This window comes from Ictalurus furcatus, chromosome 16 (assembly GCF_023375685.1).
Source record: "Ictalurus furcatus strain D&B chromosome 16, Billie_1.0, whole genome shotgun sequence".
Taxonomy (NCBI): Eukaryota; Metazoa; Chordata; class Actinopteri; order Siluriformes; family Ictaluridae; genus Ictalurus; species Ictalurus furcatus.
In genome coordinates this window covers 19,534,877-19,823,234 of record NC_071270.1, presented here as the reverse complement: position 1 = coordinate 19,823,234, position 288,358 = coordinate 19,534,877, and the positions used below count along the sequence as shown (strand labels likewise).

At 38.1% G+C, this 288,358-nt stretch overlaps 12 protein-coding genes, 2 long non-coding RNA genes and 2 other non-coding genes across 38 annotated transcripts; 11 read left to right on the top strand and 5 right to left on the bottom strand.

Annotated features, from left to right (window-relative positions):
- The first annotated feature begins 51,053 nt into the window (after positions 1 to 51,053).
- LOC128620559 (A-kinase anchor protein 2) lies at positions 51,054 to 134,549 on the top strand. 2 transcript variants are annotated; one of them, XM_053645699.1, is made up of 12 exons: positions 51,057 to 51,146; positions 51,284 to 51,329; positions 63,040 to 63,120; positions 66,208 to 66,338; positions 79,874 to 79,988; positions 80,410 to 80,431; positions 81,224 to 81,325; positions 82,084 to 82,809; positions 90,774 to 90,859; positions 121,724 to 123,887; positions 126,150 to 126,343; positions 130,752 to 134,549. In XM_053645699.1, the coding sequence occupies exons 1-12, from the start codon at positions 51,091 to 51,093 to the stop codon at positions 130,869 to 130,871; spliced, it is 3,843 nt and encodes a 1,280-aa protein (XP_053501674.1). In that variant the 5' UTR covers positions 51,057 to 51,090; the 3' UTR covers positions 130,872 to 134,549. The 2 variants fall into 2 exon arrangements, with proteins under 2 accessions (XP_053501675.1, XP_053501674.1); XM_053645700.1 differs by lacking the exon at positions 126,150 to 126,343 and having other exon boundaries at positions 51,054 to 51,146; positions 130,752 to 130,901.
- Positions 134,550 to 137,365: 2,816 nt separating this feature from the next.
- On the top strand, positions 137,366 to 147,969 carry LOC128620562 (thymic stromal cotransporter homolog). The gene is made up of 4 exons (XM_053645702.1): positions 137,366 to 138,446; positions 142,744 to 142,827; positions 146,893 to 147,049; positions 147,164 to 147,969. The coding sequence occupies exons 1-4, from the start codon at positions 137,468 to 137,470 to the stop codon at positions 147,210 to 147,212; spliced, it is 1,269 nt and encodes a 422-aa protein (XP_053501677.1). The 5' UTR covers positions 137,366 to 137,467; the 3' UTR covers positions 147,213 to 147,969.
- A 77-nt stretch (positions 147,970 to 148,046) lies between these two features.
- snx30 (sorting nexin family member 30) lies at positions 148,047 to 180,225 on the bottom strand. The gene is made up of 9 exons (XM_053645701.1): positions 179,789 to 180,225; positions 166,182 to 166,370; positions 164,427 to 164,537; positions 163,972 to 164,130; positions 161,644 to 161,833; positions 160,213 to 160,412; positions 158,551 to 158,637; positions 154,661 to 154,813; positions 148,047 to 152,599 (listed from the first exon to the last, which is right to left on the bottom strand). Exons 1-9 carry the CDS (start codon positions 179,927 to 179,929, stop codon positions 152,528 to 152,530), a joined length of 1,302 nt encoding a protein of 433 aa, XP_053501676.1. The 5' UTR covers positions 179,930 to 180,225; the 3' UTR covers positions 148,047 to 152,527.
- A 290-nt stretch (positions 180,226 to 180,515) lies between these two features.
- LOC128620893 (uncharacterized) lies at positions 180,516 to 183,229 on the top strand. The gene is made up of 2 exons (XR_008388189.1): positions 180,516 to 181,689; positions 182,321 to 183,229. It is a non-coding gene; the product is annotated as an uncharacterized LOC128620893 (long non-coding RNA).
- A 2,491-nt stretch (positions 183,230 to 185,720) lies between these two features.
- sec31a (SEC31 homolog A, COPII coat complex component) lies at positions 185,721 to 217,068 on the top strand. 9 transcript variants are annotated; one of them, XM_053645108.1, is made up of 29 exons: positions 185,721 to 185,849; positions 189,540 to 189,619; positions 189,944 to 190,067; positions 192,484 to 192,682; positions 192,795 to 192,890; positions 193,149 to 193,289; positions 193,401 to 193,543; positions 193,738 to 193,837; positions 194,378 to 194,536; positions 194,628 to 194,780; positions 194,905 to 195,135; positions 195,291 to 195,365; positions 196,347 to 196,397; positions 197,845 to 198,033; positions 199,273 to 199,402; positions 199,551 to 199,729; positions 199,871 to 199,997; positions 200,362 to 200,507; positions 200,677 to 200,850; positions 205,685 to 205,876; positions 206,330 to 206,425; positions 209,502 to 209,595; positions 209,958 to 210,353; positions 211,816 to 211,851; positions 212,493 to 212,551; positions 213,734 to 213,982; positions 214,202 to 214,321; positions 214,415 to 214,486; positions 215,726 to 217,068. In XM_053645108.1, the coding sequence occupies exons 2-29, from the start codon at positions 189,541 to 189,543 to the stop codon at positions 215,903 to 215,905; spliced, it is 3,990 nt and encodes a 1,329-aa protein (XP_053501083.1). In that variant the 5' UTR covers positions 185,721 to 185,849; position 189,540; the 3' UTR covers positions 215,906 to 217,068. The 9 variants fall into 9 exon arrangements, with proteins under 9 accessions (XP_053501083.1, XP_053501082.1, XP_053501080.1 ...); XM_053645107.1 differs by having other exon boundaries at positions 185,721 to 185,861; XM_053645105.1 differs by having other exon boundaries at positions 185,721 to 185,941.
- Positions 217,069 to 218,496: 1,428 nt separating this feature from the next.
- On the top strand, positions 218,497 to 227,183 carry LOC128620798 (stearoyl-CoA desaturase 5-like). The gene is made up of 5 exons (XM_053646104.1): positions 218,497 to 219,094; positions 220,181 to 220,311; positions 224,332 to 224,537; positions 224,792 to 225,024; positions 225,366 to 227,183. The coding sequence occupies exons 1-5, from the start codon at positions 218,896 to 218,898 to the stop codon at positions 225,554 to 225,556; spliced, it is 960 nt and encodes a 319-aa protein (XP_053502079.1). The 5' UTR covers positions 218,497 to 218,895; the 3' UTR covers positions 225,557 to 227,183.
- A 3,180-nt stretch (positions 227,184 to 230,363) lies between these two features.
- tmem150c (transmembrane protein 150C) lies at positions 230,364 to 237,567 on the top strand. Its single transcript, XM_053644784.1, has 8 exons — positions 230,364 to 230,631; positions 233,124 to 233,217; positions 233,488 to 233,541; positions 233,640 to 233,672; positions 233,773 to 233,840; positions 236,007 to 236,134; positions 236,446 to 236,623; positions 236,928 to 237,567. Exons 2-8 carry the CDS (start codon positions 233,144 to 233,146, stop codon positions 237,134 to 237,136), a joined length of 744 nt encoding a protein of 247 aa, XP_053500759.1. The 5' UTR covers positions 230,364 to 230,631; positions 233,124 to 233,143; the 3' UTR covers positions 237,137 to 237,567.
- A 92-nt stretch (positions 237,568 to 237,659) lies between these two features.
- On the bottom strand, positions 237,660 to 249,264 carry enoph1 (enolase-phosphatase 1). Of its 3 annotated transcripts, XM_053644782.1 has the most exons (7): positions 244,447 to 244,723; positions 244,256 to 244,357; positions 241,256 to 241,458; positions 240,900 to 241,032; positions 240,680 to 240,803; positions 239,891 to 239,945; positions 238,634 to 238,716 (listed from the first exon to the last, which is right to left on the bottom strand). In XM_053644782.1, exons 1-6 carry the CDS (start codon positions 244,528 to 244,530, stop codon positions 239,905 to 239,907), a joined length of 687 nt encoding a protein of 228 aa, XP_053500757.1. In that variant the 5' UTR covers positions 244,531 to 244,723; the 3' UTR covers positions 238,634 to 238,716; positions 239,891 to 239,904. The 3 variants fall into 3 exon arrangements, with proteins under 3 accessions (XP_053500758.1, XP_053500756.1, XP_053500757.1); XM_053644783.1 differs by lacking the exons at positions 239,891 to 239,945; positions 244,447 to 244,723 and adding an exon at positions 249,166 to 249,264 and having other exon boundaries at positions 237,660 to 238,716; XM_053644781.1 differs by lacking the exon at positions 239,891 to 239,945 and having other exon boundaries at positions 237,660 to 238,716.
- On the top strand, positions 246,355 to 250,276 carry hnrnpdl (heterogeneous nuclear ribonucleoprotein D-like). Of its 6 annotated transcripts, none has more exons than XM_053644777.1 (8): positions 246,355 to 246,574; positions 247,186 to 247,354; positions 247,665 to 247,826; positions 247,966 to 248,097; positions 248,190 to 248,289; positions 248,429 to 248,599; positions 248,695 to 248,794; positions 249,184 to 250,276. In XM_053644777.1, exons 1-7 carry the CDS (start codon positions 246,483 to 246,485, stop codon positions 248,763 to 248,765), a joined length of 897 nt encoding a protein of 298 aa, XP_053500752.1. In that variant the 5' UTR covers positions 246,355 to 246,482; the 3' UTR covers positions 248,766 to 248,794; positions 249,184 to 250,276. The 6 variants fall into 6 exon arrangements, with proteins under 6 accessions (XP_053500752.1, XP_053500754.1, XP_053500755.1 ...); XM_053644779.1 differs by having other exon boundaries at positions 246,356 to 246,574; positions 248,429 to 248,593; positions 249,980 to 250,276; XM_053644780.1 differs by having other exon boundaries at positions 246,356 to 246,574; positions 248,429 to 248,593.
- Positions 250,277 to 250,675: 399 nt separating this feature from the next.
- Positions 250,676 to 257,273, top strand: hnrnpd (heterogeneous nuclear ribonucleoprotein D). Of its 6 annotated transcripts, none has more exons than XM_053644772.1 (8): positions 250,676 to 251,070; positions 252,062 to 252,230; positions 253,075 to 253,236; positions 253,417 to 253,548; positions 253,792 to 253,885; positions 254,661 to 254,813; positions 255,491 to 255,594; positions 256,786 to 257,273. In XM_053644772.1, the coding sequence occupies exons 1-7, from the start codon at positions 250,919 to 250,921 to the stop codon at positions 255,556 to 255,558; spliced, it is 930 nt and encodes a 309-aa protein (XP_053500747.1). In that variant the 5' UTR covers positions 250,676 to 250,918; the 3' UTR covers positions 255,559 to 255,594; positions 256,786 to 257,273. The 6 variants fall into 6 exon arrangements, 5 of the variants coding, with proteins under 5 accessions (XP_053500747.1, XP_053500749.1, XP_053500746.1 ...); XR_008388077.1 differs by having other exon boundaries at positions 250,677 to 251,070; positions 255,491 to 256,029; XM_053644774.1 differs by having other exon boundaries at positions 250,677 to 251,070; positions 254,661 to 254,801; positions 255,928 to 257,273.
- si:ch73-234b20.5 (uncharacterized protein LOC449923 homolog) lies at positions 257,269 to 259,227 on the bottom strand. Its single transcript, XM_053644785.1, has 3 exons — positions 259,010 to 259,227; positions 258,243 to 258,404; positions 257,269 to 258,062 (listed from the first exon to the last, which is right to left on the bottom strand). The coding sequence occupies exons 1-3, from the start codon at positions 259,010 to 259,012 to the stop codon at positions 257,919 to 257,921; spliced, it is 309 nt and encodes a 102-aa protein (XP_053500760.1). The 5' UTR covers positions 259,013 to 259,227; the 3' UTR covers positions 257,269 to 257,918.
- Positions 259,228 to 264,629: 5,402 nt separating this feature from the next.
- mat2al (methionine adenosyltransferase II, alpha-like) lies at positions 264,630 to 278,798 on the top strand. 2 transcript variants are annotated; one of them, XM_053645954.1, is made up of 9 exons: positions 264,635 to 264,843; positions 265,202 to 265,279; positions 275,063 to 275,185; positions 276,425 to 276,537; positions 276,845 to 276,988; positions 277,069 to 277,287; positions 277,467 to 277,649; positions 278,080 to 278,213; positions 278,337 to 278,798. In XM_053645954.1, the coding sequence occupies exons 1-9, from the start codon at positions 264,768 to 264,770 to the stop codon at positions 278,437 to 278,439; spliced, it is 1,173 nt and encodes a 390-aa protein (XP_053501929.1). In that variant the 5' UTR covers positions 264,635 to 264,767; the 3' UTR covers positions 278,440 to 278,798. The 2 variants fall into 2 exon arrangements, with proteins under 2 accessions (XP_053501930.1, XP_053501929.1); XM_053645955.1 differs by lacking the exon at positions 278,337 to 278,798 and having other exon boundaries at positions 264,630 to 264,843; positions 278,080 to 278,217.
- trnar-ccu (transfer RNA arginine (anticodon CCU)) lies at positions 269,198 to 269,270 on the bottom strand. The gene has a single exon. It is a non-coding gene; the product is annotated as a tRNA-Arg (tRNA).
- Positions 271,726 to 272,938, top strand: LOC128620712 (uncharacterized). Its single transcript, XR_008388176.1, has 3 exons — positions 271,726 to 271,926; positions 272,027 to 272,758; positions 272,859 to 272,938. It is a non-coding gene; the product is annotated as an uncharacterized LOC128620712 (long non-coding RNA).
- Positions 278,799 to 280,402: 1,604 nt separating the features above from the next.
- On the bottom strand, positions 280,403 to 280,475 carry trnar-ccu (transfer RNA arginine (anticodon CCU)). Its single transcript has one exon. It is a non-coding gene; the product is annotated as a tRNA-Arg (tRNA).
- A 1,450-nt stretch (positions 280,476 to 281,925) lies between these two features.
- Positions 281,926 to 286,613, top strand: lyrm7 (LYR motif containing 7). The gene is made up of 5 exons (XM_053646194.1): positions 281,926 to 282,316; positions 283,006 to 283,078; positions 284,338 to 284,408; positions 284,589 to 284,670; positions 284,770 to 286,613. The coding sequence occupies exons 1-5, from the start codon at positions 282,299 to 282,301 to the stop codon at positions 284,838 to 284,840; spliced, it is 315 nt and encodes a 104-aa protein (XP_053502169.1). The 5' UTR covers positions 281,926 to 282,298; the 3' UTR covers positions 284,841 to 286,613.
- Positions 286,614 to 288,358: the final 1,745 nt, after the last annotated feature.

The window sequence follows — 288,358 nt, the reverse complement described above, 5'->3', positions numbered from 1 at the left end:
AAAAAGTGTGGATAATGTATCATATAAATGCTTTATATGAAAGTTACTTTAACTTACATTATTTATGTTTGGTGCCTGTTTAATCGAATTGTTCCATTCACTAGTGCTTATTTCATTTAATTTATGACTGAAAACATGTCAACATAAATTAGCATAAAATTGCAGCATGTTGATGAATTTTATATATATAAACCTCAATGTGCAGCGTTATTTTATTACTAGCCTCAGCCTCAGACACTCCGCCCACAGCTCACTGAGCATCTGATATCTTTTGTTTTTTGGATGCGTTTCTGGCTGCGTGCTTCAGAATCAAGTTGACTGCTTTCTTCTAATTGGTTCTTCTAATTGGTTGTTCAAATACGATGAACATTTAGGAGCAAGATATGTTCACTGGAATGAACGACATCCCATCTTCAAAGTTATTAGGGAGTTTTGTTTGAAGTAGTTAGTGTCTGGTCATCTGTCATGTCATTATTATTGTCTTACTGTGAAAGTAGGCACTTCTGTACCAGGTTTACTGACAAAACATATCATGCTACCATATGAGCATTACCATAGCCAACATTTTACTATGTAAATGAGCAGAATATAATTGTATATATAATATAATAATATAAGTGTATTTTTGAACAATTACAGCACCTCACCAAATTACATAGAAATTGACACAACTGCCCAGTATTTTCCACACCAACATACTGTTTACTAGTTTTTACCTGTAGACTGATGTCTCATTGTATATTGTGTATATTTTCCTAAATAAACTTAGCTCATTTACCATATCATCTTCCTGAAGATTCAATGAGCTTTATTTGTATGACCATTACAGCAGTTACAGTTACTCTTCAGCACACCTTTCCTCACCATCCACTGTTTTGATCTACATTAGCGAATGTGCCTTGGTTTCAGAATTACCACACGGCTTAAAAAGAAATCTTATACAAGGCTTTAATGGGCTTTCATTCTTAGAGGTTTCTATTTGGCCTCAAGGGATTAAGTGTGTATCACACTATTTGTGTGTTAAAGCTGCCTTATCCCTCTTTTCTTGAGATTACTCAGTGGGTCATTCGCTTCAGGTTTTATCCCTAATTCTATATGCCTGAATAAAATCACACGAATATTTAACACTGCTCCTTATTTCATTAGATAATTATGTATATGACAAACAATGCAATCTGTTGATGTAGTAATTACATGATAAATCTGTTAATTTATTGCTTATAGTGTAAGTTAAGGCTGCTTGATCTGGAATGGTTCAGGGACAGTAGCGTAATACACCTTTAGGAAGTGTAAAGTAGTTTGTTTGTTAATTGTATTCTGAAAGTTTATGTTTCTTAAAATAAGATTGGAACTGATTTATATTAAGTTACAATAATATTTTGGCAGCATGATCCAGTTCTCTGGGTTCTCCAGTTTCTTTCCCAAAAACACGCCAATAGGTGCATTGGCTACTCCAAATTTTCCCCTAGCTTCCACCATGGACCTAATCAGAATAAAGTAGTTACTGAAGATGAATAAAAAAAATAATATTGTGACTTTAATATGACTTAAGACTGGGAATTTAGCAAATCTCATTTAGCAAATTAAAAAAAAAAAAAATCTATTCTGATCTTCTGTTAAATATCTCTAGCCAAAGATAGTATTAATAAAGATTCAACAATGGACATTTTCTCAAAGCAGCTTTACAGAAATACAGATATAAATATTTTAATTTATCCCTAATGAGCAAGCCAAAGGCGACAGTGGCAAAGAAACACTCCCTGACACCGGATCGTGTGATTGTAAATAATTTCCCTTCTATAACTGTATAATGTTTAGTCAAAAGTGCAATTGTTTAACAAGGAATTTATGAGCTTAAGAGCAATTTATGAATATGTGCATCAGAATCAGTTCTGTCTATGTTATTAACTGTTCAGTGATGAAGGCTTAAGTGCAAAACTGTTAGTAGTAATTGCAGTCTATCCAAGGAAGAACATCCAAAGCCACCTTTATGGGTTCTATGTGGTACCATCTACAGTAATCTCATGGTGATCTTTAGGCTGTCCTTGTGGGGCCAGCTGCAGCGAGTGATTTTCAGGTGATGAGAACACCAACTAGAAGCAGGGAATCAGTATGTATCAGGATCACTGGTATTTCAGGAGTAGCATGTGTAGCTTGACACATACACACACACACACACACACACACACACACACACACACACACACAAACAGAGAGAGAGAGAGAGAGAGAGAGAGAGATTATATGATGTCCTTGGATTATTAGCACTGACAATAATAGGATAGTCCCTCACAATTGACTTAATACAAAATTTCAATTCTTATTCTACTTAATCATTTCCAATTTCCAGAATTCTTAATGTATCTGATTTTCTCATAGCACAAATGTAACAGTGCTACAAACACAGATGCTACACCAGCCACTTTCAATGAGTGTGAAACCTGCCACTACATCTCTTTCTTTTTCTTTTCTCTTTTTTTTTTTTTTTTTACACCATTTCTGAACCATTGAACTGTACCAAATAATTATTTCAACCCCAGATTGACTCATTATATTGTAATGAAAGGGGGGGTTGTTAGTTGCTGTCTCCCAGGACGCATTTCATACAAAATTGTAGTGCCAAGATGCATGTTTGCAATATGTACAGTGCTTTCTCCTCTCCTCCTTTAATCTCCTCTTATAGATGACTCACAGTGATCAAAGTGTGTGTGATGAGGCATGTGCTGTTGTGTGGATCATGCAAACAAGATCTCGTCTGAATCATCAGAATAAAATATTTGATTTTAGCACCCTCAGTTTTTGACTTATCTATGTATCACTTGTTATGTTTCATTCCATGTTTTAAACATGTTGCATGTAAGTGCTGAGGGAAAACCAAAAGGGCTAGGCCATGTTCTATATTTTATACTGGAGACATAATTTTCCAAATATTACAGTTTAACTCCACCAGGTCTGAAGGCATGATTAGATTAGTGTTGTCATATGCAATGTCTTTTGACCTTGGAGAAATCCCTAGGAAACTCCCACATATAAAAACATTGCATTAAGCAGATTCCAAAGCGGCCTGTGGGGTTGCCATTGTTCCAGTTCACTCTAGATATAATTATGCACACCGAATTTTCCCCTTTTCACAAATAATTAAATCTCCGTCCGTTGGCGCTCCATATTGTCTATGTGGCCTTTTGCCTTCCTCTATTGTTGTTGAAAGTAAAAAATCCCAAGTGAAAGGACGACCTTTGGAGAAAGAGAGAAAGAGAGGTGCACTAAAAGAAAGACAGAGGACAAAAGAGAGTGAGAAAGAAATGTATTTCCGGGTCGCTTTTCTTTCAACCTGATGATAGCACAGGCAGAGAGTACTCACACCCCAGCCTGTCAATTTATTTGATTAAAATCACAATTCAAATAGGAAGGCGCAGTACTATTAATCTTCATTATAGCAGGAATGCAGTAAAAAAAAAAAAAAGACAGAAAGACAAAGCTTTGGCAGAAGACTGATCAAATAGCACCATGTGACTCATCAACGCAAATAAACTCCACTCAAAGCTCTACAAGGCACCACATGAAGACAAGTGAGAATGTGCAGCAGCTCAAAAGAGATGCCAGGTTCATTTAGAAGACCAAACTGCCATTGAGCAAATAGAATTTGCCAGGATGGATGTTTCAGGGTGCAATCAGTCGCTCTGCTTGGCAGTGGCAGTGACAGTGTGTTCAGTGGTACACTGTAGTTACAGCTATTTAATGAAGTCAAATGATGCTGATTTTCGTAAATGGGAGCAATTATATGATTTATTTGTACTATGTAAATCAGGCTTTTATAGTTCTTAGGAAGGAACTGTGAATTAATAGTGTTAAGGATGTCCTGAACACCATCAAGAGAGGATGTTGCATTTGGAGCGCTTTATTATTACTAGACGAAACAGACTACGATACAGCCACGTTGGTTTACAAGTTAACTGAATCATATCAAATTAGCAATAAAATTATGCATATTGAATTGTTACTGATTTAACGGTATCTTTTTTGTATCGTATTGTAAACTACATATCAAGATGTGTGGCATATCTGAAAGAGGAGGATTCAGACCTATAATCCATCCATTTTCCATACCGCTTATCCTACACAGGGTCACCTGGAACCTATTCCAAGGAACTCGGGCACAAGGCTTGACTGCCAACCCATCGCAGGGCACAATTATGCACACGTTCATATATTACGCACAATTTGGAAATGCACAAACTCAGCTCACACAGGGCAGAGGCGGGATTCGAGCCCCAAACCCAAGATGTGCGAGGCAAACATGCTAACCACTAAGCCACCATGCCCCCCTAACACACAATATGAAAATTATAAGAATTATTACAAAATATTATTACAAAATATATCTTGTGAATAGTATAATAATATGTGTGAGAATAAATTGTTGGTTAAAAGCAAACCTATTGCAGTACTTGTTTACTGGCTTGGAAAAATATTCATTCATTCAACTTTAATGACTGCTTTAGCCTGGTTGGGGTGGCAGTGAATCCTGAGCTTAACCCAGCAACACTGAGGTGGGTTAGGGACTGGAACAATATGTTACGCTCGCTCCATACTATTTAGGTTCATAATACACAGGTACTAAATCGGCTGTGTTCGGACCTTCCCTTATTTACTGCTCTAACACAGCCTTTATAATGCATAGCACATTTCATACATTCCCTTTTTTATGCTACAGTCCATTAATTATGTAATTAATTTGTGTATTCATCCAGATCCGAATCCAAAGCCAATCTCGGGAATACTCGGGGGATTACACAATGGATGGGACTTCATTCCATCACAAGGCACTATGCACACAAATTCACACCTTCACACACACATACACACACTCACACACACACACACACACAATTTAGAGTGGCTAATTCACCGAACAGAATGTTTTTTTCATGATGGGAGGAAACCAGAGAACCTGGAGGACATGAAGAACATGCTTAAACTCTGCGCACAGTTGCTCCATCAGGACACCGTGATACAGCTAATAACCTTAAAAGACGAGAAATTAAACATGAAACATGAAAAGTTTAAAACATCATTCTGGAAAGGGCAATAAGTCTGCAGGATTTCTTTTAGGAGACTATTGTAACAATGTCAGCAGTAATCCATTCATAGACACAACAGACCTAAGGTAAGAGCAAACATCAGCTTCCTTCCATCCATCTATCTATTTTCAGCGCTTATCCTACGCAGGGTCACGGGGAGTCTGCATCATATATCAGGAAACTCGGGGTACAAGGCAGGGGACACCCTGGACGGGGTGCCAACCCATTGCAGGGCACAATCACTCATACATTCACACACCCATTCACACAAGATGGAAAATTTGGAAATGCGAATCAGCCTACAATGCATCTCTGGACTGAGGGAGGAAACTGAAGTACCCGGAGGAAACCCCCGAAGAACAGGGAGAACATGCAAACTCCGTGCACATAGGGCGGAGGCGGGATTCAAATCCACAGGTGGGGCAAGGCAAATGTGCTAACCACCAAAAATGTATTTTAAAAAGAGCTTTTTTCATGCTCTGCTCATGGCTATATATACAAGCTCAGCTCACTCATCTGGGAGAGTGAGAAAGAATGACAGATCACATTAATATATGAGGAAAACAGAGCTAATGTATGCCAGGTTAGTCATTACACCTATAGCGCACCCCAAAACAGCACTCTCTTGCTGCAGACCCCTGATAAACCATGTCCCCTCCTGCTACAGGTGCATTAATTACTTTGTAATTCTAGTCTGATTTTAGGGAATTGAAAATACTCATATATTATCACATGTATTCAGAACTGTTTATTGTAGCCTGTGGCAGCACACATCTGCTGAGCACATTACAAGGTGAAGAAGGAAAGAGTTGAACGTGCATGTAAAAGTTAAATATAATGGAATTTGTGCCTTCAAAGCAAATAAATAATGTAATTTAAAATGCTTTATTGTGGTGAGATCTGGTGCTCTTCGTCCTTTTTTTTTTTTTTTTTTTTTTTTTTAAAGATTGCCTTGTTGCTGTTTTATTTCTGGAATGTACTCAGAAAATCTGTGTTAGTGTCTAACCTTCGTGGCATTCCTGTCTTGCCGAAATCAAGGGCAAAGCAGACTTTATCTGGCCTCATAACGGCCGCAACAAAAACACTAAACAATGAATGCACCATGCTAGGGGGCTTAAACTGAATACATCAGCACAAACAAAGTGTGCTCATGCAGTGGAAAAAAAACACCTCTAAGCAACAGAGCAGAGTGGAAATGGACTCTTCCAGAGGAAGGAAAAATAATATTCCAGTTTTCTAGCTTCATTATCAAGGTCTACAACAAAAAACCTCAGAAAACAACTATTTAAAACAACTTGATGTGCCTGTTGAATGAACAAGGCATTTTTCATCCTTCTCCTGATGTCTTATATGATTATACATTTCATACGCATATATAACAGTCTAATAGCTCATCAATCAAGAGTGAAATGTTTAGAAAATTGCAATCACATGCTCTTGCAAGTTGAGGCATGCATTTATTTTAGAGTACATATTCAGTTCACTTCTCAAACCAATGCAATACTGAATTCTTCCTTGCATTTGAAAGTGCTGATTTTCAGCATCATTCTGTACCTCATTTATGATACACAGCCCTGTTTCCCAACACAATGCTTCCGTGCAGGAAATTGTGCTTCTGTCCATCTAAACCTTAAATGTCACACATTAATAGTGTTCCAAGTCAACATTATACAGCTAATGGCCACAGAACTGCACTGGGCACCTTATTTATAATTCATGGCTTTGGTTTTTGTATGAGACTGTTGGTCATTTTACAAGGATTGAAATATGTTCCAGTGTTGATGCACTGGCAATTTAGCAAAGAGGTCTTGTGAATTAAATTCTGGTTAAGCTGTCTAATGCAATCAGAGTCAGAGTCAAGGCTTGTTCATATTTTGTACACTACAAGCAACAAAGCAACATTAGCTTTGCGAAAATGAACAATTGTGTATATTTGAACAGTTAATTAACTCATTTGTGCAGCAATTGTGTACAATTAACTGACTCTTAAACGAATTTTTAACTGATTGTGGTTTTCTGTGTGTATTCCAAATTTTCACAAACACAGAAGTACTCCAACACCAGATACAAATGCATGAAGGAACAAAGTAGTACAAAGGGTTAAAAATGCATTAATAAGTAGAATGACAAGAAACCGGAAATAAACAACACCACGCAAAGATTTGGAACTCAAATCAGAAATATATACGTAGCATAATTAACTCTAAATGAGACATTTGTGGCACAGATAATATAAGAAACCAGTGAAAACAAAATAATGAAATAACAAACGTACATGCTTAAACACAAGCAATGCATGCTGGGAAGTATGATGTGCTGTGAAAAGGGTAATTCTGGATATTGGAGTGTAATTAAAAGTTACAGTTTACAGGGACAATGCATTTCATTTTTACCCCTCTTTGGTCAGGCTGTCTGCCTCTCAGTGTGTTGAGTACATTCTGAGATGCTTTTCTGCTCACCATGGTTGTAAAGAGTAGTTATTAAGAAATTTCCCTCCTCTATGAATAAACTCTTCTCTTCTCTTATGTGAGTTACCATAGACTTCCTGTTAGCTTGAAAGAATCGGGCTATTTTTTGTTTGTTGCACCATTCTGTGTAAACTCTAGAGACAGTTACTCTGTGTGTGTGTGTGTGTGTGTGTGTGTGTGTGTGTGTGTGTGTGTGTGTGCGTGTGTGTGTGTGTGTGAATCCCAGGGGATTAGCAGTTCCTTAGATTCTCCAGAAGAAAAAAAAACTCAGTCAAATTCACTGAAATCACATTTTTCTTCATTCTTATGATTGAGCATTAACTGACACTTATGACCTGTATCTGCATGATTCTAAAATGTGTGCTTTGGCCACATGGGGCAGTGGTGGCTTGGCGGTTAAGGCTCTGGGTTACTAACATGCTGGGGTATGCGAAGAAAAGAATTTCACTGTGTATATGTGATCAATAAAGACTCATTATCATTAGGATTGGCTGAGTGGATAATTGCATGAATTAAAGTGGCCGGTGAGTGTATGGTTAAATATAGCTCTGCAATCTCTTGGTTCCGTCTTGGTTCCAGGTCAGAGTAACATGACTCTTTCTAACCTTTGTCACAGAATGTTCAAGAAAGAAAAAAAAAACCAGCCTCAGTCCAGTGTAGTGCCATATCTGATAAAAAAAAATCTATAAGGACTATAAGAAAGCAGCCAGTCGGTGATTTATTGGCTGTGCCATTTGACCTTTTCAGGCTAGCAGTGTAATTAGATACGGACAGTACTGTACATTGTAAAAGCTCAGCCATATCACACTGTGTTAGTGTTGGCTTTCTGTCTTTGGGGACAGTGGGAAGAGTCTGCCTTAGATTAAGCGATAATGTACAGTATCAACTGATAACCCCATTGACAAGGGGTCAATAAAGATCTAAATGACACATTATCCAAATGAGGAAATGTTGCCTGCAGTCTAACCTTAACCCAAAGAAACATATTGTATTCAGTCTTTTCATTCAAATGAAATGAATTCCTCAACAACTCAATCTTTCATTATTATGACTTTTATTAAACCAATATGAAGCACTGTTCATGCTGGTTGCTTGCTATTGCTCTGGATGAGTTTTATACTCCTGGGGATAGATGCACTATATCTTTCATTGTCTGCCTGACTAATAACTTACAGTATGTCTGATATTTCAAGACGTTTCAGTCCTTAAGCAAATACAGTACTGTGTAAAATGCACATGCAAAGAAATGCTAAATATGCCTTCACAAATAACAAAATTAAATGTTTCTACATTTAAGAAAAATACTATGAAGAGCAGTAACCCGTATTAAACTGAATCAAGTGAATATTTGGTGCGACAACAAAAAAATAAAACATCAGTAGTCTCAGGCACAGTTTGTGCAGTTTTGTAAGGAAATTAACTGGTGAGCATTTTGTAGAATCGGCCACAGTTCTTCTGGAGAATTTGACTATTGCATTTGCTTATTTTTTCGAATGCAAACCCAGTATTCATTAACGTATTTGTCGGAAAAGTTACATAATATGTTGCTTTCTTTACTGACATACAAACATTTCTTTTGGTGGCATTGTATTTTTTGTTGAAAAGGTGATGTTTGGAAATACAAAATGATTTTGTACTGACTCAATATTGCAGAAGTAATAAAATAAACATCTATAACAAAATGCGTACTAAAAAAGACTTTTGCACACTAGTGAACCTGATGTTATACTCTTGTCCATCAAAGCCATTATTCACATGAGAACCTGTTCCCACTGCAGCTGTTCTTATCTAAAAGGAGTAGAACCCAATGTAGTCTTCTGCTTTTGTTGGTTTGACGTGTGTTTTGAGATGCTTTGCTGCTCACCACAATTGTAAAGAGTGGTTATTAGATGTACTATAGCCTTCCTGTCCACTTGATCCCAGACTGGCCATTCTCCTTTGACCTCTCTCATCAACAAGGTATTTTGGGCATAGAATTGTTGCTCAGTGGATGTTTTTTTTTTGTTTTTGTTTTTTTGCTGTTGTTTTTCACACCATTCTATGTAAACTCAAGAGATGAAAATCATGAAAGCATGAAAATCCTAGGAGATCAGCAGTTTCTGAAATACTCAATATTTCTTCTCTTCTTTTTCTTCTTCTTCTCCTTATTATTAAGAATAATATCGAAGATAAATATAAATTTAATAAAGCACTGAGGCTGCTTCATCCATACAGCCTCTGACTGCTTTCTGACATCTCCGTCCCATGATAAACCAAATGAATGCAGTTTGATTTACAACACCACAAACCTTTCATCAGCCTTTTATTGCCTGTTTCACATCCATTTACCTCCTATAATTATTTTTTCATTCATTAGAGATCCTGCTTTATTTCACTTTCACTGTGCTTTTTAGTGAGACATCACAAATGGAGTGATTACGAAACTGAGTTTCTTGCTGAGTTTTTAGTGCAAAGGTGTCACAGTCATTGAAGGCTCTCTTTTACTGGTTTTGGATACTTGTTAAAAGCAAGATGGCTGAAATTATCTGAATAATATTTCCACTGTTTCATCATTTCCATTTAGTGCAGTGGATTTGATTCGTGACAGAATATATGCAGATAATTACAAAATTCCATCTTAATTTGATGTACTTTTCGTATTGATGGTTGGTACCCAGACATTCCGCATGGATGCTACAGCAAAATACCTCCCATCCCCCGTTTCCTTTATTCCCATTACCCTGTAGCTTACCTACACATGGCCTTGTGTGTCCCCAGCTGGAGAAAGCAGTAAGGTAATTCACTTCTTATCTCCTCTCAGTCAAATGGATATCAAGGGACCGTGAAAGTCCTATAGGTCAGCTGGCTGCCTCATTGCATGCTTATTCATCGAGAGCAGAGGTATTCGGATAAAATTGTGAAGGCCCACCTATAAAAATTCCTTTAAAATGTCTTGATAAGCAATTAAAATGATTGAAGGGTGACAACAATTACAGTGCCCTCCACTAATATTGGCATCCTTGGAAAATATGAGCAAAGAAGGCTGTGGAAAAACTGTCAAAAATACTCTGCTCTCATGGATAACAAAAATTGCAAACACAACACAGATTTATCCAAAAAAATATATCTTTGTTAAACAATTACTGGCACCTCTATCAAGTCACATGAGAAAAATATATTTGAAGTGCATTCCCATTGATATTTTTCATTTTTTAATACAGGCCAGGGTTTCAAAAAATGTTTATCAGTACTTTTACAGTATTTTTCAAGTGTTCCTCTGCGATATTTGGCTGGGTCCTGACCATGGTCCACCAGCTGATTCGTTTAGACCACTGTTGTCTAAAAACACCATTACATCTGCAAATTCTTATACATTTGCGAGAGCTAACTCAAATGAACAGTTACAGACTGTTAATATTAAAGGTGAGAAACAATCTCTAAAAAAACCTCTCATGTTAACTCTCACATGTTTGAATTTGTACAAATTGCGATGGTGGTCGAACACATTGGGCCGATCTTGCTATAGAATTCCACTGAATTAATGACAGAATGGGGAAATGCAATAGCAAGAATTTGAAAATGGTGGCAATAAACTGAGATTTATTACTGCAAGCATCTGACATCAATACAGCTAGGGAGAAGGCCTACATGGAGCCGGTCTTTAAAATATATGTGCTATGTTCCTCTGGGTGCAGCTATAATCAATTCTATTTCTCTGATCTGTATCTCAATTCATGAATATGGGATAATCTCTAGTTACACTGTAATATAGGATTAGCTACAACCAAAGAAGCTTCTCATTAAAAGTCTCGCTTAAGATTGTTTTTTTTTTCTTATCTCCAGAGAAATAAAGCATATCTCAGTGCTATGTTAATTAAGAGTCACTGACTCCTTAAATTCTTCTTCATAAACTGATAAAGGAGAATATTGTACTCCTTAATGTAATTTTTAAGACAAAGAAAAGTATAATATCTCATTATACACTGATATTGAAAGCTAAGACTTGGATAATACGATGCCGTAACCACATTAATACAGATACTTTTTAAAAAATCTCTCTTCATAACTCAAAATTGGAATTTTGCTTTGTTTTTAAAATGGGTTAGGAAATCATACACTTTCAAATGTGCGCTACAGAGCAGTTAAAAAAAAAAAAAGATGCATTTTCTGTGATTGAAAATGAATGTTTGGAAATTAGACATTGTCACAAAGCAGCTCTACAGAAATCCATGTGCTGATTTATATTTAGAGCCCTAATGAATAAGCCAGAGGCGATACTGGCAAAGAAAAACTCCCTGATAGATGATAAAAATCTTGAGAGGAACCAGATTTAAAAAGGAACCGATCCTCTTCTGGGTGACACCAGATAATGAGATTATAAATCATTACTCTTCTACAACAGTATATTATAAAGTCAAACAGTGCTGTGGGTTGAAACAGATGTTCAGTATGAGCATATTACAAATAAATGTACAATATCTAGGTGAGATTATCCATTTAAGCAAAGGTGAAGTTTGGCCATAAACTGTTTAGAAGGGCAAATCTTTAGGGTATCCATATGGGACCATTCACAGCAGCAGAAATGAAGTCACAAGTATAGAAGGTCCTTGCAGAATTGCTCAGTGCTTTCAAATGCATTCGTATTATGGTCTCAGCATGAAATTATCTTTCTTTTTTAATGACTGACAAACCTTAGTATTAGACATACATTGGGAATTCAAAAGTTAACATTAATCCATGTCTCAGGAGCAGATTTTTTTGCAATGTGATCAAATGCCACACTGATTTCAAACAGGACTTGACTATGTATAGAAAAAGACAGTAAGATTAATAGAAGATCCTATTTAGAATATTTCTTTCCTCTGAGTGAGATGCTGAAGTTTAAGAACAGATGGAAATAATCACACATCCTCTGCCTGAAGGCGCTGAATGTTTGGCTTGATGATAAACAGTTGGATTTTATTTGAAGTCTAACTTGAGGCTATGAATGGATTTATCATATGGCTTTAAAGTTTCTGTACACTAGTGATCGTCTGAAATTCTCATTTCATAGCTGGGCTGCTGAGATGGAGTGTGGTGTGTTTTGGGAAGACAAGACGAATACCAAGAGGTTTGTTAGAGCAGAGTTGGAAGAAAAAAGAACTTCACGGCAGTGGCTTTGTTTATTAGATAGTTCATGGGTTCACCATCCTACAAATACAGGCTGAAGAGATGTTTTTCATTAATTTTCCTTGAACATTTAAATAAAAAGGTCTGGGTGCATTATAATAAATAATGCAATATTTACAGTACTATGCAAAAGGCACCCGAAATGTTTTATATAATTTTTTTTTTTTTATCTTAGAGATTTATTTTTTACCTTCTGGATTAGTGCATCACTAGAAAAAGTATGATATTGAATGTTATGGAGAAATGTTGTTCAAAAAGGACATTAAGTATCAGACAATTTTTCAGATAAAAAGATCTTCATTAACACTGTCTGGTACTTGCAAAGGCAGAAGCAGGTGAGAGCCAAAGATGCTTAAAAGAATCTAATATCCAATTTCCTTATAACACTATACCTGAGAGAACTTGTTTTTTACGCATCAATTGATTTGAGTTGATTGAATTGATACAAACCAGTTGTACAGAAAGCCAAATGTAGCTTTAGCTACCTACTGAGCAAACCAGAGGCAACAGGAAGGCAAGGAAAAACTTCCTGAGACAAAAAGACCAGACTCAAAGGGGAACCCATTCTCTTCTGGCAGACACCAGTTTTATAAATCATTACAGTACAGGTGTAGAAGATAAACAGATAAACAGTGTGTTGAAATGAAGTTCAGTATGAACATATTGTGAATAAGAGTCCTGGGATGAGTGGAGGACAATCTTTATGATTACAGCAGCAGTTCTTAGAAAGTAAAATTCTACAATATCCAGGTTAGTTTTTTTTTTTTTTTTTGCCATTTAAGCCCAATTTCTAGACATATACCTATGACTTTGTACTGCAATGTATCTGGCTATATTAACAGATAGCATTTATTTTAAACCATCCAGCATCATTATGCAAATTAAGCATGTACTTTATGATAGAAAGGATATAATGTGTGACCATGTGTTCCATTACATTTACATATATGGCTTGTGGCGGACACCCTTAACCAGAGCGACTTACATTTTCTCATTTATACTACTGAGCAGTTGCGGGTTAAGGGCCTTGCTCACAGGTCCAGCAATGGCAGCTTGGTGGTGCTGGGATTTGAACTCACGACATTCTGATCAGAAGTCTAATGTACATTATTAACTGTACTACCACCACCCCATGCTGATATATTTGCTGTTGTACTATGGAATATATTTGCTATTAAAGGACGTTTCATCACGTTAGTCTAAAATAGATAAAAATGAATACATGTGCTATTATGTACAAAGACAGTGGGGTGACATTGTGGTTATTTTTTTAAACAAAGTATGGCAACAAATTAACTCATCAAGGCCATGTGTTAAGTTTATTTAATTCTATTTCATGGCCTTGAAATGCTTAACTTGTGGTGACTAGAATATTTTAAAAATGAGTAAGACAGAGAAATCAATTGAATTAGAACACTGTCCACCGGAGCCTAAGCGTAGAGTTGATTGATTATTGCACTTTACTTCAGTTTTGGAATGACATATAAAGACATTCCCTAACATCAACTAACAATAAGATATTAGCATAATAACAACATATTATGGACTCCAGTTGCACAGTTCATGGCCACGACACAAATTATGTTGTGGCCACAAGACAATTAGCTTGTGGTCTTGAAATATTAACTTGTGGTCTCAAAATATTAAATCATGGTCACACCTTATTAAATAATAACCACCATCTCACCTCAGCAGCTCTGTAATCATTTAAATGACATTAAGCTCAATTCCGTTTCAGATGTATATTGTTAGAGCCAAAATGCTATTGCATTAGTAGAAAAAAAAAAAATAGCTCAGTCACTTGACTTGCAAGAGTATCTCCAAGTAGCTTTAAAAAAAAATCTGCACTGATAGTCATTTAATGTGAAGTGTCTAAAGGCATTCAGGCCATCAAGCTGCCTACTAAATCAGGGAATGTCATGAGAATAGCACTCCTCATGCATATTCATGAAAATTTAAGCACAGGGTAATACTCAGTGAAGCAGTGATGGGAAGCAAGTTTAAATAAGTCTTTTAAACAGGACAAGGCATTGATGGAGCAGAATAAAAGAGCCTGGGAACATTTCTACTGGTCTTTTGCTGGGCCACTTTGCGTGGACAGTAAACATTTAAGCTTTATTTGGTTAGAGAAGACTTAAATAGAAACATGGGGGTGGACAATCTACTTCGGAAAGGCCCTTTAGAAAGCACTCAATAGCACAGCCAGTGGATCACTTGGGGGTGCTCCGTATTGATCCAGACTTGAGGAAATCAATGCTAATTTTCTCTGCTTGTCTTAGGAGACAAATTTAAACCCCATGGCTGAAGTGGTCAGCAGTCAAGAAATATGTGTTGCTTACATATTTTCCTAAAAGCACAACTCAATATGACACATATCTCATATACCCCCCCCCCCCCCAAGTGTATTAAATAATAAGCTGTTAGATTCTTACATCTATTTGGTCAGAAGGTGATTAATTGACAATAGTGCCAGTTGTCATTCAAATCATAAGTTATATTAATGTGGTGGCTTAGTGGTTGCCCTGTGTGCACTGAGTTTGCATGTTTTCCCTGTGCTTCAAGGGTTTCCTCCGGGTACTCTGGTTTTCTCTCCCAGTCCAAAAACATGTGTTGTAGGCTTATTGCCAGTACCAAATTGTCTGTAGTGTGTGAATGTGTGTGCGATTGTGTCCTGCAATGGGTTGGCCCCTGCCCTGAGTTCCAGTAATAGTAATAGGCTTCAGGCTCTCCTTGTAACCCTGTGTAGGATAAGTGGTATGGAAAATAGATGGATGGATGGTTATATTAATGCACCTGTTTTAATTTGGTATCATTTCTATAGCAACAACTGGTAAGGCAGATGCTCCACATAATCTAGGACTAATAATAAAGAGATTTTTTAAATGTTCTGTTATTTAACAAAGAAAAAATTATAATAGTTGATATGGTGAAGCTTTCTGTAAGGTAATGTTTATTTAACATTTGGGGATGGAGTGCCAGCTCTTTGTAACAGTATGTTTCCCACCATGAGAGAGTCTTCAGGATAGCCACAGGGTTGTCTTGCAGATGTTCCACAATATTAACTGTTGTGTTTTATTCCTTAGGAGGCCGTTACCATGTATTAGCACTAAAGGCTTGCCATGCATAAAGCAAAACGTTGGATAAACAGCACAGTGTGTGAGTACTCTCATAGAGTCGTGTGGAAAAAATAAGTACACCCCATGGAAACTGTTGAACAAAACCACATGGAAAATTAGCATTGTCAATCATTTATTCAACAGAAATATCAATAGATGTGATATTCTTCTGTGGAAAAAGTAAGTACATCCTTGGCCTCATAAGCTAGTATTACCCCCTTTAGCAGAAATAACTTCTTGTAGGCATTCTGCATAATTGCTGGAATTTTTGACCACTCTTCCATACAATATTCTTTCAGTTGCAAGATGTTTGAGGGTTTTCTTGCATTTACTGCTCATTTCAAACCCCCCCCCCCCCCCCAACATTTTGATGGGATTCAAATCTGGGCTATGACTAGGCCATTCCATAACCCTCCATTTCTTCTTTTTGAGCCATTTCTTGGTGGATTTGCTAGTGTGCACTTTCAGTTCAACTTCAACTTTCAGACAGATGGGCTTACATTAACTTATAGCACTCTTTGTTACGGAGCAGAATTCATAGGTTTTTTTTTTCATAGCAGAATCTATGAACGCAAGCTGTCCAGTCCCTGAGGCAGCAAAGCAACCCCAAACCATAACATTACCACCACCATCCTTCACAGTTGGTATGAAGTGCTTCTCCTGAAAAGCTGTCTTTGGACTTCATGGAACATGTCTGCTGTTACTGTGGCCAAACAACTCTATCTTTGATTTGTCTGTCCAGAGTACATTATTCCAAAAGGCCTGGTTTTTGCCTATATGCTCATTGGCAAACTGTTGTCTTGCAAAGGCTTTTTCCTGTCACGCCTCCCATGCATGTCACATTTCTGCAATCTCTTTCTGATTGTAGAAGCATGCACTTTGACACCTACAGTTGCAAGACTTACTAACAGATCCTGTGATGAAGGTTTGGGGTTCTTGGTGACTTCTTTTTGCATCAGACAGCCTGCTCTTGGGCTGAATTTGCTGGGACAGCCAGTCCTGGACAAATTGGCAGTCGTTTGAAATATGCACCATTTGTAGATGATTTTCCTTACAGTGGAATGATGTATTTCAAATAATTTGGAGATCTTTTTAAATCCCTTGCCAGAGTCCTAGGCATCCTTTTTTCTGAAGACCTTACAGCACTGTTTAGGTTTAGCTCTTGGCATGATGACACCACACACCTCAATAGCAAAGGGGAACACCAGACACTAGATATGAGAGGGGTATAAATAAGACAGGTTCCACCCGCACTCCCTAAGCAGGCTCTAATCACTGGCACCCAGTCCTGAACACCTGATTCTAATTTTATGGATTTGAAGGTGTGATAAATGTAGGGGTATACTTACTTTTTCCATGTGACTGATCTGTTTTTTGTTCATTTATATTGTGAAAATTACTACAAAATGTCAATTTTATGTGTCATTTGATAGAGTGTATCACCTTTATTAATCGGCACAATTTCAAAGAGGAGCAAATGTTTGCTTGTCCAAATATGTAAATAAATAATAATAATAATTTCCATGGGGTGTACTTATTTTTTCACATGACTGTATGTCAACAGATTTTCACACTGATGTTATACAAGTGGCTTGTATAATGCATGCTAAATTATACAGTTCAAAAAGTCAAATCAATTGAGTATTTTAATATAGAAACGGCTTCCATTAAAGTGATTCAGAGAGAGCAGTGATTGTCCCAAAGCCCACAGCGTTCACAAACAGGGCTGTGGATCACACTCAGCCAGCTCTTAATGCAGTGTGAAGGATTTTGTTTATGTCTGTCTGTGTGTGTATGTGTGTGTGTGTGTGTGTGTGTGTGTGTGTGTGTGCAGTCCGTCTGTGGCTGTGAAGGCATTCAGTGTAACGCCTTTTGCACACACCCTCTTTTTGTAATCACAATTCCTTCAGTGCTTTCCCCTGTCTTTGTCACCATAGCAACTGAAACCAGCGCAATGACATTGCTGTCCCTCGGGACTTGGCCTTGTTCTCCCACTCACACACATCACAGCTGTTTCAATCCCCCACCGAAGCAATTAACACAAACAGGGATTTTCTCCTTCAGAATCAAGGCTCTCTCTGTCTGGCAAAGCCATCATAGTGAGCCTTGTTCTTCTCCATCATGGTCATATGGGCTTGAGTAATCTTGTCTATCCAGGATTTGGGTGGAAGAGAAAAAAACAGTGAAAAGTAGCAAAATTATGTTGCAGCATTTATTTTCCAAATGGTTCCATGGAACAGTCTGAGCCTCTGTGTTTGCCCGCAACATCTCCACACTGTATGTTAAACAGTAGCAAATAATTAGTTAATTATCCTGATGTGGTGCGGCATGTGATCAGAACAAATAGCCCCCAGCCATGTCGCCCTTTGGGATTTTAATTCGCCTGTTCTTCTGCCAACACGTACTGAGAGAAGTTTGACATCCAAATTTAGACATTAAGCAAATCAAGATCATTTTTATTGTCATGTCATAAACACATATAAAGTGCAAAGAAATATCTACACCCATGAAACACACCCATGAAACAAGGGAATTGGGTTTCTGAATGCCAAGAACAAGATTTATCCAAAGATGGCAAGCTATTTACATTCATTTAAATGTTTTATTTAAATACTATATTACCCTGAATGAAAAATGATAGACTGATATTTAAATATAGTGTCATTAAGGGTGTACTCACACTAGGTATTATGTACCGTGCCCGAGCATGTTTGACCCCCAAAGTCCAGTTCGCTTGACAAGTGTGATCACTCTGCGCTGAACCGTGCCCAGGCCCGCTTGACGAGGTGGGCACAGTATGCATCTTCTGATATGTGCAGCAAGATTAAGTGAAAATTGCTGCGCTGCATAATTGATAAATCTATTAGGCATATTAGAGGGCCATGTGTCACTGCACCCCAAACAACTCCAAATAAGCCATAATAATAATAAACTTTATTTTATATAGCGACTGTAAAAGTAGTTTCTCAAGACGCTTTACATAAAAAAACACAGGCATGTATACAAACAGTAAAAAAAAAGTCAAGTAAACGCTAACCTTAAAAAGTATGTTTTAAGATAAGTAATATTACGATGATTTACACCATTGTGCTGTGCGAGAGCACTTTTCTTCCTGTTTTCTTCAAAACAAAAAGTTGCATCGTAATGACATAAGCGTTCCCAGGCCTGGAACGTTAATTGCAATGTGAGTGCAGGCGAGTGGGAGAGTGGGGAGGGGGGACAATTGTGCATGGGCATGGTATAAGGCAACCGGGCCTATGTGAGTATGCCATAAAATACTACAGTTATTATTATAATGTTTAGAGGAATGGTAAATAGTTTTGTAAAACATAGGCAAACTAAACATTATATGTAGCAAACATAAAAATGCTATAGAAAAAGGGCTATAATATCCATTGATTCCCTGTAGATACTAAACTACCACATGAATGGAAGTAGAATTACATCTCATTTAAGGTCTAACATCTTTTTAGGTGCAGGCTTTTTATGATAATGATAATGAGTCTTTATTTATCACATATACATATGCACAGTGAAATTCTTTTCCTTGCATACCCCAGCATGATCCTTTTATATTTAGATTAACATTCATAAATATGTGAGATGCTATGAATATTGTACATTTCAGTGCCCTCCATTAATTTTGGCACCCTTGGTAAATATGAGCAAAGAAGGCTGTGAAAATTTGTCTTTTTTGTTTAACCTTTTGATCTAAAAAAAAAATAAAAAATACACAAAAATAGTCTGCTCTCATGGATATCAAACAATAGCAAACACAACACAGGTTTATCCAAAAAAAAACTTTGTTAAATATAGGTGTGCAACAATTTTTGACTCCCTGTTAGTTAATAGTTTGTGCTACCTCCCTTTGCCAAGATAACAGCTCTGAGTCTTCTCCTATAATCCCTGCTGAGGTTGGAAAATACATGGCAAGGGATCTGAGACCATTCCTCTATACAGGATCTCTCCAGATCCTTCACATTTCGAGGTCCACGCTGGTGGACTCTCCTCTTCAGTTCACCCCACAGGTTTTCTATGGGTTTCAAGTCAGGGGACCGGGATGGCCATGGCAGGACCTTGATTTTGTGGTCAGTAAACCATTTTTGTGTTGATTTTGACATATGTTTTGGATCATTGTCCTGCTGGAAGATCCAACCACGGCCCATTTGAAGCTTTCTGTCAGAGGCAGTCAGGTTTTCATTTAACATCTGTTGATATTTGATAGAGTCCATGATGCCATGTATCCTAACAAAATGTCCAGGTCCTCTGGCAGAAAAACAGCCCCAAAATATTAAAGAGCCACCACCATATTTAACCGTGGGCATGACCCAGCTAGCAAGGTGACACTGATTCATGTTGAAATTCCATCAGAATCATCATTTTGGTTGAGGTTGAATATTCAGTGCTAAATAATATTGAATCAATTTTTGATAATGCATTGCTTTTCAGTGTTGAAAAGACAAACAGTGAATCAATGTTGATTTTGGATCAGCTTCATTTCCCCACTGGTGGGGCTTAGATTTATTGTCAATCCATCAGTCACCTCACTCAACATGCAAATCAATTGGGTACATTTCCATGAAATTTAGTGTGCATATTCATGCTCCTCAGAGGAGGAATCCTGTTAATTTTGTGGCCTTATGACCCTTCCCTCTGGTTGAACAAATATAGATATTTTTTTTGTCCGTCTTGATCTATTTTTCATCGTTGAAATAACATTATTTCAGGGTACAAACCTGATGTAAAACCAGTGTTAAATTTCAGATTTCAGCATTGATTCAGTGATAGTTTGGTTGATGCATTAACATTGATTCAATATTGATTCACTGTTGGTCTGCTAGCGGGGGGGGGGGGGGTTCTTTTCCATATGGTTCCCTCTCTGTGTGCGCCAAAACCACCTCTATTTTAGTTTCATCTGAACATAGAACCCAATCCCATTTGATGTTCCAGTAGTGTCTGGCAAACTGAAGACGCTTGAGTTTGTTTTTGGATGTGAGTAGAGGCTTTTTTTTCTTGAAACCCATCCAAACAAATTGTGGTGTAGGTGACTTCAGATTGTAGTTTTGGAGACTTTCTGACCCCAAGATGCAACTCCTACAATTCTCCATCTGTGATCCTTGGAGATTTCTGAGTATTGAGACACTTTAGACACACGTCCAATTCCAGGTTCACTCATAACATTTCCAGTGTACTGGAACTTCTTAATTATTGCCCTGCTGGTGGAACGTGGCATTTTCTATGCTTGTGCTATTTTCTTATAGCCACTTCCATTTTGTGAAGCTTAACAATATTTTGCCACACATCACAGCTATATTCCTTGGTCTAACTCATTGTTATGAATGACTAAGGGAATTTGGCCCTAAGGGAATGTGTTACCTCATATTTATACCCCTCTGAAACAGGAAGTCATGGTTGAACAATTTCCTGTTCCTAGTCCCCCAGGTGTACTAAAAAAAAATTAAAATATCATTGGGAATATACTTCAAATATACTTTTCCCAAATGAATTCATAAAAGTGCCAATAATTGTTGCACACCTATATTTAACAAATATATTTTTCTATAAACCTGTGTTGCGATTGTTTGATATCCATGAGAGCAGAGTATTTTTGTGAATTTTTTTAGCAAACAATCAAAAGGTTAAACAATAAAGACAAATTTTCACAGCCTTCTTTACTCATATTTACCAAGGGTGCCAATATTTGTGGAGGGTACTGAATGTAGACACTTTTCATATAAAGTGTCTCTGTAGCAGCATACAGTATGAGTGCATAGCAGCCATAGGTGGTCGAAGTACTTAAATTCTTTACTTAAGTAAGTGTCATTACCCATTTAAATAAATACTCAGGTAAAAGTTGAAGTACAGCTTCAAATTCTTAGTAGAAAAGTAGAAACCCTTCAATTCACTTCTCAAAGTATAAGAAAGAGTCACAAAAAAATAGATTTAAGTTACTAATGTTAAATTAGTGCAAGAAAGCAAGGAACGTAGGCGCTACAGTAAGACTAACTAACAATTTACTCTTTTCATAGCAGCAAGATTGATATCTTGTCTTTATGTCATTTGTAGATTTTGAAGCTGTATGATGCTAAAAAATTCACCTCATGAGTTTACCAATATGATTATAGAGAAATGTTGTGATGTTGAGTTTGCAAATGCAGTGAGGAGAAAGTGGAGTATTTTTTCTGTGTTAAGAGAAAGAACAACTCAAGTGCAGATACTTAAAAAGCAGACTTACAGTGACAAAGTCGTTTGATTGTAGATTTTGTTCAATTTAATTTAACCTTAACCTTTGTACACTTTGTAATCTTGTCAACTAAGTGGTGTATCTACTATATGTTGGTAGAAGCATGTAAAGAATATACATAAGTAAACAGTACAGTTAGAGACAGAGCCCTGCATAATAAATGAGTCCTCTTGTGTAATAAAGTGTTGCAGGGAATAGTTGTGTTTCTCTCCAGTTGACTGGTGAGACAGAACACGACTTTCTCTGAGTACCCGCTAATGAAAACGATCAAATCAGACCACGTCCATAAACTCAGTTTTCCATATCTGACAAATAATTGATGTGATGTGCAATGGCTAATGAATTATGACTGTTATCATTGCAAGGTAGCATGAACTGTCAGTCAAAATGTGGGAAAGTCGTTAATTTATTTCTCGCCATTCATTTATCAAAGCAGATCTGCAGGATGACATTTATCGACCCTTTCAATCTGCCAAAAATCCTGCCCATCATGCTTGCAGTTTTCATAATACTTTTTTTTTACATGAACCATTAGCCTGAGGAGCAAAGTATTCACACGGCTTATATTTCAGCCTGAGCTGGTAAGTCTTTTTCAATATAAATAAAATGAGAGAAGAGTTTGCAAACAGTCTGCACATATCTGAAGTCTGAGGCAAATGTTGGCTCTTGAGTTATTTTTACTTCGTTTGCAATAATAACAACCCATCCTTTCTGCAATCATCTGCAAAGTACAAATCCTTTCTCATATTCATTCAGGCATATTTCATGATAGAGTTTCTATTAGCATTAGTGGAACAGTTCCAGCTAGCATCTTTGTTGCTAGTTCTCAGTAATACAAATTTTTTAAACCTTAAAAAATCATGTTTCTTTCAAAAATAGACAATGAACAGTGTGTTTTCCTAAATATCGTTTTGCTGGGTCTGTAATTTTTTTGTAGCTGTAATACTTTTTGCCTGCTGATCCTCGTAACAAACAGTGCAGCTTTTTTTGCAATCTATTCCATCCACTGCTTCCTAATTGCTGTTGCTAACTTGCCACAGCCATCCATGGCCAGGAAGCCAAGAGAGCAAAATTGGCCATGATCTCTGGGTGGGAGAAATGGCATACTCTTTATCCCATATCAATCACAGCAACACTAGCCAATCATGGGTGCCTTTGAGCTCATGCATATGGAAGGGGGTGGGTACCACTGGCCTCTGGGTGTGTTACACCGTGCAATGAAACATCAGGAGCAGCAGTTCAAAAATATACGGTTGGTGGCTTCACATGTCTTGGAGGAAGCACCTGTTAGCCCATCTCCTCCCGATTTGGTAGCTGTTGGGAGAGCTGGCTGGAGGTGCGAGGCAAACATGCTAACCACTAAGCCATTGTGCCCCTTGGTTGCACTATTCCCTAAAATAGAAATGACCAGGGTAAAACAAGATGACTGAATGAACTTGATCAATTTGAATGACTTGATTAGTTCTCTTGTGGCTGAACGGGCAAATCAACACAGCCAGAGTGAAGGTGATTAAAGCAGCAAAGGGGGACTAAATCTGGAATGGGATGTTCAACAAGCACTTGAGTGTGATTTGTCAGGTGTTGTTCATGTTAGTTGAATAATTCATATTAGTTAGTCAACAGATGAATAATTGTATAATAAGGTGTTAAATCAGTCCATACAGGATTTCACTGAGGCCTTTTTGTGTGATTCTTGCAGCCAAAAATTCTTTTCTTTTTTTGCAGCATTTTTTCAAAATTTGCGATGCAATTTGCTGAGATTTTGTGCTTTTTTGTACTATTTGAATTGGCAAGAACTTGGTTTGTACTGTCTTTCACAGTGATGTTTGTTGGTAAATGAGACCTTTAGCTGTATGCATGTTTGATGCATGTGAATCAAGAGGGCTTTGGCTGATAGCGCATTGTGATGATGTTACATGGCTCGTTGTGATGACGTCACATGACATGTCTTGGCCCAAATCTGCAGTAATTTTGAAAAATTGCAAGCTCCTCCAAATATTGCGGAGTTTCCTTGTGTCTGGTGTAAGTCAATAAGTAAATTTGGTCTGTTGACCAAAGTGCTGTCTGAAGTGTTATATTCAAACAAATATTTCTGCCAATTATTATGTACACACAACACATGGGTGAATGAGAAACAGTGTAAAGCCCTTTGTAGAACCGCTAAGGTTAAAAGACGTTACTTTATATAAGAGAAGACTACTTACATTTACCAAATCATACATACACATGTAATATACACTCAACCATTCCCAAAGGCTATGGATTAAAAGTATACTTTAAGCTTTGATTTGAAAAGGGACAGTTAGACTGGTAGACTGTTTTCAGAGCCTGTTTTTGTTTTTGCTTTGATTGAGCAGTCAGCAGCATCTGAAGGGTCTAAAAGCAGTATGTATACCAAGCATGTCTGCAATGTCAAAAGGGGCGAGGCCATTTACGGCTTGAAAAACAAACAATAAAACCTAGGCTAATACTGAATCCTAAACGTGAACTGGAAGCCAATAAGACAATAGTAGCAGGTGTGCAACAGATGACTGTCTGATCCCAATCCCAGGCTTTACAATAATCCTAACAGGATGAAATAAAACCATGAATAACTTTTTCTAGGCCATGTGAGTAAAGAAATGCTTTGTTTTTGGTGACAGGTTTTCTGTTCATTTTTCAGTACAGGGAAACATTTTTCAATTCTTCTCAGTTATAATCATACATAAGTTAAATAGGGATTCGTTTCTTTTATATTCCTGAAGTCGATGAAGTTACGACTACACTTCGTGTCACATGATCAGTCTATACTTCCTCTTCACGCATCAGTACAGATGAATCATTTACTGGTGTTCCAAGTGACTCTGAATCAATATCAAAACTAGACACTTCAGGTTTTGAATAAATTATTCAGGCAGCATGATTGTGGACTGTCCACACTGTGTGTGTGTGTGTGTGTGTGTGTGTGTGTGTGTGTGTGTGTGTGTGTGTGTGTGTTCCGACTCTGGGGTCAAATCAATAACAAGACACCAAGGCGAGATGTACTGAAAGATGTGACTGCAGTGTGAAAGGCAGAGCTTATGCAGACTATAAAACTAGAAAACGTGCGTTACAAAACAGCTATATGTTGTGCAGTAATGATCGAAAGATAAAGATATTAAAACGATCCAGAAACTGATCTGAATTCAAAAGGGCCAACAATTTAAATACAATAAATTATTAAGCCATATTCTCATGCATATTTCATAACACCAATGAGAGAAAATGAGAAATAGAATTTGAGAATAAGTGCTTAAAGCCCAGTCCACACCTCTCCCTGGGGGTAAACTAAAATGTTGGATTTACTGAATAGCTGATTTACTGAGCTAACTGACTCAGTTTAAAATCTTAAAGAATAATAATAATAATTTAAAGGAGCAGTTAGTCATTTTTAGAGCTCTATGCTGCCTGTGAGCCAATGAAAATCAGAGCCTGAAATGAAGGTTTCCAATAGTATCTTGGAAATCAGGTCTGTTTCTGAACTTTTGGGGGTCCTAAGCACCAACTTACTCAGGGGCCCAAAATATTTTCCTAAAGCACCTGAAAATGGCCATTAGACCATTAAGCTACTTGACATGCTAAAAGGTTTGAACTCAACAAAACAATATTTTCATTGGTCAACTACGTTGCTATGGTTCTGAATGGAACTGTAGGTAATTGATTCTTTTTAAGTCCCCATTAATTCAAAATTGACATTTTGTGGCTTTAAGTTAACCTTAAGGTTATCTATAAGCTAGCATGCTCCAAAACAATGACAAAATTCACATTTAGAAGATATATGCATTACAAATTTACAGTCTCTCTCTACCACCAATATGGATCAACAATTTTGATGACCGTGATGATCGTTCTGCACTTCTCATCAGATTTTCTGTCCAATCAAATGCTCTCTAGAATCTAAAGTTTCCCATGCACAACATTATAACAATCACCTTGCCGAAGTCGCCGTTGTTGAGCAGGAGAAATCATATCAGCAAGCAATGAATTCATTCACTTTATTGCGAAGGTTCATGTCCAAGAGCCAAGGGGGAGGAGCCAGTCGATATGTTCTGCCCTGACTTCCTGTTTCAGAGGAAATTACATCAACCCATCAAATAACGCTACACTCTTCAGGGCACTTCACGAGGACTTTAAAATCAACAGGCTACATACAGTAGCTAATATTCATGAGCTAGCAACTTACACTTTTCTTACTCTAGTTACTAGCTAGCAATTTATCACCTACCTTTTTTCCATTTCATCAACATCAACAAGTAGAAGCAAGAAAGTGGATAGATTACGAACATTTCTTCCTGATCTTCTGACATTGTTATGTTAGTTACCTAATTTAATTATTTAAATTGCAGACTGTCTGAACTACATAAACCGTGTGATGGTAAAGTGTGCTTTTTTGCATATCTATTTTAAAAGTCATGGAGCCCCCTGGTGGTTTGGAGGCTCTGAGTGACCATTATGATTTTAAGAAACACTTTTAAACATTACAGATGGCAGCTTTAATATTATACTGAGTTAGAAATCAGAGTCTTGGCCAATTATGATTCACTTATATGGAATTTGATTTCGCAGTCACTCATATGGACATAATAATTTTTTAAAAAAAAGGTAAAAACAAATGATACTAAATATTAGAATATATAAGAGTGATCATTAACTACAGGGTGTAAATAAGCATAATTACAATAAATATGTGCTTATATCAAAGTATGTACAGAATTACAAGCAAATGATTTGTGGTAAATTAATTTGCAGCCAAATAATTTTACTCTAACTGAACTAATAGAAGTCATAGCCTCTGTTGCTGAATCACCAGCACATGGTGTTAAACTGATTGCATTATTTTTTTTTTGTGTGTGTGTGTGTGTGTGTGTGTGTGTATGTGTGCATGGCATTGAAGCAAGAGATCGTGGCCCAACCTGCTGGAGTGGAAACTTCAGCTGTGCACTCACATGTATTTGGAAAGAACCAAATGTGACAGTTGGCCTGAGGAGATGCGTCACACACTGGCAGAAAACACACACACACACACACACACACACACACACACACACACGTTTCTCCTTGTTTTTGAGGCTGTTAGCCTCCTGAGAGCTAAGCCATTATTAATTAAATAAAGCTTAATCACAGTAACAGCTTTCTAATATGACAGGAGGTGAATACTTGAGTTCAGTCAAGGGTAGAGGTTTTCTGTCACGTTGTTCATATTTTGCTTTATAAAAACATAGTGTGTGAAATGTACCCCGTCCAGGGTGTCCCCCGCCTTGTGCCCCAAGTCCCCTATGATAGGCTCCAGGCTTCCTGCGACCCTATGTAGTGGTATAGAGGATGGATGGTTGGATGGATGGATGGATGGTGTGTCAAATGTATAGAGTGTGAAAATGAGTGATTAGTTTTCATAATTTCTTTGATCAAATCATTGTTTGTTATATGCAGAATCAATTCAGTCTTTGATTATTTACATCATTATAGAATGTAAATGGTTTTCAATAGTCATGCATCTCATGCCACTACTAAAAAGTGCTCATTTCTGTGCATGACTGTGTGATTACTCCATGAACCATATGAACTGATCATAGAGAGCACTGTGATCGCTTAGATAGCTATTCCTTCTGCATATTGTGGCATAAGATTATGAAAAGCTTGTGACAAGCCTTTAAATAAATGCCTTGCCAGCAAGAATGTGTTGGTTTGGATCCACCCTTTAACTCATGGACATTTCCTATAAAGTCATAGAAATGCTGCCCTCTTCTGTTGATTTGAACTATGTACTGACCTAGTCCCAGATGTCAGTAACACTGATGATGTACGGCATGTTTTATAACTACTAACGTAAATATATTGACAAATTACTATTATAATAGATTCATGTAGCCCTTTGCATATTATAGCCACATGATCTGCGTGGAACAGACTTATTTGTCACATGTTGACTAATATTTGAATTAGTCAGGACGTGACTGAACTGGATCTTTTTCACCCAAATGTAGATTCTGAACCATCTGGGCAATGCTGTGGCTCTGTCCAGTGTATTAGTTGTATAATTTTATACTAAATGATATCACACATTCTTAACACATTACTTAAACTTTTTATGAAACAATGGTGAATGATGGTGGAAGTTTTTATGTGGTGTTTGACTGTCTACATTAAAAACAGAAGAGGTCTCATTTGTTGTGGGTCAACTGTGTAAGATTGTTGTAAAACAAACAAACAAACAAACAAACAAACAAACAAACAAACAAACAAATAAAACAACCCATTTTTAAAACTTTGAGACATCTGCTATGAAATGTCCACATGACATCTTACCCTATAGAATATGTATTTACTGTGTACATTTGTATGAACTTTTATATAGGAGTATGAAATAGCTGATTTACTTCACTTGAACTGGTGTCCATTTGCATTCAAAGCTATTATGAAGCACTATTGTTATGTGACTTCACGTAGTTCACTGTGGTAAACCTATATATACATTTACAACACACTTATAAAGCACTAATGTATCCATTGTTTAATATGTTGACCTATATGTCAACTAAGTGAATACGAATGGAATGAATACCTCATACTGGATTAATCAGGCTGCCCATAAAGAAAATTGAGTGTTATTTAATAATTAATAAAAACTGGCATAGCTTCAATGTTATCAGACATTATAGCATCTGTCATGGTAATAATAATATTGCACAAACTTTCATGAAAGCACTTAATGTGTTTATATTATTAATGTGTTTATATTATTAATGTGTTTATATGTCCGTCTTATAGTGCGGGGTTAGAGCAAGGTCCATCCATCCATCCATCTTCTATACCACTTATCCTTTTCAGGGTCACGGGGAACCTGGAGCCTATCCCAGGGAGCATCGGGCACTAGGCGGGGTACTCTCTGCACAGGGTGCCAATCCATCGCAGGGCACAATCACATACACATTCACACACCCATTCATACACTACAGACACTTTGGTCATGCCAATCAGCCTACCATGCATGTCTTGGGACTGGGGGAGGAAACCGGAGTACCCGGAGGAAACCCCCGCAATCGAACCCCCAACCCTGGAGGTATGAGGCGAACTTTTGTTTGTAATATCATATAGAAACTCAGACTTGCCTAAGTGTTCACTGCATAGTGTTTATTTGCACAATTTAGCCTATAATAGCCTGCTACATAAGCTAATATTGCAGTAAACTCTTACAAACTATTTTGCATCTCTGATTGTATTGGTACTGTTCAAGTCAAGAAAACAAAAATGCTATTAGCATGTTTATCTAATGACAGTAATTATCCAGTGTTCAGATTTACCTTTTATTTGACATTGAGGTGTTTCTTGCCTGGAGACTCTTTGTTCTAAGAAAAAAATCCATTAAGTTTTATTAGTGTCTTGGCATTTTAAAGAGGATATTTGTTGTGCTCACAACCCATATGCTTTGCTCATTAAACTTCAGTGTGATGAAATGATGATAGTGACCACAGTGGCAACGTTAAGATGGACAAACCCTTTTAAAAATGCCACCTTTAAAGCAGAGCTTTAAAGTAAAGCTAATGGACCATTAAAAGGAAAAGTTGATGATATACAATTGACTAAATTAAGAGGTCTGAGAGCTTTGAGACAAAAACCCAAAAGGAGCATGAAAACCGGAATCGCTATGAAAGATACTGTATAATAAGCTTTGAGCAATAACAGTTAATCAAAAATACAAAACTGAAACACAAAATAAGTGTGTGGTTGTAAATATACATATTATAAAGTCAACTGCTTTATAACAAAAGGCTGCCATTTTGCCCCAAACAAAATCCTAGTGCTCATATGCATCTCAGGACTCAAACATTCCCCCAAACATTCTTTCATTACATTTAGTACTGTTTGTCTTTCCTCTTCCATACCCTATATACTGTAACAATTTATAATCTCACTATCCTATAGAATAGGAAGAGTTTGCACGAACATCAGTATAAATGCAGTCATTTCTTCGATTCATATTTGATTTCTGACACTGGATTTGTTTAAAATTTTGTTTCAAATGAGAAAAAAAATAAATCAAGCATCTATCTTAGTATATATGTTATAAACTCAACAAAAAAAAAAAGAAATGTCCTCTCACATTCAACTGCTTTTATTTCCAATTACTTAACATGTGTAAGTATTTGTATTAACATAAAAACATTCAACAACTGAACAAGTTTCACAGACATTTGACGAACAGAAATGGAATAATGAGTCCCTGAATGGGGGGGGTCAATATCAAAAGTAACAGTCTGTATCTGGTGTGTCCACCAGCTGCTTTAAGTAGTACAGTGCATCTCATCCTCATGGACTCCGCCAGATTTGTCAGTTCTTGAGGAGAGATGTTAAACCACTCTTCCACCAAGGCATTTACAAGTTCTCGATCACGTAATCAGGCCAATGGCATGTTCACGCAGATGAGCAGGAACCCTAGGCATCTTTCTTCTGGTGTTTTTCAGAGTCAGTAGAAAGGTCTCTTTAGTGTCCTAAGTTATTGCAACTGTGACCTTAATTGCCTACCGCCTGTAAACTGTTCGTGTCTTGAGGACTGATCCACAGGTGCATGTGCAATAATTGTTTATGGTTCATTGAACAAGCATGAAAACATTGTTTAAATCCTTTCCAATAAACATCTGTAAAGCTTATTTGGATTTGACAAAATGATCTTTAAAATGCAGTCTCCTGAAAAAGGGACATTTCTTTTTTTGCTGAGTTTATGTTATTTGATATTAAAATTCAACATTATAATATCATTATCACACTATCTTTGGATTTTCTCTTTGAATTTAGTCCTACTGATGCATTTGGATTTTTTATTATTATTTTATTTTGGCATGCTATTAACATGAAAGCATTGCGTTTTCACATTACTGACAGAGCAATACAGCCATATATTTTCTGATGAAGTAGCCATTGTTCAATTTCTAAAAATTTGATTTGATTGCCCAGAGCCAAACAATGACTGGAATGACCAGCTGGACCAAATGGTGCAACACATGCAGTCACATTACTTGCAATGAAATCATAACTGCATAAATAGCTGAGTGAAATACAGCATCAACAGAACAAGTGAATAGTTTTACAAAACATACTTCTGAAGTACTTATTTTGCGGCTTTCCCAGTTAGCTACAAATGAGTTAAATATTTTCATTTAACGTGTACATCAAGAAAAATATGTTTGCAAGTTTAATTTTTAATTATTTTTTTTTTTTGCATCCCCAGTAAATGTACAGCAGAAAATAAACATTGCATTTTAAGCAGAAAAAGTCATAATCTTAGGTTCAGATAACATTTACTGTATGAGTATAGTGTGTTAAATGTATTTTATGAACATTCTAAATATTTATTTAAATTCATTTATCCTCAGTAATTGCTTTATCAGGGTCATAGTGGATTCACAGTCTATAGCAGGAACAATAGGCATAAAGCAGGAATGCACAATGAATAAGTTGACAATCCATTGGCATCTCATTATTAAACCAGGGACTCTGGTTGCTACTCGCTGCACCAATGTACCATCCCATTCCAAATGTATTAATGTAATAGTTTTAAAAACTGTCAATCTATGATTAATATAGTTGTATTGCTAGATGAAATTGAAAGCTATCAAATGTTTCCTTCATATAAAAATTGAGAACAATGAAACCTACTGGAGAATTTGGTAAATGGTCTGCACTTATATAGTGCTTTTTTAACATTAGCAGTTTCAAAGTGCTTAACACTGTGTCTCATTCACCCATTCACACACACAATCACACACCAATGGTAGCAGAGCTGCCATGCAACGTGCTAACTTGCCATCGGGAGCAACTTGGGGTTCAGTGTCTTGCCCAAGGACACTTCGGCATGAGGGCCGGGAATCGACCCGCCAACCATACGATTAGTGGACAACCCGCTCTACCACCTGAGCCCCAGCCGCCCACAAAATGACTAATTTGAAAGCTACTGGAGAGTTGTCCACCACCACCATCAATTCACCAACTGAGGTGAATTTCTTTTCAAAGAACAGTGTTGTCAGTGTCAACAGAGAAAGCAAATGGCCGGATCGGTTGAATGGAAGTCTATAATCACTCATTACAACTGGGATGAGCAGAAAAGCATCTCAGCATGCACAAAATAGCAAACCTTGAGGTGGATGGGCTACAACAGCAGAAGAACAAATCAGGTTTCTTTCCTGTCAGCCAAGAACACAGACTCACTAAAAATGAATAGTTGAAGATGAGAAAAAAAACCCATCTGGTCTTTTTTCCAGTCTTCAACTGTCAGTCTAATATGTTATCACTCATTGTGGTTTCAGACTTTTGAATAAAACCTTGGGCGTTGGTCTGCTCTCTTGTTTAATTTGCAAGCTCTCATAAATACTGTATGAGTATCAAAAGACTTTTTTAAAGTGACCATTAGCAGTGTCTTCCATTTTGTTCCAAAAAGCAGTTAAGCTGCTAGCTGAAGAACGGAGTGACAGTTAGCTAGTTAGACTTATTAACAACAAATTTCAGAAATGAATGCATATAATCAAGCAGAAGTTTACACTTACACTTTACACTTGTAATTTACAATATTTACAAATTACACCTACAGCAAGCTCCAAGAGATTCCAACTGGCACTGATATGTTTAAGTTTGAGATGTTAGTCATGTTAGTTCCTGATTTAGTAATTGGCAATCGGTTTACCAATCTACCAATCAGCATATGGAGAAGCTGTGCGTCCCAGCGGGATGCGCACGGTTCGATAAATTTCATGATTTTATCATTTTTTTCTGTGCAAAAATCACCCACCCACATTCCGTTCACCCCCAATGAACCCTGTGCGTCTGGACTCAAAAATGACGTGGTAAAAGCCTGTTGTCTCATCCCGTTAAAACAGAGAGTACACAAACGCCATAGATACTCACTCAACAGATACTCACTGACGCAATGGCTTCAATAGCTTTGTGTTAGTTTTGTATTCATGTTCACCAAATCATGTTTCACTGTTCAGCAGAAACACTCTGAGTTTGATGACCAAACAGTGCAATGTTGCAGTGAAACATTTGATCATTTGAATTGCTAAAATATTAAATTCCACAAGGATTGATGAATAATAAAGACACTTTAGTAAACATTTTGTTGCTGTATTTTAAAGGAAATTTTAGATGGAGTTGGGCTTCCTGTGTAGTCTTTAAGCAATCACCTGTGTTTAAAAAAGAAATGATAAAAGAATTGCTCCTTTATGTGTACAACAAGGTATCCAAGTGATTCTCACCGCCCCCTAGTGGTTATCCAGTGAACCACAGTATTTTCAGAACCACAGTTACATAAATAACTAGTATTATGTTCATATTTATGGATTTTTTTTTAAATGTTTTCTTTTTTGTTTGTTTGTCTATGCACCACTTCTGAAGAATGAGCTATGTATACTATATATGCATAACCAGTCTCAATTAATGTGTGCAAATAAAAAAAACGTTCCGATACAACGATAAATTCACACAAGTCCACAAGATGGAAACGATGTATTACAGGCACAGTGTGTGAGGATCTTTAAAAGCAGTGAGAACCTGATAAATGGGGCTGAGTGGAAAGATGTTTAGTTTAACAATGAGCTGTTGATGGAGATTTAAGTTAATAATAAGTTATATGTTTCATTAAAGGCTGCAAAACACAGTTTTTGTTGTTTCTCGGTGACATGAATATCTTATATCCCTCTGGACTTGTAGAAGTCGCATTAAGCCTCAAGTGACCTTGAACAGGTCTCAGATGAGATGACAGCAGCCACAATGCACACTCACTACTTAAACAAATCAAAAGCTGCCTACCGTCAGAGGGAGAATTCCCCACAGGGAGGAAAACAATGCTATCATTGTATCAGACAGTGATATTTGTTAGCTCTTGGTGTACAGCCTTGTTACTCACAGCACTATTTTACAGTTTGTCCATTTTTTTTTACTGCACTCTCTACAACAACTGATTGACACACGAATAATCCTACCATCGAAGACCAAATAATAAAAATAAACAATAAACAACATGATATTTCTGAAAACTAGAGCCAGGTCTGTATTATTACTGCTGCTTCTGGCATGCCTCTGGAAGTGTGTGTGTGTGTGTGTGTGTGTGTGTGTGTGTGTGTGTGTGTGTGTGTGTGGTTTGGGGGGGGGGGGGGTAGATGGGGTGAAGCTCTGCGGGAAAACATAGGAATGTGGGACCTGTAGGAATGCAGAAGGTCATGCAGCACTCCAGATATCATGGACATCAGCTTATCGGCGGACCTGTGAGTAGCTGTTACTTCAGCTCCTGCTTTGTTTGGCCTGCTCACCAATTCAGCTATCTCTGGCATGCGTCTCCCTCTCTCTTTCAGGTGCATGATTAATCAGCTAGCATTCCCTTGGTAAAAGTGCCTTCTCTCCATCCAGTCTGATTAAATAACACAGATTAAATAACACAAGGGTCCCTAGTCTACAGTTCTGGATTCCACGTGATTATTAAAAAGGAATGCCACTGATATGGTATTTCTTTATTCATACTTCTGTGTGAAATAACAGCCCTTGCATGATGGCTTACAAATGGATATGATAGAATGAACTTTTATTTAAGTTGGTAAATTGGTAGATGTCAACAAAGGACTAATTTACATTTACATTACATTTACATTTATTCATTTAGCAGACGCTTTTATCCAAAGTGACTTATAAATGAGAAAATACAAGCAAATTTCAGGCTGTGCTGTTATTAGAAAATAATCAAATCCGGGGTGGTATCAGTAACTCCACTCCACACATCACCCTTCCTCATCATTGATTATTTTTCTATCTTGTGTATCCTGTTGTTTTTTTCCCGTACATAACAAATAGGAACATCCATCCATCCATCCATCCATTTTCAGTACCTCTTATCCTACACAGGGTTGTGGGGAGCCTGGAGCCTATCCCAGGGAACATGGGGCACAAGGAGGACACACCCTGGATGGGTTGCCAATCCAAATAGGATTAACTATAACTGATTTATAAATAAAACAATTAACTGATCAAAACTGGTATAGAGGAAATGGTTCCTATACTTACTGGTTTTTTTTATTCATTTTCTTTCTCTTTTTTAACCCTTTGTAAACTGTTTTAGGTGCCACTGATCACAAAATGCATATTTTTTTAGTTTTTGGGAAAATGCCGCAAAATCGCAATGTTTTTTCAAGGTTTCAGATGTTATTGTGTTTTTAACAAATTTTACACAGTATCATTGATTCTCAAACAACCTACATATTCAACTTTATGAACTCCTTTTCAGTCTCATTACTTACAGAATATCACAAGATATTTTTCACTAGGTCTATAGCAATGGTGATATGATAGCAATAAGGAAACTTAACTTTCCATAATCACACTTTTAAGTACTGTAGTTAAATACATGTTACTTAAATACTGTAGTACATTTGTTATATATCAATTTCTTTATATTTTATATCATCGTGCATGGCATAATTTTGAATATAATGCAAAACATAAAATAAAATAAAATAAAATAAAATAAAGTAAAATAACTGATACATACTGTTGTATATTTGCAGCATTCATAAAACATGGCCCAAGTTGGTGTATGTACACACTTTATTTGATAGCTCTATTTTAATATCTCTAAACATAAACTTAAGTTCGGAAATGTGGCCCAAAATAATCACTGAAGGTTTCAGCAGGAGGAGGCCATGTTGTTTGCTATTAGCATACTGTGCAACTCAGAATGCTCTACACAAATAGCCTATAAATAAACTTGGTCATTGTGTTCTCTTAGTGGAAAGTTCATAAATAAAAAGCTGTAGGGCTCTAATAAATATTAGCATATAAAAAAAAACATATATTAGCACACACATTTAAATAACGTTGAAATAAATGAAATAAATCCGTACAAAGTGGGGGCTGTTTAACAGCTGAAAGGAGTTCCAAACTTTTTGAGGCAATTTTCCAACTAAGGGTTTCTAAAGGTTAAAAGAGCAGTTAGTAATTTTTTAAATCCCCTACTGCCTAAATACAATTGCAGTGAAAACATTGTCAAGCTTTCCCCTTACCCCTAACCAACCCAAACCCCATTTGTAGAAACTATGTATGGTTTGTGAATTGTCTTTTAAAGAAAAGGTTCCGTTCAGAGATCAGTAGCCATTTTTCAGCAACACTAATTTATGTGCATTACAGATTTCCTAAGGTATCAGTGAAATTGTATTATTATTTTTATTAGTAGTAGTAGTAGTAGTAGTAGTAGTAGTATTTTAGCATTTTATTGGCTAAGTAATATTTTGACTTGGTATACCGATATGACACTTAATTATTACACTCTACACTTCTTTTATGAAACTAGCCAGTGATTATCTTTGACTCATACAACACTTAGTAGGCGATTAAGGAACAACAAGCACTTAGAAAACCCCTACTCATGCATTCCAGACAGTATGATAACTTTCTCCTAAATGGCTATCGTAATCTCAAATGTCTGAGAGACTGACACACAGGCATAGACACAGCCTCGGCCATTAAGCTAAATATGACCTTGGGTTTGTTCTCTAAGAGCATTTAATCATAAAGAAACTGTCTGAAGGACCTTATTTGTGAAAATAGCCTAGGACTTGCTACAGACAATAAGCAACATTGGAATGTAGCTGTATGTCTTCATAGCTGTATCTGTACTGAGGGCCTAGAGGAGTGTTTTTAGTTTTGAACAAATTGTTCAAACTTAAAGGATTTAATGTTGTCAATCCATTGTATGGTCAAAGTTTGTTTTATCTCTCCTGTAAAGTTGGGCAAATGTCACTTATACAGGTTTGGATGTGAGCCATCGCTAGGTTTTCAAAAGCAGTTTTGGAGGTATTGATCCAAGAAGACTTTGGAGAGGATATGAAGTATTTGTCTTTGTAAGACATAGGCTTAAACTGAGAAAGAGGTCAGTATAAAAGATCAAGCTTTAAAAGATATAATTTAATAATGTATGATTCCTACACTCCAAGAAGAAAAAGGGTTCAGTTTTTTTTCTTTTGGAAAGTTATGGTTCCTCACTCCCAAAGAGGTTCTACTTCTCTAATAGGAACAGACTCTGTTGTAGAACCTTTATGGTTTCCCATGAAGAACCATGAAGGGTTCTAGTTACCACTTTTTACAAACTCTGAGGTTGGGGGGTCGAATCCTACCCCATGTGCACTGCGTTTGCATGTTATCCCTGTGTTTCGGGAGTGTCCTCCGGGTACTCCAGTTTCCTCTCCCAGTCCAAAGGCATGTGCTGTGAGCTAATTGGCATTTTCAAATTGTCTGTAGCATGTGAATGTGTGTGTGTGTGTGTGTGTGTGAGTGTGTGTGTGTGTGTGTGTGTGTGTGTGTGTGTGTCTGTGATTGTGCCCGGTGATGGCTTGGCACCTAATCCAGGGTGTCCCCTGCCTTGTGCCCAGAGTACCCTGGGATAGATTCCATGATCCCCCGCGACCCTGTATAGATGGATGGATGGATAGTTACTTATGAATACAAAGCATAAGATCAGAAGGTGATATTTTCAAATTCAGGACCTGGTGCTTTAATCTAATTTTGGAAATGAGGTTTTAAAGTATACCTCTGTTAATATGCGGTATCATGCTTCTCTACGTATGCTCAAGATTTTCTTTAAACAACTTAAGAATGAGTCCTGACACTGATATCACCAGTTTAGATGTCTCAGATTAAAGTTTTAGGCAGCAACATATTTCATTCTGAGCTAGGAAATCATAATATTTTTAAGCTCCTTAAGAAGCAAACCCATAAATCCAAAAAGTACATGGTTATAACAGCAATTTGACTGTTTTCTACTTAATTAAATCAAGCAATTAGTCATCATGGTTTCCTGTATGTGTATGTAAGTGAATACATGTAATATATTGATTTACTGTTTCCATAGCCATGAGACAATTCTGCAACATCATCTTCATTCTATAATGCATAAGACGGTAAATGTTAGCATATTGTCTATAGTAATAATTGTAGACCCCTCCCTCCTTTACTCCACTTTCTCTCTTTCTCTCTTGCTGCAGGCAAGTCAGAGGAGATGCTCAGCGCTCGCTGCCACCCAGAGCCTGACTGATTCTGCAGGAAAGACACACTGTCTCTCCTTCTTTCAAAAACCAGCGTGAAAGACAGGACAACACGAAACATTGCAAGAGAGGGGAAGGGAGAGACGAGGCAGCCATAATGGGCACACCCCTGAGGAGGAAAGCCCCGGCTTCTGAGTGAGTATTTCCATTTTCCCATTACCTTCCTCTGGAGGGTTGGACATGATGGCCGGGTTGCCTTAGCAACAGCAGCCGGGGCAACGGGAGTATGGTGATGTGATGTGGTGGTGGCTGTCTGTTGTCGTGGCATCCTGTATTTGGCTGTGTTCTTGTCTGTGTGTGTGTGCATGTAAAAACCATGAACATGATGCCGGGGTTGTCTGAGACACACGCTGCATTTATATAGAGAGAGAGAGAAAGAGAAAGCTAAGACTGCCAGAGGATACTCTTCTACCTGACATGAAGGAGGTTAAAATGGGGCGTTGTCTCCATTCAACTGATTGACCCATGCTTATCGAAGCATTCCGGGATTCAATTAACAGGAACATTTCAAGGTGTATTGGGTGCACGGTGGCTTAGTGGTTAGCACGTTTGCCTCCAGGGTTGGGGGTTCGATTCCCGCTGCTGCCTTGTGTGTGTGGAGTTTGCATGTTCTCCCCGTGCAGGGTTTCCTCTGGATACTCTGGTTTCCTCCCCCAAAGACATGCATGGTAGGATGATTGGCATATCCAAAGTGTCTGTAGTGTATTGAATGGGTGTGTGATTGTGTATGTGAGTGTGCCCTGCGATGGTGTACCCTGTCCAGGGTGTACCCTGCCTTGTTCTCCCTGGGATAGGCTCCAGGTTCCCTGCGACCCCAAAGGATAAGCGGTATAGAAACTGGATGTATGGATTTCAAGGTGTAGTGTATACTAGCAGGCATGCTGCACATTAAATATACCATACCATATATGAGAGTAGCGACAGATCAATGTGCATAGCATTACTGAAATGTACATTCAGCATATTCAGCTTTTCCACTCTAGGTGGTCAATATAATTTGGGAATCTTCTGTCTATCTGTTCTATTTACATATCTTCTTCTTTCCTATACATAACCAACATCCTTAATAAAGTTGAACGAAATCCATCTTGGTTTAACAAAATTTCCCTTTGCTTATTAGCATCATTGTAAAATGCCTTTTGAGACAGAGGTCACTAATGAAAGAGCTATATTCTAGCAGTCAAAATAAACATTATTATACCTCAACACTGTTCAGTTCTCAAATCAGATTGCTACAGAAGATGTTGATTAATTTTCGATAACAGCAAATCTGGCTGTAATTTATATTACAGGTATCCGTATCTATTCGTGTGTTTGTTCTATTTTGTTACTGTTTCTATAGTAACAAGTCATTCATAGAGACTTCATAATGTAAGCTTAATAGCCATAGAAAATATGTTGACATGGTGAGGTTTTCTGTAAGGAGATGTTTATTTTTGTTTATTTATGGAAGAAGTCTCTAGTGTTAGCACTTTGTACTGATCAGTAAATGTTACGATGCAGAAATGTCTTCAGGACAAGGGAATTTACACTTTCTGGTTTCTCTGTCAAACTGTGTTTTTTGTTGGCTTGTTTGTTTGTTTGTTTCATTAACTAGATTGGAGTGGACTTTCCATAACATTAAAAGTTACTATAAATTGTTAAACAGCAAGTCTTTCATTAAATAGTTTTTAAATGGTAATCATTGGCAAATTATTGTGGTATAAAAGGTACTTTTTTTTTTTTAATTTAAAGAATTGGTCATCAAGTCAAGTCCAGTGGCTTTTATTGTCATCTCATCCATATACAGTTGGTACAGTACACAGTGAAATAAAACAACATGCCTCCAGGACCATGGTGCGACATAAAACAACATAGAACCGCATGGGATTACACAGAACTAACTAAGATTACACGGACCTGCACAGGAATATATAAAGTGCATGTGTGCAAACGTGTGCAAACAGCACAAGACAGTGCAAATTTACTAAAAACAGGACAATAGGCACAGCAAAGGACAGTGCAATGCCACCAGGTACGCAGTTCTAGTGTGCATAAAGTGCCATATGTAACAGGTTGTGCAAAAAGATATAACAATATAATAGTAAAATGCTGTAAATGTAAACATAACATACTATGACACTGTGATAAATACAGTGCGAGCAGCAAGAGCGCAGGTGGTCAGTACAGTATTTTGTGCACTGTGTATTAGCAGCAAAGGGAGTGGAATTTTGTTCAGCTGAGTATGATTGTGTGTGTGCTTGTCAGTCTAGACTCTGGGTATTAAAGAGTCTGATGGCTGTGGGGAAGAAACTGTTACACAGTCTGACCATGAGGGCCCAAATGCTTCAGTACCTTTTGCCAGATGGCAGGTGGGTGAAGAGTTTGTATGAGGGGTGCGTGTGGTCTTCCACAATGCTGGTGGCTTTGCAGATGCAGCATGTGGTGTAAATGTCCGTGATGGAGAGAAGAGAGACTCCGATGATCTTCTAGGTTGTCCTCACTATCTACTGCAGGGTCTTGCGATCCGAAAGGATAATTCGGTGCAATCATCGCTTGTGGAGTTTATGACTGTTAGATGCAGACCATTTTATTTACCACAGGAATTCAGCACTGAGTTCAAGGATGACATCAAACAAGGATTATGCGATTATGCGATTATGCAAGGATGTGTATTAACATGGATTCACAAATACTAATAGGAAAGAATTTGTACAACTAAACTAACAATCACAGTTTCTGCTAAGTCATATTTCTGATGACTACAGTGAAAACAACAAAAGTGGGCTAATTCCTTGGAATTTTTGGACATCAAATTTCTAGGACATCATGTTGACTCCATAACTAAGCCAAGCTGGAGGTCTGTAAGTTCAGTCTGTCACTCCAGCACAGCTGCTGTCCAACAGGTGTTAAGAGAAACTCAGTGGAGATGACGAGGGCCAGAAGGTATCCTAGTAGACCACTCCAAGGACATCACTGTAATTTATGACTTTCCATGTAAAAGAAAACAGCTGACATACTTCTTTAGTGTTCCTGGCTCAAATCTTAGAGAAAAGTCTGTTGTACTAATGCTTAAGGGCGGAATAAGAATTTTTGAGCATCCAGGGCTAGCGTAAAGTGTTTTAGCATGAAGAGAAATAGCTTATCTTGGAAGCGCGGTTAGTCAGAACCTCTGTTCTGTAAATGTCTGAAGGCTATTGATGTTTTACCACAACATATTTAACAAATTAATATGTAATGTGATTTAATGAGGAACTGAATAAATTGAAGTCTATTAATAGCAGGACTGTTGAATTTGTAGTGCTACTATTGTTACCTCCTGGTGCTACAATTTGCGAGAATGTACTAAAGTTTATAGTTAGCAGTTGCAGCATTGCAGCTGTCACATTCCAGCCTTAAATTAGCATGAGTCATGAGATTAGCAACAGCCAAGACACAGAAAATTGTAGTAGTCTTTCGAAAAGCACTGTTTAATTTAAGCATATTATTTACATTACATATAAACTAGAGTCACTAATATAAAGAAGATGAGCTCTACTACATTGTATGTACTAAAGCAGTGATTGCTCAGTGGTTAAAACTCTGTGATCAAGAATTATTGGGGCTTCTCTCATATTTGTTAGGTGATTTAAACTAAATGCTATCAGTAAATCAGTAAAACAAGAAGCTGCATTATATTCCAATTAGGATATGTTTCAGCTGCAAAGTTCCCTAATGCTTGGTGATCAGTCTCCTCCTTAAGGAATTAAATAAGAAAATTCCCAAGTGGCAGCCAATTTGTGTTTACATTGAGTACAGAGACATGCAACTATGCCAAGAGTACTGACAAGGTCCAGGGCAAATCCAACCATAAACACAGGGAGCACAAGTACAGGATTAGACGCCATGGGAGAAAGACCAGAGTTACTGTGCGTCACATTTCCTGGGTCATGCCCTGAATGTTCCCTCTATGTTAACTCTACCATGAATAAACATTGGTTAGAGAAAATCTTTTCTTAGCAATATATGAAAGATTGCAAAAAAGATTATTCATGCTGTAAAGCATGTAAACCTACATTTTAATGTATATTTTATAAAATATTTAAAAGGTTCTTTTTATGTCATGTGGATAAAGCAATATTCTGTGTATTTAAGCAAAATCGCATGAGCAAGAGTGCGGTTATACTGAATATCGGAAATGAATATCGAGTAACTGATATATTGGAGACAATATGGCCAAATAATTTGTTTATTTCGTGCCGCAAAGGGAAATAGATCCCCACCCAAAAAGCCAAATTCACTGATAGCCTGTCGGGTAGCTGGCTAGCTAGCTTACAATGATTTGTCCATTCCTGTTAAAAGTGCTTCTGGTGAAACTGGCTTCCCTTCTACCTTTTCATCTTCATTTGATGAAATTTCATGAAGAAAGATTAATGAAAAATGTATCATTATATGTGGCGAACACAGAAATTTGAATATTTATGTGGAGAACACAGGCAAGTCGAGTGATACAAACAGTAAAATGTCCCAGTGTGGTCATACTAAATATAGGCATGCTTGAAATGTTACACGTCTGATCAAACTAGTGGACCGGAACTAACTGTTGTATAAGAATAAAATCAATAAAATCAATATGGCAACAAACCTTAAGTGCATCAAAATACAATTGTAATACAATTATTTGCAATAAAATTATTTTCATTAGTACTAATGTCACGTTTCAAAGATGGTTTGGAAGCAATCGCAGATTTTCAAACAGTTTATTAAACAAACAACAAAAAGACACTAAGACGACTTGGCATAATACTGTGGCAAACACGAAACATAAACTAACAAGATCAATAAACACGGTAACATGGAACACGGTGGTCTAAGACAAACGTAAGACCGAGAAGCAGTGCAAACAATGGCTATATATAAGTGTGCTCGTTAACAGAAATGTGATTCAGGTGGTGTGTGACATGTAGTACAGTACAGTGGCTGATGGGAACTGAAGTCCAGAGTTACCTCCTTGGAGTTACCTCTGCGGAGCATGAGGGGGGAACGATGTCCTCCGTGGAGCAGGAAGGGGAAGTGACATACAGCGTGCAGCAAAGAAGAGGAACGACGTCTCCAGCGGAACATGGAGGCAGAGCGACGACCTCAGCCGAGCAGGAAGGCAGAGCGACGTCCTCAGCCGAGCAGGAAGGCAGAGCGACGTCCTCAGCTGAAGTGGCAAGCACAGCGGCGTTGTACGCGGGGTTGGCGAATAGAGGGGAGCACTTGGGTATGTCAGAACATGGAGCAACATCTTCAGCCAACCCGGGTGACTGAGCGGCGTCCACAGCTGACCCGAAAAGCTGAGCAGTGTCCTCAGACGAGCAGGGAGGCTGACTTTCATTCTCCGCTGACTCCGTTTGTTGAACTAGATCCATTAAAGGGGAGGGAGGGTGGGAGATGGTACTATCCCCGACCACAGGCTCCCACTTGTACCCGGACTCCTCCTCCTGTTGGCGTGGCGTAGTCCTGCATGAACATAGGGGGTAGATTGAAGCTCAGGTACTTCCTGACGACCTGCTGCTTACGTGGTTCAGCTGGTACTCCTCCTCCTGTTGTTGTGGCGTGGCATGGTTCTCAGTGAACATAGGTGGTAGATTGAAGCCCAGGTACTTTCTGGCAACCTGCTGCTTATGTAGCACAGCTTGGTACTCCTCCTACTGTTGGCATAGCGTTGCATAGTACTCCGCAAACATAGGTGGCATAATGACACCAGGTACTTCATCGTGATCTGCTGCTTCCATTGAAGGTCTTACGTTCTGTCACGTTTCAAAGATGGTTTGGAAGCAGTTGCAGGTTTTCAAACAGTTTATTAAACAAACAAACCACAAAACAAAAACACTAAGACAACTTGGCATAATACTGTGGCAAAAACTAAACATGAACTAACAAGATCAATAAACACAGTAACATGGAACACGTTGGTCTAAGACAAACGTAAGACCAAGAAGCAGTGCAAACAATGGCTATATATAAGTGTGCTCGTTAACAGAAATGTGATTCAGGTGCAGGTGGTCATGTGACCTGTTGTAGTACAGTGCAGTGGCTAATGGGAAACTAAACTTATCTTAATGGAGACAAAAATGTAAAAGTGACATAATAAATTATAAATTTCTGTATCTGTATAATATGTGATAACATGAAAAACAAATGAAGGTGCTTTTAAACATGTTAAGCCCTGAAAGTGCATGTGAACTCAAGTTCTGAAGTTGGTGGAAGTTTTCTATAAGGGAGCTCAAGTTTAGAAAATGTTACTACTACTTAGAAAATGGTTCATACGGAAGTAAGGTCAGAAGGACGTAAGAAAGTATGTAAGGAAGTAAGGACAGTAGGAAGTACGGATGTACATATGTAAGTATGTAATAAGAAAATAAGTAAGTACTATGTAGATAAGTTAGTAAAGAAGGAAGTATGTAAGGATGTACATGAGTATATAAGAAGTAAGTAGGTAAGTACATGTGTAAAAAGGAAGGAAGTATGTGCATAAGTATGTACGTAAGAAGTGATTAAGGAAGGGAGGGAGGGAGGGAGGAAGTCAAGTGTTTGATTTTTCACTAATCTATAGAAATTATTTTCAAAATAACAACAATTTGCTTAACAAATCCTTTAATTAGACATAGGATGCAGTGACATCTCTCAACATTTTTAATGCATTACTTCACATAACATAAATATTACATACAATAGGGGAAATAAGTATTGAACGCATCAACATTTTATTCAGTAAACATGTTTCCAATGAGGCTACTCACATGAAATTTTCACCAGACTTTGGTATTAACTGAAGAAATCCACACATATAAAGATCCAAACATTAAAGTCCATAAATGAAGTTATGTGTAATAAAGAGGAATGACACAGGAAAAAAGTATTGAACACGATAACTCAACTATATTAAATACTTAGTGGAGAAACCTTTGTTTGTAATGACAGCTTCAAGACGCTTCCTGTATGAAGAAATTTATCGGCTGCAGTATTCAGTTGTGATTTTGGCCCATTCTTCTAAATATATTGTCTTTAAATCTTGTTCAATTGGATTAGAGTCAGGTGATTGACTGGGCCATTCCAACACCTTGATTTTTTTTTTCTCTGAAACCAGTTGAGAGTTTCCTTTGCTGTATGCTTTGGATCGTTGTTCTGCTGGAAGGTCCACCCACGTCTCATCTTCATCATCCTGGTGGATGGCAGCAGATTCTTCTCAAGAATCTCCCAGTAAGGGGCTCCATTCTTCTTTCCTTCAATTATATGAAGTCTGCCAGTACCATGTGATGAAAAACAGCCCCACACCATGATGTTTCCACCTCCAAACTTCACTGTTGGTATAGTGTTTTAGGGTGATGTGCAGTGCCATTTCTTCTCCAAACATGGAGTGTAGTATGACAGCAAAAAGTTAAATTGTGCTCTCGTCTGACCAGACTACACTCTCCCAGTATTTCACAGGCTTGTCCAAATGAGTTGAAACGAGCTTCGACATGCCTTTTCTTTAGTAATGGAGTCTTGCGGTGTGAGTGTGAGCAGTGAAATGCACTGCCTATTATTTTCTCTGTGACGATGGCACCTGCTGTCGCCAAGTGTTTCTGGAGCTCTTTCCGAGTGGCCCTTGGCTCTTGGGCTACTCTTCTGACTATTCTTCTGACTCCCTGGTCAGAAATCTTGCGAGGAGCTCCTGTACATGGCCGGTTGATGACGGAGTGATGTTGCTTCCATTTGCGGATAATGGCCCCAATGGTGCTTACTGTAGGATTCAGAAGTTTTGAAATATGGATTCAATATGTTTTGCAACAATAAGGTTGCGAAGGTCTTGCGAGAGCTCTTTCTTTTTATCCATCATGAGATCTTTCTTGTATGACACCTTGGTAAGGAAAAGCCTTTGTATAGACCATCAATTTACAAACCCAGCTGATAATAATTTGCTGGTTCCTTGCCTTACCATGCCTTCAAGAACTGTTTTTTCTTAGCATGTTCAATACTTTTTTCCTGTGTCATTCCACTTTATTACACATAACTTTATTTATGGACTTGTTTATTTATGTTGTGAATGCTTTATATGTGTGGATTTCTTGAATTAATACTGATGTCTGTTAACTAATACTGATAACTGAACAGGGCGGGGACAGAACAGAAACCAAAATAAGTGCACATGTCCATTGTAAACAAAGTCTTAGCGTCCATGTGCACTTCAAGCACGTGCACGCGCTCTCCAGCTGTTCATGTTCGTCATCGCCGCAGTGCCATCTGCCAGCGAGATCGTGACAATGTCTGGTGAAAATTTCATGTGAATAGCCTTATTGGAAATATATTTATTGAAAAAATGTTGACATGTTCAATGCTTATTTCCCCTACTGTATTTTAACCAGTCTGTGATCAATTTTCCACAGTGCACAAATGATTTGACTGTCAGTCTGGCAACAAAATGAGTGCTCATTCATGAATTTTCTGAAATATTCATTACAGTGTTAGTACATTTACCTCTAAGTGCAGTAGTAATAATCTTTATATCTCAGGCACATTAAAGAAACCAGAGCAGGCATTAAAAATGACACATTGACAGTGTGACCGTAAAGTCGCCACTGTTTGAAACAGAGCTTGAAAACATTGGCACTGGCTCACTAGTAGTGTGTTTTGCTTTAGATGAGCTTAAGGGCCATTCAGTGTGTGTTTATTTGGTCTCTGATTCCCAGATTTTGCACATCTGGAAGGCATTAGTCTGCCTCGCTGGCTCGTGGGATGAAGTCACTGTGCCAGAGGAACAAAGTTGCTTTTGTATCTTGATGACGGTGTGGTCGGGGACTGCAAGCAGGAAGATAAAGCAGCCAATCAGAATGCTCCGTTCACAAGAGCTGAGTTCTAACGAAGGGCTTTTCTTAGCACTGACCTCACTTGTAAAGATGTGTGGCACTAATTAGATTAAAAATAAATAAATAAATAAATAAATAAATAAATAAATAACAACTCTGGTGTTTTCCACAAATAGACAAGTTAAAGCATTATAGTTCTGTCAGGATAATAGCTAAATATCAAATTGGGTTCTCGTTTTCCTGCTAATGCTTTTAGGCTTCATTGAACATGGTGTGTTAGGACATAGTGCTGACAAGTCAGCCTACTGTACTGGGAGTTTCAGCACAGACCTGGCCAAACAAACCAACGAAATATGTTACACAGGGGCCTGTTGAATGATTTAACTTGCTGTTCTGCATTCGGCAGAGTCAAAAGACCTCTTAAGTGTGGAACTGGAGTGTACGGGAGCTGTATGGTTTGTGGCTTTTAGCCTGGTTCCAATAGTTACGTGAATGACCAGGAATTTCCTGTCCTCACCAGTGCAATTTATGATCCACCGTCCAGACAGACCTGATCTTTTTTTTAAACTGTGTGAGCAAGCAAGGGAATTTCTATTACATCTATTATGGAATTTGATAATTTCTATTACATAGAACTGGTGACAGAGCCTGCTGTGGAGAGTAAATCTACCTCCTTGTCATCCCACACAGCCAAATACTCTTTGGCACTCTTCCATCAGGTCTAATGCTAGTTGACTGCTGCTAAAGTTTGGTTGGAAGAGATGTCCCAGGATAATAATTACCCAATGCTATTAGCGCCCCCTCTCCCTCTTGGACGATCAGCCAAATGGCTTCTGCCACTCAATTATTAATGCTACATTAAGAATTACCTTGTGGCTCTGTGAGCTTTGGATGCTCCACACGTGCTATTACTCCATCAGCTCACACTAGGTTCTGCGCTTAGGTTATACTTTTGCAATTTTACATTTCCTTACAGAGCATCAATCATTGTCAGATATTAAATGCTATATAGGTATAAGCTTAACAGGTGACTGTGATAGAGTCAAGTGTAATATGCAGGCTAATACAGTGTACGTGTGTGGCAGCTTGGGAAAACTCTTCATACAGTGAAATTTCGACATTTTCTACCATATTTTGTAGAAAAGTACAGGCTTTCCTGAACTCAAATACAGCATGTGTTCTAGCATTTTAAAGTCTGGTTACGACCAAAGAAATAAAATGAGAAAATTGAATTTAAAAAGATTTTAAATCGATTCAGCTGGTATCTGAGTGCAAACTGAATTGATTAGGCTTATGTCTGTTTCACTATGACACATAACTATCCAGCAACCTGATCAAAGCCTGACATTCACTGGGTGAGGAAATCACACTTAGCTATCAAGGCTTTAGACTGTATACTTTATCTCTAGTTAGACTGATTTTTTTTTACTCCTTATTCAATATGAGCTTTACAGAAAGCCTAGGCAAGATTAAAATGTAAATAGAAATATTTCCAAGTATATTTATGTTTTCTTAAAGTTGTGGTTGCAAAATATGCTGTAGATACACTGTAGAACTGGATAAGTTCATTTAACTCAAAAAATTTGAGGAAACTAATTACCTCAAAAATTTTAAGTTGATAAATCAATTTCTTTAAGCCAAATACACTTAAATATAACAAGTTTGATTTAAATTGATTCATCAACTTAAAAAAAATGAGGTAATTAGTTTCCTCAGATTTTTTGAGTTAAATGAACTATCCGGTTTTACAGTGTGTAAAACAAATTATTTTTTGCCAAATTGGGTATTTGGGTATTGGGTACTGATATTTCACCTGTTTTACCTGTTCCAACAAGTTAGTGAAAATATCTTGAATATAGTCAAATGTGTCTAGAATTTATCATTGCAAGATTACATTAAACCAAAGGTACGATTACTAAAACCTATTTCTAGACAATTGTACTAAATCCAAGCTTGAAATAATTTTGTTCTTTTGGCAGATCATTTTGCTCATTTTAAACATTTATTTCTGGACCATTAGATGAATAAAGTTTTAGTTAAAACCACAAGCAAAAGTGTCACTTTTTAAAGTTTAAATATTTTGTTTTCACAATAGTTTAAGGTCATGTTGTAGAGTGAAGCTTTTAATTAATGAACCTCAACCTCTATTATTTTGAAGCAGTTTTAGCTGGTTATTAACATCAAGTGCTTTGTTGTCAGAATGCACAAGCAGCCATTAGCATGGTAATATTTTTGGCTGGAGGATGCTACAGAGGCCCCTTCTCTGTTCATTTATAAAAATGTTCAGCATGACCGAATGACCGATAAAAGTAGACCTGTGAATAATGCATGAGGAAAGATGCAAACCCTTCCTTTTTCTTTCTTTTTTTTTTGCTACAGTACAAAAAACTGCTGTAGTGCAGTACATTTATGTTGGAATCACATCAAGTGCATTTCTAACTATTCCCACAAGCTTCTGACACAGACACACACACACACACACACACACACACACACACACACACACACACACACAGAGGCGCATAGCTCAGCCTTTCCCATATAAGGACTTTTCGTATTCCTCCAGCTGAGAGCGTGGATGGAGGGAAAGGAGCCGGTTGGACCCCCATCCTGCCGTCCTTGGCTTCACAGCAACAGTAGTAAAAATGGAATTCAACGATCATTGGGAAGCTGTTAAAAGCCAGTGGCTGTAACTGGCAGAGTTGCTGGCTGCATTCTTGCTGTTTTACTCCAACAATGATGACTGACCCATGCCTGTAATGTTAATATAGTATCACATGATTTACAAGTTGATTCAGTCACTGTTTAAGAAAGGAATCATGGGAGTTAAGGCAACTGAGAGCTATCTTCTTAAAATTCTAAATAGTGCTAGGCAATATTTAAAAACCTTGATTAAATGATGACAATTAGAGGAAAATCATTAATAAACTCAGATTATTATTCAAGCTTGACTTTTATTTATTTATTTATTTATTTATTTATTTATTTATTTATTTTTCAAGTAAAAGAAAAACATGCTACATATATGCTGAAAGAAGCATGGATTTCAATAAGCAGTGATTTCATACTACATTTAAATATGGCTATGTTCACTGTTTTTATGAGATCACACATGAATAGTTAACTATTGTGTCCCAGTCGAAATCTTTGGACATCTCTAAGTTCATATGTTTATGAGGCAGTGTTGACATTTCTTAATAGCGTATATTGCCATGCTAACAGCATAATAGATAAATAAAAGCTTTTATCCTGTGCTTTATCTGACCAAAGACCACAGCCCGCTCTCTTCTTTTGTGCTGACCAAGGGTTGTGAATTCACAGGATACATTTCACATGAAGTCAGAGTAAAGAAAAAGTAAGAGCTAGCAGAAACATGTGCTTGTCTTTCACATCCCATATCCTTTCCCCTAGAGCGAATTAGCTTTTCCATCGGGCGAATGGAATTTTATTTGTGTTTTGTCTGACAATTGCTTTAGCTGAGAAAGAAAAAAGAGACTACTATTAATAATTTACCATCACATCTGAGACCCCTAGGATAGGTTCCAGGTTCCCCAAGAACCTGTGTAGGATAAGCGGCACAGAAAATGGATGGATGGATGGATGGAGGGTTTTACTCATGCTGGACAGATTTGTGACTCTTTCCTATGGTTATAATAAATAACTTTGGATATGTGAAGTTTTCTTGTAAAGCTCAGCAGTAATTGAAACTTTCACTATCATGAACATCTCATTTATATTATCATTTCTGAGATATGAGTGAGAAAGTGAGCAGTTATTTCCTCTTCTATCCATAGTGTAAGGCACACCTCTCTTCTGCCTCCCAGCAGTCTATCTCTCCTACACACACACAAACACATACTCAGCTGCAGTAGCAGTTAGACGAGGTGTGACATGCCGTTGTCCTTTCGCTCCTCCTCAGTGTCAGCCCTGCGTGTCCCCTAGCAGCTCTGTCTGAAACGTCAGGAGGAGGGAAAACCAACTATCCATCTCTACCTTCCTCCCTCCTCCCAGCTGCCCTCTCCTGCTGCACATACATGGCCCATGACTGCAAGGGAGGGAGGTGGGAGGAGAGTGAGCCAGAGAGAGAGAGAGAGAGAGAGAGAGAGAGAGAGAGAGAGAAGCAGTCTGGCAGGCACATGGCCAGTGAATGAGAACTTGCTCTCAGCACACAGTCTCACTGGATTTGAGCAAACGACCAAAGCTGTGTGTGTGTCTCCATCTCCATCATTATCTTACTGACTTCCAAACACACACACACACACACACACACACACACACACACGCATACACTGGAAGAGTGTACCTTACGGTTACTGAGACCTCTCCCCTTGTCTTTCCAGGATGGCTGAGGCTGAACTTCATAAAGAGAGGCTCCAGGCCCTGGCGGTAAGTTCAATAACTTTGCAATTCTCTTGTGTTTTCCTTTGTTCTGCTGACAAACACTCACATCTGTTGTAGAATTAGAGTTACCACTGGTTGTGGTTTTGCTCTGGAGTTTCTTAGCTCCATTAATAGTGGTAGGCTTTGATAGAACTGTTGCTTTCCCACAAATTCTGGTGCAGGTCGATCATCTAGCTCTAAAAAAACAAGAAAGTGAAGGACAGGGGTTGTAGCTAGGTATGGACGTGTGTGGCTAATTTTGGTGGCAGCTGCAGGACTTCAGTGCACATTGGAGTGGTGAGCAACAGATGGAGAACTATTTTGGCTGCGTCGCTAGAATCTTTACGATTCCGAGGTGTACATGTCTCAAACAGAGGTGGGACTAATGTAGACACGGGCAGGGAGGACTGCATGTACAAAAGTGTTGGTTGTTCAGTCTAATACAATAATGATATAGAAAGGTAAATATTTCATCTTTGTTGAAGATTAGAGTGCAGAGTAATGACTTTAGGATGTTGACTGCTATGCAAAAGGTTAAGTATGGCGAGACAGAGGAAGTCTGAATAATTGAAGTTAAAAGGGGTCTGCCAAGCAGCTCGAGAGCCAAGAGAGGAGAGGACACTCTTTTCCACAAAGCTTTTTAGACTTTTTTTCTCACTTAAGTAGAACATTAACTGTAGCAAACAGTCATCTCTGAAAACTCTGAGCCTGAATAACAGAAGTCCGGGAAAAGACATGGACGCTGACGTGATTCAGATCATTACAATGGTATGCTTGACCGTACCCAGGAAAAATGAAATGTTTTAAATGAGAATGTGTACACATGGAAGGAATTACCACATGCAATACTGGGTACTGCGTGCTCATTTTGTGGAAACAAAGAAATATTACTAGTTATTGCATCGTTTCTGGAAATCATAGAACAGTGATTGCAGCTCATCCATTGTGCCTCACATCTAAGAACTTTTTAGGTCATCCATTCCAACACACTCAGATAGAAAGCTGCAGACATATCAAAAGTCATACGCGTGCCATTATCCACTCAGTTTGAAATTCATTTTTGTGCATGGTCAGCCACAACAGTGTGGGATTGAAGTTGCCAGATTTTATTGCATTGCCTGTTCTGATGCCAACTCGCTGGAAAAAGAAAAAAAGAAAAAAAAAAGACCCACACACTTCTCTTAATGGTGCATGGCAACAAGGCTGAGTTATGTTAAATCATATTAATATCAAGCCAAACATATAATGCTAGCCAATTAATTCCACTTTCCGGCATTCTGCAAGCTAATCTTTCTGCTTAATTACTGACATTGGTATGGAAGTATGAAATTACAAGCATTTAGAGCAGACCGCATAGCATGCTGCCATTTTTCATATCTCACTCAACCGCCTGCTGTGTTGAATGGTAATAAATAATTAAGAACTTTCCATGTGCTCGTAGAATGAGTGAGGGGCTGATATTAGGTTTCTGAACAACAGCCAACAAGGTTGGCATGGCTGAGTAGCCAAGACAGTTTTACTACATACTATAGAGAGGAGCTTGAGGCTGAAAAAAGATTCAAAAACCCTACCACATCCGTATGTATACACACAGCAAAACAATGCTTGATTTGTTGCGTCTGAATAACTTTTGATTTGACTGAGTTTTCCAAGAAGAAGGTAAAGGATTATAGACTGTTTCTCTCAATTTCTCCATACAGAGTGTATTTTATCCAAAACATATAGTTAATCTGAGTCTCCTTCTTTTCCCATGCTCTCAAGAACACCAAAGACTGTGGGCTGCTTGAAGTTCACCAAGCAGTCCAAAAGCGGTTGTGCTTCTGAAGCCAACCAGCTCCGAGGCTATATTTTAGTGGGATTTAATTTGACAACAATTATAATTTGCAGGATTTTTAGGCTATGAATTAGTGAATTTTGAAGGGTTTTCGTCTTGCAAGTGAGCATTACATCACAGCACTACTTAGCACTGTGTATACCACACCAAATTAGATGACTAACTGAATGTTGTTCAGTTTTCAGCCTGTGATTATCACATCTCAGGTTTCTCAAGCTTGGTGCTTTATTTGTGAGTGTATATAGATCAGTCTCACAGGCTCTAGCGTACATTTTTATTGCACAACTTTCACCCTGAGCCAAAAACCAAAAACCAAAAACTTTGGCACAGTTTGGCTGCAGAATGAGAGAATGTCGCTAGTCTAACTAGCAATCTAGTGGTTTGCTGGATGCAAAGCATTGGGTGGAGGAGGGTGTGTGGGCTGGAAAGCTAAACCTGGTCTACACACCTGCTGCAAGCAATCCAGACATACTTACTGCATACAGATGATTTCGAGCAAACTGAAGTCCGATGTTGCATAGAGGTTTTGCAGGAAAGGGCAGGGCCACTATAATGAACAAGCTAAATTTAGTAGCAGCTGTGTTGGCCAGCTTGACTAGACTTCAGCATATTTGAAAAGGGTGGAGGCATGGGAGCTCCATTCAGGTGGGCTCAGCTTTCTGTAGCTGCTGGGGTTTGAGGCCCAGCTGCCTGTCTTCCATTAACACATTATGTGGGAGTTGGAGAACAAACATCAACACAGTATAAGACCTCAAGTCTGAAGGACAGGCTACAAAGGAAAGGATGAATGCATTTGTGCTCTAGTCAGAGTAATTTGTAACAAAAATATTCATTTGTACATTCGTTGTCAGGAAAGTGAAAATTCAAATACCACAGCTATAGCAAGGAGTCCTAGAGAGCAGAATTGGCTGGGCTGTCTGGGTAGGAGTGATGGCATTGCTTTTTCCCCTGTCAATCACAGCAACACTAGCCAACTGTTGGTCTGTGAGCTCAGATGTGTGGAAGGAGGTAGAGAGCGCTTTCCAACAAGTCTGTTACGCTGCCCCGTGATGCAGCATGACCGAATTAGGGGGAACATGAAGGAAATCATTCTAATCATTCAGGGGGAATATACCAATTATGCTTGTCTTTAAAATGACTAAGATTTTTTGGTCAAGATGGAGCAGTATTGGTTTAGACCTTCTGCCTACATAAAACCCCATTGGTGGCTTAGTAATTCTATTTATACAGTTCTGGGGCTGTCAGAGAACTACTGCTAAGTCTTTGAGCAAGACCCGTAACCCTCAGCCACTCAGGTCAATCATACATCACTTTGGATAAAAGTGTCTGCCAGCTGCCAGCTTTGAGAAGTCTTTTCACTTCAATTTCCCCAACAAACTTTCCTTAAATCACATTTGAGTAGTCTGTTACTTTGAGGGGTCTGTTAGTTCTACACAACCCATTCTGACTAATCCTATTTAGCTCATGTTCATTCAAATTATTGCTATAGTGTTGTAGGTATTTTTATTGAATTCCTTAAGCATTAGGATATACTGTATTGAGCAACTATGTAGCCAATACAGTAATATCATCATGTGACCATTCATTTTGCATAAGCAACATGTCAGATATCTTGCAAATGGAATGCATAATATGGTAGTTGAAGAGCTTAGTGTGCTCTTGGCCACCCAATATCTAAAACGGATCTAGTGTCTGCCCTATAAATAAATGCAAATAATCTATTAACCAGTGGCTTCAAATGTCAGCAATCTCATTATTCCCACATTGCCAAATAAACGTTTTCTCTTCAGACTCATTCTTAAGCGCTAATTAATGTTAGTAATTAATTAATGTTATTAATACTAGTATTATTATTATGCATTATTTTGCAATGTTTTCCATATAGTTACTATAATAATTAGACACATATATTGTTAATGCAAATGATTATTAATGACTAATTATGTCACTGAATTTAATTTAGATAAATTTGGTTTATAGACTCTACTGCAAGGTGTAGCTTTACTGACACAAGTCTACTTCCATGCACATAATGCAGTCCATGGTCAAGAAAAACTCATCACTATTGCATCATTGTGCTTTCATATTTTAATGGAAATATCTTTACAGTATGGCTCAAGTAATTTGATTTGCAGATGACAATGTGATAGCTTTAATCGGATCAAAGGCTACTTCTGATCTTGAAGTTTTTTGCCACCTGGGAAGAAATATTATTTTAGATTTTGATATTTGATACATTTAAGTCAATAATTATTGTTATAACAGTGCTCATGCATTGCAGTGTGAGGTTCTTTGGACAGGCTTCCACACAGTATCGAAATACTAAATGGCCATTTAGAAAAGCAGTCAGTAATAATGAGAGAAATGTATGTAAGATGTTGCATGAATGCATTATTAATGTTTAAAAAAATTAAGTATTAGTTAATTATTTATTTTGATGAAAAGCATGTGGCATATGCAACCTTTATCAATTTACAGTGTGCTACTCTTAAGTAATGAAGCACCTTTTTAATATGGAAGGAGTGCGAAATATAGAGTGAAGTTGGTTGATATGCAATACACACTATATGGACACCTGACCATCACACCTATATGTTGGTCTTCCCCAAACTGTTGCCACCAAGTTGGAAGCACACAAATGTAAAGGGTGTCTCTGAATGCTGTAGCACAATTGTACAATTTCCCTTCACTGGAACTAAGTGAAGTTTGCCAGGGTTGTAGAAGAACTCAAGTGTCCTGCGCAGAGCCCTGACTTCAACCTCACTGAGCACTTTTGGGATGAACTGGAACGCTGACTGTGCCCCGGGTCTCCTCACCCGACATCAGTGCCTGACCTCACTAATGCTCTTGTGGCTGAATGGACAAATCCCCACAGCTCCAAAATCGAGTGGAAAGCCTTCCCAGAAGAGTGGAGGTTATTATAAAAGTAAAGGGGGAATAAATCTGGACTGAGATGTTCAACAAACACATAGGTGTGATGGTCAGGTTTCCACACACTTTTGGCCATATGGTGTATCATAACCATCTTTAATAGAAAATGTTGCAAAAAGTATCTAGATCAGGAGTATCAAACATGCAGTATGGCTTATGGGTGTTTTAAATAGTGTACTAAATTAAAACTTTCTGGTGGGCTGTGGATTCTGATAAATTCAATAAAGCTAGTCTTTGTTATTTCACTAGCAGCAAAATAGAGCAATAAACACAGGGCCATAAATTCAGCGACTGACAAAGTGTGCTACTGTGACATAATTCTTCATTAGCATTTAAACGTTTGAAACAATAACCATGTCTCTTTCCAAAAAAACAAATTTACTGGTTTCACAGCAAAATAATACTTAAGCAATCAAAACATTTATATTTTTAAAATCTCTATTATGGTCATTTCAGTTCCAGGTTGTAACACAATAAACTGTGAAACAAACAAATTTAAATCAAGTTGTTGCTAACTCAATCGGTTACATCTTGTACAACAGTGTTTTAACATTATATGAGACAAAAAAATATTTCTTCATATTATTACAACAGATATATTAGTTAGTAGCTATTTTTGGCCTCAAAGAGATTTCTCTGCTGTGTATCAAAACACTATAAAAAACTGTTTCATTCATGCGGGTTAGCAGGTTTGCCTCGCATCTCCAGGGTTAGGGGTTCGATTCCCGACTGTGCCCTGTGTGCGTGTAGTTTTCATGTTCTCCCCGTACCTTGGAGGTTTCCTCCGGGTACTCCGGTTTCCTTCTGCAGTCAAAAGACATGTGTCGTAGGCTGGTTGGCGTTTCCAAATTGTCAATAGTGTGTGAATGGGTGTGTGAGCGTGTGTGTATGATTGTGCCCTGCGATGGGTTGGCACCCCATCCAGTGTGTCCCCCACCTTGTGCCCCTGGGATAGGCTCCAGGCTCCCCGCGACCCTGTGTAGGATAAACGGCACAGAAAATGGATGGATGGATGGATGGAAGGTTTCACTCATGCTGGACAGATTTGTAATTCTCTCCTAGATTTAACACAAATGCATGCCTCATGGATGTAATCAACCACATACCTTCATTTGGTGGTCAAAGTATGGAATCACTCAAGAATGAACCACTGATGTTGCATTTTGCTGTAGCTCTAATCAGCTATTGAGTGTGTGTCTGTTTGAAATGGTTTGTGTTGAAGCCATGTTCTTGTTCACTGTAAGGCTTTTTTTTGTATAGGTCTGGAGTTTGGATTTATTTCGCTGCTAAGGATCATGGGAATGTTGTTAACGTCCACATAAAAATGTTACTGACCAATAAATGGTAATAAGTTGCACTCACAACTCACATCTGGTCTCTTAGCTCAGACTAAGTCATTTATGATTTACTGTATATTGGAAAAGTTAACTCGGATCACTCAACCCCATTCTAATCCTATTTGAGCTGCTATGTCTTTCCGAAATCAATCATAGTGATCAGATTTGACTTTGGTACTTAGTGTGTAGTGTTAGTGAAGAAAGTGTCAGGTCTTCTTTATCCCATCTGAAAGGATTTTTTCTGTGTACTGCCTGAGGATACAGTAAACACCATAAAGAGGTTTATATTTGTGTGGTTAATCACTACAGACATCTCACACAGCTTAAGCAAATATCTAAAGTACTTGCTCCATGAATTCTTGGGTCATATATTTATGATTCTATTTCTTGCTTGGAGAAAAAGCTGACTTAATGAATCATATATCCACAAAAAAAAAAAACTTGTAGTGTAGTTTTTATTATGATCTCTTATTATGAATATTGTGGCTTTTTAATGGTTAAGTACTGAATACCTATTCAGAACCAGAGACACAAAGACTTCCAATATTTGGCTGAAAACATGTTTCATCTAAGTAAATAAGAGTAAAAAAGAGTTCTAAAAAAGGCATATCTGTGGTTTCCATTCTCAAACTGCTTTTAGTGAGAAATGTTTGTCTGCTCTATTTTAGTCCAGAGATGAGTGCTTGTGTTTGTTTTGATAACCAGACACCTTCACGCTGGCTGTTGTTATCTTCTACTGATAAAGCTCTGGACAGGTAAAAGTGCTAGTAATTCCCTAGTTCAAATGACAAACCTGTTACAAACATATGGTGCTTGAAATAGCTAAGTAAATAGTGTGTAACCTGTGTGTAACAGCATAGCTCAGGGTCTTCATCGCAAACAGATATGCAACACTATTTTTAAGTAATTTCTTCTACTCAGTTTGTTTATTCAGATCACACAAAACTTACAGTTCTGTTGTTTATAACTTGTACTACAATTAGACAATATTTGTCTAGTCTTAGATTGTCTTCCAAAGACATTTTTAAAAATCACTGTTCAAGAAAGTAATTCACTTCATTCCTGTTTATTACACTGCTATTGTAATACATGCGCGCTGATGATGTGTTATGGAAGTTTCAGCAAAGTGGATTTCAACAGATTATTGCCAATGTGTGCAAAATATAATGGGTGTTTCATCAAATGTAATACACCAAATGTTTCAGCAATAAGCTGTGTGAATCTACAGTCTGCGCTAGAAAGAAATCAGCCCCACCTTTACTTTATACCATTCTATTTATGTTTAATTTGGACTGTTAGTGCTGCTCCTCTTTAAGCCATTTGCTACAGCAAATCATGCAACATGGATGCCAAAGTTTGTGCCTGTTTTTTATGTACTTTCCCGTCAAACAGAGGGAAGGCTTAACCCTGTTAGTCCATTTATCTTAGCCAGACATTATCATGGTCATATGCTAATTGCAAAATATTCTGTTACTACAGTAATACTATCAAATCATTCAGGCCAGTTATGGTATTGTTTGCCTTTTTTTTTTCAGTAGATGAGGGAGGAACAGTCATTAGAAAGGTCAGCATAGTTACCAGTGGAGGCGTAGAAGTTAACAATGACACATCACAAATCTCAACTCCTACTTAATGGATTGTGTCATTGCAGAATGTGTCAAATATAGTGTGACATACTGGCTAAATGGTCAGTTTTCTAACATGCTGGTCCCTCAATCCGATTAGATGAGCTTTCCACTCAGAACTCATGTACTCCATTTTGGCAGATTATAAGTGGCAGTGAACTGGCCTTAGTAAATCTAAACATATGCTTACTGTAGGTGTGTAAATCTGTAGATTAGAATAATGAACCTTCAACACAATCTTATACTTTTACACCCACAATGTGGAAGGTTACAGTTCAGTCCTCAAGAGGAGCATCGTTTACATGGATTGCTGTCAAGAACATTGCCGGGATGCTATAGGAAGCTATGGTGGCAGGACAAGATTTACACCGGCACAGCGTGGCTTCAGTCAGGTTGTCCTACTTGTTAAGTTTGGCTGGTCAGGATTTCAAACCACAGATCTTAAGCTATATTCCAAAGACATTCTTGTATTTCTAAAAAGTGACTCTGGTGTTGCCAGCACAAAAAGAAATGTTGCTGCATTACTGCAAAACAGATGTTTTCAATCTGATCCCAGTAATGCCAGAAACAAGATGCTCTTTGTTTAGTCATTATACACTCACCAGGCCCTGTTAATATGACTTTATTGTGAATATTACCTGCTGTCTTGCACATCCTATTTTACGCAATTCGTTGCAGATGCAGAATTCAGTCTGGAGATTAGGCATGGATAAATCTCCAATGACCTCATATTCTCAGACTGTATTTCATGACATGCTTGTCATACCACCAAAGTCCAAGATGAAGAATGCATCTTGCATGCTGGTGTACAGTGTTGTTCCTGGCTCAGTTAGTATTTTAAGCTGATCTTCAATATGTGTTGGCGTGCTTGGTGAGAAATAGATCCTCCAGCGGTGTTAGGTTGGGTGTGGAGGCCATTGCCATTCCACAGTGAAATTTCACCGGCCACGTGGTGAAGAATGAACTGTTAAGCTAATTATAGCCTCTTGCTCAGAGTAAAACCATGGCAGGTCTCAAATGGGTGTTTGTTGTTGTGCTGTGCTGTAAGGCTTTAGGTTCTGTGATCCATTATACTGGGTTTAACCAAATATGCATTATTTAGGCTTAGTCAGAGAACTGTGTGAATGTGTGTGCATGGGTTTTCTGCAATGAACTGGTGTCCCATCCAGGATATATTCCCAGCTCAAGGCCAGTGTTCCCAGGATAGTCTCTGGATCCACCATGATGCTGACCAGGTTAAAGTGGTTAATGTAGAAGAATGTGAATGAAAGAACACAGTGAAACCATGAACCATCAGGTTTTACCTTGACTATGACAATTACAATGACCTTGAGGAGCTCTTAACAATGTAACAAGAAAAATACATGAATATTTTTCAATTTTTACCTATGCCTGTGTGTGTGTTTAACATCTGCACTCCTGACAGTCTTGGAGGAAACGCTGCAACACTTCCATGTGTTTTTCCAACTCTGAAAAGGTTTAACATCAAGGAGTCAGAGTTTATATTGTTGCTGCCAAACTGGTAATCATCAGATGGAGTGTATAACCTGAGGATTAAACATAGTTCAGATGTGTCTGCTAGGACAGGGACAGACTTTGCATTGGGCCAAGAACGTGTGAGCGATTAATCAATCTAGAGACAGATCTAGTTCCCCTTTAATGCTACAGCTACTCTGTAGAATCAACAGTGCATGTTTGTAGATGATTGTGTGGATATGTGACTAGTCCATGATGCTTGTTCAGGGGTAAATAATTACCAAGAGTAGTCAAACTAAAATAATGAAGGTCCTTCCATGTCCTTTCTCATGTGACATCATCCACTGAACAATGGCCTACATTTAAAAAAAAGCCATTTTGAGACCACATTTGCTTTTCACTCACATCTGGATTCCATATTAGTTCACATTCGTGAGATTACCCAAGGGAGTACAAAATCCAGCACTGTAGCTCAGGTCTGGAATGCAGCCGTGAATCGGTGTCAGCACAGCCATAGCCATTTGTTCCGATGGTAGAGAACGAGAATAGCCTACATGTGGGGCAACATGGTTCTTTTCTGGACCTTTTTTTTTGGAATTTGAGAACAGGAAGTGAATCATGTGTGGTGTTTACTGTGGAAAAAAGCTACATCTGTTGGACATTTGAACCAGTCAACATCACAGCCCCCACAACTTCCTTTGTACACTCCATGCATCTTGTGTTTATAAAAGATTATTAGTGTCATTGAATTGGTATTACACAAAGCACCATATTGTGTTGGGGTGTGGAATTTTAGAAGCTTGTGTAGTATTTTGTTATCGTGTAATTTAAAGGTGCAGTTGTCTACATACTTTTACTGTGAGCTAAAAATCTATGTTGTGCTTCCAAGAAATTTAACAAGAAAAGTAGTCAAACTTGATGAAATATTGCTTTTCTAAGATCAATAGATTTATTACTGGTGAAGAGGATGAATGTAGTGTTATCTTCTCTAATGCAGTACAACAAATGTTAAGTACTTTTATCATCTATATCTAAACAGTGAAGTAAGGCAGTATCCTTAATATACAGTCTACCTCATCTCTTGAAAGTGATGTCATAGCGATCCTTGGGAATCCTGACTCTAACCAATCATCTCTGGCAACTGTTGATTCTGGGGGCATGGCTTTGTGTACATTGGCAGGAATCAAAGATTAAAAGATGGTTCCAATATCGTTCAATTTCACCTTAGAGACCTCACAAATCATGACTAAGCTAAGAGGTCACATATTTCTTACAATTATAAATTAATTTTTAAATGTTACTGAATGGTCATCATAAAAGTGATTTATGAATGAGACCTCCTAGTGCGGTGACATGACACTGACTTCCTGCTTACTTTTGTTTGTTGGTGTAAATTCAGTCACATTCCCATAGGAAAATTTAACTTTTTACATCTTAGCCTATCAAATGGGGGAAAATGAGTTGAAAAGGGAAATATTTTCTTTCTGAGCCCAAAGTTCCCATCTAAATTTGCCCTCTTTTTGCTCATTTGAGGGTTGAAAGGAACTGTGGGAAAAACTGCTCATATGGAAACACATGATGGTGAGAAGGCAGGATACAGTGAGTGTATAGAGCCTCTCCAAGGGGTTATTAGACCCATGAGAATCCTTGTGAGATCCTTAATGTCAGATATGGCTGTGTGTATAATGGATGAGCTGTTTGTTTGATTTCAATAAATATACAGCATTGTTATCATTTCTATTTGGATATAATAAACTAAGGAAGTAACTGAATATGAACATATTATTCAGTATAAACCAATATTGTGTTCTGACCAGATACAAATACAGACATGAATAGGGGGGCCCTGTGCACAGGGCAGCATCTCTCCATAATGATTACAACATTATTGATTGACAGTATTTAGAAAATCTTACAGGCGTTATAATGAAATGCTGCTTGATTGACCCCATTTTGACTAGCAGCAGCAGTGCATCCCAGCTTCATAGTAGATTCTGATCATCAGTGCATCAGTAAATGTTTTAGATTTTTCTGGAATGTAACAAAACCAAAAACTAAATTAAATCTGATAAAATATTATTAGGTGGCTATTGTTGGCAACTATAATCAATAGTTGTCTTTTTTTCATTGTTTTAAAAGATTAGCTTATTCAGTTGAGGAACAGTTGAGGACAAGTTCAGGAGCTGAAAATAGTTCTGCAAATTGGTACTTGTTAGATTTTATATATGAAAAAAATGACTTCTTTTCAAGTTCACGTTTATTTATTTGTTTTTAAACAAATAAACAAATAAATAAATAAATAATAACTTTCCAGTACAGAAAATGCCCATTTTTGGTTCAAATCCACATCCAGGTACATTTAAAAGACACAGGTACAAATTCTGCTCTTATTTTCAGAAGGTGCCATTTTCTTATCTGCTCTTTATCTATCACATCATAGTATATGAAATTAGATAGACACAATCTAAATATCTGCTCTTAATCACTGAAACTCTGCATTTTTCTTTTTTCAGGAGAAACGAAAAAGACAAACAGAGATTGAGGATAAAAGAAGACAGTTAGATGATCTTGTTCTGCAACTTCAACATCTTAAGGTATGAAATACTTCTCAAAGTCTAAAGTTTTCTAGAAAAAAAAAAAGACCTTCAGTATTTTTGAGCATTTGGCCAAACTTGGCTAAGAAATTAACTGATAAGAATGTGTAATATGTTACAAGTATGAAGAAAAGTATGAAGTTATTGTAAAAATAATAAAGTAAATCTAAAAATCTGATTGTTAAAATATCCCTTAAAAATGATATTTTAATTTGGTAATCCTGTCATTGTGTTAACAATCTGCTCCTTGTGGGATTACTTTAGATCTCTGAGATTTCTTTTTGTTTATGTCCTGGTGGTTCGTTTGTAAAATAAGATGCTAGGGATATGGCAGATTTCCCACTCTATAAGGAGTCTGCTAACTATGGTCTGCAAACCTCTCCTTTAGGAATGCTTAATGTAATCAGATAGACATCGCTTTGCATGAATTACACAGAATAGCTTTGTGGTGTAATTGCTTGCATTTTATGCTAGTTGATTTCACAAAGAAACAAATGGGCCAAATTTAATTTGACTCTCTAAAGGGTTTTTGTTATTGAGGTCTCTTGAGAAAAGATAACTTTAGGGCAATGAGACACTTGTTTTGAGAAGCTGAGAAATATCTGATAAAAAAAAAAAATACATGCCTGGAGGACATTTCTGAGGACATAAACACATTGGGCTGAGACAGGGCTTAGACAGAGAATAAGCAGTTAAGGTTTTCTAAGTCTGCTTTCATTCACACTATGGGTTTTTCTCAACCACTCCTGCATATTTTACATGTAATTCAACAGGAAGTATTGCAAGGTGGGAGTACTGCAGCCTTTCTTTGACCATTAGCAAGGATTGCAGAGTTTTTTTTTTTTTTTTTTAAAGTTAAACTTTTCAAAAAAGCATCGAGTTACATAAAGCACTTTTTTTTTACTCCCCAACCAAGCAGGTTGCACGTCTGGGGCAAGCAGAAAAAACAAACACAGAGGACAAAGTGCTGGTTAAAAGATTTGTCTTACTGTTGAGCCAGTATTCAGAAATTACGACATGTTGAACTGAAAATATTTCATTGCCAATATTCCAGTGTTGTAATGTAACTAAATAATACCAAGTTGGCTCTTTTTGGGACGCTGCTACGTGTTTTGATGTAGCACTTGAAGTGCCTACTTTTAAAGCACCCTAACAATACATTAGTGACCAGGAGCTAGCATGCAACTGCTAGCAGCTTTTTGACAACTAGTCTGATCCTTATACCAATTATCACGTTATGAAAACTATGAACAACATGTAAAAGTAACTGAATTCACTTAGAGTGGTTATACAGAGACATTTGTGTGTGAAGGCTGGGTAAAGCAAATGAGGGATTAGTTTGGACTGGAAAAGAAGGACAGATCCAGGAAGTGGAATGTTGTTTTTTTTGGTTTTTTTCAGCAGCGGGTGTTTACATAGTCTGAATCAAGTTTTCACTGGAAAGTTGCAAAAAAGGAAATTTCACCCAGTAACACATTTGAAAGCACAGGCTTGTTTTTAGATATTTCCATTTGAAAATGTGACAATTGATGCCCATTTGTACTTTTTCATGGAATATATTCCATTTTTAAACAAGACAATAATGAACTTCAAACTGTGCTTTATAACAAGTTGTTTTCTCTCAATAGTAAAATATATGAACCCTAACCCTAACCCTATGCTTCTTGGAGGCTTCTTGTATCTAGCACTTTGACATCATAAAGAGCAGCAAACCTCAGACATTTTTACACTTTATAGAAAAGTCTGATGGTGATGCTAACTATTTCAGTGTTAGACGGTTTCCCACAGATCTTAAATAAACTTGGGGGTGATCTAGCACAGAGACTGCACATTAGATTTGCAGCTTTCTGATAGAATACAAGTGCAAACTGGAATTACTGTAGATAGTACTCTTAACCATGTCAAAGGTGAAGTTCTAAATATAACAATGCATTTCTTTATGAAATAATGGTTCTCATGCAAGAAGAAAAAATACTGATAGAAACAAAGCTGCACATTTACCAGTAATTGTTTTGCAATGCATGTTTATACTAATCTGATCGTCAGTACAAATACTCGCACATTATAAGAAATTGTAGACATTATTAAATCAATTCTTATTAAAGATACAAATCTTATGTGATTATTTAATATGACAAAGTAGACCTGGGTGGTCAGCAATTTATTTTGGCGATGAGCCCAAGTATAATCTATGTGTGGGAAACTGTGTTATGACACTCTGTGCAATAAATGCAGCTTAAAATACTAGTATAGCCTTAGCACAACGCATTATGATGTCGGTTTTCACTTCTACTGTATGCTGATAATTCACAGGTACATTTGTCAGTTTGCTATAAATCAGCAGAACAGCTACATAAAATACAAGACTGCATAAAATTTTACTTTAATATTATTATATAATAACATAACAATACTTTTTTGCATTTACATTTACATTATCATTTGCTAGGTAATATACTATAAAACCATAATCCATAATCATACACCATAATCCAAACCAAACATGCTTTTTTGAACTTTACACAGCATGTATTCATTTTAGCAAACCTTTCATGCTGCTTGATAGGTCAAACCATCCCCCAGGGTCTTCTTACACAGCAAGCAGGCAATCCTGAAATCTCAGAAGTTGTGCTCTGGTTGCTGCTGCATACCTTCTACAGGTTGTGAAATGGTCAGGAGCATTCCTGGGTTCTCAGGACTGACCGTCAACATGAGGCCTGCTGACTAGAGCCTTATGGGGTTTCATAACTCCAGCAAAAACTGACCACAAAAACCCTGCCAATGTAATCTCACCAGAGGACCTGCTCACTATAACATCTATTATCTGTAGCAGGCTGCTTTGCATGGTGTTCCCATCAGAGATTCTCATGCTGAGTCTGTGTATAAAATGTTCCTTGCTGAAAGGAGGGGTTTCTCTGATAGGTCAGGGAACACCACAATGATTAAGTAGGTTAGAACTTAGAGCCTCTGGGAATGTAATGTCATATTTCTATATAAGCAATTAGTTTTATGCCAAAAAATAATAATAATAATAATAAATCTGGTCCAATATACCAAAATGAACAAATGGTGTTGTGTATTTTCTAGTCCAAAGCCATGAGGGAGAGGTGGCTTCTACAAGGTACTCCAACGGGTCCTGATGAGGAAGATGAGGGACGCAGGAAACAGGTTGAGCAGGATGAGCTACATGCCAAGAAACTAGAAGACTCCATTCAGAGGTATGCATGCAGTATGTTTATACTCATACAGTATATCTTTTCTACTCTTTATAGTTAGGCCATTTTTTCAGAAGCCTCATAATTTTGGACTCACCAATGCTGCTGTAGTTATAGCTGTTTTTAACTTTTAAACAGTTATAGCTATTTTCTGTGTTTATGACAAGATTTTTTTTGAACACTTTGCCAAAGAAGGTACATTTTGGGCCTACATAGCTCATTTCCTGTAATAGCATCCATTTAGTGACCATTCACTAAAACATAGGAATTACTATATACATCCTCTGGTCAGAGCTGGGATCTGGTTTTCTGGTTAACTTGGCTTCTAATTAAGAAAACCTCAAAGGGATGTTGGATTCCACGTCATATGGTAAATAATAACGTAATTACATTAACGTTTGGTTTACCCAACATGTGATTGCAGGGTTCCTTCCAAATGATTCTCTGAAGTCCAAACAGATGGTGTTTTCCTTGTTTGTCCTTATGAATAATAAAAACAGAGGTTAGTACAGTATGTGTGGCTGTCAGCCTCCAGATCTATGAATAATGCTATGTCTTTTATGTCAGTGAAAGGTTCATGGTTTCAAGGACACCGAAAATGACTTTTAAATAGTCTCTCCAATGCCAGTGCTGAGTTGAGTCCAAGAACCAAAATAAATGCAGAGACATGACTTCATACAGTAGCAAGAGCTTTACTAAATAAATCCGAATGAAGTGCTAGTAAGAGTAGATAAGTATAACTCAGGTTTAGGGTTTAAAAACTGACATGTCATCATCATGTCTTGCAAGATAATTTGGTAGCATTTTCCATGAAGACCATAATGCATTCATAAGGCATTAGACACACTGTTAGCATTATTCACAAAAATGCATTACAGTTTATAGTAATGTTTATAATGCATTGAATTGTTAACAGAATGCATTATAAGTAGCATTTATAGCACATTATATCACCAATAGTAAAGAAATCCAGTTTGTTTAGAGCAGTATGTTTAGTCTAACAAACGCTGATACCTGCCCAGATTTTTCCTAAAACAACTAAATTTATATATTTTTCATTACTGAATATAGATTATTGAGGGACATATTGTTTTATACACTAAATAGAATAACTTAGAAACTTATTATTAATTTTTTTTAAACATTTATTAAATCAACATTTCCAATGTTTTAACAAGCCGAAAACTACACTGTAGTTATATATACAATACTGTGCAAAAGTTTTAGGCACCCTATTCTATTTTTTAGTATAAACGTTGTTAGAGATTTTTTATTTTATGACTTTTACATTATCAAGTCAGTACAAAAAACATTTTAGATTCCCAAACTTTAGTTTTCAAGCACAAATTTAAATGTTACAGAAAAATGTTTGTGTGTCAGTAAAGAAAGCAGCATATTATGTAAGAGACAATTTTCAATAAAAACACAATGAAGGCTGCTGGGGTTCACTGCAAAAATAAGAAGCAAGTCAAAGACTGTCAAAGCCTCCAGAAGAACTGTGGCTGGTTCTGCAAGATGCTCAATAAAAATTACAGCTCATTTCCTTATAAAACTGTACTAATTGTACTGTAGACTACTATTTTTATTTTTATTTATTTAATTTGTCACACCAAATATTGATTTTGTTTCATTTACTACTGTTTACTGCTCTTTACGGTATTTTTTTTAAATGTACAAATGTTTTGAAGGCTTCTTTGCATGTGCCTAAAACTTTTGCACAGTACTATATATATATATGTGTGTGTGTGTGTGTGTTTGTATATGTATATATATATATATATATAGAGAGAGAGAGAGAGAGAGAGAGAGAGAGAGAGAGAGAGAGATTCACAGCGCTAAATGTACAACCCAAAAAGTTTTTTCAGTAGTTGTAATGTTTTATAACATGATAATCTGGCTGGTGTATTTTATATAATGGGGAAAAAATAACTTTACACACTATGCAGCACAGTTTCCTTTGTTACTGGTGATATAATGTGTTATGAATACTACTTATAGTGCATTATGTTAACAATTCATGATGTAGAGTAAAACAGGCTAAAAAGTATAATGAATCCAGTATGGCTCGTTTGTCTTTTTCTTTTTTATTGGAGATCAAATGTACCCATTCACGCATATATGCTGATGTAATACCTTCCTACATCTGCTTATTAAAAGCACATTCTTCTTGTCTGTTCATCGGTGATGTAGTACACTTAAAACCCAAATCATTAGCACTGTGAACACTCAAACAACACAGAAGCTGTTTGGTTGTCGAAAGCAGCTAAAACGCCCCAATTGGGGCTCATTATGTTTGCATGTGTTTTCATTTATGTGTGGGGAGACCTCAAGGCTGCATGGCCTCACAAGCAGTGATTAAACACGGCTTAACGGTGTGTAAGGATGATGTGTGAAGAGCCACAGAAGCCAGTCCAGCCATGGGAAAAGCGTCTTGTTACAGATTATTGGTTTCTCTGCTCTGTATTAATTAATCCTTTGTGCATTAGTATCAAGTGATTTGTGTTCCATTACTGCATGAGGAAATGTGAGAAGCGCTTTCTATTCCTGAATTTCTGGAATGCATTAAAAACAGGCGTTGTGTTATTGTTTTCCATTTTGGCACCCTATCCTGATTATGTAAGTGATTTTATAATGAGGATATGTCTGAGGGCGAGTCTTAATAATCACAGCATATGTGAAATCCATTGGCATTGTGTGGTAATGATAAATGCTATGAGGTTAAAAGGGTTATGACACGGCAAGACATTGCTGGATGACTGGCAAGCAATTTGGAAGTGATGAATTTGTTTCAAAGTTAAGATTATTTTCATTTCTGGGTGGGATTTCCTTTCAACTTTTCCATAATAATACAATCGTATACACACCTTAGCATAACAGTTTAAGCTACTAGGTCCAGCAATTCCACAAGATTTTCACTACCATGATGAAGACACTGGTTTATACACATCTTCTCTGAATTCTGTAATACACACTGTGTATACTCTCACAATAAACTTTAAATGAAAGAATTGCTCTTAATACTATTACCAAATACACTTTAATCTTTCAGTTTTATTTAACGGTTGTGTTCATAGTGCTATATAACAGCTACATAATCCCTGAATGAAAAAGAACAGTTATGAGGTTGTTGTTTTTTCCAACAGGTGTTTTTGTTTGCGCATGGTTGTGTTAGGATACTTAATCAACACATTATAAATTCATGAAGGCTTATGTAGGTGTCATATAGCTCTTTGAACAAGCTCATAGTGTAAGAATGACATCTAAATTACATTTAAATCCATTATTTGAAAAATGACTCCATAGTAGTAAACCATTTTATCTTATTTTCCATCCTTCTAGCCTGCAGTTCATCCTACTACCTTCTATTGTGGAAAATGAAAACATGAAAACACTCTCACTTGGTGGTGACTTAAAAAAAACATACAAATATCCTTGGGAACCCGGATTTTAAGTCTCTGTAAAAGGAGAATTTACAGAATGCTGTCTAGCTGTGATTACAGAGGGGTTTGGGGTGTGTCCTGACAGGTGACTATTTCTCAGCTGAAATGGGAAAGTTTATGCTCAATTCATGAGTACTGGAAGAACAGAAAAGCTCTGGTATGACACAGAGGAAATGACTATTAGAGTTTGTCCCCAAAATAAAATAGAGCACACTAAGACTGTTTTCACCGCCAATAAATACACTGAGGTGAAACAGTGGAGGCTGTTCCTAAATTGTCTTGCTAATTTATTTTGTAAAGCTGTGCTAAATAAGAGATCTGGAGATTAAAGAAAGTGCTTATATTGCGGTGGTTTTATGCAAATGCTTTCATCCACAGTATAATTGGATAAAATGAGCCCCATAGCACCTTCATTTCCGTCATTCATTCAAAGTAAGTGAGGGAAGTACTAAATTTAGAGATGTTTGAAGGTTAGTTGTTTTCAGTTTTAGTTATGGACTTCTAGCTGGAAGTAGTTACAAGTGGTACAAAAAAATAAGAATGTACCTCATGATATGATTCACATCCAGGACTGGACAAATCTTCAATCCAAGTCCATTAGCTCGACCACAAAACTGCAATGTGTTGTTCAGTCCAATGATTTAATTGCCTGGATACTTCACTGACTGGTACAGTAGCTAAAATTTACATTACATTTACATTTACATTTATTCACTTAGCAGACGCTTTTATCCAAAGCGACTAACAAATGAGAAAAGTACAAGCAAAGCAATATATCTAGCAGAGAACAATACAAGTAGTGCTACCATACAAGATCCATTAATTGAGTTCCAGAAGAAGCAAAGTGCACAGAGTAGAGGTGGAAAGTGCAAATATATATAATGGTGTTTTTTTGTTTGTTTGTTTTGTTTTGTTTTTTGTTGTTTTTTTAAAATAAATTATAATGTATAAATGTAATAGGTTATGGTGAGCTAGTTAAGTGCATTACTGCAGACTAAAGGAAACAAACATGTATATTGTCATTTAGGGCACATTGGCTTAGTGGTTAGCACATTTGCTTTATATCTTTGGGGTTGGAGGTTTGAATCCCACCTCCACCCTGTGTATGCAGAGCTTGGTTTCCTCCGCCAGTCCAAAGAGACGTGTTGTATGCTGATTGGCATTTACAATTTGTCCATAGTCTGTGAAAAGGTGTGTGAATGTGCCCTGCAATGGGTTGGCAGTTCATCCAGGATGTCCCCCGCCTTGTGCCCAGAGTTCCCTGGGATAGGCTCCAGGCTCCTCTGTGACCCTGCGTAGGATAAGCGGTATGGAAAATGAATGGATGATTATCATTACTTTTAAACATAGCTAAGTGCCAAATGAAAAGTTTTGTTTTGCAAACATCAACATAGTGTAGTTTTTTTCTAGTTGTTGAAGTTTTTTTTTATTCCTTTTTAACTTTAAACTTTCTTTAAAGTTCTAGCTCTCTAAAAGAGACCTTTTCAGATATATATATACCACTTTATGGGATTCTACATTGTAGCTATATGGAACATTTTCCTCTAAGAGTGTATTATAGATCTAATAAAAACCAGAAGCAATAAGCATGGTATCGAGGTAGTATTTTTAAGCCTTGTGGTTTACCACACTTCTTGAATTCAGGATTCCATTCACTGAATGGAAAAAAAACAAAACAAAAAAACTGTCATGTTTATATTTAAGACACCCTGTCTGTGTTTACCACTGTGAGAAATGATTCCCTAATATGGTGAAGTAGCATGTTTAATGTTACCTGTTTCACTGAAGAGAGAGTCAGTGGTAGGCTGTTCAAAAACACATTATATAATTTTAGACGTAGTAAAGGCAAACAGTGTCAGATATTTGTGTATGAGCTGTTGTGTTACGCATCTCCTGGATTGCAGTGAAAGGTCACTGTCATTTTCATGTATTAAAATAAATGTTGTTCTTGTTTTGAATTCCTCCTTTCCAATTAGTTCTTTCAAATGGCCCCATCTTGTGTGCTAACAGGCTTTGTGTGCCTTCTCTAGCACAGACAATTATTTTCAACTTTCTGTAGTGATGGCTTCTGGTTGTTGTGAGTGAAATCCCTGAATATTATCCTTAGAGCCATTTAGATCCAGGGTTTGTATAATTGAATAGGAAATGCACTGACCCTTGGTATGTCGTGAGAAGATGGCTGATTCTACTACTTGTGTCCCTGCGGTTAATGCTCTGTGGGTGAAGCAGATAGTAGTCACACATCTGCTGATCCAAAACCAGTTTTGCTCAATTTCAGTCTGGAGTTGGAGGGAATCACACTGATCTAGATGAAGTGATATGTCTAGCCAAGAGACGTTCTCTCCTTAAAGTCCAGATGATGACATAATGTGGAGGAGGCCATTCCCAGTGACTGCTCCCACTAATCAGATACAGCTGTGACTAATGCTGCCGGGCAGACAGGAAGTGGGAACAACGGAGCAGGAAGCCAGGAGTGGTCATGAGGCACTCTGTAGCCAGATGAGCCTGGCAAAAGATGGCCTCATGCCCTTTGCATACACCATGGAAAATAAGAGAGCTGTACGCATCAAAGACTCAGAAACACCCACTCTAGGATGTGAGCTCAGTGGCACATAAAGTATACGGGGTCTCTCACTAGCAGCTCAGAGGAGCCTTTCTTTTAGAGCGTAGGCATAGCATGCTTTTCAGAACGAGCCCCCGCTAGATGAAAAAGAACATTGAAACCAGGAAGTAGTGCTTTAGCAGTTATTAACGAAAATATTTGAGTCCTAAACAATCCCAACATTTTTAGTGTACACAGTTCACTCTTTAAGAGGCACTGAAAGAAGCACTGTATGCCATTTACAGCCTGGCAAGTAGAGACACAGAATGTTTTACTTTTATTAGTTTCAGGCTATGAATTAGCAATTCAGCAGTTCTCTTTGTAATAACTGTTTGTGGCCTAGGGTATCCAATAACATGGAACAGACCAATATATTAGTTAAATATGTCTACTTTGTACCAGACCTAGGCATTTTACGTGGTGGTTCTATCGGCCATGGTAGAAAAAAGTTGGACAAATGCATTCACATTTATATTGGGGTCTTCTTCAGGGTGTATTTCCTTCTCATGCCCAGTGTTCCTGAGATAGGCTCTGGATCCACCATGAATAAAACAGTTACTGAAGACTGACTGCATGCTTATACTGGGAATTAGGAGGTGGAAGAGATAGTTATGGGTGCCAAAAATGTAGGAATAGCACCATTCATTTTCCATTCATCAATCTATTTTTTGTACAGCTTGGACAGAAAAGACTCAAGCCTGGAGCCTATCCCAGGGAATTCGGGGCACAACGTGGGGGACACTCTGAATGGGGTGCCAAACCATCACAAGACATAATTACACATACACTCACTCATACACTTTGTACAATTTAGAAATGCCAATCAGCCTACAACACATGTCCTTGGTCTGGAGGAGGAAACCCCTGAAGGACGTGGAGAACATGCAAACTCCACACACACAGGGCAGAGGCGGGTATCAAAACCCCAACTGCAGAGGTGCAAGGCAAACATGCTAACCACTAAGCCACCATGCACCCCACCATTCAATTTATAAAATATAGAGAGTTTTAAGATAATTGAATATCAAGTTGCATATATCTGCCTTTTATTAATTAACTACAGTAGGGTGGCCAGATTTTTTTAATGTTTCAGTGTTTCTTCAGATTTGCCATCAACATATTTTTCCTGGCAAAAATACATCACGTAGTGAAGCAAGTTCCTAGACTGAAGGGATGCACTTTGCAAACTTGAAGTGAAAATGAAAGCATTTTTCCATACCACTATGTGAAATTCCATTATTATCACCATTGTGGCATGCTCTCATTTATATTTATGTCACATTACAGTACCAGAGTCTTGTTCCACTTGCTGCTCACATAAACCTATGCTTCCTGCCTGCCAATTTAACCCATGAGATCAATTTTGGGCCATTTTTGTTACTATAGCAACTGAAATAGCAGTATTTTGCGAATTCAAAAGTAAATGTAATGAAAATCCAGTTTGAAATACTAAAATCATTTTTATGTACTGTTCTACTTTTCTACTTTTATAATAATAATAATAATAATAATAATAATAATAATAATAATAATATATTACAATCGTCCAGATAGCAGTTATCATATATGCTTTATTTATTGCTGAATTTATTTTTCTAGTTCTGTATCTCTGTTGCAATCCAAAACCTCAGTGTTGTCATTATTGATGTATTAGCATCAGTTCACCACTTGAGGGCGTGAGAGAGTTACTGCTCTTTCAGTGCTACGTTCAAAACCGTTCATTTGTAAATCCCCGCTCTTCCTGCTTCATACTACTCAAAAAATTATATTGTTTAATAATGCAGTGAACAAGTAGCATTTATTCAATGCAGTTTCAATTAAAATGTCTACAACAATGGTTAAAAAAGCCTCACTTTCCAGAGAAAGAAAAAAAAAACATACTAGGGTGAGTCGTTTCCTTCTGGGCCTTCTGACCAAACCCACTATTGAATTAGCCAAACTATTCATTCACAAACAAGATGCTTTGTTTATGATGTCATTCCGAAGTTAAATAAATATATAAACTATGAAGTTACAAAATGTGTTTTTTTCCAAAATATTAAACAAGTGAAAAGCTATAGCCCATTGTGTGTTCAACAAACAATCACTTAAAGACATCATTAGGTCCATAAAAAGCTTTCTTCATATTATTATTGTTTGTAAAATAGCATTATTCATCAATACATAATTGTATTTTGTTACTGTATTTCTACAGGATTTAATGAGCATTCTTATACAGATGTGATGCAAAATAATCTCCTCATTATATCATTAATTCTGTGTGTGTGTGTGTGTGTGTGTGGGTGATTGAGAGAGAGAGAGAGAGAGAGAGAGAGAGAGAGAGAGAGAGAGCAATCTGCTGCCCCCAAATGTGTGAGAGGAAGCAGCTGGAAGCATGTGCACTACAGTGGGTTACCCTTTGCACATCCAGTTCCAGTCATATCGCATTATCACCTGCTCAGTGTGATTTGTTGCTGAAGTTTTCATGATAACGTACTGCATCATGTTGAGAGGCTGGAAATAAGGCCTTCTCAATGGGTATGCTTGTGTACGTGTCAGGGGGCAGGGTTGGAGTATGTGTCTGTGGCCATTTTAGGAACCTAAGTTTAAATGCAAAGTCAAGTACCTCAGACAATGCAGTATTTTGAACCACGGTAATCATTTATCTATGTTCTTAGACAGTAAGTGTCTCTTTTTTTTCGGAATGATTGTTAGGAATCGTGGGAAGGCTCCTCTGCCCTTGTTATTGTAAAGCACGTAAGCTCAGTGATGCTAACAATAGCAGGAAATTCACTAGGGTGGAGGCAGTATGGGTTCCTCGGCTGCTGCCTTCCTCATTGGCTGCCAGCATTCAGAATGAAGGAGTCGCTGGTCTACCGGGAAAAAGGAAGAATTTGTGTGTGTGTGTGAGAGAGCGAGAGAGAGAGAGAGAGAGAGATCTCATTCTTGTTTGCCCTCGATGACTCTCTATATGTCCTGTCGGGCAATGTAGCAATCTATTGTAGCATGTTTCATTGAGAAAAACTTCAGACTTCGGAAGCACTGGAATATCAGTAATTTAGCCTAATTCTGTTGCCTATAGTTTACTAGCACTACAAACTTTATTCTGCAACTACTACTACTGTATTACTATTACTACTACTACCACTACTACTGTATTTCTGCTACTATAACTACTCCTACTATTATTTTTACTATTACTACTACTACTATTACTACTACTTCTTTTTCCAATTTTCAGTACATGTCAAAGAAGATACATTCCAAGCAATTGAGGGCTAAGGGCTTTGCTGAAGAGCCCAACACTGTTGTTGTTGGTTTTTTTTTGTTTGTTTGTTTTTAGCAGTCATTGGATTTGAACTTAGAATCTTCCAATCACTTCCCTGATAAAAAATGAAAATAAAAGTATCTAATCAGTTTTAATGTGTTTGTGGCGGTCTGAAATTGTATTTTAATGGAATGTGTCGCTCCTAATTGGTCATAATGCTTTGTTTCATTTTATTCTGATGGTAATCATCCACCCATTTAAAAAAAAAAAATAAAAAAAAAATTAAAAAAGCCTTTTGGGGTATTTAATAGCAACCAGAAAATTGGTAATGGAAACCTACAGGAAGCTGATGGAAACAATTACGTCTATTCGGGTCTATGATGTGATGGAAAGTATCAGAGATTTTCCTTATGTATTTTAGAGCTTTAAAGGGAAACTCCATCCTGACATTCATTAAGTATGTTTATATTGAAATAGTGGGGCGCACGGTGGCTTAGTGGTTCGCCTAACGCCTCCAGGGTTGGGGGTTCAATTCCCACCATTCCCTGTGTGTGCGGAGCTTCTCCCCGTGCTGCAGGAGTTTCCTCCAGGTACTCTGGTTTCCTCCCCCAGTCCAAAGACATGCATGGTAGGCTGATTGGCAGTGTATGAATGGGTGTGTGAGTGTGTATGTGAGTGTACCCCGCCTTGTGCCCGATGCTCCCTGGAATAGGCTCCAGGTTTCCTCGTGACCCTGAAAAGGATTAAGCTGTACAGAAGATGGATGGATATTGAAATAGTTGCAATTTAGCTCCTAAAGTATAGCACTCACCATTTTCCAGCATGCTCTATGTCATATTAATGTGAAATCCAATGTAGAAGTAGTGAAGACAGAAAAGGTCGGGGCTTAAAAGTTGAAGCTTTGCAGCCTGATCTATTTCAGCAGAGTGTATCGATAAGGAGGTGAGAGAGCTGGACAGACTGAAGGACTAAAGCACCGCTGCATCGCTCTTTTTAGGTAGAGATGAAGCAAGGGCTAAATCCAACTGGCGCCATTATCAGCAGGTAGTTAAGCGGTATTGGGTGTAATGTAGGAAATTGTTATTTAAAGTGAAAATGTCGAGGAAAGAAGTTTAAACTAAAAAATAAAAAGTATTTTTCCTTTAAGTACTGAGCTGCCTATAACATTTGTACAATTTACAGCATACAGTAGCATACCTGCAATTTCTACAGACCAATACAGTATCATGCCATATTCTTCCAATTTATTTTTTACAGTATGTTATAGTGAGCATTAGTGTGCAAGTTAGCAGGCCATGCAACTCTGAAAATAAAGCACTATTACTATTCTGAGAGCATTCATTTTTCAGTCCCGGCTCCAGCTGTGAGATTACTGCAAGGAATCTAGACTTCTTATTTATCAAAGACTGAGAATGGTGTGGTGTCCAACCCCGCAACTATCCACATAGTTGTCTTTATTATGATACTGAAGAAATAATCCTAGTTTGGTCCTAGTGTGTGACTGATTTGCATGCACAAATCCAGTTATGATCCTCCATAAATATTTGACTTGGTACAAAATTTGTAGCATCAGCTTTGTAGTATTATGGTTGATTCGTAATTGGGCCCTTTATCACACCACATGCTGCTAGAACTGAAAATCGCCTGAGGGGGTTCGTTGTAAAGGTGAGGACATATTGCCCTGGCATACTAAACACTTAGATCATGAATGTGGCAACATATCTTCCAGTCCCTATTCCTTAGAGTTGCTTGCTGCACATTCAGTAAGCATAGCTAATGGAATGGAATACATATATTAGCATATATAGCAAAGATATTAATCAGTTCTCTGTATAATAAGAACTGATTAGATTTCTAAGCTACTGGTTCCTTGTTGTTTTGTATAGTTTGTAGTGCACTGTAAAACCGGAAAATTTTTAAGTTGATAAATCAATTTCTTTAAACTAAATACACTTAAATATAACACAAATTTAACTCAAACTTTGAAATTTAAAATATTTTTTTTGTTAAATTTAAGTGTATTTGGCTTAAAGAAATTGATTTATCAACTTAAACATTTTTTAGGTAAATAGTTTCCTCAAATTTTTTGAGTTAAATGAACGTATCCGGTTTTACAGTGTGGTTAATATGATTAGAATATTTTTTTAATTATTATTCAATATACAGACAGGCAACAAATTAAAGAAAAAAACAGTGGATCTGTTACAATATATGAGGCATTTTACTGGCATGGTAATGACAGTATGACTGGCATGACACTTTTATCCTATGATGAAACATTTCTATCCTAATGGGAGTGGTCTCTTCCAGAATGACCCCACCCACATCCACAGGACAGAAGGGCTCACTGACTGTTTGAATGAATATGAAAATGATGTAAATCATATGCTATGACCTTCACATTCACCAGATCTCAACCCAACTAAATACCTATAGGTGATGTGTTAGATGGTGCGCTTCATCACCATCATCAAACCGCCAGTTAAGGGAATATATTTTGGTAGAACCGTTTTGATTGCTTCCACTACATTTCCGGAGACTTGTAGAATTGATGCCAAGGCAAAGTGAATGTGTTCTGGTGGCTCATGGTGACCCAACACCTTACTAAGGGATTCCCTTTAATTTATCAACCTTGAAAAGTGAAATATCACTGTATAACAGATGATCAGTGACTAATTCTAATTACATTTACTGATTTGACTCAGTAATCGTACAACAGCCTGGTTGTTTCTGATATTGACTTTGTGTTGATAAACAGTAGTTTAAGGAGAACTTAAAGAACCCATTTATTTAGAATAGAAAAGAATTGTAACTCTACAAATAAAAAATACAAATATAAAATTTATGTACACAAAATTTATGTGCAACAAAACAAGTCTACATAAATATATGCAGTATATGAAAAGTGCTATGCACAGTGTTGCCATAAACAACATGTTAACATTCAAATTCTAATTTTATTGGTCTCACACACACAACCATTCACAGTACAACATGCAGTGAAATTGTATTGAAATTGTCAAAATCTATAATAATAAATATTTATGGGGTGTGGGTGTTGTGCAAACAAGCCCAACCTCTAGTCTTAGGTGTTGTCCTGGTTGAGGGCCCAAATGTCCTGTAGGAAGAAGTTCCTCCTCATTCTCTCTGTGTTGACCTTCAGGCATCAGAAACACTTCCCTGACAGCAACATATAAATATAAATATATGCTCTATAAAAATGTGTTTTGTGGCCACTAAGTAAAGATTGAATACTTGAGGGCATGCTGTTATAGGAAAATAATCAAACATGCGGTGGCAGCCTGATGCAAAGCCAAGTTACTGTGACCAGCCCAACATTGATTATTTTCCTCATTTCATTTCCGGCATTTGGCAAACACCTGTGTCCAGAGTGACTTACATTCATATAATTTATACAGTACATTTCAGCAGTTGAGGGCCTTGGTCAAGCAGAGCTCGCTTGGCAATGCTGGGATTTGAACTCATACCCTTATGTTCAGAAGTCTAATGTCCTCATCACTGAGCTACCACTAACACTACCATAAGAGCACATCAAGCAATTTTCCAACATCTGAGAAATATGTTCGGTCAACCAATCTTTTTTCTCACTTTTTTGAAGTTAATAAGAAAAGAAATGACGGTGATTATGATACAGAGAAACCACAAAGCTCTCCAACCTGAAGGCTTTCCCATGTCACAAGACATATCATTATAACTTTATCTCTGACGGTTATAAACTGATTGTTCTGGATACGCCTTCAAAAATGCTAAATAAGTCTCCTCACATGTCAATATTTATACATGTTTATGTAATCTGTGTATGTGGAGTGTTTGTCATATAAGTCCCTGTGTTAAGCTACTATAGAAATGATAACATTGTAGAGTGAGTGCTTTAATATAAACCTGTGAATTGCCTGTTGTCAGAGCTGCTGTTATAGAAAACTAATCAACACCTTCTGACCAATCAGATTCAAGAATTCAACAGCACTGTGCGATAATCAAATATAGCAGCTGTAGAACTGCAACTGAATGAAAAATAACTTTTGGAAGCCATTACTTCTCAGATGGAAAAATGTTTAATGAAAACCATTTGGCCGATGCTGTTAGGAACTGACAATATGTCAGTTCTTTTTTTTTGTCCAGCAAGCGACACTGTCTAGTTGTTGACATGTCTCAGGGCCTGGTGTATCTGTTGTGTACATTGATGTTTATAACAGATGAGATGCTGTTCTTGTCTTTTTTTTCCCAGACTGGAATCTGAAATCATTCTGCTCGAGAATGAAGAATCGCAAATATCAGCCAAAGAGCAAGTGCTCAGAGAGAGACTTCGTGAAACAGAGAGCTCTATTGAAGACCTACAGAAAGTAAGACATTACCACACACACACACACACGTTTTATTATCCTCGTGAGGACCTTCCACTGACATAATAATTAATGCGATGCCTACACCTAAATCTAACCTTAACCATAATCTCATTAACCAAAAGGAAACCTTTTGACTCTTTACATTTTCACAATAAAAGTTGCAGTTCTCCCTGTGCAGACCATAAATTTGGTCCCCACCAAGACATAAAAACATGTCCACACACATACACACGCACACAGGAGGATGCAGTCAAATGTCACAAGAAAATATGTGCCCATCTTTATTTAGCTTGAGACGGAACAGAAGTATTTTTAATTTTCATCAAGGCCATAATTAAAGTTCCAAGCCACATAGTTTGCTATGGGTGCATCTGTTTTCGTACCAAAAAAACCTGTATTTCTTCTTTTTTATTTGCAGAGTCTGCAGAACCAAGATGGAGGTACGTGTCCAAAGAAATGTCTATTGTATTCATCTAGCTACACTCTTAGAAAAAAGGATCGATCTAGCAAACCTAAAGGGCTCTTCAGTTTGTCTCTTTGGGAAAAGCTTCTGGGTTGAAGTTTATGACAGATTGTTTGTCTTTAAGAAAAAGCTCCAAGTAGAACAAAATTAGAAAGCTAGAATCATTACCCATACAGAGAACTCCTCAGGAACCCTCTTTTCTATGACTGTAGGCATGACAAATGATTTATACATATAATAGGCATTAATGAGTTCATTAATGATTCATTCTTAAAAGTGTTTTCCTTAAAATCCCCATCATATCCTAGCAACTAATGAGTTTTTCTTGTGATTATGTGATAGTGTCGAAAGATCTAATAGGCGGAAAGGATATAAACACACAGCACACACACTCTCTGTTGCCCATGCCCCCCTTGGCTCATTTCCCTCTTGCCTCAGCTAGACTATTGAACTCCACACACAAGTCATTGACTCTGAACTTTGTTTACAATAAGCCACCTATTCACAGAAAATCCCTCCAATGCAGCAGCAACATTGTTCCATCCTAATACACTCACTCAGCTTTTGCTGTCTAAGCACCGAGCTGCTGCAGAGAAATAACGAGAGACTGGAGGATGGGAAAGGAAGAGATACCTACTCAATATAGCAAACGGGGAAGGGGCAGAACCTGAGGGGAAGGGGCAGACCCTGGGGCAAGGGGAAAGGGAGCCAGAGGGACTTTCAGATAACACAGATGCACTTTTATCACATTTTGCTCTCTGCTCAATAGATGCAGTGAATCCAACCTGTTCCCAGATCCCCAAGCTCTCAGGGTTGAACGCCCAAATGCTCTCCTCTGCGTCGGGGGATCGCCAACACTCAAGAAAACCTGGTAAGTGCTTGATAGGGGGTGTGATGGGGCAGTAGTGGTGGTGGATTTGCAAGTGAACATGGCAGACTAAAGAGACACATCCACAGTTAGAGATTTGGTGAGCTCTTGAGTTAGATTTGATAAAAAAAATTTGATTAACGATGCCTGTGACATACAGCTGCATGCAAAAAGGAATTAGTTTGGACTGACTTTCTTGAAAAGTAGACTTTACTTTAAATTAAATACAACGTCTCAACTTCCAGATGAAGTCTATGGAAAGTATTATTATTATTATTATTATTATTATTATTATTATCATCATCATCTTCATTGTTGTTGTTGTTAGTTTGTTTATTTTTCATTTTATTCTTTATTGCTACTTTATGTTTAATATAATTTTTTTTCCCACTCAATTTTCCCTAAAGCTATTAATTAAGTTTAAAACACAAGTTTAAACACAAGTTAGTATCAATAATAGGTAGAAAGAGGCAAACAGGTTATGTCTGTGCTAAATAATCACATACATCATTTAATTATAACATATAGTCAAGTAATTCTTTTTTTATTATTAGAAATGTATATATTGATATTTATATTTAAGTTCCATTTTGAAAGTGTGCACATCTATATAAAAATATATACGTTGTACTGATTCCTGATTCTAACACCACTGGCAAATATTAATGACTTAACAGTTTGGTACACTACATTAATGCATGACCAGTCACACTAAGAGAATATTAACCCACCCCCCTCTGCACTTTCCCCCATGTCTGAAGCATTATACGCCATGGAGATCAGCGTTGAAAAGGACCACAAGACGGGCGACACCAAGATCTTGTCCACTTCACGTATCAGCCCTGAGGATGCCTACCAACGTGGCATCAAGGTCTACGAAGATGGGCGTAAGGTGATCTACGAGGTGCATTCTGGGAGTTCCACCACAGTGGAGAACGGTGTGCACCCCTGGAGCTCAGATGAGGTGGAGGAACTGATACAGCGTGTGGGTCATGCGCGCCACAGACCCGATGGTACTCGTGTCACAATCACACCAGGCGAGTCTGGGGTCAGGGAGCAGAGCATAATGCCTTCGGAACTGGAGGTGGTACAAGAACAGCAAAGTTATGAGGGTGAAATAAAGATAGAACAACGGCTTGAAGGCCACAGAGAAGATCCGCAAGTACGCCAAAGCTTCGAGGGTGAGGTGACGGAGGCACCTGAGGCCACAGCCGACAAGCCCGTCACTATGATTTTCATGGGCTACCACAGTGTGGACGATGACGAGGAGACTAAGAAGATGCTGGGCTTCGATGGCACCGTCAAAGCCGAGATTGTCCTGATCGATGAGGATGATGAGAAGTCTTTGCGTGAGAAGACTGTCACAGATGTCTCAACCGTGGACGGCAATGCCGCTGACCTCGTCTCAGGACGGCCGGTGTCTGAGGCCACCGAACTTTCGTCCGAGGGCCAAGATGAAAGTTCCGCCAAGAAGCCGCCGCCCACAGGTACCGAAAAGAAAAAACGCTGCCAGTGCTGTACTGTCATGTGACCTTCCTTCTCCCACTTCTCCCAAAACTTCTCTTTTTCCAGAGCACCAAGTCTCTGCCTCCTTTTCAAAACAAAAAGCAAAAAGCTTCACCTTGTTACTAACAGCACCTCCACTTCTCTGACATCAGAAAAGCACATTCTCTTCTCTGTCTTCTCTGACCTATTTTCCCTCAGAATGACTGGCTCTCTCTTGCCAGGTCTCAGGACACAGAGCAGGATGTTGAAGGAGTGATGTTTGAGGGAAGAAGGAGGGCTGGAATATAGCATAGCATGTGTCAAAAAGTTTTGGGCAAGAAAAACAACACTATTGACAAGGTTGTGTTTTATATGAAATCCATAATGTGAAGGTGCACAGTGAACAAATGAGGAAGAACGTACCCAGAATATTAACATCAGCATAACATCACCATGGTTTGGAAGGCAGTCGTAAGCCTGGGCACAAAATAATTAACCTTTGATACTTTCATATAGCTTTATGAAATGCAGTAGCATAGTTTTACTCGTTCATGGACGTGCATCTGAATCATCACTGAGGTTTCCTATAGGGTATCTATATAATATGGCAGTAGATCTGTATGTTTGCCATTTCTTATCTTGTTCAGTGGCCTTACTGAAACATTGGACCTTCACCATTACAGGCTAGGCTAGTCTTTAATTCTCTACTGTTTACACAGGCAGGTTAGATTTATTTTATAATTGAAGATGGCATCAATGCCATCATGACATGAACAGATTTTGCAGGACACAGTTGTTTGAGATGAGGTTTACTTCTGGCTTCTGGCTGTTTTTAGTTGAAAACAAAGGTCACTGAAAACTGAACAAATACTCAAAAAGAACATGACAATCTTTGGATTTGAGCTAAAGTGCTAGGTACTGCCATTTCCTCAAATACACTGGGACAACAAAAAGCCATGGTTCTGATTTACATCAAATTTGGTGCTGAGTTTTAGAGGACACTTTTGGCACTTTAGTCTAATAGTCTAATAATAGATACCAAACAGTTTTTGCAGTTCCTTGAGGTTCTACAGTAAACGACAACGACAAGTCCTCCGAATTCTGAACTTCTCAAATGATCCAAAGCCTTCACCAGCAAACAGATCGGCATAACCAATCTACACTGCATACATCATATGAGACAGAAATACAAAGCATATTTTCAAGACAAGTGACAGTGTCTAGCACCTTCATAGCATTTTGTGCTGTAGTGCTTTCAGTCCAGAGTACTGATTCATGGCTAAGTATGACTCATTGCAAAACATAGTGAAAGGAATCATAAATTAGTGAATAAATACAAATACATATAAATAAACTTAACTGTGTACTGTAGATAGATTTTACTCTAAATGAGTGCCAATGTGTATTTCCAGAAGTGATTTTAATACAGTATATATATATATGCATAGTTTGTATTGATAAAGCACACCTAAATCTCATATAGACTTCTTGGTGTGGAATTATTATTTATTTGTAACTTATTCACTGAAATCCAAGGCTTTGCTGTGTCTGTCATCACTTGTGTTTATGTCTCTGTCTGTTAAACAAGAAAAAACACAACAATTTGTGCCATATTGCTTAATATCGCACAAAAAAGGGTGACAGAGAAATTAAACATACTGTAATTCAACTGTTTTAGGAAAAAAATAAATGATCTATATGGACTTAAAATGCGTAATTTATTATACATTTCAGTGCTTTTATTATTTAACGAGATGCTGCATATTATGGAAATTGTAAAAGTAGTTTTTCTGAGTTCTACTTGACTGTACCAGTTCATGCACAGAATTTTATTTTGTTTTATGAGAAGGAGAGATTATTTTTTATTCCCAATTGGGCTTTTTTTTTCGGTTGGTTTGGATGTGATGTGTCAGATACTCAGTACAGTATAATTTAGGTAATAGAATTTCAGTCGGTTTTACATTACCGCAATCATCATGCTGAAGATTTGCCCAGAAATTTGTGCCATGTTACAACAAATTTAATAAGAAAAGTGGCAGGAAGTGTGGACAGAACAAATGCTCCTTCAGTAAACTATGGATTGTAAAAGAAAACAAGTATGCAATGATTAACACAATCTGTGCAAATTGAAAATGTGTTTTATATCCGATATTATATATTATAGGCACTGGTAAATGTAACAATCATTAAGCTTTCATTTAGGTTCTGGCTTAGAAAACGTGTCATTTATATTGCTGCTATAAAGTATTGCTATATTGTAAGATGTTCATGTATGTTTTAAAGAGTAGCAAAGAACTATATGTATGAATGGGCATGAATGAAACATTTTGTTTGGCAAGATTTTATTTCAACTTTAGAGAACATATCTGAATTAAGGGTGAGTTTCCTTTAAGAACTCTAGTTTTCCAATTATGCCCTTTTATGATTATCTAAATCCTACCACTGTTTTAGGGATGCTCCTTCCTGAGCATTTCACTCCTTTAAAGCTATTAGTATTTCTGAATCCCCCAGCAGACCCTTAGTTTATCTAGCGTCCAGTCGCTCAGTATCATTCTGCCAAATTGAAACCATGTGAGTGTGGACCCTCAGCCTTCATGGTACAGCCATGAGACACCGCTGTGCTTTCTAACTAAGATTCTGCTGTATTTTTGTAAAACCTGGAAGGTAACTTTTTTAACTGTTTCATTTCACCTTTCCTTTTTTTAAGAAAAAAAAACAACAATGACTACTATAATCACTCTGTGTATCTCACTCTCTATCTACGGCACACTTTCTTCAGTCTGGACTGCCAGCTGCAATGCTGTAACAGTGGCGTTTTTCTTCTCCTTGTATCGTAAAACTAATCAAATAAACAGTATTTTTTTCCACTTGGCCTATCATCTGTTCTATGGTTATTTCTCTAACTCACTCCAACACAGGACACTACTACTGCACACTGCACTTTTTCCTCCATTCTCAGGCAGTGGCGTCTCTCACACCTTCCTTCAACATGACTAACTTCACATAGGCCTCCTCTGCTCTCTCGCTCCCTGCATGCCCATGCCAAACTAAGTTCATCCCATCAGTCTTACCATAGTACAAAAGGCTCACTACACTTGAGGCCATCCACACCAGCATAAGGTCAATACAAGAGTCCTAGATTAAGGTATTAGTTTATTTAAATTGTATTCTTCATTTATTTTTTCATTAACAATAATTCATCAAGAAACCAAAACAAAGCATTTAATATGTTAACACATTAACCCAAATCTGCAGTATATTCACATCTAATTCTTGTACAGACCTGTGGTCCGCAACTGGTTTTGTCTCTGGAGCTGCTTATAAATAGGCTGCAGTTCAGAACAACATCAAGTCCTAAGCCCTATAGGAATACATTAAAAGAATGGGCTACTGATTACCGGGCATAATTTTAAAATAAATGACAATGGGCCTTATTTGTCTATGTTTTAGTAAACATGTGTAAATGTTTTAGTAAAAGTGCATAATTGTGGGTGGCTGTGGCTCAGGTGGTAGAGTGGGTTGTCCACTAATCGTAGGGTTGGTAGTTCGATTCTCGGCCCACATGACTCCACATGCCGAAGTGTCCTTGGGCAAGACACTGAACCCCAAGTTGCTCCCAATGGCAAGTTAACTGGCATGGCAGCTCTGCTACCATTGGTGCGTGTGTGTGAATGGGTGAATGAGATACAGTGTAAAGCACTTTGGATAAAAGCACTACATAAGTGCAGACCATTTACCAAATGTTTGCGTTAGCCAAATTGAACAAAAATTTTCTACCGGATTTACAAAAGTTTCAAAAAGCTGCCATTTATTTAGTCATAATTGAATGATCAGTTTTATTTGTTTTAATTTATGGGTTTGTGTTGGCTCGCTTTCTTTATTTTCATATTCTTTAATGAATGCCAATACTATAAAACTACCGGTTTTCACAAAATTGTGTAATATCATGTAAGCCATCAGAAATTGTTGGTCATTTTATGAATTTATGCATCATAGTATAAGAAATCAAGTGGCACCTTGGCATAGTGGGTAGCATTGCCAAGTCACAGTTCCAGGGTCCCTGGTTTTCTCAAAAACATGGGTGTGGTGTTTCACACTTTCTCCACCTGTCTGCCTGGGTTTGAAGATGATTGTGCCTTTATTTGACACAGTGAAATTCTTTTCTTCACATATTCCAGATTGTTAGTCATTTGGAGACATGTTACAGCACCTCTGGAGCAAATTGGTTTAAGTACCTTGCTCTAGTGCCCACCAGGTGCAGCTTGGTGGTGCTGGGGCTTAAACCCCCAACCTTCTGATCAGTAACCCAGAGCCTTAAACACTAAGCCACCACTGCCCTAGAGGTTTGCCATTTTGCTCCCACCTCCTAAAACCAGTAGGTGAGTTGGTGTGAATGTGTATATATGTGTGTGTGTGTGTGTGTGTGTGTGTGTGTGTGTGTGGTGACTGGACTGACATCCCATCTACGGTGTATTCCATCTCATACCTAGTTTTCCCAGGATAGTCTTCACGTCCACTGCAACCCTGATCAGGTTAAAACATTAACTGAAGATGAATGAATAATAAAAGGAATCATAAATCAGTGAACATAAATGCCTGTGTTTAGTGTAGCGTAGTTTATAATGCACACCTAAATGCCATATTCCTGTTGTGGACAGTAAATTATTTACAGTATTTGTAATCTCATCACTCAAATCCACTGCTTTGTTATGCCTGTCATTACTCATGTTTCTGTATACTGAAAGAAAAACACAACACATTGTCAGTAACCTCAATGTTGGAAATACATATTTACATATATAACCTAATTTTATTTCCTTTTATAGGCATACACGTCACATTTTAGCATTTACGTTGTTCGTTATTAGAACGCATAAGTGGAAAGGAGAAAATAAAAGTGGAAGTTATAAAAATAAAAGTCGGCCCTTTTCATGGACGACCATATCTGTAACACACTACCATTCTTAAGAATCAGTCACTGTTGTACCCTTGAGCAAGGCCTTTACCCCTCAATTGCTCAGTTGTATATTGTCTCATATGTACCGTAAATTGCTTTAGATTAAAACCTTCAGCCAAACAAAGTAAATGTAGACCACCAATTTGTACTAGTTATCATTTATTATATCTCCGTACCCTTGATTTACTAGAAGTTGGTTTTTTTTCTCTCCATATTTCACACACCATAATCATGGTACTGTTCCTTCTTCATTATTGCTGAGGTTAGTATTTAAATAAATCTTTAATGACACCTCTATAGAATATAAACTAAACTAAACTAATCTTTTTTGTTATGATCACGACTCACATTAAAAATGAGTTTCCTAATAGCCTAGAGAGCAAACAAAAACTGTAATGAACACAAGTGCAGGCAATGTGAGATCCGGGCTACGGTGTAATCACATTTTACCAGCTGTTTGTGATGAACTGACCTAATATTCAGGTGAGGATTTCACCTAAAATTATCCAGGATAATTGAATAAGACCTGTCAAAATCAGTTGATATTTTAATGGCAGTATCATTCATTGCCTCTCATCAATTCTTATGTCTTGCAAATGCATTACAGTTACTAGGGTGTTATTTTGCATGAGTATGTGACTACTGAGACACTTAATGACATGCATTTTGGATTATTAATTAGTGCTCATAAACATGTGCATAAATCATAAACCACAATATTTAATATGCCTACATTATCAATGCCAAATAAAGCCTTGCTTTCAGCTAATATTGCAATATAAATAGTCTGTTCATCACAACCAGTGGCTTTCTATCTGCAGTTTGTTAGTTGCAGTTAGATTATTATTGACATGTTTGATGATACGAGAAACTTCTGCTTTGGGCTACCGTAATTACAAATAAGCACAGTGAGAATGCACTGGAAGGCGGAATGAGCGAGAGTGCTAACTAAGCACATTCAGCCTATTGAAGGCTGTGTATCAGTGTATGCAGAAATGCTTACTCACAAGCACCATGTGTGACTCTAGAAATGCTCTGCCTGAAATTATAGACAATTCACTTTTATGAGTTTACTTCATTTAAAGCACTATTTTACATTTTATATTGCATTAAAATGTATGCATTCATATGCATACACATTTTAAAATCTTATAATTCTCTGCACACTTATTCAACAGAGACAGTGATATTTTACAATTGTGTACTTAGAGCCAGGTTTAAATGCATAAAAATATACACATGCATGCACAAGTAGACAAATCGAGTGGAAGAAACTACTCATAACATTCTCTTCACCTCCGACCAGAGTGTGTGTGGGCTGCTCTGCTATCAGCATAAGGACCTGAGTGCTTACTGAACTCCTGGCCCTCTGCTTATCATTTTGAAAAAAAAATTCAAACAGCCTTTTCATGACCTACATAAGTATAATAATACATTGTGACACATATAACCCCACATGCTAGTCATTACTAAGGCCATATGAGACCATGAATCACTATGTTTCAGTACGGATTTTGCATCATAAGACTGATTGAAGTTGCAGATCAGGAACACTGATGGATTATTTGGTTTCCTATTAGTAGGTACACTGATCATGAGTTGCTGCTAATCAATATGTGGATTCTAACCTATTGATAATTGTTATTGATGAAGCAAGTAACTCGGCTATAGACAAGAGTGTAGATGGGGATATAACTGGATTGAACAGATAATGTGTTCTAAACAGATACAAATACAGATATGAAAAGGAAGTGTTTTTTGGAAAGGTTTTCCAGAAAGCATTTTTTTTTTAGAAAGCTTGCCACAAGGGATGTGGGGGAGACTAGAGGTGTGCATCAGAGTGGCACAAAAAAAAGTCATGCAAACCAATAGGATTTTATGTTATGTTATGCAGACACGAGAGAGCGATAAGATATGAAGCATGAAGACAAATCGAGAGCACGTTCAACATGAACATGTGGCATTGCACGATGCATTTACTCCATCCTTACAGTAGTAAGTCATGGTGATGTAAACTCAGCTACCAGTTGGTTTATATTTTGGAAAATACAAATAAATTAGTTAGAAAATATTGTGGGCAGGTACAAACAAAACGAATAACTGCTTGAGTGGGATGTAATATATATAAATATATATATATATATATATATAAATATATATATATATATATATATATATATATATATATATGTGTGTGTGTGTGTGTGTGTGTGTGTGTGTGTGTGTGTGTATATATATATATATATATATACACACATATATATATATATATATATATATATATATATATATATATATATATATATATATATATAAAAATTTTCAAAAACATGTCGGCACACATTTCTAGTTTAGACCAATTATGAACTGGAGTGATGTAGCTGAGGTTGAGGAACTGTCAGAGCTAGAATTCACAGACCATCCTCATAGTCCTGGTATTTGTACATAGTGGTAGGCTTCATATAAAAAAATAGGACAAAAAGCCTTCCAGTTTAAGCCACAGCCACCTCAGGTTTACAGATATTCGGAGCACTAAACAGATACAGTGTCAGTGTGTTACACCAATAATAGATGAATACAGCTCTGACATTAGCATTGGTATTAAGCTCTGATAATAGGTATTAATTATGATGATGGGAGCATCAAGTCATTGAGTAAGTCAACATGATGTCTGATAATACTATAGAGGTCATGATTGTTGTGCCACTATAAATATCATACTAGTAATATTATAAGCTAATTAACAACCGAAGTAGAAGTGGGTGTTTTACAACAAGAGAAACACTAAAATGTAGGACAAAAGTTACTCCAGTACCAGGGTTGTGAACCTGTGTTACATTATATGATATTATTGTGAACTAACAACTTATTACTTAATTATGAGCTATTACGGCTGTTGATGCTTAACGGGAAATCTGCTATGATTCCTGTCTCATGAATACATTATTTAAGTCCTACAGATGTCTTTGATACAGTAATGATCTTGATCAGTCTGGCTTTGTGTTGCAGGTAGTGAGAAAGCTCGCTGTGTATTGCTGACAGCAGAGCACGGCCTTTTCCCAGGAGTGCCTGCGAGATCATCATACACCCAACCGGTGAGTCTAATCTGCAAACTCCATCGCAAACAGCCATCTGTCACAGCTGCACGCAGGTTTGCACTGCAGATTTTTTTGCAAAATGCTGCTTGATTTTATTCCTCTCAACAAATTGTTTCATTTAAACCATTTCATTAAGGAGGAATAATAGCTACATATCACCTACATAGCTACATAGCTACGTAGACCATAGTAAATCAAGTGTAAAGTATAGGTGTGTGGTTTTGCAAAGCTCCAGGTGTGTAATTTCTTAAAGATATGACTACATCCGCACAGAAACAATGATGTTTTTGTACTCTTTGAGTAAACGTGAGTTGATCACTGAAATAAGAACATGCCTGAAAACTATAGCAGGAAAGGAACCTTATTACAGCATCACTAACAACAATAAATGTTGGTGTTTCCATAAATGGAATAAGAATAACATAACTTATCTCAAAACCTAAATTTAAGGCAGCACATCATATGAAAATGAAAATGTTGAAATAAATTTAGAAGCATGATCTTTAGAAACCCACAATCTTTTGTTTATTATCAGTGCAGCAGTGAGTTGTAGCCAATTTATGTCTTGGTAATTTGGTTAGGAAAAAAAAAAGACCTGCGCAGTACAAAGTACTGGAGTATGACTCTAACTGCTGGTTTGTGTCTGGACAGGGTTTCATGTGCCTGTTTCCTTCCTAATTATACTATAATTATCATAACCTCATTGCACTGTCAAAATGATTAGTGAGCTAATATATTTAGCCATTGACTAACGCTATTGTGTGTCAGTTCTGCATCTATTAGACTTGAGTGGAGTGGAGCTGTAAGGCATTATGCTGTTCATCAGGAATGCAGTTTGCTAAATGGACTGGTTAAAGATGAAAAAGAACAATCAGAAATGAGGCAAATTTTGATCTCCGTGACAGAAAATCTGGGAAATATTTGTCATTTATCTAAGGCTAAGCTATTTTGAGGCAGCAGCTTAAGCTTCAATAGTTATAATAGCCTACTTTTGTGTGGTTATAGTGATTGATTTTGGTATGAATATGGGCAAGTAAAAGCAGTGTGGCTGGATTTCATTCAATTTCATATGAATTCGGTTGTAAGAAAGGGTACAAATGCATTCCTCCTACCCTAACCTTAAACTTTTATCTCTGCAACTTTTCATACAAGTTGCATTGCACAGCTTATGAATTTAGGGTCACATAATGTTCTGCAACACACTGTGAACGTGTGTGTGTGTGTGTGTGTGTGTGTGTGTGTGAGAGAGAGAGAGAGAGAGAGAGAGAGCATGTAGGGGGCATGCAAACAATTTCTGGAAGTAATAAATTTCCTGTCAAATTCCCCAAACGATATCTGAACATTATTATGCAGACATTCTTCGGATGCCATTGGCGCTTTGCAACTTTGCAGGTGCGCGTGTAGTTTGCCATTCTCAATTGTTCCACACATAGTTTGTGTTTATACAACAAAAGATGCCGCTTTTCAGCATCCACCATTTAACCCACACCTCCCCGGCGTTCAGCTCTTATCCGGCCGGACAAAAGCGGGATGAGGGCCAGAGTTTCAGCTGAATAGGGACACCTGTAACCCGAGCGTGAGGCCGCCCGCGCGCCACCACACACACTGCTCTAGAACAGGGCAGAAGTCTCGCGCGCATCGAAGCGCATCCATTATTCATTGGGGCGTGCGCGCGGGGCAGACGAAACTGAGCGCGAGCGAGAAGGAGGACGCTGTGCGCGCGGAACGTCCGTGTCTCTGCGCTCAGATGAGCTGCTCCTGCGTCCCATTTCTCACGTCTACTCTTCATTCAGACTGCTCACGTGCGAGGCGAGCTCAAGGCGTTGCGCAGTTTCCGTCCGAGAACGGATCCTGTTATTTGAGGAAGCGGAGGAGCAACACTCGATGCCGCGCGCTGCTCAGAGGTAACGGGTAACATCCCGAACATTACACGCTTCCTTACGCCGGTGAAGGGCAAAGAAGGTTCTATTAAATAATAATAATAATAATAATAGCTTTTTATCTTCTGTAGTCCAACAGAAACATTACATAGACGCGTCTTGTAGACGATTCGATTCATTCTATGATTAATTATTGCTTAGACGCTTTTTTTCTGGAAAGACGACAGTGTTTGGAGGTGACTGCAGAGCTTTCTTCTTTGCAGCATTTCAATGTGACCTGAAATATTAATCATACAATTCAACTAATTATTCTTAACCTCTCAGAAGTTAATGCATTGCTATGCAAAACCCATTTCGTCTGTATATGGACAGTCTGATGCTATGAACACATTTACTAGACTGTATGTTTTTTATGGATTTAGACACCTAATTATGTATGAGACAAAGCATTTGCAGTTCCTGATGCAGCATGAATGACTACATTATGACATTACTGTATAGGCTTCATAGTTGATGTAGGCCTATTATTCATAATTATCAGTGAATTTGGTCAAGTTACCTACAGTTACAACAACATGAGCTAGAATTTGTTCAGCAGGAATTACACAGGACTGGTAGACCTCTTTTAGGTCAGAGGTGGAGTGGCAAGACTTATTGAAAGGGTGGCAGCTGCCACCCTGTGCCACAGACATGGCCACACCCCTGCTTACTCTATTGCATTGTCCATATTTCTGTTCAGATTTTATGCACATACTAGCTTACTGTGTATTTAGAGTGCAGAGTGGTGTTTGCAGGATATTCTGTTTTCAGCACATGGCAGACCACAGAGTATTGAATTGTAACTGATAATGCTGATGGAATGGGATGATGTCAACAGCCCCAGATAAGCATGTACTTGTTTAGAACTAGTTGATGTCAAGACTAATAATTCCTTAGATTTATATAGCTTTACATTGAATGGGGGGAGGTGTCTCCTCAACCACCATTAGTGTGCAGCATCCACCTGGATGATGCGATGGCAGCCACAACGCCCACCACACACCACCTATTGGTGGAGAGCGGATGAGAGTGATGTAGCCAATTCAGGGATGGAGATTATTAGGGGGGCCATGATAGATGAGGGTTTTTTGAGGGTTAGATGAGAATTTTACCAGAACACCAGGGAGCCCCTACTTTTTTACAAGAAGCATCCTGGGATTTTCAATGACCAGTGTTTAACATCTCATCTGTAAGGTGCTGTTTTTACTGTATAGTGTCCCCATCACTATACTGGGACATTAGGCCCAACACTGGGTGAGCACCCCCTGCTGGCCTCACTAATACCACTTCCAGCAGCAATCTAAGTTTTCCCCAGGAGGTCTCCCATCTAAGTACTAGCCAGGCTTAACCCTGCTTAGCTTCAGTGAGAAACCAGGCAAGAGCTGCAGGGTGATATGGCTCTAGTGTCTCATTATAGGGTCTTTGCAGTGTCATCTGCAGAAACACAGGGTTAAAAGTGTCTTTCTATGTCATTACTATTCCACTCTGTTGATTTTGTGTAAGCATTGTTTAGTTAATCTCTAACATGCCCACCTTGTCACACCAGTATACATGAACTGTGTGTTTAATACATTTTCAAACATGGATTTGCAACATTTCATGCCTCTGTAAACGTAATATGCAGTGAAAAAATTCTCTTGCCTTGAATTGAAAGCACTTGACTTGCACTTTTCCTTCAGCCGAGAGTTAATTGATACTGCATGCAAACCTGAACCTGAAAGGACATGGAGAAAGCTGCAATTATAGGTCAGACTTTAATGGGCCTGCTGCTGCTAACAAACCCAAAGAACTGTCAGAGTACAAAGACGAATGTTCTCTTGAAGAGGCAGCTTAATAGTTTAAATCCGCAATCAGGAATGTGCCAGGCCAGTGGTTAGTATGGCAACAATAAAAACTACCAGACAAACAACAGTGCAACAACACCACAGTACCCAAACTGTATTAGAAACAGGTGAGGGCAATGCATAAACTCATTAGCTAGCTCATTGGGCAAATCCAAGCTCCAGTGTGCTGCCAAGTTATATATTATGTTTGCCTGGCAGTCCAGTTAACTAAGCTAAAAAGTGGCAAATAACATAATTTAGCTCAAAAATATGACAGAGAAATTGTGTGCATTAATAGACACTGTGGAAAATAAGAGATTACCTGAGTCCTCGGAGAGGCAACTTTACATACCCAGTCTTTATCCCCTGCTGATAATGTGTCTTGTGATGAAGCATCATGTTTGTACCTTTGACAAAAAGCCAAAAAGTCTTTAGCTAGCATTTTAGCTATGAGGTCTGGTGTTCTCTCATTGCACATAAAGATGTTAATGGAGTCTGGCTGGTGTTTTCATTTACTCTCAACCAAGGGTTTAATTGTGAGGTGACTGTGTGATGTTGTAGCGTGATAGTTCTTCTGCTGCACTGCTCATTTTGTCACTGTTTATGAAAAGAATGTCTACCATCTGTTCAAGCTAATTTATATGCCTAGTAAAAATAGTTCCTACTGAGAGCCAGACTATGTCCTCTGTTCACTTGTGTAGGGCAGCTGGTTGAGAGATTCGGAAAAGTGCATTGTGCACCACATCGAGGTCATTTTCTCCATTGAGAAATAGGAATACGAAGATGTTAGACGAGTTAAATAATTAAATAATTAATTCCGGTGGGATCTGGGAATTAATAACTAATGATAATTTGCTTGTCCTGATACCTGGTAAATACTGATTTGTCCGCCCCTCAGTAATAATGTATACCACACTGTTATTAAGCCAGACCTGGCATTGATTTTTCCATGCTGAAATAAAGCATTTAAAAGCAAATACCAGCTGGTTTGGTGATACGTTCTATACAGCCATTGATATAAACCATTATGAATAAGATGTCTGAATGTCACTTTCACTAAAAGACCTAATGATCATGTCTCCCTTATCCTGGCCCTTATCAGGCCTGCCACAGAAAAAAAAAAGACATCCTCTTGTTTGTTATTTCCCCTAGAAGTTATGTGCTCGGTCCACCACACCCTGTTGAAGCTTATTGATAGGCAAAGTGGCATGACACTACATGGAAAATCCCAGTGTCCTTGATGAAGTGAAAGCAGACTCTGCTGAAACCTTTTCATTAGGAAAGCAAAAAAAAAAGCAGAAGAAGAAGAGTAGAAAACAGGAAGCTGCTGCTCACAGGAATTTTAAACCACTGCCAGCATTGGATCCAACTCACCAGCTGTCACCTCTTGCTGTTACTGTCTGCAGTTATTTTTTTTCTCCAGAATTATGAGCACTAAAAAATGTAACATTACTGTGTAAACCAAACATTACACACAGTGATTAAATTTTCCACTCTGATCATTGGAGAAAATACTTATTTTTACATAGCAATAATCGTCCATATAAGAATCTTTACATTTGAGCTGTATATATAACACTGTGGTCTAAATCAAAGAGGAAAGCCCACATGCACATACCTAAGCACATATGGAGGCTAGAAACCAGAGGACTCTCAATGTGGTTTAATACAAATTCCTTTTTGAGCTGTTGAATGTAAATGATAAAAAGTGTCACGTTTTAATGTTAGGCAGCTGAACAAGGATTCCACTTTGTCACATCGTACTGGGAAGTAGGAAGGATGTTAGCTCCCTGCTTGTTTTCCTTCTCTGTAATGGGAGGAGTGATGGGTAGATGTGAGCTGAGGGGTATCATATGTGCTCTGTTTAGAAACAGGGACAGTGGAACCTGCAGGCTACATTTGCTTTTGTGGTCTACTTAAGGCTCAGACAATTAATAACATTGCAGAAGCAGAAATATTCCTCCTTACTGGCCAATCTTTCGAGGTTGGCCTGTCCCCCTAACCACTTTGAAACACACACACACACACACACACACACACACACACACACACACTCACTCTTAAGTGGATATTTTTCCAGAATATTGTTACAAACACTGTTGAACTGTCATGTGAGTGTTTTGCCACTCTTAAATCAGCTTTCACAGCTAAACATGATGAAAAACACACATGTCTTGGAAGCTGCTAGTTGTGTTTTAATTTTTTTCCCCCTTCTGTTTTCGGGAAGCATCCTGTCTCTTAATGATTGTGAAAACACTATGTCTCCCAGCCAGCCAGGCATTCAGCTCCCTCGCCACCAAATACACATTGCCAAACCGCTATCATTTTACATTATTTATTGTGTACAACACTTGCTTGGAATTAGAATTGGAATCTCAGGAGAAACAGATATAATCATCGAAATATTTCCTTGTTGTCTATTTCATTGTGAGCACTCAAGTTTAATATGCCCATGGGTTACATATTGGATGCAGTATCACATACACATGAGAAAATCATTCAGATGATTAACATTTGGAAAATGAGACCATGTGTTTTACATTCTCAGGTAAAACACATAGCAGCATTTTTTAAATCTCCTATGAGCCCCACCTTTTTCTTTAAATGTGGGAGTTTCTGAGCATTTCATGGATAATTTGCTACAGCTTTCCTGTGGGGATGTGAATTTTGGCTCTTAGGGCATCAGTAATCATTTCTGCTTACTAATAAGAGCCAAATGGCTCCAAATATCTTCTTGGATTGACAAATACATGCATTTTGAATCCTGCATTCACATTATTGCGCCTGCTGTGTCTGCACTTCATTTCCATTAAAGTAGAAGCATCAGTTCTGTGTAGACAGAAAATTGACAGTAGAATACATCCTGGGAGGGTTTTGTCATCTTTACTTTATATGACAGGTTTTAGAAGCGTTCTAGTAAAGCATACAGAGGAAGGAGACAGTTGTCCCCTCTGGTAGGCTTTGAGTAAACAGTTGGAGTTAAAAGCAGATGGCTCTGGTTGTGAAGACATGTTTGTTGGCCCACCTGCTGTAAACCACTGTTTATTAACTTTCCCTTCACTGGCCTTGCTTAGCACACTGTGGCTCTTGAGCACAGAACCTGTTTACACTGGTACAGTGCCACCAGATAGTGATTTCACATTGAGTAAGGTCTACTACAAATATGTAATGTCAATAAATAAAACATAATATGTACTTTCCTCATATTTTGGTAAATTACATAATTAGAATTAAGTTAATACATGTGGAAAAGTTACTCATATTCAGAGTTGGCTTACGCACCTTCTGGAATCGTCATTCAGTTCATTAAAATGTAGCTCACGCCTGTGTGGATGCCAGATTCTTCTTGAAACATCCAAGACTGGGGTTTTCAATAGTGTCTGAACCACCACCTTTAAACACAAACCTTACAGCCAAAAAAAAATCAGGTATAGAACGTGTCCATTGAAGAACTTTTTTCCTGCCACTAAAGTAGATTCTCAAGGAAAACATTTGGTACATGACAACAAGGTACTCTTAAATCTGGTTCGGATTAGCTAATGCTATAGAGATAATAAGGTGCCAAACCCATTCACTATCAAATTCCAGGATGACCAAGAATGGTAAGAATGCCAGAATGTTCTAGGTGTGGTTATACTGTAGCAGTTTAAACAGCTGAGGTTACTTCAGTCTTGTTTCATGAGTTTCATAACATATAAGATTTTATTGAAAAGAGAGAGAGAGAGAGAGAGAGAGAGAGAGAGAGAGAGAGAGAGAGAGACTACTAAAAAGGTATCTGAAGATCCCAGTAAAATTTAGTGCATGTATGCCTGGTACTTTCACCCATCAAAGGATAATGAAGGCAGGGAGTGTACTCACTCTAGCTAAATAAAGAAGAATAATCAGTGGTTGCAAATAGGATTGAAGATGGTACACCAGAACCTTTCCCTTGTTTTCCATACACACACACACACACACACACACATACACACACACGGCTCAGCTGTCCTTCCATCCTGTGCTCGTTAGAGGGATCTGCTGTGTATGGCCTCCTGTTGAAAGATTCCCTGGGGACAAAAAGGGCTCCAAATTGGGTTGCGCAGTGCTCTGAAATGAAGGTGATGATAGCAAAATGTTGGATCATTGTCAGAAATTACAAATTAATGCAATTGCGTGAGTCATGCTTTAAGGATTATGCCCCACTGCTTAGACCATGGAAAGCTTGATGCTGAGCCAAGCCTCACATGTAAGAACACCCTAATTTTCAAACAAGCATGTACACTTGTCACTTCTCTCTTTTCTTTCCTATTATTTTTCAGCCAAGATTTTCCAGTTCATTGCCCTCAGCTTATTTGATCAATTCTGACTGGACTAGAATTTAAAATCAAAATAAGCAATACTATCATTTAATTCATTAAATTAAGTTATTAGCATATGTTTTCAAGTGCATTGGCAGCAGGTGGATGGTGTGTGTTATGTCATCTTCATCACTATAAGTACAAATTTGTTCTTATTGCCTTTTTATGGTCTAGATCAAGTTGCTCAACAGCTTTCCCTGGCATTAAACATTCACAGTAGGATTATTCCCAAGCAAATTAGCCTTACTGTGAAGTGGGTGCTTTAAACAAAGGTTTATACAAAGAAACCACTGCTCAAATTGGATGTAAATTGGTTCAAACCTTTGATACCTTTGATAATAGCCTATGACAAAGGCTAACTAGAAATCAGTGCTAATTATTGCTCTATAAATATACACACTGAATGCACATCCAGAATGCCTTAGTCTTCTAGTAACAACATGTGATGCTTTTAATACTATTCAGTACAATCCAACTAATGGGTCTGAATTTACAAACAGCTATTGAATAGCTGTGAATTGTGTGAATGCATGTAATATTTATGTTAGCAGCAAAGCATCACTCTTAGTGCAGTGGTTGTTCATCAATAACACCAAGCCAACTGGAAAGTCTTCTCTGGCACGAATCAGAAAAGTAATTAGGAAATTTGCATCAAAACTGCATTATGCTTCCCTACATGTGATCAAAGATAACCACAACATTACTTTTTCTGGTCCTGCGTCATGGCACGATATCCAACACAAAACCAGTATGCTTAATGAAAAAAAGTAGAAAAGGTACTATGCTGTGGCCAACTGGGATAGTGACTATAAACACTGATCAGAGGCAACGTTTCAGTTCTCTATGTTACAGCAAGAACTACCAACCACAGAGTCAGGCCAGTTTAAGTCCAGTTGTTCAGTTGGAGCTGAGAATGGTAGAGTGCAACTCTCCGTAAGGTCAGTGTATGAATTTCTGCATAAATCTAGGATATTCTTAGTATCTTGTACAGGGATGGACAGATGATTCCATCATTAGCTAGACCACCAAGCAAAAGAAAGCTCTAATGTGCTTCCAAACCCATGTTTTCGCTGTGTAGAAACCTAATTGACTAGGGTATAAAGTGGTAGATAATGTAATGTGATAACATAATGTAATAATAGTTAGGTAGTTAATAAAGACTCAGGGAAACAACCATCATAGCCATAGTCCTTATCCTGTCCTGTTAAAATTTTTTAATGTTTTGATGTTGTGTGTAGTCTCAACAAAATGTTCATTTGCAAAGGTTTTAGTCAGAGATGTGGTGTTCTCTGTTTGCATCACAACAAAAAATATTTGAGACTGTTTCATCGTTATGTAATCTATGTATTGAGCTAACAGGAGAGTTATATGATGACTTTGTGCTACACTGTTTCATTCGGTTTTGTCAATGTCCCCATACCTGCATGTTCCTGATTCAGAAAAGATCATCTGTCATCTGTTTATAGTAATTAATCCATCTAGAAAAACTGTTCTACCGTCAACCAGATTGCCACTGCCAATGTGTGTAGTGCAGCAGGTGATGAGATTTGGAATGCACGAATGACAAAGAACTGATGAACTGATGCTGCTTGATGAACTTGAATAAGAAATACAATTTCTTTAGGGTTATACCACAGGTTCAGTCATATTGACATAGTTTTACTGTAGAGAAGGACGACACTTGAAGACTTCCAATGTTTCTTTTGGAATATGTCTGTTTTTGCATGCTGCAGTTTCAAGCATAGCTTGCATCAACTCATATAAACATTACTGTGTTTACAACAGCTATGAGGAGACCACATGGTTCCAACCATTAGTCAATGCTAGATCACAGCACAGCCATAAATCCTGATTCAGCAGTAAAAAGAGGCCATCATTCATTTCATTGATGTCTTCATCATGTCTGTGTCTGCCTGGGCTGAGAGAGGTACTCAAATTTAAGCACACTGGTCTAGCTGTAATGGTCAGTATAGAGTTACACATCAAGCTCCAACAATGAAGACCACTGCAAGAAAAGGGATTTTTTTTTTTTCCATCAGAATTGAATTAGGAGTATAGTTTGAGCTTTTCCTCACAGCTCATCAAAGCCTTTTCAGATCTTTGTTCATCACATGAGAGTACTCAGACATTACAGCTACAGGCCAAATCAGATTTTTAGAATTGCATCTTGCTTTTCCTGTCTCCCAGGCATTGTTTGATTGTATGTTCATAAAGGATGAAAAGGGAGAACATTGCCAGTCGCAGTCTGATCTCAGTGAATATCATACTCAAATATCCAAAAAGTTGCTCCATGAATATTACTAAGATCACAGTCCACACGATATATATGTATGTATGTGTATATATATATATATATATATATATATATATATATATATATATATATATATATATATACATATTCAGAAAATCACAATAGAAACAATGGATATTTACATTTTCCAAATCTCTAGTTCACAAACCACTAAAGAGACAGATGCAGCAGCCCTTTAGTATTTTAGTACGTCCTGCTTCCACCTCCCCATATGTACACTGTCTCAAACACTCAAAAGGTTTCCAAAGCTTCAAATATCATGTTACTACCACTGTCAACACTTTGCTTGTCATCTCATAGGTCACTAACTAGCCAAGCTGAGTCTCTGCCATAACTCAATGCGACACCATTGTATACCTGCATTGCAGTTTGGAATTTTGAGTCCAGCATTTGCTGTCTCCACTACTTCTATGTTGGATTTATCATTGACATGACATTGAATGTTTTTGTGTATTTTTAAGGGCTAAGAGTGAAACCTGACTGCTAACTGTCAATGCCATTGTAACTCACAGGAATAACAGAGGATAAAGAACCAATGAACAAATTAGCACTAGAACCACTAAGCACATTACAAACTTTTAAATAGAAATGCAGTTAATGTAGATTTTTCATGTAATTCTTACCAGGCTTTTGTGGCATTGCTAAAAATAACAGTTATATTATGTGTGCTTGACACAGATATTCCCAAAGTAATAACATTAGATATCATTAACGATAAAATCATCCATTATCACTGTTCTCGGTAGCACACACTGGAATAAAATGGCATATGCACATTAAATAGACGCAGAAAAGGCCAGAATTAATTACATAATCTGATCTGAGAGGATGGACATACAAAAACAAAGTTGAATCTGCACTTGAAAGAGAAATTAACAAAGCTGGCATTTGCAGCTGTGCTTCTGAAACCCAATGGGACTTTGAGAGTCTGCTTTTAGCTCATCTGCTTAGCAGGATGAAAAAATGTGGCACTGTTGTTCTCTCTTCTCATTTCTTTTGGAATTTTATAGCTGAGGTTTTTCTTATTTTTCTCTTCATGTACCATGTTAACCAAGCCAACACAATTAATCCATGCAGAAAAGCATTTTCTTTATTATTCTCAATGACTGTGTCTATGAATTTCTAACTAATGTACTAATGCTTTTTCATGTTCATTCAGCCAAAAGGAACCGATGGGGATTATCTGGGAATAGTGGAAATTTTATTACCCCTGTTCATTTATGGAACTTAACCATTATGTTTTCATCTCTATTTTTCAATCACTACTTACTGATTCTCTCTCTCTCTCTCTCTCTCTCTCTCTCTCTCTCTCTCTACAGACACACACACACACACATACATATATATATATATATATGTGTGTGTGTTTGTGTATAATCTTCAATCACTACTTATGCATTATCTCTCTCTCTCTCTCTCTCTCTCTCTCTCTCTCTCTCTCTCTCTATATATATATATATATATATATATATGTGTGTGTGTGTGTGTGTGTGTGTGTGTGTGTGTGTGTGTGCACTTTGCTTTGAGATCGCGTGCTCAGCAGTATGTGCTTGGCAAAGGAAATTCAACTCAGCCTACAGGCAAGCAGAAAAGCATTACCAGACACTCACCTGGGTTCTGCAGTTGAATTAAATAAATACTATGATAAACATCATTATTAATAATAATAATACTATAATATACACCCGCTGTCCACTTTAATAGGAACACCTGTACACCTGCACAGTCATGCAATTATCTAATCAGCTGACAGCAGTGCAGTGTATAAAATCATGCAGATACAGGTCAAGAGTTTCAGTTAATGGTCAGATCAAACATCAAGTCAAAACTGGTGCCCTCTTCTCTCTCATAGCCTTGGTTTACTCCTGAACTGCGGGCAATGAAGACAGTGGGTCAACGTCTTGTACGACCCTGTAGAAAAACAGGCCCCAATGTTCATACATTATCTCTTATAGAACATCATCTGAAGTACATAGCAGCACTCAACACTGCACGTTCAATGTACTTTTCCTCTATTATACAACAAGCAAGTTGTAGACCTAGAGTCCTCTTTGCTACAGTGAACAAGCTAATCCACCCCCTGGCTCAGGACTCACATAGCTTTGATTAACTTTGTGACTCATTTCTCCATTTCTGAAGATCCTCTGCACGAATGTCTGTCTGAACACCCTGTCCACCTTTTCTCCACCTTCATTCCCACTTGCCCATCATCAGTCAGTGATTTAATTTTGCATTATAACTCATCATCTTGTTTGTTGGACCCTGCCACAACCTCCCTTCTTGAACACTGTGAGTCAGTCATTTCAGCACCTATTTCACATATGATAAACACATCTCTTGGATCTGCCATTGTTCCAACTGATTGTAAAATTACTGCTGTTACACCAGTCCTTAAAGGTCCCAACTTCTCTCTGCAACTATGGTCCTATTTCTAACCTGTCTTTCATATCTAAACTTCTGGAAAAAGTTGTAGCCTCCCAGTTACAATCACATCTTGCAGCTAATAATCTCTATGACACTTTCCAATCTGGATTTCGCCTATACCACAGCACAGAAACTGCTCTCTTGAAGGTTATTAATGATCTCCTCCTCTCTGCTGACTCTGGTTTTTTCAGTATTCTGATCTTGCTTGACCTGAGCTCTGCTTTTGATACTGTATGCCACAAAACACTCCTTTCCTGACTTTCAGATATTGGTATTACTGGCACTGCTATAACCTGGTTTTCTTCCTACCTCACTAACAGACAATATTTCATCTCAATTAAGAAAAACAAATCCCCTAATGCTCCTTTCACTCAGGGTATCCCCCAGGGTTCTGTACTAGGTCCACTACTGTTCATAATTTACATTCTCCCACTAGGTCAGATCATCCATCGTCATGGTCTCAGTTATCACTGCTATGATGATGACACCCAGATTTATACATATGCACGTTTTGATGAAACACATGCCACCAGCTCATTAACTGCCTGTATCAGTGATGTAAAAATTTGGTTAAACAGTAATTTCCTCAAATGCAATGCTGACAAAACTGAGATTATGATTTCTGGGCCACAAACACTTGTAAGAAATATTCGTGTCGATATTGATGGTGTAGTTGTTCAGTGTAGTTGCACCTCAACTGTGGAACTCTCTACCTCAGAGCCTCCGTGACATCTCCTCTATTTCAATCTTTAAAACTTAAAAATCTTTTTCAATTTAAAACACATCTTTTTTCAGCGCATTATCTGTCTATTACTAATTGATGTTTTATTTCCTGTTTTGTAATTGAGATTAAAACTTCTGTTTAAATGTATATTAATGTACTTTGTCATGTTAAATGTATATGACGTGTAAAGTGTCCTTGAGCTTCTGGAAAGGTGTTATATAGATAAAACTTATTATTATTATTATTATTATTATTATTATTATTATTATTATTATTGTGAGTTGGTTTGAGTATTTCAGAAACTGCTGATCTCCTGGGAATTTCACACACAACAGTCTCTAGAGTTTACACAGAATGGTACAAAAAACATTGGGGGAGTGACAGTTCTGTGGATGGAAATGCCTTGTTGATAAAAGAGGTCAGAGGAAAATGGCCAGATTACTTAGAGCTAGAAGGATATAGTAACTCAAATAATCACTCTTTACAACTGTGGTGAGCAGAAAAGCAACTCAGCATGCATGGAACATCGAACCTTCATTCTGATGTTAGATATGAACATTACCTGTAGATGTTGACCTGTATCTGCATGAGTTTTTGCATTGTGCTGCTGCCACATATATGGCTGATTAGATAACTGCATGAATGTGCAGTTGTTAATCCATCCATCCATCCATCCATTGTCTATACCACTTATCCTACAGGGTCGCAGGGAACCTGCAGCCTATCCCAGGCAGCATGGGGCACAAGGCCAGGTTCACCCAGGACAGGGTGCCAATCCATCGCAGGGCACAATCGTATACACATTCATACACCCATTCATACACTACAGACACTTTTGGACACACCAATAAGCCTATCATGCATGTCTTTGGACTGGGGGAGGAAAGCAGAGGAAACGCCCGCAGCACGGGCAGAACATGCAAAGCTAGATAATGCTGGAACAGAAAATATCATTAGTATAGTGCTTGTTAATTAGCTAAACAACACACTAAAAGACTAGACATTATATTACCAATTTACATAGGGAGATGTTTATAGGCTTTCTTATTGTCAAGTTTGATGTCACTTTGACAAAACACGTAAGTTACATTATTATTGTTGAAATAAGCATCGTGTTATGACTTAAAATAAAACATCGTGACAGAGGAGAATATTGGTTCACGACAGTGTTATGTAGAATTTCCCTGCCCGTTATTTAAAGTGAATTAAATCATATTATTTATCAATTTTCAATGAAAATATATGACAATGCTAGGACACTGTAATGACAGTGGAATGTATATTTTCTCTGACGTTGTGATCATGTGATCACATCATCATCATGTGATCCTGACCTACCAGAGGTATGATTTTCCGGAAGGGGTCATAACGCAATCTCAACAGAAATCAGATGAATTTGAATCAGATGATTTGTCACTCTAGCATCAAATTTGATGAAATCAGTCTTTGTGAGAGTAATGTGTAGGTAGACTTACAGTATGTAAATTGTCTAGAAGGGCTTATGGTTGATTCATAGGGCTAGGAACACCACTCATAATATGTATGTCACTGAGATCACTGTAACTAATATGAAATGCAACTGAATACACAGTGTGTCATATGTCACATGGTTATGTCTTTCATATCTTTTGTTTTAGTTTTCTTGAGCATTCAGCCTTGGATACGGACTGGGGTTCTTCCTCTCTGACCTCAGTTCTCACGCTGTGCTGTGAGCACAAACAAATCAACTTGTTCCTTCCCTCCATCCTGCTATTAATGTGTTCTAAAGAGGCATTGGCATTTTACACTCGCTCTTTCTACACCAGGAAAAGAGTGCTTAGCATTGCCTGAGCTATGGCATACTACAGCTGGATATGTCTATCTGTTTGGACAGAAAATGCTAAATATTTCATCACACTGTTGGTGGTTATGCCATGCTGTGCTTTTATTACAAAAATGTTTGGGTGCAATTAGTTATAATAAGATAATACCCCCTTATAAAATACACTGGAACTGCCATCCTCCATCACTCTCTCGGCTTTCAAACCTTCATCAGTCGAGGATATCATGGAACTCATTACCAAGTCTAAGTCATCTACTTGCTCACTGGATCCCCTTCCTACCACGCTGGTTAAAGTCTGCCTTCTATCAATTTCTCCTATTATCTAATCTATAATTAACTCTTCACTGTCGGCTGTGACTATTCCCTCCTCGTAAAACAATGCTTCCATTACACCAATTCTGAAAAAAACTGGTGCAGATCCTCATGATTTGAATAATTACCAGCCCATTTCTAACCTTCTTTTTAGTGCGAAAATTCTTGAACGGACAGTGGCACCTCACAGCACTGAAACAGCCCTTATTAAAATCACTAATGACCTCCTTTGTGCTGCTAACTCTGGCCTTCTGACCATCCTCATCGTGCTTGACCTCAATACCACCTTCAATCTCCCATTCACTATTATTGGAGCACCTGGCTGACATTGGGGTTAGCAGCACTGTACGTCTCTGATTTTCATCCTACCTCAACGACGGAAAAAAGTTTGTTCAGGTCAAATGTCCAGTCAGAATCGGCCTTGGTTAGTCAGGGTGTCCCTCAGGGATCAGTGCTGGGACAACTCCTCTTTATCATCTACCTTTAAACCCTTGGACATATTCTCTGTCATCATGGAGTGCATTTTCACTGTTATACTTATGAAACTCAGCTTTATATCTCCACTAAAACAAACACCTCCCTGTGACCCCCCCCATAAAAAAATTATTGGATGGCTAATAATTTCTTAAAACTCAATGGCAATAAAAATGAGGTTCTTCTGATTGGTTCTAAGTCCACACTCTCCAAAAATCCCCCTTTCACTGTTACCGTTGACGACAGCACTGTTAACATTTCCTCTCAAATGAACAGCCTTGGTATCATATTTGATAGTTTTCTATCTTTTGGGCTTCACATCAATAATATCTCACGTACTGCCTTCTTCCACCGTCGCAATATTGCTAGACTCCGCCCTTCCCTCTCATATCACAGCACTCAAGTACTTATTCATGCTCTGTTAACATCCCATATTGACTACTGTAATGCCATCCTTTTTGGCATATCTGATAAACTTCTCCACCGGCTCCAAATTACTCAAAACTCAGCTGCAAGAATTACTACTCACACAAAGTCCACTGACCATATCACACCCTCCCTTATTCAGCTCCACTGGCTTCGGTCCAACAACGAGTTCACTATAAAATTCTACTGCTCATATTTAAAGGCATTCATAATCTGGCTTCCTCCTACCTTTTAGATCTTCTTCATCCTTATACCCCTGCCCATTCTCTACGATCATCCTCAGCTTTTCTACTCACTGTTACATCTTTTAAACTCAGCACTATAGGTGCCAGAGCTTTCAGTTGCTCTGCACCCAAATGCTGGAATTCTCTCCCAGTGCATATTCGTCAGCTGGACTCAATTTCACAGTCCAAATCCCAGATTAAAACACATCTGTTCAAATTATCTTATTCATTATAATGAACTCCTCTATATTATTGTTTCATCTATTTTTATTTTGTGTATCTATTTTAACTATGCTGTTCTTTGTATGTGGTCTTTCTGTAAGGTGTCCTTGAGTGTTATGAAAGGCGCCAACAATTAAATGTATATTTATTATTATTATTATTATTATTATTATTATTATTATTATTTTGCTTGAATTTTTTTCAATAGTAGTAAAAGTGTGTCAGAGTTATAGGCTCTCTGAATTTGGGTTGTATGTAGCAAGGACAAACATTCTGATCTATGACAGCCAAATAGATCCATTTAGGTTGCCAGCAGCACACACACACGCACACAGACAGGATAAGCCATGCTGGCCGACCTCCTCACAGCACTACTGAAGTGTCCATGACTAGGTGGAGCTTTTAATGACCTTGCGTGCTATGAAAGCTGTGTTTTGTACATTTATAATGTATGTTCGCAAAGAACAGGAATTCCATTCTTTTTTTCTTTTTTTTTTTGGAAATTAACACTCGCCCACCTGCCAAATGTAGACAAACTTGCCACTTTGATGGGTAAACTAGCAGAGCTACTCAGGCTACTCATCCAGAAAGAAAAGAAAAGAGCATGTTGTAGAATCATCTTTATTTCAAAGCTAGTTATGTAAAGTATGATTTTGGCAGCCTCTGTAGTCTTTCTCACCTTGCAAAACATTAGTTAGGCTCTATGTAGTGACAAATGGCTTAAACGACTAGATCAAACATGCAATAGACCCTGCTGATAGGTATCTTGTTCTCTCTTTTATGAATTCGGCACACTTGATTAACTTTGTTAATAGTGATTTGAGCAAAATTGCACATACACAGATTTTTAAGATATACAGCATTCAGGTGGTCATGTTTTGGCTGGTGAAATTTGCAACTAGCCATAAATTGAGGTCTGGGCCTTGACTGGCTCATTGTAAATCATTCGCGTTCTTGGAGTGCCAGTTTAGCTTTATGTTTAGGTTTAGCTCTACTTCTGATAGCAAATGGTTACACTAGAACTAAATTAGGGGTTTTACAGATACAGGTTGAATACTTATGCGATGCAATAAGAATTTTATTTAAATTGTAACTATATTGATTTTTGCAAAGGTTCATGATAAACAGTGCTGTGTATTCCTAATTATGTCCATTGCAGTTCCAGGTTGTAACACTTTTCAGTGGGGTGAATACTTTTGTAACCTATGGTGTAAATTCTTGCTTCATAAATAAGGTATTAGTCTTTAGCAACTCTCTAACTTGTTTTGGATGTCATATTTTAAGGATGTAATCTGTTTATTGATGCTCACTGGAACAGTGGCATCATTTAGTGTTTGTATATAGCCCAGGTTGTTTTCCATTGTCTCCAGATTGGCTTCTTTTTTTTTTTTTAAACTTTACTCAGTCAAGACCTGCCCAGCCAATTTATTTTGGTCCTGTCTCCACCCCTGTCCTGTCATTGATCTGTTTCCAATTGTACTCAGATGTTCTGTTGATTTAAAATACTTTGAGTCTTGTTCCCTGTGTTTCGATGTTTAGAGCCATGTCTGTCTTGTCATATGATTATGAATTATTCATTGTTATCTTCTCTTCCTTGATTTACACTACGGATAATGACGACAATTCATGGATTGCCCCTTATAAATATGACATAGCTGTTACACACTTCCATCCTGCCTCACATTACAGTTTAGGATCAGCAACCAAATTTGTTTTCAGAATCATATGAGTGCTATCCGTGACACAGGTTTCAATTAATTTTGACAATTCCAAAAGTTGCATACCAAAGAAAATCTTTACATAAATTCTGCAAGTCAATGTCCAGTCCAGACACGGTTTCACAAAACTTTGCCATTAAAGGCATAACCATGTAACTTTGCTTTTGATCTCAACTCAAATCAGGCAAATGGTATCCTTCTCTGATCCTTTGCTTTAAGAGAACAAGCAGGAGAACCATATAATTACTTTTGATGTTAAGCTCATTTTCAGCTCAAAAGCCCTCCCAGATGACTTTGCACAAATGTCCATTGCTGACGTCTGCAGTACGGTAGAACATACTCCCAGTGCGCCTGCTTTTGTTTTTTTGTCCTGTAAGGAGGACAGATAAATGGTGAGCTTTAATTAAAGGAGGAACGGGCATTTAATGAAAATGCTGGGGAAGTAATTGATGTTTAGTACAAAAGCCTCAAGGAATAAAAGAGCATGCTGAAGTATACAGCACCTTGGCAAGTGCTTTGTCGTGCAATGGATAAAAGTCTTATGGTAAGAAATTTTATTTTGCTGTCAGTATTAATTATTATTAACGCTTTGCTAAATAGCTTTGACCAGTCTGTCCTATAAATGTGTTTACTTTGCAAAATCATTAGCCACCAAAGTAATTCTATGTCCTTAATGGCACAGTCTAATGAAAAAGTTAGAAAACAACAAAACAAAACAACAAAAAGTAACATGCTGTTTTAAACATATACATTAAGAGCAAAAAGCCGCAGAATAAAAGATGAAAAATCTGGACACGAATTCTCCACTTGTTTCTCGTCAGCTACTTTTCCAGTGGGAGACAGATGTGATAGCCCGTCTTGTTAAAACTTGTAAACCTGTCTGAACTTTGGCAGAACTGTCATGTGGTGTCAGCTTCATAGAGATCCCATAATGTTTCTTTAAGGATATGTGATAACAGAGAAGGATGGTTCTCATTAAGATGACTCCTTAAAGCTATGGTCATTTTAATATGGCCTAAAATGTTTTACATAATGGAATAAAACAATGGTGCACACCTCTGAGCTACTATAGTCTGTACTTTACTGTATGTAATTGCTTAAATAGTAGTCACACTTATCTTGTTCAATATGGAAATCAAACTTATTAAAATGCTAAATCTATATTCCTATAAATGTAGAAATATTTAGTCACAAGATGTAGTAGAAACTTTCAGTTGCCAAATACAAACAAAATTAGACTATGAACAAAAAAAACACAATAAATAAACAGATATGTTAGTAAACCAAAGTAGACAGTTAACACATAATAATATGGACATTATTATTTAACGCACCAGTTAATAATATCTATAATATTATATTCAGTTAACCAATTAGGGAATTGTAGCTAGGATCATCAATTGGTATAATAATTGGTTGGTTATTTAAGAAATTAAACAAGACTGTGTGCTGTTACTGGAAAATAATCAATAACGAAGTGGAGTGGTGACATTACCAACCCAAAATGTGAGACAGCACATCCTGAAGTGTTTTATTTCTCTTACACCACAGCAATTTGCCACCAATTACAAAGTATATTTATTAAAGAACAACACGTCATACTTTTTATCCATTTATAGTCACATTTTATGTTGTGGAATGTCCATGTAACAAGTTGACACCTACACTAAACAACTAAAAAGAGTCATTCCCTGCCTTTGTCAAAGCTGTGCTGTTATAGAAAATTAATCAAAACCTTCTGACCAGTCAGAAAGTTTTTATCATAAAAAAACGATTACATGTTCAACCCAATCTGGCCGTATGAACACAGTGCATAATGATATCTCTGAAACTAAGGTAGCACTGGTATATTCAATTTCAATCATATTTAACAATGTAATAAAGCTGAAAATGCACTCTGTAGCTTTCAGGGAACTTGTAGGTTTTTCTGAAAAGCAGAATTCCTTACACAGTATGGCAGTCTGCTGTCTGATCACCAAATTTAGAGCAGTTGCTAGTGCTCCATTTCACAACTCCCCCTGGGCCTGCAAAGCAGGCTACTGTATGTCTGAAGACAATCCTGGTTAGATCAGTGAACTTTCATAAATCGCAAGCAGGACGTAGAACCAACCAACATTCATCTCTTAGCCTTCTGCTAATCCTCCACCATATCAGATAATATTATATTATTATTGCAACATTCCCATAAAATCATATTATTATCGCAGGAGTCACACTTTAATTACAGAATAGTAATAAAGTAGGATTTAACTTTATATAAACCACTAGCCTGTTTCTGGCAGAGCTCTAAACTATGTAATGTCAAATTGTCATGTGTCATGGATTCCTTCACACTTGTAATTGGGATTAGAGACCATGTCGGCTCTGCTGTCTACGTATATGCAAAATTGAATTTCATTGTGGTACTAACGTTACAGATGTCTCCAGCATCATGGTCATTATCCTATTAAGGCGTTGTAATTCTCATTCCATTGACCAGACTGCGGTATATTTCTGTGGACTGTGTTCTTATCAATACACTGTCAGATCAGTCATACATTGCATCTAATTCATGCGATGTCTCATAACTACTGAGGCTCACTATAGAAATATCTGTGTGTTAAAATCCATTGATATTTCATCTGATATATGCTATATAGGATTCAATTACATATTAATGAGACATGGATAAATTTAGGAAGAGTAAAGACAAGACATTTTGGAACACCACACGCAAGTTGCAGTAGTCAAGCATTGAGATGACTTGAGTGACTGAAGAAGAACTAGGACAGAAATGGATAAATTCTCAGGATGTGATAAAGAGTAGAACCATGTGCTGAGAACAATAGTAGATTATACAACAATATACAGAGAGTGTGTATTTTTTGAAGGGGTGATCAGAAAGTTCTCAAAGGAAAGTGGAAGTTCAAGGTGTCAGCAATCTTCCAGGGATTTAATTTAAGTTAAGCACTGTGATAAACAGTGAGATGTTTGACAGACATACTGACAGGTGGTGGAGGAAAGAGGCTCAGGCTGGGTATTGGAGAATTTATGTAAAGATTTTCTTTGGTATACAACTTATTTTAGCTATTTTGGAATTGTCAAAATGAATTGAAATCTGTGTCACTGATAGAAATCGTATGATTCTGAAAACGGATTTGGTTACTGATTCTAAACTGTAATGTGCGGTTATATGAGGCAGGATGGAAGTATGTAAAAGCCATGTCATATTTATTAGGGGCAATCCATGAATTATCATCACTGTCCCTAGTGTAAATAAGGGAAGAGAAGATAACAGTGAATAATTCATAATCATATATGATAACACAGACATGGGTCTAAACATCAAAACACAGGAAACAAGACGCAAAGTATTCTACATGAAACACAGAACATGTGAGTATAGTTGGAAACAGACCAATGACAGGACAGAGGTGGAGACAGGACCAAAACAAACGCACATGATAAACAAAACTTAACTGAAAGCAAATGACACAAGTAGGGGTCATCAAGCTGGGAAATCTAAGATCTGGCTTTGCTTGTCTGAAGTGGTTTGTGTGTGCTGCCAGGCTATCTCAGGCTGCTGACAGTATACAGATGAGCCTCCTACGCTGTGTATATGCAACCACCTTCTCCAGATTAGAGGTTATATTTTCAGCAGTGCTTGAAGCAGGGTGTGAGGCCTTCGCCTGCCTGTCCTCCCAGTTTGTTCTCCCACTGATCTGCCTCTAAATGCACAAAGCTTTAAGGGGTAACTACTGTAAGTTCTCCATGAATTCTTACCTTTTATATAGTCTTATATCATTTGTTCATTCAGTGGAGTATTGATGAATCAGGATTTCTCTCAAGTGCTCTTAGCACAATAGTCATAACCCTCCCATAATAGCATGGCACCATAGAGTTTTCAAGCTACTGTGTGTATGCAGTAAGTGCTTCATCTTGATCAGGGTCATGGAGGGTCCACAGCCTATCCCAGGGACACTGGGTGCACGTAAGGAATACACATTGGATGGGAGTCCTGTCCATTGCAGGGCACAATGCACACACTCATTAACACCAAGGGGTATTGGGGATTTAGCATAGACAATCCAATTATGTGCATTTTTGGATAGCAGGAGGAAACTGGAGAACCCAGAGGAACAGGGACAAAAGCACATGAGGGGGAACTGGAGACCCTGGAGCTGTAAGATTCTACTCACTGTACCACCATGCCACCATTTTTTGGATAGTTAAGGGTTCTTAGCTTGCCTGTCTCTCTGATAGGGATTCAATAGAACCTTCAAGGATTTCTCAAGCATTTTTCCTCTATAGGACTTTTTTATAACCTATTTCAGAGTACATGCTTGTGCTGGCTTGTATAAAGTATTCACATCTCTCACAAACCTCACAGTCATTCCTATTTCTACTTCAATGAGTTCTTTTTTCTCAAAATCGTTGCCTACACAGAAGAGGCGGTATGCTAGAGGATGTCATCTAACCTTTTAATTACTTTAGCAGTTGGTTTGTTTTTTAAGGTTTCTTTCTTCAAAGAAATGGGTGTAACCTGATTTCTTTTGCTATGTCCTGTCTATTGTTCTGAATAATGTGTGTTTGTGTGTGTTTGTGTGTGTGTGTGTGTGTGTGTAACCATCAGTGGCCTTGTGTATTGATTTGCTCACACTGACCTATATTTCAGCAAAACCTTCTATCCATGACCTTCACAAACCATCCTTGCTGTAAGGTTCAAATTGTGTTTAGTTTTTCTTGACAATCTTAAGGCATCGTGAATTATGCCAGAAAAGCTCTGCTTTTTGAACCTTAAAGACAAGCGTTTTGTGAAGCATTTAATTTCATGGTAATTGCATGGTAAGCATGTCTGAAGCAGTTTGTATAGCTTAGGTTGTTTATGTTAACTTGTTTCTGCTCAGCAGTGTTGTAGGTCTGCTGTGATGTGTAACACCAACTATTAGACATCAAATGGAGTTTTATGACTAGACAAAAAAGGTCTCTAATAAGTGAGTGCCTGCTTATAACTGTGATATTTGGTACATCACAGGCTGGTGTAATTACAGAGTATACACTTGGGATCAGCGTAACACTCTAGGTGTTAATTTTAACAATAGTGATTTTGCTGTGTGGGCTGCTAATGGAGGCGGCTCAGTGCCTTGGCATGCAGAATTGTTAGACACACGGTTGTTTTATTCCGGGCGTTGGTGGTGTTTGAGTGAGAAGAAAAACTGATAAAACATCAATTTCACGCAATTTGGTGGTGATACAGCTGGCTGTGTGTTTCGAAATACAGAAACATGGATTTTCCATTTGGAGCTATTGGGCATTACAGAAGATAGATAAGGCCATTGCTTGATTACTAAAGCGTCCTGAAATTCCTCTTTCAGGGAAATCACAAATATGAAACTAAATGCTCACTGTGGAAATTAAAGCCAGATATTGCTTGGTGAAATTTCCCATGAGTTCAGCTGCTCCAGTTTCTGAGTAAGGGTCTGAAAACTAAACCACATGTAGCACATTAATCATGTGCTGTATTATAAAACCTTTTATCTTTTAACATAAAACATTTTTGTAAATCTTTTTTATGTACAGCACACTGGGACATTAAATTTTAATAAAAAAAAATCAACTTAATGGCACTTAGTATTGCTGCAAGATTAAATACTTATTATTGCTTAGTATTGCTTATGTATTGCTGCAGGATAAAAGGTGCAGGCAGAAGGAATTCAAGGCGATCAATCATCTGTCTAAACTGAGATACTTTCAATAGATTGTAAAAACACCTAAAGCTAAAAAAAAATTCAATAACACCATATCATATTATGGGCCATACTCAAGTTCCGATGACTGTCTCACTTGGCATGCATTTAATGTTGATAATTTTGTTACAGTTTTTAAAAGATCTCTGGAATTATAAACTATACTTCACTTCACCCCCTATAGGGAAACAGTCAAGGATTCTATGTAGAACAGAGATTTTCTCTTTCACAAAATGTTCCAAGGAGACTGTAAAATGTGAGAAGTCTCAAAAAACACACTCCTGCCGCTATACATGTTTTCTATTTAAGTCATAGTAAAGAATCCTTAGTGGGAAAAATCATAGCTATTTTCACTGAAATGACAGGAATAGTATAATTTGGTATTGAACATTATATTAATATTTTAGTGCAGAGTAACTTAAATAAATAACCTTGATTTAAAGTAGCAACAGTCAGTTCTCAATAAGAGCTTACTGTAACCTTGGTTACTCTTATCAGTATGCAATTGTTTTCTGTGGTTAATTTAAAACCCAGAAAAAGTCAGTTCATTCGTTATGCCACAAGGACATTAAAAGTCTTAGATGGCATTTTCCCTGGGACGAGGACTCATTGTGCTATTTTTGCTTCAGCATTTCAAAGACAATAATGCGGTCCACTCTATCACACACAATGATAAGAATAGATCATTGCGTACTACACACCAGAACGGTTAGTGAAATACAGGGGTGTGTGGAATATTTTTGCTGCTAAGAAAACAATGTTAAAAAGTATACTTTAACATTAATAGCTAGAACCCTTAAAGACTCTAGATTTACTTATTTAAAGAGTGTTTACTGTGTAACTGCAACGTGCACTGTGGCTTAGTGGTTAGCACATTTGCCTTGCAGCTCACGGGTTGGGGGTTCAAATCATGCCCCTGCCCAGTGTGCATGGAGCTTGTAACTTCTCCCCATGCTGCCCCAGGTTTCCCAGTCCAAAGACGTGCGTTGTAGGCTGATAGGCATTTCCAATTTGTCTATAGTGTGCGGTTGCAATGCAGGTTGCAAGGTTGGCACCCTGTCCAGAGTGTGCCCTGAGTTCGATGGGATAGGCTCCAGGCTCACCTGTAGGATAAGCATTACGGAAAATGGATGGATGTGATTGGAGGAGAAACAACAAAAGATCTGAAACTGTAATGTTTCATATTAGAAAACTAGAGTCTCTGAACTATGGCCCATTTTTTTCATTAAATGTCCAGTGCCCAGATTACACTAGACGAACCCTGAGGTTCCTGTCTGGTAATATGTCCTAAAAGGAGGATGCTGTAATAGAGCGTGAGGGTATCTGTTTGTCTGTGGTGTAAGCATTGGCATAAATCCGTATTTCCAAGATGAAATTTTTTGAGTCACTCCTTATTCTGTCATAGTTGGAGGATACACCTAGAAAGTGGCGCTCATATTTAGGCTGGGCTCACTGACACTGACTCCACCCAGCAATCCTGTAATCTCCTTTTTAGGTGGTGTTACTACTCCATTGCATCTGTCTGGGGGTCTAAAGTGTGTTTTGGGGGCTTTTTTGTGTGATACAAGGCTATGTGTAGGTGGGGCAGAGGGACAGAGGACTGGCTCTGACACAGGGGTCTTTGTGTATGAGTGTCCAGGGAGCACATTCCCCTCTCTCAAAACCAAACCCCCTCTGCCTATGACATCATAGCCCATAGCCAGAGAAGGCAAGAAATCAGAGAGGCAGAGAGAAGAGAGGCATTGTAGAAGAGAGGGGGGAAATCAGGAGGAAACAGAACATGGAGAGTGGGTGAGGTGTGCCTCTGGTTCACATACACACTCAGAAGGAGGAGGAGGAGGAAAAAGGGAAATAGAAGGAGTAGCCAGGAAAAGGATTGTGTTGTGCTAGGCAGAGTTTCATTGGCTTTCTCAAAGACCAGTAGAACTTTATGTGAAGAGCTTTATTTGGGTCATGACTGCCCTGCAGTGTAGGGATGTTAAAAGGGAAATTTGGTCTCGCAGCTAGGAGTTTATCATTTGCCTGGATGGAAAGGGACTTTCTGTTTTGATTCTCCACTCATTGATTGGAAACTTTGCCAAGTGAATGACTGAAAACTTAAAGAGAAGTTGGAGGGAATTCATTATTAAAAGGTAAATTTGGCACATTGATATCGCCATCTTTGAAATGCTGTTTAGCTCATTGTGTTTATAGCAAAATCCTAAAATTCAGGCAGGTTTTATGAGTCTGAAAGAATTCTGGTTATTCCAGTGTGCTCAAGTCAAATCTCACTAATATTTTGGTCATTCAAACCGAGCTGTTGTTTTTAATTCTTATCTTGGTGAGATGTTGTTTCTGTAAAGAGAATGAAAAGGAGGATTTGAGGATTGTCAGCAGTGTTGTGTGATGCTCCTTTGATTGCATTCTGTGCTTTCTGTCAGACACTCAAAACCTCAGAGTGCTGGCCAAAGGCTTCTAGCATTACCAACATGCTTTCAGCAAGTTTTGTTTGAGCAAGCGATTCCAACCCAGTGTGTCTTCTGCGTCAGGGGAGGTCCGACTGTGTTAATCATGTGTAATCTGCTAATCATTCCCAGATGCTTCAATGCTAACATTTCAAGAATGTTACAAAAATGTAAGGAGTGAAATCCATCTAAGCACTGTTTATGATGGTCTCATTTACTTTGCACACAAATACTCACAGAAACACATGCTTTCATTAAACGAGCCAGGGCTGCGTATCCTTCATCGCTTGTATTAGGCAGCGGGAGCCTCGAGTTCAGCTGAACTATGTGGGGAATGTCAGAGGCGGCCCAGCGGGCATCCACATCCCCCCACTGAGATTGAGACTTATTACAGCCTAAGCTGCCAAGAAGCATGACCAAGACTGAGACCTAGAGAAAGTGAGAGAGAGAAGGGAAGAATGCTGGGGTCACAAAACTCAACAAGGCAATCTATAGGTAAGGGAGTGTTGCAGGACAGGTTAGGACAGGAAATGTGTGGCTAGTGAGCTGCCGCAGACATCTCAGAAGGGGGCAGTTTCCATCTGTCTGTCCTTATGCCAAAATAAAAATGTGATGGAGATTTGAAAATTGCAGCATGTCTGTGTTGGAATTGTTAGCATATTGATAAAGGGGCCATGATATGATGGTAATGGTAATTGCAACACCTTGTGGCCTCATTCCTACAATATTCACAAACCCTTTTAGCCCTTCTGTTTCAGATGAAGATACCCTCTAGGAATGTAACCAAATACGAATACATTATTCAGAATGAACAGATAATTTGTTCTAAACTTTTTTTTAGAATGCTTGCCAGAGCATCTGGTTGAGACTAGAGGTGCATTTCAGGACTCGGATCCTGCAGTATGCAACAAAAGCAGGAGCAAATGCAGGAAATTTTACTTTCAATCGGACACAAGTGAATGGTCAGATATCACGCTCATGGGACAAACAAGTATGTGCAGCATTGTATGATGCATTTACAGCAACCTTAGTAACTGCCTGGTCAGGGTTGCAATGGCTTAAATTAGGCAATTAGTTTGTTTATATTTTGGGAAATAAAACCTAAAACCTAAATTCATTAGAAAATATCAGGCAGGGTTTTTTCTGTGTTTTACAGTGTGTTTAGTGTGAATATTAAACAGATACAGGTAGAGATAGTGTCATTGGATTACACCACTATTACCCATTGAGAACAATAACAATCCCATAATACAATACAATACAATGAATAGTCCTTCACACTGAAAATGTATCATGGCCCGTTAGAAATGCTATTGCTAAAGGGATTGGAAGCCCATTTTATGTGGTAATGATTCAGTTTCCTTATTTGATCCAGATTTGTGTTGCAAATGTTGTCTTGATTTTTTTATGGTTTGGATTCAGAGGTCAAATGATCAAGTTCCTTTAAGTTTCCAGATGAGTGTTGAAATAACACTGAGTTCATCAGTAAAATGACCAGCTTTGAGACAGATTAATCTTTTGTTACTTGGAGAGGCTCACATCACAGAAAATTTCAACACTGGCTCAGAGGTATACATATCAGAGGTATATATAGGGCATATAGAGAAGATGGATCATCCTGTGGTAGTGAGCACACCCTGAGGCAAAAACAAGTGGGAAAGAACAGGGGCTTTCATTGAAAACTGTCTGATATAACAAAAAGACGCATTAAAGACATGCCACATGACCCCTCCCAATGTGTATAAACAGTGCCTTGAAGACAATGAGACAAGCGTTTCATTAGAATTAGTGTTTTTGTAAAACCAAACCAGAAATGATCTGGTGCAGATGTGTTTTAGGGTTATAAAGGCACTGAAAATGTTTTAAGGAGAGAATTGCAGAACTTACGTAAAAAAAAAATAAATAAATAAATAAATAAAAAACATTTATTTATTTTTGCAGATGTTAGTTTACAACAGAGACCTGGGGAAAAGTTCACATTCTGAAAAGCACTTCAGAATGTTTAGCTAAACATGACTAACTTGATATCCAAACATAATATGATGCATGTCTGGTGATAGATATGCCTATTCTTTTTATCCAGAGAACTTTAAGAGATTGTCATGTTTTATACAAGTATATTGGCCTCATTCCAGTGCTATGTGTACTTCTCTTTTTGTGTCCAGTGACACATAGTCAACAGAGCACTTAAAATATATATGGGCTTGCTGTAAGTTGACACATACCATATATAACTTCTTTCTCACTGCTCGTTATTTGTATGAGGTGTGTTTAACAGCACCTGTGTTATTTACAGACCAGAGACCTTTCACAAACACTAACTGTTAACCAACAGGGAACAATTAAAACTGCTCAGGCATGCACACCTACAAGTAAATGTAATTGCTGAGCAATTGAATTTCTGTTGTTCACTGAACCTGTTGTCAGTGTGCACTCGTATGAAAAGTCAGTAATTTTCTACATTGTAAATCTCTTTGAAATGTTACATGTTTATGAAATTTTACAGCTCAATGCTGTGTTTCAGCAGGAGACATGCTGAAATTTTGGGGGAATCAAAAAATATGAGCATCCAAGAAGCCATAAGCATAGGTTCTTGGGACAAATTATTAAAATTTGTGTGATGGTCTATAAAAACAGTCACTCTACCTAAAGATGTCTAAGATCTTGTTAGCTATTTGTGATTTCCTCGCACAGTGAATATCAGGCTTTGATCAAGTTGCTGGATAGCTATGTGCCATAGCAAAATAAGCCAAATCTATCCCTTTCTGATCAGATACTGATTCATAAAATGTTTGTGATGCTCCTTTAAAATCAGGCTTTAAAATGATGTCACCGTATTTGTAGTTTAGATACCCAAGTAAAGTTCTAGCAAAAGGAAAAACTATTTAAGTTCAGAAAAGCTTGTAGTTTTCCAGAACTATATATAGAAGAAAATGTTAAAATGTCACTATATGAAATGTTTCCCAGTCCATCATGCATTTACTATACCTCTTCTTTACTCCCTCCTAGATTTTCTAGTTAATCTAGGATTTTGTGCATATTATATACAATGCCCATATTTATAATTCTGACATCAAAAACAGTCTGCCTTACCTGGTTAAAAGACAACCATTTAAAATTATGATGAGCTGACTCTATGGTATTTTCCCCTGAAGACTGATGGGCTTTAGGATCTTTGTGACACCCTTCTATATCTCACACATCAGAGACTCCACTTCACTCAGCTCCTCAATCTGTGTCAAACCCCTAGCGGATTATCCCTTTATTAGTCCCCTGTAAACAAAGAAGACTCAGCTGACCTAAAATCAATTCCACTTTTTCAGTGAAATTATTCGTTTGGCCATTAAACAGCACCATCTGGAGCAGACAGGGAACTGAGCCAGACAGAATACCCTTTAAGGTTCCCATTAACATAATTTCTTTACACAAGATGATTAAATTATTGACATTTTCATCTGGAAACAATTCTGACTGTACAATAATATAATATACAAAAAAAAAAAAAAATCTTGCAATACATTCAATTTTCTTGGAATCATGGGTAGCTGGTGAGCACAGTTATAAATAAGATTGTGTATTTTGTTATTCCATAAGAATGGGTTTCTTGTATACTTCACTCTCTGTGGTGTCCTATGATTCGATTGTCATCACTGTGGATTCTAAAAGGTTTCCTCTTAAATTATTTATACCTAGGATCAGATTGCCTGGGTCAGAGTTCAACAAACCCATTCAAACACATTATCTTTCACATCTTATCATGTTGTATTCCTCTATTATGCATGATGGTCCAATGCAATGCTTCCTTTCAGCTCTGTGCTGTGCGCAGATTACGTAAACATAAGAATAATAAGGGTTAAGCTTATGTTATGTTCCCCAAATGGTGGCTCCATTACTAGTATGAGATGTCAGAAGAAATGACCTGAGCTCATTTTAGGTTTCTGTTTGTTTTCAGAAATCTTGCCAGCTCATAGAGGATGACACTGAACTAAAGAGCAGAAGGACCTCAGAGAAGAGCCTGAAGAGTGTCAGTTTCTTAGACCCAGTCAGTGTTATAAGTGGAGGTAAGACTGACATGGAGGTTGAGGTGCAAAGCAAAAGCCAGCTTAATCATGCATCAAATGGCCAGAATGGTGTGAAGCACAAAGGAGAAGTGCTGGATGAAGGAGAAGTTGCCCAGGAAATACGTTATCTCGACGAGGTGCTTGAGGCCAACTGTTGTGACACTGGAGCTGAGATGACTTCAAATGGAACTTATTCCCCTGTGTTCCAAGCAATATATGTTGATGGAAATGGGCCATCTGTTCACATTTCTGATGCGTCATCCTCAGTAGGTCATGAAGTAGTTGTAGAAGGAAAACAACAGACCACCTATGTTGAAGACAGTCTGAACAGTTCCAAACCAAATGGTCATCCAGGAATAATAGGTGATGACTACAATAGGTCACCTGATAATGATACAGTCAAGAATGAGGCCCGATTTGAACTTCGTCCTTTCTATGAAGAGAAAAAGCCATCCAAGCTTTTTGATACCCCAACAGAGAAAGAAATAAGGGTGAAAAAGGTCAGGCCTTCAGAGGAGATTGCAGAGCTGGAGAGAGAGCGCTTGGAGCTCATTCGCGACCAAGCAGTCAAGAAAAATCCAGGAATTGCAGCAAAGTGGTGGAACCCACCACAAGAAAAGACACTGGAGGAGGAGTTGGAACCAGAAAAATTAGAGTCACTAAGAAGATATGAAGAGAGGAAGCAGAAGAGGCCTGAAGCAAACCGAGTACCACAGCCGTCCCCTAAACAGACAGTCTCCTTTTTCCAGCCTGAAATGGGAAATAAGGAGGACATTGTGGTTCAAGGGATTGATTTTTCTGCAGCTCGCCAACAGTTCCTTCAGATGGAGCACAGTAAGCACCAACAGCAACAGCCAGCCACAAAAAGAAGTGTGTCTCCCCAGATATACTCTGCCAAACCGTTCTCCAGGGCCTCTGATATTGATAGGTCAAGCAGCTCTATAACAGTCACCAGCCATGGTAGAGTCACCCTGGAAGATGGCGGTGAAATGAACCATGTAAAAATTGAAAGGGTTTTTTGCAGTTCTGGAGATTCTCCCATACAAAGCAGGGACAGTATGTCTGACACTGAAGTGAAAAATGATGACTTTACCTGTGCCCGAGCAGTGATGACCATCCTCAAGGATGAAGACTATGAATTGCACCACCAATCCATTAACAGTTCCTCTCATCCTGAGGAGATAGACTCCGGATTGGATGACCTATCTCTTAGATCTCAGGATACCACTATGCTCGAGACCTTGTCCAATGATTTCAGCATGGATAACATAAGTGACAGTGGTGCCTCCAATGAGATCATAAGCGCCGCCTTGGAGAATTCCTTTGGTGACTACTCTTTCCCCTCTACCCCACTGGCCACAACACCTATTAGTGGGAAAGTGGAGGGCAGCACCAAATCACCAAGTTGCACCTATCAAACAGACAGCTTGACAGAGGAGGAACTTGAATATCATGCAGGTATCTTGGTCCAAAATGCCATCCAGCAAGCTATTGCACATCAGACAAACAAATGGGAACCACTCCAGGCTGTGCAGCAGTCCTCCCCAATCCCAGAGCGACAAGAAGAGACTTCAGAACCTTCACCACCAACACCTGAGGAGAAATCTCCTTACATGCCACCTGATACAGAGCCATCCCCTGTGGAAGAAAAGAAAACCATAGCTTCTACAACTACTGTACAGGTGCCTACAGCTCAAGCAACTTCAGTTATAACGGTGAATGCTTACAGGCCCCCAAGTCCTTCTCCTCCACCAAGTGAGAAGCCAGATTTCAGCTATTTCAGTAAGTACTCAGAGGCAGCAGAGCTCCGAAGCACAGCATCTGTGACTACTGCACAAGGCACAGAAGTCACCTCAGGGCCTTTCAAACTGCGTTCACGCAAGCAGAGGACTCTGTCCATGATTGAGGAAGAGATCCGGGCTGCCCAGGAACGGGAGGAAGAGCTTCGCCGGGAACGACAAGCCCAGATTTTGCATCCCAGCATTAATCCCATTCACAAACAAAAGACCAACAGCCTTCCAGCCAAATTAGTCCTTGGTGGGAAGACAGCTCCTGGTAAGCCAGTTTTATATTCTGTACATAGAGAATAATATTTGGGTAGCAGTTCTGCTACTTCTACAGTTTGAGTGCACTTTGTTTATACTCTGACCTAATTCTTGTGCTAGCCTATTTTATATGGTCATGTAAAGCAGATCTGCTAATGCTATTTACAGTAATTAAATGCTTTCTACATTCTCTATATTAATTTTCATAGTACTGAGACACATCTGTAAAATATGTATGATGAGCTATTTGAAATGACTGAAGGTAACCAAAATGAAATGGCCTAGACTGGAATATTAAAAGTCACTCTTATTTGGTCCCAGACCATTAACTTTAAATGAACAGCCACAGAGGACACAGGTACATGTCATAGATTTGTTAAAACTAAAGGAACAGATAACCACCTGCACTACTTTAGGATGCCACAGAAGGTAGCACCAAAACCTTGACCTAATTGCATTATAGCCCAACATTTGACAGTCATTAGCTACCACCTTTGAGTCATATTTCTGGACTCTCCTAGTTTTAAGATTTTTGAAAGGAATGGGTTGGGTTTGTGAAAGGTGCACATACTTCCCCACAGACCAGCAACAGTCATGGGCAGTGTTTAAAAATAAAAGTAGTGTGCTGCGTCTATACCACTGTCTGGGACAAATGACTGCTTTGAGTTTGTTGCTTTTGTTTGTCAGACTTTCAATCTTATATTTATTTGACAGCAAGCTTTCACAAAGTTTTTTAAAATGTAGGTTGATGGAAAACAGTGTATTATTTGTCACATTTGTTTTACTTAATGGTAAAGAGCAATACATAAACGTGTTTATCTTTAAATCTCAATCAATTACTGCCCTCTGGTGGTGGCACAATGAATTGCACAATATTGTTACGAATCCCTTCTATACAATGGCAAAGGCTCAAGGTCATCATGGGTCAGGCTGACTCAAAGGCCGCCACTGTATCACACCAGTGTTATAGAACCTTCATCAATCCATACTTTTATGTTTCAGATAACAACATACTTTTTTAGGATTATGTTTAAATATAGGACTACAGAATGAAGACTTTCTGGATCATGTGTTGAGAGCTGGTTGGAATACTAAAGTTAAATTAATGGGGGTAGTCAAAGATCGCTTTAGAGACTTTGGAACACATTATATTTTGTCACGGGAGCGTTGTTTTTCTATACCTAAAAAATCGTTACCATTTAGTAATATTTTACTTAAATTTTAAAGGTTAAGAGTCCAGTCATTGTGATTATAACATATTGTAAACAGGGATATTTCAGTTGTACTTTTGAAGATATTCTACTGAACCCTACATATTCATTGTTTTACTTATTGTTTTATGATTTTGCATACAGTTGTAATAATAATTATCAGTCATCTTTACGCAAAACCATTGAAAACTGAAGTTATGAAGTTTTGTATATTGCAAAATATCATAAAACAAACAATTTTATTTATTTTTTAGATGGAAACAAATTTTCAAGTGACAGAATAGTAGTATACAGTATTTGTTAATATATCTTTAGTCTGCTGCTTCTTTTAAGGTATGACTGTCTCAAGATTTTGCTTAGGACTTAACAAGGCACTGGTCTATAGGCCAACAAATTCCTTCCATTAAAATCCCTTCAGCTTAAATGAGGAATGACAGTATAGAGCTACAAGCAAACATTAAAGGTTATCTCCCCTTCTCTGCCTTCTGCACTACTTATCGTCAAGAATGTGTCTTAGAGTAGCTTTCTCTTTTTCTCTCCTCAGTGTTATCTGATGCTGAAATGTGACATTACCAACTGGAACATAGTTTTTGTTGGAAAGATCCCAGTCCAGTTAGGATTCATTTATTGTTAGTGAGGTACAAATTCACCAATAGGAGTCCAGGTCTAAATAATAGTTATTTTAAGAGTTGTCTCTGTGATTTTTCCTCTGGTTTTGTTAGTTCTCTCTCAAATTACACTAACTCATCATTTGTGCTATTCATCATAAAAATCATTAAAAAAAATACTTGCTGAATGGTCTGAGACTGATGAAGTCATTTCTGTTTAGGGTGTATTATTACTGTAACAATCAACATACTTTATAAATAAAGAAGTGATTCAGATAATTATAGCTAGAAAAGCTATATGGTTGGATAAGGCAGCTGCTGGTAAACATAATACTAACTCTTGGATCCATTCGCTCCATTAGCATTACTGACCTACTCATTAACTTCTTTCACTTAACATCACCTTGCTTTTTTTATCCTCATTTACATGCTTTTCTACTTCCATTGGCTCAGGTAAAATTGAAAAGATCCGTGTTGCCCCACCAGTATCTCCAGCTTCTTCCGAAGGTGCACTCCCATCCCCTCTTTCTGATCTGGGGAGTGATGACTCAGGCGGAAGCCAGCGGCCTAAAAACTTCATGCAGACCCTAATGGAAGATTATGAGACACACAAAGTCAGGCGTCGGGAGAAGGCTGACGACAACAGTGTGAGTTTCATAATGAATAGAAAAGCAGTTGTTTTGCATTATAGCAGTTAAGTATCTTCTACAGCAGGGGGTTATTAAGTCCAGTGCTGGGGACCTAAAACACCTCACGCACCTCATGAAAACCTTGATGATTAGGTCTTTGGATCAGGGATGTGAGCAGTAGGAAGAATTAAAACGCTATACTGTAATCAGTAGATCCCTAGAACTGGACATGGGCCAGATCTAGAGTATCAATATAATTTAACTATCTTTATCTCACAGGGCTATTCCTTTAAGTTACATTTCCTCAGCTCATGTCGTTATAATACCAGTTTATTTGAAACAGGAAGTTTCATGTGTTTGGTTAGCTCACTAAGAGGTACTGTAGATGTTGTACTGGTAGTGTAAGCTTTAAATGAAAAGCTCGTAATGATTCTGGCCCCGTTACCTCACTTGAGAGTGATGCAAGTCTGTGGCTTTGAAGGGCAATTCCTCTTTTACATCATGTGAACTGACGGCTTTTCAGACAGGGAATGGCAAGGGACTTTCCAGCTTAACACCAAAGAAAAGGAATTAAAACAGGCTGAGGCACATGAAAAGCCACCATAAATGAAAGTATCTTTCTTTTTCAGTTTTAAAAAGAGTCTCTGGAAGAACTGAAATATGTTCGCAAACAGGGCATATTATTGCCTTCCTGTTTCATTTTGAATTCATTATTAGAACAATCTAATGTGTTAAACTTATACTGGAATCCCCCTAAAGTAGATTTGCTAAATTCCCATTGCACTAACATGCACTGCATTATGATATGATATGATAATAAAAGGACTATTCAGTGATCAGGCCATTGGTTTAATTAATGTAAATCAAACACCAATTTATTCTTTAAATCTATATGTCAGCTACTATCAATGAGGAAGTAAAATACACAAATACAAATCCTTTCTTGTTGTGTGTTGATGAGAAAATGCATCTAATATTATAAATATATTCGGAAATGAAGAGCACTGTTCTTCGTGAAAAATCTGCTTTTCTAAAGCTTCTCTCTACTGCAAGTGTTTTTCATTGACTAACACTTCCTTTTTCCTTCTTGTCAGTATGTGCGTCTATTGCTCGCTAAAGATGTTACATCTGAGGTACTGGTACTTTGCTTGCCTGAAAACTCGATGTGTCCATCTCATCATGTTATTGCATGTCATTGTTTTTCTTTGGCATTTGGGTGGTGCAAATGGGTGTGGCATTTCTGTGGTGTCAAATGCTTTGACATACAAGACGTTATCAACTCAAATAATGATTCATTTTGTGTGCAGTATCATTTGTTATATACAGTGCCTTACATTCCCCCCACTTTTCCACATTTTATAGTGTTAGAACCTGGAACTGAAATGGAATTAACTGGGATTTTACCATTTGATTTACACAATATGTCTAACATTTGAAGGTGCAAATTTTTTTGGTGACAATTTTAATTAAATAGCAGACATTTGGAATTTGCATAAGTGTTTACCCCCCTGAGTCAATACTTGGTAGAACCACATTTGGCTGCAAGTATAGCTGCAAATCCTCAGGGATATGTTTCTATCAACCACTCCAGTGTCGTTTTGGCAGCATTCTTAGGCTCATTGTCCAGTTGGAAGGTTTATCTTCGCTCCACTCTCAAGTCACTTGCATACTGGAACATGTTTTCTTTGAGGATTGCCCTGTATATGGCTCAATTCAACTTGCCCTCAACCCTGACCAGTTCTCCAGTCCTTGCTGATGAAAAACATCCCCAAAACATGATGCTATCATCACCATGCTACATGGCGGGAATGGTATTCTCAGGGTAATGAGCAGGGTTGGATTTCCACCAAACGTAGCACTTTGCGGCAAAGCCAAAAAAAACGACCAGACCAGAGAACCTTTTTTCACACATTTGTTAACTCTCTAACATGCCTTTTGACAAACATCATGCAGAATTACATGAGACATTTTTTCCAATAATGACTTTCTTCTCACAACTCTTCCATAAATCCCAGCTTTGTAGAATGTGGAACTATGTATGTCTTGCGTATGTCTTCTCCCATTCTATAAATCTCTCCAGCTTCTTAAGAGTTGACTGATTCTTTCCCAGACCTTTTAATGAAACTTGGGCTTCATGATGCTGTTTGTGCAGGTATGTTTTCTAACAAACTCAGGTGTATTTATATTGAGATCATGTGACAATTTATTTGCACACAGGGGAAATTAATGATGTGACTTCTGATGGCAAGTGTTTGCATCAGAACTAATTTATGGGTTTCATCTATGCAATCAGGGGGGCATGGTAACTTAGTGATTAGCACGTTTACCTCGCACCTCCAGGGTTGGGGGTTTAATTACCGCCTCAATCCTGTGTGCGTGGCGTTTGCATGTTCTCCCCATGCTTCTGAGGTTTTCTCCAGGTACTCTGGTTTCCTCCCCCAATCCAAAGGCCTGCATGTAGACATGCAATTGTCCATAGAGTGTGTTTGATTGTGCCCTGCAATGGGTTGGCACCCCATCCAGGGTGTCCCCCTCCTTGTACCCCAAGTCTCCCTGGGATAGGCTCCAGGCTTCCAGTGACCCTATGTAGGATATGCGGTACAGAAAATGGATAGATCTATGCAATCACAACTGTTATGTTATACTTTGTTATATTTTTCCCTCACTTCAATATTTTTTTAATAGATTCTAAACATTCAATAACAGGTTGTAACACTACAAAATGTGGAAAAGTTCAACAGGGATGGATACTTTGTGAGCATGTACTGCATTCACTTCCATTATTTTTTAAATGTTGTGCAAAGTGTTTGCACCTTGTTGTCCACCTTGTTAACACAAAGGAAACCATTGTCTGTTGCCTGTTCTACCTAAATCTCCTTTCCATTAACCCTATCCAACATCCTCACTTCCCTCATATCATTTGCACACAGTAATGAACAAAGATTGTCCAGTCTTGTGTATCATTTTACCATTCTTCAGTATGTAACATTTCAGCAAATGCTATAAAGGTTTAACACAGCAGAGAAACCCGTGATGTGCGTCCTTGTGTTCACAGTGCTAGATTTATTGTACTAGCCTTATTTGTAGACAGTATAGTTTGGACTGGACATTCCAGTTCATTGGTAAAACAATATACAATGACCCCTGTGATTGTAAGACCTGATGAAAGATCTAGACGGCCCACCTGGCATTCTTATGCAGCATGTCTGTATCTGTTCCTCTGCATTGTTTGTAATCAGCCTGTACAGCTTGTGTTTACACTAACTCAAGTCTGTATTGTGTGCTGTGGAGTGTATCGTGTTATGTGGAGTGTATTTACAGCTCCCCAACTGTTACGGAATATTAGGCTCAAAGTATGATGTAAGATGAAGTGCTCAGTATGTAAATGTATATTAATTGTGGGATGTGCATGAGTGAATGTGTTATATTGCTTTCAGTTAATTAATTTGAGTCCATTTTACCCATTGATTGAATAAGTTGTAAACTGGCAGGAGAAAAAAATATTACAGTTGTTGATAATATATGAAACTGATTTGACCTGTTGGTGCATCATAATGTTACAACATGAATACACTATATTCATGATCTATATGTCTATGCACCAAAATAACTGCACAATTTAATAACCACAAGTGAAAGTAGGCTAAGTGTTAAGAAAGACATAAACTGTGATGTTAAAGAAAATAATCAATGATGTCACACCAGTGAGGCAGCCAAACACAAAGTGGAGTTACTGCTACCACCCAGAAGTTGATTATCAAGTTATTATTAAGTGTTTTATTCTTCTTATACCACAGAAATTTGCACACAATTAAAATATTTGATTTATTAATGACTGACACGGCCGACTGACATCAAGTGGAGGAACCATGAAACAAGTTAGTTCAGGTTGTAGTTTATATTACAGCAGCTATAAATAGTCATTCCCTCATTAGTCTCTCATTTAAAGTTAATAAGACAAAAACACTACTCATGATGTTACAGAGAAAGCACAATGACTTCTGCCCTGACGACTCTACTGTGGCAGAAAACTTACTGGCTGGAGACTCCTTCCATAAATTTGTCCTTATAGAAAGCTTCACCATATCAATGATTATATGCATATTTGTCAACTCCTTTTTTCTCTCAGTTTATTATTAGACTTAGGTTATGGCCCACATTCCGTGTACCATCCACAGTCCCTGTATAAGTCCGTGTAACCACAGAAACAATAACACGTTAAAATGAGCGCGTTAATAACAATCTGTGATTTACAGCCAGAACTGTTTTAGAGAATTTGTTATAAATTGCTTTTGGAAAATTCATCAACACCTCCTGACCAATTACTTTGGAGAATTCAGAAGCACTGTGGTATAAAATAGTTTCATGGTTTATGCTCAGTCACCCATACACACTAACACCATCTTGCTCTGTGTGACGGGGGCAGGTTCTAGAGGCAACGCGAGTCACCCGCAGGAAAAGTAACATGGCTCTGCGATGGGAGGCAGGAATCTATGCCAACCAGGAAGAAGCTGAGGAGGAAGAGGAGGAAGAGGAGGAAGAATAAAGCCAGCTCCCTATTTAAACAACAGGAAAAGTGAGAGAAAACCAAAAGTATGTTGGAGAAATTCACAAGTATTTATGCTGAGTATATGTATATTGCAGGAACAATTAATAATTGGATCTCCAAATGATCACCACAGAAGATCATCCAGTCATGTGGTGAGATCTGTGGAAAGGTTCTCACTAAAAACTCAATGCGATGGCAATTTGGTATCCAAATATATTATTGTGCTTTCTGTCTCTCTTTAGTTTCAAGCTTTTTTCAGTTGATGTGTGCAGTACTTTGGGACATGTGCAAAGAAAATGCTTGTTTTCATTTTTGGATTGCTTTCTCTTTTTTTCATGGTTGGGTATATAAATTGGCTTTGAATTGATCATGCCAAGTGATCCATGTGTGCGTTTTCAAGTGGTTCAAGAGAGATTATGTATGAAGATTTGTCAGAGGGTGATGTGAAGTATTTCTATACATTTAAAAATACATTTTGTATTCAAATGGGAGCACTTGATTAAGATGAAACAAAAATGGTGTTTGTTGTGTGAAATTTTAATGAGGATTCCCATGTTAAGTAAGCATTTCAGGTAGAATGGGTTATACCAGTTCCAGTCCTTGTTAAGCCTAAGGATTTGATTTGCGAATATATGGTCACAAATGCAGTTTATGTTATTTATATTACAGTAAAGTAGCACAACATACATATTCTATAGCACAATAGGTCTAATTGTTGTACAAATAATTAGGTCCTGTACATAATTAACAATATTAGATAAAAAATCCACTGAAAATGAAACACTGCAGTGGGAATCTTTTAGAGACAGAAAATGAAAGTAGGGCACAGAATGGTTTGGCTTAAAGACTTGTTTAAAAACTTGTAGCTGAACAAAAGTAGTATTGTCCAGGTTTGTAAATGCACAATAGTATTCAGTCAGTCAACTATTACATTAACACTGAAAAATAATAAATATGGCAATTCATTGCTAAAGCTGCTTTTTAGCAGCCAGCCCAGACAGAAAACAGATAAAGGAATAGAGCTGGGATGCCATTACACCATGGTAAAGTGCAATCTAAACCACAAAGTGCATGTGAACTGCATATACTGTTTCAGTTTTCATGAATTTTCCCCTTTAACCAACTTCCTTTTGTATTGTGTGACTGGACACAACAATCTTATACTATGTATGTGATCATGTGTGATAGAATGTATGTAAGATATATTGAATGAGTACAGCCAGGGTTGCCAGATTGAGATGAATACAGCCACCAACATTGTTGTTTACAACACATCTCAACCATCTGCTTGATTATTTTTGTTTGTTTGTTTGTTTTTACAAAACGCCAATAATGAATGAAATCCCCCAATCTGGCAACACTGAGTGAGTACAGTGTGCTGTGCACCATATACAAGAGTGATGTAGGATTTTAGCTTGTGTAAATGAACAGGACATGTCAGGCCATGATATGGAAATAGCAATACAGGTGTTTAGAAGCACCATCAATGAAAACGAATTCCTTACACTAAATCCTTCTCTCTGGAGTTTTATAGTAAGTAAACGCTTTATTAGTGAGCTATATGAACCGTTTCTCTTTTATACTGTGTGTTTGCCTTGTTTTAGTGGATTTGATTAGAATGTGTAAATGCAATGCAGTGAAATAGTGTTATATGAATGCTTTGTATATAATTATAAACATATGAAAGTAGGGATTGATGTTTCTTAACTGAAAAACACCAGCATATTAGAAAAGCAAAGTCAGATTTGACATCCATCCAGGCTGATGGTGGGCACGGACACACCGTCAATAAGGAAGAATTCATTGAGAAGAACAAAACAGCAACATCCTTCAGCAAACGTTCTTGAGATGCTCTTCTTGACATTAGTTTTGGGGTCTTATTCCACCCACAAGGAATAAAGCTATGGATTTTACACCTGAAAGGACATATATTACAAGAACACTCATTCAGCAGACTTTCACAAAAGCTTGTTCCATTTTTTTTTTTTTACATACTTATAGTGTAATACATGAAAATGCAGTATTTAATACACATCTGTCCTGATGTTAGGCACAACTGTGAGTGCAAAACCACCATTTTCTTTAAGATTGCGCCCTGTGATGTGAAGAGGAAAGACGAGACAAGAGAAAAATCTGTACTGAAATGACATTGTTGATTCAATGGTAACAAGTTTCAAAGCGTTGCATTTGATGAAAATCTGGAAAAGATGTTTTTGCAGGAACTTCTCATAGACCAAAGGTCTTCAGTGTTGTATCATGATATTATAACCATACTGGAACAATCTATGACAGGGGCCTTCAATGTCTTCAATATCTTCAATTATCATCTATGTGGCTGTAGGCTTTCATTCCAACCAAGTAAGAGCCACACCTGATTTCACTTGTCTAATCAGTTGACCTTGGTCACCCTTCAACTATCCAGTGTGCCTCCAATTTGTCTGTAATGAAAGCCTTCAGCCACATCTATAACATTGAAGATCCCTGTCATAGATTGTTCTCGTATGGTTATAATATCATGATAGGACTGATGATTTTTAGATTGTGTGCTATAGTAGTCTTTCTGGATCTGACAGTAAGCAATGAATCTAGAACATCATACCCATTGAAAGACATGTTTCATATTCAGATATTTCAGTGTGCTATATGACCTGATTAGTAGGCATATGTTTTGAATAATATAAGAGGGAAATATTTTTCTTTGTGCAGTGAACTATTTACAGTGTATCTATGAATGGGACATAGTTTTATGAAGGCTGGTGTTTTATTACCATGTATGTGCATTTCTGCAAGGTATAACCTTTTGTGTGTGAGAGAATGTGCGCATGTGTGCTTGTGAGCATGGATGTGTGTCTGAGTAAGCAATTTTTAGATTTACAGAAATATATGTAAGTCTCCAGGACATCTTGTTCATCCTCAGTAGCAACTTGTGTGCTAAATAATTGCCATATATACATGCAAGCAGTTTTGAGTAGGTAAATGAAATTCATAAATAAGTGTTTTTCAAGCCTTCATTTGGATTGGGTTGAAGCTTGGATTTTCCAAAGAAGTGTGTTCTCCAAAGAAATCTGCAAACAAAGGAGCCTTTGCTTTATTATGACCTGAAGCTAAGTTATGTAAAAAGTGTAGTGTAATAGAAAAGAGGGCATCAGAGAAAACCTCAAATTAGCAGACAAGCTCTCTAAGACGTAAAATTATTAGCAATGATTTTGGTTGTTATTTGACTTTGTTCATGCATGATATTTATATTGGGGGAGGTTATAAAATCATCTGATCAGCCAGAAGTGCAGGAAATTTCTCTGAAATTGTAAGAAGTCCTCCTCAGTCCACAGGTGCAGATAGTTCAGACAGTACCTATAGATTTAAAATGGCACCCATTGAAATGTTGTTTTTGTTTTTTTTAATAAGTTCATACAATGTTGCTCTGTTTTTGCGAATATTCTCTTCGAAATTGGAAGCCATTTATTTTTGCAAGTAGCATTTCACTCTTTTTTTTCCCTTATGAAGTGGCAAAGCGCTCATGTTTAAAAAAAAAAAAAAAAAAAAAAACTCTTAATTTGTTAACCACTTATTGTATGTTAATATATTCTGCTTATGTTGTTTTATAGTAATTGTAAGGCTTACACTTAAACGCATATATAATTATTTTCTCATTAAAAACAAAATGCATAAACATGGTTTCCTTCTCGTTATGAACTGTGATTTGTCATAAAATGCTTCTTAATTCAAGTAAATATTTTACAAAGTTAGTTTTATACCACAAGCTTTGGTACCAATGCCATGACAAAACACCTCGAATCTATAAGCATGAAGTTGCTGGTGAGAACACTGACAATATAGTGAACATATTAAAGGCTTAATCAGCATTGCTCAATCATTCTGTGTTTGAAGTGGGAGAAGGTGTGTGTATATTATTTATATATATATATATATATATATATATATATATATATATATATATATATATATAAATATAAATATAAATAATATATATAAATATAAATATAAATAATATATATATATATATATATATATATATATATATATATATATATATATATATATATATATATATATATATATATATATAGCCTTTAGTTCCTTGTTATTTTGGACATGTAGAACTACATCCTAGAAAATCTAAAACTATGTCAAAAAGGTCACATGGTGTCTCTCAATCACCTAGGTCATGAATCCTGTACACAAGTTCGGGCACTGGTAAGGACCCTGCTCATTACACATTGGGACACCAATAACTCAATGTCCGGTGACATGACTACATACTCGCCTTGTAAAATGTCAACAAAAATGAAAAACTTAAATATTGTTAAGTTTTATATGTGATATAAAATATTAGCTTAATCACATGCATTTCTGTTATGGTACTTCAAGCAGAATCGTAGTCTAGCTTGAAGATTTATTTATTTATTACATCATTAAACAACTAAAAGTTGTTAGACTCAAGCAAATTGTATATAGAACGTCAAATAAAGTTAAAAATCGCTAATGTAAGTAATCATTTGAGAGCTACAACAACAATAACAGGCTACTTACATTCGTAGACGAAATTGGCTGAGAGCTCGTCCGGCATTTTTTTCAAGCCGAGAGGCTTCAGAAAATATGACGTAAATCCAGTAAAGGAAATTTTTTGCAGTGCATTGTGGGATTATTTTATTGAGCAAACATTCCAGTGCACTGGAAGGATTTTGCAATTGAGACAGCCCTTAAAATGGCCAACTCCCTGATCAGTGCCCTGAAGACTGAACTAAGGAGTTGATTAACGGTGTGTATCAGTGTTTCTGAAATTATCAAGCATGTTTAGGACAGTACAAAATGTAGATTATTGATCACAATATACTACATGGAGATCTTACCCAGAAGATTTGCTCATTAGTGTAGATAAATATGTAATGGTGTCAAATTAAAGAGAAAAACCTTGGCTCTATTATACCATGGGAAGCTGGCATGGTTTAGCTGCACTTTTTCACTACAAATCGATACATAGTTCTTCTGACCGAGAATTTTTTTCTTAAAATCAATCATTTCTATCCTGATGGGAGTGGTCTCTTCCAGTATGACCCAGCCCCCATCCACAGGACATGAGGGCTCACTGAATGATTTGATGAATATGAAAATTATGTAAATCTCATGATACGACCTTCACATATCTTTCAGAAGAATGGTGTTCATTGCTCCAGTACAGTTCCAGTGACTTGTAAAATGCCATGCCAGGGTGCAGTGAAGCTGTACAAGCAGCCCAACACCTTAATAAGACACTTTACATTGAGTTTTCCTTTAATTTGTCACCTGTCTGTTTATAGATAAGCAATTCAGAGCCTGGTGCATGGTTTAACATTTTGCTCAGACTTTTAAAATCAGTGAAAAAAAATTAAGTAGCTTCCCATTACTTTCAGTATGTAACAGCAGAACTTATTTCACTTGTCTGCATGTGTACATCTGTGTGGTAGGAAGTGCCTAGGATTCTTATATAGTTAATATTAAAACTGATAACAAAAGAACTGATAAGAGAGGACATTGTAAGGTTAGCAAAAGGTATTCAGAGGTGTACATCAGTCCAGAATCCCTTAAAGAGCCGGGCTGTTCTTGTTATCTTGAATCAATGCTTTGCACTGCAGGAAAAAAAAAAGAAAGAAAGAAAGAAAGAAAAAGTCAAGACAGACCGGTTCTGCAAAGAAAATTCCATGACCAAGTACAAATGCGCTCTATTACATAAACTGGAATATAAAACAAGTCTCTCTGAATGGGTACAATGGGTGTTTTGTTTTCGTGAGCCCAGTCCATGTTCAGCCATCATGTTGTCAGAAACTGAACACTGATCAATATACAAGGAGGATCATGCATCTAAAAACAGGTAGGTATCAGACTTACAAAATAGCTGTCTGAATGAGCTCCTGACTTATAAAAAGTGCTCATGTCTTTGTTTAACTCCTAACTCCCAGTTTGGGAACTCCAATTTTCTGAAACCTTCACCTTGACAGTGTCATGTTATAAACAAACTTCAGAGAAACAACAGCACTGGCTTCCAAAGTTAAAACATTTAGGAGTCAGGCTGTAACTCTATATGTACCCATCAAACACTAATTATCATTATCTAGTATCCTTATCTATTTCCACTGGGAAACTGTGAACCAGAGTCAAAACATATAAACCATGAAAGAGATTTTAAACCAAAAAAAAAAAAAGTTTGGTTTGAATTCCATCTGAAAATATTTTGCACTGAAACTCAAATAGGCCTCTTAATAATAAATAGTGATATAGTGGCTCAGGATGTCCCCCCCTTAAACTTTATACATCATGACTAATCAAGAAGTCTTGCTGCTTGTGCAACTTCTCCATGGATGAATGACGCGGTCTGCTTTCTCCAACCCACAAGTTGGGCTACAGTTAAAACACGGAAATGTTATTGCACTGGTTCATGCACGAGCACAGACTCACTGGCAGGCTCCTACTGTGTTTATTTGGAGGTGGTGAGTCTGAGATGTCGGTGGGAGTGACAAAATTGCGGAAGCGCACATAAAATCGGTGACTCTAAACTACAAAACTTTCAGTGGTTCATTTCCTACCGTGACTGACAAATGGCGTTCCTCCGCAGCCACTTGGAGCCTGTGGTGTTTTTTGCGCAAATCGCCAGCTCGTTTTTCGACACCGGTCTCCAGATGGTTGTGAAGCAGCGTTACGAGAACACCACAATCCCCGGAGCCGGAGGAGAGCACAAGCAAAGGTCCATTGCAGACTTTTACATGATCTTTAACATCTTAACCAAGGTGGTGCCCATCATCCCAGCGTTCCTGCTGGCGCAAATCGGAGACAAGGGCTATCGGAAGGTTCCTGTGGTCGTACCTCTGATCGGTTACTTCGTGTCACGCGCACTGCTTTTGTTGGTCATAGCTTTTGACTGGAGGGTTGAAGTGATGTACGCGTCTCCCGTCGTGAACGGGCTCTGCGGCGGCTTCTCGTCCTACTGGCCAGGCGTGATAACGCTGGTGTCGCTGAGCACGAGCGAGGAGGTCAGGTCTCTGCGCATTATGCGCACGGAGCTCACATACGGACTAGCAGGCTTCCTGGGGAGTCTGGCATCAGGTCACCTGTTCCAACTCTATGCGCTCGGACACCGGCAAGGATTTGTGCTCTCGTGCATGAGCGTGGTGCTGTACTTCGTGTGCCTCGTGTATGCGGCGTTTATCTTACAAGTCAACACGCGCACGCCGTCCGCGGACGAGAGGCGGGATGGTGAGAGTGTCGGCATCCTGAACAGAGACAAGGTCAACATCGCGCTCCTGATCGCCGCCGGGATCCTGTACGACGTGGCGGTGGCGGGTGGAGTGGAGATCCTGAACGTGTACGTGCTGGTGGAACCGCTGAGCTGGACCGCGACGCAAGTGGGCTACGGCAACGCCGCCGGCTCGGTTATCTTCATCACCAGTTTCCTCGGCGTGAAGCTGTTCACACGGTGCTCTCTGAGCGACACGAGCATGATCATGATAGGCATGTTCTCCTTCCTCACAGGGATCTACTTCATGACGTTTGTTACAACAACCACCACGTATTACTTAGGTAAATACCAGTCAAGGCACTATACAAGTCATTTATGGCTTTCCATTTACGCCAGTGGTCACCAAACCCTGCTCCTGGAGATCTATCATCCTGAAGACCTGAGCTCCAACCATAACGGTGCACACCCGACATCGAATCATTGCCTTGAGAAGTTCTTGATCAACTAAACAGGTGTTTCAGATTTTGGTTGGAGATGAAATCTGCAGGAAGGTAGATCTCAAGGAAGAGGGTTTGATGACCATTGATTTATGCAATATCGCAGAAGGTAGAGGAGGAAAGGAGTCTAAGCCTCAGGTTCCTAATCCTATTCTGCACACTTTAATGTTTTCCCTGCTCTAATACACCTGATCCAATTGATCAGCTAATTAGCAACCCTTCCTGAGCTGAACTGGTCTTGGTTACAGTTTATGTCTAGCTTCACATTTAACAGACACTTTCATAATAATAATAATAATAATAATAATAATAATAATAATTATTATTATTATTATTATTATTATTATTATTATTATAGTAATAATAAAACAATTTCAAAAAAATGTACAGGGTTTACAGCAGTAGTTTTTAAAAGCTGCTGGCACAACACCAGTACTCAGGGAGTCATTTATTATACTCGGGACAACAGGACACAATGAAGCAAACATGACTTGAACAAACAGGTTGGGATAGGATCAACTAGGGAAGTGGCAGCTTTCATTTGTGATACCTCATTTCCAAGTGAAACCAAATCAAGTGGGGAGAAAAGTGTCAGAGAAATAAGAAATACTAATAGAGGAAGCAATAGAGACAGGAGTATTGAATATTTACGAGCATTGTCAATCTTGGTGCTGAAGAAATCAAGAAATCTATTACAAAGGTGGGCTGAAGCAGGCACAGTAGGGGAACTGTTACATTTGAGCAATTTGTTTATGGTGTGAAATAGTTTTCTGGGATTTCTTTGATTATTGACAATAATCTGAGAGAAATAACGGGACCTAACGGATACAATTTCAGCCTTAAATTCATGCAAATGTTCTTTCCAAGCCTGGTGATGCACGTTCAGACCATAGAGATGCCACGTTTGCTCCATTTTGCAACAAGCTGCCTTCCTAGGGCGCAGCTCATCATTATACCAGGGAGCGGGGCGTGCAAAGGAGATAGACCATGATTTGATAGAAGCAAATGAATACAAGCAAGACAAGAGAACAGTATTTAACATGGAGATTTTGTCTTCCAGAGGTTCAGATGGAGAAAAACAACTTAAAGAAGAGTCAATCAGTACGTTTACATGGACAGCAATAATCCAATATTAACCTGATTAAGACAATGCTCTGATTAAGAAACTACCATGTAAACAGCAATTATTGATTACCTTAATCTGACTAAAGTCATACTCGAAGTAAACACAAATCAAATTAAGACATGTGGAGTATTCCTATTTTAGTCGCATTACAGATATGTAAACACCTTAATCACACTATTAACGTCGTGTGAGAGTTTTCACCGCATTTTGCGACAGGACATGTACACACACGGCAATGCTCAATTGTTTGATGGCAAACGAGAGCACAGCTGCATCCGAAACTGCGTACTTACCTACTGTATAGTAGGTGAGACATGTATTTCAGCTACAATATAGTAGGTAAGTACGCGGTTTGGTACGCAGCCCACGGCTTCAAGCAGTCGTCTATTTGCACGTACAGCATGACAAATAATTAACTGCACTTGAAGCTTTCTTAAAATTAAAAATAAAAACACCCAAACTGTCACACGGTGGCTTAGTGGTTAGCACGTTCGCCTCACACCGCCAGGGTCGGGGTTCGAGTTTGCATGTTCTCCCCGTGCTGTGGGGGTTTCCTCCGGGTACTCCGGTTTCCTCCCCCAGTCCAAAGACATGCATGGTAGGCTGATTGGTGTGTCTAAAGTGTCCATAGTGTATGAATGTGTGTGTGATTGTGTGCCCTGCGATGGATTGGCACCCTGTCCAGGGTGTACCCCGCCTTGTGCCCGATGCTCCCTGGGATAGGCTCCAGGTTCCCCCGCGACCCTGAAAAGGAGTAAGCGGTTGAAGATGGATGGATGGAACACCCAAACTGTATACGGTACCATAACGAATACGAACTGTATGTTTATATGTGAAATTCTGGAGGGAACGTCGGACGGCGTGGCACAGTGACATAATGATGTGTGCTGTTAATCGATGTATGTTCTATAACATGTAAAACAGGAACATGAAAGGAATATTCTAAAAGGCACTCATGTAAACACTTTAATCACAATATTGTCTTATTCAGAATAAGGTCAATAATTAGATTACTGCTGTCCATGTAAACGTAGTCAGAGAAGTCAATAAAATCAGAGAGATCGATGGATTTCCATTTGTGATAATTAATAGTCTGAGAAGAGATGTTCATGTGTGGGAGTTCCATATTAAAAAAGATAGCCAAAAGATAGCCTCCAGCTCTAATTCAACAGTGGATAGCTGAGACACAAGTGATTCGTTTGCAGTCACAAGGTCTAATGTGTGACCTTTTATTATGTGTAGCACAGTCAACAAGCGATTTCAAATCAAAGCACTCCAGTAAAGACAGAAAATCCTTTGTCATTACAGAGTCTTTTATGGCCACTTGGATGTTAAAGTTGATTATGCAGTACAATGATGCCACCCCCTCTGCCAGAGGGTCACAGGAGATCAACAACCCGTAGCCAGTAGGAGTAAGTTCTTTAACCAAAAGTCCATCAGACTGTTTGTGCCAAGTTTCAGTTTATCACACATGGTCACATTTTCCTTCTGTGATGATGTCCGATAAAATGACAGCATGCACAGTGCGTCTATTAAAATGCGCCGATTTCACTGGACGCAGGGACACATTGGATAATGGGGGATTATTATTACTGGGATTTTAATATAAACAGTCTCAAACAATCAAAGCTCAGTACAAGTATAAGAGAAACAAGCGGTAAAGAACATTAAGATCTACATTAAGATATAAAATTATGTTCAATAGCTACAAGTAGAAGCAATATCCTAACATGTATCTTGAATGGATTTCCCTATAGGGGAAAGCCATAAGTAGACCTGCAGAAAAGCTTGGCACCATGGAGATAACATAAGGCTCCCATATTCTAATAAATAGCTCTATTCTTTCAATAACTATACAAGCTAAATATTTGAGTGGTTATAATTCCATTACCAGCCCTTCATATTCAGTAGCTTATCACTAATCCATTGCAATAGGATGTTTTTCCTTGCAGCAAAGATAAGTATATTGTACAAGCTTTTATTTCTTGGTGATTGTTATCTTTCTGCTAAGGACTCCCAAGACCAAAGACAAGGGGACAAGATCTAACTTGACTTGCTAAATGCTGCTAACTGAATGATCTTAGCCTAATACATTTGAAGTTGTTGGCAGGACCAGAAACAGTGGGTGAGAGTTCCGATCTGTGCCTTACACTTAAGGCATAGAGGCAAAAGAGGTTTATTAAAAGCATGTCTGCTTGAGTGAGATATAGGTCCTATGTAAAAATAAATAAATAAAGGTGGAACGTTATGGTCAATCATCACCCATGAAAAGATTAAAATTTCAAATATCCTAGGCATTCTAATGTATATAGGTACCGATATACTAGTTATCACTGAATACAGTGAGTAAAAGAGACAAATGTATTTTTACAATTCAAAAAAGGTGAAATGCTGATTAGTCATCATTGTGTACACATTCTCAGATAGTTTAGATAGATTTAGATTGGATTTCCAGCAGCCAAAATCCTTGAGAAATATCACCCATACACAGTTCCATTACTCCAAGATTCAAGTGCCAGTTGAAAGCCTCTGTTTACCTAATCAGGTGTGTTGGATTGGAATTAGAGCTAAACACTGCAGGAACAGGCTTGCGCAGCTGTACAGGACAAATAGTTTTGTTTAAAAATTATACTACTATCAAGAAAGTCCTGCATTTCAAGGTGAGACAAGTAGGCAACGTAGAGATCATAAAAACACATCAGTCTGATATATTTACAAATGAGGAACTGAGATGGGGAAGCCGACAGTCAGTGGTGTGTGAGTGACGTGAATAAAGCTGCTAGGGTGTTTTTTTTTTTTTTTTTTTTTTGGTGTGTAGGTAAAATGCATGAGCAACTCATTCAGTCAACTCAATGAGTCAAATGGGATTTAAAAAAAAGGAAAAAAAAGCCATTATTCAACCTAAAATAATAATGCTGTTCTAACGTGTTTAACAGAGTGTGGTCCCAAAGCACTCAACACTCAGCAGAGTTTGTGTATTTCATCAAAGTTCTGCTTTTTTCTCTCTTTTTACAGCTCGTACACTCACTTTGTTTGCACTCATCCCTATGCCCACCATTCGCTCACTACTGTCCAAGCAAATCCGAGGATCATCATATGGTATGTTTTATTCCACCCTTAATCTGTTGGACTTCATATCTGATACATTATTGCTTTTTGTGAACACTCTGTTCTGAACATTGTGATGGTTAAGTTTCAGGTTGAAGCACTATAGTTTAGGGCTCTGCTTGGTTTAGAAAAACAGCTGTCAAAAGCTTTGATGGGGTTCATTTGATAAGTCTGAGGAGAAAAGAAGAAGTGAAAGTACATACCAGTGCATTCGAGGGAGGGGGACCTTGCTCGAATGCTGAGAAGGTATTTTAGTACTCTGAGAAAGGGAGCATTGCATTGGCATTTCTTTATCTCCGCACCATTTGCGTGAAGATCAGAATAAATAGACATTGGCAAACATTAAGAGGGTTAATCTACTCTGGAATTTCCCTTTTATAAAATAGAGGTGACATTAAGAATCCATAATCCTTCCACCCGCAACTTTATCAATGTCATCATTGGTGCTGCAATAAGAATCCTGCTAAATTATGGTACTCTGGGCCGCTCTGTTAAATGGTATAGGTGATCTAGATTACTTCATTATTCCCATGTGGTCATTGCCAGAGTACACAAAAGAGCATGCTGACCACCAGAAGACACACAAAAACATCAGGCTAACAGCATGTGAAGCTGCTCTGAATGAATCACTGCTTCCTGTTGTTCATTCCTCCTGTGTTTGTGTCCATCTGATATCACTGATAAATTTACAGATTACTATACAGATATTACAGACAAGGATCCAATGTTGTGCCTTTTTTTTCAAAACATGTCCTGTGAATGGGTACACAAAGGCAGTATCCCAAAATGTACTGTCTAACCTCTAAAAACAAAACAAAGGAAAAATCCATCTAACAACTTGCATACTAAATCGTTATCATTAAAATGTCATCTTCATTTTAAGATTTATTTGTAAAGGAATTCCAAGTTGATATTTTAAATTTAAACTTCGTTCATAGACATGTCTGTTTTCACTTTGGTTAATCATTTCAGAAATTACCCACAATGCCGTTCGACTCCCTGCTGATAGTGGCACCAGTGGGAATACTTCTCTACTGATTTGACCAGTGCAGCAGCACTTTAGTCCTTTAGTCTTTTCAGCTCTCTCATCTGTACACTCTGCTCAAACAGCTAATATCACCATCTTTGCCATCATGCTCGTCATCCTGTAGATCGCTAAGTAGCCGAGCTGAATATGTGCTGTAACTTGGTGCAACTGTGTAGTATTGCGTTCTTGAACTTTTGAGTCCAACATTTGCTGTCTCTACTTCTTGTACATTTTTTAAAATATAAATATGACAGTGAAAATTGCTAGAAAATGGTGAGTGAGAAAAGAAGCTCTTTTTGTTTTTAGGCACTAGCAGTGAAAACTGGATTTTACCCCTTATGTTTCAGGTTGTTAAAGTTTTTTCTCCTATTAAATGCCATTGCAACTGTGCTAGCATTGCCCCCTTTTGATACCAGAGTGAGACACAACCACAAACTTCTCACAGGAATAATGTAAATACAGCATCAACAAATAAATCAGCACCAGACTCGCTAAGCACATCACAAATACACTATATGACCAAAGGTTTGTGGACATACACAGATCAGCGATAACGTTAAAACCACCTGCTTAATATTGTGTAGGTCCCCCTTGTGCCACCAAAACATTGCCCCATCAAGGCATGGACTCCATAAGACCTCTGAAGGTGTCGCTGTGGTAACTGGCACAAAGATGTTAGCAGCAGATCTTTTATGTGCTATACGCTGTGAGGTAAGGCCACTATGTATCGGACTTGTTTGTCCAGCACATCCAAAAGATGCTCGACTGGATTGAGATCTGGGGAATTTGGCGGCCAAGTCAACACCTTGAACTCTTTGACATGTTCCACAAACTATTCCTGAACAATTTTTGCAGTGTGGCAGGGCACATTATCCTGCCGAAAGAGACCACTGCCATTAGGGAATACCATTGCCATGAAAGGGTGCACTTGGTCTGCAACAATGTTTAGGTAGGAGGTACATGTCAAAGTAACATCCACAGAGCCCAAGGTTTCCCAGCAGAACATTCCCCAGAGCATGACTGACTCCGTCAGCTTGCCTTCTTCCCATAGTGCATCCTGGTGCTATCTCTTCCCCAGGTAAGCGATGCTCACATGCCCAACCATCCATAGGATGTGAAAGAATGCGTGATTCATCAGACCAGGCCACCTTCTTCCATTGCTCCATGGTGCAGTTCTGATGCTCATGTGCACATTGTAGACAGCAGTGGACAGGAGTCAACATGGGCACTCTGATCATTCTGTGGATACGCAGCCCCATATGCAGCAAGCTGTGATGCACTGTGTGTTCTGACGCCGTTCTATCATAGCCAGCATTAACTTTTTTCAGCAATTTGTGCTACAGTAGCTGTTCTGTAGGATTGGACCACACAGGCTAGCCTTCACTCACCACGTGTATCAGTGAACATTGGGTGCCCATGACCCTGTCACCGATTCACCAGTTGTCCGTCCTTGGACCATTTTTGGTAGGTACTAATCACTGCATACCTGGAACACCCCACAAGCCCTGCCATTTTGGAGATGCTCTGACCCAGTCATCTTTCCATTACAATAAACATGTCCACTAGATTTTGGAGCATGGGTATGGGGATTTGCATTAGCGAGGTCAGGTATTGATGTCGGGGAAGAGGGCCTGAGGCACATTCTAGTTCATCCCGAAGGGGTTGAGTGGGGTTGAGGTCAGGTTTCTTTGTAGGCCACTGGAGTTCTTCCTTCAACCTTGGCAAACCATGTCTTCATGGACCTCGCTTTGTAAACAGGGGAATTGTCATGCTGGAACAAGTTTGGGCCCCTTAGTTCCAGTGAATGGAAATTGTAACGCTACAGCATAAAATGATATTCTAGACAATTGTGTGCTTCCAACTTTGTGGCAACAGAAGACCTACATATTGCTTTGATGCTCAGATGTCTACAAATATTTGGCCATATAGTGTATTTCAGTATAAACAATGCATAGGGTGGATGGAATTGGAAGTTAGGAGGGGAAGTGAACTCACTTTTTCTGTAGGCTTAACTAGTCAATTTAAGAGCAAGGAAATTTCAACAGTAGGGTTCAAGTGCTGTTCAAAAGCTGTTCAAGCACCAACACAGTATTTATTCTGTAAAATTGCTTGAGACCTGAAATGTTAATAACAGTCAATCAAGATGACTGGGTATGTAGTATAATCTTGAAGCTGTTTCTATATTTCATTTGTAATTAACTTCTGTTTATAGCATGGACATGGTTGATAAAACTACACTTTACAATTACACTATTGTTCCTGGGTTAGGCCTCAGATCCATCGTGACTCTGATGAGGATAAATGAATGAATGAAAAGGGGGAAATACTGCCATTTATAATATTAGAGAGAAGTAGAATATTGTTCTTTATGGTATTCCTACAACATGGACTTTAGTAAGTCACTCTGGACAATGGCATGTGCTAAATGGTTTTTTCTATTCTATTCTATTAAGGAAAATTCTTAGTTTTATTGTGTTCTTATAGTTATTAGCCTTATTTACTTGGTCTTTTGAGTTGAATTGATTAAATCCAAGACTCAAAAACAATTTATTTATGATTATGCATGATGTCAACTTGGACCTAATGTGTTCTGTCAGTGGAAAGTTCAGGAATAAAAAGCTGTATGGAACTAATAAACAAACAAAATATTACTGTACACATTTAATTAGTGTTCTTGAATTAAATCGGAGTGGGTTTGTGGAATTTACTTAACAGTTAAAGGAGTTAGAAAGAAGTTTGAGAACCCCTGTGCTAAATACTGTAAATATATTTTTTTAATGTTTCCCAGTTCACATCTTTGAGTGCTGGAGTGGAGGAACAGTTTGGCCATCCACTTCTAACATGCCTATTAACACTAGTAATTAACTGGTGAGTTAAATCAGGTATCTGAACAAAACATCAACAAACTCCTCTGGATCCTTACTCTAGTCCTGGAATTAGGCCACCCTGAACCTCACTTGACCACAAGGTGGTGCTGTTGAGCAGAGTTTTGCATTATTTCTACACTTTGCCCTTTATTTACCCCACAGGAAAGACTTTCACAGGGCTCCAGCTGTCCTTCCAATTTGTTGGTTTAGCTACAACATATACCTACACCAAGGTCTATCAGTCCACACTGCACATCCTTCCAGGGTTTGTCTTCACCTTATCCAGCATCATCACATTCCTCGCCATGATTCCCATCAGGTAAGCTGAATCAACTGGATTTTTCACTACATAATTCCAAACCATTTTAGTCCTTCAGCACTAAAACATAGGTGCACATTTATCACGCAAATGTATTGTCGTTGTTGTTTGCAGCATTATTGGGTGTCGTACTGCAAGGCAGGGATGCTACGAGAGACTTTAAGGGACTTGAAACCTCATGCACAACAGCTCCAGGATTCCCAGTTCGATCCTGAGAATCCATAATCCTTCTCCCTGTGTTCCTCTGGGTTCTCCAGTTTCCTCCAACCTCACAAAAACATGCTAGTAGATGGATTCACTATGATAAATTGCCCCTTGGTGTGAGTGTGTGCGTATATGGTGCCCTGTGATGGACTGGTGTCATATCCAGGGTGTATTCCTGTCTCGGGATCCACCGCGAGCCTGACCAAGATGGCGCAGGTACTGAAGATGAATAAATAAACGATGAATGAATGAAACCTCGTGCATGATACATTTTCAAATAACAAGGTTTTTTTAAATAACCAAAAAATGTTTACTGGCAATTTTGTTGTCATTGTTTCACTTCACTGGTACTTTGTAGTGTGTAGAAGTTTTGTACAGTATATATGTTTTGGCCTTTCTTAGTTGTTAGAGACAGTGTTATTTCATTTTATTTCAGACCGCTTTGTAAGAAAATGTACAAAAAGGCAAAGTAATAAATCATGCCTTTGAGTACTGTTTGGTACTTTTTTTAAAAAAAATTATTTTGTTGGCCATTTACACCATTGGCCATTACGCATCAAGGTTTTTTTTGGTATTTTTGATAAAAGATAAATATCTGCATTCATATCTGTATTCCAAACTTCATTTTCTTCATTTTCTAAGCACATGCTTTACATTGTGTCATTAACACTGAAAATGCTGTTCATGATTCAAAAGTCTGATGGCATGTACAGGATATACATCAAGTGTGCAACATTTTCAATAAAACTGAATATATATATATATACACACACACATACACACACTATCCAAAAAGCATTAACACAATCCTTTTTAATTGGTCCAATATTTAAAATATGTTTGTTAAAGATATAGTTTCAAAACATCAATGTAATTTTCCTGCATTTGAAACAATGACATTTACATTAATGTTACAGTAAACAATTTACACAAAGGAAAATTAGCAGAGAAGTGAGGGCTAAAAACCTTTTTGGTCTATAAATTAAATTAATATTACAAAATATTTCACTGCCATATTTAACTTCTCCCCCTCAACCTCACACTGACTTTCAGACTCTCTTAAGCACAAGCCAGTTTTTCAAAGCAGATTCATTTTAACATTACAAAAAAAAAGGCAATTCACACTGACAAATGCTATTTACAATCAAACACACCTCATCGACGGCTCTATTAATATACACTGCCTTCTGACTCAAGCAAGAGGAAAAAAAAATAAAGAAAGCTTATGTTGTTGCTCATGAAAACTGATAAACATCCCCCGTGTCCATCCATCGTAATAAAAGAAATTCAGTTGGTCGATTTACATAGGCCTAGTGTATTAATCACCAAATAAATTCATTTTCACAAAGTCACACACAACTCAGTGTAGGGTAGCTGCCTTAATTATCACACAAATGCTTCACAGAACTTTTAGAGAGATTAAGAGAAAGCAGAAGGATTTGGTTACGAGTGGAAATTAAAACTTGGGAGTGTCTTTTTATATTGCGCCAGCAAAACACGCACACACTCAGTCTGTCTCAGTTATTTTTCACATACAATAGTGATTTCAAATCCACTGATCAAACCATTCTTAAAGGAAAATTCCACCTTGAGCAGCTTGCATATTAGTCGTTATAATTAACTTGCAATCCTCAATAGAGTACAAGATTTTTTTCATGAAATTCTGAGTTGGCTTTTTTAGTTTAATCTTTATTCATCAACATTTTGGTTTATGTTAACTTTGTTTCCTACATTACCCACAATGCCGTTTGTTTACCTGCTGATATTGCTGCCAATGGACTGTAGCCCTCATGTCATCTTTACCTAAAGAGTGCAAAGTAGTGGCGCTTTAGTTATTTAGTCCGTTTAGCTCGCTCACCTCCTCAGCTGTACACTCTGGTCAAATAGATCAGCTTCCAAAACTTCACCTAATATTGAAGTGAACACCATTATGCTTGTCATCTGGTAGATTGCCAACTAGCCGAGTCATAATTCAACAGAACTGCTTCATGTAGCTGCATTCCATTCTGTCCAACATTTGTTGTCTCCACCCCTACTTAAGGTGAGTTAGCTAAGAAGCTCTTGCTCTTTTGGTTCTAGGAGATAAAACAGCAAAACCTGGCAATTATTGCTCGTGTTTTTGATTGTTGAATTTTTTTTTGCGCCATTGTAACTGCACTAGCAGTGTCTCCATGTGATGTCAAGAGCAGCACATGACTGCTAACTTCTCATGACTACAGCATCAAATTAGCAACAGAATCACAAATATTTTACTATAAACCTATTCGATGCATTTCAGGATGGAGTTTTCCTTAAAGAGCTGTCCATAGAGCAAAGTGGTAAACAACAGGATTATCATTTAGCAGATGGTACCAGAGCTGCACATTTCTATTGATCATACCACGGTTATTAACTTTATCTCACCATTGTATTTATTTTATCATCAATGGTTAACCTGCAATCCCACCCGTGACGCTGCAAATCTTAAAGATTTACAAATAAACGCCTTAAAGGACCCCTAATAGGCACTCCTCAGAATGAAACAATAGAAGAAAAAAAACTGACGGGATATAAAGTCTTTAAACCACGTTCCAATGAGATGAGTGCAATTTCTTAAAACAAATACATCAGCTAATTTTTTTATAGTTAACATTACAGCAGTCTGATCCATTTCTCCATTACACGTTGTAATCTCAATTGCAGATTTGAACACAGAATTTGCTTTCCCTTAAAAATACACAATAGAATAAGAATCTGTGAGAATCTATGACAACAGCAATACCTTATTAGTTTTGGACAACAGCAGGCCTGTTAGCAGCTACAAGAGAGACAACCCCAGACCCAATAGAGTACTGAGACATGACTGGCACGGCCTGTAGCTTAAGTTGTGAATAACACATGCAGCTAATTAGATTCTCAGTGGTGTGTAGCTGGGTGGGCAGAAATGAATGTACACGGTCACCCTTAATACACCATATTGAGACTGCTGGTGTATCAAAGTTTATAACAGTGAAGTGTAGTGTGTATAAACTTTCTAGCTTTCAAACTTTAACTAATGAATCTGTGTGTACATAGTGAAGGTAAACGTTTCCAGAGACCGACACTGAGAACATCCGGTTCTCCATTACAAACAGTACACTTAAATGGAGTGCAGGTATAATTTTTGAGTAACACTTTACTTGTGTTTATAAGGCTACATGACAAGTGTATATAAATCCATCATAGCAACTAACATAAACCTATGTCAAAATGTATAAAGGCTTAATCCAGCATGCAACAGCTTTCAAAAAGACCATATCCAGTTCATATCCAAATTGACATAAGGTAGTGTTAAGACTTGACATAAAACAATATAAACATTTATAAAGGCTGGATATATAAATTGCATATCCGATATGCAACAGCTGTCATAAAGACAGCTAAAGTCTTTGTCCACTTTGATGTCCAATTGATATAAGGTTATGACTTGCATTAGAATACCATGGCACATGACTATGTACTTTAATGTACTCCTGGTATGTCAAAGTCACATATGTCTGCCTATGATATCTTTAAGTCAGTCATAGTCTTACTTTGTCCATTCTGATGTCCCAGTTAACACAGTAGTGTTATGACTTGACAAAGGAATATAAATACTCAAAGGCTTAATCCATTATGCAACAGCTGTCAAGAAGATTGTCCATTTTGATGTCCAATTGACATAAGATTGTGATATGACTTGCATTAGAATGCCATGAAAGTCGACTCTATTCGGTACTATATACTGGTGTACTTCTGGTATGTCAAAGTCACATACGTCTGGCCTCAAAGTGTCATAACATCTTAGATTGATCTATGAAGGGTTAGAACGGCATGACAGTAACTCATTGTGCTTTTGGTATGTCAGAGTCATATTAGTCAGTATGGAAAGTACCACATGACTTGAACTAAGCCCTTATGGCAATTTACACCTGTTGGAAAAAGCCTTAATAAAAAGTAGGGTTATACCAGCGGTCATGAAGTGCTTATGTACCTTTAAATCAATAATTGACCAAGACATTCAAAACAACTTAACACCAGTGGAAACGAGCGTTTATACATTTTTATGCAAGTTTATGCTAGTTGCCTTGAAGTGCTTATGTAGATGTCATTCATGTAGACCTATAAACACTATCCCTAGGTAAAGTATTATCAAGTTCTCTTTTCTGTTTTTGCTCCACAACAGTTTTATCTACAATAACAATACACCAAATTATCTTAAAGTTCCAGGCTTCTAAACAATAACTCAATCTCATTCAAGCACCTGCTTAGAAAAGAATATTAATACAATGTGTTTAAATGCCAGAGCAATTCCTAATGACTACTTATTAACATTAATACTGCCTAAATGCTTAGATTATAGACAAAAAAATTCTAAGATCTATTGTTTCATGTCCTGCTGAAAAATGACATTATGATTAAAAAGACATTGCTCCCCGAGTGGTCAGAATTTCCTTTCATATTCTGAGCAGCTTTCATTTGAAAGCGACCTTTAATTTAAACACAACAACCTGTGTGAAGCTAGGCTCAACCATCTGAAGTGATTATGAAAAGCGTTTGAACATAAATATTTAATGAGGTCTTGTAGGGCTGAGAAGACAACCTTGATTCAGAGTCAACAACCAAAACTAAATAAATCAGAAATTTAATAAAGTGGATACGATCTCTTGCCTTTTCACAGCATCAGATCTATAGTGTTCCTGAAACATCACAAAGAAACAAACAAACGAAAACACATCAAACTTTGGTGAGAGGAATGTGGACAATCCTTGGCCTGTCTCTTTATGGTCACAATGCGCAGCACAAGGACAACAACAGTGAGGCAGCGATAAAAGGGAACCATGCTGAGGGCAAGCAGAATTTATAGAAAATCATTGGCAAATGGCAAGTGTAGCTTGCTGTACTTCTCTTTTTCTGTCCGCAATAGTTCAGAGGAGAATTCCAGGTCATTCTGTGGGTTGTCTCACTGTGCTTCGGTGGAACACAAAATTGCATGTTCTTCCAGGCCAGAGGGGAGAAGGAGGTGCTTGGATGGGATCTCATAAATATAAAAGAAAAAAAAAAAAGGAAAAGGGAGGGGAAAAAAAACAAACAAAAAAAAACACACTTTACAAATCCGAATGCAACAAAATATCGTATGGTCTTTGTGTAGCCCATCCTCTTGCTCCCCAAAACTGTTGGGTCCCCAATGGCCAAAATACATGAGGACATGTCGCCATGATTTCATACTGATCTCAGCAGGTCACAACCCCGAGAGCAGGTGACACCTACACACGCTCAGTTCGTCTCTGCTTTCGCTTCCTGTTTGTCCTGTAAGAGTGGAATGAGGGACTCCCATGCTGCAAGGCACTGCAGAGCGGACACAGAGCACAAGCAGCTGTTAACATCTGGCCATTCTACAGTAAAAACCTTTTCTTTTCATTTCTTTTTTGTTTTTAAACAGGAAGCTTGTCGTTAAGCAGACAATTTTATTTGTATTTTATGCTATGCAATCTTAGCCTCAGCACTTTCATTACATGAAGCAAAAAGCTTGTTTGTTTTTTTCTTTAGAGGCGATAAATAATGAGGAAACCATTCAAAAAGAGGCCATCCTATGGAAAAAGGTGCACAATAGAATCAACGTACATTAAAGTGCCTTGCCATAGATCACCAAAATGTCCTCTGTTGGTGTTAATCTATCCCGACTTATAAAGTGCAATTTATTATACATAGCTATAGCACAAATATCCATTTTCTTAAGACTTAGCAAAGTGCTCCTACACATTCTCCGTGAACTCTGAACAGCAACTTTGCTGATTTCGTTGTGTTAAAGTCCAGCTCTGCCTGTTCAGCTCAGTGCTCTGTACTGTCCTCTTTGGCTGGTGTGTTTGGAATTTTGCGGAGCTGTGTCAGTGTTTGGCCGAGCTGAGGGGCTAAAAGGTGAAAGAACCACACTAAGCATAGCCAAGCTATTTCAGGGCTACAATCAGTGCAGCTGAAGACTGCTCTCAAGCTATTGTGTATACAGACATGATGGATGTATCCTGACACCACAGGCAGAGCAGTGAAACAGGCAGATTCTCTATTCTTGTGCTGAAATGTACATTCATGTAAATTTTGATATGAGAAAAGTGATAGTTTGGTCAAAAATGAAATTTACTAAAATGTAGTCAATCAGTTCGGATAAGTTTGGTGTCCAAAGTTTACATCTTCAGTTTGGTCTGGAACTATGATTAAAGAAAGGTTATAAGCAACAGTTTTGCATCTTGCATGTCTACCACACAATGTGGAAAAACAAAACTTACCTCAAAAGACATTTGGCCTCATTTTTCAATCTTTAATTAAATTGTGTGAAAAAGTTTTCATAGGCCAAACCACAGTAAATATTCCCACCAGTTTTACAAAAAGTTTTGGTAAAACTCCTTTTCGTCATACTGCATGTTGATAAATGCTGGTCAGCCATATGTTACCAAGCTGACTTGTAATTAGCGATGACCACAAAACTGCACAGAAGCGAAAAGGGCAAAATGATGACTAATCGATGAAACTCCAGTAATGCAGCTCAGTCACTGCAGCTCATCTGCTACAACAGGCACAGATGAACTATATCTCCTTTTATAGGGTGCCATTTGTTTTGTCCTAATTTAAAAGCTAGTCTTATTTGTCTTAATTTATGGGTTTGTTTTGGATTGCTTCCTTTCAAGTCATTAATAAGACATGAAAGGGTTTCTGAAAATTTTCACTAAATTCTTGTGTGCAATTGAAACTAATTAGTGATTTAAACTTGACAGCAGAATCTGTGTATAAAATGGCAGTAACACATGGCAATTATAGGATGGATTTGAAGCCTATCAATCAAGGTTCACATTTCTTGCTCCTGCAAACAATTTACAAATAAACTTGTTTGTGTATCCAGCTTGATAAATGAGGCCCATTGTTTGGCTCCAACATAGAATTTGTCTAAAAAACACATTTATTTGTCTTTATAAAACATCCAAGTCAAATTTGAACTACATATCAATCAAATAACATCTAATGTTGGCTTTATAATTTGGAAATCTGACATATACTACCTATGTACTAAGGATGAAAGTTATTCTGACTTTAATCCAGGTTAGAACAGCATTTTTACACAAGGCTGATTTCAACATAAATTAGCAACCGAAAGAATATTTTTCTAGAGGGATTCTAGAGGAATTTAAAAGAATTAAGATTTTCATTTGACTCACCCTTGAAGATAGTGGTGCCATACAGTGACAGAAAAAATACAAGCAAATCTAATTGAGATTATGATCACTTTCAGTGCATAAACTACAAGTACACAGACATCCCTTGATTTTCCTAATCCCCTCCTCCTGCATTTTCCTTCGTTCTGCAATCCACTCACTCATCTGCTCTCTCTTGTATTCTCTCGGTGTCTCCGTCCTTTACCTTTTCATAGTACTGGATGTTTTTGTCCGCCATGCCGGTCAGCAGCTGTCTGAAATCCTGCCGCTTGTTGTTCTGCCAGCGCTCCCAGTCGGCCTTCAGGTCGGCGTTGAAGCATTCCACGCGGTCCTGGCACTTCTCCACGTCTGTGGGCACCTGCATGAGGACACACAGATAACTTTCTACCCTACAGCAAATATCAGCTTGCTTGATTCTGCAGAAAGTTCTGATCACTGGCCTCTTACCATTGTGTAGCAAATATTCTCCATATTTCACCTCAGTACTTTTAAGACGTAAATACTAATACTGTCAGTGAAAAAGTTGGGCAAAGTTATCATGTTCTTGTACAGACAAATAACAGTTAATATATACATTAGGGTCCAAATATAACTTTGCACTGTATGGTTTCTGATAAATGATCACTATAAATAAAACACTCACTATTCAGGGATACATTACTAAAAACTAAGACTAATCAAGGTTACAGCTAGTCCTGGAAATTTAATTATATCTGGCTATTGGCTATTACGATAATATCGCAATATACAGTCCCCTCTGAAAGAAATGGAACAGCAAGGCCAATTTATTTATTTTTTGATGTAGACTAAAGACATTTGGGTTTGAGACTTTGAGATGAGAGTTTAGAATTTTAGCTTTTATTTCCTGGTACTTATATGTAGATGTGATAAACAACATTTTGTATCAGACCACACAATTTGTAGGCAAGCAAAAATATTGGAATATGTGACTGACAGGTGTTTATTGTTACCCAGGTGTGTCCTGTTAGATTGACTGTTTAAACAATAAATAGCTCTGAACATCTACTCCTGGTTTTAGCCTTCAGTTTCACCTGTGAAGACTGCATTTGTTGTTAAAAGGGATAAGCCAACATGAAGACCAGAAAGCTGTTTATGGGAGACAAGCAAGCCATTTTGAAGCTGAGAAAAGAGGGAAAATCAATCAATCAGAGGCATTCTACAAACATTGAGCATAGATAATACAACAATTTTGAATGTCCTGAAAAAGAAAGAAACCACTGGTGTACTGAGCAACAGCCACTGAATGGGTCAGCCAAGGAAAACAACAGCAGCTGATGACAGAAACATTGTGAGAGGAAAACCCAAAAACAACAGTCAGTGACATCACCAACAACCTCCACAGGGCAGGGGTGAAGGTATCACAATCCACCGTTCGAAGAAGAGAGCATAGAAGAAATATAGAGGCCATATCACAAGATGCAGACCACTCAACAGCAGTAAGAATCCGAAAGCCAGGCTGGAATTCACAAAGAAATACAGAGATGAGACACAAAAGTCCTGGATCCAAGATGAACCTCTACCAAAGTGATGGAAAGGCCAAGTTGTGGAGGAAGAAAGGATTTGCTCATGATCCAAAACATACAAACTCATCCATGAACCACAGTGGAGGTAGTGTTAGGGAAACCAACAATTTGGTGATGACAGTTATTGCAAGCATGGGATATGCAACCAAATATTAAATGTTATTTACTTTAATTTACATAAAGACAAAGAATCTTTTCCTATAGTTTTGCTCGCCTAAAACTGGGTGGTCTGATAAAAAAGGTTCTTTGTTTTATGTAGGTTAACGCCTCTAGCTGTAAATACCAGGAAATAAAAGCTGAAATCCTAAACTCTTGTCTCATATCAATTTCTTTAATGTCAAACCCAAATATCTTTGGTGTATAGCACAAACTTTACCGGTCCAATAGTTTCAGGGGGAGGTGTACAGTTTAAACATCATGATACACTTTTCTGAGACTGTATTATCAGATGCCACTGCTTTTATAACCTTGTTGGTGTAAAACTGACTGAATATTAAAATAGATTTTGGTTTCAGTTGTGTTATAGTCTCTGCTGTTCCATGTTAAACACTTACATTTAAAAAAATAATAATAATTTCCTATTGTGGCTCCACTAGTTTGCTGGCACTGTTAACAAAACTTCATCAAAATTCAATATTGGGCTATGCAGTACGTATTTTGATGTCTTTGCAATATGATAGTTTTGCCATTTTCCACAGCACTGTTGAATTTTCACTTCGGATTGGTCAGAAGGTGTTGATTCATTTTCTATAACAGCGCCTCTCACAACAGTGACCGCTACAAGGTGAATATTGCAATGGACTCATTCTAATCATTATTATAGTATGTGTAGTGTGTGTATATATATATATATATATATATATATATATATATATATATATATATATATATATATATATATATATATATACACATATACATATACATACATACACACACACACACATACATGGTGAGGTTTTCTGTAGTAAGTAGACTTTAAAGTTTATGGAAGGAATCAGTGTCAGTGTTTTGTAATAGTCAGAGGTAAAGCTACAACTTTAAGTTTTCCAACACAGGAATATCCTCAGGACAGAGGGCTTTGTGGTTTCTCTGTGATATGACAAGCTGCACTTTTTGTCTTGACTTCAAGAGATAGAGATTACAGAGGTTGGTGAGGGATTGACTGTTTATAGCTGCTATGACATACAGTGATCAGCCAGAACATTAAAACCACCCACCTAATAGTGTGTTTCACCAGTTGTCCTTCTTCGGAGCACTTTTGGTAGGTACTAACCACTACACAAAACCTGCTGCTTTGGAAATGCTCTAACGCTGGCCACACACTTGAAGATTTTAAGCCCGATGCACCCTTCCCAACAATTGGAGGTGTGGCTCGATTCAAGGCTTATCGCTACCAACTTTTTGTCCAAAAAATCCTCGGTTGTGTGGTGTCATTACAATTATTTTACTGCTTTGGATCGAGTCGGAGCCTCCCCGATTCCAAATCTCTTGAACGGGCTGCCGGAGGCGGGATACCCGCAGTAGCCAATGAGAGCGAGCAAGCGTCACTAACCAGGTGTTGCGTGCTTTTATGGCAGAAACATGGCAGCCACAAACATGGAGTATGGTAACACAACAGAGACAACCCAAGAATTTTTTTGTAGTATGCTGAGCCTAGGATGCTGCACACTCTGGTTCTTGAGAGAGAGAGAGAGAGAGAGAGAGAGAGAGAGAGAGAGAGAGTGTGTGCTAAATAACTTTCTACTGTGTGAATGAGGTGGGTGATATTCCGCTAATAAACAAAATGAAGTGTGAGTGATATTGTCTTCTGAGGTCACAGTTGATAAAACATGAGTTTGTGTGAAATCGTTACTACAATAGATAGGTATGCGGTCTCGCAGTCTGGCCAAATCGTCTAGTGTGTGCGTTCTGAGGATTATAATGTTAAAAATTGGTTGAAACAGTCTTTATGTCTGTGCTCTCCCATGGTTTTAAAATCGGTTAAGAATAAAAAAAAAAATCGTATAATGTGTCCATGGCATAACCCAGTCATCTAGCCATCTCAAACTGGTCCTTGTCAATGTCGCTCAGATCCTTACGCTTGCCCATTTTTCCTGCTTCCAACACATCAACTTTGAGAACTGACTGTTCACTTGCTGCCTAATATATCCCACCCCTTGAGGTACCATTGCAACAATATAATCAATGTTATTCACTTCACCATGTTATGACTGATTGGTGCATGTGATAACAGGAACCAACTTGTTTCGTGGATTAAAAATAACTATTAACAGATTCAAAAATATCACGTCGTTCTTTAATAAATAAAAATTTGCTAACGTTTGCAAAATGCTGTGGTGTAAGAGGCATAAAACTCTTTGGGATGTGCTGTTATTGAAAAATAATCAACTTCAGAGTGGTAACAGTAAATTTGCTTCTGGTCACCTCACACCTATAACAGCACCAGGTCAAGTTTTATTTCTGACATGTCATCTACCCCTTAAATGTCATACATTATGATTTTATTTTTTAATCATACTTTAATAATTAAAAAAAAAAAGCTTCTTACTGTTGTCCTCTTTTCCTCACGGAATGCTACAGCCTCCAGTTTGGCCTCGTACTCAGCCTGGACTTGGTCCCTCTTCTTCAAAACATTCTGCAAATTAAGAGTAACAATGTGATTGAAACACTGTGTCTAAACTTCATAAAGAACCTTCCAACTGTCCATAAATTAGGTTATAAAACCAAGACACCATTATACTATGAGTCATAGCTGTCTGAAATTAGTTCACAGCTCAGCGTTTGGCATCACTGCACTTGCACACACTGATGCAGCTCCAATATGGAAGCTATTAAAACAGCTTTGCATAAACGGTGGCCTGAAGTGTGTGCTTGGGAACTCCAGGGAGAAGAATGATGGCCCTGGAGATTGGAAAAGTTAACAACATGCAGTCAGCATCAGAGAAGCGCTGAGCCTCTGGGTCTATTCTCATCAGACCACTGTCAGCTGAAGGATATACGCTTTTCCTTCCTTTTTGAAAACTGAAGATGTTTTTACTGTTGAATCTGCAATACAATCACTGCTGCAAGGCAATAATTTACCATTTAGTAAAGCCAGAATATCTGGTCGTGACATCAGTCCTACGGTAAGCCCAATGTTTTGCAAAAAATAATGATCACTGGTGTATTTCCTGTACAGTCTGCATTTTTATTAAAATGATATTAACCACACGTTCTCTATCTTGTTATTTTTTTCTCAAAGCAGAGACGCGCCATACAAATGCATGCATGCATTCATTTTCACAGATAATGTCTATTATATTATCATATTATATGCAATTACATTTTATATGAAAACACAGCTCCATTCTTTCTGGTGCAACACTTCCTTTCTCTTTCTCTGGCTCTTGCCCAAAAGGAAAGTGAAGGCTTCATCGTCTACTGAGGTTCAGATTTTTGTGACATGTATGTATGCAAGTGACTGGAAACACTCCAGGAGGTTCGAGAGCAGAGATCAGCACACAGACAGAAATCTGACAGGTCTTGGCAATATGCAGCGATTCCATGACAAAGCATGTGACATGAGTTACAGCTCTGCAGCTATACTGTTATTTACCCTCCTGTCAGATTAGCAACTGATAAAATCTTGACGACCGCTTGTTTTCTACGTACATGCACAACACTAAGCCACCATTTCACTGACAGTACGATGTCTGAATTGAGATTTTCTCAATTCTGTGCAAATTACGTACAAGTTCAAATGACTGGCCTCATTGACGGCCTGGAGCAATCCTACGGTAAGTGTTGTCCAACAGTTCTTCACTTCCCCACTCACAAATTTAGTTCCTACCTGCATGTAGTTCTCTTTTATTGTTTGACATGCAAATATGGAAGAAAAATTTATAATCATGGTGACAGTCTTGACATCCTCCTCTAAGCATACAGTCTGGCAGACGCGTTTCCATTTGGATACACATTTTTGTTCACCATGCAATCTTTATTAGGATTTATGAGCCAAGAAAAACATAGATCAAGTTTTTTAGCTCAGACCAAACCCCCTGAAAAGCTCCCTGTTTTAAACCCAACATTCTCCAAAACTACCATTACTATCTGGCTGTTCTTCAAAGACAGTGGAAAGTCCATTAACCCTTACACATCCCCAAAATAACAATAACACCACCACCACCATTATGCAAAACGCCACACACAAAATGTCTGACAGGCAGCCTACCTTCATGGATTCAATATAGAGAACGTATTCTCGCAGGACAGGCAGGAATTCATCACTCATGTCCTCTGTGAGTTCCTCCAGAGCGCTGCAGCAGTTACCCACACAGCCTGCTACGCCGTCCAGCGGCTCCTGGAGCTCCTGCTCAGAGGAGGCCCATGAGGAGTAGAGCGGCCCATACTCTCTCAGCTCCACCAGGTACTCTATGGAGAAATATGCAGGATAGGAATGCTGTTTAAATTGGGTTTTATTTTGTATTGTATAGTCTAAGTAAAGGAGCCGTTTGTAATTTTTAGAGCCTTCTGCTACCTAAGATGCACACTGCAGCTGAAATTAGAACATTGACTAGGTTTACATGCACATCAATATTAATCGGAATTTGGCAATGTTGTAATTAGTATTGAGTCTGTAAACACCGCAATCTGATTGCCTAATAGACAATATTCTGATTCCCACCCCTGGAATATGCCCGTTTTAATCGGAAATTTGTTGCATGTAAACAGCTTGTTCAGAAAATCCACTGAAAGGAGATATAGGCACATGCTCAGTCCGCAAGGAATTGTGAGTGGCAACGGCAGCATCTTGAATCTCCTGGGAAACAGACAGCAGGAAAGAAAAAGCACATGTGTAGATCGGCATACTTACAACAACCACGTATATAGGAATATTTTAATGCCTGTATGCATATAAACATCATATTCAGGAATATGGCTGCAACCCGAATATAGCCCTTAAACGCAATTTGATGTGCATGTAAATGCAGTCAGTGTCAAAACTTTGCTTTCCCCGAAACTGACTCTATCTACATGTTGAAAGTACATATATTTCGCAGGTTGCCTTTTAAGGAAAGGGGGCAGAGCTGAGCTGGGGGAGGAACTCATTTCTGGGACAGAAAATGTAAACAGAAACCTGGTATGATCAAATTAGCTATAAGCAATTGCACAGTGAAACTGTGAAGCACAGTTCTCTAAGGAGTCTTTGAAACTGTTCGATTATTACTAGTCTAGAAAGATTTTTAAACACTTTTGCAGTCCTACTTCTTCCTACTGAATATTTCGATATCTGTACACATATAAACATCATATTCAGGAATATGGCTGCAGCCCGAATATAGACCTTAAACACAATTTAAACCCAGCGTAAGGTGATTATCGGTATACACAGTACATTTGAAAACCTGACTGGTCCATTGTTACTCACAGAAACAAATAACTGACTGGATGTTAAAATCGAGTGTTAAACTGAAGCATTTTAAGATAGTTTTTTGGGTTTAAGCATCTAAGATAGCATAAATGCATTCACTCTCACTACTTACTGCTGCTATTAAGTTATTTCACAATGAAATGCTTGGTCATCAACATTCTGAAATCTGGAATGCCAGTGTTTTCTCCTACAGATCTTCGAAAGAGAGTGGTCATTGTAGCCCTTACTTACCCGACTGCTCTTTGATGATCCTCTGTGCTATCCTGTCGATGGTGCCTAATTTCTGTGTGAACATGTCCAGATAGTCGCCCATTGTGGCAAACTCTATCGGCCGCGCTCTCAACTTGTAGCCACCAGTCACATACTTCACAGACTCACCCATCTTGGACAGCAGAGCCAGGCCTTGCCTTTTATTCAAATCCTATAACACAAACATAAAACAGCTCATACCGAACATTCTTACAACATCAACTCAGCAAAAAAAAGAAACGTCCCTTTTTCAGGAGACTGCATTTAAAATTTTGTCAAATGCAAATAAGCTTTACAGATCTTTATTGGAAAGGGTTTAAACAATGTTTTCATGCTTGTTCGATGAACCATAAACAATTATTGCACATGCACCTGTGGAACAGTCCTCAAAACAGGAACAGTTTACAGGTAGGAGGCAATTAAGGTCACATTTACAATAACTTAGGACACTAAAGAGACCTTTCTATTGACTCTGAAAAACACCAGAAGAAAGATGCCTAGGGTTCCTGCTCACCTGCGTGAACATGCCATAGACCTGCTGCAGGGAGGCATGAGGACTGCAGATGTGGCCAGAGCAATAAACTATAATGTCTGTAATGTAAGACGCATAAGATGGTGCTACAGACAGGAAGGACAGCTGATCGTCCTTGCAGTGGAAAATTACATGTAACCATGTGTCCCCCGAGACGTGATCGAGGACTTGTAAATGCCTTGGTGGACTCTTGTTCAGTTGTTGAATCTTTTTATGTTAATACAAATATTTACACATGTTAAGACCTTTGCTGTAAATAAAAAAAAGGGTCAGCCATGATACAGCATCCCTGGAGCAGAGAGGGTTAAGGGCCTTGCTCAAGGGCCCAACAGTGGCAGCCTGGCGGTGCTGGGGCTTGAACCCCCAACCTTCTGATCAGTAACCCAGAGCCTTAACCATTGAGAACATGAGAGGATGTTTCTTTTTTGTTGATTTTACAGTTGTACAAGAGTAATCATTTATCGTTCCACTATCCAGGTCTCCTACGAGTCTGGTTCTTCTCAAATGTCCTAATAAGTAAGACTATGTCTATTGTTAAAACCAACACACAAAATCTAATTAGCTGATATTATACCAACAGACATAAACTCCAGTTGTCTTGCTGGGACTTGTTTTGAAAGCTTGTGCACTCCATGAAACACTTGCAATGCATGGCAAGTCTTGTTAATAAGCATGGCTGGCCATCTTTGAAAAGTTTATAAGAATGATTATATAAAAATCCCATGATCAGTAATAAAACACACATTAGTGATCTGACCAATGACACGAGTGGCGTTTGTATACCAACGTACAGCCGCAAGCCACATCATCATGACAAACTTCATTACTAATAATGAGCCCTAAACAGCTGCAGCTAAAGAGCTACATAAGAGCTGTTTTATGAGTTAATCACAAAGCAAGAATATGTGACAATCTTTTTGTCTACAGGGATCCTCAAGTTAAATTGAATATTTTATGGCTTTTTCCAATATCATTTAAAATGTGTAAAAATAAATAAATAAATAAATAAAAAATCTATTAAATACAGAACCACAGCAGCTTCACATCATTAATGATGTGTTGGTGTACACAGCATTAATCAGCAAAAATATCTGTTCTTCTTCAGCCACTTTGACATGTGACGTGTCTCTGTGTTTGCTCCCTCAACAGCATATAGAATATTAGGCTCACCATCTTAGGAATGTTTGTAGCATAAAATCAAAGAGCATGTAAATTTAAATTAAATGTTACTCATTAATCATCTAATGAAGTATGCAGCAATGACCGATATAACCTTTGGGCCAGTAGAACATTTCCCTGCCATAAAAAATTCATTTAGTCTCACTCCGAGAGCTTTGATCAAACGTCCAGGAAATGGAAAATGTGACCCATTAACATCCTTACAAGACTAGCAAACCAAACCAATGTGGTTAAAAAGTCAGGTATAAAGAGGAGTTTAAACAATCCTATCAGGACACCAATGCAAATGCAAATGGATGCAAATAGCTGTAGTACTGGTGTGTCATTTTTTAAATTTTATTTGTTTCTTTGCCAATAAACTTGTCCATCAAACAAAGAGTTATTGTGAGTTAGAATATGAAGCTGTTACTTTGTCTGAGCCCTCATTTGCTATTCTGTACACATTTCTGGAGAGTTGAATGCAGAAAACATGATATAACATGTGAAAACTGTTTTCTCAGTCTCATGCTAGCTGCCATGCTAAGAACATTGACAGTCTCTCTCTCACACACACACACACACACACACACACACACACACACACACACACACACACTAACCTTGGCAGACAGGAAAACATTGAAGTGCTCGTTGAAGGAAAGGACAGGGTGATCGGCAACCCGTTTCAGGAACTTATCCAGAGCTTTTCTTCTCGTCTCGACAAATTCCTCTGAAAAACGATCCACCACTCCTTTCATCACAAATTTCTCAGGTAGCGGCTTTGGACGCAACAGTAAAAACACACCGAGAATGAAAGACAAAAGTTATAGTCAGCTAAAATTTGACAATTTCAGCCCCTGTACACTTGAATTAATTATCCCCTGGAATTAACATGCTTTATAAAAAGTATAGGGCTAACATATTCGCAGCTGAAAATAATACCCATATTCTGCTATTTGAGGGTTTTTTTGGTACAAGTTCCATAATAACTAAAATGAAATAAGCTTCATTCGGGTTAATATACTGTGCTGGCTGGAAGATTGATTAGATAATTTCTATTTGAGGCTCTACCTACTGGAATAAGGTGGGTTGGTTGGCTGTCCTCTAGCTTGTTCCTCAGCCAATCAAAGTCCTGGTAGCGCCGCCGCACTGAATATTCAGGGAGGTCAAACTCTGTTCTGGTGGTCTATGGATTAAATAAACAAACAAACAAACAAATAAACAAACAAACAAACTGTCACATGACCTTTTTCAGTAGGTTTACTGGTATACTGCTAAGCTTCTGTACAGGTATGAGTGTCAATTATTTACTTTTGCCACTCACTGATATGTAATATTGGATCATTTTCCTCAATAAATAGATGACCAAGTATAATATTTTTCTCTCATTTGTTTAATTAGGTTCTCTTTGTCTACTTTTAAGACGTGTGTGAAAATCTGATATTTATGCAGATATAGAGAAAATTCTAAAGGGTTCACAAACTTTCAAGCACTATTGTAGATCCCGTTATTTTAAGGAGTGGTATGTTTCAAAACGGCGTTTAAACCTGATCCTGAAGTGTTTAAATCCTCTTATACTACAGCAATTTTCCAGTGAATCATTTTATTAATTAAAGCTTAGTTACAGTTAATGTTAGGGGAATGTAGTTGCTGTTACCAGTCATCCCCTTCTATAAAAAGTCCCTTACAGACCATTACAAAGTGCTGACAGTAGAGACTCCTTACATAACTGTTATATACATATCTCCTTACAGAAATTTTCACAATATAAATGATTATATAGTTTTCTTTGTTAAATAACATGTTACTATCAGAGCTTATAGAAATGAATCAACACTTTGTGTGGTATAACCTTGTATATTATAATGTGAACATAATCAGTGTCAATACTTACAGTATATTCTGTGTAACATCTTAAACATTACTTAGATGCATCTTTTTCCAAACATGCCACTTTTTTAAAACCTGTAATTACAGCTTTAGGGTTGCAGAATGCTGGAAATGGGGAAAAGACGATGGCGCGTCAGTGATGTTTATTTTAGCATCAGTGTCAGGTTTGCGGGACGCCTAAACCAGTATCAAAATTTCTTTACAAAGGCAGAAAGAGCACTAAGTGTTTCTATTTTCTCTCTCTGAATTAGCTGAGCTTTATGTAAATGACCTGTAATGGAGACACAATGCAGCAGTTATCCATTAACCATGGCACTATTTCCACTACCGCTAAAGATTACTGTCTCCGAGAACAAAAAGCAAGCAATCATCCACGGATGAATTCACTGCTAATAGTGTGCCACTAGTAACACGTCTTTAAAATCACCAACAGGATGAAAACAAGCTTTGTTCTGAAAAGTCTTTTTATAGAATACTGAATAAAAAGTGGTCCAAGCACCAGGATCTATAATTGGTAACATGTTCCAACTCAATGATTCAGCTTAATTTAGACTGTATCTGGTTTCAGTGATATTTCATATTAGAGTTAAAATGTGATCACTGTTTTTTTTTCAGTACTTGGAAATCCTTGTAGCTGGCAGAGCACCTGATATTACGACATTTCAATTAGCACTCATCTGTCTGGCAGGGTCACATACTTTGGCTCGTCCTTGTGACGAAGTGAAAAGAAGGTCAAACAAGAACCTGCTTGAGTGAGCAGCATTTCACATAAGGACTATGAGAGAGCTGTAGAAAAATAAAACTACCATCAAGAACACTTATACGATTAATACATTTATAGAATGAGACTGAATATTACCACTAGTAAATGAAATGACCGATCCAGACATAAACTGACTAATTTAGACACAATTATTGATGTCACAGTTGACCCACGAACCTTAGTAGACACTCTGTATGTGATGTAGGTCTCCATGGCAGACACGTGTTTCTTCGGATCATCCACGGTCACAAAAAGATCCCGCGTCTCTCCATCCAGGTCGTCGTCCAGTTGCAGGCGATTTAGCAGAGAGGACGAAGAGGCCGGGCTAGACGTGTCCACTGCATTACCATTTGGGAGACTCAAGTCCTAAAATGCAGCAAAAATAGTGATTAAGTATCATACAGTTAAAACATGAACAGAAGTGACCTATAATAAGCATATTCTATTAAAATACTTATTCTCAGTCAAGAGGAAATCATACCAAGCATTTGTAGCTATGTTTACATCCACGTATTTTGATGCAAACTTTTGGGATATTGCATTAAAAAAAAAAAAAAAAACACGCTGAATGGAAACACCACATGTGAATACAATCTCCAAAATGCACATAAAAGTCTTATGCATTCAATTGAGGCAGATAATTTTTTCCATTTGATAAGAAGTCAAAGAAAGTCATGTGACTTTGCCTCATCAAACCATGTGACTGGATAATTGACTAAGAAAAGTAAAAATGGCAGAGAGTGAGAGCTATGTTTGGAAAACAGATTCCCTGAAAGAGACTATTTTGTTCTCCTGCACAAACAGTGCTTTATTCGCAAATGCACATACAATGCCCTCCACTAATATTGGCACCCTTGGTAAATATGAGCAAAGAAGTCTGTGAAAAATTGTCTTTATTGTTTAACTTTGTGATCTTTTGTTCAAAATATTCACAAAAATACTCTACTCTCATGGATATCAAACAATTGCAAACACAACACCGGTTTATCCGAAAAGAAAAAAAAATTGTTAAATATAGGTGTGCAACAATTATTGGCACTGTTTTAGTCAATAATTTGTGTTAATTCAATTCAATTTTATTTGTATAGCGCTTTTTTACAACAGTCATTGTCTCGAAGCAGCTTTACAGAAATATATAAACACGAGATACAGATTTTAAATGTGTGAATTTATCCCAATTGAGCAAGCTGGTGGCGACGGTGGCAAGGAATAACTCCCTAGGATGTTAAGAGGACGAAACCTTGAGAGGAACCAGACTCAGAAGGGAACCCATCATCATCTGGGCAACAACGGACAGTGTAAAAGCAAAGGAAAGTACATTATGGTTTTATATGAAGTCTGTTTGTTGAACTAGTCCTCCTTTTATTGAGAAAAGAATAAAAAATTCCACTCAAAATCTTTCCTTCTGTGGATGATCTCTCTAGACTTGTACAAAGGAACTACTGCTGTCATCATAAAGACTCTCCTGTGCTCATCCCTGGACTCTTACTCACAATATATTCACAGCCATTGCACGTACTAATCCGATACTGGACTGAAATCCTGAACCAATATTAGATCGGATTTGATTTTACAAACCCGTCCAGTGATGCATTTGATGTCATATTAATCAACTTAACACACTAAGACCATGCACATGAAGAGGGAACAGTAAAGGAAATCAGTATTGTATTCAAATTCACAAACGCCCTTGACTGAAGGACCCGTGAAAATGTACAAAATATGAGTTTTACCTAAACATGTATTGACTGCCCCAACAACTGTCTCTTCTCTGTCCGTGGTCATTCTTATTTTTAAAAAAGCTGAAGTACTCACTTAAGTACACATAAAATCGCTGATTCTGTCTGAAACAGATTGCTCAGAATATAACTGACAATTTGTAATATGCATCATTAACCACAACCCTTGTGTCAATGATACTAAAGAGTAAATGAGTGAAACATGATGCAGTCAGTCTACACTCTATGGCCCTGTCCCAGATGGTGTACTACACCCTGTGGTCCACCTCCAAATCAACACTTTGGCAGCAACATCAAGGTACAGTCGTATAGTAGACAAGGGCTCAAGGGCTTGAGGATTTAAAAGCAAGCATTTGGGACACTCCTCAAGACTTCTTCACATTTCTGAATGTTTGGCATGTGAACTTTCACGATGGCTCGCATTTCAACAATACAAACTCTGTTATTACTCCCTCACGTATCTGTAAGGATAGTTTCAATGTGCTCTGAATGAGAAATAATTAGAAATAATTGGTGCTTAGTGGTAAGCAAGTTTGCCTCACACAACCAGGGTTCGGGGTTTCAAATTCCCGCCTCTGCCCTGTGTGCGCAGAATTTGCATGTTCTCCCCGTGCTTCAGGGGTTTCATCCAGGTACTCCGGTTTCCTCCCCCAGTCCAAAGACATGCGTTGTAGGCTGACTGGCATTTCCAAATTGTCCTTAGTGTGAGAATAAGTGTGTGATTGTGCCCTGCGATGGGCTGGTGGCTCGCTTTGTGTCCCGAGTTCCCTGGGGTAGGCTCCAGGTTCCCCACAACCCTGTGTAGGATAAGAGGTAAATAAAATGGATGGATTTATGGATGGATGGAGTACATACGATGATTGCTAAAAAATTTTACTTTACTTTTCCATTCAATAAAATTCAATGTTCTATGCTGGCCTTGTAAAAGGGTATTTTAAAAAGGTGTATAGAAGGCTCTTGTGAGCACCATTTAGAAAACCAAACTGAGACATGAGACACTCTACGGGTTCACAGACCTCATGGGCATGCTCAAACGAGGACAGAAAGACTGTTAATGTGCCATGTGGGACATGGCAAAAAAAAAAAAAACAACAACTCTGTATATAAGACAGACACGGTCAGCTTAGATTGGAGTCACCTTGATGCTCAGACACTATAACCGCAATGGATCTGGAGCACAACTAAACAGAGTGCACAGCCCAAACCAAAAATCCACAACATTTCTTAGATGTACAAACAGTGTTAAGAGTATGATTTATTGAAATGCTAACCATAACAGGTGGAGAGAAAAAAATCAATGCTTCTGGCTTGAAAGAAGTCCTTTGAGACATTACAAGACTCTGGAATGTATCAAATTTCTGTCAGTCTGGGATAATAGCAGGGCAGTGTGTGTGTTGCAGGTGTTCTATGAAAAGGGATGTGTGTGTGTGTGTGTGTGTGTGTGTGTGTGTGTGTGTGTGTGTGTGTGTGTATTTCATAGGTATGAGAGACACACAACATAACAAGACTACTCTGGCAGGGGTGAACAAATCACTAGCCCGGGACATAAAGACAACCTACGGACAAGTTGGCTAGCAGTCCTGTGTTGTTGTTTTTTCTTCTCTGGTTTAACAAGAAAAAGAAAAAAACCCTAGCTTTTATTTCACATGAACATTTAAACAAAACATGCTTCATGGTGGTGTGACAATTCTTGATGCTATAACTATAGAGCACTGTTCTGAATCCCACTGCCTGATGCACCCCCCCCCCCACCACATATACATACATATATATATACATACATATATACATATAAACACTATATGACAGCTTTTCGCTTTATGCCGATCCATCGCAGCACACAATGGCACACACACCCAGTCACACACTACGGACAATTTAGAGATGCCAATCAGCCTACAGTGCACGTCTTTGAACTCCGGAGGAAACCGGAGTACCCGGAGGAAACAGGGGAGAACATGCAAACTCTTCAATAATGCAGTGTTAAATTCCAGATCACAAACTCTCCTATCTGCTAGAAATTTGATCAAATCAGTACGCTGTAGAGAAAAGATTTCACTAAAGACAAACCGAGGCCTGTAAAATCTTTTGCGTCTTGAAGCAGAGCAAAAAGTTGCTGCAAAAACAAATTTTTCTAGCCAACATCCTCATTTTAAATTCAGTACTTTTGGAAATGGTGACAGCATTTTCCTGACTGCATGCCCACATACAAGAGCTCTGAATCATTTTTTTTTTTTTTCATGCATTAACACTGTCCAGCTGCGGATGTGTTCGAGCCACGGTGCAACAAGATGGAAGTGAAAGTTATTATTAAAACAAATTAAATCTATGAGATGGAATCTCATGTTTTTGTCTTGATCAGGAAGTTGGCTGTGATCCCTTCCTGTCTGATGTCTATATGAAAACCGTTTATATTACACAAAAAAAGGGGGAGTGAGGTCCAGATCGGCAGCATTTTGGAAAGAAAGCTGACTTCTGAGCGCCAAGGCAATTCATCACGTACAATCTGTCTGCAAAAGCACTTCTGATTTAAAAAAAAAATAAAAATGTATTCAGAGTTTGCCTTGAATAATCTACACATCTACTGAACTAAAACAGTGTGTACAGTCTTCATCAGGAAGTAAAACAGGTCAAGATGGCTTATGGTTTCTTCCTTCCTCATGAGTGACCGAGCAGAAAATGCGCTGATGGAGGAAAAGCACCAGGTCAAAGTCTTGAGATGCGGCTTTACGCTTCATTTACCTGTGAAAATAATACAACATAGTTGTGTTGCTTGGATTCATCTCCATGTCATCAACTAGTGATAGAGCTGAACTGTAGAGTGGAAAGATGACTGCCCTTGAAGGGTATAAGGAATAAAACTTCCAGGCGTGCTGTTAAAGGAAAATAATGAACGACAGTGTCGTGTCATGGGGCCTGATGTGAAACACAGCAACAGCACTTTCATTATTGTTTTGTTCCTCTTGTACCACGGCAAGTTGCAAATGATCACAATTGTTTTGTTTATTAAACAACACTCCACATACGCTGCTGTGAAAAACTTTTCTGATTTCTTCTGTTTCTCGTACTAAAGTGTTTCAGAAATTAAAACAAAATCTAAGATAAAACAAAGGCAACCCGAGTAAACACACAATACAGCAAAAAAGTTATCCAATACCAACTGGGCCTCCGTAGTTACTAATTTGTGGGGTTCAGCTGGACTAAACACAACCAGACCTGATTACCTGTTCAATCAAATCAACACTTAAATAGAACTTTTTTAATGAAGTTGGTTAGAAGGTCTTACCCAGTAACACACTGTGCCAAAGTTGAAAGAAATTCCAGAAATGATGTGGAAGAAGGTGATTGAAATACATCAGCCTGGGAAGGGTTACAAAACTATTTCAAAGGCTCTGGGACTCCAAAGAACCACGGTGAGAGCCATTATCTCCAAATGGAAAAATTCGGCACAGTAATGAACCTTCCCAGAAGTGGCTGATCTTCCAAAATTCCTCCAAGAGCACAACAACTACTCATCCAGGAAGTCGCAAAAACCCAAGGACAACATCAAAGGACCTACAGGCCTCTAGTGCAACAATAAAGGTCACTGTTCATGACTCCACTATCAGAAAGACACTGGGCAAAAATGGCATCCATGGAAGAGAGGCGAGGTGAAAACCACTGCTAACCCAGAAGAACATTAAGGCTCATCTGAATTTTTCCAAAACACACCTTGATGAGCTTCAAACCTTTTGGTAGAATGTTCTGTGGATTGAGGAGTCGAAAGTAGAACTTTTGGAAGACAGGGGTCCCGTTACATCTGGCGTAAACCAAACACAGAACTCCACAAAAAGAACATCATACCTACGCTCAAGCATGGTGGTGGAAGTGTGATGGTGTGGGGATGCTTTGCTGCTTCAGGGCCTGGGCAACTTGCAGTAACTGAGGGAAACGTGTATTCTGCTCTCTACCAGAAAATCCTAAAGGAGAATGTCCGGTCTTCAGTCTGTAAGTTGAAACTCAAACGCAACTGGATTATGCAGCAAGACAATGATCCAAAGCATATGAGTAAATCCTAGTCCTAGAAGTAAGTGAAAGACTGATCTCCAGTTATCGGAAGCGTTTGGTTGCATTTATTGCTGCTCAAAGTAGCACAACCAGATTTTAAGTTTAAGGGGGCAATTAGTTTTGGATAGATGTTGGACAACTTTTTTTGCTTCAATAAAAAAAACTATTAAATAAAATCTGTATTATTTGTTTACTCAGGTTGTCTTTGTTTAATGTTGTATTTCATTTGAAGATCTAAAACATGCTTTAAGAAAATGCTGTCATGTCTTTGCCATTTAAAAAAAACACAACTGACAAAATATCTGCAGGTACAGTGCTTCCCACAGGTCTGAAACATGCTTGCGGTGGTAGCCCGTGGAAACCATTACTCGCCAATAGTCTACTCTGTGTTACAAACAATAAATAATGTCCGACTTAACACAATATTTTGATTTATTGAGTATTTATATTGATTTCACATAATATATTTCACAGACCCAACCACCCCCAACCCTCCTCTCCTTCTACCCACATGGGAAGAGTAACACATGGTTTTAAAATAAAAAAAAAAATAAAATAAAAAACCCTTCAGCATGTATAAAGCTGGCACTGTTTGTCAGAGCACTTAATCTTTCTGGGTTTTCCAAAGAAGAGCCTCAGTGCCTTAGTACATAGGAATGCCTTCGGTGCTGGTCCATTTATTGATATTCGCAGACATGCAGCCAGGTGCTCCCCTTTCAAACTGTTTCTCAGGTCAGTTTTGACCTGAAAAACAGATGAAAAACGGGCAATTGGCTTTAAATTAACTATACAGAAATTAGATACAAAATACATTTAGTGCTGAAAGAAAGATAAAATTCACTTACCCTCTTTATGGTTGAAAAATCTCTCTCACCGTTACCGCTCGAGATGGAGATGACCAGCCCCGCTGACGCTAAAAGGCAGAGGTTTGGGTATATTTCTGCCCATTCACTGCTTTCACTGGCTAGTAGCTGCTTTATCATTTCATTTCATTGTTGACTACAATTGTAATTTCATTCCAAATTAACCGACACAGTTATTTAGGCCTATGCATGTATGGCCATTTCCCGCTAAATGCTAACATTGGCTAAGTTACCTATGGTGCTGTGCGTCTCTCTTCCTCATCCTCACACCGTATTTTCTTTAAATTTTCTAAAAATTTGTAATTTAACCTTAGTTAAAGTTAGGAGTCTGTCTGTCTTCTAACTGCCGTAGCCCCAAAATAGCATAGTTGCCGCTTTCTCTCACAGGATTCAATGCTACGTAGCCCCGCACACGACGTGCAGACGAATATACTGTATATACTGTATATTGTATATATTGCCACGAATTAAGAATACGTCCCTCGTTTCGATTTAAAACATGGCCACGATTTACTGAAATGAGGGATGAATTCTTGATACTTGGCCACGATATTTATATTTTTTCCCCCGCATGTCATGTGTGGGTCTCCGTACTACCAACAGTTACACAATAAGGAGAAACTAAGGAGCTTTCACTGTCTTTGCTTGTAAAGTATCCACCTTGTGCGCAGATTCTGACGTAAAACCGAAGAATGTCTCTCCGTGGTTTTCTATAGCGCATTTGCGACTGTCAGGAGAAGAGACCATTCTCACAATAGCAGAGCGAACAGGCACGGAAGGGGTAGAGCGATGGGAGAGTATCCACTAGATAATTGATCGCAGATGGTGTCGTTATCTCGGACGGATTAAAAAATTTAAGAAAGGGTCGCCAAATATACTTGGGCGGTCATTAATATACCTGGGCGGGTCGCCCAAGTAAAGTCTATGTGTGGGAAGCACTGCCTTGTTATTATTTTTCAGAGACAATGTCGAGGAAATAATGATGACACAGCAAAAATTCTCAGCTCGTCTTCTAATCTACAGCTGAGGTCTTACGCCTTGCAGAATCTGCAAAATGTTTTTTTTTTTTTTTTAATGTAAGAGGGATCATAAAATCCCTAGTGTTTTATTTAGCACTGCCATGAATAATCTATTTCACATAACAGATGTTTACCTATAGTCCACAAGACACAATAATAGCTGAACTTACACAAATGAACCAGTTTAAAAGTTTACATACGCTTAATTCATAATACAGTGTGTCGTTACCTGGATGATCAACAACTGTTTTTTTTTGTTTTGTGATAGATGTTCATAAGTCCCTTGTTTGTCCTGAGCAGTTAAACTACCCGCTGTTCTTCAGAAAAATCCTCCAGGTCCTGCACATTCGTTGCTTTTCCAGCATCTTCTCCAACTTTGACCCCTTTCCAACAGCGGCTATATGATGTTGAGATCCATCTTTTCACACTGAGGACTACTGAGAGACTCGTACACAACTATTACAAAAGGTGCAAACATTCACTGATGCTCAAGAAGGCAACATGATACAGTAAGAACAGGGGGGTGTAAACTTTTGAACAGGAAGATAGGTGTAAATTGTTATTATATTGTTTAAAGATCTTACTTTTTCCATTTAGTACTGCCCTTCAGAAGCTACACTTTTACATGTATTGCAGAATACAATAACATAACAATTTGCACTGATCAGTCTGTTCAAAAGTTTACACCCCCCTGGCTCTTAATGTATCGTGTTGCCTTCTTGAGCATCAGTGAATGTTTGCACCTTGGATTAGGGTTAGGATTAAAAGAACAGTAGGCAGTTTAACTGCTCAGGACAAACAAGGGACTCATGAACAACTATACATAAAAAGGCATTGATCATCCAGGTAAAAAAAAAAAAAACAGTATTAGAATCAAGTGTATTTAAACTTTTGAACTAGTTCATCTGTTGTGAAACAGCTTATTCACAGCAGTACTGAATAAAATAAAAACAAAATGCAATTTTTATGATCCCTTTTATTTATTCTTAAATTATTAACATTTTACAGATTCCGCAAGGCGTATGTAAACTTCTGTCTGTGTCCAGATGCCATAATATCATAAATTCAGCAGTGTTTCAGACATCCACAGCAGCTCATCCACAGTCACAGGAGGAACTTGAAAGATGAATCTTCATCTTTGTTCCAAATGACACACAATCAACAACAGGCTCTAAACACAGCCAATTACATGGCCACAAGCTGAACGAACACAGGCCTGTTGTCACTGTTTATCCCAGATGTCAAAATAGCAATTTTAACTCTTGTGGTATCAACTAAATATATGGCCTCAAATCATGACTTAAAGCAATGTTACTTTTAGTATACTTGGTTTTATGCTGTGCTACGTCAGCACTCTTTTGTTTATTACTTACGAGATGATCACAGTGTGATACATCATGTGTTCATCATGTCAGATTATACAGTATAAGGAAGATCTTCTAACGATAGATAGACCTGTGCTTAAAGAAAATGACTATGTTCTAGATTTGAGTGAGCTTGAGGTAATAGGGATGTTTTTCGAGCCATTAACATGTTTATAACATGTTTATCTTACACCATCACCACTACTGTATTCATAGCTGTCCTGTGAGCTCCGCGTCATCCATCATAACGGCAGTCACATAGCTTTTCATGGATGTCTTTGGTCACAATGGCACCTACGGTGAGCACATCATATTGTTGTTCCTGAGATCATTTCTCAACTCATAACCAAATAATTTGTTTAACATGTGCGATTTTCTTCTATAACAGCAAAATCGGGCTGAAAGCAGAACAGTGTAAACCTGCCTTAATAATAATAATAATAATAATAATAATAATAATAATCATCCATAGCACTTATCCTACACAGGGTTGCAGGGTCGCCTGCAGCCTATCCCAGGAACTCGGGGCACAAAGCAAGGGACACCCTGGATGGGGTGCCAACCCCATCGTAGGGCACAACTGCACACCCATTCGGACACTACGGACAATATTCCAATCAGCCTACAATGCATGTCTTTGGACGGGGGGAGGATGACAGTTATATAAAACAGTCGAAGAATAAATGGCAAAGGATATCACATAATACAAGAAAAGATTCAATGCAGAAGTAGTGAACTGGTTCAATCTAAAGTCCATAAACCCAATGTGTCACTCATTATTTAATGGCCACTGATTTTAGAGCTCTAAACTGAGCAGCTTGAGTATAGAGGAAGACTATATTATTAGTAGCACTGGGGAGATGCAATCACTGTGTTTTGATCCTATACAGCATATACCGTATACACACACTTTATGGCTAAATATAGCCTAGTTTATGGACATCTGACCATTACAGCCATATGTGTTTTTTGAACATCCCATTCCAGATTTAGTCTACTCTTCACTATTATAATAACCTCCACTCTTCTGGGAAGGCTTTACACTGGATTTGGAGCGTGGCTATGGGGATTTTATCATTCAGACACAAGAGCATTAGTGAGGTTGGGCAATGATGTCTGGTGAGGATGCCTGGAGTGCAGACAGTGTTTCAAATTATAACAAAAGGTGTTCAGTGGGGTTGAGGTCAGGGCTCTGTGCAGGCCACTTGAGTTCTTTCACACCAACTATGGCAAACCATGTCTTCATGGAGCTCGCTTTGTGCATAGGGGCAATGTCATGCTAAACATGTTTGGGCCTCTGAGTTCAGTTTCTGGGGAAATTGTAATGATACAGCATACAAAGACATTCCATGCAATTGCATGCTTCCAACTTTGTGGCAAAAGTTTGGGAAAGCCAACATATGGGTTTGTTGGTCCATAAACCTTTGGCCATTTAGTGTATATACACACACAGATATATAAACTCGTGTCTTTTTCAGGAGACTGTATTTGAAAGGTAATTTTGTAAAATCCAAATAAGCTTTACAGATGTTTATTGGACAGGATTTAAACAATGTTTTTCATGCTTGTTCAATGAACCATAAACAATCGTTGCACATGCACCTGTAGAACAGTCCTCAAGACACGAACAGTTTACAGGCGGTAGGCGATTAAGGTCTCAGTTACAATAACTTAGGACACTAAAGAGACCTTTCTACTGACTCTGAAAAACACCAGAAGAAAGGTGTCCAGGGTTCCTGCTCACCTGCGTGAACATGCCATAGGCCTTCTGCAGGGAGGCATGAGGACTGCAGATGCGGCCAAAGAAATAAACTGCAATGTCTGTAACGTAAGACGCATAAGACAGTGCTACAGGGAGACAGGAAGGACAGCTGATCGTCCTTGCAGTGGAAAATTACATGCAACCATGTGTCCCACCAGACGTGATCGAGAACTTGCAAATGCCTTGGTGGAAGAGTGGAGTAACATCTCACAGCAAGAACTGACGACGCTGGTGCAGTCCATGAGGATGAGATGCACTATAATACTTAAAGCAGCTGGAGGCCACCAAATACTGACTGTTACTTTTAATATTGACCCCCCCCTTTGTTCAGGGACTCATTATTCCATTCCTGTTCATCATGTCTATGACACTTCTTCAGTTTATGTCTCAGTTGTTGAATGTTTTTATGTTAATACAAATATTAACACATGTTAAGACATTTGCTGGAAATAAAAGCCGTTGAATGTGAGAGGACGTTTCTTTTTTTTTTTTTTTGCTGGGTTTACATGCATACACATACTACAACCCTCCAGAACACTTGAGACACCCTGATATTAAAGTTTCTTTCTACGTTACCTGACATTAGCTTCAGATTGTCCTGTTATGTCTACTACTAACCTATACCTATAACCCTGCACAGTGATTTTCTATTTTAGTAATAATTTAATACTATACATCTCGCTGTTGAACCCAGTGATATTGTGCTCGTGATATTACATGGGAGAGCAAAAATCTAATATCGGTCATATTAGATTAAATGAAACTGTAATCAATGGCATAATAAGAATGATGTGGGAACTATTACACACACACAGCTGTAATCATGCACTACTAGGTTCATGGTGTATTTCCTCTGAATAACAAACATTAAACAGAAAAACTGTAATCCTTCCATTCATAAACCAAAAACACTAAACTTACTAAACTGTTGTCTGTCCTTCTGTGTAAACTGGACAATATGTGTTTAGTGTGTCTATTTTCAGTTCCTGTTCTCAGTGAAAAAAGGAAGACAGGGTAAATAATCCAGCATGGTCACATTCACTACACTCATGACTGTACTTAACATGCACTTTCTCGATCAATGCTTGATCACGTGTCAGTGAAACGGGCTGAAATATATCATCCTAAATGCAGATTAATTCAAAGCTGCATGAATCTAAAGCCTGCGCTAGAAAGAAATCAGCCACAGCCACGCTCCTTCATACCATTGTTATTTTTCTTAGTGGTGACGCTGTGCTCGGTTGCAACCAACGTCCAAAATCATCACCATGGTTGTGCAGATGCCAAAAATGAAACCTTCTACTGACGTCTTTTTCTCTTTGACAAATGGGGGGATTTACGCTGCTAGCCCACTTAAACCAGCTGGCTAAAAACACAGCACTGGAAACACTAACGGTGCGTCTCAATCACTAGCTCTGTCAGGGCACTGATCAGGGAGTCGGCCATTTTAAGGGCTGTCTCAATCGCAAAACCCTTCCGGTGCGCTGGAACATTTATTCCCTAAAAAAAAAATCCCACAATGCACAGAAAAAACTAGGGAGCATTGATGCTCAGTATGTTGCCTTACTGGAAATGATGCCATATTTTCTGAAGCCTCTCAGCTCGGGGAAAAATAATAATAATAATAATAATAATAATAATAATAATAATAATAAATAACGGTGGACGAACTCTCAGCCAACTTCATCTACAAACAAAAGTATCTTGTTATCGTTGTTGTAGCTCTCAAACGATTACTTACGTTAGCAATTTTTAACTTTATTTGACGTTCTATGTATGGTTTGTTTGTGTCTAACGGCTTTTAAGTGTCTAACGATTTAACAAAAATCCACCAGCCACTAGCTCCAATCCTGCTTGGACAGAAACACATGTGATTAAGCAGTCCCTCCAGGAATTTGTCAAGCAAAACGCCGCAATATTCTGAGGATCTTGCGATTTTTCTAAATTATCGCAGATTTTCCACAGATCTGGGTCAAGACGCAACATGTGACGTCATCGCAGCACACGTTCGGCCAAAGCCCTCTTCGATTCACGTGCGTCGGACATGAGTTCAGCTAAAAGGTCTCACGCGAAAGACTGTACAAAACAATTCCGCGTGATTGAGGTGTCGCCAATTCAAATAGTTTTCCGCCAAAAACAAGCACAAAAAAACCTTCTCAGATTGCATCTCAAATTTCGAAGAAAATAAAAAATCCTCAGCAAAATCGAGCATTTTTGTCCGCAACAATCACAAAAAAACTCGCATCCTGTACCGAATGGATTAAGCTGACAAATTTACATGACGTATAATGTCAGAAAGATACCGGTCCCGCCTGTTGTTGATAAATACCAATGGTGACGTTTTTACAACGCAGGAAACAGTCATCAGTGTCATGATGTCTACTGAGCCAGGGTCCTTACACCGGTGCCTGAACCGGTTTACACGATATACTGATTCACAACCTAGGGAGCTAGGCAACTGATTGAGACGCACCCTAAGACTGTATTACAAATCAGATGTTGAGTTTTAAACCCCTGAAGACTGCAGGGCTCACCGCAGGGCTCACCACAGGTTTGCATTGGGTCTACACTTGGGCTTTGAAAATCATTTGGAACACGAAAAACAAAAGCAGTCCTGCTTCCAGTCTCTTGCTTTTCGTTTTTAAGCACACAGACAAAACAAACCTGCTTATTCCAAACCTGAAGAGCAATCTGACTCTTTATGTCATGTGAGTGTAGGTTATAAGAAGAGTTATACAAACAGCTTGTTTATTAATAAACACTACTGAGAGGAGCTTTAATGTTTAGGTTCAGGATCAGTTTGTAGCAGTATTAAGTGCTTTTATAATGCTTTTATAATGCTTTTTTCCACCCAGATCAGTCAGTGAGTGAACGCATTTCAAAGCAACACACACACACACACACACACACACACACACACACACACAATCTTTCAGTCTGCTGTGTTTAAGGAGCAGAACAGGCTTCCCTGTACAGATGGAGCTGCTTACCTTGTGGCCGATGCTGCTGCTGGTGTTTGCTGCATCTGGGCTGGGTGTGAGGACGGACTCCTCGGCTGATAACGGGTGGCAGATGTCCTGGATAGATTTCTGGCCCGATGAGGGCAGAGATTTTGGGGTGCCGGCACTCATTGTGCTAGCGAAAGAGACAATGCTCCGCGAAATCACTTTATCTTTGCCCCCTCAGGTGGTTTGAAAATCTCGGAACACCGCGTAAACCCGAGCGGCAAACATCTGTCAGCTGACTGGCAACGCGCATTTCCGGAAGTTCACCACGCTCAGGCGGAAATAATATTAATGATTAAAAAAAAAAAAAAAAAAAAAAAATTAAACGCATTACGTAATGACATAATTAAACATCTCGAGGTTGTTATCTGTTAATTAAGGCTTGCTTTTCTGTTATTTTTCTCGATGTCTGCTTTACAAGCGAGAATAAACACTAGATCTGAAAATACTGTGCGATGTTTGTTTATGGTAACGTGCACGCAAGAGAAGAGTGAAGCGGACGTCAAGCGTTATCTCGGCGGTTGCCAGATTTGTACAAAAGCATCATCTGTTTTTAAGCTCACTTAATAGTAATGTTATACAGTACTTTAATTTCCCAGCGTTTTTAATTTTTGCTACATACCAAACAGAAAAATTCTATATCTATATCTGTCTTGGCTAAAGGAGGAAAGATTGCCTTATGGGTGATTTTTCTTTCAGATTTTTCTCTGTTTTTCGCCCATGGTTTCCTCTCCTGGGGGTGCGGTGGCTCAGTGGTTGTGGGTTCGAATCCCACCACCGCCTTGTGTGTGCGTGGAGTTTGCATGTTCTCCATGTGCTTTGTGGATTTTCACCGGGTACTCCGGTTTCCTCCTCCAGTCAAAAGGCATGCATTGTAGTAAGAATGGCATTCCCAAATTGTCCGAAGTGTGTGAATGTGTGTGTGATTGTGCCCTGTGACATGCTGGCCCCCTGTCCAGAGTGTCCCAAGTTCAGTAAGCAGAACAAATGAGTTTCTTCTCTTCTTCTGTTGCCTCAGATTCTAAGTCAGATTGAGGTTTCGGCCTTTCACTGGGCCATTTGAACACATTCAGGCTCTTGGATTTGAACCATTCCAGTAGTTTAAAAGTATGTTTATGCTTGTTCTCCTGTTGAAAGGTGAACTTCAAGGCACACGGTGGCTTAGTGGTTGGCATGTTCGCCTCACACCTGTGGGGTTGGGGGTTTGATTCCCACAGCAGCCCTGTGCATGTTCTCCCTGTGCTGTGGGGGTTTCCTCTGGGTACTCCAGTTTCCTTCCCCAGTCCAAAGACATGCATGGTAGGTGGATTGGCATGTCCAAAGTGTCTGTAGTGTATGAATTGGTGTGTCAATGTGCCTCCCCTGGTGTACCCTGGGCAATGTTCAGTATCATACTGCTGAGTGGAACCATGATGGTTCCACTATGAAGTGGAACCTTGACATGAACAGAAGAAGAAGGTGAACTTCCACCTGTAAAAGATTTTCCTCTAGGATTGCCCTGTATTTGGCCCATCCATCTCGCCTTTCACCACTTCCTCAGTTCCATCTGATGAAAAGCTTTTCCTACAACATCATGCTTCACTGTTTACTGTTTTACTGATTTACTCTTTTAGTGTTGGACTTTCGACAAACACAGAGCTTTGTGCCAAGGCCAAAAAGTGACACTTTAGTCTCATCAGACATGTGTGTGTGTGTTCGCGCGCTTTGTCCAGTCGAGACCATTGGGACTTTTATTTTGAAGAGAAGACGAGGTCTTTTCTGATCGCTGTAGCTGTTTTCAGATTTTCATCACGTGGGCAGGCCCCACCTCATAGACATATAAATATGGTCTCCTTTCCTGTGTTTAGTGAGGATGGTTCGTGTAATCCTTGTGTTAGTTGTTTAAGGTGAGTGTCTATAAAAGTGGGGTGTTTTTTTTTTTATACAAATATTTATTAAAACGTCTGCTTTTTCGGTGTTTTATTGAGATTTGTAACAATGTAGAGTTATTAGAGCACGTTTTACTTTGAGCAATGATGCACTTAATGTGGCCTACTAATGTTGGCCATGTTAAAAGTAATATCTGTATCTAAAATTTCAAACTAAAATTCTTTATTTTTAACCACTGTATTTCATCTAGGGATTTTATTCATGATTAGTTGCAATACACAACAAGTGAAAAATGTTGGCCACGTGGAGGAGTCGACCACGTGGTTGGGTTAATATCCTTATCTTGATAACTTTATGAAAGAAGTTCATGTTTGCTGAAACTGAAAAGTGACTGACCCAATGATTAGATTCACTACCCATCTGACCCTGTTTCTGGGAAGGATTATTTTCTGTAATATGAGGGTTCAGTCTATAAAATCACCTGGGTGTGGTTTTGTAATAACCAGAGTCTGAAGTTTTTACCCCAGATATAACCCCTCTCTCTCTCTGTCTGTCTGTCTCTGTGTGTGTTTGTTTTTTTTGTTTGTTTTCTGTATTGTGTGTTTTTTTTTTTTTTTTTTTTTTTTTTTTTTTTTTTTTTTTTTTTAGGAAGAATCTGATGGAGATGATCAAGCCTCAAGGTTTTCAGGCATCAACAGGCATTTCAAATGTTATTGTGTGGGAGTTGAACTAATTAAAACACTTTTTTGGGGGGGGGGGGTTATGTATATAACTTGGTGGTATTTGTTAGACAGGGTGTGGAAAATGTGGCTTTTGCATAAATATGTATTTTCTTGTTTTAATGTTTAACTTCTGATTAAAAAATAATCTTTTATCAAGTTAAATAAAAACTGTAAGATTCCACAGTTGGGTCTGACATTTTGTTTTAATTGAATAACTGTTTGAAATTATTCCCCTTTAAAGCAAAAGTAAAAATGGATAAATGTGAGTGGTGTTTGAGTACTACATTATAAAGGAATAGGTTATGGTCAGTGGTATGTCAATTAATGTAGTCACTGTTCACATGTAATATAAAAATATTTATCATTAGACATTGTTCATGTCTAATATTGTTAGATTGTTTTAGTTTAAATTGAATGGGGTTGAATGCACTGTGATATCACTCTTGGCCATAGACTTCACATGAAAGTATAGTAATTACAATATCTGAAACATCAGCCCAGCATAATCAATGTTTTTCTGATGCACAAATGATATCAGCTTCATTTATTTTATTTTTTTTTTTAGACAAGGTGCCATTGCAGTGTTTAATTTCTACAATCCTAGAACTACAGAAGGCCTGTCAATCAATAATGAAGTAAACATTAGCTAACTACAAGTTGGTATTTAGGGTAATGTTAACTAAGCTGTTGGTGCCAAGTTCAAGTGTTATGTACAGTACTGTGCTAAAGGCAGAGACCACCCTTTATGTTTTCAATCAAATGGTAATTCAGTACTTATTGTTAGATATTTGGTGGGAATAATGTACAGTACATTAATAAAAGTGTTTTTACTGTTGATACATCTGTTTGTGATTTCTGATAACCAATAACAGTAATGATGGGGAATGTATTTAGCAGAAAATTACAACAGCGTTCAACAGTTTAAAAAAAAAAAAAAAAAAACAGCCAGGAAATCTGTAAATATTTTATTTGTATTATTGAGTTTTAATATTGACCTGCAGAAATAAGTACTGCATGGCTGTTTGATAAAGAAGTTAATGTACTGTATATTTTCCCATCATTACTGTTTCCCAGCAGTTGATTAATAAGCACTGAATGGCCATTTGTTTGAAAACAAAAGGTTGATGTCTGACTTTTGTACAGTACTGTACATATTTCCATGTTGGACATTAGTCATCAGTGTCTTAAATCACAGCAGACATGTTCTGTTAAACTCTTGAATTGTCAACATTTATATGTGCTCTGTGGGCTAGAATCATACTCAGAATTTTGGGGATTTGGTGATATTTGTACAAAAATACTGCTTGTATGTTTGTCTCCTTCAGCCACTTGGAGGCACCAGTACACCATCTTTTATTTTGTTTACAGTGTGTGACAAGCAAACAGCACAAACACCTCATGTCTATTACTGTACAGTATTATCTTTTATAGGTCAATTATCATGTCTATATCTATTTATAAGATATAATATTGGGAAGTCAATGAATGTTAGGAATATATCATGGGAGCAATCAACAAGCTAATTAGCTAACATTAGCAATATAAGTGATATGTTAATGTTTTATGTATTTCTCAAAACAACTATGTGGTCAGTGTTCTACATTTAACCAACTAATGTGTATGTTTATTGATCTGGTGATGATGCCACAGTATATTAGACATTTTTTCGAATGTTACTACAAAATGTTGGAAAATTAACCATCATAGGCTTCTGTATAACATGGGGCTTTGTCAACCAGGGGTGTCTGTCTAAAGTGGGAATTTGTCCCTAATATGGAGATTCAACTAGAAACTTCTGCCTAACCAGGGACCTCACTGTACATCATGTGTCATGCAACAATCAAGGGCTTCTGCCCATCATGGGGCTTGGTCCAACAAGGTATTTCTGCACAACAAGGCGCTTTGTCTAGCCAGGGGCTTTTGGTCAACACGTGGCTCGGTCCAGTCAAGTGAAAGCCCATCGTGGTACTTTGTCCAGCATGGGGCTTGGTCCAACCAGGCACTTCTGCCCATCAAGGGTTTATCTATTGGCCTTTGACCAATATTGTCCAACCAGTGATTTCTGTCCAACATGGGGCTTTGTCCAACCAGTGGCTTCTGCACATCATGTGGTCTTCTCCACCCAGGGACATCTGCCCGATAAGAGGTTTTGTGCAGCCAGGGGCTTTTGAGGAACATGGGGCTTTTGTCCAACCAGGGACATCTATCTAATATGTTGCTATGTCCAACCAGGTGCATCTGCCCCATGATCATTTTTGTCCATCATTGCTTTGTTCTCATTTGTCCAGCCTATCATGGGGCTTTGCTCAGCCAATGCTTCTGCCTGACATCGGGCTTTGTCTAGCCAAGGACTTCTGTTCAACACAGTGCTTTCTCCAACCAAGGGCTTCTGCTCCATGTTGGACTTTCATATCTAATTTACATGTGATTTAATAGCTTATTTTAATAAAATATCAAAAATCTAATAACTGATGCCTAGATGAACACTTTACAGTTGGTTGTGTGACTGTACATCATTCCCTTCAAATGTTGTTGAGCTTAAAATTATGGTATATTTTGTGTATGAGCCCATGCAGTAATAAAATACATGGCAATTTATATATATATATATATATATATATATATATATATATATATATATATATATATATATATATATGATTTAATAGTTTATTTTATTAAATATCAAAAATCTGAAAGGTGTACATCATTGCTGACACCTATATGAACACTTTACAGTTGGTTCTATGTCTGTAAGTCATTCCCTTCAAATGCTATTGGAGTTAGACACGTCTTTAACAATGTCGTATGTAACTTTAGAGACCGTCCCTTAATTTCCGCATATCCGCGAATATCGAACGTCAAACCAACTTTATTCCAGTTGATAATGGGCTGTGATTTTCACTACTCTAACACAAAAAATAAATCAATCACAGACCCGAATTTGAGAACCAGTGTACTAAACCAGTGTTTTTCAAAGTGGGGGCCGCCAGGGGGCGCAGGGGGCCTCAACAATTTGGTGTGAAAAATAAATAAATACATGATTTTTCTCTTTCTCACTCTCAGACAACCACACACACACAATCAATTCCTAATCTAATGTAATGGAAAGATGCAAGATGTAATTATTAATATATATATATTTTTTTAAAAAAAGGGGGATATATTCAGAAGTCTGTATTTTTAATGTGTTTTAAAGACATCTTGCAAAAGGTCACATGTTAATGCCATTTGGGGGGCCTTGCCCTGGAAAAGTTTGGGAACCCCTGCACTAAACTACTCTCCTACAAGTTCGCGGATTTAATTTTGAACGCAGCCACCATTGCTGTGTCCACCGGAAGTTCTTGGCATTGGAGGTGGGACTTCTTGTGCCACGTTGATGGAGACCCGTGGAGACGTGGAATTCTCCTGGACCGCCGCTAACTCCGATCAGGAATCTCATACAACCAAGACAGGCAAAGCTTTAGGTTACCGAGTAAAGTTTTAAAACCATTGTTGACAGCTTGAATGAGTTTGTGCATGCTCGTGAGCAGTGCTAAGAGGGAAGGTAAGCACTTTTAGTGCGATCGGTAACCTTTTGTAGCGGCGTTAGCTTTGCGCCTCTGTGTTGCCTTGTACCCGGGTAACATTTTGTCCAACTTCTCCGAGGTTTGGTATCGCTCTATCTCGATCGGTTCTGATCTGATATTCGTGTGTCTGATCTTATCTGAAAGCGTTGATGGATATGTTGTGTACTGCTATACTGCCACACAACAGTAACTAGCTAACGTATTAAAGCTAATGTTATCCCAGTCGGATTCATCGTGATTAATTAATCACATTCTTGTCGTAAAAGTGATGAGATGTTCAGTTGCGTGTGCAGAACATTGTTCCTGATTTAAACCTGATTCCTGAGGCTGCCTAAGTTGTTTAATCATCACTCATGTACCGTAACACGAACCTTAACCAGTCCACGTCACTTCTTTCCGCTTGTCTGTACGAACACACGTTTAGGAAACAGATTTATTATTATCATTATTTTTTTTATTTTTTAAAAAAAACTTCTTGCAAATCCGCTGCAGTGGGTTAGCTTTGATTACAACACGGACAATATGAGGATTTGCTTTAAAACAAATAATCAAGGAACACATCAGTGTATACTGTGTTCCTGACTTCCTCCTCGTCCAGCCGATAGGGCTCTGTTTGAAGCCGCGCTCAGTTTCATGCTAACTATTGAGCGAATTAGCTCAAGTGACGTATATTTTGTTGCTAATGTGTCACTCAAATGCGTAATTGCGAACAAATTTAAACACCCATATTTCTAATATACAATTCAATAAAACATAAACAAATACACTTTGGAGCAAGGGTACACACTAAGCTGTGTTTTGTGTAATAACCTAGCATGTCATGCTAATCACCTAGTTGAGTGTGAGTACGTTACTAGCTAGTAACGTACCGTTAACTCTGGGGGAACAACATAAGCGAGTTTCATTGAAAATGGTCTGCTGTATACACAAATTGTGAAGTAAAATATAGCATGTGTGCTTAAATATTATGTAATATGTCTTATCTGGGCCTGTGATTAAGAGTTTAGGAGTTAGTACTGTAATTACTAATTGAATGATGTATACAAGGTATCTGAAGTTAATGGGTTATTTTGGATTTAGAGGGTTATTTGTACTTCAGAGGTATTTGAAGCCCCAGAAAAAATGTTAGTTGGTTCAATAAAGTAAGCATGAAATAGTAGTGGTTTTTTCTTTAAAGATGAAGATTTAATAATAGTATGTAGGTCAGAAAGAAGAAGCGTGTTACACTGGATGTAGTGGAGTGTGATAGCACTTTTCTGTCATACTGTTTACATTTGTCATTGTTTATGCAAAACACAATGCTCACATCAGAACATGGTGTTTTTGTCTGGTCCAAGAGCATGCATAGGCAAATCTGTCTCCAAAACATGTTCATGCAGCTCTGGGAAAATGCGGCCTGCAAAATCTAGCCTAGACGGAGTAAAACTGAATTATTAAAATGTTTATTCTAATAAAATCTTGGTCAAATTCTGTGGCGAATTATATGATGTTAGTTATGTGCTGCAAGTCTGTTAATACGACTAAGGCCAGCTTTATACGTGGAGCTTTATATTTTTCCTGCCCGATTTTACTGTCACAGACAAAAATTGCACATTGTGAAACAGTTCTTTGGTTGTGAGTTAAGATAATCTTAAGTCTTAATGTGACTTGTAAAGCAACCGACAGGTGGACAGCATAGAATTGAACAAAACTCACGGGACAGCTATAAATATGTTCGCCGCTTTGGTGAAATGTGAACGAAACATGCTAATGGACAGAAGAAATATCCTTATTTCCTCAAGCTGGCACTGAAAGATGTTTCTGTTAATGTGACCCTGTTTCATGCATGAGCCTGTGTCATGCTGATTGATGGCATTAGCAAAAACAAAAAAAAGAGTACATTTTCTTCGTTAAAGGATCATCATTGTACAATCTGACACGGAGAGCACATTCTCTTACAGTCTTTTATAAAAGTCAGCCAAGATTTTATTTGTGATCATCTCCTTCAGAGTGATGAGTAATAGCCTTAAAAGACTGCTGAAGTGTTCAGTCTAAAACCGGGTTAAGGTTCTTTCACAGTAGTCCTATGATGCCGTAGTGCTACTCTTGATGAACTTTTTAGCCAGGTGTTGGAGCAGTGTTTATATTTTAATGTAGTTGGCCAGAATTTATGATATCGCTGGGACTTATTTCTTGGCTGTCTTTAGTCATTAAGGAACCATGGGGTTGTCAAGTGAACTTATCTAAGACAAGTGATTTTACCTCATGGCCGTTATTTACTTATATATATGTAATATATATTTTATTTTTATTTTTTTCTCCTGTGACAGTATTATCATGAAACCCACCCTTTTCAAAGCATTGTAAAGCACCCTTAAGTGGGTGCGCAGCCTAGCGCCCTGCCTTTTGTCATTTTGTCAACTCAAAGCATGTTTTTACTGCACGAGTAAGTTATTACTACAGACAAGAATATCAACTTTTTTTTTTTTCCAGTACTGAAAAAACATTACCATATAGTTAACTCACTCATAAAGGAAATGTCTAAGCACAATCATTGGAGCAGTCAGTAAACATCTGTGTAGAAGGTGTACATTTTTCAACACTTTTAATGTATTCTTTAGTATGAAAATAATCTGAAAATTAAGCTCTAAATCGATATGATGTGCTTATACGTTACGATATGTTGTGTTTATACGTTACGAACGTTGTCGTCTGGGTGTGGTTCTCAAAACAACACCCACAACAATAAAACCATCACCAGCATATTGTTAACAGCAGACCCACAGGCAGGAAATGGCAATCATATTAGTTATAACATAATTCATTATTATGTTCATAAAAGTTCATAAAAATAACTAAAATTTCAAATGTTTATCAACTGAATTCAACAGCTGCCCTTACACTTCCATATACAGTTATGGACAGAAATATGGTCACCTCTGCATTTCTGTCAAATAGTGCACTACTTCTCTCAGAAACATTAAGATCTCTGGAGATGGACTTGTAGCCTTGAGATTGTCCATGCGTTTCTAAAGTTTTGGTTCTCAAATCCTCAGACAACTCTACTTTCTTTTGTCAATGCTCAGTGTGGTACACACAACACGAAGGTTGAGTCACCTTTTCCCCATTTTAACTGGTCGCAAGTGTGATTTCTATATTGCCAGCACCTGTGAATTGCTGCAGGTGAGTTTAATTACAAATTAAAGAAGCATCACATGCTTGAAATACAATTATTTCTGAAGAATTTGAAAAGGTGCCAATAATTTTGTCCAATCTATTTCTGGAGGACTGTGTGGAATGTCTCAGATTTAGCTTTTTATTCTCTCTGCTTTTTTATTTTGTTGTTCCAATGCAAACAAAAGAAATAAACATGAGAATACCAAAGCATTTGTAATTGCAACAGTTATCTGACAGACATGCAGGGGTGCCCATATTTTTGCCCATGACTGTAAGTCCACAAGTCCCTTTTTTCTTAGTGCAGGTAAATGTCAAATTTCCAGTTGCTGGTAATTTCCCGTACACTACAAATGCTATAGATAGAGATCGATGCACCTTGTAATATACCATAACTCATCTGTCATGGGGTCTTTGTTGCAGGATGAAGCTAAAAGAGATAAACCGCACCGCCATCCCAGCTTGGAGCCCAGCTCAGCAGCACCCGATTTACTTGGCTGCAGGTAACTTTTACACACACACACACACACACACACACACACACACACACAGACCCTATTATTATCGTGCATACACACCCTTATTCTTCGAGCCTCTGAATGTACTATGCAGATACAATGGTTTTGTTCTTTTGTTAAAGGAATGTGTACTGTCAGTAAAACAAGAGTAAAGTTGAGTGTGTTTGTAACCACTGGTTACCCAAGTAATATCAGCAATAATATGAAGTCTCTTCTTTGTATTCATCTTCCAGTCTTGCTAAAACAATTTGGCTTTCTCTATTGTGTTTGGTTAAAAATAAAAACTTTTTTCTTTCTTATTTTTCGAAGGAACTTCCGCTCAGCAGCTCGATGCTACGTTTAGCACCAATGCCTTACTGGAGATTTTCGAACTGGACCTGGTTGAGCCTGCATTGGCCATGAAGTCATGTGGTGCTTTCTCCTCACCTCACAGGTGGCTCTTTTACATTATGCTAGTACTAGTGTGTGATGTTATGGGGAAATAATCATGACGTTGTAGTCGATTAGTTTCAAATAACAGCAGAGTCCAGTATGTTCATTCCTCTTATACCACAGAGAATTGCCAAAGTTTGCATTGATGAACATCACATTGTTCTTTTTAACGCTTTTAACGTTTCATTCATGTTGTGAAATTTCCTGTTATAACTTGCGTTGTAGGATCTCTATACAGTTTTTTTTTTTCTTCTGTCCTGCAATGGAAAACGTACTGACCAAGAAAGCTTTTTCAGACAAAAGATTTTTAATCTGTTCATTACTATCCTTAGATTATGTACCTGTGAATGAGTTGTTACTCTCAAAAAGATAATGTATTACAAAGAGCACGTTAATATAAACCTATGATTTCGATTACTGCTGGCAGAACTGTTGATTCATAGGAAATGAATCATCACCTTCTGACCAATCAGATTAGAGAATTCAACAGAGATGTGCTATAAATGTGGTTTATTGCATTTTAGGTTGAGTACAGTTATCAGTGTAGATTAGTCCAGGTTTAGACTTGACAGCTGTTTATGGGGGGTTTAACGACCCAAGGTTATTTAAACTGAGATTTTGATATAATTGGTCAACCATGAAAATAGTTTTTTAATCCAGATGTTTCTGGATTATATCTGGTTTACCTAAACACTGTTGTCTGGCATTCACTGGGGTTCTGATGCAGACTGCACTGTGTGTCAATGATATCTATTTATAGGGGTAGGCGTCAAGTAACTGTTCTTATGTAGGTTTAGAAGATTGCATCAGCTTATGGTGCTACTTCCATGGTTCAGGTTTCACAATAGCAGGGAAAGGGATGTTGTGGGTGAGTGCCTTCTCTAGGTGCTGGTCCTAGATATATAGAGTAAAGAAAAAATGCTAAATTATTTCTGCAGGTAAACTAGCGTCTTTGACTAAAAGGCTTCACTCTAAATGTGCACTACCGGTCAAAAGATTGGAGACACTTACCTGAAATGTTTGTCATGATCTTAAAAACTTTACGATCTGAAGGTGTATGATTTAATGTTTGATGAATGTAATCGATTTTGTAGACAAAAATATAATCGTGCTGACATTCATTTCTTTCATTAGAAAACGAACATTTTATTTGCAAGAAATATTGTTTTAAAAGGGTGACTTGGAGCGAAATATTCCGAAAAGCAGCCAATAAGTGTCCAGCGTAGGTGTGAACTCCTTTTAATACTGTTTAAAAAGCATCTCAGGGGGATTCCTCAAGAAATTGGTTGAGAAAATGCCAAGAATACATTTCTGGAAATTCCAGGCAAAAAGGGTGTCCACATTGAAGATGCTAAAATATAAAATTATTTTTATTTACTTGGGATTTTTTTTTATCACAACATAATTCCCATCGTTCCATTTGTGTTACTCCAGAGTTTATTATTATTGTAAAATGTGGAGAAAAAAAATGATTAAGAGTGTGTCTAAACTTTTGACTGGCAGTGCTATGCAAAAGTAAAGACACTTTAAACGAACATCAACAGTGAAAGTGATTTATAAAATTGTTTGGAAGGTATTCATCTATGTGAAAGCAAACCTTTGATGATGAAACATACCCGTAATTGGAGTCCTGTGTATTGACTCCTATGTTCAGGACAAATGTGAAAACATGTTTTATGCCCTGAATTATAGTGACTGACAAGACACTACAGTGCTAACTAGGGTTAAGGGATCTGCTCTGCGATCTGCAAACAATTACTGACTATTGAAGGACAACAGAGGCCTTACTGCATGTCAGTCATCCCTTCTAGTTATGTTTTTCCCCCTTTTGTTATTCGGTCTTGTTCTAAATTTTAGGAGGGTAAACTTTTGCTTCCATGTGTTTATACACTATATGGCCAAATGTATGTGGACACCTGACTGTCACACCCATATCTGCTTGTTGAACCACCCATTCCAGATTTAGTCCCCCTGTGCTATTATAATAAGCCTTCCCAGAAGAGTGGAGGATTCCACTAGATTTTGTGGCGTGGCTGTGAGGATTTGTGATCATGTTGGGCGAGGAGGGCTGGGGCACAGTCAGCTTTCCAGTTCATTCCAAAGGTGTTTAATGGGGCTGAGTTCAGGGCTCTGTGCAGGACACTCCAGTTCTTCTACTCCAATCTTGGCAAACCATGTCTTCATGGACATTGTGTCATGCTGGAACTGGTTTGGGCCTCTTACTTCCAGTGAAGAGAACTCTTAATGCTAAAGCAAACAAAGACATTCTAGACAATTGTGCTTCTAGCTTTGTGGCAACAGTTTGAGGAAGACCCACATATGGGTGTCATGGTCAGGTGTCTACAACCCTTTTGCCATCTAAGGTATATAATAATGGTCTAATGTCCCTAATGCTCTTTTTTTCTTTTTCTTTCCAGATACCACAAGCTTGTTTGGGGACCACATGGCGTTAATGACCAGGGCCTGCTTTCTGGAGTTCTTATAGCTGGAGGAGAGACTGGTAACATCATTCTCTATGATCCCGCCAAGATCATTGCTGGTGACAGTGAAGTGGTCATCACTGAGAGTGATAAACACACAGGGCCTGTACGAGCGCTAGACGTCAACTCATTTCAGGTAACATCTGATCTGTATTCTGAATCCTGCAGATACTATGTACATGGAATTACACTTCAGAGTTATATGTTGGTCAGACTATAAAAATTGTATTGTATTTTTATTTTTTTAGACAAATCTGGTTGTGTCTGGAGGTAATGAGTCGGAGATCTACATCTGGGATTTGAACAGCTTCAGTACGCCAATGACTCCAGGACCGAAGTCACAGGTGCACACATTGTATTTACATCTCCTATGTGGTTTTATTTATTCTCAGGAATTCTATTGAACAAAAAAAATCCTTTGGTAGTAAATTTGCCGTCACATACCAAGTTCATGTGGAATAATCAGTGGTACTAGAATGGGTTATTCATTTTAATTGCTATTATGTTTAATCAATATAAAGGATCTAGCATACCCCTGCAAGCCTCATGATTTTTGTTTTGCTGATTATTTTGTTGGTGGATGTTCTTGTTGCTATTGTTAGCCTCTGGAGGACATTAGCTGCGTAGCATGGAACTGCCAGGTGCAACACATCCTTGCCTCAGCCAGCCCCAGCGGCAGAGCCTCCATCTGGGACCTTAGGAAGAATGATCTCATTATCAAAGTCAGCGACCACAGCAACAGGGTCTGTCACTTGTCTCTTTATTTTTTATTTTGCTGTGTGCGTTAGGCGTTTGAATATGTCTGAACATTCAGAAATATGTGATTAAGGGAACATTTCAAACGATGTGTTTAGATGCATTGCTCTGGTCTGGCATGGAACCCAGAGGTTGCCACTCAGCTGGTTTTAGCCTCTGAAGATGACCGAATGCCTGTCATCCAAATGTGGGATCTGCGTTTTGCTACCTCCCCTCTCAAAGTCCTAGAGAACCACACAAGGTAGAAAAAAAACCCATTTGATATCATGTTGCAAAGTTCTAAATGTAAAATTATGTTGACCTTTTATGGAAATGGCTCAAACTCTAGCTCATGAGTTAGTTGCATTGTTTTCTTTCAACACTGTGCTGGGTGACTGAGATTTTTGTGTGTGTGTGTGTGTGTGTGTGTGTGTGTGTGTGTGTGTGTGTTACCAGGGGTGTTCTGGCAATTGCTTGGAGTTTGGCTGACCCGGAGTTGCTGCTGAGTTGTGGGAAAGATAACCGTATCCTCTGCTGGAATCCGAACACTGCTGAGGTTAGTGATTCTTGGGACCTTCTCACATCTATTAGTCCACATCCAGATTGATATGAATATTATAACACAAATTACTAGTACACAAAACATTTTGTGTAGTGTATTTTTAATTATTTATTTTTTTAGTCTGCAGCACGTCAGCTGTGATTTTTGGCTCATTGTACACCTTGTGGATTCTTTGATTATTTTGGTCCACACCTGAATGCAATTAATGTGTTCTGACCAATCCAAACAAGCCAATCACCCCAAAAGGGTAACATACTAAGGGTTTGATCTAAATGGACATATGTGAAAGGTCTCTATTGCCACCCTCAAAAACAAGCCACTATCGAACCCCACCGGGCCTCTTAGCAATGTAAAATACTTGCCTTTGATCCTTTCACAATATTTCAAACATTACTGTACCAGTATACTTATTTACTGATCAGAGCCTCTTTTTTAATGGCAACGGCTATGAAACTTGTTCATTATTTTGTGTGAATTATTGACTGATTTATATATTATTTGTGTGTATCTTGTGTGTGTGATTGTTTTAAACAGGTCCTGTATGAGCTTCCAAGCTCTCAGTGGTGCTTTGACATCCAGTGGTGCCCCAGGAACCCAGCTCTTCTGTCTGCTGCTTCTTTCGATGGGCGTATCAGCATCTGCTCAATCATGGGAGGCAATAATGATGCTGTCAACAGTGCTCAGGCTGATCAGGTAGCTCTGCTGTGACAAGAGGTTGCTGTGCATATCCTGGTTATGTTTATCCCCTATATCGCATCTACATGATCTGTTTCATGATTTGCAGGTAAGTTCCTCGTTTGCCAACATGGATCCCTTTGGCACAGGCCAGACATTGCCCCCGCTGCAGCTGCCTCAAACCAGCAGTGCTAACAGCACCGTCATACCACTGAAGAAACCACCCAAATGGATCCGTAGACCAGTGGGGGCTTCCTTTGCGGTAAGTTTAACTGTAGTCCATGACCGAGCAGAATCTTTTATGTATTTATTGGTCATTATTTGTGCTTCATTGGTATACATGTATAGTCTCTGACCAGTTTCGTTTTCTTTTCATCATCTGCCAGTTTGGTGGTAAACTTGTCTCACTGGAAAACATCAAGCCGACGCCACAGCAACCCCAGCAGCCCTTGGCCCACGTCGTCCACGTTAGCCAGGTTGTCACTGATACAGATTTTTTGGATCGCTCAAACCAACTTCAGGCCACTCTCACTGCCGGAAGCTTTGTGGAATTCTGCCAGAGAAAGATTGAAGTTGCGCAAAACGAGTTTGAGAAGACTATTTGGGCTTTCCTAAAGGTAATATATTGGCTATGTGCAGGCAGATGCTTGAAAAGAGGTGGAAGTAGAGTCATGCTTATCAGAGGCTAGAGCAATATTCAGGCTTTCATAGTACTTGATTTGTAATACACGTGAGATTCATGGAGCTTAATTAATTAATGTGTTATTCTCAGGTCCATTTTGAAGATGATGCCCGGGGCAAATACTTGGAACTTCTGGGATACAAGAAGGAGGAACTAGCGCTGAAGGTGATTCTTTTGCCTCCTCATTTCATCATTAATTCATCACTTCATATAATCATCCGTGCTATTTTTAAAGAGCAAATCTAGTAACGTTTTTGATTCTTCATTCGATGATAAATGTTTGAGAGAGTTTTATTAGACATTTCCATACTTCTGGATTCAACGCACCACATTCAGGAAAACCAAATAACCCTATATAAAACAACAAGAGGGAAACAAAACCTTAAGGAGTTTAGAAACTATGTTCTGCAGCTTTGTATAAAGCTATATATTAAGACGTATAACTTACAGCTAAGGTAGCCTACGAGTAGTTTTAGATGTCTCTACAACTATATCACAAGTGTGAGTTATTGTGTTTGAAATGCCACCTCGAAGTGCATTATTTTGTTTAACATTCAGGTCTGGAGTGTGTTATTCCACTTATACCACAGCGATTTGCCAAAAATGACAATGTTTAACTAGTTATTGAACAACACGTCACACATTGTAAAGGTTTATAAATAGATTTAAGGTTGCAGGAGGTCCGAGAAACAAGCTAATTCCTGTTCTTACTTACGTTATAGCCGCAATAGAAAACATCACCACATCAACGATTATTATGCACAACATGTTTTTTTAAAACCGTCTATTGTTAGTCATGTATCATGTGGAGCGTCCACCATACTAGTCCCTGTGTATGAGCTGTTACAATAGAAGCAATAACGTATTAGAACGAGCACATTATTATTAACCTGTCATTCATGTTACAGCCAGAACTACTCTCCTAGTCGTGGTGTTTTACAAAAAATAACTTGTTATAAAGTGTAATGTCACGTTTGGTATATTTTTCTTGAAATTAACTGGAGTCGCTCTTAAATTTGTTCTAAAGTGCCGTGTTCCATTGTTATTTGTAGGTGTTATATAAGACCTGTTCAGTAACCAGTTGATTAGCTGCAAGCAATCCCTGTAGTCTCAGACTAATACTCCTAATACACTGTGTGCTTTCAGATTGCTTCAGCGTTAGAAAGGAAAGACCTCAAGTCAGATGAAGGCAATGAGGTAAGGTCCTTCGTACAGAGTTGTAGACTAAACTACATATGTGATTGATTCAAAATTTGAAATGCTAATTCATTGATAATAACCGGGTGAATGGCACTTTTAATGGGGTAAATTTTGGCTCGTTATCTGAAGATCAGTGGGTTTTACAGTATCTCTTTGACGATTCATTTTAAGAAGTATGTGGTACTAAAGGTTAAAGCATTACTTTTGGTGTCCCGTATCATTTTATTTTGACATTTTTTTTTCTATTGTCAAAAATGAGATTATTTAAAACTAACATGCATTGCATTAATGCATCTGCCCCAGAGAAGATTTTTAATTTCTGACCAGTTCTCTGCATGCCTTCTGCATGTTTGTCATGTTTTTTTATCGCTGAGCATGTCTCTTTAATTTAATGGAGCAGTCTCTGCTAATTGTCACACAATCCACATCTGCTATGCCATCAGTTAAGGCTCAACCATCCCTTGCATGCTTATGTTGAAACTTTTGCTGTATAATCTTCTTTTGCTGAATTCAGTGCAACTTTTTACACCTCTTCCCAACCCTACATCTGGTCTAGAGTTCCTCTACTTCTGTACTCGACCCTGCCACCATACCCGATTGTGATCCTACACCTGGACTAGATATCATTCCATTTCCCAAGCTTGACCCCTCTGCTTTTGCCCCACTCAGACATTATGAAATTCTGCATGGGGAACCTGCATACCAGCCATTGGTTGAGCTTGGTGTGCAGGTTCTGAAAGAACCATTACTTGATCTCACACCTGATTCCTCTGGCGATCATGTTCTTGACCTCAAAGCCAAACCTGAGCCTTCCCTTTCATCTGTGTCTCTGCTCGATTTCACCCCACCGTCTGACCTCATCCCACCATCTGATCTCGTATCTGCTTTTGCACCAGCATATCCTGTTGAACCATCTCCTGATATGACACAGCAGGTTGACCAGTTTATATCTGAATCCCAGCCACAGCTGGTGCCTACAATTGCACCTTCTGGTGCTTTACATGAGCCTGAGTATGATGTGGTTTCTCTAGATCAAGAGACTTTAACTCACTCTGTGCCTGCCCTAGCTCCACAAGAGACTGAGATAGATTTACCGGTAGTCGATCTTCAGCTGTCAGCACCAGCTTTAGATCCATGTTGTCATCCTGAATCAAAGGTAGTTCCATCATGCATCGGTGATGACTTTGCATCAGCAACAGTTCTAGACCCTGTTCTTGAACAACCACAGTCAATGCCATTATTAACTCCACTTGGAGATGCAGAAGAACCAGTGTTATTACCTGCTGTTGAGCAGCAACAGTCTCGTTCATCTCCTGACCTCACAGATGAGGCTGGACTTCAGTTAGAATTTGCAACTCCAACATCCCTCCAGCATGTACCAAGCTTCTTAGCTCAGCTTGACCCACAGCCTGTTCCCATGTTTACCCCACCCATTATGACACAGCAACCTGAAACCGGCTTGACTCCAACGGATGAGTTAGACGTTGCACCCCAGACGGACTTCACTCTTCCTGTTAACGGTCAGCCAGAATCTGAGCTGGATCTGAATATTACACCGTTAGTTGAAGGGGAATCCAAGGATGTGGTCCAAACTGCCAATACAAGTAAAGAGGAGCCAACCCTGCCAGAGGAGGTACCCTCAACCTGCCCGCCGTAGTCCAGTCCTCTCCCACAGCATCCCTGTGTGATAGCATTATACTGCCCTGGTTTGCTAATCTTCACTCATTGCAAAATATTAGCTATTTGAATTAAGAATTAAGCTTAAGGTTAAGTGCTCTGAAACATCATTCGGGGTTTCACACAGGAATGCTGACATGTTTTGTAAATTCCTTCCAATTATGTTTTAATTAATGAAGGCATGGCATTAAAAATCATTGTAGATTAACCATGGTGCCCAAAGATTTGGTTGGATCAGTTTGTACTGGGACCAAATCCTGAATACCAAATGTCAATATTCTTTTATATGGATGTTTTTGTATGATTAAATAAATTATTGCAGCTTTGAATTCTGTTTTTTCAGTATATCTGAATTACAAAACTAAAATATACAACTATAAACTCTTAGGGGTAGTTTCCTGGACATGGATTGAGCCTAATCGAGGACTCATTTGAAATGCCGACAGTGATTCACAATTTAATGTCCTTAAACTTGGTCCAGGAAACCGGCCCTTAAACCCATACCCTATTGCACATTGTACAAAATCCTTTCCTTTGTGTAAAAAAAAAAAAAATGTCTATCCATTAAGCCTGGTAAATCTTCTGAATGTAAACTATTTATTAAGCAACAGCTTTATTAGTTTCATTGTGCATGTTTTGGCTTGAAAAAAATAACATGATTGTAGATGAAATTTTCATATATTTTCACTCTGTGCAACCAATCAAATGTGTAAACTAAAGCCCACATTTAAAGGCTGCTTTATTATTGCTCTGCTCTATCTACTGCTCCTGACATTAACTTACAATTATGCAAATTTCACTTTTAAATGTGTTCCTGCAAATGAACCTGAATCGTTATACCTTGCATGTATTGATCAGGGGGTTGTGTGCTCAGTTTGTAAGAAGTTTCTGCACTGGAAATCCATTGTACAAATAAGTCATTAATAAGTAGAGTAGGATAACAAAAACAGACCGATGCATTCAGTCAGAACATTCAGCATTGTTGTTATCTGGCTGAACACTTTTTGGCAAATGTATTTGGTGGCCGAACTTTTGCTTCAACCCTAATATGTAAAGTGAGTTTTTAACAGTGTTGAATATTATTGGTTATGCTGAAGTATTAAGGTATTTTTGGTGTTCAGACAAAAGTTAAATGATAAAATTTAAAAGTAAAGCTGGTTTTCTAAGCCTTTAGTAACTACTGCCATACACCCAGGTGGAAGAGAATGGAGACATAATAGCAGAAGATGCCCCTGCAGCCGAGGAGAGCCCAGAGCTTGCAGAGATTCCTGTTGCTGAAGAGAAACCTGTTCTGCAGATCCCATCTAACATCAAAGTTAACCAAGGCAAGTGTTTATCATTAGAAATTGGAGACCTGTGCAATTTAATGTCAGTTAAAAGGATTGAATTTATTATGAAATGTAAGTCTTTGTTTGAGTTACTGTTTGAGCTCTTCTAGTAGTCCTAATGGTTTTGATTGGTTTGGTGCCACAGATGTAGATAGACTGATCACCCAAGCACTCATCATTGGGGACTTTGAGGCTGCGGTCAGCCTTTGTCTCCACGACGACCGGATGGCAGATGCAATCATCCTAGCCATCGCGGGTGGACCAGAGCTTCTTGAAAAAACCCAGAAGAAATACTTGACGAAAACTCAAAGCAAAATTGGCAAGGTGAGGCAAGACATTGGAGTTCATATATTTGTGTTGCGTCTTCCTTATTGTTGCTTTAACATTTTTATCTGAGGCTCTAATGGCAAGAATTTATTGATCTAATAGTTCTGCATCAAAATCTGTCTGCTTTTCACTTTGTAGCTCATCAGTGCTGTGGTTATGAGGGACTGGTTGAATATACTTGAGACATGTGATCTTCAGAACTGGAAGGAGGCTCTGGCTGCAGTCATAACCTATGCCAAACCTGAGGAGTTTTCCTCCCTATGTGGTGAGTATAATGTGGACTGGGATATTCTAGAATGATCAGATTAATTTATCTCACCACTTTTAGTCCATCTTGAATGTTTTCTTCTGAATCCGAAGAACAAAATGGGTCCCACCTACTTGTGTAGGTTATTAGCCTAAAATCAACAGACATATGCATTATGAACAATAAATGTAAAATCTGGGGCAAGCCATTGTTATGTTAATGATATGATTATGTATGCAGATGAGATTTTTTGCATCACACTGTTCAAAAAATCAGATTTGTGCCTTTAAAACTTTTGTAATGAGAATGTTGCCATAGAGTCTGAAGAGTAGACAAATGGAAGCTCTAAGCTGATGGCAGACATGGTGGTTTGTGTGTTCAGGGCTGCTGGGCTCCAGGCTGGAGGCTGCTGAAGACTCTGCTCTGCAGGCAGAGGCCTGTCTTTGTTACATCTGCGCTGGTAGTGTAGAGCAGCTGGTGTCTTGCTGGTCCAAAGCACAAGATTCTAGCAGCCCTCTCTTACTGCAGGTAAGGCTCCAGTCTAATGAAAGCAAGGACATTCATAAATGCATATAAAAAAAAATTCTAGTCCTGCTTGTATGACAGACATTCTAACATCTGAAACATTTAACCATAAGTGATTTGACTGATGTTTTTGGTTTGTTTTGATTTTAATTTTTTTTTCTCCTCTGTGAAGGACCTGGTGGAAAAAGTGGTGATACTGCGGCAGGCTGTGGAGAAGACTCAGAGTGGAGTGGCCCCTGCTGTAGGCACCCTGTTGGCAGAAAAGATGAGTCAGTATGCCGGCCTGCTGGCCTCCCAAGGCAGCCTGCAAACCGCCATCTCGTACCTGCCCACCAACACAGATCAGGCAAGCACAATCAAAATTTCTCTATCATTACTAGGAATATACCAATCTTATTATGAACATACTAAAATGCAATTTTATTCTTGGCATTAGCTAGTTAATAGATCATCTTCACCGTAACACGCTTTAATCAAATTCTGCAACAAATAAAGTGAAACAAAGTCTATATCAGATCAGTAAAGCTCTGGTATGGAGAGAAAAAAGATTATTATATTTACAAATGGTGCCACAAATGAAACTCACAATCTACTCTTTTGTTTCATGCAAATATTTTACAAATTAATATTCCAAATTTCGAAGACAGCTTTTGCATCTGAATATTTCGACATGTCACTGGGAGTCACATTCAGACAAGCCGCATTTAAATGATTACATGCTGTTTCGTCTTTTTCACTGTCCCGAGAAAGCTGCTCTAGTGTAGTTCAGCAAAAGAAATGCAAAAAGAAATGACTAATTTTCTTGTCCATTTAACACCGCTAAATACACTAATTTCGTCTCAATTTGAATATTTATGTGCTTTTCTAGATTGTTATTAACAGGGTTCATACAAAGTGTTTGAAGCACTTGAATATGTTTTTTAATTGAAGTCCTGGAAAACCTTGAAAATAGCCATTTTTATCTAGTGGTGCTTAAAAAGTGCTTGAAGTAAATTAATATGAAATTGCTAAATAACCAGCACGGTGCCCGCGGGCACCAGGTCGCCCCCAAGGACCACATGAGTCGCCCGCAGGCCTGTTCTAAAAATAACACAACTCACCAGTGAGCTGCGTCTAAAATTTGACATGCGTTTCTAATTAAATTTAATTATTTAATTTTTTAAAACTGTCAAATTTTTATTCCCATATTGAAGTTGACTATTCCCATATTGAAGTTGACTATTCCCATATTGAAGTTGAAAAGGTATAGTTCAAAGGTTAGTTCATGGAGAGTAAGCTAGCGGGCGCAGCGAAGACGGGTGGACTGAATGCGGTTTCTTGCCCCAAAAACATGGCCGAAAAAAAGAAAGAGAACTTATCATTTTCACAGTGAATGGGAGGAAGAGTTCTTTTTTACTACTGTGAAAGAAACCTGCGTGTGTTTAATTTGCGGGGCGACTGTGGCGACGGCAGAGCAGCACATTGTGGAGAGACACTTCACTATGTGTCACAAAATCTACCATGCTAACTACCCACTGGGCAGCGCGCTACGGGCAGAAAAAGCCCGTGAGCTAAAGGCAGCTTTGGGTAAGCAGCAGTCTTTTTTCACGAGGCCGGCGACAAACACCCAAAAAGCAACCGAAGCCTCGTTTAGAGCTACACATTTTCTGATAAAGAAGAAGAAGGTATTTTCAGATGGAGAAGTTTTCAAAGAAACAATGATGATAATTGCTATCACTGTACTTAAAGACGAGAAAAATGGAACCGATCTAATCTCCATTCTCTCCGATGTCCAACCTGGGGCATCTACGATAGCTAGACGAGTGTCAGCTATGTCCGGTAACTTGGCCGATCAGCTGGACCAGGATCTGGCAAAGTGCAGGTGGTTTAGCATCCAGAGCAACGAGTCCGTGGACAGCAGCAGTACAGCGCAGCTGTTGGTCTTTATCCGGCTGGTGTTTGATGATTTCTCCACAAAAGATCTCCTCCTGACACTACTACCCCTAAAGACAACTATGAGGGGAATTGACATTTATAACGCAGTGAAGGAGTTTTTTGTGCAGAAAAAAGGTAGCGTTGGAAAAGCTGGTAGCGGTGACTACAGACGGGGCTCCTACTATGATCGACCGACATACAGGTTTCATCGCTCGCTGTAAAGGTGACCCAGACTTCCCAAAATTTCTGCATTGCCACTGCATCATTCACCAGCAGGCGTTATGTGTAAAAGTGATCGGCTTTGGGCACGTGATGACTCCCGTTGTGAAAATCATAAACAGCATCCGCTCCAAAGCGAAACAGCACAGGATATTCAAGGTGCTATTGGAGGAGATGTCAGCTGAATATGGTGACCTGCTGCTACACACAGAAATCCGATGGCTCAGCAGAGGATGAGTTTTACTTCGTTTTTTGTCACTTTTGGGTGAAATCAAAGAGTTCATGCAGTCCAAAGGTGAAGACGTGTCGCTGCTAGAGGACACAGAGTGGACACTTGACCTTGCATTTTTAACGGACATTACTGGGAAACTAAACCACTTGAACTGCGAGCTGCAAGGCAAGGGTAAGACTGTTGTTGATATGATAAGTGCTTTAAATACATTTAAAGCCAAGATGAACATTTTCTCTGTGCATATACAGAGAAAAAAGGTGCTGCACTTTCCCTCTGTGCAGTCGGTGCTGAAAGACAATGCTTCTGCATCTGAGACATTTGACAAAGTTGCAGAAAAGTACTGTCAAGTCATAAACAGATTTGTGCAAGAGTTTGAGAATAGGTTTTGTGACCTTGATCAGCTTGAGTCATGTGTGTCATTCATTTCCAATCCTTTCATGAACGTGGACATAACGTGCATTGCCGAGCAACTAAGTGCAACGTTCAACTTGGATGCTGAACAGGTGGAGCTTGAAATCGTAACATTGCAAAATGACCTCTACCTCAACGTCTACCAGGCTGCACCAAACTTTTGGTGCCTTGTTGACACAGAAAAGTACAGTGGGGTATGCACAGCAGCTATGAAAGTTACCAGCCTGTTTGGTTCAACCTATCTCTGTGAATCAGCGTTTTCTGACATGAACTTCATCAAGAACAAACACAGAACACGCCTCACTGATGCACATCTGCAAGACTCGCTCAGAGTTGCAGTGTCAAGTTACACACCAGATTACAATACACTGGTGAACAGCATGCAATGCCAGTCTTCCCACTAACAAAGAAACAGATACCAGATGTTGTCAGTGGCAACATGGCAGTGCCATGGCAAAGTTGAATTAAAATATTGAAAAATTGTGTTCGATTCGAAAGTGTGTTCATGAAATGTATCAGATGTAATTTTGTTAAATGCCGCAGATTTGGTCATTAGTTCAAAATGTCATAAGATTTATTTAAAAATATGAAAGTTGATTTTTCTCAAACATTACATAATTGATTAACTTTTTCAAACATGGTGCAACATAGTTCATGATTTGTTAAAATGGTTTGTCAGTGGCTAGTGACAATGGGACATTTTTCCTATGAAATGTTGTATAAGTGATCATCTCAAAATTTAAACAATTGCTGCGATTAATAGAAATAAAGTGTTGAATATTGATATTATCTGTTTCCCACTTTGTTAATTCATTGTTGATAATTATTGTGAGAAATCATTAACGTGATCAGTGTCTTCACATAGATGAGTATCATTTATCATCAATAATAATATATAACTAAAGGCAAACTGAGCAAATTTGTTATTTCAGAAGAGTGTATCAAACTGGTAGCCCTTTGTAAGACTCAGTACCCATGAAGTAGCTCTCAGTTTCAAAAAGGTTGGTGACCCCTGCTTTAGTGGCTCCTTTTTTTTTTTTTTTTTTTTAAAGTACATAGTGACAAATTTGCCAACTTTTTGTAGCAGTAAAGAGCAGCAGCTTGGAAAAGGCTTGGAAGTGACTGCTGGTTCACATGTAGTTTTAATGGGACGCGCTTAGGTCGCCATTTCTTTCTCATTCCGTTGTCTTCAACAGAAAAAGAAAAATTTGTAAATAAGAACACCTTTATTGGGAATTAAAATGCAGTATTAAAACTGTATTCAATTAAAACAGTATTAGAACTGTATTAACGCAGTATGTGAGCACAGATTAGGAGAGAAGCAAACCGATGTAAAGAGCCGACACTAGGCAGAATGCAAATACAAGGCAATGACGTAAGGAATATGCTAATTAGCACATGACATCATCTTGTGACATTTTGCAACGTTCCAAGTTGTTGGCAACAGTACTGCTATCACTCACCTGGAGTACTGTATATTGAAGTTATGGTGAAGATGAAGCAATGCCTGGGAAATGCACATTTAGTCCAGCTTGGCTACAAAAGGTGCCATGTAAAAAATTTGTTTTGATGTCGTTTTTGTTTGTTTATTTATTTATTTATTTGGAATTTAAAAAAGAAGAAATAAAGAATGTTTGACAGACATCTCATGTATAGTCCTTGAAAACTAGTGCTTGAAAAGTTCTTTAATTTCATTACGAAGCGTCTGTACGAACCCTGTATATAGTACTAATACTATTCAGTTTTCCTATTCCAGTTACTGTCTGAATTTTAAAAACCTCTCACATTGAATGTTCTATTGTCAAATAGTGTGAAGTCAGTGTGACTGAACATGTGGTACAATTGTGAAGCCTCTCAAATGAGTAATGGGACATCAAGACCTGATTTAGTACTCTTGGCATGCTTTCACTTATGCAGACTTTAGTCCATTTGAATCAAACCCTGGTTTGTTTTCCTCCTCAGTGCGATTTGTTTAGGCAGAACACATTAATGACACTCAAATATGGATCAAAACATCTGGTCCAAGAGCATTTGAGAGATGTGGTCTTGGTCTGGTATCACATGACCTCCAGTGTGGTTCGATCGCAGTGAGAAAGCGATTCAACCCTGAATGAATCTGAACCAAGCATGCTGTGTATTATGGGATAGAAGCAGCATTTTTTTTTTGTAAATGTGAGGACAGAGCTACAGAGCTCTGATATATATAAGTAAATTATATATATATATAAATAAAATTAGCTCTGGCTTTTTTTTTCTTCTTCTTCAACTTCATTCAATTATGTGCAGTGTGCAAACAAAAATTGTGCTCTAAATCAGACTCGGACTAATAGGGTGTGAAAGGGTTCTTAGACTGTCATTAGACATTTAACATCATCTGGATGGCTGGGATTTATTTTTTCCCCAGGTTGCAGTGCAGCAATTGCGAGAGCGTCTGAGCAGAGCACTGGGTCAGCATGGATCAGCGCCTGTACACAACAGACATCCGGTTTCTCGTGCTGCTGTGCCTCAGCAAACCTACACACCAGTCCAACCTCAGACTCAATCACTGCCTCCTCAGCCCACTCAGGCGGCTCCTACACAACAGTATTACCAGCAGGTACTGATCTCTCACACACACACACACGCATACATTTATACACTCCTATCAAATACACAGTAGGAGAATCCAGAATAAATGTTCTGAGATGAAATACTTGACACATTTAATAGTACAGTCTTGAAATATTGTTTTTTTAAATTATTATTTATTACAGAATATTCAGGATAGTAGAGTTGACTTAACACGCACAGTTTTATTTTGCATGCCGCCACCTTTTTTCTTGGAAATGATATGACCTGTGTAATTGGTTCATTTCTTTCTTAACAGTGAGTGTTACACTCAGATGAGGGATTTTAGACAACCGTCAGTACTCCTTAATGTACAGCATCCCCCAAATCACTCTGACCTCCTTCCTTAAGCTTTTTTCCCCCCATTTGCATCCTATCCATTCTCCTCATCCAACGGCAGCCACAGTGTGTGTGAGTGTGTGTGTGTCTCTGTTGTATTCAGGTTAGGGCTGCCTCTACTGTCACTTCCTGGAGTAACCAAACCCCAACCGTTCTGCCCAGTGCCCCTCGTCCACTAGCCCCAGCCAAAGACCTGCAGGTACAGACGGAGCTGTGCCCGCACCATACACATGCACAACACAACATACCTCTTTTTCCCAGGAAACTGGAGTGTTCTTGAGATTTGTTCTTACCAGAGGCATGTTTAAGGCAGTCAGTGAGCGCATTATATAGTCATTTTTGTACCAGTCTTCCTGCTGTGCTGTGTGACGATCTTCCAAGATTCCGACCCTTTCATATTACTAGTTAGCTAACCTTAGAAATCTTCATTATACAAAATTAAACTCGCGATGAAGATTCTATCCAGACTACTTTATATTTTTCTCTCTGACTTGTTCTAACAAACAAAAGATAAACATCTTAGGGTGCTTTCACACAAGGTGTTTTTTTTTAACATCCAGTATGTGTTTTATCTAGAATTCTATGGGAACTTTCTAGAAAGTTTGTTCACATAGGAGCTTCCAAAGTTGACAAAAATGTAAACTTACCAGAAGAGCTCAGAGTGATGTCAAGTGCTTTTGCTTACCTCTGACCAGCACGTATGTACTTCCAGTGAAAGTGCAATATAAATCTTTTCTAACTGCCACTTATGTTACATCACAGGGCAGCTGAATGCACTTGGAGGAAATCAATAACTGCTCTCTTCCACATTCATGAGCTCACAGATGCCCATAATTGTTGTCACTCTTATTGACAGGAGAGTGGGTAATGCCATCATTCCCACCCGGAGAACACGGCTAATTATGCTCTCTTGGGCTTCCGGCAATGGCGTAATTCAAACTAGTGGTCTGTTGTGGCACTTGGAAGCCCAGGCTAGCTTTTTATTTATTATTTTTTTGTGTGTGTGTGTGTGTGTGTGTGTGTGTGTGTGTGTGTGTGTGTGTGAAAGCACCTTTGCTTTGTAAATCCTAAATAACATGCACTAATTCATCAAACAAGAACCCTTCTCTCTTATTCTCTTTTGCTATTTTAGTATTTAGAAAGCCATTTCCAAACTGAACTGTCGTGTTTCTTTGTGATAACCGCAGTACTGACTCGAATTTACAGACCTGCAATACTATAGACACGCTCACCCGAAATCTCCCACAGTAAATCACAGCGCTGACTCCCCTCCACCCCCAAACCCATCTCCCTTCAACTCTCAGTAGGATGCACCATGTCCCATTGTCAGTCATGTCATACTCTTTAGTCCATCATGAATCTTGCATGTCAGACTTACTTTTTTTTTTCCTGTAACATCTATATTTGTGCTTTTATTTGTTTTCACAGTTTTCACACTGTGCCAGGAGCAGCTGCTGATCAAGAGCTCTTTTGATATTTTTCCAATGCTTACTCTGTCCATCTGCATGTTAATTACACTCTCAGTCCTCGTATTATGCCATGAATATCTTAAGCAGCAACTCGTATACGACTGGTCCAAAGGTTTTTCAGTCCATTCGGTTTTATTTTTTCCCCTCTGCCTTGTGGTAATTTAAAGCAAACTGTGGAACAAATGATGCGCAGCTGTATGTCAGATGGTAGGGGGCGATGTAGTATGTTTAACGGTTATGGCAATGTTGGCCTTCTCAGTAGAAGTCATAGAAGACTACATATGCAAATAGTAGGTTTCAGAGTTTTCTGTGGGGATTTTTCTCTTCTTTTTTTGTTTAAAGAAACAAAAAAAAGCCTGTGGGATTATAAACAGGCTTTAATTATAACGTTTATTCATCATGGCATTATATTGCAATATCTAGCAAAATAATTGCATTTTGTTACATTGGTCCATATTTTGCATCCCTGTTAGACAGCATTGCATTGTATCAGTGCAGGATACAAAAAGCTTTTGTAATGCAAGGATGTTTTTAAATTAAGTTCAAGCCTCAATTAGTCTGATCGATAAAATATCTTTTTACATTTCCTATGACTGTAGGTACTATGTGGAACTTGCAACAGTTTAAGGCTATTTATATTCTTTTCATATAATACATTGCTTTATAATACTGTCTAATCTAATATACACATGACTAGGGCTGTGACGGTTGCCATGACAACCGCACCACCATGGTGTTTGTCACATCACACACCACAATTAATGTTTCTGCTCGAGTGGGCAATATGACGAGCACAAAGTACAACGTTTTGTATACAAGTGTAATAATAATAACAGTTGCAATATTAATTTGTATTTATAGCCTACCATATAGCGGGAGGTTTTATGTTAATACACAAATTGCGTAATCATTATCAAACACTTTATATGGTGTTGTCTGTTAGTTTGGCGCAGGTTGGTTTGAACGCAGCAAAATCCAGTCAGGCGAATTCTGCTATTTCACTTCGGGTTCTGCCGCTGTGATGAATCTTGTTAGAAACCAAATGTTACATCGGTGATCTGGAAACCTTTTGGATTCATGCCTAGTAAGAGAGGTGAACCAATAAATTTGGATGAAGCCATATGTCGGCTTTGTGGGGAAAAATAAGTGTTAACCAGGCAAACACTAGCCTGTAAATCTCAGGAGACATCTCCAGGCATGTCACCCGGCCTCGGTTTTTATTTTAGTTAATATTTCCATTTTTAGCATATTATTTAGGTTACTGTCCTACTGGTGTTTCTTTCAGTTTTCTAGGCTTGTGGTATACTACACTTAAAAATAAGAAATTATTTTTTTGTCAGAGAAACTGCGACCGTGTTTCACTCCATCTCTTTATTATCCACTTCTCCTCTCTCCTTGCGAGTCGATCACGATACTGTATCCCACAGCGCCCTCCGGTGTTTCTCATTGCAATAACACGACACAACAAGGTTGTATTGAGTTGTTGGAGCTAAAATAAATCCTCACCGCGGTTGTTTGGTCATTAAAGCTGCCACCGTCACAGCCCTACACATTACATTACATTACATGGTGCATTATCAGTGTAATCCTAAAACTATTCCTACATGAAGCTGATTTACAATCTCATGCTTCGTATAAAATGGTTAAAAATAATTTTATTTTGACCTGACATGACTTGATCGTAGGTCTTGGTGCCAGATGAAACCTGGACCCCATTCATGAAGAGCAGAGGTCATGATGATTTGGTTATGAAATTATTTATCATACCTCTCCTGCTTTGTTTTCTTTTTCTTGTTTCTTGTGTAGAGTGAGCCAAAGCCAGCAGCTTTCCCTTTGCAGGCTCCAGTGAGTGCAAGTCCTGCTGCCTCCAATGCGTTCATGTACTCGCAGCAGTACCAGAGTAAGTGTTCAGATGCACCTCAGCTTCTCAGACACACATGCACAAAGTGGTTCTTAACCATTGACCGAACTGGCAAACATCTTTACAATGTTTCTGGATCTTTTTCCATTCCAAAGAGAATGGAGGAAAACTCTGTTGGAATGTGCGATGGCTTAAATGTTAGAAAACATTTTGACATGGCTGTTGATAATTTCTGCATGAGAACATTTTTAACAAATGACTGTATCCATCTTTTTTTCTGAATGCTAAAAACTAATTACATTAGAACTTTTTCATACTGTAAAGGATCTCTGCATGTTTGGCCTTTTGGAATGTGTTTGACTGCATTTGCCGACTCTCTGTCTTGTTTGTGTAAATCTCAGCCTACCCCCAGGTCCAGCAGTTCACGCCTAGCGCTGGGGGACCAGCAATCTATCAACCTCTCCAGTACTCCTCCTCTACATCTGCTCCTCTTCCTCCTCCACCTTCATCTTCTGCTGCTCCTCCTTTCTACCCCTCTCAGTTCATGCCTCCTGCCTCATCTCAGGCTGCACCACCCACCTTCCCCAGACATCCTTTCTCTGCAAGCCAGCAGGCTCCCAGTGCACCCCCTCTCTCCTCTCCCTCCACTGCATCCTTCTCTCCTCCTCCTTTCTCATCGGGAGCCTCGTTCCAGCACGGCGGGCCGGGTTCTCCCACTGCCTTCCTCCCGCCTCCACCAACCGGAGCCTCAGGTACTCAGGCTGAGCCCGACATGATCCCAGCCTCCCAGAGAACAGGTCTGCACCACAGTGCCTTCACTTAAAACTCTCTTAAAACACTTCCAACGACAGCCTCAGTCTGCTGCTTTCTACACGGACAACTAATACAGCTCATTGTACCACAGATTTGAGGTTACATGAGCTGTCCCCTTGCTTATACGCATTCTTTATCAGAGTGGTTTTTGTGGCTGAGGTTTAATTGTAGTCGGGTGCACGTAGGAGCCGTGTTGAGCAGCAGACATGCTGGGTTTTTGACTCATTGTGTAATCGGTCCTTGAGTGACTTGAATTCTGTGAAAACACAGTAGTAACATTAGCTAACTAGGTAGTTTATTTTTAAACGTGAGCAGTAAAAGTGTGAGTGGACTTTTGCCTCTGACACGGTTAAACGTTAGCTTTTACGTCTATCTGTTTATCTTCAAATGTTATTCTTACTGCTGGAGAGTAGTTTTTTTGTTCTTGTGCATTATTGGAGCCTTGTGGTCATGAGATCACCAGATTAATATCTTTTTCCCACTTAAACACCTAACCATCTTCCAGCCATTACTCTTGCGCCTCACTATTATGGTTCAGGTGTCCCAAACTGTGGGACGTGGTTGCTAAAACGAAGGAGCAGTTAGCATAAGAAGAAATGGATGTGATTACTTACATTTTATGTGAATTAGTTCAGACCTTATTAGGGTCGGGGAGGAAGATACATGTGTTTAAGCTGAAAGATTCACAAATAAAACAATTATTAAAAAGAGTTGTACTTTGCTTTAGGGATAAGTTAGGTTTTTTTAAAAAAAAAAAATAAACAACCTACAGAGTGTCCTGAAAGTCTCCATTAGCAGCACAGGTGCAGAGTGAAAACAAGTATGGTGGAAGGCGGTCTTGAAGCTGAGGAGGAGTTTATCACTAAACGAGTAGCTATTTATTCAATCTGGAGCTGGTTTGGTTACAGAAAATCAGTTTAATTTTAGATCAATGTTTGTGTTTCTGAGGCTCTCAAGACTGCATGCAGCTGTCACTTGTAGCCAAAAACAGTGGTGAATGGTACTATATTTAAAGCGTCAAAAGAACTCGTTATCCCAATAAATACCAGAAAATATCGTGACATAACATTTAAGGACATTAGGGGGCGCTTCAGTTCAGTTATTCTCTGTGTACTACCTCTATAGTCCGGTAAAGGTCCAAAGAAAATATGAGCTAGAAAGAAAAAAAGGAAAAAAACCCGGAATCACAGTAAAACCAGTGGATTGCTTCTAATTATATCAGTCTATCCTCTTTCTAAAATGTGAAGGTGGTTCTTATATATGCAGAACACCCTATCAATTCATAGGAGGCTGCTTTAGTCTTTCATTAATCTGGCCCTTTCCCTGATTTCCTGTGCGTTAAGTACAAGAACGCAGGGATAATGATTGTTCCCGGCCAAATCCGATTTTAACAAATAGACGTGGCTCAATTCTAGAAAGCACATTTTGATATTGTTTTGTTCACAGGGGGAATTACCCAAGATGCAACCTGGTTTTACGAAGGTGAATTTTCATATCGGTTGTAGTGCATAGTATTGTATAATGCACTGTAATCATGCTGTGATGACAATTATGTGATGGAATAATTATGCAAAATCAAATATAAAAAGTCCTGCTATGGAAATTTGGGGCAAATAATGGAAGCAATCGGTTTATAGCTTAAATCTGAGACTGGAAAGGCATAATGAGCATGACCAGTTGCCCTAGATTCCATATCTGATAAGTGCAGTATGCTGATCAGCCCTGTGCATGAAGACCAATGTAGGTCAGCTCTTACCCTGATGAAAATAGGGCTGTGGGTGCAGCAGTTCTGTTTTTCAGCACTGTAATGTACTTTTTCTTCTAAATTTAGTGCAGTGTATTGCACAGGAATTGTCAAATCAAAGCCGTTTTCCTCACTATTTTTAGAATGCATTTAAGATGACCAAGCATTGTAATTCCTGCACACCTGTTTATTTTGGCTGGTGCTTAAAAAGAAATCATTGATTTTGTTTAACCAGCTTTCTTGATGATGCATTAATGAAGATGCACATGCTGTGACCAATCCTCATATGGCATATTGAATTAAGACCAAAAGTGTTAGATAGTTTAGCATAGGCTATAAACATGATTAATGACATTACCCGTCTCCTGTTCTGGCTTAGGGCCCCAGAACGGCTGGAATGATCCTCCCGCTCTCATCCGAGGATCCAAGAAGAAGAAGGTGGGTTTCATGATGCGCTATGCTATCTAATGTTGATGGATTTGCTCACTGTAAGCTTATAGAAAAGCCAAGTCTATTGGTTCTTACTAGGGATGCAGTGATACCGATGCTCATTCATTTGTGCTAAAAAAAAAAAAAAAAAATTGCCAACCCAACATTCAATACCATGTAATTATACAGTTGAGGTCTTAAGTTTACATAGGACTTGCAGAATCTGCAAAATGTTAATGTATTAAATGTTAATGTAAAAAAAAAAAAAGAGGAATCATAAAAATTGCATTCAGTGTTTTATTTAGCACTGCCCTGAATACGCCATTTCACATAACATATGTTTACATATAGTCCCATAAGACACATTAATAACTGAATTTACACAAAGCTCAGAAGCTACATAAGATAGTTACATGTTTCCTGGAATACAAAATAATAATTTAAATTATGATGTCTTGTGCACTGTATGTAAACATCTGTTATGTGAAATAGCTTATTCGGGGCAGTACTAAATAAAAAATAAAATTGCAGTTTTTTTTTTTTTTAAATCCCTCTTTTTTTATTATTATTCATATTTTGCAGATTCTGCAAGGCTTATGAAAACCTATTACCTGATCCTAGTATAGTTTGTCATGCTAATGAACAAACAACATGAAATAGCATCAATTTTGATGTATTTCACAATCAAAGCAAAGCAAAATATGCTCTGCAAAAATGTCAAGGGGAGACACTACAACATTTTCGTACAATACGTGTAACATTGCAAAACATCAAACATAAAACTCAGCATAAGGAGTTCATTGCTAGAAGCACAAAGCAGCTACCAACACTGATGTCTACAGGCAATGCTTGGTGAGTGAAAACAACAGTTTACCTGGTACGTTGTTCTTGATGATTAGCAGCTATGGTCTTTGACATCATGGGATCCCGAAGCAATGGGGGGGAAAAACCTGTACTTTACTTTCCCCATGTGAAACAAATCCCGCTTTTGACAGTTCAATAACCTGCTGAATATACCATACTAAACAGTTCTATAATCTGTTACAGAAATAATACCTCCAAACATACAGAAAATTTTTGCTAATGGCTTACCATTCTTGCGTTTTTTCAAATTAGAAATTATATAAAATGTACATCTCTGCCTTTTGAACCATGGATTTTTCTTTCTGTTGATTACAAAACTGTCTCCAGGTCCCAGAAAACTACACTCCTCCTGCTCCAATCACAGCCCCTATCATGGCTCCACTAGGAGAGCCGCAGCCTGTAGCCACCATGCAGCCGTCTCTTCAACCGCAGCAGCTTCCTCCACAGCCAGCTGGTGTTCCTGCTCCCTTCAACCCCATCCAACAACAGCCACAGGCTCCTACACTCAGAAACCCTGCCATGCCCAGCATGCCTCTGGAGGGGCCACCAGGGGCACCCACTGGGGATATCATACAGGTGTCAAAACAGTTGCATGCACTCAAATGCACTTTTTTAGTGCATTTGAGTTTATAAGCTGTATGTGCATGTATAAGCATATATATTCATGTAGCTTAAAATATAGACTGCGGGCATATGTTTGTCTCAGGGCAATGTAGTTCTTGCCTGCTCAGATTCCATATCAAATTGATAAATAAAACTTCAGTGTGAATTGTCTGTCTTTTTTTCTGCTCCAAGCCAATGCAGTCCCTCCCTACTGAGAAGATCACAAAGAAGCCCATCCCAGACGAGCACCTCATTCTCAAGACAACGTTCGAGGGCCTGATCCAGAAGTGCTTGGCTGCTGCCACAGACCCTGTTAGTTTAATTTGTCTTCTCATAGGATTCTGGCTTATGTCTAGCTATTTTTCTTTTGTGTAACTAATCAGTCTCTTCCTGTCTTCTCATAAGCAAACCAAAAGGAAGTTGGATGATGCTAACAAGAGACTAGAGTCCCTTTATGACAAACTGAGAGAGCAAACTGTGAGTATTTTAATGAAAATTCCATCACACTTACTTTCTAAGGTGGGGCACCACTCAGATCTTGTTATCCTTCGAGTTAGCCTGATTGATAAGTCTGGGATAGAGCAATATTTACTCACAATCTAGCATTCCTCTCAAGAGTTCAGATACTTGTTGGGTTGCTGAAATATTTTCTTCCATTGCCAAGCCTTCGCTTTCAGACTTTACATTGTTAGTAATATGAATTATGAAATGGGTGTAATGCGAATCTGGTTGACCGTCAACATGAAGTGTCATGATATTTTAGCTGTCGTCTGCAGTCTCTTAAAAACTTTGTTCTATGGTCCTTAATTGCAAAATGTATCATGCAGTCAAGCTGGAAATACTTATTGTATTTATAGTCAAAAGTCTATTCGTTTCACCAAGTAACATATTTAAGATTTAATGAAAATATATGTGGATTACCTCAACTTGTACACATAGGAAGAATATACATGCTGAAATACATATATAATTAATCAAAGGACATAAAGGAGATGGACAGAGAATTTTTTATTTATTTCAACTGCAAATATTACTTGTTTGTTTGTTTGTTTTTTATATGGGTGGAAGAAACGGTTTTCCCCAGTGGTTTTCATCAGAAAAAAAGATGTAACGTGTGAACACAACCTTTGTTTGGCTACCAAGCCCCGTCAGATACTAACGTTAGTTCAGTCGAGGTATATTTATGCTTCACTGGTGCTAACGAAACTTAATTGAGTACATGAATATCTACATAAGTTAGCTAGGTTAGCAATTTCTTTAGTTGTAAAATAGGCTACATTTAGTTAGATCAGTTCTCTATCTGCTATCGCGATTGTTAACGTCCCCAAGAATTACTCCCCGACAGATTTCTTTTTTGAGGCTTGTTGAGAGTGTGAAGGATATCTTCATAGATTTTCAACCATCAATGAGGTCAAAACAGATAACTTTCAACATTATATTATTTTTGAATCGATGTTTTAGGGTAAAACCTTCCATGAGTTTAATGCCGTTTAAATAACGTTAGTTCATTGTTGCCAAGAAGTCTGAACTTTTTAAAGCCAAGGTCTAATTCCAACATTAGATGTTTTTATGGAGGAAAATCTCTGGGATTTCTACACCTCAATTTAAATGCTTTCCATTGTATAACCATAATGAGCTATGCAGCTTTGTTCGGTAGAAATGTACAATTCTAGGGCTTCAACATTTTATTTAACATCACCTCCACTGTTTCTCCAGCTTTCTCCGGCCATCGTGGGCGGCCTGCACAACATGGCTCGGAGCATCGAGTCGCGCGCCTACACCGACAGCCTCAACATCCACACACACATCGTCAGCAACAGTAACTTCAGCGAGACCTCCGCCTTCATGCCAGTGTTGAAGGTGGTGCTAACGCAGGCTAATAAGCTGGGCGTCTGATGCCATGTGCGCACACAATACTCACCAGTATTCCCGCAACTCCAACACAAGCCATCAGTCAATAAGGACCAACTCATATTGACATGCTTTGCCAGTCTTAAATCTGGAATAGGGCAATCCAGCTTACAGGCGTTTCTTTACTTTACCTTTTTTTTTTTTTTTTAATTAAGTTTTTGGTCTTGTACATGGTTATGTTGCCATTATTTCATATTTGTAATCATGGCAGAGCAGAGTGCAATGGGGGTGTTTCCCCCTCTTTTTTTTTTTTTTTTTTTTTGTTTTGTTTGAGTCCATGTTTTTGGGCAACTCATAGGATTCACAGCCTGGAGAAATCAATCACATGCCAGACCGGATTTGTCAGATATTTGCTATTATGTAATTGAGCTCTGGCTTATCATTTTAGATTTTTTTTTTCTTCCCTTCTAATTTTTGTCAGTAAGAATTTTAGGCTATCGCTTTGTGTGCTAATTAGAAGCCTTGCCATTTCAGTGATGTTCAATGCAATTTCCTGCAAAAAAAAAAAAATGTAATTGCATTTTATCCGTTTACCAGGATCTACATAATCTTGGTAACAAGGAAATATTTTCAATAAATGTTATTTATTTAAATCTTTTAAGATTTGAGTTAATCAGTAACTATACAGCATTAGCAAACCAAGGCTGCCTAGTTATATGGCTGTCTAGTTTTATTTCTTTCTATAGTAATTTGAAAATTTGATGCCAGAGAGAGATGTCTGAAATGCTTTCGAAGTATCCCAGTTGTCTACTGCAGAAATAGTGGAATGAAAGTGGTAGACTCACTGTAGTCCTTCTTTTACACCAGGAATTGGTTTGAAATAAAAGGAAATATTTTAGTGCTCAATATCACCATCCATTCACAATATTCTGACACTTATATCATGTAATCTTAAATGATGGCACGATATTTTAGAGCCACTGCTGGTTTAAACGGTAGGGAGCGATATCCCAGAGAGAAAACTAGCCACTGGTAACATCATTTTAATCATTCTCACCACTCCTGTTCAAACTCCTTATTTTGTATACAAGTTCTGTACCCTATAATTTTGAGGGGGAATCAATGCACAATGTTTAAATGACTGTTGTAAAAATTGGATGAGGGTGTTGCGTTTTAATGAAGTGGTCAAATAAAGTGCTCAATATTTCTCAGCTCTGGTCTTCTTTCTAAACGTAAAGGGAAAAATTAGCCCGGAATGACTTGAATATGAATCGTTATAATTATCACTGGTGTCTAAAATGTATTTTGTATTGAAATTATGAGCGGACATATTAGTTGAAACTTATTTGACATTGATCTATTTTCATGGCAGCGGTATCCCCTAATGTCAGTGGCCTCTTTCAGCAGGATAATGTGCCCTGCCACACTGCAAAATTTGTTCAGGAATGGTTTGAGGAACAAGACAAAGAGTTCAAGGTGTTGACTTTGCCTCCAAATTCCCCAGATATCAATCCGATCGAGAATCTGTGGGATCCACCTCAAAACTTGCAGGACTTAAAGATCTACTGTTAACGACTTGGTGCCAGATACCACAGCAAACCTTCAGCAGTCTAGTGGAGTCCATGGCTTGACGGATCAGAGCTGTTTTGGTGGCATAAGGTGGACCTACACAATATTAGACAGGTGACTTTAATGTTATGGCAGATCGATATATATTTCAATGTATGTACATGTTGTTTTTTTTTTCTATAGTTGATAAATTTGTTTACTTTTGGCTAGTGCCATTTTTTGTATCTTTTTTCTGTTGTATGTAAGAGTTAATGATAGGAGATGGTCTATTGTCATTGTACTTGTACAATCACAATAAAACGATTCTGATTCATGTTAATGCAAGATGTGAATGGGGCCATAGAAAACTGATCTGTCATTGCTGAAACCAGGCAGCAATGGCTCTGTTATTGGTGGCACCAGTGCCGGTCCTCCCTATATGCAAACTAAGCAAGTTGTTTAGGGCCCCGAACCACCAGGGGGCCCCCTTGATCTCGTATATTATTTACCATCGGTAAAAAATTTAATAACATGCAAATATAAATGCGGATTCAGCTTTAGAGGAGACGTATGGAAATTTCTCTCTCTCTTTTTTTTAATACATTTATTATATTTAATTACTGTTTTGGACTCGGAAATCATGTGGCAAGTAATGACCTCATTGACATGCATTTTCACATATGGCTATGGCTTCCAAACGAAGCTATCTGTCGGGAGCATAAAAAAGAAAGAAAAAGTGCCAAGAGCGTGAAGCAAAAAAGCAAGAAGTACTTAAAGATATGTATTTTTTGTAATATTTTTAAATTCATATTTAGTCTTGAAAAACCATGCAATGAATTAACTAAAACTAATACTCCAGTCAGTCCAGATCAACAGATTCAATAGTAGTCAACTGTGTTTCGTTAGAAACATCCCATGATGAAATATAATTTTTGGTTTGTGTCGGTAGACATCAATAATCAAAACGTTTTAATGGATAGGAAATAAACATTCCTGTTCAGCAAGGCAAGCTGTCGTATGACTCTTGTCAGTGCTTTAAAAACAATGCAAATTATTCTAAAGTTTGTGTATTTCAAGAATTATTAATGTATTTAAATCAACTCACTGTATGTTGTTTGAACAGATTAAGGGGTGGGGGTCATTTGGGGGTTTTAAGAAGGCACTGACAGGGGCCCTCTGACAAAGTTTTGCTTAGGGCCCCTAGTCCAGAATTCTAGGACCGGCAATGGGTGGCACCACTTCTGGTCTCAATACCAAGCCACGGCTTTGGATCCATTTTGGCACGTATGGCCTTCCATACACTCTCCAGCGTATAATAGGGATCCTGCGTCTCTGCTGCGTAGTCACCACTCGGAGCGCTTTTTTTTTTTATCAGCTGCTGCTGTTATACAAACTCACAGGGATATCAACCGAGCTTCCATCTATTTGTTTTGATCCCCAGAGGCCCGAAAAATCTACGCTGTTTTCGTAATTTGTGTATTTTAGAGATGGACGCACTTCCGGATGATGAGCGCTGCGAGGTGGCGGACCGAGCCGGACCGGATGGCGCTGAGAGCCGCGAGCTGAATGGAGCAAAGCATCTGCGCATCGTCTGGAGAAACGTTATTCTCATGAGTATGCTTCATACCGGCGCACTTTACTCCTTGCTCCTCATCCCCAAAGCGCATCCCTTCACCTGGATCTGGTGTAAGTATGAGAACGAGGTGAACACTTTGGGTTATGTTTGTTAGTGTAGCTACCAACCTCCGTCATTATCACATCAATCTACTATACCGCATTCAGTGTTTTGTAATAATGAACATTTTCCTGATCCATTTTGCCCAGTGTATGAACATCCTGCCAGTAGTCAAGTCATAGTTGAAAGAAAACACACGGATGAGGTTGTATTCATTCATGCATGTAAACAGTGAGCCATTTTCCTCACCTCATATAAATAATTTAATCACATACATCTACAAACCCTAATGAAAAAACAACAAATATGATATTTAGGATTATTTCTGAATGGCTTTATATTCCTGACAAATTTTCAATAACCCCAAACACCACCAGCAGCCTATGTGTTTAATGTAACTTGATGGAAAATTGTTTGGGTTTTTTGTTTTTTTGTTTTTTATCCCTTCCAGTGTTGATATATGTGTGGTATTATGCGGATGCTTTTTTTTTTTTTTTTTTTTTTTTTTTTTTTTTTTTTTTTTTTTGCTCATACATAGATCATGTGTGAGTCAATCAATGAAACTGTCCTGTCAGTCAAAAAAATTCTTCTAATCAAGCACTGGGCAAAAGCATTATCATTATATTTTCACTGAAGGAAGGACTATCATCAAGGCCAACACTCCACAGCAAAGTGTGGTGCTTGTAGTAGATGTCAAAACCATCAGGTGTGTTCGTGTATGTGCAACCGACCCAATGTTACAGTCTGAAAAAAATAGCAAGAGTCCAGTTTCTATGGAAACATAGGCCTGAGGAGGCTGAACACACCCCGCCTCTACCAGACAAACTCATTCACTTCAGCTATCATTGCTGCAGAATATGCTCCAGTCTCTTGATTAGTCCTTACTACACTTTGGAGCCTGAAAATATTATTAGTTATTGTTTTTGTAGTCGGTGTTCATATGATTTGATGAAGCCATTTGTGTTGTTTAGCCAGTTGCCTCCTCAACACTAGACTGGCTACTTAAGTTACCATTTTCACTCTGAGGTGTCTTCTACTGACTGGTATATTTTAGATATTTAATGAGGAGACTGCTGTGTTGTGCTTTTCCTTTGCAGCCTATATATGTTTCATGATCACAGCCCTTGGGATTACAGCTGGGGCCCATCGCTTATGGAGTCACAGGTCTTACAAAGCCAAACTGCCTCTAAGGATCTTCCTGGCTGCTGCCAACTCCATGGCCTTCCAGGTGATTAGGATATAGCGTGATGATACATATGCTGTTGTTTGTGTAAGAAAATGTCAAACTGAGTTAGCAGGCATGAAATACATAATATGGCACTCTATAAGCAAAACCATTCAGCATGAATATTATTATGGCAACTTTTAATCATTCCTTATGGTTCTTTGTGTTATGAGGAACAATTGATACAAACCATTCTTGGTCACAGAGTCTAATATCTCCAGTAATCTCTGATTATTCCAAGTTGTTATAAAGCTGACTTATATGTTTATTGCCATTAGTGTCAATAGATCAAGAGATCTGTTTCATGGTACTTTCAAAACTTGTTATAGCTTGACCATTTTCCTAAGGAAAAAAACTCAAACAAGCTGGAACCTAAGTGATAACAGGAAACAACTTGTCCATTGGATTAAATAGAAGTGCAGTCGTGCTTGAAAGTTTGTGAACCCTTTTAGAAGTTTCTATATTTCTGCATAAATCATCAGAAGTCCTAAACATACACAAAGATAACCCAATTAAACAAATGAGAGAAAAACTATTATACTTGGTCATTTGTTTATTCAGGAAAATGATCCAATATTACATATCTGTGAGTGGCAAAAATATATCAACCTCTAGGATTAGCAGTTAAAAGGTGAAATTACAGTCAGGTGTTTTCAATCAGTAGAATCACAATCAGGTGTGAGTGAGCGTCCTGTTTTATTTAAAGTACAGGGATCTATCAAAGTCTGATCTTCACAACATGTTTGTGGAAGTGTATCATGGCACGAACAAAGGAGATTTCTGAGGACCTCCAAAAAAGAGTTGTTGATGCTTATCAGGCTGGAAAAGGTTACAATACCATCACTAAAGAGTTTGGACTGCACTAATCCACAGTCAGACAGACTGTGTACAAATGGAAGAAATTCAAGACAATTGTTATCCTTCTCAGGTCTGGTCAACCAACAAAAAATCACTCCAAGAGCAAGATGTATAATAGTCTGCGAGGTCACAAAGGGACAGAGGGTAACTTCTAAGCAACTAAAGGCCTCTCTCACACTGGCTAATGTTGTTCATGAGTCCACCATCATGAGAACACTTGGTTACGGTTACATAGTGCTTTTCAAGACACTCAAAGCGCTTTACATAGTATGGGGAGGATCCTCAACCACCACTAGTGGGTAGCATCCATTTGGATGATGCGATGGAAGCCATAGCGAGCCAGAATGCCCACCACATACCATGTATTAGTGGAGAGAAGAGATTGATGTAGCCAATTCAGGCATAGGGATTATTGCAGTTGAGTGGCCCCACACAGACCACAGGGTGAACACCCCCTGCTGGCCTCACTAATACCAGCAGCATCCTTAATTCTCCCCAGGTCTCCCATCCAGGCTCAACCCTGCTTAGCGTCAGTAGGAAACTAGGCGAGAACTGCAGGGAGATATGGCTCTGGCAACACTGAACAACAGTGGTGTACATGGCAGGGTTGCAAGGAGAAAGCCACTGTTCTCCAAAAAGAATATTGCTGCCCATCTGCAGTTTGCTAAAGATCACATAGACAAGCCAGAAGGCTATTGGAAAAATGTTTTGTGGATAGATGAGACCAAAATATAAATGTTTGGTTTAAATGAGAAAGGAAAACACTGCATTCCAGCATAAGAACCTTATCCCATCTGTGAAACATGGTGGTAGTATTATGGTTTGGGCCTGTTTTGCTGTATCTGGGCCAGGATGGCTTACCATCATTGGAACAATGAATTCTAATGTATACCAGCAAATTCTAAAGAAAATATCAGAGCATCTGTCCATTGAACTGAATCTCAAGAGAAAGTGCGTCATACTGTCACGTAATGTAGGCGCAGACAGAACCAAACTCCAAATTATAAGGCAGAAGACGATAATCATGAACAGGCAGAGGTCAGGCGATCAGGCAAACAGCACAAACAGGGCAGGGCAAAGGGACAAAGTCGTAAGCGTAAGCACAGTCCAAAAACATGAATAAACAGACAAGATATAAGGCTTGGTTAATGCCAGAGACAAGGCAACTGGGCATATACTTCACAAAGACTAAGTGTTTGAACAGTCTCTTTTATGTGTGGTGTGATTGTGAGTGTAAATGGGAACAGGTGTCTCTGATTAGAACTCCGGAGAAGGTGTGTATGTGTGAGAGGGTGTAGTCCACTTCAGCCATGTTTGTGGCTGGTGGTGCATTCTGGGAAATGGAGTCAGTGGTTTGCTGTGATATGACACACGCAGCAAGACAACAACCTTAAGCGCAAAGGTATGTAATATTGGATCATTTTCCTCAATAAATAAATGACCAAGCATAATATTTTTTATCTCATTTTGTTTAATTGAGTTCTCAATGTCTATGTTTAGGACTTGTGTGAAAATCTGATGATGTTTTATTTCATATTTATGCAGAAATATAGAAAATTCTAAAGGGTTCACAAACCTTCAAGCACCATTGTATAAATGGGTATTAATCATTCTTTATTAAATAAAAAACAATAATTGTTAGAGCTGGCAAATTGTTATGGTATAATGGTGAAACTATTCATCCCCTTGGTGTTTTTCCTGTTTTGTTGCATTACAACCTGACATTAAAATGGATTTTTGGGGGGTTGTACCATTTGAATTACACAGCATGCCTACCACTTTGAAGGTGCAAAATATTTTTTATTGTGACACAAACAATAATTAAGTCAATACTTTGTACAGCCATTTTTGCTGAAAGTCTTATGGGGAATGTCTCTATTGGCTTAGTACATCTAGCCGCTGGGATTTTTGCCCATTCTTCAAGGCAAAACTGCTCCTTCAGTTTAGATGTAAAGTGTTGGTCCTTCAAGTGTTGGTGTAAAGCAATCTTCAAGTCATGCCACAGATTCTCAATTAGACTGAGGTCTGGGCTTTGACTAGGCCATTCCAAGACATTTAAATGTTTCCATTTAAACCACTCCAGTGTAGCTTTAGCAGTATGCTTAGGCTCATTGTCTTGCTGGAAGGAGAAACTCTGACCCAGTCTCAAATCTCTTGCAGACTGAAACAGGTGTTACTCAAGAATTCCCCTGTATTTAGTCCCATCCATTTTTCTTTCAATCCTGACCACTTTTCCAGTCCCTACCAATGAAAAGCTTCTGCACAACATGATGTTGCCACCACCATGCTTCACTGTGGGAATGGTGTTCTGGGGGTGATGGGAAGTGTTGGGTTTGCATCACACATAGCATTTCTTACGTGGCCAAAAAGTTCAATTTTAGTCTCATCTGACCAGAGAACCTTCTTCCATGTGTTTGGGGAGTCTGCCACATGCTGTTTGGTGAACTCCAAATATGTTTTCTTTTTCTTTTCTTTTTATTCTTTAAGCAATGGCACTTTTTTTTTTTTTTTTACATGTACAGCTTAAAGTTGTCCTATCTACAGATACTCCCATCTCCGCTGTGGATCTTTGCAGCTCCTTCAGTGTTATCTTTGTTGAATCTCTTATTAATGTTCTCTTTGCCCATTCTGTGTGTTTTGGTGGGCAGCCTTCTCTTCTCAGGTTTGTAGTTGTGCCATATTCTTTCCATTGTATTATAATGGATTTAATGGTGCTCCATGTTCAAAGTTTGGGATTTTTTTTAATAACCCAACCCTTATCTATACTTCTCCACAACTTTGTCTCTGACCTGTTTTGAGAGCATCTTGGTCTTCATATTGCTTGATTACTGGTGCTGCAGACTCATTGGCCTTTCAGAACAGGTGTATTTATACTGATATCATGTGACGGATCATATGAGACTTTGATTGCACACAGTTGGACTTAAATCCACCTGTGTTAATTGGTTGGAAGTTGATTATTTAGAGGGTTTCATAGCAAAGTGGGTGAATACATATGTTCTTACAACTTTTCTGCTTATTTTACAGCTTATCATTCTTTCTTGCAGTTCATTTCAGTGGTTCTTGTATTCACCCGAATGAAATCTAGATGCAAGACAACTTTCCTAAAACTTCAGAAGGGTGATTACATGGATTTCCCTGTATAATGCATTATTTTCTTTGCAGAACAATATCTTTGAATGGTCCAGAGATCACAGGTCCCATCACAAGTACTCAGAGACAGATGCCGACCCCCACAATGCAAAGCGAGGCTTCTTCTTCTCACATATAGGCTGGCTGTTGGTGTATAAACACAAGGACGTGATTGAGAAAGGCAAGCGGCTGGACCTCAGCGATCTGCTGGCTGATCCTGTTGTTGTGTTCCAGAGGAAGTAGGTTCACTATGCTGTAATCCTGAAGAAAACTTGTAGTGCCTTGCATAAGTATTCACCCCCTCACACTTTTTCCACATTTTTTATTGTTACAACCTGGAATTTTGAATACTTACAGTATGCAAGTCACTGAACAACAAAGACATTTTTGATTGTCTTCTAATAAAGTATGTTGAAGTTATTCATTATAAATGAAGGGTGAGACTATGTAAACTATTAAGATATCTCATACACGTGCATTTTCTTTTATCCAGATTTTACAAAATATCAGTGCTGGTGATGTGCTTCCTCCTGCCCACTATGGTGCCATGGTACTTCTGGGGTGAAAGCTTGTGGAACTCATACTTCCTGGCCTCCATCTTACGCTACACCATTTCTCTTAATATCACCTGGTTAGTCAACAGCGCTGCACATATGTACGGCAACCGGCCCTACAACAGGAATATCAACCCTCGAGAAAACCAGCTTGTCACATTTGGAACTTTTGGTATATTTGTGTTTTTTCCCTTCCAACTAGTAATGTGGTAGGGGTTTGTGCATGACCATTCACAGTAGTTGAGTCTGGATTATTTAATGACAATAGTTCCTACTAAATGACTACATTATTACAATGTTTATTAAATAGTTCAGGTAATCATAAAAACCATTTGCAACCCAGGGTTGATAATATGAATAATGGCAAACAGATTACAGATAGTTGGTTTGATATTTAGATTTGAAATTAATTCGTTTAAAATTTAGTTTGGTTTGTTGAGTTAGTGTCTATATAAATTGTTATTGTGGTTATAAATTGGTTGTTTTAAAACTGTTGACATTGGTCATTCACAGGGGAAGGTTTCCACAACTTCCATCACACGTTTCCTTTTGACTATGCGGCCAGTGAATTTGGCTTTCGTTTCAACCCCACCACGTGTTTCATCAATCTCATGTGCTGTCTTGGCCTTGCCAGCAACCGGAAGAGAGCCACACCAGAGATGATTATGGCTCGGAAGCTAAGAACAGGTGATGGGAGCGCTTGAAAACCAAACGCAGCATAGTTCTCTCCGCACTGCTTATATATCAGAACGGCAACGTAAAAGTGGAGTGCTGTGTTCCTTGTTTAAAATGTCTTTACTTCTAATCTGTCACAGAGCAGTTAATTATAAACAAGATAACCATTTTGATGGCTTAGATTTAGGTGGAACCTCCGGACATTTTTGGCTGTTTCATAGGAAAGTAGATTTCAGTGTGAATCTTTTTGTTGCATATCTTTCAGAATTCATTGGTGTTTGATTTTTCTTAGGAAATCCATGTAACTTTAGCATTATCCAATGCATACACCTATTTTTGTAGCATACTTAAGGTAGGGTACATTAATGCTATGTTTGCATTTGCCCAATACTACACTATGAAGTGATATCTTAATCTTATTTTCACTATAATCTGCCATGCGCAGGCTTTGCCTTATATTTGCTGCTTTTTGTAATATTACCCCAAAAACGGCACTTTAATAAAGAAAAGCCCAAGTTCATGTTTTTTGTGAACACAAGGCCTAATTGATCCAAATGATAATGAGTAAATTTGCACTATTTGAGCACCCATTCATGCTAGAAAAATTGTATGTCTGCTCATGTTATATATTAGCTATCAGGTGCAAGATAACATGGCAGAAGATCACTAAAAAGAAAAAAATTAAGTGAAATCAACTGTCAATTTTCTCCTGTTGCTAATATTAAAATACATATTATAGGAAAATTTGCACAGATTTTGTAGGAATGCAAGGAAAATGTGTATTTTATTGTCTCCCATTTTAAAATCTGGATTGTACATGTTTGTTACATGTTGGTCACATTAATGCCCTGGGTTATTACATATTTCATATATGATTTATAGCCTATTTTTAGATTACTATTACATAAAACACTGGAAAATGCATCACATGAGTAGAAATGATTTGCTTTCATTCACATCAGAATTTTGTAGAGTAGCAGATTTTCTTCATACATAAGAGTTTTTCATGTGTAGATGCCCATAAGTGCATTAACGTGTGGCTGTGTAACTTTTTGCTCTGTGTACATCAGTGCATGTAACTACTTTTGTCTTTAACATGATATAAGAACGAAGTTTCTTTTAGATGCCTGGCAAACCAACTTTTTCTTGCAAGTATTTTTACAACATTGTCACCACAGTGTTGTTAAAATATATTATATAATATATGATAAGTTGATTTGTTCTTGACACTAACATAAGCAAACAAATTTGCATACCTTTTATTTGACATAGTTTAAAGAAGTTAAAGGAAAAGTTTGCTCTGAAACACATTAAATGTGTGTATAATAAATTATTTGTGATGTACCTAGCAATTCTTGTGCTAATTTGTTGGTTGGTGTTGTATTTACATTATTTCCGTGAGAATTTAGCAATTTTTTCCTAAACTGACGTCACAAGGGAACATTGTTAGTGCCATTTCAATGGTGGTTTTTAAGAGACAAAAAATTCTACAATTTCAAACATAATGGATAACAGTTAGGTTTTGCTGTTAGCTCCTACAAAATAAAAATAACAAGATCTCACTCATCATTCTAAGAAAAAAAATTTCTGGATCCCCAGTGCTGAATTTTCAGCTCTGATCTCATTCTGTCCTATATAAATATACAGATAAACACCTACATCATTTCAAGTAATTGTTCATCACAAGATGTTAAATGTCTTTTGTAACCAAACACATATCAGAGACATATGACAAATATATATATTTGTCATATATATACATACACACACACACACACACACACACATTCATACACGCAGACCGTTGCAATCAAAATTATTCAACCTTCATTGCAAATCAGGTTTACTATCAAAATGTATAGACTTTCAGCTGTTCATTTGCTGCAGAGCATCACTGAGCCACCACCATGCTTGACTTTGGACAGTGTTCTTTCTTAATTTTTCTTCCTCCAGACACACCGCTGATCCATTGTGCCGAAAAATTCAAATTTTGTTTCATCGCACCACAGAACAGAATCCCAAAACTTCTGTGGCTTATTTATATCCTTTTTGAGCCGACTTTTCTTGTCCTTTTGGGTCAGTAGTGGTGTATGTCTTGGAGTTCTGGCATAGAAACCTTCTGCATTTAGTACGCATCATACTGTGCTCACTGAAACCTTAGTGCCTGTTGCCACCAAGTCTTGCTGCAGGTCTTTTGCAGTCACTCGAGGGTTTTTCACAACCTGCCTTCTCAGATATCTGGTTGCAGCCGTTGATAGCTTCCTTTTTCTGCCCCGTCCAGGTATTTCATACATTTTCTACCCATAGCCAGTTCACGTATTTCATGTGTTCCAGCTCAAGCATACCTGGTGCAACTAATGAAGCCCTTGATTATGCAGGGGTCTTAATACATTTAGATTTTGTCAGTTAGCACTTTTCAGAACTTCAGGAACACCAGAAATTCAGAAGCACCCACTAAAGTGTTTGGAGCATCAATATTCTGTGTGTGTGTGTGTGTGTGTGCTCTCTGTAATTTGTGTGCCACAAAGTGAAGACATGAAGGTGATGTGTTACAACTGTAGCAGATGCTGAAACAGGTCAAGTTGGTCATCAGCTACTAATGCTGCTTAGATATTGTTTAAGAAAATAACAGAATAGTAAGGCAGTTAGAAAACATGTAGGCAAACATTTATTGACAAATGTTTAATAATAAAGAAGCTGGAAAATAACTTAGCAGCTGGCAAGGATGGTTTACCAGCTTGACCAGCTCAGCTTGTGTTTTGGCAACAGGGGTATCAAATTCCCCTTGATTTAAAATTTAGCAGATTTTACAATAAAGGATGATCCTAGTTAGAGATAAAGTCTGAGCCTTATTTAGCTAACTTAGCTAAAATATGACACTAAATACCTGCTTTCTCAATGCTGCTCGCTCTATCACAATCATCAGAAGTTTGGAATTGAAACATTCTTTTTATTTTTTAAACACTTTGCTGCATCTGCCAGGAAAGAATTTCATTTCTTTTCGCACAATTTCTCCAGACCTTTCTATATTCTCTCTATTATTGTCTAATCCAGTGATTCTCAAAGTGAGGTCTGTGGACCATCAAGTGTTCATGAAGCTTGGTTACAGCCACTGACCCATTATTATCAGATTTATTGTATCTGCTGAGTTGTAATTCACTTATTTGACTGGTCCCTTGAATTGAATGGGTTTAATCATACTTCAATAGCTCAGAAATAAATAGTGTATAAACACAGTAGGTTTCATCCAAATCTAAATAACATGAAAACAAGTAGCCTTTTAATAATGTTAGTTTGGACCTAAAGTGTTCTTTCAGTGGAAAGCTGACAAAATATGTTCATGAAATAAATCTGTACTGAACCCCTTTAATTGAGGTTAAAGAGCTCCTTGGCTACAGTTGAGGTCATAAGTTTACATACTCCTTGCAGAATCTGCAGAATGTTAACAATTAAAAAAAAAAAATCATAAACATTGCATTTCTTTTTTTATTTAGTACTGTGCTGAACAAGCTGCTTTACACAACAGATGTTTGCATATAGTCCACAAAACACAATAATAGGGATTGAGGGACTCATACACAAATATTACACAAAAGGTGCAAACATTCTTTGATTCTGCTGGAAAGAAGATGCTGGAAAAGCAAAAAATGTGCAGGACCTGGAGGATTTTTCTGAAGAATAGTGGGCAGTTTAACTACTCGGGACAAACAAGGGACTCATGAACAACTATCACAAATCATAAAAACAGTCGTTGATTATCCAGGTAACGACACACAGTATTAAGAAAAAAGCGTATACAATCCTTGAACTGGTTTATTTGTGTGAATTCAGTTATTGTGTCAAATGGACGCATATGTAAACATCTGTTATGTGAAATAGCGTATTCAGGGCAGCACTAAATTAAAAAAAATGCAATTTTTTGAGCCCTCATTATTATTATTATTATTATTTATTTATTTATTTTTAATTATTAACATTTTGTAGATTCTGCAAGGCGTGTGTAAACTTATGACCTCAACTGTACTAAAATCTGAATACCTCTGCTCTAGTCTACATGCATCCACAGAACGCAGAAAACTGATAACTGAAACTTACCAAATACAAGTAGGCAAACAGGGTATAAATGGTAAGTGGTAGTGTGTGAGGGCATTTTTTTTTTCTTTCTTTCATATCTTGTTGGGGCATAAAGGATACAAGCTCCGAAATAAAGGAACCAAACTGTACTTTACTTTGTTTCTGGGGTGGTATCATCAAGAGTACATCTTTTATTCCTTTAGTATTTTTCACCTGGAAATGTATGGTCTATGGTCTGCACTTATATAGCGTTTTTTAACCTTAGCGGTTCTACAAAGCGCTTTACACTGGTTCTCATTCACCTGTTCACACACCAATGGTAGCAGAGCTGCCATGCAAGGCACTAGCTTGCCATCGGGATCAACTTGGGGTTCAGTGTCTTGCCCAAGGACACTTCGGCATGCGGAGTCATGTGGGCCGGGAATCGAACCGCCAACCCTACGATTAGTGGACAATCCGCTCTACCACCTGAGATACAGCCAACCCATGTAATGTAAATACAGTGTACCTTTAAAAATAATTTAAGGTACACAACCTGGACCTTCTGAGGTAAAAGATACCAAGCCAGCAACAAGGAAAAGTACAGTTTAGTACCAGTTTTTCTGTGGGGATATATGTCTGGTGACCACAAGGAAAACAACAACAACAACTGATGGTTGTGGTTACTGATGGTTAGGTTCAGGTGTAGCATAAGAAATGTGTGTGTGTGTGTGTGTGTGTGTGTGTGTGTGTAATCTGTCAGAGGGCGCTCGTGAGAGAGAATGCAGTGTTAAAAAAAAACAAAAAACCCTCAGACTGTAGTTGTTCATTGTACACTGTAGGTGTTTTCATGTGCACGTGTGAAGGACAGACTTGTGTGTGTGCTCATGTTGGCTGTGGTGTAATGCGAAAGCCAATAGTCCATTAATACACACACATTTTGTCTCCACTCAACAGGACCACAGCAAGGCACCACGAGAGAGGAACCTGTCTTCAGCAAATGAGGAGAAGACGAGGATTACACACCGGACGAAAGTGCACTGATCACAAGGTACACTTTTAGGCAAAACACTGCAGGAAGTAGCCTCTTTAGATATGGATTAAAAGACGCGGCTCGCTAGTTTAGCCTCCATTTTCTTTGCTATGTGGCAGCCAGACAGAGACTTGCTTTCAGTTTCGAGCATAATTCATTATGCTTGGCTTGGTACGATAATTAATACCACTACGCCACAGTCTTTGTTCTGTTGTAGCATAAATACCAGAGGTAACTGTCTGGCGGAAATATCATGAAGTGTTACTAAGAAACAATGTCTTGTTTTTGTTGTTGTTTTTTTTATCGCGAGTCATTGGACACAGGAGTTGAGGAATTGCAGGGGAGTCGCCGTGAATATGGTTCCAGTGTCTGGAGCAGGAAAATGTCATCCAGCTGTAAATTAGACATCATAGATCAACTGGAAAATACCTAAATGATGATAATGTATAAGACATTATAACAGGATTAAAGGATAAATACTAAAAGAAATTATAGACCCCTTGAATAGGGATCACCTCGCATTCCTATGCATTCCTCATATGTTTTTATCAACTAGGCCGGGGTGTCCAATCTTATCCACAAAGGACCGGTGTGGGTGCAGGTTTTCATTCCAACCAAGCTGGAGCCACACCTGATTCCACCTGTTTAATCAGTTGATCTTGGTTTTTAATAGACTCAGGTGTGGATTCTGCTTGGTTGGAATGAAAACCTGCGCTCACACCGGCCCTTTGCGGGTAAGATTGGACACCCCTGATCTAGGCCAAAAACATTTGGCATTCTATCAAACTCCTATTTTCTATTTAGTTGGGAAATTATTTAATAGACTATGTGGTTTAGAAGATTCATTATTCATTCAGTTTCAGTGACCATTCCATCCTGGTAGGGCCATGGTGCATCCGGAGCCTATCCTACAAACACCAGGTGTGAGGCACACATGATGGGACGCCAGTCCATCACAAGGCAGCATGTACACACTTTCAAGCACGCAGTTCACACCTAGGGGCAAATTAGAGTTGGCCATTCACCTACTAACATGTTTTTGGAAGGTGGGAGGAAACCCCTCATGGACACACAGAGAATATCAGAAACTCCTCACAGACAGAAAGCTTTGAGACGGCAATGCGAACTGCTGTGCTACCTAGTTTTGGAGATTCAAGAACATATATTTTTTTAATGATCTACAACTCAAATTAAAGTAATTAGTAGCTAAATAAATAGTACAATAATGCAAAATCTGATACAAATATTGATATTTTAAAGTGTCTATGGTAATAATATTGTACATACTGTAGACAAGAATAGACAAGTTCACATGCGGGATGTGGCTTTTTCACGGCACACCAAGAAAACAGACAATGAACTAAATATAAAACAAATCAGCTCGAAAAAGCTGTTCACTAGCAATACTGTAACAAGAATGCAAATACAAGTAAATAAGTTAATTATTTAAATTGTTAGGTAATTACTACTGATTACTAGTTCATTAATTTAAGTACTTAAAATCAAGTACTTAATGTTCTTTTTTACATTTACAATATGCTCTTTATGTTGATCTAATTTGCAAATGTGAGTGGTTACAGATACACATTCCAATCTTATTTATTATAAGCAATGCTGTAACAAAAAAGATTTTGACCACAGTATAACTGACCTTATAAAAATATTCATAGCTGATGCAATTTCAGTATTCAGTCCCTCCAGTATTTTGTGATCACAGAAATTAATGCAAAATCAACAAAACTCCGTAATATTCGCAGAAGCTTGCAATTTTTCAGTATTACCGCAGATTTTCTGCAGATTTGGGCCAAGATGCATCATGTGATATCATCACAATGTGCATTCAGCCCCCTTTGATTCATGTGCGTCGAACATGAGCACAGCTAAAAAGGTCTCATTTACCAACAAACATCACTGCGAAAGACCATGCAAAACAATTTTGTGCAATTGCAATTTCACCAATTCAAGTAGTTTTCCTCAAAAAAGCATAAAAAAACTCAAGAAATTGCATGGCAAATTTTGACAAAAAGCACCGCAGAAATAAGCATTTTTGGCTGCAACGATCACAAAAAAACTGCAAAATCCTGTACGGAGTGAGTATTACTAGAACTAGATTTAATTGACCTCATGTCCATTATATAGTCCAGTGGTAAAATGCTGGTGGGTTTGGTGCTGTCCACAGATCAAGTGCTGAATTTGTCTGTACAGAATTTCTGATTTGTGCTGTGGCCATAAGGTTAGCAAACTTTACCAAACATTGCATTCAGTTATTAATAAGATTAAATAAAAAGTCACCAATGCAACCACAGCATTGCAACAACAGCTTCATAACAACTGCAAAGTACAGAGATCGCAAATCTCTTAGACACAATTTCTTTTGTCTTTTCAGACTGATCCTAATCTGAAAGAAAAGGCCTTGATCTTGGATCTTGAGGCTGATCAGGTGTTTTCATGAACATATGCATTATGAATGTTTTTTTTAAACCACAATTTTAGCATCTGTTTTCTTTCAGGTCACATTTGAGTAAGAGCCATGAGGAAGTGCAGCCTTTGGACATTTCTTCCTGTTATGTTTTCATTCTTCACAGCAGCAGGCTTATGGGTTGTGTGAGTATTTAAACAAGTTTGCTCTCTCTGCCTGTAGCTTTACTGGACTAATGGTATATCTGGTTTCAAAATTACATACACATGCACTGCCGTTTGCTGTATGTATAACGTGAAGTTTATTCTGTGTCATGTGATACACTTTCATGTGTGTTACACTGTAATGTCACAATCGTTTTGCTGACTGCTAATCTGTGTTAATGGAACTGAAGAGAGCTGACTTAAGATTTGAGAGAATGGTGGAGGTAAATCTTTCTTATATATTGAAAACAGCTATTTTATAGCAGTGGAGGATGACAAAATCACACCACTAAGCTCTGAATATAAGTAAGTTTAATGTTCTTCTTTTATACATTGTATCAAAATATCTTAATGTTATATTACATCGTTATCCATCTGCTTTAAATCCGTTTGTTTTTCCACAGGAGATCAGTTTCAAAGTCTCCTCCATATATAAGGTATAAATGAATGTTATACTCTCAAGACTTTAGGTTTTGGATCCCCATCTAATAGGAAGCTTACCTTAATACTTTTTGAAAATATTTCCCTATCTTTTAGCATTGCAGGTGATGCTCCACCTGCCAGCTGTGTTTTTAGCCAAGTCATGAACATGGCAGCCTTTGTGGGTAAGAATAATGATCTGTGTGTACAGGTTTTGTTTTGTATAATATAATTTAACGTGAATGAACACTAGCATCTTGTTTTAAAAAACTACATGGATACTGGTATTATGAATATGTGGATTAGTTTACAGAACATGACCCCTTTTAACCCTAACCTTTGAAATGAACTCGACTGTGTACCAGGCCTTCTCACCCGATATCTGTGCCTGGTGTCACTAATGGTCTTGTGGATGAATGGGCACAAATCAGTGCAGCCACATTCCAAAATCAAGTGGAAAGCCTTCTCAGACGAGTGGAAGCTGTTATAACAGCAAAAGGGGACTAAATCTGTGTTAATGCCCATGGTTTTGGAATGGGCACATATGGGTGTGATGGTCAGGTACAGTGAGGGAAAGAAGTATTTGATCCCCTGCTGATTTTGTACGTTTGCCCACTGACAAAGAAATGATCAGTCTATAATTTTAATGGTAGATTTATTTGAACAGTGAGAGACAGAATAACAACAAGAAAATCCAGAAAAACTCATGTCAAAAATGTTATAAATTGATTTGCATTTTAATGAGGGAAATAAGTATTTGACCCCCTCTCAATCAGAAAGATTTCTGGCTCCCAGGTGTCTTTTACACAGGTAACGAGCTGAGATTAGGAGCACACTCTTAAAGGGAGTGCTCCTAATCTCAGCTTGTTACCTGTATAAAAGACACCTGTCCACAGAAGCAATCAATCAATCAGATTCCAAACTCTCCACCATGGCCAAGACCAAAGAGCTCTCCAAGGATGTCAGGGACAAGATTGTAGACCTACACAAGTCTGGAAAGGGCTACAAGACCATTGCCAAGCAGCTTGGTGAGAAGGTGACAACAGTTGGTGCAATTATTCGCAAATGGAAGAAACACAAAAGAACTGTCAATCTCCCTCGGCCTGGGGCTCCATGCAAGATCTCACCTCGTGGAGTTGCAATGATCATGAGAACAGTGAGGGATCAGCCTAGAACTACACGGGAGGATTTTGTCAATGATCTCAAGGCAGCTGGGACCATAGTCACCAAGAAAACAATTGGTAACACACTATGCCGCGAAGGACTGAAATCCTGCAGTGCCCGCAAGGTCTCCCTGCTCAAGAAAGCACATATACAAGCCCGTCTGAAGTTTGCCAATGAACATCTGAATGATTCAGAGGACAACTGGGTGAAAGTGTTGTGGTCAGATGAGACCAAAATGGAGCTCTTTGGCATCAACTCAACTTGCCGTGTTTGGAGGAGGAGGAATGCTGCCTATGACCCCAAGAACACCATCCCCACCGTCAAACATGGAGGTGGAAACATTATGCTTTGGGGGTGTTTTTCTGCTAAGGGGACAGGACAACTTCACCGCATCAAAGGGACGATGGACGGGGCCATGCACCGTCAAATCTTGGTTGAGAACCTCCTTCCCTCAGCCAGGGCATTGAAAATGGGTCATGGATGGGTATTCCAGCATGACAATGACCCAAAACACACGGCCAAGGCAACAAAGGAGTGGCTCAAGAAGAAGCACATTAAGGTCCTGGAGTGGCCTAGCCAGTCTCCAGACCTTAATCCCATAGAAAATCTGTGGAGGGAGCTGAAGGTTCGAGTTGCCAAACGTAAGCCTCGAAACCTTAATGACTTGGAGAAGATCTGCAAAGAGGAGTGGGACAAAATCCCTCTTGAGATGAGTGCAAACCTGGTGGCAAACTACAAGAAACGTCTGACCTCTGTGATTGCCAACGAGGGTTTTCCCACCAAGTACTAAGTCATGTTTTGCAGAGGGGTCAAATACATATTTCCCTCATTAAAATGCAAATCAATTTATAACATTTTTGACATGGGTTTTTCTGGATTTTTTTTTTGTTGTTATTCTGTCTCTCACTGTTCAAATAAATCTACCATTAAAATTATAGACTGATCATTTCTTTGTCAGTGGGCAAACATACAAAATCAGCAGGGGATCAAATACTTTTTTCCCTCACTGTACATATGTGTACATATGAATAAGCTATTTTACACAACAGATGTTTACATATCATCCACAAGAGCAGTCTTCTGAAGCTGAGAAATGCTGCTTCCCTCAACTGCAGCCTATATTTCAGGACGCCCCTGTCAGTTTTCAGATAAGCTTAGTTGTAATATGATCATTTTTATGTTGTCAGGCTTCATCCTCGGGGTCCTCAGATACTTGCAACTGAAGCCAAGAGTGCGCAAACCCTGGCTCAACATCATCAGTTTGGTAGCTCTGTCCCTGGCCTGCTTTGGTATGACCTTGGTTGGGAACTTCCAGGTATGGTATGGATTATTGTCAGGTATTTCCCCTCGCTGAGTTTCAGAGCGCTCAGCAACAACCCGGAAGCGTGTTATCGTGCTCCGGGCTGCTTGAGCGCTCTGAGCGCTCTTAAACTCGGTGAGGGCAAATACCTGACAATTATCTTGCCAATCACTTTTATTTTGCTGACTATTTTGTCTGTCTACAGTATATGTTAAGGTTATTTAAGTCAAGTTAAATATTTATGTTTTTATATAAAACAGTGGCTTTATTACAGTGTAGTCTTGATATTTTTAGGTAGGTGATCAATTTTGTTAACTGTTATCTAGCTGTCAAATGACGAGGAGCTCCACAATATTGGCACATCCATGACCTTTGGCCTAGGCACACTGTTTTGTTGGGTCCAGTCATTCATGACTCTGAAGGTCAACTTGAGGAACGAAGGCAAACAAGCTGGCATACCCCGCTTTGTTTTGTCTGGAGCAGTCACTTTCTGCATGCTGCTTTGTATCCTTCTCATGTCTATTGCACACACAATAGGTAAATCAGACAAGCAGAATGGGAGTATTAGAACATTAGTTTTTGAATCAAGTTGTTGATTAATCTTCTATAACTTATAACAAGCTTTTACCAATGAGGGGTTACTTTATGACTAATGTAAATATTGTATTTTATATCCCTGCACCAGCATCAGAATGTCAGAACACACACAGCACTCTAAAGGTAAAGTCCTATATCATACTAACTGCTTGTTGTATGAATTCTGAGTTCAGATCAATTTTCTCGTGTTCTGATCTTGACACAATATCAGATTTTGCGCTAATGGCCCAGCGTCTGCACATGCATGCCGCACGGGCACAGTGGGCACTGGTCATGTTCTTCTTGGTATTCCTGGGCACATTTGCTATCGAGTTCCGTCACTATCACTTCGAGATTGTGTGCACTGATGACCAGGAGCCTCCAATGAGCCTGTCAGAGAGCTTCTCTGAGGTTTCAGAGTACCAATCAGACCAGCTATAGGACTCTACAGCAGAATTACTACAACTTCCATTGTTTATTATCTTCAATAATAATGCATGTCTGTTGAATGTAATCTCTATGGAGTGATCTGTGAAGGAGTAGGTTTCTTTCTCATAGGTAGATTACAACACCAAAAAAAAGAGAAGCGTAAACAGACGTCACGTCTGAGCAAGAGCAAGTTTTTGTATTGCAGATGCCATTAAGTGTTTTACATGGAAAATGCTTGTATAGATACTGTAGGTACATATTATTAGATATGTGACTAGACAACATTTGTATTACTTGGAAAGGACACTAGATCAACTAAAAGAGCATAAGTACTGTATAAATGGAAAAGTAGGCCCATGTCTGTAACTTATGTATACAGTTTTAAACAGTAGTTCTTTGCACATTTTATATCAAGATCAAAATAAAAAAAGTAATAAATGAAAGTGTGGCATATCTTTGACAATCATTATAACAGTATGTTTTTAATCATACTGTAATTAATCTATTTGCTGTGATTCAAGTCTTAGCTAATGAGATTCTACCACAGTTTAACATTACCATCTTCTTCAAATGTGTCAGAACTTCAGCTCTCGTTACATGGTGCATTAGGAATAAAACATTGAATATATTCACTTAGCGGACAGTTTCAGCCAAAGAAACATTAAATTGAGCATGCAAACTGACCTTTAGTTCACTAGTACAGAACCTTAAACTGCTGAATACCAGTGCTTCAGCTACTGTAGTCATATTAAAAACACAGGCTAGGCACGGTTATCTTTCTTGTCATTGTTGTCAATTGGGGCATATCAGTATCTTTTTGAAAATCACATGCATTCATGAGATTTTGCCATTTGATTCAGTTTTCGGTAGTGATGAAAATCATTCCAAACTTACTTAATGCAACTGTTCTGCAATATTTTCCACACAGTTTATAGTTTAAATTTAGAAATCTTGATTTATTTTTAGGTTTTGTTCCTTTATAAATTGTCTATGAGCTACATTACTGTTCCTACATGATAACACGTTTAGTTGTTGCATATCCAAGTTGCACATTTGCTCTTTGCAATAACGCTTTTACATAAAGTTATTTGAAATAACATTTGAGAGTATAACATACGTTTACTAGATGGAGGAAGAGGTACAATTACAGAAAAAATTAATTCATAATTAATAACTTAAATTACACTTTCACATCAATACTGTTTCATAGCATAATAAAACATCCAAATTGAATGACAATATTATAAACCAACTTCATTGTGTTTTTTTAAAAATAAAATAAAAATAAAAAACATATGCAAGCACCTGGAGTTTAATTAGGTACAACTATAATGCACTTGCTGCATCCCCAACCCATAAGTAACAAGCTACAACTTTCTAATCCAATCCAATGTCAGCCCATGTTCGCTAAAGTCCACTTGAGGAATGCTGACACTGTCCTGTCCTTGTGTGTTAAGCACTTCCTGTGAGTTCCAGCTGGCCAAAAGTTGTGAGGGTTGTATAATGGTTCCTCTCCTCTTCGGTCAGCTCCATGTTACCTGGTCGCACAACCACGGCCACGTTCAGCCCAGCATCCTCTGCTGCTTTTGCTTCTGCAAGGTGAGAAGATTGAGTGTTGACTGTTAATCTTCTCACCTAAGTGCTTAATGTAGCAGCTGCTGCATTCAGACTTTCATTTCACACAGTGCAGTAAGCAGAGCTAACAGTAGATCTGCATTACAATATACAGTACAAAATATTGGAACATGTCACTGACAGGTGTTTCTTGTTGCCCAGGTGTGCCCTGTTAGACTGACTGTTTAAACAATTACTAGCTCTGAATGTCTACTCTTGTTTTATGCCCTGGGTTTCACCTGTGAAGACTGCATTTGTTGTTAAAAAGGATAAACCAACAGGAAGACCAGAGAGCTGACTATGGGAGAAACGCAAGCCATTTTGTAGGTGAGAAAAGTGGGAAAAATCAGAGCCATTGCACAAGCATTTGGTATAGCCAATACTACAATTTAGAATGTCCTGAAAAGAAAGAAACCACTGGTGTACAACCAGACATCGAATAGGTCTCAAAAACAACAGTCGGTGACATCAACAACCTCCACAGGGTAGGAGTGAAGGGATCACAATCCACAGTTCAAAGAAGAGGCCATACCACAAGATGCAAAGCACTCATCAGCTGTAAGAATCAGAAGGCCAGATTGGAATTAGCAAAGAAACACAGAGTTGAACTACAGAAGTTAAGGAACCAAGATACCAAAGTGATGGAAAGGCCAAAGTGTGGAGAAAGAAAGGATCTGCTCATGATCCAAAACATACGAGCTCATCATTCAAGCACATTGGAGGTAGTGGCATGGCTTGGGCTTGCAGCTAATCTTTAACGATGATGTAACTCGTGATGGTAGCAGCAGAATGGAGTCAGAAGTCTACAAAAACATCCTGTCTTCCAATTTACAGAGAAATGCATCCAATCTAAATGTCAGGAACTTCATCATGCAGCAAGACGATCCAAAAAGCACTGCCAACACTACAAAGGACTTCATCATTTCATCATCACCTTCTGAAGAGAAGACTGAAGGGAGAAACCCCCCAAAACAAACAACAACTGAAGGAAGCTGGAATACAAACCTGGAAAAGCATCAGAAAAGAAGAATGCAACAGTTCGGTGATGTCAGTGGGTCGCAGGCTTGATGCAGTTATTGCAAGCAAAGGATATGCAACCAAATATTAAGTGTTATTTACTTTAAGATGAGCTGTTCCAATAATTTTGCTCACCTTAAATTGGGTGGTCAGCCACCAATGGTGCCAGGTTCTAAGTTGTTTAACACACCTAGATGCAAATATCAGGAACTGAAAGCTGAAATTCTGATCTATCATCTCATTCATCTTTTAATCTCAAACCCAAATGTCTTCACTGTATAGCAAAAACAAAAGTATTGGTCTTGCAAATGTATACATATATGTTAATTAATATTAGTATACATCATGTAATACCTTTGCATATTGTTGGCTAAAAGGATGATTCCCAATATATACTCATCTTTACATTCAACTGAAACCTTTTCACTTGTGAAATATTGCAAAATTGTATGTTAATGTTGTGGAATTTGAAAGGCAATCCATCCAGAAAACCTTCTGGAGATATTGAAAAGGTTTAAAAGCTTTTTGAAGCTTTAAACTCCGACTGTGCAGTGGGTGGAAATGCCATTATTTGTATCTATTTGAATGATGCGGCCAAAGATTTGGTTACTATCAGAGTCTTTACTACTGCATGACCTATGCTTTTATGGACCAAAGACCACAGCCTCACCCTCTTTTCCATTGGCTCACAGGACCAAAGCTCAAGAAGTCACATTTCAAAACTCTTGTACTGCCATAGCAAGTTGACAAAAATTATCACCTTACATCGTTTTAAACAATTTACATAATGTATTAGACAGTGGTATTTATTATTACTTTTTAAATGCCCTCTGAATGTGGTGTTTATCCAAACTCATTAGGAGTTGAGAAGGAAGAAGCCATATGAAAACTAAAAAACATAAATTACAGCCATTTTGTACCCACCTCGTGTGACATCTGTTAAGAACATAATGTCTTCTGGGGAGCAGCCAATCCTGTCTGCAATCTTTTCATAGCTTTTACTTTCCACTTTGGCACCAATGTTGGTGTCAAAGTGACCGTCAAATAGCTACAAGAGACATTTAGAAAGAGGTTTAAATACTACAACCTACTAGAAAACGTAATCAGCACATATTAAATGAAAAGCTGCCAAATTAGAACTTGCATCTAATAGATCTCCTTCAACTGAATAGCCAAAGAGTAGCTTCTGGGCTTCTATGCTTCCTGAAGAATAAATGTAGACTTTAAAACCATATTGCCTCCATCTTCTTATAGCAGGAACCACATCCTGATACACTCTGCGTCAGAACACAAACACATAAGTCCAGAAGAGCCAACTGTATCCACTTTTATGCATACAAGTTCATGACCCTAAATGAGGAAAAGTCAAAGAATTTCAAAGAGAAAAAGAGAGAATTAACCAGTATTTCAGACATCTCAAATGTGGAAATTGGTCAAATTGATCCATAACATAATAGGAGGGTTAAGGAGAGGAAAAAAGGGCTGTTCCTCCATACTTACTCGCCTTTAATCTTCCCTGAAGCATAGGCTGCTCTCCACATGTGACCTTGCAGCTGCTTGAGAGCAGTGGTCTTTCTGTCTGCAGCCATCTGCCACAGGACACTATCCACCACCTCCCGGATTGCTTTCTCTTCATCAGTGTGGACCGTCTGGTCTACGGCATGAACTGGGCACGCTCTATTCTGCTTTAAGTCTTCCTCAGTCTGAAAACACATCATGTTTCAATAAAATATGGCTGAATCAGGCAGCAAACTGCAACACTACAACCTACTAATAATAGTATAACCTAATAATAATAATAATAATAATAATAATAATAATAATAATAATAATACTGCCTAATACTAATGTAACAAAGCTATAGTAAATGTTTTATGGAAAAACATGATTATTGAGTCAGGAGACAAAAATACCCTGAAAAAATTATATATTTTTAAAAGAATTAATAATCTGAGCTGCTCTGAGTCATTCTCACAATCCTGTAACAGTAATTTACAGTCAGCGACATGAGGTCAAAATTGCTAAGTATTATCAAACATTATCAAGTTCTCATGCCAACTTTAGGCATAAAAAGTAATCCAGATAAACTGTGACATAATGGAGCCAGCAGCCAATCAGGAAAGAGAATAAGAGTGTGAGAGTGAGATTGTAATATATTCAATAAGCTGAAAAAAGGATTCAGGAGTAATAGAGCTTTAGATTTGGTTCTTGCCAAACAGGTACAGTATTTATTTGTCCCCTGATCTGGCAAAACTAGTGAATAATGGTCATCTACTTTATCCTTGTTGTGGAATTTGTATCATTAACCAATTGCAAAACTGTTTTAGTTAAAGAAATAAACCTATATAACTGGCTGCATTTTTTCAAATGTATACCTGAACCTCAAACTTGGTTATATCCCCTTCAGTATGTTCATTTTATCTAATGATTTGTGTCTTTTAACTAACTTTGTGAACCCTTTAGAATTTTCTATATTTCTGCATAAATATAACCTAAAATATCATCAGATTTTCACACAAGTCCTAAAAGTAGACAGCATAGCACAATTCCCTTGACCTAGAACTCTTAATTTATTATATACTGTATGTGTGTGTGTTGTTCATTCTGTACAATATGTGTTATTTATGACACCACAGAATACTTAGAGAATCTGCATTACACAGCAATAATCATAAGGCATGCTTTAATATCTAGTCATGGTCAGAGCTAAACAGCTGACCTTAGATAACAGACAGGCCTGTGTTCAAAGTAGAAGGTTTTGCTCTTTTACCTAATACCTTAGTAAATGTGACAATGTCAAAGTATTAATTATGATAAATACTTGCACCATGGCCCAAACTGCATACTACCATACTAATAGTATTTCAATAGCATTTTTTTTTTTTACTATATCTATTACAGTACATCCTTTAGCTTTAACCACTGTAGAACTGTATGCATAACTGGAGAAATGTGAGCAAATAAATTATTTAAATAAGAAGGCTACAGAAAATATGTTGTGTTTAAATAAAAAAATAATAATAAATGTATGGTTTCTCCCTTTCACTATTTCCCCTACAAACTGTACAGGTGTGCTTTCTGTTTCTTAACAAAGAACATCCATGTGTGCTTTAGACGGGTTTGGCCACATTTCCAGTTTAACTTGTTTTCAAACAGAACAGTTTTAAGCTGGCACATTTCAGGAATCCATGTAGTGTAAAATAAGCAGTACATGTTAAACCTTAGAACTCCGAGGGCCCTGTACCCACTGTGTGTCCAGTGCAGGCAGTAACTTGATAAAGTTGTGTAAATGCAACAAAACAAAGGGGTTGAGTTGAATGGATAGATTACCAAAAAGTGAAACTGAGTGAAATGCAGTCAAAATCAATTCCTCTCTTTCTCTTTATAAAAAAAAAAAAAAAAACAACAACAAAAAACGCTATGACATTTTCATTAAGACACACAGAGGGGGAAATAAGTATTGAACGCGTCAACATTTTTTTCAGTAAATATATTTCCAATGTGTCTATTCAAATGAAATTTTCACCAGACTTTGGTATGAACTCAAGAAATCCACACATATAAAGAAATCCTAACATTAAAGTCCATAAATGAAGTTATGTGTAGTAAAGTGGAATAACACAGGAAAAAAGTATCGAACACACTAAGAAAAAGCAGTTCTCCAAGGCAAGATAAGGCAAGGAACCAGCTGAAATCCGTAAGTAGTTAGAAAGTAATTATACCTCCAATCTGTGCAAATGAATATCAGCGGGGTTAGTAAATTGATGGTCTATAAAAAGGCTTTTCATTACCAAGGTATCACACAAGAAACTTCTCATGATGAGTAAAAACAAAGAGCTCTCTCAAGACCTTTGCAACCTTGTTGCAAAACATATTGATGGAATCGGATACAGACATATGTCAAAACTTCTGAATCCTCCCGTAAGCACCATTGGAGCCATTATCCACAAGTGGAAGAAACATCACGCTGTCATCAACCGGACACGCACAGGAGCTCCTGGCAAGATTTCTGACCAGGGAGTCAGAAGAGTAGGCTGAGAGCCAAGAGTTCTACTGGTGGCTCCTTAGACAAGTGTTGAGCAGTGGTCACACGCTGAGCTTTTAATCAATCATTTCTGACACTCCCAAAACTTTGTTCTTGGCCACGTTTGGCGACAATGGCACTAAAGCGTTATGCGTCCTAAGGCTGGCAATCTCGATTCACAAGAATTATTTAACAATGTATGATATTATGACTGTGATGGCAAAATCTGGCTGAAATAGTATAATGTAAAGCTGGGTTAACAGGCACAGCAGTGTTCCTGGGTTTTGTTTTGTTTTTTGCCTGTCCATTGATAGACAGGGACAAAGTATGCATAGCAATACAATGTGCTGCAATGAAGAATTCCACCTAAAACATGCAACTATGTTGAGTTTACCTGATCAGATGAACAATAACATCAATGTATAAGTAATAAATAGGCAACTATGTGACTGTAAGTCAACGCTGCAGTAAATGACCTGTTTCTTTAGGAGCTGTACATCCTGCTTGCACTCATCCTCTTCCCAGTGCGCACCCAGGTACTCCTCCAAGTGCTCTTTGATATATGGAAATAAAACATCCTGCATGGAAAATGAGCGTTAGACAACCCACATTCATGCGGTTACACTACAGATGGCAGTTTGATCACAGGATTCACAACCATTCCTACCTTTACAAACGTGATAGGAGTCGTAGTTCCTTCAATGTCCAACAGAAAAACGCTAACGTTCTCAGGAACTGTAATCGTTGCCATTTTGGTTTTTTTTTTTTGTTGTTTGTTTGTTTTGTTTTTTTCAAATGGACAACGACAGTCTCGTCACGACGGTTTACGGTAACAAATGGGTATATTAAAAAGTGGGTTGAATAAACCCGGTTAATGCCGGTCAGAGTAGCTAAAACGGTTCATAAGATAAATTGCACACTAACCAACTAGCAATGTGCTAACACATGGCTCAGTCAACGGGTTGCCAGGTAACTGTAGCTATAATCCCCTTAATAATTATAATTATAATAATGCTGTGTTCATATTCAATCAGTTAAGGTTGTTAATTCACATTATTATATATAATAATTATATTGTTGCATTAGTTGTAACAATACAAGATACACAGTTTTGTCTTTTTTTATATTTATCCAACACATCCAACTTCTGCTATTATATATATATATATATATATATATATATATATATATATATATATAATTATTATTATTATTATTATTATTATTATTGTCTATGTCTTGTTGCTGTTTTGTACAGTTGTGCACTGAAAGCATACTTGGCAATAAACCTGATTCTTATTATCCATCCATTCATTTTCCATACCACTTGTCCTACACAGGGTCGTGTGGAGCCTGGAGCCTATCCCAAGCAACTCAGGGCACAAGGCAGGGGACATCCTGGACAGGGTGCCAACCCATTACAGGGAACAATCGCACTATATACAACAAGGATGGATTCTAACGTTTACTAAGGACAATCTGGCAACTCTGAACGATGGCTCTGGCCTACCAACTTGCAACTTGTTTAGGATCAAGATCCTATGATTTGCACATTATTTACCCAAAGTACTTCCGGTAAAAAATAATTTGAAGATCAGTGAGTCTGCGTTTCCGCAACGGCCACTTCATGTACATCAGCTAGAAGATCTGCCGAGTTTGCTGGGATGCGGAATTGTTTAACACGAAGGCTTCCGTAAAACGTCAGATAGTCGATAGCAAATGTAAAAAAAAAATGTATATATAAAAAAAAAGAAAAGAAAAAAGAAACGTGGGAAAATCAGGTTTTTTGGGGTTTTTTTAAAAAAATGCTTTTATTGAGTGTAAGTATCATAGTTACCTACTATGTTGCTTGTATATAATAATATGTTAATTAATGTCAACCATGCAGACTAAATATATATATATATATCGAAATATATTTTTTATTACCTTAAATATTATTTTTTATAATAACCTTATTTCAAAAATAAACCTGTGGGGGAATAAACGTGGTTATATGCAGTTTTAATATTCACCATTCATATTTTGTTTAAATTACACAATTAATTTAAATTATGTTCGTGTAATTGTGCAATTCGATTCAACTCGATGAACTTTACTGGCATGACTGTTACGGTAGTTACAGTATTACCAGACCACTGAAATGACACTTTTACTTATTCTAATACATATTATGCAAATACGTACTAAAGCAAAGGTCTCTCTCTCTCAATTCAATTCAAAGTACTTTATTGGTATGACTATAGATAAGCATCAATATAGATAAGAAAGGAGAATACAAATTTAAAAATCTCTCTGTCTCTCTCTCTTTCTCAAGTCAAAAGTCTTTATTGGCATGACAAATATTAACATTTGTATTGGATACAGACTTTAGGAACACATTAGAAAATAGCTACAAGTTAATAAGTTGACAAGTTACAATTTGTTTTTAAATAAAATAAATAAAATTCTGTGTGCGCAAGCGCGCGACTGTGAATGTCCTTGCAGCACGCCCCTTTCTCCCGACACCACGCCCCTTTCTCACGCGCCGCTCCTTTTCCCGCGCCCCGCCCCTTTCATCCCGCCCTCTCTGATTGCGTCATTGTCCGCCATTTTAACAAACGGGTCAGGGTGTTTGTGTTTGCCGTTGTGTCGTGGTCTTTTTCAGAAATAGCCACATTAATCCACAAAGGTCGTTTTACCCGATTACCGTAGCCCAAAAAAATGCAGGCAGAACTCGAACAGACCGACTTCAGCACGGATGAGTTTCCAGAGGGATCCAAAATAAACGCAAGCAAAAATCAACAGGATGATGGGTGAGTGGCGCTGCTAGGCCGGTGCAGGCCCAACAGTGCTTCGGCTTAGCTAGCTAACATTGCTAGGCTAGTTTAGCTGTTAACGTGACATTTTGTTGTGTTTAGCTTATTTTAGGGTTGCGGTTTGTTTTTAAGTTGCATTTTAACTTCGATAGTATTCAGTTTAATGGAAAAGTGACTTAGCAGACGAAAGCTGGCTGCACAAACAATTCTCCGCAGTTTGTCTCCCAACATCTAAGCTAGCGTTTGCAGAAAATTCAAACGTGGCGTGCATGTTAACTCTGGCTAGATCGTTTACAGCAAGTTTGTATTGACTAGCTAGCTGTTCCTTCTAACTGTCTTTTTGAGTATTCACTTTTCGTCTATTAGCTAAGGTATTTATCTGCTTTTAGGTCAGTTAATGTTAAACTGATCAATTTCCGCCCGCGTGATTAGCTTGGCTTTATTGCACTTTAGGCTAATTTGGTATGCATGATTTCTGTTTCTCAGTAACGTGTCCCTTTTTTCAAGTTTCAAATCGATTATGTTTGCGAATCAGTTCAGAAAATGACTGATGCACCCCCCCCCCCTTCTTTTTTCTTTTTTCTTTTTTCTTTTTTCTTTTTTAACAGGAAAATGTTTATTGGTGGTTTGAGCTGGGACACCAGTAAGCAAGATCTTAAAGACTACCTGTCTAAGTTTGGTGAGGTGTTGGATTGTACCATCAAAACAGACCCGATGACCGGCCGATCCAGAGGTTTTGGGTTTGTGCTCTTCAAAGATGCACAGAGTGTGGACAGAGTGAGTGCAACTTGTCTTAAAAACATAATAAAAAAAAACAATCCTGCTAGTATTGTATGCTGTTAATCCTTATCATTTAAATAAGATTAATTTCTGTAATTTCCATGAAAATCCAGTGACTTTTGTTTTTACCTGTATTAAAATGGTTTCTGTTCCCTCAGAACAGAGTGTTTGAGATGAAATACATGTTTAATTGTTGCTCACGTGAAGATCAAATATAGTTTATTTTTGCTTTTGTGTCTCATCCATGTAGGTATTTCTCTTCTAAATTGTATTGTTAACACTTAGAACACCTTATACATGTTTTTAGGTTCTGGAGATAAAGGAGCACAAACTGGACGGTAAACTGATTGATCCAAAGCGAGCCAAAGCCATGAAGGGGAAAGAACCTCCGAAAAAAGTATTTGTTGGAGGTCTTCGTCCAGAAACATCAGAGGAACAAATTCGGGAATATTTTGGATCCTATGGAGATGTAAGTTGTGCAAGTTATGTTATTTGCCAAGTGTCGCAGATGCATCGTTACACACTGCTTAAGTGAGATGGATAGAATGGGTCTTTACCAGACATACTGTTGTTATCGAATAGTAACCATTTTCCCCCTCTTAATATAGATCGAAAATATTGAACTCCCCGTGGACAGCAACACGAACGAGAGGCGAGGGTTCTGCTTTGTAACATATGTCGATGAGGAACCTGTTACGAAGCTTCTGGAAAATAGATACCACAATGTGGGAGCAGGAAAGGTATGTCTAGCACAGTGGCTTTTTATTTGAACAAAAATGGGTACTCATTACTGGCATGTATTTAAATCAGTCTTTGCTGCTGTTGTTTTTAGTGTGAAATTAAAGTTGCCCAGCCTAAAGAGGTCTACAGACAGCAGCAGAACAGAAGTGACCGGGGAGGAAGAGGAGGATTCAGAGGCCGTGGAAGAGGAGGTATTTAATCTGTTTTGTTTACAAGCCACTGTAAAAAAAAAAAAAAAATTATAAAAACATCATTGGTGGTACTGTTTGCTTATTAGTCTTCAATTCCAAAAGCTCATCTTTGTTGTTTCTTTCAAACACTTTTGTTCAGGACCAAGTCAGGGCTACAACCAAGGTTATGGTGGCTACTATGGACAGAGCTATGGAGGCTACGGCAATGGATACAGCCAGGGCTATAATGATTACTCTGGGTATGACTATACAGGCTACAACTACCCAAATTATGGATATGGACAAGGCTATGATGATTACAATGGTGAGTGTAAGTATGCAATATCTATATTGAAAATACTGGCAACTTCAGCAAACTACTCTTGAATTCTAATTTCGTTTTTATTTAATATTTAATTCCAATAGGTCAACAGAGCAACTATGGCAAGGTATCCCGGGAGGGTGGAACTCATCAGAACAACTACCAGCCGTATTGATGAAATGACTTGACCTGCCAGAATTTATGGTAAGATTATAATCCAAGCCTTTCATTTGTCATTATGTATGAACTTTAAAGATCAATAGACAATGCTGACTATCCTAAAACAGATTGGTATGCATTTTCATGCACCACATTTTGAATGAAAATTTAAGGATATGTCTATAGATCTTTAATTGCTAATGCTTGCACAGCGGTGTCTTTAAAAAAATCTCTTCAGAAAAACGTAAGCGTTTTTCTGTAGATTTTCCCGCTTTTCTCCCTGCTTTTTAACAGGTGATCATAAGGAAATAACATAAAGTTGATAGCAATGCTAACAGGTAAAGTACTGCTAAAGGGTACAGAGTAAGGGCACCTCTCCTGATTTTCCGTTCTTTCCCTAATTCTGATTATTATACCTTGTTTGTACCTGCCAGTGGGGACTTCATTGCAGGCCGTGTGTCACCTGACCACGAAATTCTCTGGGCGTCGCACATAGCGGGCAGAGAGCACGGCATGCACGAGAAAACGCTGTCCTGTGGTATGGTCTCTTCAAATTTCCTGTACCAGCGTTAAAGAGCAAACGTTAAGCAGGAGATCTCTCGTTTTCCCTTAATTTATCAAGGTTTTGTTTAACAGTTTTAAAATGGATTTTTTACAGGTATTTAACAGTGAACCCTAAAGTGTTTAACCTTTTGCTGTTTGTATTCTCCTTTTTATTTTAGTGTTCTTGTATTTCAGTTCTGGAGCTTCAGTGTTTTTATTTTTTCTTTTGTTTGTCTAAAATGGTTCCCACCCCATAAATTGTATAAAACTCATAATGCTTGCTTTTTCTTTAGAGTCCATAGAGAACTTCAAATGGTACACCTCAGTCCTTTTCCTTAAGACATAGATGATAAAGATCATATGTAAACCATTTTTGTGAAGCCATAAAAAGCTAACATGCAAGCTATCAAGGTGTCATTTACTGTTTGGAAATTACCTTAAATTTGATGAGACACATGAGGTATGCTCCTTTTTGGTGTCCACTAGCTCAGCGGAGCTAAATGTATCTCTGAATGTAGACATGCTTTCAGTAACATTAAGTTGTACATATGATCTTTAGTCTTGAATGGTGATCTTAATAGCTTAAAGTCAACAGCTCACGAAGTTAAACTGAAACATGGAGGTGGTCTTTTTCAGTGAGATTCTAGCCCTGTCAAAATAGTTAATGTTTCATCTCATCTCTTTTAGGTGGGCAGACTGAGTGATCGTACCCTGGAGGCAGCTCATGGATACCCTGTTCTTCTTAATCAAAGAGCGGCTTGATTTTAAAAATACTTTTGTTTCATTGTCCTCTGATGAAGACATTCACAGTCAGACCTTGTAAATATTGTTTCCAAGTTTCTTATCCTGTGCTTTGTTGAAGTAGATCCTGAAAGTTTTGTGCTAATGTGTACTTAGATCCTGATTTGGAAAGTGTCCTTTTTGTCTTAATTTTTTTTTTCAGTTTTGGATAAATGGAAATTAAAATTGGGGTACAAAACATGATTGTGTGGTGGTTTTATTTATTTATTAATAAAACAAACTTTGGCTATTGAAGACATCACTTGCAGGGTAAAAAAAATTGTAATAAACTAGATCGATAGATAGATTTGAATTGATTAATTGTTTTGTTAAAGTTTTATTAGGTAAAGGATACTCATTAAAGGTACATAAAGATGTATTATTCAGGCTAAAAACTGAAAAGTACCGTTTACTGCCCCCTCTCCTGGTTAACGTTTAAGCTTTTAGTTATTTTATTTAAAAAAACAAAATAAAAAAGTTAAAGTATAATTTGTACTGACACAAGTGACACGTCAAATCCGACTGACCGGTTTTAATAAAGATATTAAAATAAGGTTGCATAAATGATGCGTTAATTTGACGCTATAGCTGCGCTTCATGAACTCCTGCTCCCTCTGTCTCCATTTTGTGCCAGATCACTTCTGTGCGGTAATAAAAGTACAGACTTAAGACAAAATAATTTTCCTTGTAGTTGTAAGTTAAATAAGTTGCTTCAAAAATAGCGTTCGGTTTTATTTTTTTAGAAACCGAAAGCGGTGCTTTTTGCGCCCTTGTAATTCTAACTCTGGATCTTGGCCATCGGTGAAGGAAACTCGTTAGCATCAACTCCGAGTGAGACGGGGGAAAATGGAGGAGCAGTTCATCGAAGATCCAGTTATGAAGATGGAGGAAGACGGAGAAGCGAGTGTGGAAGGACAGATACAGGCAGTCAGTGATGGAGGTCCAGGAGAAAGCGAGGGATCGAAGATTGATGCGAGTAAAAACGAGGAAGATGAAGGGTAAATGAATACACTACGAAGAATCGCTAATGGTTAGCTATAAACCTAGTCAAAACGAGCAAAATAGCTGATTTGGATAAATATGTTAGCGCTTTTGGGAATCAAATTGATTTCGTATCTATTTCAGCGTTCTTTGCATACATTTGTTCACCATATTACTAACAGCAGTATAATGTTACTAGGTGTATTTGCAAGGTTGCTAAGCTTTCATTTCGACCGAAATGATGACGTTTCTAGCTAACCTAGCCACCGGTAAAGCGAAGCCGGCTAGTTAGTTAACTCGGATTAGTTTTTATCAATTATATAACCAGTATGAACTAGTTGACACCTGTTGTTTTGGGGGGTTTTATTTGTTTGTTTTTGACAAAAATAAAGCGAACACTTCCATTGTTAGCCATAACCAACCTAAATGGGGGGGAAATGTTGAATGAAAACTGCAAAGGCCTTAGCTACAGAGCTAACCTTTTGATAATAGTTCGGTTTTCACACACTGTTGTGGCAACAAGATATTACAAGATAACATTCAGACCTTTTTGTATAGTTGTTTAAAATACAGATTGCTACCATAATTTCACATCACATAAATACAACAAATGAGCTGCTAATAAAGTAGCTAGCACGCCCCTGCGCCCAGGTTTTTTTGTAGCTGGTTATAAATAAGCGCGTGATTAATTTACATAAAATACTTCTCAAATTCTCACACGCACAATTTCACTTTTGATAAAATAACGGAAGGAGGGATTTCTGTCCCTTTCTCTTTGTTCCGTATTTCTAGATATAATGTCAGTGGGGTTATGCAAACTATGGACACAGGCATTCCAGGCAATACTAGTCGCCTAAACATGTTTTCCCACCGCATTATTTATTTTCACAAAGCATTATATGAATGCAGGTAAAGGAGAATAACATCCTCAGGATGTCACGTAGGCCTTTTGTTGTTATTTTTTATTTTTTTTTAAACATATTTAACCCGCACCCTTTTGTCCAACAGGAAAATGTTTGTTGGAGGCCTGAGCTGGGACACAACGAAGAAGGACCTAAAAGATTACTTTGCCAAGTTTGGGGAGGTTGTAGACTGCACTTTAAAGCTGGATCCTATGACTGGTCGATCCAGAGGCTTCGGCTTCGTGCTGTTTAAAGAGGCTGAAAGTGTGGAAAAGGTAGTGATCTCAAGTAGCGTCTTTTTCTGTTCAGCTCTTGGAGAGCCACCACATTGCAGACCCATAATATATAAGGAGTAAAACACAGTGGAAGGTGCTGTTATATGGAAAATAATAAACCATGCAGAGCAGAGGGTTGTTACCACCCCAAAGTTGGCAAAATGTTTTATTCCTCTTATGCCACAGCAGTTTCCAAATATTATAATTTTTGAAATTATTAATGAACACATACTTTGCAACAGTTTATAGTTACATCTAATGTTGTGGAATATCCACCAGATAATTACTTCCTGTTATCAGTTACATTATAACAGCTATAAACAGTCATTCCTTCAACAGCATCTCTTTGTTTTCTGTTGCTTGAAGTTAATAAACCACAAAACACAGTTGTCCTAAAGACTTCTTATGGTGGAAAACTTACTAAATATTACAGAAAGCACTGACACCAGAGACTCATTCAGTAAATGAAAAAACATTTCCTTACAGAATATGTCACCATATCAACAATTAGGTGTTATTTTTTGTTAAATGACAACACATTTTTAAATCCATTTATTATTTGCCTTAGATAATGTACAGCCACAGCACACAAGACCCTCTGAATGAGTTTTTACTATAGAAATGATAACGTATTAACTGTTTAAATGAGTGCAAACATGTGACGCTGCAGTGTTGTGGAATTTTTGCAGTATTCCAGGAGTTTAACACTTCCAATCCTAAGCACTTCCTATTATTTCACTTATTATTTACATACTGTTCTTATTTGCAGTAGAACATCTTTTCTCTTTACATAATATATTCACTCACCAAGTAGTAATGATGCTATGTCATCTATTGGTTGCAGGTTATTCAACAAAAAGAACACAAACTTAATGGAAAAGTGATTGACCCAAAAAAAGCAAAAGCCATGAAGTCCAAGGAACCTGTGAAGAAGATCTTTGTTGGTGGCATTTCACCAGACACTCCTGAAGAGAAGATCAGAGAGTATTTCCATGCTTTTGGAGAGGTGTGTAAAAAAATCTTCAAATGCCTTTTAGATTTTTATTCCATTGTGAACAAATGGTATGGTCTCTTCAACATGAATTACATATTTAATGAATTTTACATTAAGTAAACATAGTTAACTTGATGTTGTAATTATATTTACTCTTAAAGTGATTGCATTGATTGGTGTTTCTGTTGTCAGGTGGAGTCTATCGAGTTGCCAATGGAAAATAAAACAAATAAAAGGCGAGGATTCTGTTTCATCACCTTCAAAGAGGAGGAACAAGTGAAGAAAATCATGGAAAAAAAGTACCATAATATTGGCCTAAGCAAGGTATAGCATAATGACGCTTGGTATTACATTGATATGTACTGCATATACATATTTGTATCATTATATAATTTATAGTTTTTTGATTACCCAGAGGATTTCCCTCACCTTAATGACTTTGAAATACCCTTGCATTTATTGCGATTGTTAAAAAACTTTTATAAAAATGACCTTTAATCAGGTCAAGAAGTGTTATAAAGCCTTTGATGCAAATGTTAATGCTTGTATGCACTTGCTTTTAAACAGTGTGAAGTCAAAGTGGCCATGTCAAAGGAGCAGTACCAGCAGCAGCAGTGGGGTGGAAGAGGTGGCTTCTCTTCTCGAGGTCGTGGGAGAGGAGGTGAGTGCTGTCTATGTAGATGCAATTTTATTAGGCTCTCCTGGCACACTGAACTAACAGTACACTCACATCACTGAATTAGACATCGGCATCTGAAATTTCACGCCTGTTCATTTTCAATAAGTATTAAAAAAGTGAGTTGTGAGAACCTGATTGGGGTGAATAACCTTGAAAAAAATTTACCAGCTTCAGCCATGTAGAACTGACTAGTCTTGACTTGGGGGACAAAGACTTGCAAATGAGTCTGCTTAGTTAGTTTCAAATGACATATTCCTCCAAATAAATCTTGCACAAAAAGCTATTTAGAGCACTATGTAGAATCTGTGTAATGTAATGTATGATTTGTCGTACTGTAAAGTTAATAATAAAAGAAATGCTGTCTGGCAGAAGGCTTCCCACACGATGTCTGTGCTCATGGCAAATTACAAGCAAGAAAAATTTGTACTGTATAGTGAATGATTAAAAAACACATCTGCTTTGATTCCTGTCTATTTTGCTAGGTAACAGAAATAAAATCAATATCAATTTAAAATTAACTTTCATGATTAAAATGTTTGCTTGTAAACCTCACATCAAGCAGTGAGTTGAAGGTTCAGGGAGCATTTTGAGGTATTTGCACCACATGCAGTGTACCCTAAAATTTCACCTACAACTGCATTACACCCAACCGTTTAACTGCAATTCTTAACATAACAATAGTTATTTTCATTATTGTTTGAAGTATCTGTTCATCTTGTCTGCAATGTGATGACATTTTGTGACTCTCCATTTCCAGGGCCTAATCAAAATTGGAACCAGGGGTACGGAAACTACTGGAATCAAGGATATGGAAATTATGGAAACTATGGCTACAACAATCAAGGCTATGGTGGATACGGGGGCTATGATTACTCGGGTTACAACTACTACGGATATGGTGACTACAGCAGTATGTAATGCTGTTTGTGAAAACGCTGCAAAAACTCTAAGAAAATAATGTATGAAAGATTTTTTGATACTGATATAATGACAACTGTACACTAAATTACCTAAGCTTTAAGCATAGCTGTTTAGATCATTCGTGTTTTTGTTTTTGTCTGTCTTTGCTTTAACCTAAGATATAATGTAGATATTTATTGTATGAGATGTGGTGCTATGTGGAATGGGAAAGGGATGTCTTGCCTTCACAACTCATTTGTCACAAGTGCCTTGAGAGCCTTCAACAAGAGTTTAAAATGTACATCTGTAGGTCAGTTGAGAAATGACCACCAGCCAATGGCCACTTTTAGAAGAAAATAAACTATTTTAAAAAATTCATCCAGTTTACTCCAAAGATTTTTTGTCTCCTCCAATATTTGCAGAAATGTTTTATTTGAAATACAGTGTAACGTAAGTATCTAATGCAATTAACATATTTAATTACAAGTTATTTTCTAAATAATTGGCTAATTTAAACTGGATTAATAAAGTGCAATTCAGATGGTGTGTTGGTATGTGGATCTACATCATATATATCTGAAACAGAATGTTTTAAATTTTGGATGTAAGCAATTATCATCCTGCCTTGTTCATATACATTTAATAGCCACTGTTTTCTTCCTCCTATGTTCTCTGCTCAACCTGCAGACCAGCAGAGTGGTTACGGCAAATCTCCAAGGCGAGGTGGCCATCAAAACAGTTACAAGCCATACTAGCATACTACAAGCATAAGCTCCAAAACATACATACAGGTATGCAGTTGCATTACTTAACCCAAGCCATCCTTAGCCATTAACTTATGCTACATTAACCATCATATGTAATGTATTTTGTTAATTTTTGTTTTTCTTTAAAGTTTTTCACAGCACCCTGGAGTGCTTTACTGTAGTGGTTAACATAGAGACTTCAGCCTTTTGGCAATAATGTAACAGCTGGCTTTTGGCTGTTTCTTGCCTTTTTGTAACAGTAAAAAAGTTTAACAGGTACAGTACTGCTAAATGGGTACGAGAAAATAAGGATTTGCAACGAAAACACACAAAAGAAGAATGTTGTCTCCTAACTCTGACCTTGTTTGTACCTGCCAGCGGGGACTTCCTTGCAGGCCATGAGCTGACTTCCCGATTCTCTCAGGCCCGCTCAATGCGGACAGGGTACGAGAGGCGTACGCTCTCGAATGCTCCCATTTGGTATGGTCTTCCAACATCCTGTATATGAATTAAAAAAAAAACAAACAAACCCAGAAAACACATAACGGATACACCAAGCGTTAATCCTTGCTTTTTTTACATTCTGTTTAAAATTCATGGCATTTGTTTTATGTAATACATTATATTTCTGTAATTTCGTAATGTCATTTTTTACAGGTAATGGTTAAATACGACAGCACTGAAAAAAATAACTGTTTACTTTTCAAAGGATACAGCCTTCTCTGGATTTTCCAGTGTTAATATATGCACTTTTTTAATCTTACCTGTAATGCTTGCTTTTCTTTATTTATAGCTCGTGTAGCAGTAATAGCCAGTAGTCCATGAGCTAAAACCTGGTTTGTACTTGGACACCACTACGTTGGAGAATTGCTTAATTTTCATATTTGTATTGTGTGTTTTAATGACAGCGGTGGAAGAAGTTTGTTAATTTCATCTAACAAATTCTCTTTTTTTAATCTTTTCAAACCTCATAAATTTGCATGAAATGTTATTATTATTATTATTATTATTATTATTGTGAATTTTCAAATAATTAAAGGCTTTATATTTGTGTCTGGGCTTAAATTAATTATTTAAGTTTAATGTATTTTGAGATTTTTATATTATGGAATTTTTAACAAGTATTTCTAGATTATTGCATTTTCGTGTAAATTAGTAGATTTTTTTCTCGAGAAACGAGATGCTCTTTTTGTTTATGTAAATATTAATTAAATATTTTTATTTTCTGTCTTTCAGGTGGAGATATTTTGGAACGTAACATCTGAAGCAAACATCTTTGAGTCAAGGCAGATGTTTATTAAGGAGTATTAATGACAAAGTTCTTCAATTTAACTACAGCTACTGGCTGTGGACAGTATGCTTTGTCTTTATGAGCTGCCTGATGAAGGTGGATATTCTGATTAACATTTAACTTGCCCTCAGACTCAGTATAACATGCTTACTCCAGTCAAAAATAATATCTTTTTTTGTGTTAATATGCAAGTTTATGTTAGTAGAGTTTGTTAGTCCATTATTTGCAAGCATTGTGTTCCTAGGTCAGTAGTTTCTGAAATTTTCTAAATTTCTATAGTATTTATTAGTTAAAATTGATGAGTAGAAGTGCCAGTAAGTTGGTTTTTTTTGTTTTTTTGTTTTTTTCAGGCTTAGGAGTGTTTTGCTACGAAATCATTTAAATCATTTAGTGGTACTATGAATGAAATAAAATGTATCAGTTCTGAATTCAATGCATGCCACAGAGTCTCTTTATTATAAGCAGTCTGTTCTGTACAGTGTTCAGTATTTACATGCTAATTAGCATATCATGTGAAAGAATAAGTATGGTTGTACATTTTCATTTGGTTTAGGATGTTCAGTGTAAGATACAGAAAGGAAAACCTTCATAATTAATGGAATACTATGAAATACAAGCCAATACCATTACAATGCACATACAAAACAAAGGTCGGAACATAAATAGAATACATGGAGTTCAAAACACTAAACACAATCATAAACGTACTTCCTTCTCCACCTTTACCCTTCACAGAAATGTACATATTTGTCATAATAACTACAACCACTATACGGTTTCAAATGTTTAGAGGACACTGGAATTAAACTAGTGTTATTCAGTCTTGTAAAAACAAAAAATGAAATGTTGATTGATAATCTCAAGATAATGAACCCTTGCCACCTCAGTGGTTCAGTGTACTATTTATCTGATAATATAAATTTTTATACAGTAAACTTTATGCATTATATTTACATGACATTTCATTGAATGTGTTATCTCCCAAAGTAGTTATCAGACAAAAACAGCATAAATATAGGTCATAGTCTATTTTCCACTTAATTACATTTAATATGAAAACAATAAAGAAGTGCCCATATTATGTGGGAATGACTCCGGTTGCCAGAAGAATGATGAGCAAAACAATGATGAACACAATCACTCCGATTATAATCATCATTTTGGTGTTTTTCCACCAATACTTTCTGGAAACCCGTGCAGAAGTCCTTTGAAATGAGTCGGCCTGGTTGAGAGTCAACGAAAACAAATGATGTAAATTAAAATTATGGAGTAATGGAGTTATGTGGTAATACTTAGTAATGTAATTGAGATTTTATAAAGAGTAATTAAAGGCACATTATTTATGTCTTGCTATATAGTCTGGATCAATTAATAAATTTAAAAAAAAAAATTAATAACTTACAGTGGCCTGCAGATCATATGTTTTCCCCATTATGTCATCTAGTCTCTCTCCCCTCTCCAACACTTTGTTTATGTTGTCTTTGAGGATAACTTTGACATCATTTACCTGGTCCTGCACTTGATTAAGCTTACTGGAGCCTTGGGGTTGTGTATCATGCTCAGCCTATAGAGAGTATCCAAAGAATATAAAGCCTGCGATAGGTAATCTCAAAGTGAAGTTTCAGTTAATCATCACTTAATGCTAAAATACAGCATTGCGATGGGACTAATATCACATTAGACAATACATATGTATTATTTATATCTTTTAACATCAGTTATTATTAGTGCTCAACTTGTCTTTTATACATTGCTAATCATTGGCAGACAATTTAACATTAATTCACACAGCAATAATTAAACATAATATGCCTCAAAACTCATTGCAAAATGTTGTTTTTGCAATCTGTGGCATTCCTTTGCTGACATCTTGCCGACATTTGCCTTCACTTCCCTCCTGAGCGGACCATGAACTTCCTCTATTTGTTAAATGAGTGATGAAATAGACTTTGGTGTACTTTACAGCTTTTTATATTCCCAGTGTAACTTCATTTTGTAACCTTTTTTGTCTCCATACTTCATACTTTATTTTTGGTACACTTCTGCTGTTATTGTATATTGTACTCTCTATCCTTAAGGACTTAAAAAGAGCTAACAGGTTGGTTCTAACCTTAAGCAAATAAGTGCACAATCACAAGGCAAACAGAATAAGGAAACAGTTTCACTTACCATATTCGTACTTCTCAGATGCCACCTAAAACGTTCTGTACGTGAAAGATCTTAATACCACCAACTTTTTTTTTAAACAAACTCTCTAACATTGATTAACAGATACAGGATATAGTTTGTATACCAGGCTGTTGCGAGCTACAACACAAGCCTGAGCAAGCAGACAGGAAGGCTTCAGACCTCATTTGCACACAAGGCCACCCCTCCTAGTCTGCGTGTACATTAACAACTGCTGGATATCTGCGGACTGCCTACTGGCCTCAAGTCAGCCAATCATTCAGCCAAGGCCTAGCATATGCTAGGTCAAATACCTGATGAAGCATACGTATTTACTATACTCATATGACTGGGCAAAGGGCACTGTCCTTATCAGAGGACTATTAACAAAGGCAATAAAGAGGTGGAAAGTAATAAAAGAACATGGTCTTCCAATCTGCCACTTGTCAAGGACTATTAAATTTGAGAATGTGGTGCAACACTGCAACATAATTTAATCAATCACTCAACATTTATTTCTATAGCACATTTAAAAACAACACAAGTTGATCAAAGCGCTTTACACTCCCACAATTACAAAACACCAAAACACACATACAATAAAACACACAAAACTCATCACTATTCAATCTCCATGCATCTAAGGACAATTACAGAGTGGAGATGCATTTTCAACATAGATTTAAAACATTCACTTGAGTCACAGGATCTAATATGTAGGGGGAGGCTTTTTCGGAGGAGTGGCACTACCACCGAGAAAGCACAATCTCCTTTAGTTTTCAATCGAGATTTTGGAACATTTAAAAGCATACTCTGAGACGATCTTACAGGTCTGGCAACACTATGATGCTGTAACAGGCTAGAAATATATTCTGTTGCAAGTCCGTGTAAACCTTTCAAACCATTATCAAGACCTTGTATTGCACTCTAAAATCAACAGGAAGCCAGTGTAGAGAAGCCAGCACTGGAGAGATACTGGAGCATTTCCTTGTGCCATTCAACGGTCTGGCCACTGCATTTTGCACCAACTGCATCCGTGAAAGCATATTCTTAGACAACCCCAGATATAAAAAAAATTACAGTAATCCAGTCTGGACGAAATAAAAGCATGAATCACAATTTCCATATTATTGAAAGAAAAGACTCTTTTCAATTTGGCAATGCCCCTCAATTGAAAGAAACTACCTTTTGCCATGGCATTTATTTTAAGCAGGGTTCCTCACCTGCGTATTAACATTGGAGGCTAAAGGGTCAAGATGTAGGGAAAGCTGTTTGGTTAACTTTGATGGACCAAAAAAACACCAATTCAGATTTTGACTCATTAAGCTGCAGGAAACTGGATGCCATCCACACCTTCATTTCATCTAAACAATTAAGCGAAGATGTAAGTTTGGAGTTATCATTACATTTCAGAGGTAGATACAACTGGGTATCATCTGCATAATAATGATATGCCACATTGTGTTTTTGACAGATTAATCCCAAAGGGAGCATATACAAAGAAAACAGCACAGGGCCAAGTCAAAAACCTTGAGGAATCCCAGATGAGATAAGCCGAGAGGAGGAAATAGAGCTCCCTAATTCCACAGCAAAGGTTCTCCCATAAATAATAGGATGAGAACAACTTGAGGGCAAACCCCTTGATAGCCCCTCCCTTTGGAAAGATAACAGCTCTGAGTCTTCTCCTATAATGCCTGATGAGGTTGGAAAATACATGGCAAGGGATCTGAGACCATTCCTCCATACAGAATCCTTCAAATTTCGAGGTCCATGCTGGTGGACTCTCCTCTTCAGTTCACCCTATAGGTTTTCTATGGGTTTCAAGTCAGGGGACTGGGATGGCCATGGCAGGACCTTGATTTTGCTGGAAGATCCAACCATGGCCCAATTGAAGCTTTCTGGCAGAGGCAGTCAGGTTTTCATTTAATATCTGTTGATATTTTATAGAGTCCATGATGCCATGTATCCTAACAAAATATTAGAAAAACAGCCCCAAAACGTTAAAGAGCCACCACCATATTTAACTGTGGGCATGAGGTGCTTTTCCATATGGCTACCTCTCTATGTGCACCAAAACCACCTCTGGTGTTTATTGCCAAAAAGCCCTATTTTGGTTTCATCTGACCATAGAACCCGATCCCATTTGAAGTTCCAGTAGTGTCTGGCAAACTGAAGACGCTTTAGTTTGTTTTTAGATGAGAGTAGAGCCTTTTTTCTTGAAACCCTTCTAAACAAATTGTGGTGATGTAGGTGGCTTCGGATTATAGTTTTGGAGACTTTCTGACCCCAAGATACAACTAACTTCTGCAATTCTCCAACTGTGATACTTGGAGTTTTTTTGGCCACTTGAACCATCCTCTTTGCAGTGTGTTGAGACAATACAGACACGCGTCCTCTTCCAGGCTGATTCATAACATTTCCAGTTGACTGGAACTTCTTAATTATTGCCCTGATGGTGGAAATGGGCATTTTCAATGCTTGTGCTATTTTCTTATAGCCACTTCCCATTTTGTGAAGCTCAACAACCTTTTGCCACACATCACAGCTATATTCCTTGGTCTTACCCACTGTTATGAGTGACTAAGGGAATTTGGCCTATGTGTTACCTCATATTTATACCCCTGTGAAACAGGAAGTCATGGTTGAACAATTTCCTGTCCCTAGTCACCCAGATGTACTAAAAAAATTTAAAATATCAATGGAAATATACTTAAAATATACTTTTCTCATATGAATTCATAGGGGTGCCAATAAATGTGGCACACCTATATTTAACAAAGATATTTTTCATAAACCTGTGTTGTGCTTGCAAATGTTTGATATCCATGAGAGTAGAGTATTTTTGTGATTTTTTAAACAAAATATCAAAAAGTTCAACAGTAAAGACAATTTTCCCTTTTTCATATTTTCCAAGGGTGCCAATATTAGTGGAGAGCACTATACTGTACATGACCAAATCTCTCTTCACTCTTGAATGTAGGATGTTACACAACATTTAGTGACAAGGCAACAAAATGTAGTCAGTGCTATTATGAAAGCCATCTTAAATATCTAGGGTTAGAAATGTTCACTCTTTTATAAAGGCAACATTACTGTGTTAAAAGGATGTTCAGTATGATCATACTCTAAATAACAGCCCTGGAATATAGTCTTTATGATGAAGCGATACAATGGTAGTGGGTAACATTGCCGCCTCATTGCTCCCCGGTCTGTGTGGAGTTTTGCATGTTCTCTTCATGTTAGCATGGGTTTCCTCTATGTTCCTTGGCTTCCTCCCATCTCCCAAAATATGCCAGTAGGTGGAGTGTCTATGCTTAATTGCTACTAGGTGTGAATAAGGGTGTGAATGTGTGTGCATGGTGCTATGAGATAAACCGTCGTCCCATCCCGCCTCACACTCAATGTTCCTGGCATAGGCTCAAGATCCACCACAAACCTGAACAGTGAGATTATTAATTGAACCAACTTGAAACCCTCTCTGAGGAAACACTGCATTGTATCACTGAAACAATTTCCACACAAAAATTGCAGTAAATATAACTACGCATTTTAAAGTAAAGTTTACATTGCACAAAGGATTATTCTGTATAAAAATGTAAGTAAATTTAACTAGCAGTAGGTGCAAGGTGGCTTAGTGGTTAGCATGTTCACCTCACACCCCCAGGGTTGGGGTTTGATTCCCATCGCGGCCCTGTGTGTGCAGAGTTTGCATGCTCTCCCTGTGCTATGCGGTTTCCTCCAGGTACTCCAGTTTCCTCCCCAGTCCAAAGACATGCATGGTAGGTTGATTGGCATGTTTGTAGTGTATGAATGTGTGTGTGATTGTTGGCACCCTGTACAGGGTGTACCCCACCATGTGCCTAATGATCCCTGGGATAGGCTCCAGGTTCCCTGTGAACCTGTAGGATAAGTGGTATAGAAGATGGATGGCTGTGACGTTTGAGACAGGTCTCAACCTCTATAGTCCCATTTAGTCATTTGTACAGAATCTACATGTAAACTCCACACACACACAGGGCCACAGTGGTACTCGACCCCCAACTTTGGAGCTGTGATGCAAACATGCTAACCACTAAGCCACCGTGCATTCTCCAACTTCACATAGCTACTTAACTACACCTGACTGAGAAACACAAAGTGGGTGAACCAAAAATAGCTTCATAATATAATAGCGGTAGGCGCTTAAAGGCAACATAATACACGAAGTATTGAAAACAACCCATCCACACCTCTCAAAATTAAATCAGTTTAAAATTCTGTGAATGCATATGCAAATCGATGCCAAAACCACGCCCCACATTAGTATGCAATCGGTTCAGGTGAACATTACTTCTTTCTTTTTTTTTTCTTCTAGTTTTGCTAGCACTTGCAAAATAATACTACATGTAACCCAATAAAGTGAAATAAATAAAATACACTTTGGGTTTTAGCCACATAATTTAGTACAGAACTTAAATCGATTAAGCAATTCTGGTAGTTAGATTTTTAGTGTAAAAATCACAAATTTGTTTTTGTCATATTTAACGAACGACTGAATAAAATTTTCAGTGATAGGGTTTTTTATAGCACATTTTATTTCGCCTAAGGAAAAACCAAAGAAGCCTTTGGAGTTCTATATGTAGGGTTTTATTTATTTTATTTTTTTTATTAGGCAAAATTCACGGACGGGTTCGGTATCTCAAGTCCAGAATAAACCACGCCCACCAGAGCGACTAGAGTCACGACTTTCGAGTAACCCCAGAGTGCAGTGTGGACGATGGGGCGGGGCATAAACTCAGCTTTATCATGAACCACTGGTTCTCAACCAGGGGGGCGCGGAGAGATCCGAAGTGGGGCGCGAATTTTTTCAAGAAAAAAAACAGACAGAACATAATTTGGGCACTCGGTGTATTTTGTTGCTTTTCAAATAGAATGAGCGTAAATGAAAAATATGTGTTTTCCCTCCCTCTGTATTTTCTTTTTGCTGGGGAGAGGCGGAGCTTAGCCTTTCTTTTATCTAGCTGTCAGTGCAGACCAGTGTTGCCAACTGCCAACGTTTTCCCGCTGCACTCACACCTCTCTCTGCGTCTGCTCTGTTCAGTGAGAGTCTGAGAGCCGGAGATTTAACAATGTCATGGATAACGAAATGCGCCCTTCATCCCAATTTACATCATTCACATGCGAATGTTTTTTTTTTTAGAACGCAAGACGAATGTAATGCAACATGTTAAATAGTACGTTATTACAGCCTAGTTCTCTTGTTCAAAGTATAGTGTTCAGAAACATTTTATATCATTCATGTTCCATACCTGTCTGTTATATACTTTTATAAAAGTTATTTTAAAAATCATAAGTTATGAAAAGTAATTAAAAAAGTTTAAAAAACAAAAAAACAAAAAAACAAACACAAAGGCAAAAAAAATCTATCTATCTATCTATCTATCAAAACAGATTATAGATTAGGGATAGATAGATAGATAGATAGATAGATAGATAGATTTTATATAGAATAGATAATCATTATACCTGGTCCCCTCCAATATGGGGAGGGGGGTGCCACATGATAGGGAAGGCTTGGGGGGCAAAGGTTGCAAAAGGTTCAGAACCTCTGTCATACACCATTAAACGGTGAGGTGGGTGGGGCGACACGTGTCGCCCAGCCCCATCGTCCAGTCTGCACGCTGGGGTACTTGCGACTTTCTGTTCAGTGACAGTGCTATTACTTGTTTTCTTGCAGCTAAGAAACACTGGAAGCTGATTTGTGGTGTCCGCTACATTCATAATGAATAATACCGGGTACAGCAAACCAGGAAAAACTTTCCTCTTTACATCGGAATCTGTCGGTGAAGGTCACTCTGGTAAGATTTTGTTTTTGTCATATGGATAAAGCAGAAATTGAATCAGCTATACAGGCTATTGTAAGGTACAAGAATAATCAAAGCGTCATTTCCTGACTATATAGTAAGTTAATTACTAATGATGAATTTATTAACTGCAGTCTTTCTTGAAATTATAGAAGTTCTAATAAAACCCATATTTACCCATCCACATGTCCGGACATGTCCAGACATGTCATCCTTTTGAACTAATAAACTTTGCCATAATTATTACGAAATCACTTGCCTTAGCCCTCAGATTAATAGTTAGCCCTCGATTATATAACACTAATAAAAGAAGCCGTCATACTGAGAAAGGTGTCATCTGTTTCACCCACAGATAAAATGTGTGATCAAATAAGTGATGCTGTTTTGGACGCCTATCTTTCCCAAGACCCTGACTCCAGAGTTGCATGTGGTATGAACTTTGAATATTCTTCTATTCCGTCAACATGAGTTTTCTAATTATACTACAGTACTGTGCAGTCTTAGGCACATGCAGAGCAATGCTGTACAGCAAAGATGCCTTCAAAGATAATGAAATTAAATGTTTTAATTATAAATAAATTAGTAGTAGTCTTAGGTACAATTCGTGCAGTTTTATAAAGAAATTAGCTGGTGATATGAGTTTTACTGAGCATCTTGTAGAACCAGCCACAGTTCTTCTGGAGACTTTGACTTTCGCACATTCTTATTATTTTTACAGCAAAAGCCAATAGCTTTCATTACGTTTTTTGTCTGAAAAGTGGTCTCTTACATAACATGCTGATTTGTTTACTGACATAGAAACCTTTTTCTTTTTTTTTCAAACATTTCATTTTGTGCTGGAAACTAATGTTTGGAAATCTAACATGTTTTTTTATACTGAGTCGATGATGTAGAAGTCATCAAATAAAAATCTATAACAAAGTTTGTACAAAAAAAATAGGGTGTCTAAGAATTTTGCACAGTACTGTATGTATATATACACTCGCTGAGCACTATATTAGAAATGACATACTAATACTGGGTAGGGCCTCCATTTGCTCTCAAAACAGTCTCAGTTATTTCATGGCATGGATTCCATAAGATGTTGGAAATGTTCCTTTGAGATTCCAGTCCATGCTGACATGATGCATATGCACTTTCCTTCTGCAAATCTCCTGTTCTACCACATCCCGAAGGTGTTCTATTGGATTCAGAACCGGTGACTGGGAAGGCCACTGAACAACATTGAACTCATTGTCATCTGAATGAAAACAGGTTGAGATGATTTTTGCCTTGTGACATGGTGCATTATCATGCTGGAAGTAGCCATTAGAAGATGCGTAAATTGTGCCCATGAAGCGATGCACATGGTCAGCAACAATACTCAAACAGGCTGTGGCATTCAAGCGATGATTGATTGGTATGAAGGGACCTAAAGTGTGCCAAGAAAACATTCCCCACAGCATTACACCACATCCACCAGCCTGGAATGTTGACACAAGGCAGGTTGGGTTATGCTGTAGGTGCCAAATTCTGACCTTAACATCTGTGTGCTTCAGCAGAAATCGATATTCATCAGACCAGGCTACATTTTTCCAGTCTTGATGAGCCTGTGTCTACCACAGTCTCAGCTTTCTTGACTGACAGAAGTGGAACCCTATATGGTCTTCTGCTGTTGTAGCCCATCTACCTAGAGGTTTGACTTGTTGTGCTATCTTAGATACTTTTCTGTTCACCACAATTATACAGAGTGGTTATTTGAGTTGATGAAGCTTTTCTGTTAGCTCATACCAAGCTGGCCATTCTCCATTGGCCTTTCTCATAAAAAATGGCAGTGGCCTCTTTCAGCAGGATAATGCGCTCTGCCACACTGCAAAAATTGCTCAGGAATGGTTTGAAGAACATGATAAAGTGTTCAAGGTGTCAATATGGCCTCCAAATTCCCCAGAGCTCAATCCGATCATGCATTTGTGGGATGTGCTGGACAAACAAGTCCGAACCATACAGGCCCCACCTCATAACATACAGGACTTAAAGGATCTGCTGCTAACATCTTGATGCCGGATACCACAGCACACCTTCAGCAGTCTTGTGGAGTCCATGCCTCGATGGGTCAGAGCTGTTTTGGTGGAACAAGGGGGATCTATACAATATTAGGCAGGTGGTTTTAATGTTATGGCTGATTGATGTATATGTACAGGGTATTCCAAAAGTCTCCAAACATACTGTAAGGAAAATGAACACTTTTTAGTTTATATTATATGCATATGTAATATTACAGCAAAATATCTTTTTTATTATCTTACTTTATATTAAATATTTTTTCAGATAGCCTTTAAGAATGTCTTTGACAAAAGAAGAATGTTTTGAAATCGTTCTCATAGCTGTATCAGGAAGTTGTAGCAAGGCTGCGATGGACTTTAACAGGAAAATGGCAAGCACATCACACATGACACTGTTGCCAAACTGGAAGCTGAAGATGGGAAAGATGACTCCATCATGTCAGGGGTCTCAAACTCCTGGCCCGCAGGCCACTTCAGGCTTGCCTTCCCCCTCAGTCCGGCCCGTGATGGGATGTAAAAAAAAATAAAATATATATATATATATAATCTGGCCCGCCAAATCTAATGCTATATTATAGCGGTTTCATGCCAATTCAAGCTATCCTTTTGAAATAATTCAAATAAAAACACAATTCTGTTTTTTTAAAATGCATTTTGTTTGTTATGGCAAAGGTCAAAGTTGGCCAAAATGCGCGCAAGGTGCAAGAACAAAGATGTCGCTGTCAAAATCAAAACGTAAGGTGTATGATGAACACAGACTGTTTCAAGAAAGTTGGACTACCCAGTATTTTTTGTGGAGTTTAATAGAAATGCTACCTGCCTGATATGCAATGAAAAAGTTGCAGTTTTAAAGGAATATAATATCAAGCATCATTATTGGACTAAACACGGAGAGCAGTACAAGAAGTATGAGGGAGATGAGAGGACAACACGAGCCATGCAGCTACAGGGAGGATTTATATCTCAGCAAAGTATTTTTTGTTCAACAATATAGCGCTATGGGCTAACACGGTGGCGGAGCAGATCAGCAAGTTATCAAGTGACATTTATGATCAGTTGCGTGATAAAGTTAAAGCTTTCATTGCATACTCTGTGGCGCTTGATGAAAGCATAGATAAAACTGACAATGCTCAGCTCGCAATTTTCATAAGGGGTATTAATGAGAAGTTCAAAGTGACAGAAGAGTTGCTAAGTTTGTGTCCAATGCACGGCCGCACCACATCCAAAGATATTTTTCAGGAGCTGTGTGACGCGTTTGAGTGTGCTCGTTTACCATGGAGCCGACTGGTGGGCATTACAACTGACGGAGCCCCATCTATGACAGGCAGAAAAAACGGACAGGTTGCGCTGGTACAAAGAAAATTAGAAGAGGAAAAAGCAGGTCCAGCAGTTGTTTTGCACTGCATTATACACCAACAGGCACTGTGCAGCAAGTGCCTGAAATATGAACATGTCATGTCTGTTGTCCTGAAATGTATTAATTACATCTGATCCAGGTGTTTGCAGCACCGCCAGTTCAGGGCCTTTTTGCAAGAAATTGAATCAGCATATGGTGATGTACTTTACTTTACTGAAGTGCGCTGGCTCTTGCCTTCCTAGTGGACATAACAGATGAGCTAAACATCCTTAACCTGAAGCTCCAGGGCCCTGATCAGCTCATCACTGCAGCTTATGAAAACGTGAAAGCCTTCTCCATAAAACTGAGATTGTGGAAATGTCAGCTTTCTGCAAAACACCTTAGCCATTTCCCATCATGCAGATCTCTTGTGGAGGAGGGCACATGATTCAGAGGTGATAAATATACATCTGCTATTGACAACCTACTGCAGGAATTTGATGAGTGCTTTGTTGATTTCAAGGCACAGCGTGACACTTTCCAGCTGTTTGCAGACCCCTTCTCAGTTGATGTGGAGAGTGTCCCAAGTGTGTTGCAAATGGAACTTATTGACTTGCAGTGTAACAGTGAACTAAAAACTAAATTCAGGGAGGCGCAGGGAAAAGCAGATCTCATTGGATAATTTCTGAGAGACTTACCTCCATCCTTCCCAGAACTGTTAAAAATGTTCAGTCGGTTAATGTGCCTTTTTGGAAGCACATATCTGTGTGAAAAACTTTTCTCAACAATGAACTTTAATAAATGCAAGTACAGGTCCATGATTACTGATGCCCTTCTTGAAACTGTACTAAATTCAAAAGCCTTTGCCCAAACCCTTTAACTCATTCACACTGACAGATAACTCCCATTTCTGTTTTGGAAGGGGCTTCATGCTGCGGCAAACTTTTAACCTTAAACTCTGCTGACCTATCACCCCAGATGGGACTTGAACCCACAATCCCTGGCTTAGGAGGCCAGTGCCTTATCCATTAGGCCACTGGGGCACTGATATACACCATAAGCAACTAGCATCAATACCATTAATACTCATCGTCACTGTAACAAATTGGTTTCTTGGTAATCTTTCAGTTGGCGCATGAAACAGAGAGGTCTCACGAATCCAGGATCTGTCGGCTATGCCACTTGATGGACCACATGCAAACAGTAAAATCAAAAGAAAACATTACTCTCATTCATTCTGAAGCATGAGTCATACTTATTTGCGCTCTCAGTCAATGAAGTATTGGCCATCTTTGTGTTACAGGCATTCTACTGTGCTCGTCTGCTAACCACATGCAAGCACTAAATTCAAAAGCCTTTGGACAAAGCCATGCTCTCATTCACAGTGACGCACAATCACTGGTTTAAGAGGCCAGTGCCTCATCCATTAGGCAATGGGGACCAAGGCCTTGACCTCAAATGAGTAGCTTTGATAGCACTAATACTCATCTTCAATAGAAACAACCGGCATCTTGTCCATCTTTCTGTTGGGGGCCTGATTCGCACAGGTCTTAACCTCTGGGTTATAAAGCCAGCATCTGTCTGCTACTCCATGCTCTACATTCAAGAAGAATTGGACATGTCTTTTCTCTCATCCATGGTGAATGACTACTTAAATTTATTTATGATTTAAATCAAGATAACATTGGCCATTTTTGTGTTTTGTTCATAAGAAATCCATTCTTAGCAGAGGATGGTTTCGATCCATCGACCTCTGGGTTATGGGCCCAGCACGCTTCCGCTGCGCCACTCTGCTCAACTGTCACTTCAAGTGGAATATGAACCCACATTCCCTGGTGTAGGAGGCATGTGCATTATCCAATAGACCCCTGCAGCTGTGCTACCAACCTCAAACAATTAGTATCAATACTATTAATACTCATCGTCACTGTAACCCATTGGCTTCTTTGTAATCTTTCAGTTGGGGCATGAAGCAGAGAGGTCTCACGAATCCAGGATCTGTCGGCTATGCCACTTGATGGACCACATGCAAACAGTAAAATCAAAAGAAAACATTACTCTCATTCATTCTGAAGCATGAGTCATACTTATTTGCGCTCTCAGTCAATGAAGTATTGGCCATCTTTGTGTTGCAGGCATTCTACTGTGCCCGTCTTCTAACCACATGCAAGCACTAAATTCAAAAGCCTTTGGACAAAGCCATGCTCTCATTCACGATGACACACAATCACTGGCTTAAGAGGCCAGTGCCTCATCCATTAGGCAACGGGGACCAAGGCCTTGACCTCAAATGAGTAGCTTTGATAGCGCTAATACTCATCTTCAATAGAAACAACAGGCATCTTGTCCATCTTTCTGTTGGGGGCCTGATTCGGACAGGTCTTAACCTCTGGGTTATAAAGCCAGCATCTGTCTGCTACTCCATGCTCTACATTCAAGAAGAATTGGACATGTTTTTTCTTTCATCCATGGTGAATGACTACTTAAATTTATTTATGATTTAAATCAAGATAACATTGGCCATTTTTGTGTTTTATTCATAAGAAATCCATTCTTAGCAGAGGATGGTTTCGATCCATCGACCTCTGGGTTATGGGCCCAGCACGCTTCCGCTGCGCCACTCTGCTCAACTGTCACTTCAAGTGGAATATGAACCCACATTCCCTGGTGTAGGAGGCATGTGCATTATCCAATAGACCCCTGCAGCTGTGCTACCAACCTCAAACAATTAGTATCAATACTATTAATACTCATCGTCACTGTAACCCATTGGCTTCTTTGTAATCTTTCAGTTGGGGCATGAAGCAGAGAGGTCTCACGAATCCAGGATCTGTCGGCTATGCCACTTGATGGACCACATGCAAACAGTAAAATCAAAAGAAAACATTACTCTCATTCATTCTGAAGCATGAGTCATACTTATTTGCGCTCTCAGTCAATGAAGTATTGGCCATCTTTGTGTTGCAGGCATTCTACTGTGCCCGTCTTCTAACCACATGCAAGCACTAAATTCAAAAGCCTTTGGACAAAGCCATGCTCTCATTCACGATGACACACAATCACTGGCTTAAGAGGCCAGTGCCTCATCCATTAGGCAACGGGGACCAAGGCCTTGACCTCAAATGAGTAGCTTTGATAGCGCTAATACTCATCTTCAATAGAAACAACAGGCATCTTGTCCATCTTTCTGTTGGGGGCCTGATTCGGACAGGTCTTAACCTCTGGGTTATAAAGCCAGCATCTGTCTGCTACTCCATGCTCTACATTCAAGAAGAATTGGACATGTCTTTTCTCTCATCCATGGTGAATGACTACTTAAATTTATTTATGATTTAAATCAAGGTAACATTGGCCATTTTTGTGTTTTATTCATAAGAAATCCATTCTTAGCAGAGGATGGTTTCGATCCATCGACCTCTGGGTTATGGGCCCAGCACGCTTCCGCTGCGCCACTCTGCTCAACTGTCACTTCAAGTGGAATATGAACCCACATTCCCTGGTGTAGGAGGCATGTGCATTATCCAATAGACCCCTGCAGCTGTGCTACCAACCTCAAACAATTAGTATCAATACTATTAATACTCATCGTCACTGTAACCCATTGGCTTCTTTGTAATCTTTCAGTTGGGGCATGAAGCAGAGAGGTCTCACGAATCCAGGATCTGTCGGCTATGCCACTTGATGGACCACATGCAAACAGTAAAATCAAAAGAAAACATTACTCTCATTCATTCTGAAGCATGAGTCATACTTATTTGCGCTCTCAGTCAATGAAGTATTGGCCATCTTTGTGTTGCAGGCATTCTACTGTGCCCGTCTTCTAACCACATGCAAGCACTAAATTCAAAAGCCTTTGGACAAAGCCATGCTCTCATTCACGATGACACACAATCACTGGCTTAAGAGGCCAGTGCCTCATCCATTAGGCAACGGGGACCAAGGCCTTGACCTCAAATGAGTAGCTTTGATAGCGCTAATACTCATCTTCAATAGAAACAACAGGCATCTTGTCCATCTTTCTGTTGGGGGCCTGATTCGGACAGGTCTTAACCTCTGGGTTATAAAGCCAGCATCTGTCTGCTACTCCATGCTCTACATTCAAGAAGAATTGGACATGTCTTTTCTCTCATCCATGGTGAATGACTACTTAAATTTATTTATGATTTAAATCAAGGTAACATTGGCCATTTTTGTGTTTTATTCATAAGAAATCCATTCTTAGCAGAGGATGGTTTCGATCCATCGACCTCTGGGTTATGGGCCCAGCACGCTTCCGCTGCGCCACTCTGCTCAACTGTCACTTCCAGTGGAATATGAACCCACATTCCCTGGTGTAGGAGGCATGTGCATTATCCAATAGACCCCTGCAGCTGTGCTACCAACCTCAAACAATTAGTATCAATACTATTAATACTCATCGTCACTGTAACCCATTGGCTTCTTTGTAATCTTTCAGTTGGGGCATGAAGCAGAGAGGTCTCACGAATCCAGGATCTGTCGGCTATGCCACTTGATGGACCACATGCAAACAGTAAAATCAAAAGAAAACATTACTCTCATTCATTCTGAAGCATGAGTCATACTTATTTGCGCTCTCAGTCAATGAAGTATTGGCCATCTTTGTGTTGCAGGCATTCTACTGTGCCCGTCTTCTAACCACATGCAAGCACTAAATTCAAAAGCCTTTGGACAAAGCCATGCTCTCATTCACGATGACACACAATCACTGGCTTAAGAGGCCAGTGCCTCATCCATTAGGCAACGGGGACCAAGGCCTTGACCTCAAATGAGTAGCTTTGATAGCGCTAATACTCATCTTCAATAGAAACAACAGGCATCTTGTCCATCTTTCTGTTGGGGGCCTGATTCGGACAGGTCTTAACCTCTGGGTTATAAAGCCAGCATCTGTCTGCTACTCCATGCTCTACATTCAAGAAGAATTGGACATGTCTTTTCTCTCATCCATGGTGAATGACTACTTAAATTTATTTATGATTTAAATCAAGGTAACATTGGCCATTTTTGTGTTTTATTCATAAGAAATCCATTCTTAGCAGAGGATGGTTTCGATCCATCGACCTCTGGGTTATGGGCCCAGCACGCTTCCGCTGCGCCACTCTGCTCAACTGCTGCTTATACTTGAACATGAACCCACATTCCCTGGTGTAGGAGGCATGTGCATTATCCAATAGACCCCTGCAGCTGTGCTACCAACCTCAAACAATTAGTATCAATACTATTAATACTCATCGTCACTGTAACCCATTGGCTTCTTTGTAATCTTTCAGTTGGGGCATGAAGCAGAGAGGTCTCACGAATCCAGGATCTGTCGGCTATGCCACTTGATGGACCACATGCAAACAGTAAAATCAAAAGAAAACATTACTCTCATTCATTCTGAAGCATGAGTCATACTTATTTGCGCTCTCAGTCAATGAAGTATTGGCCATCTTTGTGTTGCAGGCATTCTACTGTGCCCGTCTTCTAACCACATGCAAGCACTAAATTCAAAAGCCTTTGGACAAAGCCATGCTCTCATTCACGATGACACACAATCACTGGCTTAAGAGGCCAGTGCCTCATCCATTAGGCAACGGGGACCAAGGCCTTGACCTCAAATGAGTAGCTTTGATAGCGCTAATACTCATCTTCAATAGAAACAACAGGCATCTTGTCCATCTTTCTGTTGGGGGCCTGATTCGGACAGGTCTTAACCTCTGGGTTATAAAGCCAGCATCTGTCTGCTACTCCATGCTCTACATTCAAGAAGAATTGGACATGTTTTTTCTCTCATCCATGGTGAATGACTACTTAAATTTATTTATGATTTAAATCAAGATAACATTGGCCATTTTTGTGTTTTATTCATAAGAAATCCATTCTTAGCAGAGGATGGTTTCGATCCATCGACCGCTGGGTTATGGGCTCAGCACGCTTCCGCTGCGCCACTCTGCTCAACTGCTGCTTACACTTGAACATGAACCCACATTCCCTGGTGTAGGAGGCATGTGCATTATCCAATAGACCCCTGCAGCTGTACTACCAACCTCAAACAACTAGTATCAATACTATTAATACTCATCGTCACTGTAACCCATTGGCTTCTTTGTAATCTTTCAGTTGGAGCATGAAGCAGAGAGGTCTCACGAATCCAGGATCTGTCGGCTATGCCACTTTATCTGTGTGAAAAACACTATCTGTGTGAAAAACTTTTCTCAACAATGAATTTTAATAAATGCAAGTACAGGTCCAGGATTACTGATGCCCGTCTTGAAGCTGTACTTAGGGTTTCAACTACAACCTCCCATCAGGGCAAATGTATCTCAATTGTGTGAGAAGGACTGTCAGGTGTCTGGCAAGAATTAAAACAAAACAAAAATTTGTGTGTGTGTGGGTGTGTGAACTATTACATTTATGTTGAAATTGTTACCAAGTTATTGTTATGGTTATGTTTATGACTACTAAATTTGTTTAATAAAATATGTTGGTAATTGTAACTTTAAAAAGTACATTTTGAGAATATTGCACTTTCTTGGAGTACTTTAATGCTCTTGCGGCCCACCTATGAGATGACAGTACCAAAAGTGGCCCAAGGGCAATTTGAGTTTGAGACCCCTGATGTAGAAGATGTTTTGTAAATAAAGTTACATTTTGCTAAAAAGTGTTAATTGTCCCTATGTATGGAGACTTTTGGGACACCCTATTTGTACAGTATGCAATATTAGGATATTATGATTAGGCTTCAGTCAAAGATTATTATTTCTTTGTGTTTCAATTGCTATTGCTTAAGTGTGCTTCAATTAAGGGGAAACAATTTAACGTTTTTTCAAAACAGAATGTGTGGCTAAGACGGGTATGATCCTGCTCTGTGGAGAGGTAACTTCAAAGGCAGTAGTTGATCTTCAGAAAGTGGTCAGAGACACTGTGAAGAATATTGGATATGATGACTCATCCAAAGGTAAGATGATTTTTTTTTGACAAACCAGTGGAAAAGGCAATGAAACACCTATGTTTTTATGTTCATTACATGATCCTGTTATGAAAGCAGATGGTAATCACATCTCACAGCTCCATCATCCCTATTTTAATCCTTAGCATGTTCTCCCTTTGTATGCATGGATTTCCTCCTAGTTCTTCAGTTTTCTCTCACCTCCCAAGCAGGGTTATTATAGTTTTTTTAAAATATTGCTAATTTTTATTTTAGTTTATTTTTTTGTTTTCAATAGCAGTTTCATTTCAGTTAAAAAATAAATAGTTTTGCTTTCATTTTTATCTTTCGAAAATTTTTGGTTTGTATTTAGTTTTAGTATCATTTTAGTTATTAATATCATGGTAATCATGCTAAAAAAAATTGGGCTGTCTTTTCCTACCTATGAAATTGAAAAAAAAAATCAACTTTGTTATATCTGCAGCGTCATTACATAATTTTCAGTTTCAGCAGTTTTCCGCTAACTTATTATAGCTAGCTAGCTACAATATATTTGGAGTGTTGTTAGCTATATTACACCATATTATCCTACCTCCTTCTGAGAACGTTTACATTTTTTTACTGTCCGTCTCTGACCAGCAATGCAAAATAGTCTGCTGGGCAGTGCTTCTCTTCATCTTCAAAGCTACCTGTTATGGCAGTAGTCAAGCGGTGTGTTGCAAGGCAATAGTTGGGCGATTCCAACTTGTCCAATGGAGAGGGGCTATTTTTATCTGATTTATTACTACAAACTAACAATCAATTTTGAACGCCAATAATGTTATTCTATTTAGAAATGGAATTCTGTTTAGTTTTTGTTTGTATTGCAGGTGGATGTTGTAGTTGCAGTTTAGTTTTCGTTTATTTGGAAACTGACATTTTTATTTTTATTTCAGTTTATTTATTTTATTTTTATTTCAAAAACATGTTTTTTTCACTGATATTTTTAGTTTTAGTCATAGTTTTAATGATAACCTTGCACCCAAGAACATGACAGTAAATAGAATAGATAACACTAAAATGTCCCTAGGTGTGAATGAAGGTGTGAATGTGTGCGCGTGGTGCTCTGTGATGTACTGGAATCCCACTTTGGGTATATTCCCACCTCACGTCCGATATTCCCACGATTCACTCTGACACTGACCAGGATAAAGTGGTTACTGAAATGGACAAAGTGATATGAAATAACTGATGGCACAGAAACAAGCACGCTGATTACTCTCTCACTAGGTTTTGACTACAAGACCTGCAATGTGCTTGTGGCCTTGGAGCAACAGTGTGCTGAGATTAGTGACTGTGTGTTTGAAGGTCGTGATGAGGAGGACATTGGTGCTGGTGATCAGGTTAGATTTACTCTATGCAATTAGAGTTTACAATTTTACATGGTTTTTATGTGTATTTCAAGTGTACATCATCATACAATCATCATCAGAAATCATACAGATCAAATTCACTCATTCACATAGACAAAATACCAGTTTATAGCTTTCAGTTATTAGTGTTTGCTTATATAATTAATTCCCCTTTTAGTATTGCTGAGTTCTCATATCTTTTAAATTATTATTTGTTTTTTAAATTATTATAATAATTTTTTTAACAAATATTTTATCAAATTGGTCTTTATTATTATTATTATTATTATTATTACAGGGTTTAATGTTTGGCTATGCAACAGATGAGACAGAGGAATGCATGCCGTTGACCATCCTCTTGGCTCATAAGCTCAATTATAAGATGAAAGAGCTGTCACGGAATGGAGAGTGTTCCTGGATACTACCTGACTGTAAATCGCAGGTAAAATGAATGGAAGAAGACTTTACATTATAGTAGAATAACATCAGTGGATTTAAAATAATGTGATGTGATCATGACAGGTTACAGTGGAATACCGTGATAACAACGGAGCCATGGAGCCAATTCGAGTTCACACAGTGGTCATCTCAGTGCAGCATAAACCCGACATTACATTAGCTGAAATCCGACTGAATCTGATGGAAAAAGTGGTCAAAGCAGTTATTCCAGCCAATTACATAGATGAAAGAACTATATATCACCTACTGCCAAGTGGAAAATTCCTAATGGGTGGCCCACAGGCGAGTAAAATTTTTCATTGCTAGAACATCAGTTTTAAGCTTTCAGTGTAAGCTTCTTGAGATTTATGAGTTTGTAGCAAGAATCTCAATTGAGTTACATAGCTGCTTAAGAAGTTTGATATATGATGTGCTCATATGACCTGACATTCTTGTGTCTGATAATTTGATTTAATAATCAGGGAGATGCAGGTCTTACAGGCAGAAAGATCATTGTCGACACATATGGTGGCTGGGGTGGTCATGGTGGTGGTGCCTTCTCTGGGAAGGATTGCAGCAAAGTGGATCGTTCTGGAGCTTATGCTGCCCGCTGGGTGGCCAAATCACTTGTAAAAGCCAAGCTATGCAGAAGGGCACTGGTACAGGTAAGGAAGGCCACTATGCTCTAGTTTGTCTGACCGTGATTCTGCTTAAATTTTACAAAAAGCAGTTTCTGACAGATAATGTATGTAGTTGGGTTTTAAGATAGGCATTATTAAGTAAACATTAAAATAGGTGTGTGAAAGCAAGTATATAAAATAATTGAAAGAAAGGGTATAAAATATTTGATACCTTATATTCATAATGTCCAAAAAGTAACAGCAGTTTCTTCAATTAAAAAAAGGACAGTATTTAAAGTCTTCATTTGGAAAACAAGTTCTCACTGGTCTACTAGCCAGTATAAAGTAGCTCATCAGATACTAGTTTACTTACTAGTCATTAATAAGTAAGGAGAGGTAATGAAAATTTTTTTTCATTTGGTTAAAAAATTATTTTATGACAGCTGCTCTGAACACAAATTCTTTTTGTTTATAGATCTCATATGCCATTGGTATAAGCCATCCTTTGTCAATCTCAATTTTCCATTATGGGACATCCATCAGAGATGAAGATGAGCTTTTGGAAATTGTTCAGAAGAATTTTGACTTGAGACCAGGGGTAATTGTCAAGTAAGTAGAAATAAGACAAAATTAAGTGCAGACTTTAAAATGGTACAGGGTAACATTCTCCTACGGATGGTTTTCTGTACTGATGTTATTATTATGTTCTCGTCATTCCTCATTCTTTTACAGACAGCTTGGTCTGAAGAAACCAATTTTTCAGAAAACTGCCAGCTTTGGACATTTTGGAAGAGAGGAATTTCCCTGGGAGAAGGCAAAAAAAATGGTGTTTTAGTGTTTTAGTTATAACCAAGAAAATAATTCCTTGTGGCTTGCTGTTTTCAATTGAAATGGTTTACACTGAGGAAGGGAACCTTCTTTCTCTACATTTCACATCCATTTTGATGATTGTTTCTTAATTCACACTGTTGTCAAGCTGATTTTAGAGTAAAAAGAGAAATTGCTAAACCAGATGACAGATTAAACTGCTTGCTGTATTGCTTGAATCTAATGTAAATTATGTACTACTCATACAGTATGTAATCATACAATATACTGAAATGGCACAGAATTATTTTACCAGATTTTTAAGAAAACAAATATTTTATAATCTGCGTTTCCTAAAAAATAAATAAATTTGTTTTGAAAATTGAATTACAGTTTTCTGTGTAATTGTCCAGTTGTCCAGTTCACACAAGGATAAACACTTTGCCGTTTTGTGTCATGTAACTTAACTCAGGTTTTACATTACCCTTTAAGAGTTCCAGTGTTTTCATGAGCTTTTCTTTCACTTCCACACTACAGCACTGAATGCCACCAAAGATTTAAAAAAAGACTGGATTACATCACAGCTTCTTGTCTGATGTTGAAATGCATTCTAAATAAGAAAATCCATTATTTTTGTAGATGCATGAAGTGCTGCACAATCTGTTTTTACAATCAGTCTTGTAATCAATGCTTTCCTGCTGGATATGCAGAAAACCTCCAAACCAGTGATGATGGCTGATAATTAACTGGCCAATGCCCTGGACTATCAAGGACCTGCTTTGGCTCCTCAGCTTCACCAACTTTTATTGGTGCTTTCTGTTCTATAGCCACTTCTATAGTCACTCAGGTCCCTTTCTGAGGAGCGATGTTATGTGGTGAGCCAAACTCATCACTTGCGCAGACAACGCTGTTGTCAATGAAATAGTGGCCATCTTTGTGTTAGAGGCATGGAGCATGGTCTTAACAGAGGATGGTTTAGGTACATCAACCTCTGGGTTATGGGACGAGCATGCTTCTGCTGCACCACTTTGGTAATAGAATGCATGCGCTACATTCAAAAATATGTGGATATGTCTTTTCTCTCATCCATGGTCAATGACTACTTATATTTATATATGATTTAAATCAAGATAATATTGGCCATTTTGAGGTTTTATTCATAAGGAATGCACGCTTAGCAGAGCATGGTTTCGATGAATCGATCTCTGGGTTATGGGCCCAGCATGCTTCCGCTGCACCACTCTGCGCAACCATTACTTACAGTTGAACTTGCACCCACATTCCCTGGTGTAGGAGGCATGTGCGTTATCCATTACGCCACTGAAGCTCAGCTACCAACCTCAAACAACTAGCATTAATACTATTAAGACTCATTGTCACTGTAACCCATTGGCTTCTTGGTAATCTTTCAGTTGGGGCATGAAGCAGAGAGGTCTCACGAATCCAGGATCTGTCGGCTATGCCACTTGATGGACCACATGCAAGCAGTAAAATCAAAAGAAAACATTACTCTCATTCATTCTGAAGCATGAGTCATACTTATTTGCACTCTTTGTCAATGAAGTATTGGCCATCTTTGTGTTGCAGGCATTCTACTGCGCCCGTCTTCTAACCACATGCAAGCACTAAATTCAAAAGCCTTTGCACAAACCCTTTCACACTGAAGGATAACTCCCATTTATGTGCCCTATAAATCAATGGAATAGTTACCAATTGTTTCATAGATGTGTAAAGGAGTACATGTTTTGGAAAGGGCTTCATGCTGCAGCAAGCATCCAACATTACACTCTGCTGACCTATCACCCCAAATGGGACTTAAACCTACAATCACTGGCTTAGGAAGACAGTGCCTTATCCATTACCACATGCAAGCACTAAAGTCAAAAGCCTTTGCACAAACCCTTTAACTCATTCACACTGACAGATAACTCCCATTTCCACAAGGGCTTCATGCTGCAGCAAACTTTTAACCTTAAACTCTGCTGACCTATCACCCCAGATGGGACTTGAACCCACAATCCCTGGCTTAGGAGGCCAGTGCCTTATCCATTAGGCCACTGGGGCACTGATGTACCCCACAAGCATCAATACCTTATCCCATAGACCCATGCAGCTGTGCTACCAACCTCAAACAACTAGTTCTATTTCTAACTAACTCCCATTTATGTACCCTATAAATCAATGGAATAGTTACCAATTGTTTCAAAGATGCATAAAAGACAACATTTTCTAGGACTTGAACCCATGATTCCTGACTTAGGAGGCTAGTGCCTTATGCATTAGGCCACTGGGGTCCTAACGTTTTCACACCCGTTCTCTCATTCACACTGAAGGATAACTTCCATTTCTCTACCCTATAAATCAATGGAATAGTGCAGAGATGTGCAGGCAGAAATATAAATCTGCTACTGATTTTTGTTCTGGGTTATTGTTTTATTATGCTTGAATTTTTTTTACATTTTTATTTGTAAAAAAAACAACAACCTTTTTATTCGGATGAGAGAGAAAAAAACAGAAATGAGAAGTAGTCCAGCCCTTTCTTCATAATACCTAGCAGTCATTAATGTTCCAATACCCCCCTAATAAACTGTCTGAAAAATACTGGGATAAGTGAGAGACTTTAGTAGTCTAGTAGGAATATATAGTATATAGGTATTTATCTCTGAATTTTCATTTATTTATTATTATTATTATTATTATTATTATTATTATTATTATTATTATTATTATTATTATTATTATTATTATTATTATTATTATTAGGGATGCACCGAATGTTCGGCAACCGAAATTATTCGGCCAAAAATAGCAAGAGAAAGCACTTTCGATGTTCGGCCGAATAAGTGAAAAGGCCGAATAAATTTGACCAAACAATGACATGTTTGATGACGCGACCAAATAGCCTAGCAACCACGGTGAGACGCGCGAATGTCACGACCTCGATGAGGGGGCGCGCACGTGCACGAGCTGCGTGCACGATTACGTGCTCTTCGGATGTTTACTGTGCGTTTGTTTTGTTTCTGTCACGTCGCGAGACGTAAGGGAGTAGAGTACGGAAGCAGTTAAAGACATATTTATTTAAGGGCAGGCAGACAAATCCAGTATCTACTATAATACTTCGCGAGGTGTACAGGGAAGCGAGCGGTATATATCCCCAATATAATCAGCCATATAGAACTGATAAAACCATTTTTTGCACTCTTGTCAATGCACTTTTTAATGCACTTTTTTGTTGTAGGCTACAGAGTGTTCCATTCTTTCAGCAGTCAGTTACAGGCCTAACATAGGCTATTCAAGGGGGGCTGAAAGATGACCACATCAAAATATTTTTATTTTACTCGTTTATTTATTTAAAGTTATATTGTGCCTTGTTGGTAGCCTATGCCTGCTGGAATGAAAAAAAAAATTTCAGTGTTAAATAAATATTTTGAAATTGTAGTTTTTGTAATTGATTTTTTTATTTGAAAAGCAAGACGAAATAGTAAAAAGCACATGTTGACTATTTAATTTATGCAATGGTGAAAAAAATGGCAAAATAAATGGAAAAAAACGTGTTCGGTATTCGGCCTTCGGCTTTCGGCCAAGTTTTTCATTATATTCGGTTTCGGCTTCGGCCAAGGATATTCATTTCGGTGCATCCCTAATTATTATTATTCCATTTTTTTCATTTTATTTTATTTTTTCTGCCAATCTACTGCCTACACTCCAGTCCAGTAGGTGGCGGTAATGCACCTTTAGTTGGTTTGCCAACCGCCATTAAAACAAAAAGAAGATGAAGAAGAAGAGGAACGCGCACATACTCCGATACAACAGGCGGCGCTGCTGCCCTGAAATGGTGAACGAGTAACGTGCTTTTCACTCCCGAGGAAGAATTTTGTAGAGGAACGATGGGTACACGCTTGAAGGTTAGGGACACTGTCTTTAAAAAAATATCTAACTTATCACATCGTTATAGTTTAAATGTTTTAATGCATTGTGCCTGATGTAGATGAAGGCTTTGTCAATTTCTCTGTTCCGTGTTCAAAAGGAAACGCTCGAGACTGTATCTCTTGTTTTTACCATTTCTGATGTTTTTTTTTTTTTTTTTTTTTAGCAAAATGCAAATTAACAGCATGTATATTACATTATAATATGTTTTTAATACATAATGAAGGGAGATATACGTCAGGGAACTGGATATGTTAGTTTAGTACTCACGTTTCTATTAATTACATGTGTATGCACACACTGAATGGACAGAATTGTTGATGATGGCCTGTCTAGTGTCAAGAGTCGTTTATTTGTCATTTGCACAGTTACACTGGGTACACTGGGCTTTAAAATGCTTGTGACAAGGATCAGATTCAGACACTGACAGTAAAAACACTTTTTAGACATGAATGGTTGAGATGTTGCTGTAATGTAATCAGGTAAATGAACAACCTATATCCCAAATATCACACACATAAAGACATAACAGTTATGACTGCTCTCTAGTTATGATGCTGCTCCCTAGATGCCAAAATGACATTTCTTATGCAAAAGTCATATTAGTAGCTAGCAACACGTATAAAATTATTTCTTTAAAACTGTATATGTATTTTTTTTTTTCCAGGTGCTTCGAACGTTTAAAGCTCTACATCGAACACGGATGACTGTGTTTAAAGATGATGACCGGGCTTTGACGGGTAGATAAAATTTAAATAGCACACTAGTTTTTATCCTTTTTGTCATAAATAACACTTTAAGCCCTCAGACGATCCTCCTTGCCTGCTCTTTGTTTATTCCAATCCGTCATTCCAGGATGTTGGCTGATGTTAAGTTCAGTGTGTGTTTTCATGATTTTGCAATACTGGTGGAGAAGACACAAATGGTCTCACATTGTCATTACATAATTGCTGTGATCTATGAAATTTAGTCTTTTTCAATTTTGGCATGATGGAACGATATAGATCAAATTAAGAATAAAAATTTTAATCAGTACTGTTTTTGTTTCATCTACAACCTCAATTCCAAAAAAGTTGGGACACTGTGTAAAATGTAAATAAATGTATGGGCAGCTTGCACATCTGGAAAGGAAACCATCAATCACCATCAGTATATACAGGTTTAAGACCAGCATTTTCTTCCATCCAGATTCCATCCCATCTTTACATCTGAGATACTCTGCCTCTCCAAGATACTCTTTTTTTAAAAAAAATTTTTTATACCCAATCATGTTGCTGACATGTTGCCAATTAACCTAATTAGTTGCAAAATGTTCCTCCAGCTGTTTCTTTTTAGTAACACTTACTTTTCCAGCCTTTTGTTTCCCCCGTCCAAACATTTTTTTTAGATGTTTTGCAGCCTTCAACTTCAAAATTACTGTATATTTTTCTTTAAATGGTACATTTCCTCAGTTTAATCATTTGATATATTTTCTATGTTCCATTGTGAGTAACAAATGAGTTTATGAGATTTGCATATTTATTTACATTTATTTACAATTTACACAGCATCCCAAGTTTTTTGGAACTAGGGTTGTAACTTGCAAGTATGTTTTTGCTCAAAGGCAAATCGATGATGGAAGAATGGCCAATTTAATAGTACATTACATTACTTGCTATTTATAAATACTGTTTGAGTCCATATTTCATTCGAGTACAGCCTTTGTTTGTCTAGCTGATATACAGTATATAATTACTGTAGCTGATACCGTATATAAAAAAATTGTTTTCCATTTTACCAGAGCCTTATGTCAAAACCACACTCATTATCTTTAAATAATGAATTAATTACTTACTTGGGTAGGAGTGTGGGGAATAATTAGTAACTGCCAGTATAGGTAGAATAAACTGAAGCATTAGTGTGTAGCATTAGTATTAGTTAGTAGTAAGAATAAAATAGCTACTTACCAAGGGAAATGAAGTTACTGTATTTTTCATTAGTTTTCTTTTTCAAACCACAGCTGCCAGATTAAAGATCAATGAAGAATTTAAGAAAAACAAAAATGAAACATCAAAAGAAAATATACAGCAGGTATGGCACATGCCGTTTATTTGTCCAACCTTTATGGACTCTGAATCATTTATTTACATAATTACTGATTATCTTCTTAATTTTAGATATTTGTCGTACGTGTAGTTTCACTTCAGTTGTAAGAACATTTTCATGTCAATTTTGGCATAGTTATGACTCTCTCCTTATCTTTTTCTGCAGATGATTAAGATGAGCAGATCTGTTGAGACAATCCTGCGGGAAAATGTCCTACAAGCGGAGCATGTTGGAGAAAATAAGCTTGGTAATGTCTGTATGCAGAATACTGTGGTTAAGCAATAGTGATATGATATTTGTGAACTATACATCTTATAAACCAACTGTCTTGTTTTGTTTTGTGCAGTTCTGCGACCTCGGGAGAGTCTTTTTTTAGAAAACGTACCTTACAGTGACACACCAAGAAAAAAAGCGTAACGCGCATGGATTTACAGATCCCTTCTTCTTTGCTGGACTAATAATTTTCTCCATAAATCATTTAATCACATGCCTAATAATATGCCTCTCAGAACACAGAGGACAACATCCATGGATCCTGAAGAACAAGCATCTGTATTTTTTAATTTTTTTGAAATGATAAAAGTTTATTTTAAATTGTGGTAATATTAAAAATCATTTTCATGACTAAATCCTCCTCTGAAACTGCTCTCAAACAATTGCTTTAAATTGTGCTCTGCTTTTCATGCCTCTATGTGTGACTTAGTTTTAATCTAAAATGAGGTGTTAACTACATTGCCACTTCAGATGCTTTTTAAATGTAGGAAAACATTTACAGAATATGCTATATCATATCATAGACTGGGTATCTCCATACCATTCGATATGTAAACCCATTTCTGTGAAGGACTGTAGAAGGATTCCTTTTTCAACTTAAAGCTTGTGTGTAATGTGGAAATTTGAGATTTCTATGATCTTTGACAGACCGAATTAAGATGAATTTTTCATTATTTAGCAGTATGAATTTACATACAGTGATTTATCTAATATCACACCAAATGATAATTTATCCTTCTGAATAAATACAATCTGTTAGCAAACATCTGAGGCAAATAGCATTTTATTTTTGGAGTACAATTTTTATTTAACAGAATGTGTGAAAATATAGTGACAGTGTACCTCCCAAACTGGCTGATTAATATCTATTTGTAAATATTTTTGTTTTCTCTTCTTGTAAGTTTTAAGTGTTGTGTTTATCTTTGTGAAATTTATGCCTGGTGTAAAACAGATTTTCCAAAACCAGCAGTGCTCATGTCTGAAACAATGACCTCGTCTTCTGTATGTATGCTGAATAAAACTGGAATGGTCTGTTTCAGAAAGCAGTGCTTGTGAGTTAGCCTGAAAATCTAACTTGAGATTCACCAAAAGTTTGAAAATATATATACAGTTCTGTGAAAAAGTATTTGACCCCATCTTGATTTCTTCTGATTTTGTGTAGATCTTACACTAAATAGTTGTATAAAAACAAAGGCAACCTGAGTTAACAAAAAATACCGTTTTTATTTATTTTTATTGAAGAAAAAAAAAGTTATCCAACACCTATCACCCACGTGAAAAACTAATTGCTCCCTTAAACTTAAAATCTGGTTGTGCCATTATTAGCAGCAATAACTGCAGCCAAATGCTGTCAATAACTGATCAGTCTTTTACTGTGGTGGAATTTTGGCCCACTCTTCTTTGCAGAACTGCTTTAGTTCAGCTACACTGTTTTTGAGCATGAACTGACTTTTTAAGGCCCTGCCACAGTATCTTAATTGGTTCAAGTCAGGACTTTGACTAGGCCATTCAAAAACTTTAATTTAGCTTTTCTGAGCCATTCAGAGGTGGACTATGCTTTGAATCATTGTCTTGTCGAATAATCCATTTGCGCTTCAGTTTCAATTTACGGACTGAAGACCAGACATTTTCGGGTAGAGAGCAGAATTCATGTTTCCCTCAGTTACTGCAAGTTGCCCAGGCCCTGAAGCAGCAAAGCACACCATCACATTTCCACCACCATGCTTGACAGTAGGTATGATGTTCTCTTTGTGGAATTCTGTGTTTGGTTAACACCAGATGTAATGGGGCCGCTGTCTTCCACTTTCGATTCATCAATCCACAGAACATTCTCCCAAAATGTTTGAGGATCATCAAGGTGTCTTTTGGCAAAATTCAGACAAGCCTTAATGTTCTTCTGGGTTAGCAGTGGTTTTCGTCTCGCCACTCTTCCATGGATTCTGTTTTTGCCCAGAGTCATGAGCAGTGACCTTTATTGATGCAAGAGAGGCCTGTAGGTCCTTTGATGTTGTCCTTGTCTCTTTTGTGACTTGCTGGATGAGTCGTTGCTGTGCTCTTGGAGGAATTTTGGAAGATCGGCCACTTCTGGTAAGGTTCACTACTGTTTTTTACATTTGGAGATAATGGCTCTCACTGTGGGTCTTTGGAGACCCAGAGCCTTTGAAATAGCTTTGTAACCCTTCACTGACTGACCTTCTTCCTCATCATTTCTGGAATTTCTTTCAATTTTGGCATAGTGTGTTACTAAGACCGTTTAACCAACTTCATGGGACGAGCTGAATCTAAGTGCAAATTCACTCCCTGACAGTAGATGGCGCTTATTGAAACGCAGAAATACCCCGGTACACAAGGTGGCGCTGCACAACTTTCCGTTCCTGACACCCGCTCATCACGGAGAAGAAGAAAAGAGCCCGTATTTACGTTTTTAATCCGTTCACACACTTTTTTTGCGAACTCGCTGAAGCGCGTATACACTTTTGTGAAATGTGAGGTGTTTGGTGTTTCGGCCACTGCCACAAATACTTCTTTAAAGCTAAATCCTACAAATTCTCATTTTAAACAATATACTCTTTTTAAATAAATGAATTATATCAAAGTCACAGCAATAGCATTCGCATACTCATGGGAAGACCCAGATTATTTAATTTTTTTAATCTATTTTTTTTTTTTTTGGTAGGGGGTGGGTATAATACTGAAAGAATTAAATGGATCATTTAAGAATATGTACTTGCATTTCAGTGTCGTCAAAAATAGCCAAAACATAAATACACTTATATAGTATTTAATGGGTAATTTTGTAATGGGTAATCTGGTGCTTTCAAATGATACCTTGTTTATGTGTGTAGGCAGAAGGATTTATTAGTGTGCATTTTATTCCGGGTATGTCAATTATGCACTCTCACTAAAATGGTGGGTGCTTCTATCTGGAGGGTCAGCTCCAATTGGGTGGGATTTTAGCTCCAAGTGGGCTGAACAAACCTCCAGAAGACTTTGATTGGTTACCGTAGTGTCTGTCACGTTCATTAAACTGTTTGGGTTTTTTTCCCCAGAGGCAAAACAGCGGCTTGACAGAGTTAAATGGGTAAACTTGCAGTTTTTACATTTTTATTATTGCCACACTGAATTCCCAGATTATGTAGAATCAACAAAGGGAAGTGTATTTTAGTTGTTAAATTACTTTTTTTTAATCCGTTTTATAATGTGCTTTCTTTGTATGCCCCAGGTTACGCTGGTAAGGGCATAAGGCTAGCTCCAGGGCATTCACCTTTTATCACTATGGACTGTAAATATATGTAAAATTTTGTTTTTATTTCTGAGTAACTTGTACATATTTTGTAGTAGATTTTGTTGTGAAGGAATTGTTCATATAAAAAGAAAGTCATTGAGCAATAAAAAAAATGGTTAGTTCTAATGTTGTTACACATTCACCTCATTGAGTGCAGTTATATCTTGCTTTAAGTTTGTTTCCATCTTGATACTGTTAAATTTTGAAATTGATATTTAATATTAGACAATTATTATATAAACTTCAATCTTCAGATAGAATGGCATTGGACATGCATGCAATAACGACAAAGCAGTAAGAAATCGAATTAAATCTACAAGAAAAAGTTTTAATATTTAGTTTTAAATCAGTGTTTTTGTCATCATTTATAACCGCA

Excerpts from the sequence above, each read along its gene's own strand:
- LOC128620559 (XM_053645699.1), top strand. The coding sequence starts at position 51,091 with ATGAGAACTTGCTCTCAGCACACAGTCTCACTGGATTTGAGCAAACGA. Across the intron at positions 63,121-66,207 it reads TGCAACTTCAACATCTTAAG|TCCAAAGCCATGAGGGAGAG; the intron begins GTATGAAATACT and ends TGTATTTTCTAG. Across the intron at positions 81,326-82,083 it reads CCAACACTCAAGAAAACCTG|CATTATACGCCATGGAGATC; the intron begins GTAAGTGCTTGA and ends CCATGTCTGAAG.
- LOC128620562 (XM_053645702.1), top strand. The coding sequence starts at position 137,468 with ATGGCGTTCCTCCGCAGCCACTTGGAGCCTGTGGTGTTTTTTGCGCAA. Across the intron at positions 138,447-142,743 it reads AACCACCACGTATTACTTAG|CTCGTACACTCACTTTGTTT; the intron begins GTAAATACCAGT and ends CTCTTTTTACAG. Across the intron at positions 147,050-147,163 it reads CTCGCCATGATTCCCATCAG|CATTATTGGGTGTCGTACTG; the intron begins GTAAGCTGAATC and ends TGTTGTTTGCAG.
- snx30 (XM_053645701.1), bottom strand. The coding sequence starts at position 179,929 with ATGAGTGCCGGCACCCCAAAATCTCTGCCCTCATCGGGCCAGAAATCT. Across the intron at positions 160,413-161,643 it reads GATCATCAAAGAGCAGTCGG|AGTACCTGGTGGAGCTGAGA; the intron begins GTAAGTAAGGGC and ends ATTTCTCCATAG. Across the intron at positions 154,814-158,550 it reads GTGAGGAAAAGAGGACAACA|GTGCCCACAGACGTGGAGAA; the intron begins GTAAGAAGCTTT and ends GTCCTCATGCAG.
- sec31a (XM_053645108.1), top strand. The coding sequence starts at position 189,541 with ATGAAGCTAAAAGAGATAAACCGCACCGCCATCCCAGCTTGGAGCCCA. Across the intron at positions 199,403-199,550 it reads TAACATCAAAGTTAACCAAG|ATGTAGATAGACTGATCACC; the intron begins GCAAGTGTTTAT and ends TTGGTGCCACAG. Across the intron at positions 211,852-212,492 it reads TGCAACCTGGTTTTACGAAG|GGCCCCAGAACGGCTGGAAT; the intron begins GTGAATTTTCAT and ends GTTCTGGCTTAG.
- LOC128620798 (XM_053646104.1), top strand. The coding sequence starts at position 218,896 with ATGGACGCACTTCCGGATGATGAGCGCTGCGAGGTGGCGGACCGAGCC. Across the intron at positions 219,095-220,180 it reads TCCCTTCACCTGGATCTGGT|CCTATATATGTTTCATGATC; the intron begins GTAAGTATGAGA and ends TTTCCTTTGCAG. Across the intron at positions 224,538-224,791 it reads GTTGTTGTGTTCCAGAGGAA|ATTTTACAAAATATCAGTGC; the intron begins GTAGGTTCACTA and ends TCTTTTATCCAG.
- tmem150c (XM_053644784.1), top strand. The coding sequence starts at position 233,144 with ATGAGGAAGTGCAGCCTTTGGACATTTCTTCCTGTTATGTTTTCATTC. Across the intron at positions 233,673-233,772 it reads AAGTCTCCTCCATATATAAG|CATTGCAGGTGATGCTCCAC; the intron begins GTATAAATGAAT and ends CCTATCTTTTAG. Across the intron at positions 233,841-236,006 it reads GAACATGGCAGCCTTTGTGG|GCTTCATCCTCGGGGTCCTC; the intron begins GTAAGAATAATG and ends TTATGTTGTCAG.
- hnrnpdl (XM_053644777.1), top strand. The coding sequence starts at position 246,483 with ATGCAGGCAGAACTCGAACAGACCGACTTCAGCACGGATGAGTTTCCA. Across the intron at positions 247,355-247,664 it reads ATGCACAGAGTGTGGACAGA|GTTCTGGAGATAAAGGAGCA; the intron begins GTGAGTGCAACT and ends ACATGTTTTTAG. Across the intron at positions 248,290-248,428 it reads CAGAGGCCGTGGAAGAGGAG|GACCAAGTCAGGGCTACAAC; the intron begins GTATTTAATCTG and ends ACTTTTGTTCAG.
- enoph1 (XM_053644783.1), bottom strand. The coding sequence starts at position 249,264 with ATGCCGTGCTCTCTGCCCGCTATGTGCGACGCCCAGAGAATTTCGTGG. Across the intron at positions 241,459-244,255 it reads TACAGCTCCTAAAGAAACAG|ACTGAGGAAGACTTAAAGCA; the intron begins GTCATTTACTGC and ends ATGTGTTTTCAG. Across the intron at positions 241,033-241,255 it reads TCAGGGAAGATTAAAGGCGA|AGTGTATCAGGATGTGGTTC; the intron begins GTAAGTATGGAG and ends GTTCTGACGCAG.
- hnrnpd (XM_053644772.1), top strand. The coding sequence starts at position 250,919 with ATGGAGGAGCAGTTCATCGAAGATCCAGTTATGAAGATGGAGGAAGAC. Across the intron at positions 252,231-253,074 it reads AGGCTGAAAGTGTGGAAAAG|GTTATTCAACAAAAAGAACA; the intron begins GTAGTGATCTCA and ends TATTGGTTGCAG. Across the intron at positions 254,814-255,490 it reads CGGATATGGTGACTACAGCA|ACCAGCAGAGTGGTTACGGC; the intron begins GTATGTAATGCT and ends CTCAACCTGCAG.
- si:ch73-234b20.5 (XM_053644785.1), bottom strand. Across the intron at positions 258,063-258,242 it reads CATATGATCTGCAGGCCACT|GCCGACTCATTTCAAAGGAC; the intron begins GTAAGTTATTAA and ends ACTCTCAACCAG.
- mat2al (XM_053645954.1), top strand. The coding sequence starts at position 264,768 with ATGAATAATACCGGGTACAGCAAACCAGGAAAAACTTTCCTCTTTACA. Across the intron at positions 265,280-275,062 it reads TGACTCCAGAGTTGCATGTG|AATGTGTGGCTAAGACGGGT; the intron begins GTATGAACTTTG and ends TTTTCAAAACAG. Across the intron at positions 277,288-277,466 it reads TCCTAATGGGTGGCCCACAG|GGAGATGCAGGTCTTACAGG; the intron begins GCGAGTAAAATT and ends TTTAATAATCAG.
- lyrm7 (XM_053646194.1), top strand. Across the intron at positions 283,079-284,337 it reads TGATGACCGGGCTTTGACGG|CTGCCAGATTAAAGATCAAT; the intron begins GTAGATAAAATT and ends TTCAAACCACAG. Across the intron at positions 284,671-284,769 it reads TGTTGGAGAAAATAAGCTTG|TTCTGCGACCTCGGGAGAGT; the intron begins GTAATGTCTGTA and ends TGTTTTGTGCAG.